The sequence below is a fragment of the Natrix helvetica genome, assembly GCF_964273705.1.
Source record: "Natrix helvetica genome assembly, chromosome: 1".
Classification (NCBI taxonomy): Eukaryota; Metazoa; Chordata; class Lepidosauria; order Squamata; family Natricidae; genus Natrix; species Natrix helvetica.
In genome coordinates, this window is record NC_138548.1 from 345,798,782 (window position 1) to 346,053,287 (window position 254,506).

Consider the following 254,506-nt stretch of genomic DNA (forward strand, 5'->3'; position numbering starts at 1 on the left):
AGAGTCCAATAATATTAGGAGTTTTGGTAACAGCTTTAAGGTTTGATGACTCTTTGGTGGAGTTTCGCATTCCATTCTCATGTTCATGTTGTTGGATCAGCCAGCCTGTTCCAAACTGGCACCTCTGGTTTCTGTCATCCTGTCATCCCCCTTCCCTACATCCCCATTCTCCCCCTCCCCGCATTTTATGGCAGGATGCCAGCACAGCATGGGTGGGTTGCTCCCGGTTTGCACTTGTACGCCAGATTTACGTCAAATTTACCTTACTTTTTAGAACCCCTTCGTCTGGTGGGACAGTACCGGAACGCTCCCTCCCACCTGCCCCCCCCATTGCTCGCTCCCCCCGCCCACTCGCCCACTCGCTTGCCCCACCCATCCACACCATGCTTGCCCTGCCCAGCCAAGGCTCCGAGGCTACAGGCGTCCGGGGAGGTGGGAGGGGGATGCTGCCTGTCTGCCTGCCCCCTCCAGAAGAAGCCGGGTGGGCCTTGGGACGGTCATCAGCCCCCGCGCCACTGCCGTGTGCCCATTCTGGGGGCGCAGCACCTGCCCGGACGTGGCTGCAGCGGGCAACAGGACGCGAAGGAAAGGCCGTCCAGTAGAGTGTTCTGAGGTCAGTGAGTTGACGGGGAGGTTGCGTGGGACTGGAGGTGGCAGGGAGGTGGGACATCGAGGCCACCCTGGGTGCCTGCAGTGCAACGGGACACGGCAGTTGCTGGGCGGCTGCTCCTTTGTGCCCCATTGCCAGCAGCAGTTGGCGTTCTCCTGCCGATCTTTCCTCTCTGGGAGTCCGGGTGGGCCCTGGGTGGGTCAGCAGCCCGCGCGCCGCCACCATATGATGCTCTGGGGTGCAGCCAGGAAGGATCACTAGGAGAATGCCAACTGCAGCTAGAAGTGTCCCCAGGCCAGTGGGATGGTGGGGAGATTGCGCGGGGCTGGACTGGAGGCAGCAGGAAGGCAGGGGTCGAGGTTACGCCCCCGTACCGCCGAAAAAAAGAATATCCCGTCGTTCTGGAACTGGACGCGAGGTAAGGGAAGCAGGTCTTGGGAGAGACCTTCCGTCCCCCTCCGGAGAGCCCATGCCAAAAGAGAGGAGACGGGCTGATTTGAAGGCGGGGGAGCGGGCAGTTTAGTGGCCCGCCTTCTTTGCTAGTTCGGGCGGCTGGAGAAAGGAGGCATGCGATAGCCGAGGGCGAAGGTCCTCCCCTTCGCCCTTAGTGGCGTGGTTGCTTTATCACATGCTCCCTTTCTTTCTCCGCCTGCCCGACTGAGCAAAGGAGGCTCCGTCCAGCCCCAAACCGCCCGCTCGCCCGCCTTCAAACCAGCCCGCCCCTTCACCTTTCGGCATGGGGTCTCTGGAGAGGGAGGGAAGGTTCTTTCCAAAAACCGGCTTCTTTCCTTCCCTCCTCCGGCTGCAAAACAGACATTTGCACAGCGGCAGTTGAAGCACAATCATAGGAAGTCAGTTCTGACTCTTCCTTTCCCGAGCATGTCCCGTCGTTGCTGGATCCGGCGTGGCGGTGATGGCAAGAAGTGGCTGCCAGCAATGCTCTCAGCAATGGCAAGAGTCCCGCCACCACGGCGGATTCAGCAAAAGCGGCCCCAGCAACAACGGGACATGCATGTGGAAGGGAGAGCCAGAACTGACTGCCCGGAACTCAGCTGCTGCTGTGCTTCAGCCGCCACTGTGAAAATGTCTGTTTTGCCAGCTGGGAGGCTGACAAGCTTCCATTTCCCCGTCGCCGCTGAACTCTCTGGGGCAGAAGGTCGCTCCCAGCCAGGAAGGATCTGCAGTAGAAAGCCAACTGCAATGGGATGCGAAGGAGCGGCTGCCCAGCAGAGCTGGGGGCTCGAGGCGGCAGGAAGGCGGGGGTCAAGGCTGCCCTGGGTGCCTGCAATGTGACATGGCAGCTGCCGGGGTGGGAGGTCGTGAGATGCCCCCCGCCCGCTCCGTGGCCGATTCGGGTCCCGCTTGAAGGGACCACCGCTTGAAGGGACGGGCGCCGGGTCTTCCTGACGTTGAGCACACCGCCGCTAGGAGCGTCCGCAGAGAAATCCCATTGTGGTTAATTCGGCTGCGAGAACGGGTCCCCGAAGGCAGGGTGTCCTCTGCTGCCGCTGCTACAGCTGTTGCTGTCAGGCGCATCCACGCAGGACAACTCCCCAGCGTGGCACAGTTCTAGGATGGCGGAGAGCCAAGGCAAGTTCTCCCCCCACCACCGCTACTGCTGCCGGGCGCGTCCGCGCAGAACTTCCCAATGCGACGTAGTTCTGGGATGGCGGAGAGCTAAAGCAAGCCCCTCCACCATCTATGTGCCCAGACCAGGTGTGTGTGTGTGTGTGTGTGTGTGTGTGTGAGAGAGAGAGAGAGAGAGAGAGAGAGAGAGAGAGAGAGAGAGAGAGAGAGAGAGAGAGAGAGAGAGAGAGAGAGAGAGAGAGAGAGAGAGAGAGAGAGAGAGACTCTTTGGGGAAATTTCCATAAGAGAAGAGAGAGATCAGCTGGCTGCATTGTTAATCTGAGGGGACATCCAGCTTTAACTTTCCTTTTCATCCCAAATTGGTGAAATAGTAGTTATTCTGAACTGGTGATGGAAAAGGATGAAGTGAGGGGCCAATCTCTTGTATGTATGCAATATAAAAGCATTATTATGTGTGCCTTATGTGTCTGGATAAAAAGAACAGCTTGAGAGGAACAAATATTTTATCAACTCAGGTACCCTATCAGGTTTAATACTGTTTGGACAGAGATAGCTAGCTAGGTAAATAGAGATAGATAATGATAGATAGATAGATAGATGATAGATAGATAGATAGATAGATAGATAGATAGATAGATAGATAGATAGATAGATAGATAGATAGATAGATGATAGATAGATGATAGATAGATAGATAGATAGATGATAGATAGATAGATGATAGACAGACAGACAGACAGACAGACACAGACAGACAGACAGACACAGACAGACAGACAGACAGACAGATATAGAGGAGGGAGGGAGGGAGTAAGTTCCATTTCTGAATCCATTTTCCAGCATGGGAAATATTCTTCGAAATTTTGTAGTGAATCCAGATGAACCCAAAAATACCTTTGATATTTACAGGGTGGACACCATTCACAATCTTTAATATGTCAACATTATAGAAAAATTAGTTGTTATAGTCCATCATCTTATATCCAGAAAGGATCATGAGATCAATAATGTTTTTATATTGCATAGATACAAGAGATTGGCCCCTCACTTCATCCTTTTCCATCACCAGTTCAGAAAAACTATTTCACCAGCTTTGGATGAAAAGGGAAAGAAAGAAAGAGGAAGGAAGGAAGGAAAATAAGAAAGGAAAGAAGAGAACTCATGACCACAATTGAGCCCAAAATTTTGGTTGCTAAGCAAGAGCGTTGTTTAGTGAGTTTCACCACATTCTACAAGTTGCCCACGCCCAGCCAGTCACATGACTGCCAAGCCACACCCACCTGGTCACATGACCGCCAAACCACTCCCAACCAGTCACATGGCCACCAAGCCACTCCCACCCCATCACATGGTTGCCGAGCCACTCCCACAAAACAGACCACACCTACAGAATAGGTTTTAAAAAATGTTGAAACCCACCACTGCAGCCAAGCGAAGTAGGCTGAAGCCATTATTTATTTGTTTGTTTGTTTGTTTATCAAACATGTACAAGATAACAAGCATAGGTATGAAGATAAACATGAAGTAAATATAGATAAATTGGGACAGTAAGACAGGGATGGTAGGCACGCTGGTGCGCTTATGCACGCCCCCTTTACAGACCTCTTGAGAATAGGGTGAGGTCCACAGTAGACAGTTTGAGATTGAAGCTATGAGAGTTTGAGGCTGTAACAATGGAGTTGGGTAGAGCATTCCAGGCGTTGACCACTCTGTTGCTGAAGTCGTATTTTCCACAATCGACTTTGGAGCTGTTTACCTTGAGTTTGTATCGATTGTTTGCCCATGTATTATTGTGGTTGAAGCTGAAGAAGTCATTGACAGGCAAGACGTTGTAGCAGACAATTTTGTGTATTATGCTTGATCGGACCGCAGGCGGCGCAGTTCCAGATTATCCAAGCCCAAGATTTCAAGCCTGGAGGCATAAGGGATTCTATTGTGAGTAGAGGACATTATGATGGCAGACCTGACAAATTCACTCATATTTATACATTTGAAAATGGAGGGGGATTTATATGCATGCATACACATTGGTAATTAATAACCTAACTGATCTCAAGTGACTTCCTGTCCTTCTGTCATCTAGAGAGGACAATGGTCTTAGTTAGAAGAAATATTTGCATCTTGAGATTCAGGGGTGCCTATGGGAATGTTCTGATAGCATTTATCACTGGGCTACAAGGACATATCCCTAATGTCTCCATTTGTCTATTAAATAGTCCCATTCATCTGAAAACTGATCCCCCCCCCCCCCAGGCTGAATTTCATTCTCATGCTTTCTCTTTCTCAGCACTGCATGATTTCTCTGTAAGCTACTCTTCGTGGCTCATTCCTTCCTTCCCCTATGCCCAAGATCTGTCATTGTTTATGCTGAGATCTAGAGGTTTCTCCAGGTTCCTCTTCCAAAAAGGCCATTGGCATCAGCTTGGAGAGCTTCCACTCCACACAGCGAAGCTGAGCCACAAAAGTGCTATTTAAAAATGGTTTGGAATGCCGATGTGAAATTACTATTTAGAAAGAAGTCTAGCCCCCTTCTGAAATCATCCAACTTGATCCCAATTGCCGGCCATTACTACAACCAAGCACTGGATTCCTACCTCCTATCTTCTTCCTTCTTCAGATGAAACAGAATCACTTTCGGACTTCTCTGCAGAACAAAGAAAAATGAAATATCAAGATAAGGTGTACATCTTATCACTAGAGAATCTGAATCTAGAAGTAGGATTCTGAGGATTCCATGATTTATGGCATAATATATATTTATTAAATATATATATCAAAACATTATTGTTTTGGTCAGCCAGATGTTTAGGATTTGACATTTTTTGTCCACCTACTCTGTCCTTCCCAAAAATCTGGGATGGGCAGATATTTTTTGATGATATTAAAGTTACCATTGCAGGATGTAAGCTATTCCAAATAGAGCTGCCTTTTGCAATTGACTGAGAGGGATTTTGTCAATGACGTTGGTCGTCAAGTGGTGAGCCAGATGTTTTGTGATTCGTTATTGTTGTCATCTTTATGTGAGCAACTAAGGCTTACTTAGCGGACATTACTTGAGACCCAACTCTTGGGATGTCATGAAATATGCTTGCTCTACAAAATTTATCACTAGCATTACAAAATTGCTCAGTGTAAAATCAAATGAATATGCTTCAGCAAAGAGTGGCAATAAAATCAATTTTTCGAGATTGCTCTATGAGTGAGATGGGTGATCTCTATATCTGATATATAAATGAGTTTTAAAAACATATTTTCCATCAACCATTACTCCCTTCCAAAGGCAGAATTAATAGCTGAACTTACGTGTCTCTTCAGCCTTTGACAAAAGGCTCTTTAAAAAATCACAGTGCTCTACCATCCTTTCCTGGAATGGCTCAGTATTAAGAAGGAAGAAATTCTGCTTTGTGGGATTATAGAGTGGCCACTCATCCTTGCTGGCCACTAACCCAGTGGGATTCCTAAGGAGGAAGAAAAGGACATTGATGGAAACGAATCAAAGGGAGAACCAACCTAGAAATAAGGAGAAATTTCCTGACAGTGAGAACAGTTGATCAGTGGAACAGAAGTTGCCTTCAGAAGCTATGAGTGCTTCATCGCTGGAGGTTTTGAAGAAGAGATTGGTTGGCCACTTGTCCAGAATGGAATAGGGCTAATTCTAGTTGCCTGCTTGGCAACTGCTTGAGCAGGAGGTTGGGCTAGAAGACCTCCAAGGTCCCTTCCAACTCTGTTATTCTGATGTAGCTCTTTTCCAAAGAGACTGGTTTTGGCTTGGTGAAATCTCTTGTGTCTCCTCCTTGCTGATCCGAACCCAGGTCAGTTCCTCGTAGACTCTTGGATCTGCCAGTCCCAATTCATTCCCCCATTCCTCACACCCCTGGGCACCCTCCATCTTGTGAGTTTCCCCTTTACTACTTATTCCCTTGCAAGCCTTTGCTCATTGTCTTAATGGTAGAGTGACGCTCTGTTTCTCATCTCCCTTTTGCCTTCTTTATTCCACTTGGAGAAATAATGTACCCTGGAATAGGTGTGATACCACTGAACTCATAAAAGAACAATTATCTATACGGGACATTATTAAGAATCCTTAGAAATTCAGGGCTGTTTCCAGTACAGGTAGTCCTTGACTTACAACTATTCATTTAACGTCCATTTAACGTGCACCGAAAAAAGTGACTTACAACTGATCCTTGCATTTATGATTCACTTAACAACTGTCTTGCTTGGCAACAGAAATTCTAAACCCAACTGTAGTCATAAATCATAAACTGCTTGTATTAACACAACCTGTAAACATATGGAAAGGAAAAGCGTGCATTACTTTATGGCTGCATTACTTTAGATATAAAGTGCATTTGTTGAATGGAATGGGTTTTTTTGGATTTAAAATAGAGATTTTTGAAATAAAGTGAACCACTTACCCAGTTCTGGCAAACTCTGCCCAGTAATGCATCATCTTACGGCTCAGTCTGGCTTCAGCCTCTGGGTACGTTTGATTGACAGGCAGCACTGATTCAAGGGTTCCAAAAACATAAGGAACCTCAGCACCGTGAGTTGCCCCAACCCATTCAGGCCAAATTGACCACGGAGGGCGATGTGTGAATAAATAGGCATATACGGGACTCCCAGTTTTCCTGATATTTCCTGCAGCTTCCCTACATGGGCATGCATAGATCCAATCTGTATAGAAGTGGGACAGAGCGGAGCGGAACTGTGCTGGACCATGATGTCCTTCACTGTACCTCAGTGCAATAGCCTGAACAACATCTTCAGTTGCATTTGACACTAACAGCCGTATCCCTTTCAGAAGCTGCTCCTGATTGATGAGGTTGTGGGTGATGTTAGGGAAAATATAGGGGACAAATGTGGCTGCTTCATCAGAGGTTTCACCTATGAGGACTGGTTTGACCTGAATTTGTCCCTCCTCCATCAGCTTTTCTGGTTCACCAAGCAAAAACTCCCCATCTGTGGTTGGCCTGAAGGGAAAATCCAGAAGGAAGCCTTTGGTAGACATAGCTATTTCATGCCGAATAAGTTCAGAAACATTTTTGGTTTGCAGACAATGCCCTATGCTGATATTATTGTCCTCGGAGCAACCTAGCAGATCAACAAATTCCAGAGATAATTGTTCGACTACCTCAGGAGACCTCCAAGCCCAGAAGGCATTGGCTGTTCCGCTCTGGATCACCGCTTGGGCAAAAAGGTCCTGGCTTTTTGGTGCGAGAAGATGGAGATTCATACAAGCTCCTCCAGCACTGTGGCCCAAAAGGGTCACCCGAGAAGGATCTCCCCCAAAGGCAGCTGCATTCTCTTTTACCCACTTCAGGGCCAGCTGTTGGTCCCATAAGCCTAGGTTCCCTGGCGCAACTGGTGGCAAGTACAGAAAGCCCAGGGCTCCCAAGCGATAATTGATGGTGACCACAATGACGTTCTCAGTGGCAGCCAAGGATGCCCCATTGAACACGTCCACAGAAGACGTGCCGAATGCATAACTCCCTCCATGTATCCAGACCAAAACAGGCACTGGTGAAGTAGGTTGTGGGTGTGGCACCCAGATGTTGAGGGAAAGGCAATCTTCTGACAGTGGTGTTTTAGGAGACCATATATCTGCTTCGGGGGCACCCCGGAAAATAAATTGAGGACAGGAATTGCCAAAATTGGTGGCCTCCAAGGTTTGACTCCATGGCTGATGTGGAAGAGGTTTCTGGAGACGCAACTTCCCCAGGGGAGGCTCAGCATAAGGAATGCCTAGATAGGCTGTCACAGATCCAGGGCCAGCCAGGAACTGCTTGCCCTTAATAGGGCCACTGCTGGTTATGACCACTGTGTCTCCCTTAGATGCAGAACTGGAGACTAATGGAAAGGGAAGGAGGAAGAGGAGGAGGCAGCACAAGAGAGACGGGCATAGTAGACAAGGCATTGCAACAGTAGGACGAGTCGGTTGACCTGGAAAAAGTTACAACCAATATGAGATTATTCCAATACTGTATAAGCACACCTTACGCCAACTCATGATTACTTTATTGTGATGGTGGGGCTCCCTTTTTGCTGAGGACATCAATGGTGAGCAGGGAATGACTTAGTCACCTCTGCCCCTCTCCATGATGTATCTCCAACGTTCTAGAAGAACCACTTAAAACTCTTGATTACTGATCCCCTTGCTCAGGGAATGGACAGTTTTACACAGAATTGCTAGTAGATCTTCTCCAGGATTCCCAATACAGTGTTGTTATATATTATCTGTGTTCTACCTTTCTAACTTATTCAAGAATCCTATTCTGGAACATGGTGCGCTAAGCCCTATCTTGTAAATTATGATATAACTAAAATAAATAACAATGTAAAATTACCCCAAATCAACATTTTTACTGCTCTGATCTTGTTTTAAATCCACCCACCATGTCAAGCCAGAAGAGTCACTGAAACCTAGGGTTAGATACCAGAAACATTGGTAATGGTTTACACCAAGGTCCTCGGTGGGAACAGAGATTCAATCTGATTGGTCAAAGGATCTGACAGCTCCCTATAAAAGGGCTGCTGTCAGACTGAACCTTTGCGGGACTGTACATAGCTGACTTGTGCTAATAAAGAGCTGTTTGTTACTCTGAAGCCTGAGTGTGCCTTCTTTCACCCGATCTAACACCTAGGATTACCACGGTAAGTGTGCCCTCTTTTGGGTATGTTGTGCAAGAAAATTTCTTAGAAAAACCAGTTATGCTAAGAATGGCAAATAAGCAAAATTGTAAAGCATCAGGAAAAAAAATGGAGAGAGCTAATCTATAAAAGGCTATAAATCAGTGTTTCTCAATCTTAGCAACTTTAAGAGGTGTGGACTTTAAGTCCCAGAATTTTGGGAGTTAAAGTCCACACATCTTAAAGTCACCAAGGTTGATCAATAATGTTACAAAAAGTCAGGTACAACTGAAAAGATGAAGAGCACACTTTCAACTTCTCCTCTGAACCCAGTAACTCTAATCACCATGGAATTTCCTATTTTCTTTCACACAAAGGCTAGCCTCAGAAATATTTTTTAGAACAGCTACTTTTCCCCAACCCAAGGGTGCCAAACCCCTGGACCATGGCCCACTACCGGGCCTTGAGCCTTTTGGGACCAGGCCATGGAGGTGGCAGGTGAGTGTGTGAGCATGCACGCATCCCCACTCACACAAGCAGCATGCGTGTTCCCCTCTACAACACACACCTGACGATCCACAACTGAAAAGGTTGGGGAACTCTGCCCCAACCTTAATATTTTCCCATCCACACACGCTTTTCTCAGCAAGTGCTCTAGGCTGCCTAAGAAGCATTTCTGTAGACTTCCTGAAGAAGGCCTAACATTATTTGTCCTCGAGGAGCAAGACAGACTCCAAAACTGAACAAATTGTCAACTGTACAGCCAGCAATATTAAAGCAAAGCAAAGTAGAAATAATACCTCCCATCCCATGATGTATCCAGTCCAATTGGACAAGTGTTTTAGGAAATGCAATTCTAGCAGCATCTACCTAGAGGAATATCCCACTGCTTTTTAACGGGTCTGTTACATATTGATACTGGAGCAATAGGCTCCACCAAGGTCCTCCATTCTGGTGGGAGAATACTTGAAGCTGATTGGCTGAGCCGTCTGACAGCTCGCTATAAAAGGGCTAGCTGTCAGACAGGATAGAGCTGGATTTGTAAATAGTTTGTCTAATAAAGAGCTGTTGTTTGTCACTGAAGCCTGAGTCCTGTCTAATCCATCCACAGGGTCTATTTAACAGGGTCTTATTGCTAGATAAAGATGGTAAAAATTTGCAAACACATATCTGAGCCCAGAAGAAATGGCAGCCCACTATGGGCTTTCTCTTTCTCTTCACTGCTTTTCTTTTCAACTCTTGCTCTCTGTGTCTCAAACTCTACAGGCATTTCCTATTATGGCTGAAGAAATGGTTGTCTCTTTAACGTTATGTTTAGCCTGGAATAGAACTACCTAGCCTAAATAGAATTAACCAGCCAGAAAAAAAATACGAGAAATTCTAGTCTCTTTCCTAAAAATCATCTTCTAATTCTCTGGAAAAAAAATGTTTTTCAAAAATTGTGCAGACGTACTCACCTGTCAGATTTAACGGGACTAATTGTTATTTGAAGGAAGTAAGCAGCTTCAGAGATGATCAGGCTGTATCCTGTTTACAAAAAAAAAAGGAGAAGAAGAAGATCACAAAAAGAGGAACTTTATATATTGCAGGAAGGTGCATTGACCAACCGGATTCTGTCCATAAAGGGGAAGGAAGCTGAAAGTATTGACAAAAGGCTCCAAAGGAAAAAACAGAAAAACTTCCTTCAAATGGGGTGAGAGAACTTCCGAGCAAAGGACAGTCTCTATCTCTGGTGTGTAACCTGCAGCCTTGAAAAGAGCCATTACAACATCTGTCCAAATTTCAAAGCAACTAAAGAACCTGAGAGCAAATAACAAATACCAGGGGTGACCCTAAATTGGATGATTCTAAAAATGTGACAAGCCTAATTTATGAGTTTTTAGTATGCTCTTCTCTTATTACTACAAATATTAGAAATATATCAAGGCAAATTGACCCATCTCATTAATTTGAATTTGACCACTTAATTAAATGGCAACTGATTTTTAAATGATAAAAGGTTATGGAATCTTGAAATCTAATCATAGAATAATAATAATACATCTGTGATTTCACATTGTGATATAGTCGTTGTCATCATCATCATCATCATCATCATCAGACTGACTGGCATTTGGCCTACAACGCACCTGACATAACAATAGTTGAAAAGAAAAAAGTATGGTTCATTGACATTGCAATACCTTGAGATGCACGAATTGAAGATAAACAGCAAGAAAAAATCACAAAGTACCGGGACTTGCAAATTGAGGTTGAATGACTGTGGAAAAAGAAATCAAGTGTTGTCCCGATTGTAATTGGAGCCCATGGAGCAATACCCAAAGGGCTACCTCGCTATTTGGAATTTATCGGACTTGAACATTCTGATTTTACAGAAAACCACCCTACTTGGAATAGCTTATACCCTCCAACATTACCTTTACAGTTCCTAGGTCCTTGGTTAAGACTCTAACTGTTCAGCTACCAACCAGCCCAAAAGGCTGTGAATCTTACCAATGATTAACCAATAATAATAATAATAATAATTGGAAAAACAAGGCTATGCATAGCCAATACTTGAAAAAGTATTGAAGGCAAAGCTGACCAAAAGCTAACTTGGAACTGGTTAAGATCAGGAGTACTGGAAAAAGAAACAGAAGGCTTTATTTTGGAAGCTCAAGAACAAGCCTTAGCCACAAACTACATGAAGGCAAAAATTCAACATGTTACCACCAACTGCAAATGTCGCCTCTGTAATGAGAAAGATGAGACAGTAGACCACTTGATCAGTGGGTGCAGCAAAATTGCACAAACTGACTACCTACAATGCCATGACCGCGTTGCTAAGATCATTCCCTGGAAATTGTGCCAAAAGTTTGGATTTGAGTACAGCAAAAACCACTGGGATCATCAGGTTGAGAAGGTTTTAGAGAATGAGAAAGTAAAGATCTTGTGGGACTTCAGAATCCAGACTGACAGGCACTTGGCCCACAACACACCTGACATAACAATAGTTGAAAAGAAAAAAGTATGGTTCATTGACATTGCAATACCTGGAGATGCACGAATTGAAGATAAACAGCAAGAAAAAATCACAAAGTACCGGGACTTGCAAATTGAAGTTGAGCGACTGTGGAAAAAGAAATTGTCTGTTGTCCCAATTGTAATTGGAGCCCTTGGAGCAATACCTACAGGGCTACCTCGCTATTTGGAATTTTTAAATTTATCAGACTTGAACATTCTAATTCTACAAAAAACCGCCCTACTTGGAACAGCTTATATCCTCCAACGTTACCTTAACAGTTCCTAGGTCCTTGGTTAGGACTTGAGCTGTTGAGCTACCAACCAGCCCCAAAGGCTGTGAATCTCATCAAAGATTAACCACGCAATAATAAACAAATTCACCATCAATCAATTGCAAAAGGCAGCTTTACTTGGAACAGCTGATATCCTGTGACGATACCTCTAACATCATAAAACATCAGTTTCTGCCTATCCCAGGTCCTTAGGAAGGACTTGATAAGTAGACAAAAATGCCAAATCCAGTCTGAACATGTGGCTGACTGTGTGATGAACAAGTAATAACAAATGTCTAATCCAGCCTAAACATTCACCTGACTGTACTTCAAGCCATAATATATTAAATAATACATTTAATTCAAGCCATAATTCAGTTAGTGAGTCTTAGGCAAAAAGGTACTTACAGAATCTTGTTGGCTTGTACACTGTCAATGGCAATGCTTGGAAAAAGATGTACTGGTGCTATGTAAAGTGCTCAAAACACTTTGATTCACATGTCGAGATGACGCATTGGAGAATGCTTTCATATGCTAACCTTCTCTCCTACCCTTTTATCCTCCCCTCCCATTCTAATTATACAAAAAACAAGGAACAAAGAAATCAACTCTTTTGTATTTACACCCACGAGGAAGCTACATGAAAAGAACATACCAGTTCTGAGAGTAATTCAGAAATTTTAGATGCTGCTTATACAACTGGACCTAATTGTAAAATGAAAATAAGTTTCAGTTGACTATCCTGTCATTTCACAATCCACATTCCTCTTACAATAATCTAAATAGTTTAAAAAACTTGATTGAGCAAGCTGGTGAGCAATTCTGGGAGTTAAAAATCCAAACATTTTAAAGTTGCCAAGGTTGAAAAACACTTATCTACAGGAACATTTCTCAATCTTTTTATCCTAGAAGAACCCTTATAATAAATTTCAAGTCTTAAAGAACCCTTGCATAAAGATCACCAAAATATGAAAACATTGCAATACAGTTAACTTCTAACCTAGATAATACATGTTTTACAAGAGCATAGCAACAGGCTAGCAGCTAAGTTTCAGCGCTTAAAAATGTGCATAAGGGTGAGCAATAGCATGCTACAGTGATGGTGAACCTATGGCATGCATGCCCAAAGTGACACACAAAGCCATGTCGCCCGGCACATACAGCTGTGCCGGTTTGTTTTCTGGGTTTCTGGCCCACATGAGTGTGTGATGATCAGCTGTCCTTTGCATGCATGGCAGTGCCAAAAACCGGTGTGTGCATGTGTGATGCCCAGCTGATTGTCGGTGAGATATGTGCACTAGAATCCGGAAGTTCTGCTTTTCTGGAGTGCAGCCATGACAAGAGTGTGTGTACACACTCATGTCAGGGTTCCAAATAGCATCCAAAATTAAATCAGAGTCCAAGGCAAAGTATTGCTCAAAGTTCCATTTATTAAGACAGCCATGTTGGCACATCTGGGGAAACCCGAATCTGAGAGCTTCCCGGTTTTCCACACCCAGTTGAAAGTTCAAGATCTTGCCCCCACACCCACATGTCCATCACATGGTCCAATCTTTCACTGCCATGCTGGCAGTTCCACCCATCCAATTCCGGTCAGGTGCAGAGGTGCAAAGACAAAGGATGACCTTGGCAATCTAAAAGGAATTTTATTTTGGTTACATCACATCCTACTCCTTAGTATCCTCCTCCCATTTCCCCACTATAGAAACAGCATAGTAGATAGAAGTGTGGCAGGCCAAAGATCCAAAAAGGTTGCAGGCCTGACAGTGCAATGTTTCTGTGTAACCTTTTTGACACTCAGTGCCGAAAAGGTTTGCCATCACTGGCACAGTGCAATGTGCAAAGTTTTTAAAAAATCAGATTTACAGGGTTTTTTTCTGTCACAATCTCTTGTAGAATCTCTGGGTCTGAGGAATCCCAGTTGAGAAACGCTGCAGTATTAATATCCTAAGAATTCCCTCCAAACTCCCCCTTCAATTTTCAGATTGGGATTATTCGAAAGTAAATTTAGTACCGGTATATTGATAAGGGTCAAAATTATACATCTGTTCCAATACCCTCCAAATATGGTTTGCAAACTTTAATATAGGAAATACAGAATAATTTTGATTAAATTCTGACGTGATTCAAGAAAGGTCATGCAATATATTTCTAACTGCGTCCATAGTGGGTTTTGAATTTAATTGCTTGGATTCTTTAGAAAAATAGTGGTCATACCAGTATATATGGCCAATAAAAAAAAATGAATGATGGAAAAAAAATTTTTAATCCTGTTATTGTATTCTAGCTATAATTAAGAAAAAGAAAATTTAATGGTTTGTCATTCCATTAAATTGATGTCACGTAATTAATCAATAAATAAATATGGGGATTCCTCCAAATCTATATATCTCTATATATTAATACATAGAATACTTTTATTTTACAACTTTTACTTTTTCCCAAAATCTCCCTAAATTTTAACCATTTATTTATATTTAAATTTATCTGAGACCATTTGAAATAAAGGCAATTTAAGACATCAAATAAAGCCCGTTTTTAGATTTGCATGAATATGTTAGAGGCTAGAGGAAATTTATGTAACTAATTATCTGAGTAACATAATAATATGCCAAAGATTTATCAATTTATTTGGGTATGGAGCATTTATAGTGTAACAATGAATAAGACTTATTGTATTATTGGCATAGAGAACAGTTTATGATCAGCTCAGCTTTGTTTATGCTCAGTGGGACTTTGATAGAGGTCAGATAAAACCAGTCAATTCCATTACACATAACTTAATGTTGATAAATATTGCTATATTGAACATTTGTTTACACATATCCTGCCTTTAATGTTTTTATAAATAACTCAACATACCTAATGCTCATTTTTGTTGTATTTTCCCCACAACAAAAACACTGTGAGGTGGGTTAATGACAGGCCCAAAGTCACCCAGCTGGCTTTCATGCCTAAGGCAGGCCTAGTACTCCAGTCTTAACCAGTAGACTAAGCTGGCTTTCTAACATAAACATATTAAACATAAGAGGAAACTAAGGACTTCCTTGATAAGTTTCATGAGACATCTTAATTGGTCAGTAAACTATCTTGGTTGAAAGCAGTGATGGGATTCAAATAATTTAACAACCGGTTCTCTGCCGTAATTATTTCTTCCAACAACCAGTTCACCAAACTGCTCAGAAAGTTAACAACCGGTTCTCTCAAAGTGGTGCGAACTGGCTGAATCCCACCACTGGTTGAAGGATGTTTGAATCCAATTAACAAAAACAGAAAGCTCTCTGTATTTTGTTCAGAAATATGCTTTGTATTGAAGGGAAATAGTAATAACGATATAATAAATAATACTAGAATATAATATACCGGAATACTAGAATTAGTAGAAACTTGTTATTCTGTAAGCATTTGTTTCCTGTAACACATATACAACACATTATGCCTTTGTATTTGCATTTCCTGTTTTTCACCTGCCATCCGCTGCCTGGCTCTTACACTATCTAGGATTAGGGCTGCATACTCACCCAGCAGACAACTAATTTACACCTTTGATCTGGCACTGTGTCACTTGCGCACTGTGTGCGCGTGCACCATTCAATGTAAATTGTTCTTACGTTGTCATGCCCCAGCATATAATTTGTGTATGTATTGTTGTTGCTCAGAACAGTGTGAAAAACAGTCTCTAGTCCCTTTTTTTCAGTGCCACTTTAACTTTGAATGGTTAATAAATGAACAGTTGTAAATCATGGACTATATGTATAATCCGGAGCACCATTTTCCTTCCAATCTGCAGCATCCCAAACTACAAGAAACTAAATCCTGGGAAGAGAGATTGGCAGAACTACAAATATACACTTATAACACTTCACCAATCTCTGCAAGGTGGGCCAGAGAAGTGGGAGAGCTAACTCTCTTGCTCCCAGATTTCAGACCACGGGATAATGAATTTGAAATGCAGGGAGGCAAATTTTGTTGTTGTTCTGTCACTACATTGTGTCCGACTCTTCGTGACCCCATGGACCATAGCACAACCCCCCACCACCATCCTCCATCCACTGTCCCCCAAAGCAATCTTAAATTCATACTCATTGCCTCAATGACACTATCTAACCATCTCATCCCCTTCTCCTTTTGCTTTCAGCTTCAGCTTCAGTATTTGTCCTTCCAAAGGACTGTGAGGGTTGATTTTTCTTTAGGAAAGGAGGCAAATTAAGGAAGGGGAAAAAACAAAATGCACTAACAGTAAAATCATTTCCCCATGTGGAATGAATTCAGGGTGGGATCGGTGTGTTCCAGGAGAGGCTAGAGAGCCATCGGTTGCCATGCACTGGAGAACTGGTTTGTTATCTTATTTTGTTTCAAAAATATCCTAAATCCTGGACCCATCTTTTCGCTCTCTTTGGAAAATAAGGTAATGAAGCTCACTCAACCATCCATGTTAGGGGACCAAATGGCGATTAGAACTGCCTCCAGATCACCCCCCCAAGAAATGTGCCACTAGGAGCACTTGAGACATGAGCGAATTTACAGCTTGTTAAATCAATCCTCACCAGAACGAGAGGTCCAGCTGCGATATTTGCAGGGCTGCTGGCTTTCTTTGGCTCTGTCTTTCCTAAGTCCTCCCTCTTTCCATTTGAGCTTTTTTGCAAAAAATAAATAAATAAAAAGCGGGTGCGATCGGGAAATAGAAATACTGTAGCTTTCTTTGGAAACAGAGAGGCTGCCTGAGTCCAGGGTGAGACATTTGAGGTGTTAATGTTAAAACTTTCCGCTGGGAAGAGGGGAAATGGGTCAGATCGTTACTGGCGTTTGCTGCAGACATTTATAGCAAACCCTGAAACATTTGCACCTCCCCCCAAAAGGATCATTGTCAGAAGTGGGATTTGAACCCACACCTCCATTCAGAGACCAGAACATCCAACACTGGGAAGGAGCGAGCCTTGAGACTGGCGCCCTAGACCACTGACATCTGGGGAAAAAGATTTTTTGAAAGCACTTACCTGATTGTTCCTTTGCTAATTCAGTTGTGTACATGCTCCGGATCTCCCGTAATTTGCAGGTGCTCCCCTTCTTTGTTACAAGGCGTCGCCTTTTGGATATTTATAGGAAAAAAAGGCATGTTGCACAAACCAAACCCAGTCATTTCCTTGTGAACAAAAGGGGGAAAACATGCAGCCTGGCTAACCGCTCTTTCCTCTTACTCAATTATATATAATTGCAAAATCAAAATTATTTGTCAGATATTGAAGATACTTGCAAAAATGTAAAACAAAGCCACTCTTCTTATTATTAGTATTGTTTAAAAATACAGGGGGTACGGCAGAGGTGGTATTCAGCTGGTTTGCACCGGTTCGTGGGAACCGGTAGCGGAAATTTGGCCTGGGTCACCAAACCGTTAGTGACCTCTGGTTGGCCACATCCCCGAACTGGCTGGCTGCCCACTCACTGCTCGCCACTCGCTCGCCCTGCCCACCCGCTCACAAAGCATATGAGTCATTTCTTCCATTCAGTGGTCCATGAAAGTACAGTAGATGCAGATAATAAAGTTGAAAAAAAGATGAACATTTTTACAGAATTATAGATCTATTGAGGCCGGGCATGACAAGGAGTGGCTGGGAGGGAAGAGGCCAGGTGTGGCACCTCTCGACATGAGTGATGTCGAGTTGGCCATGCCCACCCAGTCACATGCCCACCAAGCCACGCCCACCAAGCAAGCCATGTCCACAGAACCGGTAGTAAAAAAAATTGAATACCACCACTGGTGTACGGTTTTATTTAATAACTAATAACTAATGATTTAATCCTATCCTAAAGTCTTAAGGCTGTCAAGTTTGAACACCCCTGGGGTTTTTTTTCTAAAGGGTTAGGGGTGTGAGGGTCTTGTAACTTGACAGCTTTAAGACTTGCACACTTCAATGCCAGAGTTCCTGAGCCAACATGACTGGAGGAGGAATTCTGGGAGTTGAAGTCCACAAGTCTTAAAGTTGCCAAGTTTGAAGACCTCTGCCCGAGGGACAAAAGACAGCTGGATGATCTTGAGCTAGTCACACTCTCTCAGCCTACCTCACTTTAGGGTTGTTGTGGGGAAAACAGAAGGAGGAAAGAGCATTATGTATGTTCTCCATCTTGAGTTACTTACGAAGTAATAAAGATTGGATAAAAGTCGAATAAAGAAATAAACAAATCCTGATGCAACTAAAATGTAAAATAACTAAAAATATGAAAAATATCAAACTTTTTCATTCCGTCCCTGAGCAAAAGACCCCAGAAAGGCCAAAGATTAATCTCTTGCATGATGCCCTTTCAAACAAGAAGCTTTTTAAACAAGGAAGGGCTTACAAGGACCAGAATTAAAATAGCCTGCATAGCTAGAGTTGAAAAGGCAAAACACAAGGAAATGAAGCAGGGGAAGGAGGTGTGTGTGTGTGTAGGGAAAAATCCTGCCAGCACTAGATTCTTACTTATCAAGTTCGGCAATTGGACCAATGGTGGGTTACTACCAGTTTGGATTGGTTCGACTGGACCGATTTGGCGGTTTGGCGGCCTGGGTTGCCGGAACCGGCAGTGACCCAGCCCTGCCACGCCCCCCAAACAGGTTTCCCAGTTGGTGCCATCAGTGCCGTCATCTTGTTTTTCAGTTCTGCGCATGCGCAGAACAATTTTAATTGCACTGTGCATACACGCGCAGCGTGCCTCAAGCGTGCATGCAAAGCGTGCACACAAACAAAGTGGCAGTAGTGTCAGCCGGAACTCACCCCTGAATTGGACCAGGATACAGGCAGTCCTCAACTTACGACTATTCGTTCAGTGACCATTCAAAGGTACAACGGCACTGAAAAAAGTGAACTTGTGACTGTTTTTCACACTTAGGAACTGTTGCAGCATCTCCATCATTACGTGTTCAAAATTCAGAGGCTTTATTATTTATGATGGTTGCAGTTTCATGTGATCCCCTTTGGCTACTAAGTCACTTCCGGTTTGCTCGTAGGGGCGTTTTTAGTGCTCCGGAGCCTTCAGGGAAGCTTCCTGAAGGTCCCCGAAGGCTCCAGATGACTAGAAATGGCCCTATGACTTCCAGTTTGCTCGTAGGGTTGTTTTTTGCCCTCCGGAGGCTTCAGGGAAGTTCCTGAAGCCTCCGGAGGGCCTCCAGGGAGGCGGGGGAGTTGTTTTCGCCCTCCCCAGGTTCCTATAAAGCCCCTGGAGCCTGAGGAAGGCAAAAAAAGCATGCAAAAAAATGGGGGGGTTGCGCCTGACATGCGCGCATGCGTACTGGTGGGGTTACGCATTGCATTATGGGTGTGGCATGCCCACGCACGACCCCCCTGCGCTCCCCCCGCTTATGGCACGTGAGCCAAAAAAAGGAGATTTTTGGGATAATTCCAATTGCTAAGATCTGGAAGCCCAATATATGAAAACTGTATATCAAGTGTCAGGGGGAAAAGTACAGTAGTCCTCAACTTACAACCATTCATTTAACAACTGTTTGAAGTTACGACCCTTACAGCATCCTCACGGTCACATGATCAACATTCGGATGCTTGGCAATCGGCATATATTTAAGAGGATTGCAGCGTCCTGGGGTCATGTGGTCACTCTTTGTGACCTTCCCAGCCAGCTTCCAACAAGCAAAGTCAATAGGGGGGAAGCTGCATTTGCTTAATGACCACATGATTCCCTTAGCTGCAGTGATTTGCTTAACAACCATGGTAAAAATGTTCTAAAATTAGGTATGACTCGCTTAACAACAGCTTTGCTTTACAATGGAAATTCTGGCCCCAGTTGTGATCCTAAGTCAAGGACTATCTGTAGATAAAATCTTGTCTCCTCTAATCATTTGGAATCCAAAGGCAAAGCCACTTTCTCCTATCTTTCTTGGGAAATCCAAATTCTTGTAAATCTGGAAATTGTTGAAGGAAGAAAAAAAGTTCTTTATTTTTTTGTTTCCCACACCATGGTTATTTAACCTGACAAGGTGTGTTGCCCAATTATTATCATCATCACTCAGGGAATTTCCCAATAGAAATCTGTAGATTAATCTTCCATATTCCCTCACTTACATTGTAGACAGGACTGTTGCCGGGAGGGGAATCTACACTACAGAGAGTAAAAAACTGTTGACATTTTGCTATAGACTTCCTTTTTTCTGTTCCTCTCATTGGTGCCCAAATTACAGTCAAAATGCTCCTGGTCTCTCATACTAGAGCCTAATTATAACAAACTTTAAATTCTTACCATCTACAATTTCTTCTTCTTTGTCCCTGTTAAGTCTCAACTTACATACAACCTCTTCCTGAGAAATAAAATGGCTCTGGGACCTGCTTGGCTGGTTCAGATGTACTTTTGCAACTTCGGCATTTAATGTGCCAACGTGTTTTCTATATGAATGTAAGCTACAGAATAGCTTTTCGTGCTATATACCAGTGATGGCTAACCTTTTTCGCCTCGGGTGCCAAAAGCGTGCCCACACCAATTATTTAATCACACACACACACACACACACACATGCTGTGCCCCCTGTGCATGAGTGCATGACACCACCACCTTACTGCCCTGCGCATGCGCGCACAGCTTTTTTGGAGCCTGGGGAGGGTGGAACTGGCCCGTTTACTGACTTTCAGTGGGCCTGGTAGGTCTGTTTTTCACCCTCCCCACCCCCAAGGCCCTCTAGAGGCTGAAAACGACCCCCCCCCCCAGCCTCCACACGAGCCTGTACTTACCTGGCATCATGTGGAGATTCCTGGGAAGGGAAGGGCAATGTGGGCGGGCCAGCCAAAAATCAGCTGGCCAGCGCGTGCATGCGCCGAGCTAGAGCAACGGCTTGCATGCCCACTAATATGGGTGCGCATGTTACATGTGCCATAGGGCCGCCAGCTATATATTCTTCTTCCAAGCATATAATTCGTTGGTACCAAAGCTGATGCCATCAGTCAAGACAGTTTGAAAAGAGGTCATACACATTCATGGGCATAAATAAAGCTTCTGTATTTATTTATTTATCAAATTTAGAACCTGCTCATCTCCCTCACGGCTCTGATTTCAAAACTGAGTACGGAAAGCTGGGGGGGAGGAACTAGGAAGAAGGAAATGGAATGATGGCATCTCCTTCCATATAACACTGATCTCAGCCCATATAATATTGAAAGCATCTGTCATCAACATGCAATCTAGTCTTCATTTTCAAGTACCCAAAGATGAACTTAAACTATGAACTCTGGGAGCAATATGGCAGATCAATGACCTTTAACCCCTGATTGGAAAAAAGTATCTGAGGGGTTTCTGTGAGAAGTCAACTGTGGACTCATTCCGCAAAGAAGCACTGGTTTCTAACAAGGGTCAAACAGAAGAATGGCAGCACCACATCAATTAGGTGGTGGGGTTAGGTGATGAGTGATATATAGATATATGAGAAGCCAAGATGAAATATCTCTGTTTTAACAGATTAATGCTTTGAGAAGTGGCTTGCAAATCTTTCTCAGCTGAAGGCTGCATTTGACCTTTGAAAGAAACGTTGGGAAGAGGAGTATGAAAGAGTGTAGGTGGAGTCCAAACCAACACTGTGTTTTAATTCACACTAAAACACTTACATTAAGCTCATATTTATTTCCTGTAATTCTGGTGGGAAGGAGAGAGGGATAATTTGCAGCAAGTTATCTCAAGACCTCTCAAGGAAGATTCCAATGGTACACAGAAGAATTCATGAGGCCATCACATGCTGACCAGCAATGGAGTCCTGAGTCAGGAGGGGTCACATGGCCACGAATTGGACTAATTCTACCTGTCACTGCTTTGTCACAAGGCAAAAAACAGAAGATGCAGCAATCACAATTCCTTCCCACTCTTTTCCCAGCCAGTCCCCTGACCTCTTCTTCAAGAGTTGTGGTTAATTCCTGGGGTTATATGTATTACAACAGGCAGAGAAGAGGAAGCAGATGGAAAGAGCAGGAATGACTGGATCTCTGCCTGAATATGGCTGAAAACATCTAATTTTTGATGAATGTATCTTGTCTTTTTATGTACACTGAGAGCATATGCACCAAAGACAAATTCCTTGTGTGTCCAATCACATTTGGCCAATAAAGAATTCTATTCCACTCTACTCTACTCTCTCGTGATCATCCTTAGATCAGAATTGGCCTACAGAATCTCAGTTATCTATAACATATTATTATTAAGGGAAATATTTATTGGTATGAAAGGTGGTTTTGCCAATGCATTAAGTCCCAATGGTTTTAGAAAAGACTTTTAATATTTTGAATACATCTAGTTAAAGTATTTATTTTGACTAAAGCAGTGTTTTATTGTACTGGATTAAATTTATACAGTACACAATACTTTCTGGTGAGAATTTTATTATTTTATTGTTTTGTTTTATTATTTTATTTTATTATTTTATTATTTTATTTTATTTTATTTTATTTTATTATTTTATTTTATTTTTTTATTTTATTATTTTATTTTATTTTATTATTTTATTATATTTTTTATTTTATTTTATTATTTTATTTTATTATTTGTTTGGCTCCCATCTCACTTTGAGGGGAGACTTTTAGCATCTTTTCCTTTAAGCTGAATAAAGGATTTCCCTATTAAGCTGAATAAAGGATTTCAGGACTGATAACAGCAGGCAGCATTTGCAATCTTCAATAATCAGATCTGCTCAGGAAGGGCATGACAGTTACCATGATACGCAAATATTGACAATAAATGAGAACTCAGACAACAAATAAAAATTAAATGCCTTATAGGCTGCCAGATGTCAGATGCAGAAAGTAAAGGAGAACTTAATTCCTCGTCTAATGAGTTTACATTTCCATGTGTGGCAGAGAAGTCTGGCAGAAGCAGTGGTGGGTTCCTGCCGGATCGCACCGGATCGCGCGCGCTCCCTTTCGGCGCTAAACCAGGATCGCGCGCTCCCTTTCAGCGCTAAACCCGGATCGCGCGCTCCCTTTCGGCGCTAAACCCGGAAGTACGGTCTTGCCCCGCCCCTGGCGACGCGACGACACTTGCCTGCGCTCCACCAGCTCGGCTGGGAACGGAGATGTTTCTCTGCTCAGCAATGTCTTCAGTGGAGTGGTGGCAGCCTGGCAGCCTGAGCCTGCGTCCCTTTCAGGCGCTCCGCTCCGCTGAGGAAACGTCTCCGTTCCCAGCTGAGCTGGTGGAGCGCAGGCAAGCGTCGTCGCGTCGCCAGGGGCGGGGCAAGAACGTACTTCCGGGTTTAGCGCCGAAAGGGAGCGCGCAATCCGGGTTTAGCGCCGAAAGGGAGCGCACGCGATCCGGTGCGATCCGGCAGGAACCCACCACTGGGCAGAAGGTAATGCAAATAGTAATGCAAATACAGATCCAGCAATGAACAAGCTGCAACAATACTTTCTTCCAAAGAATTTTGCAACGAAAGCAAGAAAGAGATTGCATTTGGAGTGAAGCAGGCAGAAATGGAGTCATCTTTAATACAAACATCTCAATCTATATAAGAGCCCTTCAGAGCTCTCTACTGTCTTCACTTCTTTCTTACATGAAACCACGTAAAACTGCAGGAGAGACATGATGTGCGCATGTCGATTTACTGGAGTGATGTCGCTGGATCAGGAGTTGCCTTGGTTGCCAGCTGTTTCCTGGGTTGACAACCTCAAGTGCTAGTTGTCCATGATTCCATATAGATTCATGTGTGTCTGTGTAGTCACCAGTTACGCTCAGTTTGAAGAATCCCTATTTGACCACATGACTAAGTAAAAAGTGAGCAAGCAAGAAAGGAAGCTAGAGGATTCTGCACGGTTTTTGAATAACTAGACCAGGGGTGTCAAACTTGATTTCATTGAGGACCACATCAGGGTTGTGTTTGACCTCAAGGAGCCGGGTTGGGTGGGGCCAGGGTAGGTTCACCGAGGGTAGGCGTGGCCAGGGTGGGTCTGGCCAGCTTGACGTCACTGCTGTTGGGGGCACCTGTGGTGGCCAAGTGCTAAGGCAGGACTTCCTTCCTTCTTTCCTTCTTTCTTTCCTTCCTTCCTTCCTTCCTTCCTTCCTTCCTTCCTTCCTTCCTTCCTTCCTTCCTTCCTTCTGATGGAAGAAATTCCTGGTCCATTTCCCAGCCGGGAGTTGCAACCGATGCTAGAAGAAGATTTCGTGAAGCCAGCTGCCTGAAAGCTATGACTTTTATTAGGAAAGAAAAAACAGGAAGGCAGAGATGCAGCTCAGACATTCCACGGGCTGCAGACAAATCGTACAGGTACTGGTTTCCCTCTTACACAGTTTTACACAAAAACTTGAGGTTTTTGTGTAAGTTTATGGTTTACAAAGGTTTCTTTATTTCTAGTGATTGCTTCGATTTCAGTTCTCTTGTTTCTTCCGGGCAAGATTGTATCAAGAAACAAAAGAACCAAAATCGAAGCAATCACTAGAAATAAAGAAACCTTTGTAAACCATAAACTTACACAAAAGAAGGGAAGGGAGTTTCCTGTATGGGTGCTTGTGAGTAAGCCTCAGCCTTTGTGGAAACTTATGTAAATGATCATGGGGAATGTTTGCCTTGCCTTATAGATTGGATTCTATGTCTTTGTTATTCCCAGTGGCAGGTTTGGGGCTTTGCTTCTGTTTTGGTATCCTTAATCTTTTGTACTCTGTTTCCTTTTGTGATTAAATGTAAGTCTTTTGGTAGCATGTCTGATTTTTCTCTGATTATGGCTCCCAACTTTGTGTGTGTTTCTATTTTAGCTTTTAATCTGTAATATTCTGGTTATGCCTTCTCATAACTTACTACCCTTCCTTCCTTCCCTCCCTCCCTCCCTCCTTCCAGAGGTGGGTTGCCCCTGGTTCGGTCGAGCCAGTAGTAGAATTCAGGGCCTGGGTCGCAAAACCGGCAGCGACCCAGACCTGCCATGCCCCTGAACCAGTTCCCTTGATGCCGCTGGGTTACTGCAGTTTTGGTTTTTAGTGACTGCACTTACCCAGTTCACTGTAAAATGTTTTGTGCATGCGCGAAGAACAATTTACATTGAATAGTGCACACATCCACGCAGCACACGTCTGGTGCATGTGGGGGTTGTGAACTGGTAGTAAAACTCGCAGCAACCCACCCCTACCTCCTTCCCTCCTCCCTTTCTCCCTCCCTTCGTTTTCTTTTTTTTACCTTCCCTCTTCATTCTGCTTTCTTCTTCCTTCCCTTCTTTCCTTATTTTTCCTTCCTTGCTCTCTTCCCATCTTTTTCTTTCCTCTTTCCATTTCTCCTTTCCTGGGGAAACATTTCTACTTTTGTTTTGTTTTTTAGTTTGTTTTGCTAGCCCTCTGCCAGCAAAAAAAGAGCCTGGGAGGGCTGTGCGCGGCTCTCCTGGGTCTTGTTTTCAGCCGTGACAGCCTCCTGCAGCCCTCTGCCAGCAAAAGCAGAGTTCTATTTTCACTGGCAGAGGCACCGCGGGCCGGTCATTTGCTGTTTCCAGGGTGGCCCTACAGGCCAGATTTAAGTACCCTCCAGGCAGGATCCAGCCTGCGGGCCTTGAGTTTGATACCCCTGAGCTAGAGGATTCTGCAGTCAAAAACCCATGTCGCTTCCACTTCATTGGCAATGGAGAAGGTTCTGAAGATCAGGTAGACCATTAAGCTCTTTCAAGATTTAAAGGACACTGTATTCTGCTCAGAAAATAATATCTATGGAGCAAAGCTTTCAGCGCAATTCTGATGGGATCTTAATACTATGCACGAGATATAGTACCTGGGGTTCAGCCTATATTTAATGTTCTTTTATCTTCAGCTTTCTGGATCTGAAAGCAGCAGCAGTGACAATTGCTCAGAGTAATGCATCAGAGGTGGTATTCAGCAGCTTCTGACCGTTATGGAGAACCGGTAGCGGAAATTTTGAGTAGTTCGGTGAACTGGTAAATAGCACCTCTGGCTGGCCCCACCTCCATCTATTCTCTGCCTCCCGAGTCCCAGCTGATCAGAAGAGAATGGGGATTTTGCAGTATCCTTCCCCTGGAGTCAGGAGGGAATGGAAGTTTTACAGTATCCTTTCCCTGCCACACCCACCAAGCCACACCCACAGAACTGGTAGTAAAAAAAATTGAATTCCACCACTGGTAATTCTAGAATACGTTATGCAAGCATTCCTGACTATCAAAACTGTTAATAATAAATCACACCTTGGATCCTTGGAAATTGTAGTGCAATCCATGTGGGATATTTGAAAACTTCAGTCGGCCCTCCGCCACGCCACGATGGGAAAATGCACCCCTGCGACTTCCGGATGGGACACCTCATCTCTGCCGGGTGTCATTGAAGCTTCCTCCCCTCCGATCGGCCTCCTGCAGCTGTCTCATGGCATGAAAGTGGCGTGCTGCCTGGTTTGCTTCTCAGCACCAGCGGACCCCCTAGTTAAGCGGGCGACCCCCAGGAATGTGGCGGCAGGTGGGGGCAGAAAGCTGTCACCATCTTTGCACATGCACGTGCCTTGGACTTGCAAGTCCGGCCACAAACCGGCCGCCTGCGTTCAGGCCAGCCCGCCTCCTCTCTCCCCGCACGGGCTTTCTGGAAGGAGAGAGAGACAGAGCGAGAGAGAGAGATGGGCTCAGCCAAGCTGCCACTCCCCGAGCCAGAAGAAGCAGTTAAGGGCAGAGACTGTGATGCTCCCTGGCATGAGTGAGAAAATAAAGCTCCTTTTCTTAGGCGGTATGGGGTGGAGTTTAAGCTAACCCAGAAAGTGTGGCAGCCTGTTGCTTGCTGCTTTTTCCGGAGAGGCCCAGCCGCCAGGCTCTCTCGCTCTCTCCTTCCTTGGGTGGATCTGGTGGGATTCAGGGGTCTTCCCCAGGTGAAGGGACAGAGCATTCATCCTTCTAGCCAGATTGTCACTACTGCACTTTCAGTGTGCTCTGCTCCACCATGCGAGGGTGCATGCACCTTCAGAGTTTCCGAGGCAGGTGGGAGGGAAGGCAGATCTGCAGTAAATATCCCACCTCTTCCCCAAAATGCCCAAATTCCAGGAAGGATTTCAACATCACATTGTAATTTCTCCAGATTATATAATATGATAACCAACCATTACATATTGGCCTATTTGCATAGCTTCCCTTCATGGAGATTTCATCAAACTGAATGTTGCAATCATACCACTGCTGTCCTAAATGGGAAAAAACAATTACAGGTAGTCCTCGACTTACAACAGTTCATTTAGTGACCATTCAAAGTTACAATGCCAATAAAAAAAATGATTTATGACTGTTTTTCACACTTTGCAGCCTCTGCATGGTCAGGTGATCAAAATTCAAATGCCTGGCATCTGATTTATATTTATGATGATTACAGTGTCCCACGATCATGTGATCACCTTTTGTGACCTTTTGACAAGCAAAGTCAATGGGGAAGCCAGATTCACTTAACAACCATATTACTAATGTCAACTCTGAAGCGAATCTGGCTGAAGCCATCTTTTGCTGCCACGAATTCTGAAGGGGGGAAGGGATGGGGAAGTAGATAGTCAAAACAAAGAAGCTTTCTCGTAGGAACCAAGGTCATTCCAACAAATGGCAGTTGAAAGAGGAGAGGAGTGACCAAGCAACCTACCATTGGACAATGTGACCTGTGACACCTGGGGAGGGAAACCTTTGCATTTTTAACTATGCTAAAACTTTAGAGTTGGTTTTCACTGGATGTGCCAATATGATGTATCCAATAATATGTTCTTTGAGGAATCAGCCTGCCTCAGAGTTCTGCTTTTGGTGGATGTGTTACTTGGAATGCTGACAGCTAACTTAAGAACTTCTGTGTTTCACTTAAACAAGAAAGGTTGTAAAATGGGGCAAAACTCATTTAACAACTGTCTTGATTAGCAGCAGAATTTTTGGGCACAATTGTGGTCATAAGCCGAGTATTATCTGTACTGCAGTCACAGTGAGGGGAAACTCTACTGCACAGAAATAACAGAAAATATTTAGTTACTAACATTTTTACCAATTTTCTTCCTATCCAAACAAAAATGCGGTGTTTTCGCTGCAATGAAATTGCCCCACAAAGATGGAGTTCACAGTAAAAGCTTTTCATTCATTCATTCATAACTGAGCCAGTTCTATTTGCACTGAGGGTATCAAGAAAGCACCACCATTCGGCTGCCTGCTGCCCAAATAATCAGCCCTGAGCTGATCACTGGAGCACACCATTGCTGCTCAGACCTTTGAGTGCCACCTTTCAGGTGCCCCTCTGATCAGCTCCCCCCTCCCCCCTCTACATTAATTTCCAATTAATTTAATTGATGTAATTTAATTACATGAAGACATTTGTAATTTGTGGATCAGGGAAATGCTCTGGACATAATTTACTTGGTCAGTAAGGCATTTGATAAAATAGACCACAGGCTACATCTTGGTAAAATAAAATAAAAAGTGGGATAAACAGCATCACCACCAGATGGATTTGTAACTGGCTGACTAATCACACTCAACATGCAGTCCTCATGTATGTTTACATGGAAGGAAGCGTGGAATTTTCCAAAGGTTTACAAAGATCACTGCTGCAAACCATCAGTATTTCTTCTGCAAAAGGTGCTATTACTTAGAAACTGTATCTAGCTTTGTATTAAGCAGCTGCTGCAGTATATTTACCAAAGCTGTAGTCCTTAATATCCATCTTCTTAAAAATAAGATTTTTGTCAATGTAACCTTCATGCCAGATTAAATGTTGAGCCTCAGATAACAGTGTGCAGATAAAATTAAAAAACCAGTCTAATGGATGTATTATAACTTCTGCCACACTACTAGCTGTAGAACCGGGATTGTAACTCAGCTCTGCATTCAACCAGCTCGCAAAATTTAACAATTGGCTCTCATGAATCAGACAAATTGACTCCAGCACACCACTAGCCTCAGATTTCCAGGACAAATCCAAACAATTAAGACAACCAGATTACTCCAGTTCCTCCTTCAATCAAGTCCTTTTAAAACAAAGGAAAGAATGCAACAGAAGTCCATGGACGAATCCTGGAAAAAATGAGTATTCCCTCTCCTCAGCTTTTGATTAACTTCTGCAATTTGCAAGAGCTGAAGATGACTGAAGCAGAGGAACATTTGCTTCAGAAAATCTCTCTTTCTAAACAAAAAGCTGTTGAGTCTTTGGTGCTTTCTGAGCTTGGTTGCTTGCAGACATTTCATTACTCAACTAGATAATATAATCAGTGTGAATGTGGTTTTTGCTCCCTGTTTATATACAGCCACTGGCTCAGTCAGTTTTGGAAGTTAAGTGGTTTACTAATTTCCCTCCTAAATATTGTTGCAGGCATCATCATCCACCCCTCCTTGCACAACAGGGACCCTGTTATCAGACAAATATGGGGTTTCCCAGATCAATGACTCCACATGTCTTTTATTCTTCATTTATATGAGGACCCAGATTGTTGGGGACAATATGCTGACTTTGTAAAACTGCTTAGAAAGGGCTGTAAAAGCACTTTGAAGTGGTATATAAGTCTAAGTGCTATTGCTATTGCTATATGGCTGTAGGAGCTCCTGTCTGTCTTATTTTATGATTCTTGATGCGTGCGTGTGCATGCGTGCATGCATGCGTGCGTGCGGTCTGACTTCAGAATATGAGATCCAACAATGTCCTTGAGATTGCTGGCAGCCTGCCTACCTTCTATGGAAGTTGGTGTCCCAGCCCAATCTGTGTCTTTCCTATGTTTGTCCTATGTTCAATTAAAAACAAATATTCTTAATGCCTTTCCATTCTGTTAAAGAGGCATTTATACTCTGGTATTTTACTTTTTCTTTGTAAGCAGTAAGTAACATCATTCACTGTACAAACTTTAAGATTTCAACAATATCAGCAATGTTGTTGTTGTTGTTGTTGTTGTTGTTAATATTATTGTTATTGTTATTATTTGGATTTATTATGGCCACCAAATGTAAAAGACATCTTCTAACCTAGAAGCAAACAATTTGGAAGCCAATTTTTCTCTGGATCTTCCCTTCCAGAAAGCAAAACTCAAACATCTCCAAGAGCCACGGTGGCGCAGTGGTTAGAATGCAGTACTGCAGGCTAATTCTGTTGACTACCGGCTGCCTGCAGTTTGGCAGTTCGAAACTCACCAGGCTCAAGGTTGACTCAGCCTTCCATCCTTCCTAGGTGGATAAAAATGAGGACCCAGATTGTTGGGGGGGGGGGGCTATACGCTGACTCTGTAAACTGCTTAGAGAAGTCAGTAAAGCACTGTGAAGTCTAAGGCTAAGTGCTATTGCTATCTTTCCACCTCTATGTAAAATAGATCATTTTAACAGTCTGTTGTTAGCTATAGTTGGTAAATGTCCGTTCATAGTGATTATCAGGTAATGGGGGAGGGCAGTGGTGTGTTGCTCCTGCTTCGGCCCAGTTCGGCCAAACCGGTAGTAGCGGCGGTGGGAGGCCCCGCCCACCCACCTGAAGTGTCTGTGCATGCGTAGAAGTGTTGCGCGCACGTGGGAGCATGCACGAGAGCGCGCCCGAACCAGTAGTAAAAATATTTGCAACCCACCACTGGGAAGAGGTGGGAGGCTAGGAATTCCTGCTCTGAAGAAATTACAATTTGAGAAAACATACTGGGAAGGACATTCATTTAATAAGAGACTGCATGGTATGGAGAAAGAAATTGTGATCACCCTATAGAGAAAGAGATAGTGGTCAGGCTCATGAGAATAATATGTTTTCTACTTGCAAAATCGCTTTCAAGCCTGCCTTTTTTTCTGACCAGAGTTAGTAGCTATCGTATCTTGTGATGCACAGGAAATAAGAACTGCTGTTGCAAACTGTGTGGTTTAAACCAATGCAGCAAATGATGTCTGGTGTATTTCAGCAAATGAGAACTTTTTAGAATCTCCCCATGACTGTAAAAAGTAAAGAAAGATCTGAAAAACAGCTGCTATATTCTGGTCAATGCAGGGCTGGTTTCCTAAATGCAATTCAGGCTTTGCCAGATGTAATATAACGTGGTTACGCAGCCCTAACACATCCTTTTTGTTTGATGTTCTGTTACATTAGGACTGCAATTCTCAAAATGTCCAATTAACAGAGTGTTTGTGCAAGTGTTTTATTTTGTTGATCTAAGCCAGGGGTGTCCAAACTTGGGAACTTTAAGACTTGTGGACTTCAACTCCCAGAATTCCCCAGCCAGCATGGCTGGCTGGGGAATTCTGGGAGTTGAAGTCCACAAGTCTTAAAGTTCCCAAGTTTGGACACCCCTGATCTAAACCATCATCCAACTGTAGAGTTGGTATCCCAGGGCCTTTCAGAGGCTGTTGAATCTCAACTCCCAGCATTCCATGCCTTTGGCCATGCTGTGGCAATTTGTGGGAAGTGCTTGGACATTGATTTGAAAGTTTCTTCTCCAGATTTATTACAGCCGAGGGCCTCCAAATATACTTCATTTTTGCTTTTCCAGTTTATCTCTATTCTACTTGTAAGAATAAAAGGCCATGAAAGTTTTTTTTCTCACAATGTCCTTTTTCTTAAAACATAGAGAATTTGACAATAAACCAACATTGAAATAAGAAGCAAATTCACATTCAAGGCCAGTGATAGCTTAGATAGTGTGTTAGACCTCAGGAAAATAGAGACTTCCATAAGGGACAACAGGACAGAGCCAGGAAAATAACTTTATCGGAAAACTGAAAATGTGTGATTCTGGGAAAATTGAACTCAATATGACCTTTTCCTCTTCCAAAATCCCCTGTTGTCAAAGTTTCCACTGCCTTCTTCACTCTTCCAATCCTTGTGTTCAGCTGCACTATAAATATTTTCCTCATGCCAACTTTGAAGGAGAGATTTGTATACACAGCTCTTGTTGGTTAAGATTGTGCAGCAAATGTAAACATGGAGAATAACTAAAATAATAATGTTGATCAAAAGAGAAGGTTTCAGCAATCTCCACTTGTCAAGGACTGCTTCTCAAGGACTTCCTAAATGGGTCTTAGAAATGCACATCTGGTTTTAGTTGTGAAGAACATGGTGAGACTACAAAATGGAAGTTGCATAAGATGTTGCAATACTTTCTCTAGGGGGTGAGGATGGATGAGATTGTCAGTATTCCAAATATGATCCAAAATTAAATAAGAGTCCAAGGCAGAACTTTTCTCAAACTTCCAATTTTTTAAGAGAGACATGTTGGCACATCTGTGAAAAACCCGAATCTGAAAGCTTCCTGGGTTTTCCACCCAGTTGCAAGTTCATGTTCTTGCCCCCCCTCCCCCAAGTCCATCACATGGTCCAATCTTCCACTGCCACGCTGGCATTTCCACCCATCTAGTTCCAGTCAGATACAGAGGTGCGGAGACAAAGAATGACCTTGGGCCTCTAGAAAGGAATGTTTTATTTTGACCACAACACATTCTGCTCCTTACTATTCCCCCCCCCCCAATTACCCCACTAATGAAACAGCATAGTAAAATAAGAGAGAGTGTGGCAGGCCAAAGATCCTAAAAGGAATATGACTGCAGGCTTGACAGAGATAGCATTATCATTTGAAGGGGGGATTCCAGAAAGAGACAAATAATAGCCACTCATACTTAATAGGCACATCACACTGGGTGGATGAAAAGAGGGAGGGTGAAAATGAGAAAAGAAGAGAGTAGATGAAACGGCATGTCCTGGATTGCAGCATGGTTGCCATCCTGGGCTACTGTAGTTTCTTTTGGGTGGGTGGGTGCAGAGGAGTCCCACCTGTTGAATCTCCTGGCCTGTTACTGGTGAACACAAACATAGAAAAAAAAGTGGGGGAGAATTTTTAATCTTAGTTTCCTTTGTAAATTGCAACAGTGACATTTGGCTTCATTTGCACTGTCGTCTCGAAACCACCTAGAGAAGAACACATTTTATAATAGTTGTATTCTCTCAAGAGATTTTCCTCCTTTCAGCGTAGGAGCACATAACCACAGCTGTACATGGGCAGTGAAAATATACTTAACACTTAGGAGAAGTGATAAGTAGTGTAGATCAACAACACTTCCGTTACACATATGCAGGCGTATTAAGAACACCTCACTTATACCTAGCCCGTCTATTTTGCAGGGTTGACCATGGATACCGGTCTGGTCTACGCAGATATCAAATGTTCTGAAGATTCTTCATCCAGAAGAAGTTCACATTTCACTGCCGCTCAACAGGCAGGTAAGTTCATTTATTTCAGGACAGCCTCTCAGACTGGGAAAGGCAACATACTTTCTGAAAGGTCTTCCATTTCAGTTTTTTTTAACATACAGATTATAAGTAGAAGCCCATACTGCCACTAAGGAGGAGGGATAAGATAAGGGGTGCAGATAAGGGGTGCAGATAAGGACCCATATTTAAGTTGTCACTTGGCTGCAAAGCTCATTTGTTGACTTTGAGCCAGTCACAATATCCCCCAGGTCAATTTCTCCCCAAAGATTGTTGCTGCGCAGATAACAGAGTTATCTGCTATATATAGAATAGAATAATAGAGTTGGAAGGGACCTTGGAGGTCTTCTAGTCCAACCCCCTGCCTAGGCAGGGAACCCTATACCATCTCAGACAAATGGTTATCCAACATCTTCTTGGAAACTTCCAGTGTTGGAGCATTCACTACTTCTGGAGGCAAGCTGTTCCACTGATTAATTGTTCTGTTAGAAAATTTCTCCTCAGTTCTAAGTTGCTTCTCTCCTTGATTAGTTTCCACCCATTGCTTCTTGTTCTAGCCTCAGGTGCCTTGGAGAATAGCTTGACTCCCTCTTCTTTGTGGCAACCCCTGAGATATTGGAACACTGCTATCATGTCTCCCCTAGTCCTTCTTTCTATTGAACTAGACATTCGTAGTTCCTGCAACCGTTCTTCATATGTTTTAGTCTCCAGTCCCCTAATCATCTTTGTTGCTCTTCTCTACACTCTTTCTAGAGTTTTTACATCGTGGTGATCAAAACTGAATTCAGTATTCCAAGTGTGGCCTTACCAAGGCATTATATGTGTGTATTTAGCTTGGAGAAAAACCATGAGATATAATGCAATATTGATTGTAACAACAGAAAGCAAGTACAGTGTCTGAAACTTTGTACATAAGAATGGCTCTGGTTTGTTGCATCTTCTCATAGAGAAAACAGATGGAAGTTCTTTGCATTGAATGTCCTTTGCCCCCAAGTAATTGTACAAAAGTCAATAATCGCTTAGGGGCTCTTGAGGAACTCAATGTCACAGAGCATTGCAGACTTTGGTGCTTTCCAAAAACTGTGGTTGCATTGTTCTGCCATGTATGAAACATGAAGGATCACTGGCAATGTGGATTTCTAAAAATCTTGTAGGAATGCAACGGGAACTAGGTATCAAGTACAATTTGAAGGGAGTTCTGTGATTGTTAGCTTTGTGCTAAGAGATGGGCCCATTTTATTTTCCTGTGGTTTTACAGATACACTTCTGTTCTTCACCCACCCACGCCCACCTCAAACATGAACTTTGATCGAGCGGCAGTTCAGTAGGCATCTTCCTCTCTGTCTTCTGAGGCAGATAAAGAGCCTTTCTTGTTCTTTTTCTTTAATCTCTATCGTTCAACAATTGGTTCTCTGCTGCTTTCATTACAATTGTTTCACCTTTGCTTATTGTGCTTATTTATGTCTATGGAGATTTTCAGTCATCCAGATCACGGTTTGTCCCAAAGGTGCTTTTTTTCAAGAGGCAACTGGACTTTTTGGTTTATTTTTTTTCTTTGAAGACGTTTCGCTTCTCATCCAAAAAGCTTCTTCAGCTCTGACTGGATGGTGAGCAATGGAAGGATTTATACTCTTTACCTTGGAACAGTTCCAAGAAGGCTCCACAACTATTTGCACCACTCAGGGGGCCCTGAGGACACAGATAAACCCTCAGGTGGCCTTAACGACCCTCTGAAAGGATGCAAATGACCAGCTGTCTGCAAGGAGTATAAATCCTTCCATTCCCTCACCATCCAGTCAGCATTGAAGAAACTTCTTAGATGAGAAACGAAACATCTTCAAAGAAAAAACCAGAAAGTCCAGTTGCCTCTTGAAAAAGCACCTTTGGGACATGTGCTTATTTAGTTATTAAATTTATATACTGACCATTGTACTCTTGAGCAATTCTTGTACATTTATTATGATAAGGTTAAGTGATTTGAGAGTCACTTATCTCCCATAGTTTCCACTTCTCCAGTAAGATGATGCAGAGTGAGTGTTCTTTAGCTTCCTTTGATTAAACAGCATCAGGGTTCTGGGAAGTAAATCATGTCACCCATAGCATCTGTCTTCTAGAACAGAGGTCTCAAACAGGCAGCCAGTGGGCCGGCTGTGTCACATGCAGGCCACATCTACCCCAGCTGTGCAAAAGGGGGGGAAAAGTTGCAATACGTCATGTGACACGGTGAGTTTGACACCCATGTTCTAGAACATCATCATCCAAGAGATTGATATGCAGTGGTGGGATTCAGTCAGTTCGCACCACTTTGGGAGAACCGGTTGTTAACTTTTGGAGCAGTTTGGCAAACTGGTTGTTGGAAGAAATAATTAGGGCAGAGAACCGGTTGTTAAATTACTTGAATCCCACCACTGCTGATATGGCTCCTACCTTGATAACACCCTAGAAACCCCTGAAAGTCTGGCTGTTCTTCCGATAGCAATAGTACTTATATGCACTCCATCGTGCTTTACAGCACTCTGGATGGTTTCCACACTGTGTGCACAATTATTAGGAAAGTTGTATTTTGGAGTATTAATTTTATTATTGAACAAAAATGCAGTGTTCTTGGTCAATGCAAAATATTAATAAATATCAAACCTGAATATTTAAGAAAGTGAAAGTGAGGTTTTGGCTTTGTTAGGAGAATATATGTGCGCAATTATTGGGCAGCTATTAGTGTGCAGAAGTATTATGCAACTAAATGAAAAAACAAAAATTTGCCCATCTCACTCATTTATTTGCATCGGTTAAAGTGAGAATAATAAACAAACAACTCAAAATGTACAAATAAACATTTCTCACTCATTTATTTGCATCAGTTAAAGTGAGAATAATAAACAAACAACTCAAAATGTACAAATAAACATTTCTCACTCATTTATTTGCATCGGTTAAAGTGAGAATAATAAACAAACAACTCAAAAGGTACAAATAAACATTTCTGACATTTAAAAAAAAACCAGTCATCAATATAGTTAACCCTTCTAAAGTAAAATAAAATATGAATTAAAATATAAGAATGAAGATGTGGCATAAAAGGGACAGGTAGAAGCTTGCTTAAAGGGACAAGAAAATGTAATTAGCCTCTAACCACAAGATGTTCTAGCCAACGTCGCTGTGTCAAAAGTCCAAACCACAAGATTCAAATAAAGTTTGTTAATGACACGCAGTCCATACCTGTAACAAAAGGAGAAGTAAGACCCCCATCTACTTATAAGGCTTTTTCCCCAAAATAACCAATAAGAAATGAGTTAAGTATTTCCATGTTGCGCTGCTTTTGAGAATGCATAAGAATGCATGCTTCAATAATGAAGGTTGTTCAGAATTTGCAATGTTAGCCATGTGCTAGATTTCTGAACCTGGCCGCCAAATAAACTCTTCCTGTATCCTGAGAAGTCTAAAGCCTGTCATTTTCTGCAACAATTCTGGTGACCGTGAGCAGGACTTAGAGTGATATTTCACTGAGGACAGAACGGACTGACTGGTGCCCCATCGAGGCCGTCTCGCCTATCTTCAGGCGCCGATGGAGACCTTTCTCTGAGAAAGGGATAACGACCTCTCTTGGGCATCCAGAGGACACCACCGATCCAAGAATCTGACCAGGATCAGGACAAGTTAATAAAAATTATGCCAGCTGAGAAAGAAGATGCCTCCAGGCAAGTATCAAAAGAATTGTAGACACACTCGATTAGGAGTGGAAGAGGGAGCCCGATCACCCCCCTGAGCTCAGGATAGCATCCCTTCCAAATGGAACCGGCGTATCCTAATGAGGCTCTAGGTCTGTGTGGGTGGTTAAGTCACCTCAGTTCCTGAAGGCGACCATGATACTCTGGCACCCCAGGTCGGTGACAGTGTGTTAAAAATAGAACACGGGAGGGGGGAAGCATTCCTCGAACGCCTCTCCAGTCCATGTTGAAAAACTTCAAGAGAGCTTTTAGTGGAGATTATGGCGATCCCAAACCCAACCCTGGGGAGCAAAAAAGATTCTGTGAGAATGAATGGCCAACCTTTAATGTAGGATGGAAACCTGAAGGCACTTTTAATCCAGACATCATTTCAAAGGTACATCAGATCATAACCGATGCTAAAACTGGTCACCCAGATCAATATCAGTATATTGACCAGTGGCAGATAGCAGTGCAACAAAATCCTGACTGGTTCTGTAAATGTAAAAAGGAAGCCGTAAAGGTTTGTGTGGCCCAAATAAAAGGAAATGGCAAAAGCAAGGTCAAAATGAATCATCCTGAGAAAAAGCCTCTCCTCCAAACTGCGCCCAATGAAGAAGAAGCCCCCCCTCCATTTGCCCCTCTTTATCACCCAAGGCAACCTTCAAATACCGGTGGTGGAATTAACCAAGGGGCAGTTGGACAAAGTGACCAGGGAGAAAGGCAAAAATTGGAAAGTCCGTCTAGTGGACCCCCTTCTCCTATGACCCAACGAAATTCCCCCGTTGCCACCTGAACCAGAAGTCAGCTTCTAGCTCCGCTGCGCCAAATGGATCAAAGGGTTATAGATGGAGAGGGACAAGTAGAGATCCGGCCTTTGTTTCAATACATCCCATTTACCACTACAGACCTGTTGAATTGGAAACAACATTACGGACCACTGTCCGCTAAGCCTCAGGAAGTCATTGACTTGTTTAGGGTCATTATCTGAACCTATAATCCAACATGGCAGGATTTGGGGCAATTAATGACTACTCTCCTTAATGGAGAAGAAAGAGAAAGGTTGAGTAGTGCCATTGGAAAAATCTTGAAACCCGCAGATGGAGGAAGCCTTCAAGCACCGCTAAATTTACGTTTTCCACGGCAAGATCCACAGTGGGACCCCTATAGAGATATGGCCTCCCTCCGGGATTATCAGGCACTAATACTTCAAGGCTTAGAACAAGCTGCAAAACCTCCAGTAAACATGTCCAAACCCTCTCTCGTGATCCGACCCGCCCCGAGTCCCTACGGGGAGAGGGGGCGGTCTATAAATTAAATAAACTATAAACTATAAACTATCCAAAAATCAGATGGAAGTCCCGAAGCCTTTTCCCAAAGGCTGGTTGATGCATATAAAACCTATACCCCAATCCACCCCCTGGATCCCAAAAATGCCCGTATGCTAGCGATGGCTTTCATATCCCAGAATGCCCTGGACATTAAACAAAAGCTCCAGAGGCAAGAAGGAGCCTTAGGGATGAATATAAGCCAATTAATGGAAATCGTTCCCAAAGTCTTTGTGAACAGAGAAAAAGTAGAAGAGAAAAAGAAAGAAGATAGAATGCAACACAAATCCAAACTGCTGGCAGTTGCATTGTCAAATAAATCCCAGATCCAGAGCAGAGGTCGATGTAATTGGTGTAAGGAAGAAGGCCACTGGATGTTAGAGTGTCCCAAAAGGCTAGAAGCTGGGATAAGGGGGCAGGGAAGAGGACAGAATAAAAGAATGGAACTTGGTCGATTGAATCGTAAGGTCAAAATTTACGATCCCCCAGGAGGGAGTAGTGGAAGATGGCTGTAGCCCCGTGGACTCCCGGGCAGAGGCTGAAGACTGCTCCAAAGTGAGGCAGAAGCTATAAACTTGGCCGTGATAGACGAAAGGTCTGAAGATTAAAGGGTTTAGTCCAGCCCCCCCTGAACCCTTGGTCTGAATGAAGATAGGGGGTAATAATATAACCTTTTTGGTAGACACAGGGGCGTCTAGATCAGTAATTACAAAACCCTTGGCTCCCATTTCCAATAATGTACTAAACATCCAAGGGGTTGATGGTCGGATAAACAGCCGCCCTGTGTTGAAGCCTTTAAAATGTTCCCTGAATGGAAGAGATATAGAACATCAGTTCCTATACATGCCTGAATGCCCAGTTCCGCTGTTGGGTCGTGATATCCTATGCAAAATGGGAGCTAGACTATCCTTTGAGGAAGACAAAATAGTCCTAACAATGAGGCACCCCCCAGATGAGATATGGCGAGTGATGGTAATTCAAGATGACCAGATCCCCGACACCTGGCAGGAATTTAAAGTACCTCAACTGTGGGTAGAAGATAACCCCCCAGGCCATGCATCTCATCATGCACCTATAATTATACAAGTGAAGCCTCTAGCTGTGCCTGTCCGCCTCAGACAGAAAAGTTATCCCCGCTCCGTTACGCAGGCAATTCAGGACCACATTGTCAAATATTTGGAAGCTGGCATTCTGAGAGCAATACAGTCTCTAGCCTTTTGAGACACTCTAACATCCAGTGGCCTTCTTCCTTACACCAATTACATCGACCTCTGCTCTGGATCTGGGATTTATGTGACAATGCAACTGCTAGCAGTTCGGCTTTGTATTGCATTCTATCGTCTTTCTTTTTCTCTTCTACTTTTTCTCTGTTCACAAAGACTTTGGGAGCGATTTCCATTAATTGGCTTATATTCATCCCTAAGGCTCCTTCTTGCCTCTGGAGCTTTCATTTAATGTCCAGGGCACTCTGGGATATGAAAACCATGGAATACCCGAATTTTACCATACCAAAACCTGATGGCACTCTGAGGCCCGTACAGGATTTAAGGATTGTAAACATCACCATGGTAACCGTTCATGCCATTGTCCCCAATCCCTATACTCTTTTGAGTCTGATTCCAGCCTCAGATACTTGGTTTTCAGTGGTAGATTTAAAAGACACCTTCTTCACGATCTCAATACACAGGGACAGCCAAAAACTGTTTGCGTTTGAATGGGAGGATCCCGTAACATAAGAGGCAGTACGCTTGGACTAGACTTCCCCAAGGATTTAAAAATTCACCCACCCTTTTTGGTGAAGCCAGGGCCTCAGACCTAGAAAATTTCCAGCCTTGCGAAGACGGAGATGTGCTACTCCAATACGTAGGTGATATCTTAGTGATAGGACAGACGAAGGAGACTTGTTGGAAAAATACCAACCAATTACTCCATCTGTTAATGGACAAGGGATATCGTGCCTCAAGAAAAAAGGCACAGTTAGTAAAAACCCAAGTCAAATACTTGGTATACTCCATAAGTCAGGGACAAAGAGCAATAGGCCATGAGTGAAAGGAGGCTTTGTGCCGCATTGCGGAAACCACGACCAGGAAAGAGTTGCGAGGATTCTTAGGTGCAGCAGGATATTGCAGAATTTGGATTCCAAATTTCACTCTTTTGGCCAAACCTTTGTATATTTCCACGAAGGGGGGAGAAAAGGAACCCTGGGGGCTGGAACAAAAATGGGCATTTGAAACCCTAAAAACAGAATTAGCTCAAGCTATGGTAATGGGGCTTCCCAACTTAGAAAAACCTTTTAATCTCTTTGTGGATTCAAAAGGCAACAATGCTCTGGGAGTCCTGACGCAGGAAAAGGGAAGTTGGCAGAAACCTGTGGCTTATCTATCTAAACCATGGGTTGTCAACCTGGTCCCTACCACCCACTAGTGGGCGTTTTGGGATTCCAGGTGGGCGGTGGGGATTTCGGAGGTTGAAACCTCCTTTTGAACTAACGCGTGCAAGAATGCATACGTTAGGGATTTCAGAGGTTAAAACCTCCTTTTGTGCGAGTGGGCAGGAGAGCGCAAGCGCGTGCACAAGCAAACACGTGGGAAGAGGAAGGGGAGGAGTAGAAACTGATAGCAGGGACAGGCAGAAGCGGAGCAGAGCAGTTGCAAAATAGGAGAAAGAAACGGCAGGAGAGAATTGTTGTTGGCTAATAATAATAAGTGGGCTAACTAGCTCAGCCTTACTTTTGTGCATAGCCCTAAGGAAGATAAAAAAAGGAGATAAAAAGGAAAAACACCGAAAGGGGAGACCTTCATTTGTTCCTTACGAAAATCGAACCAGATATCAAATATTTAGTCTCGCAGCATCAGCCTCAAAGATCTCATTAATCACTAGTAAAGCTAATTTCAAGTTACTTTATTGTTTTCTAATTAAACTTTATAAAGTTAAAAACATTATAAACATGCATAAAGTAGAAATAAAAAGATAAATGTATGTACATTTCTTTTTTTAAAAAACACCCTCCCTTCTAAAAAATATTCCGCACTTGCGCAAAAACTGGTGGGCGGTAAGGAAATTTTTCCATCAAGAAAGATCCATTAGTGGGCGGTAGGTAGAAAAAGGTTGACTACCACTGATCTAAACAACTGGACTGTGTTGCAAAAGGCTGGCCACATTGCCTAAAAAGTTTAGCCGCCACAGCTCTCCTAATGGAAGAAGCTAATAAATTAACTTTTGGACAGCCTACCACTATCTACACCAGCCATGCAATTCAAGGAATTTTAGAAACAAAGGGACATTTATGGTTAACCCTAGAATTTACAAATATCAGGCACTCCTGACTCAAAATCCACAGGTGACCTTGAAGCAAACAAATGCCCTAAACCCTGCCACCCTTTTGCCAATACCGGGACCCAAATAAATCTGAACCTGGCTGCCAAATAAACTCTTCCTTTCTCCTGAGAAGTCTAAAGCCTGTCATTTTCTGCAACACTTCTTTTCAATAACAGTCATAAGTCTTCCATTCATGGAGTCTGTCAGTTTCTTGATCTGTTGACGATTAACTTTTTGTGCAGCAGCAGCCACAGTCTCCCAGACACTGTTCAGAGAGGTGTACTGTTTTCCTTCACCATAAATCTCCCATTTAATAAGGACCCACAAGTTCTTAATAGAGTTTAGGTGAGGTGAGGTGAGGAAGAGGGCCATGTCATTATTCTTTCATCTTTAAGGCCTTTATTGGCTAGCCACGCATTGCGGTGGAGCATTGCCCTGCATAAAAATCATGGTCTTCTTGAAAGACTTGTTCCTGTATCCTGCTTGAAGAAAGTGTCTTCTAAAAACTGGCAGTAGATTTGGAAGTTGATTTTGGGTCCATCTTCAACCCGAAAAGTGTTGTGGCCTGGCAGCAGATTCAGACAATGAGGAGGTTGGGGAGGAACATGGGCCAGTCCTAGAGTCTGGGGAAGGCTCTGACGAGTGCTCTGCATCAGAGGCAGAGAGGGGGCCAAGGTTGTCTGACAGTTGTCAGGTGCCTTCAGAGTCGGACATCAGTGGGGCAGAAGAACAGCTGGAGACTGTTCCCAGTGTGTGCATGCACATAGCTGCCAGGAGAAGGAAACAGCTAAGAAACAAGGGTCGACTCAGGAGTAAAGCCACAGGTGGATGGTAAATGGCCCCTACCATAGGAAATAAAGAGGAGCAAAAGGGGAGGGGAGTTTGCAGGAGGGAATTAGTTCAATTCATAAGAGTGAAGATCTGTTCCTGACATCTTGCCAAGTAATTGCTGCTACAGTGTGGTGTTTGGAAGATAACGGCCTGGCAGTTCTCAAGTCTTATTAAGGTCTGTAGTTGTGAAATCTCTTGAAAGACAGTTGGCCGGGACTTTGCTGGAGAGGCATTCACTTTAAACTACCGCATTTTTCGGAGTATAAGACGCACCTTTTTTCCTCAAAAAAGAGGCTAAAAATCTGGGTGTGTCTTATACACCGAATGCAGCATTTTTTGCCTCCCAAAGCCCCGCCCCTTCACCAAAATGGCCCTTTTGGGGGGGCCCCCAGCCCCCAGCAGCACTCTATAAGCCTCCATAAGGCTATGCATGTATTTCTTTTGACAAAAAACGGGCCCATTTTCGTGAAAAATGGGCTGTTTTTTACTCGTTTTTGCCCCCTCCCAGGAGCACTCTGCAAGCCCCCACCCCCCAAGGCTATTCATGCCTTTTTGGGGGGAAATGGGCCCATTTTCATGAAAAACGGGCCATTTTTGGGAGGTTTCCAGAGTGCAAAAACTGTTTTTCCTTTTTTTCCCTACCTACACACACACACTCTCCCTCTCCCTACCTACCTACTGTATTTCTCTCTTTCTCTCTTTCTCTCTTTCTCTCTTTCTCTCTTTCTCTCTTTCTCTCTTTCTCTCTTTCTCTCTTTCTCTCTTTCTCTCTTTCTCTCTCTTTCCCTCTCCTTCTACCTACCTATCTACCTACCTACACTCTCTCTCTCCCTACCTACCTACCTACTGTATTTCTCTCTATCTCTATTTCTCTCTCTCTATCCCTCTTCCTACCTGCCTACACTCTCTCTCCTTACCTACCTACAGTATTTCTCTCTCTCTATTTCTCTCTCTCTATCTATCCCTTTTCCTACCTGCCTACACTCTCTCTCCCTGCCTACCTACTACATTTCTCTCTCTTTATTTCTCTCTCTCTCTCTATCCCTTTATCTACCATCCAGCTGCTCCGTCAAGAGTCACTCTCATCTCATCAGTCCATAAAACCTTTGAAAAAATTGTCTACAGATATTTCTCAGCCCAATCTTGTTGTTTCAACTTATGTGTCTTTCCGGTAGGGAAATTAAGTGAATACCACCCCTATTCACAGCCATACATTGCAATTGGGAAATATAAGCCAAGTTTTTAACACAGATTGGGTGAAAAAGAGACAAAGCAGTAACAAAGAAGGCATGCCTCAGGGAGTGGGGAGGGGGGGGGACCACAACATATTGAAATCTATTAAAACCTCCTACAATAATTATTTTTAAATGTGAGTGGCAAAATGAGAGGGAGGACACTTGTAACATTCAGAAAGGGAATTTGGAATAAGGAAGTGAAAGTTTATTTGACAAAGGGTTGGAATATCACATGTGTGCAACGGAAGGTCAAGGAGAACATGCTGAGCTGAGAGATTCAATAGCTTTCCTTTCTAATATGACTCTGTTATTAGTAGAAGTGTCGGGCGATCTGCAAAATACGTAATATAAAAGCTCCTATCTACTTATGTTAGAGCAGTGATGGCGAACCTATGGCACGCGTGCCACAGGTGGCACGCGTGCCACAGGTGGCACGCGGAGCCATTTGTCAGGGCACGCAAGGTGCTGCCCTGTCAGCTGGCCAGCGCGGATGCGCGCGCTGGCCAGCTGAGTCCACCCTTTTTTAAAACCATTTTTGGCCCTCCCCAGGCTCCAGAGGCTTTATAGGAGCCTGGGGAGGGCGAAAAAAGCATGTAAAAATGGGGGGGTTGCGCCTATAGTGCGCGCATGTGCACTGGGGGGCTCGCGCATTGCATGATGGGTGCGGCACGCCCGCACACGACCCCCCTGCGCTCCCCCCACTTGTGGCACGCGAGCCAAAAAAGGTTCGCCATCGCTGTGTTAGAGCAACCCGCCAAATGTTTTTGTTTGAATTTTGCAGATCACAGAATATGTCCTCCTTGGCATTGGACTGTTCTCTGGCTTTCCTGTACTGGGAATGTTCTCTTGATGGCGGCTGTGATAGTGATGGGGGTTTATGGTAAGTATTGTAGGAGGAGAGAGCGTGACGAAGCTCCATAAGTAAGAATCAAATGTACTGAGCAGAAACCCAAAGATTCAAGGATTAAAAGGATCCCTTCTCATAGAAGCATCCAGAGCGGGATGGAGCCCATTAAATAACTTGCGTGAGATGCTGTCGCCGGGGCGGGGGTAAATTTATTATTTTAATTTATTATATGATTCTTCCTTTATTCGTTTTATTGTTTTTAATATGAGGTTTTATATTTTGTAAGCTGCCTTGTGTCACCATCAGAGGTGGAATTCAGCAGGATCTGACCAGTTCTGGAGAACCAGTGGGGGAAATTTTGAGTAGTTCGGAGAACCAATAAATGCCACCTCTGACTGGCCCCGCTCCGATCTATTCTCTGCCTCCTGAGTCCCCGCTCATCGGGAGGGAATGGAGATTTTGCAGTAACCGTCCCCTGGAGTGGGGAGAGAATGGAGATTTTACAGTATCCTTCCCCTGTCATGCCCACCAAGCCATGCCACGCCCATCAAGCCACGCCCACAGAACCAGTAGTAAAAAATTTTGAATCCCACCACTGATTGCCATGTGTGAATAGGCAGCAATATTAATTCTATAAATGAAAGAATGAATGAATGAATAAAAATAGGACAGTCAAGGCAGGATATCAATAAAACAATAAAGCTTGTGAGAGGCTATCAAAAAGTGCTAAATGGAGTCTTAGTACGGGTTGAATATTATTATGCATCCCTGGTAGAATCCAGAGGGGACTCTCTCTATCCAGAATACAATATCTGTGATATTGTACACTTTTAATTATGTAACTATAATTCTGGCTTAATGTTTTATAGGCCTGGGGTGCAGTTCCTCAGCAGTGACAAACAGAAACTCTCAAAACTCCCAGGAAATTTCAAATGCACATCAACGCAAACAAGATGAAAACAAAACAAATAGAGAATTAGAAAAACTCAGGACTTGTCTAAGGCAACATTTGTGTGAGGCTACAAATACATCTACCGGTAACTCTTTCTATTTTTAACTGAAATGTTCCTGTGACCCTGGTTACTATTTCTCAGAATGTTTTATCTTCAAATATGTCTGTCATCTCTTATTGTTAACTGATCGTTTATTTGCATTTCTAGATTGCTTATCAACCTCAAGGAGGCATCATCGTCCTACTTTTGTTTCCACCTCGACCCCCACCCACCCCAAAACACTAATAGCTTTCGGCCATGGCCTGCTGAACTACACTCTATCTACTCGGATAGAGTAGGATTTTTATTTATTGTATTTATTTAGTTTGTCACTCACGTAAAAGATATCAGGAATAGGAATAAACATGAATAAGAAGACAGGAAATGGGGACAAATCAATGGGGACAGTAGGACAGGGATGATAAGCACGTTGGTGCACTTATGCACGCCCCCTATACGGACCTCTTAGGAATGGGGTGAGGTCCATGGTTGACAGTTTAAGGTTAAAGGTATGGGTTTTGAGGATGCTAACAACAGAGCCAGGTATTGCATTCCAGGCATTGATCACTCTGTTGCTGAAGTTGCACTTTCTGCAATCGAGTTTGTATCTATTGTGTGCTCGTCTATTATTGCGGTATATAATATTGTGTATTTGTGCGGATCCACTAACATTTAGGCAGTGATAAACTGCTTAACCTTGAGGGAGTCACCAAACACAGAAAGACAAACAGAGGGAAGGAGAGAAATCTCATAGCTATGTTGATGCAGTTCAGAGTCCAGGATTCTGAAGATGAAATGGAGGAAATCAATAGGCCTTAATCTGCCTTTCTAGTCCTGCAGAGTATTTGCAGGGGTGAAGGATCCTTATGCCTGCAGGCACACTAAGCCATGGACTTCAGACCCCTTCCTTGGACCTAGTGAAGCTGACTACCAGAGGTGGGTTCCTACCGGTTCGCACCGGTTCGGTATAGCCGGTTCGTCAAATCTACCGATTACGGTTAGAAGAGGTTCCACTAGTGGACCCGGAAGTACCGTATTTATTTGAGTATAATGCGCAAAATTTTGTACCAAAAAAAGGAATCAAAGTGTGGGTGCACGTTATAAACGAGGGCTGGGGTAAATCGTAAATTTCCGGACTGCAGCCTCGATCCCGGCCTCAGGCGGCACCGTGCCGTGCTCAATAGTCGCAACTCAGCTGCCTGCCGCCTTTCCCCTCCTTTGTCTCCCAGATATTGCCGCCGCTGCTGCCGCCGTTCACAGGACCCGCGAAGAGGGTGAGAGGCGGGTCCTGTGAACGGCGGCAGCAGCAGCGGCAATAGTCGCAACTCGGCGGCAGGCCGCCCCAGCTGGGAGACAAAGGAGGGGAAAGGCGGCAGGCAGCTGAGTTGCGACTATTGCCGCCGCTGCTGCCGCCGTGCACAGGACCCGCCTCTCACCCTCTTCCTCCAGTTGGCAGGAGGAAGAGGGTGAGAGGCGGGTCCTGTGAACGGGTCCTATTTCCCTTAAATGTGAACCAATTGGGGCAATTGCAACAGAATTTCTACTTATAGCATAAATGCACGCAGATATTTTACTGGGAGTAGCAGGTACAGTGATTCTTAGAACTTATGGTAAAAGATAATTTCCCCCCATTATACTGATGTCATATTTTCTCTTCTCCATGTGCCTCTGCTTCACTACATTGTCAGTGGGATTTTTTCCTTAATAACCTATTTCCTTAATAACCCATCTTCCTTCTAAGCTTTAAAAAGCTAGACATTTTCCAAATTTCTATTCTATACATGTATTCAATCAAAAATATTTCTTTTTGCATATGCAACAAAATTTGGTGTGAAACAAAATTTTATACCGATTTTTAATCGAAAATTAGGGGGTGCGCATTATACACGTGTGCGCGTTATACTCGAATAAATACGGGTAAGTTCCGGAACGCCTGCCCCAGCCCTGTCGCTCGCTCACTCACCCCCGCCAGTCCGGAAGCCGCTCCATTGCTCGCTCCCCCCACCCGTCCACACTATCCTAGCCCCACCCACCTCTCACAGATTGGTACCTCACCAATCGCCTCGCCCGCCTCTAAGAACCCTATCTAAATCCACTTACCTTTTTTTCTGCTTGGCTTTCTATTGCTGCCTGCTGACTCCAAGGAGGTAAGTAAGCTGCAACTAAGCGTGGGGCGGGGGGAGCTACTGCGCCCCTGCACTATTAACAAGTCCAGTGACCTTTTGTGGCCTTGCAAGGATCCCAGGCTCACTTATAGCGCAGGGCCGCAGGGCCACCAGAAAACATGGGCACGGGGGTGGGGAAGGCGGTGGGAGCTTACGTGGGGCGGCCAGCATCTTTGACAAGTTCGGGGACCTCGCAAGGCCTTTGCAAGGTCCCCGGACTTGCCTAAGATGCCTGGCCGCCAGAAAGCATGGGCGTGGGGGTGGGGACGGTGGTGGGAGCTTACACAGCACGGCCGGCATCTTTGGGGACCTTGCAAGGCCTCAGCATTTTTTGCATCGGGGCGTGCTGCAAGAGAGAGGGAGTGAAGACCTTTTCCGGATTGCTGGTGGTGGAGGTTCGGGCCCGTGCTCAGCATAGCAAGTCCAGGGAAGCCGGCTGGAAAAGGTCTTCATTCACTCCCTCTTGCAGCACGCACTGATGTGAAAAATGCCGAGATCGGCACACTTGGGGCTGCTGCTGCGATGTCCAGGGATGCTAAACCAAGCCGTGTGCCTCTCCTGGCCACTTTTGCGGCTTCCTGGAGCGCCAAGAACCTTCGTGCTCTTCTCCATGCTCTCCTCAGCTCCTTGCGACTGCAATAGATGTCCAGAAGTGGTGGGGACTGGGAACCCAAGCCCCCATTTGCCCCAAAAGGCGATTCTGGACATCTATTGCAGTTGTGAGGAGCCGAGGAGAGCACGGATAAGAGCGTGAAGGTTAGGGTTACTGGGCAACGTGTGTGTATGTGTGTGGGAGGCTGGAGCAGTTCTGCTCTGAATGGAGGGAGAGGAAAAAAGTTGGGATTCTCCCTGCTGCAGAGAGAAGCCGAACTCCCTCCCCCCATTCACAGAAGAGCTGCTGCTCCCTTTATGCCCCCAGCCCCCTCCCTCCCGGGGGTCGAAGCGCCTGAAAGGGACAGGCAGGCTGCCACAGCTCCACTGAGAAGACATTTCTGAGAAGAGAAACTTCTCCAGTCTGGCTGCACCCGAGCTGGTGGAGCACCCGCAACTGCCCATCCATTGCCAGGGAGACAGCCAGTGCAGGTGAGCCGCGTGGTTGCTCCGATCGCACGGGCGCTCCACCAGCTCGGGTGCAGCCGGACCCAAGAAGTTTCTCTTCTCAGAAATGTCTTCTCAGTAAAGCTGTGGCAGCCTGCTTGTCCCTTTCAGGAATTTCAACCCCCAGGGGGAGCATAAAGGGAGCCACAGCTCCTCTGTGAATGGAGGGAGAGGAAAAAATTTGGGATTCTCCCTGCTGCAGCCTTTAAATGGCAGAGAGAAGCCAAACTTCCCCCCACCATTCATAGAGGAGTTGCTGCTCCCTTTATGTGGATGCAATGTGATATTTTGCAAGGACTGGAAAATCTCTCATGCAGTCTCTGAACAAGAAAAATGTATTTGAATGTTAATGGGGAAACAGGTGGGCTAATTATAATCTTAAACTATTTTTGGCTTACTATACAGATAATTTAGTGCAAAGCCGTGCACAACTGTATTAGATTTCTGTGGTTTTATCTTCCTTGGTTGGTTTTGGGGAGAGCTATGGAAAGCTAAAACAAATGCTGTGTAACAAGGAAGCTTAAAACATTCCTTTTGATTCATTGGAGAATTAAAACCAAACTTTATTTCAAAGGAGAGAAGTTTCATATCATGCAACTTTCATCAAAACTGTTTCACATGCCCTTAAATTGGGGTGGGGGGGGAGAGAATAGTGAACATCTAGGAAGTAGGGTAGTAGTGGCAAATACCTTAGAATAATATTGTGATGCAACTATTATAAATTGTTCAGCAATAATTTAACTAAAAGAATTGTGCATACTATATATAAATTGTTACTTCTTAGCAGGAAGTCCAATATTTTTTTTCTTTGGATTTTCCCATTTGGCTGAGTTTTTCAGTACTCTGACATACTATTCTTTTTTTATTGGGGATATATTTATTGGGTTTCAGTCTCTCATCAGTTAAGAAGACAAGAACTGCAAAGCAGATGGTTGTGTGCAAATATCATAAGTATTTTTGGAATGTATGTGTGATGCTACCATTGTGAATTTCTTGTTAAGAACACTTATCAAGTTTTAATATTATGACTGTCTAACTTATTTAGAGGGCGAGTGCTTGCTTATTGCAGTAAAGTACAAATGCCATAAGCAAAATACCTGTTTACTCAGAGGTATATTCCTGCTTAAATTGCTTGATAGCAGTGTGCAGAAACTTTAAATTGTATAGCTCACAGCAGTACAGAAACCTTACATAGCAGTGACTACTCCTGGCTGTTTCTGCTTCCAAGTGATGCTTTTGAAATCTATTGGAACATATTAGGGATTTCTGCACTGAGAAGCAGAAGGATGGACTCTCGCCTTTATGATGGGCTTTTGAGACACTGGAAAGCAGTGGGAACTTTTGCTACTTCTAAGTACTTCCAAATCCAATAAGAAATTGATTACCTTTCCTTGAGCCTCTTTATGCAGGGACAGGTACTGAAAAATCCTTCAAAGAAATGGAAACAGTGTGTGTGTGTGTGTGTGTGTGTGTGTTTGGAGGGGGGTTGTTTCTGTTCTGTAGGATTGGAATATAATTTATTGGCCCTGGATTTTGAGGGTGGAGGGAAGTTGCAGAAGCTGAAATGTGGTTGGGACAGACTGAGGAGTCCTATGTTTTTTCTCTTTTACATTTTCAGAGATTATATACAGTATAAAGAGTTAACAGTTGCACTAATTGTACTTTATGTTTGTGTATGTCACCGTGAAAGACCGAAATTGGTGAATGTCGACATTCACCGGTGAATGTTGGTGAATGTCGACATTCACCGGTGAATGTCGACACATACCAATTTCGGTCTTTCACGGTGACATATATAACGAGTCAGCGTAACGCTTTACTTTTGCTTTTCAATTCGCGGCGTTCTAACCGCGGCGTTCTAACCGCGCAGGATCGCAGGTTTTTTAAAAAAAGAACTCCACGAATAGAAGATGCTTAAAAGGAAGCGAGGAGCCGAGGTATTAGGGTAAGGGTATTAGGGTAAGAGTGTCGAGAGGATAAGGACATACACCAAGCGACTATGTGAATGTAGACATTCACCGGTGAATGTCGACATTCACCAGATTTCGGACTTTCATTCACCGGTGAATGTCGACATTCACCAGATTTCGGACTTTCACAGTAACATGTACACAAAACAAAGAATAGGTAGTTCAGCACATGACTGCCAAGCCACTCCCACTCAGTCACATGGCTTGCAAGCCACTCTCACCCAGTCACATGGCCAGCAAGCCACTCCCACCTGGTCATATGGCCAGCAAGCTACTCCCATCCAGTCACATGGCCAACAAGCCACTCCAACCCAGTCACATGGCCAGCAAAGCCACTCCCACAAAGCAAGCCACTCCCACTCAGTCACATGGCTTGCAAGCCACTCTCACCCAGTCACATGGCCAGCAAGCCATTCCCACCCAGTCACATGGCCGGCAAAGCCACTCCCACAAAGCAAGCCACTCCCACTCAGTCACATGGCTTGCAAGCCACTCTCACCCAGTCACATGGCTTGCAAGCCACTCTCACCCAGTCACATGGCCAGCAAGCCACTCCCACCCGGTCACATGGCCAGCAAGCTACTCCCATCCAGTCACATGGCCAACAAGCTACTCCAACCCAGTCACATGGCCGGCAAAGCCACTCCCACAAAGCAAGTGACTCCCACTCAGTCACATGGCTTGCAAGCCACTCTCACCCAGTCACATGGCCAGCAAGCCACTCCCACCCAGTCACATGGCTGGCAAAGCCACTCCCACAAAGCAAGCCACACCTATAGAAGATGTTCTAAAAAAAATTGAAACCCACCACTGGTGACTACCCATAGCGACTTGGTGGTCTACTTCAACCACCTCACATTGGAAATAATCCCAGTGATTTCAGACTTGAAATGCAAAGCCTATGCTCAGAAGTGGAAGGAAATAGGAATTCCCATAATTGGGAGAAATGGATTATGAAATTAATGGAGCTGGAGAAGATGACAAAATTGACTACTTCAATTAAAGTTAACAATTTGACTGCTTTTCTGGAAACCCTTTTTGGCTTTTTACTTGATAAAGAGAAAATTGAAGTTTTGACTTTGGGATCTGATAAATAGATATGTTTTGGTTATATAAATCTTGTATAATGTTGTCTAATTTTAAAGGATATTTTATTTTAGATTTTTATTGTAGAAATATCTAGTAACAATATGTTTTGGTATTGATAATATCAAGCATTTATGAGCTTATGTTTAATTCAAATGAAGATTACATTACATATTGTTGCTGTTATTAATTGCTTGTTGTGCATATCTTTATACTTTTATATTTGTATTTTTTTTTTGTTAAACTAAAATAAAAGTGCATTTTATTATATGTCTATACTGAAGAGAGATGGAACTAATCTTTTTTAATGTTATTTTTGGTGTGTATTTTTTCTTATGTCACTTTGAAACTTTCTCTCCTGTTCTCCTCTCCCACTTTTCCTCTTTGTTGTAATTTTATATATTTTACTCTTTTTATTTTATAAATTTAATAAAGTTCTTTTTTTTAAAAAAAAAGGAAATGCTAACCTATGCAAAATCACTATGAAAAATTGAATGAATAACCGTAACCCAGTAAAAATTATCTAATTTTTAAATGGGATCCTCTCCTTACCTTTCAAAGTAACTTTAAAAAGCTTGACATATACCGGCAGAGTTGATTACAAATGTTAGATTGGGTAATGGATAGGCACACACAGGCTTAACGGTAACAACAGCTCTTTATTAACAACAAGTGAGAACAATCCAGCGACGGTTGAGTCTGACAGCAGCCCTTTTATAGGGAGCTGTCAGACCCTTCGACCAATAGGATTAAACCTCTGTTCCCGCCGGAACAGAGGACCTTGGTGGAAACCACTGCAGTTAGTACAAGTATCAAACACCCCTCCCCTCTTAGATGGAACAATCCTACTGGTAACGTAGTCACACAGGTAGGCGGGCTTTTGGGTAGCTCTGCCTGACCTGCGCAGTTCAGTTGGAGGGGTTTCCTTGGACAGGTCGGATGGACCTGTTTGCTCTGCAGCTCTGCTTGGTGGAAACTCCTGGAACCTTTCACAGATCGCAGCTGGAGCTTCTGGAGCCAGTTCGCTCGGAGCTCGCTGCGGGCCTGCAACAAAACCAGATAGGTTTCCCGGTAACTCGGGCTTGAGCTGACCGTGGAAGGAGTGAGCGTTTGTTCCATTTGGGTAGGGTTTTGGCTAACTCATGCAGGAGTTACCTCTAGTTGTCTAAGAGTGGAGTTGGATAGGCGGCCATGGAGTTGGCCAATATGCCTTCTCCAATTCCTACCATCCTCGAGCTCTAGGAGGTAAGAGCGAGGGCCGGTGATGCCTATCACTGTGCAGGAATCCACAGAGTTCCCCCGGCGTAGTTGTGGGCATATACCGAGTCCCCTACGCTAAAAGTCCGAATCTTGCTTGTGGAGTTTGGGGGCGATGAGGCAGAATAATTGGGGTGTAGTCGGTCTAAGTGGGACCTTAGCCGGTGACTCATGAGAAGCTCAGAGGGGCTTCTCCCAGTGGTGACACTGGGTGTGATGTAATGAATTAGCAGGTAATGGTCAACCCGTGTTTGCCAATCTCCCGGGCCCATCCTAGAGAGGGCCTCTTTTACAGATCTCACCATTCTCTCCACCTGACCATTGGAGGCCGGATGGAATGGCACGACCAGGGCATGCCTGATTCCCTGAGCTGCTAGGAAGGTCTCAAATTGCATGGCCGTGAATTGGGGCCCGTTGTCAGAGACCAAGACGTCAGGCAGGCCGTGCGTGGAGAAAAGTCTCCGTAGCACCTTGATCCCGCTGGAACAGAGGACCTTGGTGGAAACCACGGCAGTTAGTACAAGTATCTAACAACAAACCTGCTTTTTTAAAAAAATAAAATATTTGTTTTCCTTCCTAGAGAATGGATCCTGCAGTGTGTGCCCTGTAACATGGCTTCCGTATGAGGACAAATGCTACTGGTTTTCTACTTCAATCAAGTCCTGGGACCAAAGCAACAAGGACTGTTTGGCAAAAAGATCTCAGCTATTAGTGATTTCTAGTATAGGAGAGCAGGTAAAAGAATTTGTTACAGGTGAAGAATAATCCATAACTGTCTTACATTTTCCATTTTAATTTTAAACAGAAAGATTTCAGGGAATGGGTTAGCATTTCCCATCAGGCTTCAGGTGCACATTTCCTAAAACGGTCTGCGCATACACACAAAGTTAGAAAAGGAAAAGAAAATTACATTTTTGCGATGAAGATTGTTCTACGCATCCACAGACCGAAAATCAAGATGGTGGCGCCTATGATAGCACCGGTTCAGGGGTGTGACAGGCCAAGTTATTACCTACTTGGCCAAACAGGTCAGAACCGGTAGGAACCCACTTCTGCTTCACTCATAGTTGTTTCTATTGATCTTACTTTAAGGCTTATTTGTAACCTTGTCAATCCTTTTCTATCTGAAGGATAAACAGATGGGGCAAAATTCACCTGCCAAGTTTCCCCACAGCATCAGAGGCATAATTGGCAGGAAGTTGGAGATCTGCTTGGGCAGCTAATTAAATTTGGGGAAATCTAACACAAACTCAGTAATAGGGCGTAGTTAGGGATTCCAACAGTCATCCTTGTAATGAAGATGAAATGATATTTTACAGGAATTCATCAAAGACGTAACAAAGAGCCTTACATGGATTGGGCTCAAATTCAAATTGCCACAGAAGAAGTGGATGTGGGTCAACGGCTCACCATTAAACCATACACTGTGCGTATTAATATCTTTCTAGTACCAAAGAAACCTTCTGTAATATAGTGTTTTTTGCAGCATAAAGTAAAAGAGCGAGAAAGAAGTCGAGATAATATAGATATCTAGAGTCTCTATGGAATCTAAAAGCATCTTAAAATGATTATGGGGTCGGCTTTCACTTCATCAGGAAGGCACCACTTCACAAATGAAGGCAAATATTCATGTCCCAGGATAATGTTGCAGGATCCAATCTGGGTGGGTTACCAGGACCAGAGGTTTAGGCTTTGGAGCTTTCAGATGGATGCTGGAGCCAACCCTAAGCCAACTTCTCTCTACTGGAATGTATGCTTTGGGCTATTCTGTGTGTGGTTTTTATGTGGTGCCTTCCTATTGGTTGATTGGTTTGCTGATGGCCAGCAATTGGCTATTGTTTCCTTGTGCTGCCAAGTCCTCGACTCATAAGTACTCCTAAGAACTTGGCAGCATAAGGAAACAACAACCAATCCCTGACCATCAACATACTAGTCCTGCCTTAGGCATGAAAGCCGGCTAGGTGACCTTGGGCTACTCCCTCTCTCTCAACCCAATTCACCTCACAGGGTTGTTGCTGTGGGGAAAATACGAAGTTGAAGGAGTATTGTATATGTTCGCTGCCTCGCATTACCTGTAAAGTAATAAAGACAGGATAAAATTCTAGTGATAATATTTTGCTTCCCATAGCTTATTGCAGTTCTACAACAAAGAAGTCTTGGATTTACTAACTGTAGCATATCACCTTCGTTAATTATTACCATTTTGCATGTGTTTGTGTGCCTTTATGTCTGTTTGTGTATGTGCATATGTATGTGCTGGGGGTGGGGGGAGGCTGTAAAAGGCAGGTATCTCTGTTGATGGAACAGATGGCTCTTGTTTTAGCATTTTTTCTAAACTGAAAGTACTTTTCTCTTTCCCTTCATAGATCCCAACCCTTAACGGCTGACTGTGGTATTATAGGAAAGAAGGGAATTGCCTCTGATATCTGCAGTGCAGACCTTAACTGGATTTGTCAGAAACCATCTATATTCATCTGAGGATCTCCATACAGAATTAAAAACAACCCCCCGCCCCACCGCCTGTAAATGTTGGCTGCCTCTTTCAGCAATGGCTGTTCCATCCCAGAGCAAAGGAGTGTTACCTGAGGAAACAACTGCTAAATCCTCACACCAGCCTGTTGTGGGTGAGAAAAAGAGCATAAAGGGAAGTGACTTCTAAATGCCGATGGTTTTGTGGCGTCCACAGCAAATATTTCAGCCCTTAAAAAGCCTGTCTGCACTCCTATTATATTACTTTAAAATAGAGTTCAATAAATGAAATAGGATAAGTTCTACTTGCGTTTTTAAATATAGCAAGTCAAATGAAAAAGAAACCTGGGGTTATATTTCGTGATGTTGTAGTTGTTTCTACTGCATCTATTTTTATGCCTCCCAATGCACAACATCTTCGGTTTCAGATGTATAATTTCCGTCTTTCTTATTCTTCCCCCGTTAATTTCTGAGACGGTAAAGGCTTCTCGGTGGACAGGCCTATTCATTCAAGCTGAGCAACACTGGACTCTAAACTCCCCATCATTTCTCCCCATTGGCTGTCCATGAAAACTAGAATTCTCAATTATTGTCCCCCACCCCTTTAATAAAAAAAATTATCATAATACAGGTAATCCTGGAGTTGCATTCATTTAACAAATGTTTTGTTGGAAGAAATGTCCTTCTGGGTTCAGTTCCAAGTGGGGAAAAAGACACTGGAAACATGGAGGCTGCTTGGAAAGATGGTTTAATGGTGGACAGGATCGCATGGCTTGAGCTCCTGAACAAAAAAGGGGGATCACATGCTTCTAGATGTTGGATGAAGAAGAAAAAAGATAGAGATGCTGAAAGTCCCTGGTTTTATGCCCTCTCTGGCCTTTGATCTTGAGCTTGTATTCTGATTGGTTGTCAGACTCCCATGGGGCCATGCAGGGGCAGCTCTCTAGGCTGCGTTTTGAGTCCAGGTTTGGTTGAGCATTTGCTTCTTCCCAGGTGCCCTATGATGAGATGGGCAAAGGGCTAACACTATCATACCTTAATCCCATCATCCTGAAGCTGAAGGGGGAGAGCTTTGTTATGTAGAATAGGCTGACCCAGGCTTTTTAAATGGCCCATTGATAAAGGTGGGGCTATTAAGACTGAGTCTGTTTCCTGCCTAAAACATGTTTCTCCATTTCTTATCCAGGAAAATATAATATTGTGCCTTTTCAATATTTCCCATGATATTGCATTTTTCTAGGAGAAGGGTGGGTGCTAACTTTCTACAGTTTGAAGTTATAACAATGCTGAAAAAAGCGGCTTATGATCGGTCTTCACACATATGACCATTGCAGCCTCCCCATGGTCAAAATTTGGACCCTTGGCAACTAGCATATTGCAGTGTCATGAACCATAATTTCCTATCTTATAACGAACAAGTGGATTTGTTAAACCACAGGGGTGGGGTGGGAGAAATAAATTTCAACTTGCGGACAGCAAAACAAGGAACTACTGTATAGTAAACATGCATTTTTTGATAAGGTGTAACTATTATTGCACCACCACTCCTGCTTTCCACAACAAAATTCCAGCTACTCCAGATGGCTCGGCCTGACTACAGTACAGGTAGTTCTCAGCTTACAACCAAAACTGAGCCCAAAATTTCTGCTGCTAAGCAAGACAGTTGTAGAGTTTTGCCCCATTTTATGACCATTCCTGCCAAACGTCCTAAATGTGAAGCAGTTGCCAAGTATCTGAATGTAAATCCCATGACCATGGGGATGCTGTAACGGTTCTAAGTGCGAAAAATGGTCCTAAGTCACTTTTTTCAGTGCTGTTATAACTTTGGACAGCCGCTAAACGAACGGTTGCAAGTCAAGGATTACCTATTCCACAAAAGGTATTGGAGCTGTGGTGATGAAACCACAGGGCCCAATTACATCATCATGCTATTGAAGCCCCACCCCTATTTTATGTCTAAAAAGGGGGTTTATGTTTCTCAGCAGCTTTAAGATATGTGGACGTCAAGCTCTCAGAATTCCCCAGTTTAGCAACTCTCCAGAATATTATACGACTGAGTTGACATAATTCTGACATCGCACAAAAGATCTGCACAGTGGTGGGATTCAAAAATTTTAACCGGTTCTGTGGACCTGGCTTGGTGGGCGTGGTAGGGGAAGGATACAGTAAAATCTCCATTCCCACCCCACTCCAGGGGAAGGTTACTGCAAAATCCCCATTCCCTCCCAATCAGCTGGGTCACGGGAGGTAGAGAATAGATGGGGCGGGGCCAGTCAGAGGTGGTATTTACCAGTTTTGTGGGGTTGCAAAAAAGATCCTCAAAGCAATGTAAGGGGAGATTTGGGCTCTATCATTCTGAGCCTCTTAATCTAGTATTCTTTGTTTAAATACTCATGGCTTGAGAGGTATGGAGTGTTACTGCAAAATCCCCATTTCTTCCCTATCAGCTGGGACTCGGGAGGCAGAGAATAGATGGGGGCGTGGCCAGTCAGAGGTGGTATTTACAGGTTCTCCCAACTACTCAAAATTTCCGCTACTGGTTCTCCAGAACTGGTCAGAACCTGCTGAATACCACCTCTGGATCTGCATGACATGACATAATCCATAATTAGGAGTTTTCCTGCTTTCCTCTGGTTTATTTAATACAGAAGATCAGACAAGGAAGGGCCATTAAAGGTAATTATTCCTTATCCTGCAAACTATGGGGAAAAAACCCCAGATTGTGGTCTTCTTCACTGTGAGATCCTTTCAGATATTTGAAGGGTATTCTCATAGTGTTAGATCTGGGCAACGAGAGAATAGACTGCGGACACGAAGTGACTTAACAGCTCTTTATTAATAGTAGTAGTGATCCAGCTTGCTCTGTGGCCGGAGGGTTCCCCTTTTATAGTACTCGGGTACGCCTCTCGACCAATCAGAGCGATACCTGTTTCCCGCTGTAGCAGCGGACCAGAGAGGAGACTTCCTCCGATATATGTTAATATCTAACACCCCTCCCCTCCTAGATGGAACGTTGCGGTTAGTAACATAGTCTTTTAGGTATGTTGGAGTTTGCCTTACTCGGGAGGAACGTCGCAGTTCGTTCCTGGAAGTGGTTGCAGGATCGGATGCTTTTTCTGTTTCTCGTTCGGGTGGTTTCGTGCCTTCGTTGCTAGGGCGTTCCGGAGTCTGCTCGGTTACGTTGCTTGGGGGTTGCTCTGCTTCGTGCTCGATCTCTTGTTCAGACCTGGGCTCACAGGTGTCGTAGTTCTCTGTATTGGGGCTCTCGAGTGGCTGACTTTGCGTTGGTAGGTAGCTCTCGTCCTCGGTTCGAACGTCTGAGTGTGCTAGGCGACCGCAAAGTTGATTGATGTGCCTTTTCCAGTTCCGCCCATCTTCCAGTTCCAACAGATACGATCATGGACCCGTGATGCCAATGACCTTTGCCGGCATCCACAATGTTCCCCCTGCATAGTTGTGGGCATATACTGAATCCCCTATGCTAAAGGTCCGAATTTTGCTTGTGGAGTCTGGGGGTGCTGTGGCAGAGTAATTTGGGTGAAGACGGTCCAGGTGAGACCGTAGACGGCGGCCCATGAGTAGTTCAGCGGGGCTCCTACCCGTCGTTGCGCTTGGGGTAATATGCTGAATTAGGAGGTAATGGTCAATGCGTGTTTGCCAATCACCTGGACCCATCCTAGCGAGGGCCTCTTTTGCGAATCGCACCATTCTCTCCGCCTGTCCATTTGACGCCGGATGGAATGGCGCGACGAGGGCGTGCCGAATTCCCTGACCTGCTAGATATGTCTCAAATTGCATGGCCGTGAACTGGGGCCCGTTATCGGAGACCAGGAGGTCGGGCAGGCCATGAGTGGCGAAAAGTCGCCGTAGAACCTTAATGACTGCCTCTGCCGTGGTTGAAGTCATTAGGACTACTTCTAGCCATTTCGAGTATGCATCCACAACTATAAGGAAAGTCTGACCTTGGAATGGCCCTGCGAAGTCGATGTGTATTCGCGACCAGGGTGCTTTAGGCTTCTCCCATTCTGTGGCGGGCGCTTCCGGGGGTGCTGGTCTCGATTCCTGGCATGGGTCGCAAGTGGCCACCCATTCCTCTATTTCTTTGTCCATGTTTGGCCACCAAACGTAACTTCTTGCTAACGCCTTCATCCTAACAATCCCCGGATGACCCACATGTAAAGCATCTAATACATTCCTACGTAAAGCATACGGAATAACAACTCGATCCCCCCACAATAAGCAACCTTGTAACACTGATAGTTCGTCCCGTTTTGACCAAAACACTTTGAATTCCGGGCCCACGTTTCCCTTCGGCCACCCCCTCCAAACCCAAGTTTGAACTTGCTTTATTAACATGTTTTTAGAAAAAAACCTTGCAACATCGTAGGAAGAAACCGGTCCTGAGTCCAAACAATCAATGAGCAGCACCGGTACTTCGGGAGTGGGGTCTGGCAAAAGGTCCGGTAGTGGGCAACGGCTGAGTGCGTCTGCGTGTCCTAGAGTGGAACCCGGTCGATGAATTAATTTGTATGAGTACGCAGCCAGGAAAACAGTCCACCTGGTCATGCGAGGAGAAAGGGAGACTGGAGTGGGGCGGTTTCCCGCCAAAAGTCCCAACAGCGGTTTGTGATCTGTAATCAGTTCAAAATCATGGCCGTAGAGGTATTCGTGGAAACGTTTTACTCCAGCTACAGCAGCTAGCGCTTCCCTGTCCATCTGGCTGTAATTCCTCTCGGCCGATGAAAGAGTCCTGGAGTAGAAGGCGATGGGTGCTTCTTTTCCGTCGGGCATCCGGTGGCTGAGGACTGCGCCGACTCCAAAAGGTGATGCGTCGCAGGTCAATACCAGCGGTAGTGTTTGGCTGTATTGGACTAACAGTGAGTCAGTGGTGAGCAGGCGCTTTACTCCGGCAAAAGCTGCTGCTTCGAATCGTCCCCATTTCCATGGTGTGTTCCTCTGGAGTAGACGGTGTAGTGGCTCAGCAACGGTCGCCTTCTGTCTCAGAAAAACGCTGTAGAAGTTAAGTAGTCCGAGGAAGGCCTGCAACTCGGTCTGATTTCGTGGTGTGGGGGCGTCCTGGATCGCCTTAATTTTCTTTGAAGTGGGGTGTATTCCCTGACCATCGATTCTATAACCCAGGAATTCTACGCTAGGCACGTTAATTTGGCATTTTTCCTTTTTGAGGCGGAGACCCTTTTCTCTGATTCTGGCCAAAACAGTTCTGACTCTTTTATTTAATTGCTCCTCGTTTGCAGCGGACACCACGATGTCGTCAAAATAGGGGACGACTCCCGGTATCCCTTGCAAAAGTCGTTCCATGACGCTCTGGAACAATCCTGGAGCAATACTCACACCGAATTGTAGCCGGTTGCATTTGAATGCTCCTCTATGCGTCACTATAGTTTGGGCCTCCGCTGTGGCGCTATCAACGGGCAGCTGCTGGTAAGCTTGTGCCATGTCTAATTTTGCAAATACCTTTCCTGGCCCCAACGAGTGCAATAAGTGCTGTACTACAGGCACAGGATATGCGCTTTGTTGTAGCGCGATATTAATTGTGCATTTATAGTCCGCGCAGATGCGGACTGATCCGTCTGGTTTGACTGGGGTCACGATGGGCGTTACCCAGCGCGCGTGATCCACCGGCTCAAGGATTCCTTGCTCCACTAACTTATCTATTTCCTTATCTATTTTTGGGCGGAGTGCAAAAGGCACTCGTCTCGGTTTAAGTCGGATTGGCGCCACTTTGGGGTCTAAATTGAATGAAATCGGTTTACCCACATACTTACCAAGACCGGGGCTGAACACATCCTCGAACTCCTTAAAAATCTGCTCAGCGCTGCTGTTTTCCACGGCGTTGATTCCGGTGACTTCTAGCCCCAAGGATTCAAATCAATCCAGTCCTAGGAGGTTTTGTAATGGTGCGCTGGCGATGGTCACGGGCAGCTGGGCTACGATGTCCTTGAAACTGACCTGGAACGTGCCTTGGCCTACGATGGGGACTCGGTTCCCCTGGTAGTCTCGTAGCAGGATGTCTGGAACGCGCAGTTGGCTCTTTTTGAGGCTAGGGATAGCCTGTTTCATGGATGCCCATGAAATGATCGTCAGGGACGATCCTGTGTCAACTTCCAGCTCGCAAGGTGAGCCCTCCAAGAGGACTGTGACTTTCAGCTTTTTAGGCCGCTTGGTGCGGACCTGGCTTATTGTTGTGAGATACGTTCGCAATTCCTCTCTCTGGGTCAACTCTATCTCATCATCTGTATCCTGAAAATACTCTCGTTGAGCGTCTTGATAGAACGCTCTCTCAGCTCTTTGTGTGTAGTCTCTCTGGGAATACGCTCGCTCAGCTCCTTGTGTGTAATCTCTCTGGGGATACGCTCGCTCAGCTCTTTGGGAATTTTCTCTCTGGGTAAACACTTGTGGATTTCTCTCTGGGCGCCCTTTTTGATTTCGCCAAGCCCCTGGGTTGGGCTTCTGTTGGCGGTACATGGGTGGCTGCCGTGAGGCAGGGACTTCGCTCCGGCACACTCGTGCGATGTGCCCAAGTTTGTTGCAGTGCGAACAAACAACGTTCCTGAACCTACAGGTAGACCGGGGTGATTCCCTCTGCAACTTGCGCAGGGCGGCAAACGGAATCCGGGTCTCCCCCCAGGCCTCATGTGACTGCTCCGCATCAGGTGACTGTCCTCGAACTCGGGATCCTCGTAGTCGGGGCTTGTGCCCTCGTAGTGAACTCTGGTTTGCCTTCGTACTGGCTGGTTTACGCTGAAACCTCGTTGTATGGTTACCGATGATTTCTCTGCTGACTCTGACGCTCTTGCTTCATTTAGAGCTATCTGTAGGGTTAAATTCGGGTTTGCCAACAGCTTCTTTTGTAGTGAAATGTCTCTTAACCCACAGATAAGCTGCGCTAAGATATGCTCGTCCAGATCCCTGAACTCGCAGTGAGTTGCTGCTTTGCGCAGGGCTGCAACATATTGATTGATTGATTCTCCCGCTTTCTGGTTCCGCGTGTTGAATTCCTTGCGGCAAACATGGCGGGAAGGTTTTGGCGCGTAATGGGTCTGTAGAGCCTGTTGCAACGCCGTCCATGATACTGCCTGTATTGGAGTAGGCGCGGTGAGGTCTCTGGCCGTGTTGAAGACTTCTTTCCCGCAGTAGCTGAGGAAGATGTTTTTCTTCCGGGCGTCGGTGATCCCCGTGTATTCGTTCGCTTCGAGAAAACACTCGAAGCGAATCATGAAGGCTTCCCACTCGTTCGCTGGGTCGAATGGAGCGGGGGGAGTGTGCATCGCCATTTTCTCTCGTTTGAATTTGCCGCGCTGCGGTGACCAAGATGGCTGCCGGAATTTCTGCCGAATTCCTGGGCTGGATCAAATCCGGAGATTCTGGAGTAGCGTTCTTCGTCCTATCTGTCCCTCGATCCCATCCTCGTCGCCAATGTTAGATCTGGGCAACAAGAGAACAGACTGCGGACACGAAGTGACTTAACAGCTCTTTATTAATAGTAGTAGTGATCCAGCTTGCTCTGTGGCCGGAGGGTTCCCCTTTTATAGTACTCGGGTACGCCTCTCGACCAATCAGAGCGATACCTGTTTCCCGCTGTAGCAGCGGACCAGAGAGGAGACTTCCTCCGATATATGTTAATATCTAACACATAGTCCCTGAGGGACACTTTGGTGCAGCAATTAAAGGTGCTAGATTAGCCCGAGAACACTATGAAATTTAATTCTGTTTTTCTGGCTGGGTGACTCTGGCCTAACTCTTCTCTGTTAGCCCCAGATAAAATATACTGCTGAATCACTTCTAGAAATGCTGGCCAGAAATCTGCATGTGGTTATCTATGAAGTCAAAACTGGCTCAATGGCAGACATGTACATAAGAGTCCATCGAAGCTAATGCATTTAACATAAATAATTTGAATGTATCATACCTGATTAAAAATGATTTTAAAAAAACACTCTGCTTGGAACTGCCTACATCAGAGGTTCCCAATCTTTTTCGGTTTGCGGCTCCCATAACACTTCGGATTTTTTCCGCGGCTCCCTTAATAGGTACATCCAATTTTTTTTAATTTTTGACTTTTTAAGGATTTGGAAATCTACTTTTTAGTTCGTTAAGGTTAGGTTAATTGAAAAATAAATTAAACACGAGCTTTAAATTCACAATTTGAATTATTATTTGAATTGAATTATTTAATGATTTAAAATTATTAATGGAATGGATGGGCTTGTTGTTCGCTGCACAACTTCTCAAATCTTGGAATAAAATTGGAAATGGCGACTCTCATTTCTTGCTCGACGTTAATTTTCGAGCGATATTTACTTTTTATTACCGCGACTGCCGAAAACCCAGCTTCGCACAAATAGGACGTTGCAAAAGGAATTAATATTCTTAGGGCTTTGCAACTAAGCAGTGGGTATTCCTCTTTTACTGATATCCAAAAATCAGAAAGTTCCATGCTAACAAATTTTAACTTCAATGTTGTGTCGCAAGACAACTCAATAAGAGATTCTTCTTCTGTAGAGGTAAATCCTGATGGAGCCTTGGCTCTAAATGGGTCTTGAATCCAAGTAAATTTTTCAATGTTATCTGCTTCAAAGTATTTTTCGAACCATTTGATAAGCTGAGATAGGTGATCTTCAAAAAGAGATTTTAAATTGCAAGACAAACTGATTTCATTGGAGGTTAAAAACTGGTGCAACAAGGGAAAGCAATCATTAAGATCATCTTCATTAATTTTTAGTTTCCATAGCTGTAATTTTTTTCTGAAAGCTGAAATCTTTTCTGTTAACTTTAAAATGTGCATATTGCGTCCTTGTAAAGAGAGATTCAACGCATTCAACTTTTCAAAGATATCACATAGGTATGCGAGTTTAATCAAAAAGTCTGTTTCTACAAAGTGTTTGGCATACTCATGTTTTTCTTCTTCAAGGAAAGTGTATATTTCTTGCTGTAATTGGAACGTACGAGACAATACACCCCCGCGAGAGAGCCATCATGAGTGGCAGTAGTACAACAAAGATGTGTATTCACCTCCCATATCTTCACACATTCTTTTAAAAAATCTTGCTTTCAGTGGCCGAGTTTTTATATAGTTTACTATATTTACCACACGTTCTAAAACTATATTTAGTGGAGGACTTATATACTTTGATGCAAGTGCTTCTTTGTGAATGATGCAATGGGTCCAAACTGAATCTGGAGCTTTGTTTCGAATAAGCGCCTGCAATCCTCCATAAGAGCCGGACATCGAACGACCACCGTCAGTACAGACGCCAACTCACTTTGTCCAGTCTAAATTATTTTCAACCATAAATATATTCAGGATCTCGAACAAATCCTGAGCCTTTGTACTTCCAGTAATACTTTTACAAAAGAGAAGGTCCTCAACGATTGAATTACCATCTAAGAACCGTACGTAACAAATCAAGTGTGCGTCCTTATTATTGTCTGTGGCCTCATCGAGTTGCAGTCCATATTCACTTCCTTTTAATTTTTCAATTAATTGTGCATTGAGATCCTCCCCCATGTGCTGAATTCTGCGACTGATTGTATTGTTAGACAAAGGGACATTTGAAAGCAGTTTCCCCGGCGACTCACCAATCATAATGTTCACTAAATCTACAGCAGCCGGTAGAATGAGTTGCTCTGCAATAGTATGGGCCTTTTTACACTTAGCAACTCTATATGCAACTTTGTATGATGCTAGCAAAGCATTATTTGGTATTGACATATGTTTATAAATGCTGCCTTTTTGTTGTTTTAATTCAATTAACTTTCTTTTTAAAAAGTTGCGAGGTTTACCAACAAAGTTAGAATGGTTGGTTTCTAAATGTCGTTTTAACTTACTTGGAAGCATACATTCCGGTGCCAAAACTTTCATGCACAATACACACTGTGGTCTCTCTTTATCATTTTCGTTTATTGATGTAAAGCCAAAATCCAAGTAACTGTCGTCATATTTACGACGTTTTCGCTTCTCGGAACCCTTGCCACTAGTTTGTGGAACTTCGTCTATAGATTTAGCACTATCTTGATTATTCAAGTTTAATAAGAATTTGTCCATTTTAGGTTGATCAGAAAAATAGCTTTTGAAAAGTAACTTAACCACCACACTATTAAGTTAGCCCAACAAACAAAAACTTATGCGAGCACTGAGAAGGTGATAACAAACGAATAGAAATCCAACTTGTAACTGCGCATGCGCACTAGACGTTTCAGAAATGGCGCATCAGCGTTAGACCCAGCGGGCGCAGGTATTAATTGAATATTTTGCGATAGCGCGGCTCCCCAGGGAGCCGCGGCTCACACTTTGGGAATCACTGGCCTACATTCTTAGCTGCCACTTTAATGATTCTAATAATTTTAGTACGGATGAGTTTTTAAGTCTCCACCAGTCTTAAACTGTGAATCTAACTGTACGTTACTCCCACGTAATAACGGAAAATAGAACACCTGTGGCAAAAGAAAGCAAAGGAAAGTGCCAATAGTATTAGGTGACTTGGGTACAATCCCAAAACAACTAGAGCACCGCTTGAACATCATTGGCATTGACAAAATCACCATTGTTGTTGGTTGCAAAGTGATGTCCGACCCATCGTGACCCCATGGACAATGTTCCTCTAGGCCTTCCTGTCCTCTTTCTCTACCATCCTCTGGAGTCCATTGTTGGTTTGTTTTTTGTTTATATCTATATACACACATTAATATAAGAAATATAATATAAGAAATATAATATAGTATAGTATAATATAGTATAATATAATATGTCAAGGCTATGGCTTTCACAGTTGCAATGTATGGCTGTGAAAGTTGGACCATAAGGAAGGCTGAGCACCAAAGAATGGAGGCCTTTGAACTCTGGTGCTGGAGAAGACTCCTGCAAGTCCCTTGGACTGCAAAGCGATCAAACTGGTCAGTCCTAGGGGAGATCAACCCTGACTGCCCTTTAGAAGGCAGTCAGAGCCTGAAGGTGAAACTCAAATACTTTGGCCACCTAATGAGAAGGAAGGAGTCACTGGAGAAAATCATCATAGGTCAATTGAAAAAGACAGCTTTACTTGGAACATTCTGCAAGAATACCTGTAACAGCATTAAAAATCCACATTTGCGTATCCCAGGTCCTTGGGATGGACTCAATAGGTGAATAAAAATGCCAAATCCAATCTGAACATCTGAGTGCACTGTGTGACAGATCATACCCGTCATAATAAATCATAACCAATCATAAGACCTGCTATACACTGTACCAGCATGTCATGAAAAGAAGGAAGTGTACAACCCTGGCCCTTTCTATTGTTAGTCCAATGCTGGACTCAGGTATGTAATCCCTGGGGTTTGCGTCATGACATCATATTGCCTATTTCACCATATGTCCCCCTTGCCTCCCCCTTGATACTTATGAACCTCCCCTTTGCCGCCTTTTCTCTGTAGCCTTGAGGTCACACATTGTCTGTTTTAACCCAACTTATTGATTCAGAAGTTAATCAGAAGCCTTGGAAACTAAGAAACAAATTGGACACTGTATTCAAGGTATTTAACAGATAATTTGGACATGTTATCTAAGGTTGGGTCTCATCAACTCATATGTCAGTGATGGTGAACCTATGGCACGCGTGCCACAAGTGGCACGCGGAGCCATTTGTCAGGGCACGCGAGGTGCTGGCCAGCTGAGTTCACCTTTATAAAAGCTATTTTTCGCCTTCCCCAGGCTCTAGAGGCTTTATAGGAGCCTGGGGAGGGTGAAAAGAGCCTCCCCCGCCCCCCCGGAGGCCCTCTGGAGACTTCAGGGACCGTCCGGAGGCTTCCCTGAAGCCTTCGGAACGCTTAAAACCACCCTCCGAGCAAACCGGAAATCACTTCCGGTTTGGTCGGAGGGTGGTTTTAAGTGTTCCGAAGGCTTCAGGGACCGTCCGGAGGCTTCCCTGACGCCTTTGGAGTGCTTAAGATGACCCTCCAAGCAACCCGGAAGTCACTTCCGGTTTGCTCGGAGGGTGGTTTTAAGCACTCCAAAGGCGTCAGGGAAGCCTCCGGACGGTCCCTGAAGCCTCTGGAGGGCCTCCGGGGGGACGGGGGAGGCTCTTTTCGCCCTCCCCAGGCTCCTATAAAGTCTCTGGAGCCTGGGGAGGGCGAAAAAAGCATGTAAAAATGGGGTCACGCGTTGTGCGCGCATGCACACTGGGGGGTGTCGCGCGTTGTATTATGGATGCGGCACGCCCACACACAACTCCCCTGCGCTCCCCGCAGTTGTGGCACGCGAGCCAAAAAAGGTTCGCCATCACTGTCATAGGTACTTTCCTTTCCCAAACAAAATCAATAAAGAGCATTCAAGATACTGTAGTGTAGATTTTTAAATGTCTAGTTTTATACAGGTTCCATGTTTTAAAACGTGTCTAAAGTAGAGAGGAATCACATAGAATATCAGACCATGTTTAAGCATTTAAGTTCTAAATTTAACCTCTAATCCCATGTTTACATTCCTCATACATTCATACATCTCTTGCATGCCCAATTGTTTTTACTTCCAATTAACCACACACACAAACAACCCATACCAAATTCTAGTAAGTTGTAGTACTTTTCACAGCTACCATGTCTAGTCTCCCAAAATCCAGACAATCAATAGGTGGCATCAGGGAAGTTTTCCAATTGCTTCTGTCTTATGGTCATTCAGATGAGGTAAACTCAAGTATGCCCTGCTAAGCATCTGGATTTGGTCAGACTTGTGCAATATGAACAACATTGAATTGAATTCAACGGTAGTGTCAATGTTCCGACTAACAAATCCAAGCAAATCAGAATGCCAAGACTCAGATCTCTATCAAAGAACTGCTTTATTGGGTGCATCATATCAGCACAATTAAATATAAAACCAAATATTTCCTAAGGTTTCAATATACTTTATTTTTCGGACTATAAGATGCACCTTTTTTTCCTCAAAAAAGAAGGGTGAAAATCTGGGTGCGTCTTATACACTGAATACAGAATTTTTGGCCCCCTGAAATCCCGCCCGCTTTGCAAAAATGGCCGTGCATAGCCTTCAGGAGGCTTCCAGAGTGCTCCTGGGGGCTGGGGAGGGCAAAAAATGAGTGAAAAATTGGCTGTTTTTTGCTCATTTTCCCCCCAGGCCCCAGGAGCACTCTATAAGCCTCTAAAGGCTATGCATGCCTTTTTTTGTGACAAAAAGGGCATTTTTTGCTTGTTCCCCCCCCCCCAGCCTCCAGGAGTACTCTACAAGCCTCCTAAAGGCTATGCATGGCCTTTTTTGATTAAAAAATGGGCCATTTTTGGGAGATCTGCAGAGTGCAAAAACTATTTTTTTAAAAAAAAATTGCCTCTTCAAAATCTTGGTGCGTCTCATACTCAGTGCGTCTTATACTCTGAAAAATATGGCAATTAAAGTAGCAAATGATGCCCTCCCCAAGTATCACAGGTCATATTGTCCAGTTGAGTTCATTAATGGGCACCTTAGACACTCCTCTCCAACTTCATCCAACACCTGTGGAAATGATCTTGGTTCTCACAAGAGAGACAGGTAGATGTCATGGTAGATGCATAGATGCCCCCTATAAGGGGGGCAAAATGCCATCCCCGAATTGTGACCGTGGGGCTCAAAATCAAACTATCCAACATATAGTGACAGTGTCAAAACAGAGCCCACAATGGAGATGATTTCCTGTCTGCGACAAATGAAGTAAAATATATATATTTGTAACATATACATTTGTAATCTTCCTGTTAAGATTTCAGATTTTATATTCTAGGTTTTGTATTTTATCCATGTTTATTTTTACTTAAATATGATGTGAATGTGCCATACGATAAATGTATTTTTCTGCTTTCCTCTGTATAGATGAAGACTCTGCAACCACTTTAGAAGTAATGGAATAGAGTTGGAAAGGATCTTGTAGGTCATCTAGTCCAGCCCCCTGCTCAAGCAGGAGACCCTATACTGTTTCTGACAGGTGGCAGTCCAGTCTCTTCTTGAAAGCCTCCAGTGATGAAGCGCCCACAACGTCCGAAGGCAAAGCTGTTCCATTGGTTGATTGCTCTCACTGTCAGACAATGTCTCCTTATCTCTAGGTTGAATCTCTCCTTGATCAGTTTTCATCCATTATTCTTCAGGTGCTCTGGAAAATAGGTTGACCTCTTCCTCTCTGTGACAACCCTTCAAATATTGGAACACTGCTAGTCCTTCTCTTCACTAGACTAGCCATACCCAGTTCCTGTAACTGTTCTTCATGTGTTTTAGCCTCCAGCCCCTAATCATCTTTGTTGCTCTTCTCTGCACTCTTTCTAGAGTCTCAACATATTCTAGGTGTGGTCTTACTAAGGCTTTATAGAGTCGTATTAGTACCTCACTTGATCGAATCCCTCTGTTAATGCAACTTAGGATTGCATTGGCTTTTTTAGCTGCCACCGCACACTCTTGCTACTCTTTGAATCTCTGAAGGGCATTCTTCGCCAACCCGCTTGTAAAAACCAAACTCCTCTCACTAAATTGAACAATGTGTTAAAATTCCATCTAATGTTACTGCTTCTTCGATTGCATTGCATATTTGTTTTAAATATTATGTCAACTGTTTATTATCTGATGATCTGAGTTGTGCATATTCAATCACTGGAGATTTTCAAGAAAATATTGGACAATCACTTGTCTGAGATGGTATGAGGAGTCCTGCCTTCAACAGGGGGTTGGACTAGAAGACCTCTAAGGTCCATTCCAACCCGATGAATCTATGGTTGTCTTTATATCACTAATCTCCAACGTTGGTTAATTTTTTTCAGCTTGAACATCCAGAGTGCATTTGTCTCCTATCAGAAGTACTGTGCAAAGATAAAGCAACATAAAACAATATAAAGCATCCATCACATGCCTTTTTCCTCTTAACCAGCCAAGCTAGGAAATAGCTACTTAATTCTTCCCTCCCATTTCTTTAGTGAGCAACATTATTGATGATATCTGAGTGGGAGTAACCATTTTCAACGCCCCTGAATAACTCCCAAAGCCTGGCCAATGGTATCTCCCAAGGACGTGATCTTGATTTTATCTTGAGAATATAACTCATATTTAAATGATTGTCCACCAAGACTCCAAGATCTTTTTGTAATTACTACTACTGAGCTAAGTACCACCCTATTCTATTTTTGGTTTTTCTTACCTGAATGTAGAAATGTATCATTGAATTTAATTTTATTAGATAGGGTGCACTGTTCAAGTCTGTCAAGATCCTTTTGTATACGAAGACTATCTTCTGGAGTGTGGGCTATTCCTGCCACCTTGGTGTTATCTGCAAATTGGTTGAGTTCGCCTTCTATCCCCTGGTCCAAATCATTGGTGACGATGTTGAAGAGTACTGGGTCTAAGCAGAGCCTTGGCAGAGTTGGGATGCTGCCAGTTCGGCCCGGATCGGCCGAACCTGTAGTAGCGGTGGTGGGAGGCTTCGCCTGCCCGGACGCTTGTGCAATGCACAGAAGCATCACAGGTGAGCATGTGCAGGAGCTCACCCGAACTGGTAGTAAAAAAATTCTGAGCCTTGGGATAACCCACTGAATACTTCCTTCCATGTAGATGCAGTTTCTTGGGAAGGGGCTTATAAACCTTAAAGAGAAACAACTCTATCAGGGCTAAAGAATAGGAAAAAAAGAAATAACGTCTTTGTCAATTTTATGTCCCCAAGTGGAAACAAAGCTATTACTGAACTGCAGCTCGGTTCTATCAGGGGAAAGGTAAATAAGGTAGAACAGGGAAGTCATAATAAAACTTTTATTTATAAATGCAATAGCATGGAGATAACAAGTATTGGAGTACGTAAATGCACCATCTGGCACCAAACACCAAAAAAACCTGAACATTTTCTCATTATACAATTCACTAGCAGCTGAGACTGAGATATTTCCATTACAGTTAAGAGTGATTAATAATTGTATGAAGCCAAGCAGCCACTTCATGAACTCATGTCCGGGAGGCTGAAGATGAAACATCCGTACTGGGAGGGAGTAGCTACAAGAGACGTTAGATTCAGTCTTGTACAGATAATCCTCGACTTACGACCACAATTAAGCCCAGGTTTTTTTTGTTGCTAAGCCAGAGAGTTGTTCAGTGTTTTGCCCCATTTTACAACCTTTCTTCCCACTGTTAATAATAACACTGTTGTTACGTTTATCTGGCTTCCCTGCTTTGCCTGTGGGAAGGTTGCAAAAGGTGATCCCATGACCCACAATATTGCAACCGTCATAAAAATGAACGAGTTGACAAGCATCTGAATTTTGGTCACATGACTACGGGCGACGCTGCAACAGTCATGAGTCACTTTTTTCAATGTCATTGTAAATTTGGTCACTAAATGAACGACAGAAGGCAGGCAGTGGTGGGATTGAAAAAAATTTTACTACCGGTTTTGTGGGCGTGGCTTGGTGGGCGTGGCAGGGGAAGGATACTGCAAAATCCCCATTCCCTCCTGATCAGCTAGGACTCAAGAGACAGAGAATAGATGGGGGCGGGGCCAGCCAGAGATGGAATTTACCGGTTCTCTGAACTACTCAAAATTTCTGCTACCGATTCTCCAGAACTGGTCAGAACCTGCTGAATACCACCACTGAAGGCAAGTATATGGATAATGTTGCAAGATCCAATCTGGATTGGTCACCGGGAGCAGAGGTTTTGTCTTCTGAGCTTCCGGACTCATGTTGGGAGCACATCCTCAGGATTAGAGATAGTGACCAACCCAGACTAGATCTTGCAATTAGATAGATAACTGTCAGAATACAGATAGTCCTCAATTTACGATTATCTGTATTCTGAATATGGAGGAAATACCTGCTTTGGATAAAGAGAATTATAGTGTTGTTGGCATAAAGCAGCAAATCAATCAGGCTAAAACTTTGGTAAGCAAACAATGCTACATGGGTAACACATGAGCCATAGCACATATGCAAAAGTTAAATAGTAGCGAGAATGCCCAAATGTGCTTTTTCAAAAGGCAACTGGACTTTCTTGGTTTTTCTTTGAAGACCTTTCGCTTCTCATCCAAGAAGCTTCTTCAACTCTGACAGGATGATGGGAAATGGAAGAAAAAGAAAAACCAGAAAGTCCAGTTGCCTCTTGAAAAAGCACTTTTAGGATAACCATGACTTGGGTGATTGAGAATCTCCATTGACAAGTGTTGAGAATGCCAGCTTCTTTTATACTTTTTTGGGTTGGAATTGAATGCAAGTGGTGCAACTCCAGGACCATCTTTTTATTCATGTCTGATTAGATTTTATACCTCTCACATCCATCCCACACTCAGCCTGGGATTTCAATGCCTGTTTGCACTTTAAAGCTTCTTCCTGTTATTTAAGCAAGCTGCTATAGTTCAGGCCTCGTGATCCCAAAGATAAATATGTAAAAACAAGAGATTAAACCTTGTGACCGTGAAATTTATTCACCCTTCAGAAACTAAACAATTCTTGAAGAAGAGTTCTGGAGAACTTCAAGCTTGCCCATTTTGAGTTCTGCCCCAATTAAAAGCATTGTCCATATATAGATTTTGTCTTTGCTTTTTTCCTTAGATCAACAGTGGTATTACTGTTCCAATATCTCAGGGGTTGCCACAAAGAAGAGGGAGGCACCTGAGGGCAGAACAAGAAGCAATGGGTGGCAACTAATCAAGGAGAGAAGCAACCTAGAACTAAGGAGAAGTTTCCTGACACAACAATTAATCAGAGGAACAACTTGCCTCCCGAAATTGTGAATGCTCCAACACTGGAAGTTTTTAAGAACAATCATTTGTCTGAAGTAGTGTAAGGTTCCCTGCCTGGGGGGGGGGGGGGGGGGGAGGTGTTGGACTAGAAGACCTTCAAGGTTCCTTCCAACTGTTATTCTACTTTGGGGGCTGCACACTAATTGATTTTGGATTAGGAAACTTCCAGGCTTGGGGGAGAAGGGAGAGTGCTGTAGGGCTGTGCTCCCCAACCTTGTTAAATTTAAGATGTGTGGACTTCCAACTCCCAGAATTCCCCAGCCAACATGGAGGCTGAGAAATTCTGGGAACTGAACTCCATCCTTAAAATTGACACTGTTGGGAAACAGCGCTCTAGAATCATAGAATCACAGGCTTGGAAGGGATCTCTCTAGTCAAACTCCCACCTCAAGGCAGGAGATCTTATTCCATCTCGGTCAAATAGTGATACAGTCTATTTTTGATGAGCTCCAGCGATGGAGCACACACAACCCTGGGAGGCAAGCAGTTCCTTTGTTTTCTCCGAAAAGTTATCCTGACTTCTCGATTGGAACTCTTTTTAACGCGCTTCCCGTTTCTGCTTGTCTTATAGAAATTTGACTGAGTGGGGAGGTGCCCAGGCGTCGCTCTGCCTCAATCAACCATTCCCAGACTTGGCAGGCCAACCATTACGTGTAGGCTCAACGTTTCGAAACTGGCGAGAGAAAAGCCCTCGGGCGCTGCACGCTCAGGTAAGGAAGGGGGCTCGGCTCTTGGGTGTGCCGGGGGGGGGGGGGATGGGGAATAACAGTGTCTTCGGAAGGCCTGCTTTTGGCGCCTGCGGTTTGGGCTGTTGGCGAGGGGGTTTCCCCGCGTTTTCTTCTGCTGCGCTTTGCGATGCGGCCTCAACCTTTTCATTCCGAGGTGAGAAGAAGGGAAAGGCAAAGAAGGGTAGAAAACTCCGTCCCCGACCGGTTCTTGGCAGCCGCGTTAACCGCTCTGAGATCTGTTTGAAGCGGCTTGGGAGCTGTAAACAAGCAGCAGCTGCAGAGGGTGTTGTTTGCCGCAGTGCCACAGGAAAGTGGGGGAGGGGGTTATCTTGGCAGCAGCAACAGCTGCGAGATGTTCTCGCTTCTCGCCCGGAATTGGGAAATTATATTGTGGAAGGGGCAAGGCGGGCTGGCACATGTCGGGGCGGGGATGGGGAAGGGTCAGGCTCCTGGCTGTAACAAGACTGAACGGGCTGATGGTAGAATAGTTGGACCTCCCGGATCTGCGCGTTTCACGGTTGACTCACAGTCGGGTTGGCCGCCTCGCTTTGAGGCTGGTGCAGAAGCGTTCCTGCCTCTTTGTCTGAGGGTTAATCGCTTTCCAACCACAACTTTGCGGAGTGAATTCATTTGAAAACCCATAAAACCTTTACTTTGCAAGCAGCGGGTGCCCTAGTTTAGGTCACGTACCCGTGCTACTACTGCTGTTAAGGACACGTGTAACGGGATGGTTGCGAGGGCTGCTTTATTGCATTTGGGTGAGTACGTGTGTGTTCTTGTCTTGCGATCGCTTTCATGCTGCGGGAGGCAGGAAGGAGGAGAGCGACAGCGCTTTTTGGCTGTGGAGGAAAAATTGTTCTTCAAACTTTCGTTAATAATGTTATTGAGCTCTTCCGTTAAAAAGATAAGAAAGGACACTAAAGAGAGGAAGTAGAAAGGGCAGAAAAGGTAGGAAAGAAAGATATAAATGACTTCTCCCTTCATAGCAAATATAACCAAATGTTACCTGTTACATTTGAACAAAGATCTCTTCTTCCCATATCTCATCTCTTTATCTATAAAGAAACCCATAAGGTAAAGATTCCCCTCGCACATATGTGCTAATTGTTCCCAACTCTAGGGGGTGGTGCTCATCTCCATTTCAAAGCCGAAGAGCCAGCACTGTCCAAAGATGTCTCCGTGGTCATGTGGCCAGCACGACTAAACGCTAAAGGTGCAGGGAACCTTCCTGCTAAAGGTGGTCCCTGTTTTGCTACTTTCATTTTTACATGGTTTTGAACTGCTAGGTTTGGCAGAAGCTGGGACCAGTAACTGGAGTTTACTCTGTTAGGAAAACCCATAAAACCTTTTCATTAAGTCCTGGTCAGCAAAAACTATTAAGGTCTACCAGGAATAAGGTATCTTATTAAACTTTACATTCCTATTATTTTCAAACATCTTGATGCTTAATCTCCTCAATGTCCTAGAACAGCGATGGCTAACCTTTTTTGGCTCGCGTGCCACAAGTAGGGGGAGCGCAGGGGGGTCGTGTGCGGGCGTGCCGCACCCATAATGCAACGCGCGACCTTCCCAGTGTGCATGCGTGCACATCGCGCGACCCCCCCCCATTTTTACATACTTTTTTTGCCCTCCCCAGGCTCCAGAGGCTTTATAGGAGCCTGGGGAGGGTGAAAAGAGCCTCCGGACAGTCCCTGAAGCCTTCGGAACACTTAAAACCACTCTCCGAGCAAACTGGACTTCCAGTTTGCTCGGAGGGTGGTTTTAAGTGCTCCGAAGGCATCAGGGAAGCCTCCGGGCGGTCCCTGAAGCCACCGGAGGGCCAGGGGGGCTCTTGTCGCCCTCCCCATGCTCCTATAAAGCCTCTGGAGCCTGGGGAGGGCGAAAAATGGCTTTTAAAAAGGTGAACTCAGCTGACAGGGAAGCGCCTCTCGTGCCCTGACAAATGAAAAAGTGTGTCCATCTGGTGAGGAAATCTTATTGTTATAAAAGAGACTGCCCCCCCAAAAATGAAAGCTAAATTAAATTTGAAAACAGAAGAAAATAAGTAGCGAAATTAAGCTATATTGGACAGTGTGTTATCTTTTTTTAAATTATATTTTATGGATGGAATTTTTGCAAATATTTCCTATTTTTTAAAGTGAACGGAATAGTTTTTCTCTACTACTTCTTTTTTTTACCTATGGATTAAAATCTTTTCCTTTATTTTTATAATATTGGTTTGGAGGCTTTTTGTCTCTTTATTTTGCTCCTTATTTTGTTTCTTTTAAGCCTGGAATATAAAGAAGATATAAAAGGAATATAAAGTGGGTAGTAACTTCAGAGGGAAAAGAAGTTACACTTGGAGTTTGGAGGTTGAGTCCTGGAAATATAGCTTGTGACTACTCTCTTGCCTCTCTCCACCATTTGTGACACTTAAATACCTTCCACCTTCCCCCCCCCTCTTCCAAATTACCATCTAGACATTAAAACTCTTGGTCCTCCATTGAGACTCTAGCCCTGCCGGCTATTACCTATTAACTTTGTTTCATCAGCACCCTTACCCTACTGGGACTTTTAACATTCAACAATTTACTCGAGGTTAGACCTGCTCCACCTGCGAGAAGCCCCTCTCTCGCAGGTATGGCCCTTGGCTCTTTCAAGGGCCAGCCTTGATGACGGGTTTGCGAACCCCGAGAGGTGGAAGAAAAGGAAGCTGAGGGGCTTTTTATCAAAATGTTTTATACTGTTTTTAGGGGGTTCTGGGAAGGGGGGGGACAACCACGCCGGGAGGGAAGCCAGCGCCAGACGAACAGGTGAGTCCAAGAAGGAAGTGAGTGGGGTGAGGGGGGAGAGGGAACAAGTTATTCCAGCAGAAGGTTGTTTTATTACAACGGTCGCGGGGAGGGGGATGCTAGGACAAGAAAAGATCGCAAGGTCGGTTGGGAGACCGTGGCTGCTGGCTATGCCCGGTCGTTTGTACCAACCCCCGCAGCCTAGGTGGTCAGGAACTACAGAGCCAGGGCCTGAGGCTGATGCTCTGCAATGCAAGGTCCGTGACCAACAAGGCCCCCCTCATTAATGAGTTGATCTCAGAGGGGGAGCTGGACCTTGCAGGGATAATGGAGACCTGGTTGGGTCACGAGGGTGGTTTACCCCTCGTGGAAATGTGCCCACCGGGTTTCCGTGCATTCCATCAGCCTCGGGCCCTAGGTAAGGGTGGTGGGGTGGCGGTAGTTATACGGGATTGTCTAGAGCCGAGGGAGTTCACTGTTCCTCAGATACCCGGGTGTGAGTCGCTAGGTATGAAATGGGGCCCAGGGAGGCAGTGGGGTCTGCTGATTGTATACTTGGCTCCTCGCTATACGTCAGCGGCCCTGCCCAAGCTCCTCGAGCTGGTCTCAGAGACGGCGGTTGAGATACCCAAACTTTTGGTTATGGGGGATTTCAACCTGCCGTTGACGGGAGCAGCGTCTGAGGTGGCTCGGGAGTTCATGGCTTCCATGACAGCCATGGGCCTGACCCAATTAATTCAGGGCCCCACACACGAAGGCGGCCACACACTGGACCTTGTCTTTGTATCTGAGCAGTGGACGAGTGATCTGGGAATAGGGGATTTAGATATTACTCCCCTGTCATGGTCAGATCACTCATGTCTCCGGCTGGACTTCCCTGGCGCTACCCTCCACCGTGAGGAGGCGGAGCCAGTATGCTCAAGCTGGTACCGCCCCAAGCACTTGATGGAACCGGACAGGTTCCAGATGGAGCTTGGGCCACTACCTGTAGCCCTGACCCGCGCTCGGTCAGAGGACCTAGTCGACGCCTGGAATAGGGCGACGGCGGGGGCCTTGGACCGGGTTGCGCCTTTGCGACCTCTCCTACGGCAGCGACCCACCCGGGCTCCCTAGTACACCGAGGAGCTAAGGGGGATGAAGCGCCATAGGAGACGTCTAGAGAGCAGGTGGAGGTCCTCACGCTCCGAGTCTGACCGAACACAGGTAAGAGCCTATTTACGGACCTACCTTGTGGCATTGAGAGCGGCCAAACGTAGACATTGTGCCGCTCTCATTGCGTCTGCGGATAACCGCCCTGCCGCCCTGTTTAGGGTGACCCGCTCTCTCCTGTCGCAGGAGACGCGGGGGGCACCCTTGCAGGGAAGAGCAGAGGAGTTTGGGGAATATCTGCAGGACAAAGTCGCTCAGATCCGGAGCGGATGGGCCCCCTCCAGTGGACCGGACGAGCTGTCAACAGTGAGTCTTGTGAGTCCACTCTGGGAGGAGTTTGACTCTGTTGCCCCCGAGGATTTAGACGGGTTGCGTGGACGGCTGCGACCCACCACATGTTCAATGGACCCGTGTCCCTCCTGGTTGGTACTGGCATCCTGGGAGGTGACGCAAGGCTGGCTTCTGGGCCTGGTGAATGCCTCATTGAGTGAGGGTTCCTTACCGACTGCCTTGAAAGAGGCAGTGGTGAGGCCCCTACTCAAGAGGCCTTCACTTGACCCAATGGAGCTAGCTAATTATCGTCCAGTCTCCAACCTCCCCTTTTTAGCGAAGGTTGTTGAGAATGTGGTGGCGCAGCAATTTCCACGTCGCCTTGATGAATCCGTATATCTAGACCCACGCCAGTCCGGCTTCTGACTCGGGCACAGCACAGAGACAGCCTTGGTCGCGTTGGTTGATGATCTCTGGAGGGCCAGAGATAGAGGTTGTTCCTCTATCCTGGTCCTATTAGACCTCTCAGCGGCTTTTGATACCATCGACCATGGTATCCTATTGCGCCGGCTGGAGGGGATGGGAGTCGGAGGCACCGTTTTACGGTGGTTCGGCTCCTACCTCTCCGGCCGGATGCAATGTGTGTTGACTGGGGGGCAGAGGTCGACCCCGAGGCCACTCTCTTGTGGGGTGCCGCAGGGGTCGGTCCTCTCGCCCCTTTTGTTCAACGCATATGTGAAGCCGCTGGGTGAGATCATCCGTGGTTTTGGGGTTGAGTACCATCTGTACGCTGACGATACTCAGTTGTACATCTCAACCCCAAGCCACCCCAATGAGGCTGTCGAAGTGATGTCCCGGTGTTTGGAAGCCGTCGGGGTCTGGATGGGGGACAACAGACTCAAACTCAACCCCTCCAAGACCGAGTGGCTGTGGCTACCGGCACCTCGGTTCAGCCAGCTGATTCCATCACTGGCCATAGGGGGCGAACAATTGCCCCCTGTGGAACGGGCGCGCAATTTGGGCGTCCTCCTTAATCCCCGGCTGTCAATGGATGATCATGTGGCAGCCGTGGCAAGGGGGGCGTTCCACCAGGTTCGCCTGGTGCGCCAATTGCGCCCCCTTCTGGACTGGGATGCCCTACGCACAGTCACTCATGCACTGGTGACGTCTCCCTGGACTACTGTAACGCTCTCTACATGGGGCTTCCCTTGGGACGCGCCCGAAGACTGCAGCTAATCCAGAACGCAGCCGCGCAGGTAGTCATGGGGAGTACTAGGTACTCCCACGTAACACCTCTCCTGCGCGAGCTGCACTGGCTGCCTGTAGTCTTTCGGGTGCGTTTCAAGGTTCTGATTACCATCTTTAAAGCGCTCCATGGCATAGGGCCTAGCTACCTGCGGGATCGCATCCTCCCACACACATCCCTGCGGCCAATTCACTCTCACAGGGAGGGGCTTCTCCTGGTGCCGTCCACTAGGCAATGCCAACGGGCGACACCGAGGAGTAGGGTGGATTTGATTTTTAATCTAATTGATTTACATTAAATTTTAAATCACTAGTAAAAAGGCTTGATTTATATCAACTTGATTTAAATCATCATTTTTAAAGAGCAACTATCATCTCTGCCCCGCAGCGGCTCTTCCTCTGACCCGCTGTTGACTCACCGACAGTCCCAATATTGCAGAATATACAGCCTCATGCTACATAACTAAGCTCCATTTGGTGCTGAGTAAAGTAAATTGTTAACGTATCTTAAATAGAAAACTATCTTTAGATGGATTTTTACTCCAAAAGCATTTTATTAAAATAAATTTGATAAAAATAAAAAAATACGATTTAATTTTTTAAAAAAAAATCTGTTTTTTTTTTTAAATTTAAAAAACCATTGATTTTTATCCACCCTGGTCTCGAGTCAGGCCAATTATAATCTGAGCTAGGCCAAAGACCACTATGGGGGCCATGAACTTTACACCAAGGTCCTCTGTTCCGGCGGGAACAGAGATTCAACCTGATTGGTCGAAGGGTCTGACAGCTCCCTATAAAAGGGCTGCTGTCAGACTGAACCTTCGCTGGATTGTACATAGTTGTTCAGAGTTAATAAAGAGCTGTTGCTGCCTAAGCCTGAGTGTGCCTTTCCTTTACCCAATCTAATGGCTTTGCTCATGCATGCATTCACGCACGACACTTCTGCACATGCACAGAAGCTTATGTGCATGCACAGATGCGTCTGGGTGGGTGGGTGGAGCCTCCTACCGCTGCACTACCAGTTCGCCCAATCCAGGCCGAACTGGGAGCAACCCATCTCTGGCAGGGAGGCCGGGATCTAATCCTGTGAGCTCAACTTCAGGGGCAGGTCTCACAACCAGAGATTTGGGGAACGAGGCCCCTGAAACTCTGCTGGACACATCTATAATATGAGAGGGGAACCCCCTTTTCTAGGCCAGACAGGTCTCAGTAATGCAGTAACATGGTATATAGGTTACACGGTATATAACATAAGATATAACTTATATGACACATAAAGTAAGTTATATGGTATACAATATAAGTTGACTAAGATGATTAAAAGCCTGGAGACAAGAACATATGAAGTACTGTTGCAGGAATTGGGTTTGGCTAGTGGTATTTCAGTATTTGAGGGGCTGCCACAAAGAAGAGGGGGTCAACTTCAAAAGCACCAGAAGGCAAGATAAGAAACAATGGATAGAAACTAATCATGGAGAGAAGCAACCTGGAATTAAGGAGAAGCTTCCTAACAGTGAAAACAACCAGTGGAACAGGTTGTCTCCTGAGGTTGTAGGTGCTTAATCACTGGAGGTTTTTAAAGAAGAGATTGAACAGCCACTTGTCTGAAACGGTATACGGTCTCCTGCTTGAGCAGGGGGCTGGACTAGAAGACCTCTGAGGTCCCTTCCAGCTGTGTTCTGATTGATTGATTAGAATTTTCTCAGGAAAATTTTAAAATTGAGAGGGTTTTGACATCAGAATAGAACCAATTTGGTCTAGTGGTTAAAGTACAGGGCTAGAAAGTGGGAGGTTGTGGGTTCAAGTCCTGCCTTAGCCATGAAAACCAGCTGGGTGACTTTGGACCAGTCACTCTCTCAGCTCAACCCACCTCAAAGGGTGGTTGTTGTGGGTTAAATAGGATGAAGATATGTTGGATATGTTGGCCTTGAATTATTTATAAAAATAATAAAGGAGGGGTACAAATAATGGAGGTATTTACACTTATTAGAAAGATGAAAGTGTGATGTGATGTTCTCTAAAAGTAAGTTATATCCTTGCTCCACAAAGTAGAGCTGCAACTCCAGAAGTCCTGCCAAACTGCTCACTGGTTTTCTTTGGGGTAGTGCCACTCCATCCAGTACCGAAGGTGGCAAGTCACCAGATCTCATGATCCCTAAAACCCAAACCCCTTGGCCTTCTTAGGGTTGAGCTGAAACCTGTCCTTTTCCACCCAAGCCAAAGCCTCCAAATCTTGAGAGAAAGCACTTTAAAACAGGTAGTCCTCAACTTACAATAGTTTGTTTAGTGACTGTTCAAAGTTACAACGGCACTGAAGAAGGGACTTGGGGCCATTTTTCACAGTTACGACCTTTGCAGCATTCCCATGATCATGTGATCAAAATTCAGGTGCTCAGCAACTGGTTCATATTTATGGTCATTGCTGGGTCCCAAAGTCATGTGATTTTCTTTTGCGACCTTCTCACAAGCAAAGTCAATGGAGAAACCAGATTCACTTAACAACCTGGTTACTAATTTATCAACTGCAGTGATTCACTTAACAACTGTGGCAAGAAAGGTAGCAAGGGGGACAAAACTCACTTAACAAACGTCTCACTTAACAACAGAACAGTTTGGACTCAGTTGAGGTCGCAAGTTGAGAACTAGCTGCATTATCATTTGGTTGGCACGGGCAGAGATATAGACGGTAACTGAGTATAGATGGGACCTCAGAGAACATCTAGCCGCTCCTATTAGCCAGCAACTTTTAAAAAGAAATTTGGGCATTTAATAATTTAAGCTTTGGTAAAGATTGTTTTGAAGGACAGCTTACAACCCAGATAAATGAAAGTTGGTGCTTTGCCATCTGTTGCCCTTCACGGTTGACCTTTAAAATGAAAATAAGCTTGATTAATAATCAGCTGCTTTGTGAGGAGGCTGGCATAGCATGAAATTTTTAAAAATGTGTTTGTTATGTTTTCCACCCATTTAAAATGTTACCCACCTATAGTCTGAAATCTTATGGGGTAACGAAAGCCTTTTTGAAAAGGCGTTTGTCTTAAATCTTGTTCACATTCTGTTTTCAGTCATCACAGAGAAAACAGAAAAATGTTGATGATATGCCCAAAATATTATAGCTCACATGGGCTTATTGTTAATCAGAATGGGTTTATTGTTAAAGATTATGCGTGTGGGTTGGAGATTTGCAAGGCAAATTCCTCTAGGCAAACAAGGCAAGCCTTTCCCTTTTGTGTGTTTGTGTGTATTTTGTACCATTGTGCATCCGGCTCCTTGGGATATACACTGCTGATTAATTCATTCATTTCCAGAGAGTATGGTTCTTAATGAAACCATGAGGAGAAGACTGCTGTGATGCAGCCCTGAAATTTAAATCTGTGGTCACCCACGGTTTTCATCTGTTGATCTTTGGAATAGCTGCAGTCCATCTCATTCAGAGGATCGTCTGAAGGGTGAAACTGAAAACTGGAATGGGAAGACCAGGTATGTGAATTCTTTCAGGTAGATGAATACTTGAAGAAAACTAGAGCGTGAAAATTAAGAGGTAAATCCTGTGTTTCCCCCCAAAATAAGACCTATCCATAAATAAGCCCTAGTCTGTATTTTATGCATGCGCCTAATATAAGCCCTACGTCCAAAATATACCCTAGTGAAGGAGGGTGGGCGTGGCCAGCATAAGCAATAAGCATGTGCAGGCTGACAGTGTCTGGCCGCAGCCCACTCAGCACAGGTGAGCTGATTACCTGTGCAAGCAGCAGATAGAAACAGGTGGGGGGGAGGCAGGTGATACAGACCCGCCACGTGGGCTGCAGGAAAGCTGGCAGTCAGTGGGCCTGTGTGGCAGGTGGCTTGACTTCACGCGGTCACACAGGCAGCAAACAGAGGCAGAAGGGGAAGGCAGGCAATCCGGATGTGCTGTGTAAACCGCAGAAAAGCCAAGCCGCGGTGGCGTAGTGGTTAGAATGCAGTACTGCAGGCTACTTCTGCTGACTGCCGGCTGACTGCAATTTGGCAGTTCGAATCTCATACCAGGCTCAGGGTTGACTCAGCCTTCCGTCCTTCCGAGGTGGGTAAAATAAGGACCCAAATTGTTGGGGACAATAGGCTGACTCAGTAAACTGCTTAGAGAGGGCTGTGAAGCACTGTGAAAGTGGTATATAAGTCTTAGCTTAGCTATAGTAATATCTCAATAATACATTCCAGTGCAGGGATGAGTAATACCAATTTCTTTTCTTTCCATGCCGTCTGAATCCTGATTTTTTTGGGGGGTGTGGGGATGGGATGAACCCAGAAAGCTTGAAAGATGACAGGAAGAATTACAGGTGAGGCCTTCAGATCTTTTTCATCTAGCCGAGAATTACAGAAAGCAGGAGAAAAGCTCTAGAGTACTAATGAAGTCAGAGAAAAACTCTTAATTGATTCTATGTCTAAAAACATTGGTTTCTATTCTAAGCAGAGGAATCACAATAAGTAAGGCAGACATGAGTGGAAAAAGCAAATTTGAATGGGCCAAAGTTTTGTTCTGCAATTTTTGGAGGTGACTGGACTCAAGCTAAAATTCAGGAGAACTGGTAAGAGAACTGGTTAACAATAGGATTGTTTTCTTCAGTCATCCTTGGTTCCTCTGGTAAGGGCTGTACTGGGAGTAAACACTTTAACTCAGGGGTCACCAACCTTATGGACCTCAGGAACCACTAAATTCTTAATTTTAAATTCCGCGGACCACTAATTTGATCTGCCTAATGACTAGATGGATGGGTGTGGCTAGGTGGTCATGTGACTGGATGGGCTCTATGTCACATCAAGGGGTGCTTCCTCGGCCTCTACTCACCTCTCCCTTCCCACCCATTCCTCGCCTGCCCGCCCAAGCTCCTTAGGGCCCCAACAGGAAGTAATTGTTGGAGCTAAGCAGCCACCATGAGAAAGAGTTGGCAAAACAGCTGACTCAGTTCAAATTGTACCTGACCGAGAAGGAGGCTCAACAGAAGCACCTCACAGAGAACTATGAGCATAGGCTTTCCAAGCAGAGGGAAGACCTGCAGGAGTGCAAGGCCAGATACTGGCCACTAGAGCCTCACAGGACTGAGATGGTCGGCCAGTTCCAGGCCATGATGCAGTCCCACTGGAACAAGGCCTTCTGGCTCTTCGCCACCAGCCGCACTTCCCTCCACCCTTCACCCAAAGCCCCACACCAGGAGGTCAAAGCAGATCCCATGTCAGAATTTCTGCCCCCCTCCGTCCCAAACAAAAAGACCCTGAAGTGGGAGACTCTCTGCAGCAACACAAGCATTCATTGCATATATCCAGCCCAAGGGGAGTAGTTTGAGGACCCCTGATTTAGTGCAATATAAAAAATGCAAACGATTTTTCTGCAGACCACCAAAATTTTCTCGCGGACCACCAGTGGTCCACAGACCACCAGTTGGTGACCACAGCTCTAATTCTAACCAGGAAGAACATCTGAGAGGACTCTGCCAGATCATCTTCTAAGCCTTAAGAAGTTCATTTAGTAAATCAGAGACATTCATAGCTGGGATTCTATGTGGAATATCAGTTTCACATAAAATTCAGCAATATACATACCTGCTTCTGCAAAAGCAAGATCATCTTCCAATGTGCACCATAAAGGCAGTGGAAATACCTCAGAGCCACGCCCAGTTTTGTCCTATGACATGGACACACCTCCCCCCCCCCTAATAGAATCAGCTGAAATGTTGCACTTCTGCCAGTGAACATTCAAGTAGTTTAGGATTTTGGGATCTTTGTGAGTTTCATCTACTTAAAATATTTGTTTGAATTGTTTTGACTGGGAAAGAGGGAGCCCTGGTTGGGTATTGTGAGCAGCCTCTTCTCAATAGCAGAACTAGACCATATCTCTATTTATTGTCATACTTGTGACATTCTGCCTTTCTTTAGGGGAAGAAGGAGATTTTGGAGGTTGGGATAAATTGGCTCCTGAGGGAACAACTGAACCTTCTACTCGAAGGCTTGATAAGAAGAGGACAATAAATGCTGGTAAAAATAAAGGCTAATACCTGCTAATAGCTATGATAGCAGTCTTCCAATATTTGAGGGGCTGTCACAGAGAGGAAGCGGTCAAGCTATTTCTCAAAGCACCCGAAGGCCAGGCAAGGAATAATGGATGGAAAATGACCAAGGAGAGATTCAACCTGGCAATAAGGAGAATTTTTCTGACAGAACAGTCAACCAATGGAACAGCTTTGTCTTCAGAAGTTGTGGGAGCTTCGTCACTGGAGGCTTTCAAGAAGAGACTGGACTGCCATCTATCAGAAATGGTGTAGGGTCTCCTGCTTGGGCAGGGGGTTAGACTAGATGACCTACAAGGCCCCTTCCAGCTCTGATAATCTGTAATCTGCCACTGTCTCTAACAAGGATTCCTCAGTAGCACAAGAAATATTAGAAATATTTGGGTGTGCCTGAATATCTTGTATTTACTTTCAGACATGCCCTGTCTTATTTTATTGTCTCATTTCTGAATGTGTGTGTGTGTGTGTGTGTGTGTGTGTATTTGGCATTACGTTTGGCAGCTGACACTTTTGTTTTGCTTTGCCTAATCTATTTTTCCAGCCCTTCCCACCTGCATGAATTCATCCTTGCCTTATGGAAAAATACTTTGTGCAGTTGTGGAAAAGAGTTACTGGGAATCATATTTTGGGATATTATATTTTTGGACAGGACAGTCTCCCAAGGGATTGCCAGCCTTTCCTTCTGGCAGGACGGTTGGGCATTTAAGAGTGGTGGGATTTAGATTAACTTTGTGTCTCCCACAACTAAGAGAAGGATGGGGGATCTTAGCCAACCCTGATCCACTTGATCTGTTCTGTGGGTGAAGAAACCTGAAAGCCACACACAACAGACAACAAGGCTGTGCTTCTGGGCTCCTTCCAGTCACACTAACTGCTGCCTTCTGTCTCCTTGTGGGAAAGGGAAGGGAAGGGAGGGAGATGAGGGTGATTCAGGGTTTATTTATGGCAGAATCAGCCACTACGAGTTAGACCAAAAACCTGAATTGTCAACAAATGGAAATACATCAGACTTTCCAATCAAAAGCTGTCTAAATATTTATAACTTCCTTTCCCAAATTCCGCTGTCTGCAGCTGCAACACACAAAATATGCCAGCCGCAACACACAAAACTGAAGATTCTAAGTTCTAACAAACAAAACGGGAAATTACAGCCAGTTGTTTCCGGTAAATGTTTGCTCTCTGGCATTAAGAGTAGCTGATCCTTTCCCTCTGTCTGTCCATCTGTTTGTCTTTGTATGTCATAGTGTCTGCCTGTCCTACATAGTCACTTACAGTATGACTACAACTTGGGCAGGACAACAAAACAACAATCAAAACAACAACAATAAAATCTTGAACTTCATCTCCTGATATTTTCCTGTCTGTTTTTCAGATTGCGTACCTAAGAAAATTTCAGATAAAATATTCATTATAGCAGCTGTTATTCTGGTCGTTGTTTTGCTTATCGTTATAATTTCATTGGCTGGTGAGTAGTGAGACATTTCTATTTAACTTTGTCCATAGTTGCTATTGTTTACATCAAGATCGCCACATGCATTTAAATCACAGAATGATTTGGAAGGAAGTTGCAGCAAGTGTGTGTGTGTGTGGTTGTCAAATTAGTAAAAAATGATACTTTCTGCCATTCAATTGAAGCTATGACTTTTGTGGGTGGGTGAAACGTTTCCTTCATATCCACGAAGGGAAGAATTTTATTGCACTGCTGAGATTGCCATATGTTTTTGACACTCTTACAAATTCTTCCAGGAAGGAAATATTGTTATATGAAAGGTAGGACAAGCCCAATACAAATGGGTGGGGGTGGGTGGGTAGAAAGAAGAGAGCATGATCCACATAATTGATTCCATAACCTATCATTCCTGACCATTTCTTTTCTGGTTTTATCACACACACTCAACCATTGCATTTCCACCTTAGCTTTTTTGAGAGGTTTTAAGTGGTGCCAATATGGGATGCAGTGGCTCAGTGGCTAAGATGCTGAGCTTGTCTATCAGAAAGGTTGGCAGTTCAGCGGTTCAAATCCCTAGCCCTGTGCAACGGAGTGAGCTCCCGTTACTTGTCCCAGCTTCTGCCAACGTAGCGGTTCAAAAGCATGTAAAATGCAAGTAGAATAATAGGAACCACCTTTGGTGGGAAGGTAACAGTGTTCCGTATGTCTTCGGCATTTAGTAATGCCGGCTACATGACCACAGAGACATCTTCGTACAGCACTGGCTCTTTAGCTTTGAAACGGAGATGAGCACCACCCCCTAGAATTAGGAACGACTAGCACATATGTGTGAGAGGAACCTGTAGCTTTTAGGTGGTGCCATCAAATCAGTTTTTGACTCCTAGCAACTGCCTGGACATGTCCCTGCAGTTTTCATAGCAACATTTTAGAAATGATTCGTCCCTACCTCTTCCTTGTTCTTAGCACTGAAAATCACTATAGCAGAAGAGGCACCTCCTAAGTCCCACCATGCCCAAAGTTTCAAAGAACATACAACAAAATCAGAACTACACTTTTACACATGAGCCATTTTAATTTGACATTCATTCCTTGCAACAGACCATGTAGCCTCTCTCCGTCCTTTTTACCAGCATTTGCAGTCTCTTCAACCATTTTACACCTGTAATAAAAGTTCTATCAAAGTATACAAATTCATCTACTAGCACTAATTTTTGGCCATTAAATATACAACCTACAATGGTTCACTCTATTTCCCACGTCAAAACACGTGTCAAATACATTAATTTTTAGAGCCATAGTGTTCGTTGCATCATATAATCAATGCAACATTCACTGTCAATTAGTCATACTCTGAGCCACAGCTAGGGCATTCATCTGTGTACAAAAAAATCACTCACTTTAATCCAGGGGTGGGCCGCTGGGGGTTTCCACGGGTTCGGGCAATCCTCTAGCTAGGATTCTGCCCAACCCCCATATGCCACCCCTGGCTGGCCATGCCCACTCCGCCCCTCCCACCCTGCCCTTCCTACGCGGCCCGCTCATCATGCCAGATAAATGCAGTGCCTGCATGGAGGCTCAGGGAGGGGGGAAAACTGGCCTACCAGAGGTTCCAGAAGTCCAGAAATGGGCCTGTTTCCAGTCTCAGGAGCCCAAGGGAAGCAGGTTTTGCCCTCCCAGAGGCTTAATGAAAGCCTCCAGAGCCCGTGGAAGCTGAAAAATACTCCCCACCCCCCCGCAGCGCTGGGGCTCAGGAGGCTGACTAGGCCACGCCCACCCTGCCCACACCCACCCAGCAATGGGGCAGCGAATCTGTTGCTGCAATTTTTGAAGCTCACTCCTGCTTTAATCTCAGTACAATATACCGATAATGCATTTAACACAGCCTCTTTATTTTTTCCCTACTCAATGTAGTGCCATTTACAAAATCTCTATTTATTCTCATAAATATTTCATTTCCTTCATAAACAACTCTTAACTGCCTTCAGCAACCATTCATTTCCATGCAAAGCATTCTATAAATCACTTTATACCATTTCTCTAAATTGAGAAATATGCAATGAACTTGCTTTTACATGTTCATATTTATCTAAATGACTTGCTGAAGAGTGAAAATCTGGTCTGTTTATCTTCTTTCTGGCATAAAACCACACTGCTTTTAAAAAAATTAGTACCTTTTAATTAATCAGAAATCATCCAGATGTCAACTTTCCAAATAATGCACCCATTGAAAGCAGAACTCTGAGGCAGGTAGATTCCTCAAAGAACAATTTATTGGATACATCATATTAGAACCACTGGTGAAAACCGACTCTGAAAGTTCCCGCGGTTTTCACCTAATTAAAAAATGAAAGTTCCCCCTTCCCTCCAAGTCATTCGTCACATTGTCCAATAGAGGCACTGGCTGGTTGCTTGGTTACTCTACTTCTCTTTCCAGCCACCTCTTGAAATGTCCTTGGTTCCCACAGTAAAACTTTATGTTTTGACTACAACGCGTCAGCTATCCATTCCCCCCACCTCTGTCTTGTGGCAGCCCTGAAGCCGTAAAGATGGTCTCAGCCAGGTTCACGTCCGACTTGATACTTTCCCAGACTTACTTAACTAACTCTGCTAAATTCTGCACTCACAGTTGCTAGCTCTCCCCTTAGCTAGAACAATACAGATACTCCTCATTTAGTGACACCAACTTTTTCAGGCATCTCAATTGCTCAGTGTCACAATTGTTAAGTGGAAAGTCATGTGACTGCGACTGTGCTTACGATTTTTTTTAGCATCCTATTGCTTTTCACTACAGCATCTGAAGAAGGAGCTGGCTGAGCCCAAACAGCAGGGAAGTTTTCTGGAACAAAGGAAACACAAGAAAGCAATGAATGTAAAAGGGCAAATCGACTCTAGGGGGCAGTGGTCATCTCCGTTTTATAGCTGAGGGAGCCAGTGTTGCGCAAAGATATTTCCATGGTCATGTGGCTTGCATGACTATACATTGAGGCACATGGAATGCTGTTACCTTCCCACCAAAGTAGTACCTATTTTTCTACTTGCATGCTTTCGAACTGCTAGGTGGGCAGGAGCTGGGCAAGTAACAGGAGCTCACCCCATTGCATGGTGCTCAGGTCTTGAATCTTGAACTGTCAGCTTTGCAGCTGACAAGCTCAGCATCTTTTAACTGCTGAGCCATATATATGGCTAAATAAATGCAATGCAAGCTAAGCTCTCTAAATTGGGGTCTATCTTGCAACCTAGCAAACAGTTGTTTGCATCAGGTAGGAGTTACAAGAAGTGTAGGGATACATATTCAGGCTGCAAATCTAAAATTACATTGTAAAGTTAGATATGTATTTGTCTATACATACATATAGTGTGTGTGTGTGTGTGTTTACACACACATCCAGCAATTGTTCAAAGTAATGACCACTCTGAATATGTGACCAGTCCTTGAAGTTATGGCTGTTACAGCATTCCCAGCATCACATGATAGCAATTTGGGCACTTGGCAAATAGCGAATGTTTACAATGGTCACAAAGATCCACAGTCACATGATCATCATTGGTGACCTTCACAGCCAGATTCTGTAGAGCGAAGTCAATGGGGAAGCTAGCAGGAAGTTGCAAGTCGCAGTCACATAACTTTGCATTTGATGAGCTGTGAATATTTGCTTAACAACTGCAACTAGAATTGCCAGCCCCAAATGTGGTTGGAAAATGAGAACTACCTGTATTTACAGGTTAACTCACTTGGTTTCCTTAAACCCTGGAATTACTATTTACAGTGGGGCAAAAAAGTATTTAGTCAGCCACCAATTGTGCAAGTTCTCCCACTTAAAAAGATGAGAGAGGCCTGTAATTGGCATCGTAGGTAGACGTCAACTATGAGAGACAAAATGTAAAAAAAAAAACCAAACAATCACATTGGCTGATTTGAAAAGAATTTATTTGCAAATTATGGTGGAAAATAAGTATTTGGTCAATATCAAAAGTTCCTCTCAATACTGTGTTATATATCCTTTGTTGGCAATGACGGAGGTCAAATGTTTCCTGTAAGTCTTCACAAGGTTGGCACACACTGTTGCTGGTATGTTGGCCCATTCTTCCATGCAGATCTCCTTTAGAGCAGTGATGTTTTGGGGCTGCCACTGGGCAACACGGACTTTCAACTCCCTCCAAAGGTTTTCTATGGGGTTGAGATCTGGAGACTGGCTAGGCCTCTCCAGGACCTTGAAATGCTTCTTACGAAGCCACTCCTTCATTGCCCGGATGGTATGTTTGGGACCATTGTCATGTTGAAAGACCCAGCCACGTTTCATCTTCAATACCCTTGCTGATGGAAGGAGGTTTGCACCCAAAATCTCACGATACATGGCCCCATTCATTCTGTCCTGTACATGGATCAGTCGTCCTGGTCCCTTTGCAGAGAAACTGCCTCAAAGCATGATGTTGCCACCCCCATGCTTCACAGTAGGTATGGTGTTCTTTGGATGCAACTCAGCATTCTCTCTCCTCCAAACATGACGAGTTGTGTTTCTACGAAACAGTTGTATTTTGGTTTCATCTGACCATATGACATTCTCCCAATCCTCTTCTGGATCATCCAAATGCTCTCTAGCAAACTTCAGATGGGCCCGGACATGTACTGGCTTAAGCAGGGGGACATGTCTGGCACTGCAGGATCTGAGTCCCTGGCGGCGTAGTGTGTTACTGATGGTAGCCTTTGTTACGTTGGTCCCAGCTTTTTGCAGGTCATTCACTAGGTCCCCCCGTGTGGTCCTGGGATTTTTGCTCACCGTTCTTGTGATCATTTTGACCCCACGGGGTGAGATCTTGCATGGAGCCCCAGATCAAGGGAGATTATCAGTGGTCTTTTATGTGTTCCATTTTCTAATTACTGCTCCCACAGTTGATTTGTTCACACCAAGCTGCTTGCCTATTGCAGATTCAGTCTTCCCAGCCTAGTGCAGGTCTACAATTTTGTTTCTGGTGTCCTTCGACAGCTCTTTGGTCTTCACCATAGTGGAGTTTGGAGTGTGACTGTTTGAGGTTGTGGACAGGTGTCTTTTATACTGATAACAATTTCAAACAGTTGCCGTTGATACAGGTAATGAGTGCAGGACAGAGGAGCCTCTTAAAGAAGAAGGTACAGGTCTGTGAGAGCCAGAAATCTTGCTTGTTTGTAGGTGACCAAATACTTATTTTCCACCATAATTTGCAAATAAATTCTTTCCAAATCAGCCAATATGATTGTTTGGTTTTTTTTTTACATTTTGTCTCTCATAGTTGAGGTCTACCTATGATGCCAATTACAGGCCTCTCTCATCTTTTTAAATGGGAGAACTTGCACAATTGGCGGCTGACTAAATACTTTTTTGCCCCACTGTAAATGAGGTAGCTTAATATTAACCATTTCATTTGAACTTTCCTGTGGCTAGTGATTGGAGCTGCTGGCTGGAAGTGGGGAAGCAGAGAGACAAAGAGGAGTAGGTAGTGGCCCGTGAACCTAAAGGCACGTGAATCATTTGTCCATAAGCCAAAATAGTAATAATACATTCTGGATTAGTGCGCTTGAAATTGTGATTTTATTTTATTACAAAATGACCGGTTTAGTTCAATGTAATAGCTGTCTTGCACCTGTCTTTCACAGAACTCTTTTCAAATTTGGATACTGTCCCCTTTGTATCAAATTACTAGTCTACATAGACAGATTACCTATCTAGAATCTCTAATCTGTGCTCTCCAATCAGAAATTAGGTGTCCAATTTGGCCATTCCACTCTATGGAGATGCCACGCTATCAGCCCCCCCATCGCAAAGATCCTACAGGAGAAGAGCAGTCTGGACAACCGTGGGATCTGGCAGGGTGAGAGCTGTGAACCATAAACACAAAGCTTTTGCTGTGACCCAGCATAACAGATATAGCGCCCTTGCTGACCCTAATGGGGACACTAAAGAGACAGGTCAAGGTACTTGTGATAATGATGACTCAAATAAGCAGGGGATCATAGTCCAAAATGAAGAACTTACTTCGGAAAGACGAAATGGGAAACCAGGTATCACACATCAGTCGCACAAGAAGAGCAGGGTATGCAAAAAGAGAAGTCACATTCTGGTTGGTGATTCAATCATAAGGGATGTAAATTTAGGAAACGGTATGGAGGTTTTAAAAGAGGTCAGGTATCTGCCAGGTGCTACTGCCAGCAGAGACAAGAGACATATTCTTAAGATAGTCAAGAATGCAAGTAAGGACTGTGATGTTGATGCTATTATGCATCTTGGCACAAATGTTCTGTCCCCAAAAGCCAACATGGGTTTGTCAAAAACAGATTATGCCAGACTAATCTTATGGCATTCTTTGACAAAGTGACAAAATTAGTGGACCAGAAGAATGCCGTTGATATAGTTTACTTGGACTTCAGTAAGGCATTTGATAAGGTAGACCATAACCTACTACTAGATAAAGTAGAAGAATGTGGGTTAGACAGCATCACCACCAGATGGATTCGTAACTGGCTGACCAACCGCACTCAATGTGTAGTCCTCAATGGAACTGCATCTACATGGAGGAAAGTATGCAGTGGAGTACCTCAAGGCTCTGTTTTGGGCCCAGTACTCTTCAACATCTTCATCAATGATTTGGATGAGGGAATAAATGGGGAACACATAAAATTTGCAGATGACACCAAGCTGACAGGAATAGCCAACACTCCAGAAGATAGGCTAAAGATACAGAAGGATCTTGACAAACTTGAACATTGGGCATTATCTAATAAAATGAAATTCAATGATGAAAAGAGTAAGGTTCTACATTTAGGCAACAAAAATGAAATGCACAGGTACAATATAGGTAGTACCTTGCTCAACAGTAGTAACTGTGAAAGGGATCTTGGAGTCCTAGTGGACAACCATTTGCAACCGTGTGCAGCAGCTGCCAAAAAAGCCAACACAGTTCTAGGCTGCATAAACAGAGGGATAGAATCAAGATCACGTGAAGTGTTAATACCACTTTATAATGCCTTGGTAAGGCCACACTTGGAATACTGCATTCAGTTTTGGTCGCCACGATGTAAAAAAGATGTGGAGACTCTAGAAAGAGTGCAGAGAAGAGCAACAAAGATGATTAGGGGACTGGAGATCAAAACATCTGAAGAACGGTTGCAGGAACTGGGTACGTCTAGTTCAATAGAAAGAAGGACTAGGGGAGACATGATAGCAGTGTTCCAATATCTCAGGGGTTGCCACAAAGAAGAGGGAGTCAAACTATTTTCCAAGGCACCTGAGGGTAGAACAAGAAGCAACGGGTGGAAGCTAATCAAGGAGAGAACTGAGAACTTAGAACTGAAGAGAAACTTCCTGACAGTTAGAACAATTAATCAGTGGAACAGCTTGCCTCCAGAAGTTGTGAATGCCCCAAAACTGGAAGTCTTTAAGAAGATGTTGGATAGCCATTTGCCTGAAACGGTATAGGGTTTCCTGCCTAAGCAGGGGGTTGGACTAGAAGACCTCTAAGGTCCCTTCCAACTCTGCTATTGTATTGTATTGTAACTGTTCAAACTTTGTTGTCAGAACTATAGTTAATTGTGAGCCATATGATTTGTGTTTTTTGTTTGACTTCCAGTTAAAAAACCAGAAACATGTCCACTTTGTCCTGCCCTTGCAAGCCAAGGTGTTGCCTGCCCAGATTCCTGGATTGGATATAGAAGAAAATGTTTCTTTATATCAACAGAAGAAAAGAATTGGTCTCTCAGTTTAAACACTTGTTCTTCGTTTAATGCCTCCTTGGCTGTGATGGATAATCAGAAAGAATTGGTAAGGAATAATTAGACATCATGATTAATTCCATAATTGTCCCAAGATTCACCAATGTAAAAAGCAGTCATATTGTATTTGTTATATTTATTATCTACCATATTATTTTGGAGTATAAGATGCACCGAAGTATAAGACGCACCTAGCTTTTGGGGAGGAAAACAGGGGGGGGCGGGAAATCTGTCTCTGCCTCCCAGCAATTTCCCTCTTTGCAACAAACAGCAAACAGTACATATGCTATACACTATTTATGGTGTTACATTTCAGACTATACTTGTACAGATGCTATTAAAATTGATTCGGCTTTCTGAAAGTATAGTTATTTTTGCTATTTGAAAGAAGATACAATAGCACTGGCCTCTTCAGATCAAGTATTTATTTTTAAAAGCTTCTTCATTTTGTTAAATTGTCTAGAACAATAATAAAGCAGTCTTTAAAAATGTCTAATTTGAACATTCTATAGGCATTTATAGTTATTGACTTACCTCTTTACAGCAAACAGCCTGATTAGCACAAGAAAAAAAATCTGCCTCTGCCTCCCAGCAATTTGCCAGAAAACAGCAAGTTTCACTTTCAATTTCAGCAGGGGCCTCCTGATCATCAGCTGTTTCAGGCTGCAGGGATTGCCATAACCTATTGCAGCCTCCGCAAGCCCCGTTTTCCCCATTTGCTGCAAGGAGGTAAATTGCTGGGAGACAGAGGCCAAAGGGTGGGGGCCCTTGGGTGGGTGAGGCTACATTCGGTATATAGGATGCACCCAAATTTTCACTCTCTTTTAGGGGGAGAAATGTGCGTCTTATACAGTATATACTGCTAAAACTCTCATGCTTATCTGTTCGTCTATTTGTACCTTCAAGTATTATACTGCAACATTTTTTGAATCAAGGTACCTAAAATCTACTAACTTAAGGAATGTGTAAAAATTCCACCAACAATTACTCCTGTGGAATTGAAATTTTTGCAATGTCCGGCCCAGTTTTATTCATAAAGTTATGGTCTTTGCATCACCCCTATGATCACATGATTGTGGTTTCTGGTGTTCCTTGCCAGCTTTCCAGCAAAATCAATGGGGAAGCCATCAGGAAATTAGAAGTCTCTCCCAGTACCACTTCTTTTTTTCCTAAACTCTTTAGCTAAATAAATATATTGACTTATTATTGAAGTACATCTCCCCAAAACGGCCCGTTTTTTATTTTTTTGCAAAAATGGGCCTGTTTTTTAAATTTAAAAAAGGGCATGAATAGCTTTTAGGAGGCTTGTAGAGTGCTCCTGGGGGGAAGGCAAAAACGAGCAAAGAACGGCTCGTTTTCCAAAATGGGCCCATTTTTTCTCAAAAAAGGTATGCATAGCCTTTAGGAGGCTTATAGAGTGCTCCTGGGGGCTGAGGGGGGCAAAATTAAGCAAAAAGGCCCATTTTTCTCTCATTTCTGCTCTCCCCAGCCCTCCGCAGCCCTCTGGAAGCCTCCTAAAGGCTATGCACAGCCATTTTGGTGAAAGGGGCGGGGTTTTGGGAGGCCAAAAATGCTGTATTCAGTGTATAAGACGCACCCAGATTTTCACCCTCTGTTTTGAGGGAAAAGATGCGTCTTATACTCTGAAAAATAAGGTATTTATTATTATTCTCTATTCTCAAAATGTGAAATCATAACTGCCCATTCTTTAGCTGGTTTATACATGCGTATAACAAGGTGGCTGGTGTGCATGTGTGTGCCAGAAACTGGAGGATCATCTTCCCTGCATGTGCACCGGGCAGCTGCTTTTCTAGTTTCTGGTGCATGTATGCGCAATAGTTCTGACAAGTCACTTACATATACCTTAATTTTACCTTCATTTTATGTTTTTATACAAATGAAATAATTTGGCACAAATGATGTACATTGCTATTCAATAGACAGTCAATAGACTTCTATCCCAATTAGTCTGCTCAATGGGGATTTTATTATATAATATTTCTCTTCTAGGAATTTTGGATAGAAATTTTCCAGCTCTCCCATTACTGGTTTGGTCTCTCAAGAGAAAACCAGACCTGGAAATGGTCTAATGGCACAGAGTTTGCAAATCAGTAAGTATGTTTTATTTGTTTATAGGGTTTATTTATTAGAGCTATTTATCAAATGTTCTAAGCATGGGAGATCTCTTCAAATGATGCTTTGTATTTTGGTTTGTGTGCCTGTTTATGCAGATTATTTATACTTTTTCCAGCCATGTGCCCTCCAGACTGCAAATTCGTTGGACAGAACTCCTGTATACTCCAGATCTCATAATCAAGTTGTTAGGCACAGACAACCACGATTTCTGAATAGCTTCAAGCTGAACTTTATTTTTTGCCACCTATGTTACAAGAATCTCGCCAGACTATTTGCCTTGTCCTGGAAATGACCATGATGGTGAACCTATGGCACACAGAGCCATCTGTTAGGGCACGCAAAGTGTTGCCCTGTCAGCTCCAGCTGAACCCTCCGGAGGGAGAAAAACAGCCCTATGGGCAAGTCGGATATTCGGGAACAAAGCCTCCGGAGGGCTTCTGGGGGGGGGGAGGCTGTTTTCACCCTCCCCAGGCTCCTAAATAGCCTCTGGAGCCTGGGGAGGGCACAAAACAGGTCCATTGCGGTGGGGGAGGGGTCGCGCATGCATGTGCGCTGGGAGTCACAGATGCATAGAATCATGGGTGTGGGCACACCCGCGAACAACCCACCTGCGCTCTCTCCGCTTTTGGCACGCGATGAGAAAAAGGTTAGCCATCACTGAGATAAAGCTTTATGGATTTATTGGGAGGTCATGTTTATGCCATTTGTGACTGCTCAGAACACCTCCAGGCTAGGCGCTTGGTTGACCCCTTCCTTGAGCCTAGGTAGCAGCTCCCAAGATTGATCCAGTGCATCCTAGAGGTCGAGCAGGGTGAAATACTACCATTTGGACCGATTCGCCCAAACTGGTAGTAAAAAATGCTATTGGTTCAGACGAACCAGTATTTCTGACGATCAGCTGTGACGTGTGATTTATATTAGCTAGAATCGTTGGATTTCCTGCTTCCTAGCTAATCTAAACCACGTGGCACAGTGGATTCCCATCCCCCCTCGCTATTCTACTTACCTTTGCAGACTCGGAAGGCTTCAAAATGTTCCTTTATTAGCGCTGCGTGGGGGCGCCTCAGGCGCGATTGCACGCAAAGTGCGCGCTTGGTAGCAGACTCACCAAACCAGTAGCAGACTTCAGAGGATTACACTGCTGAGATACAGTGTTGGCTGAAATTCTCTATGCTCTAAAGTTGGGAATCTTCTTGGAAGGATCATTCCTCCAATACTAATATCTGCCCCCAGTCACGATTGCCATGCAGACAGTAACTCCTTGTCTCTCTCTCCCCCCCCCCCCCAAGATTTCCAGTGCGAGGAGAAGGCTTCTGTGCATATCTAAATGGAAAAGGGGCCAGCAGTACCATATGCTCCATGGAGAAACGTTTTCTCTGCAGCAAGCCAGAAAATTGTAGGAAGCCTGGATGACCCAACCTCATGAAAAAAAGAAGCAGCATTTGGCTTCACAAGAATTTATCAGGGAAGCACAAGTGAATGTAGACTCTTTTGCCATACCTGCATTTGGTACTTGCCCTATAGAGAATCCATCTTCACATCCTAGCCTAACAAAGTTTTCTGTTCCCCATTTCACAGCTATATTTGTGTTACATCATTGCTTTGCACCGTGTAATGTTTTTGTCTGTATAATAGCATGTATAATAGCACATAAGATCACATTCATGTGGAAGGTGGAGAAGTGGTATCTGCCTGCAACTCATTAAAACAGCTGCTTCTATTCCCACATTGCAAACCAATACATACCCAAATCACTCTGTATCTGAAATGCTCATTTACACCCCCCCCCAAATCAAAAATTGGATCTTTTTTTTTCTACATCTAATTGTGTCTCTTGTTCTTTTTTCATATCTGTATAATTAGTATCATTAGAACTTAACTGATTTCTGATATAAATGATTTTCTATGTGGACCTTTTAAAGATCTCCTTGATCAGGGGTTCCCAACCCCCAGTCCGTGGACCAGCACTGGGCCACAGCATGCTTGTCTGTGCAAACAAGTGAAGCTCCATCCATGGGATGCAAGCAGCACATGAAACCTTCCCCCCTTTTGTCCGCCGGAAAACTGCTCCATGGAACCGATCCCTGGTCCCCAAATGATTGGGGGCTGCTGTCCTTGATAACAGACTCCAGCTCAGAGCTAAACATTTTTGTAGCTCCCTCTAGTGCACTAAGAATGTTATTTATTTTATTTATTTATTTATCTAGCTTTTTTCTAGCTAGAGTTACATGCAAATCGGAAAGTTTCAACCATCCACAACAAAGCAATAGATGGCTACAGATGGCTTTAAAAGTAGTAAATTAAGACCACAACTTTTATCCTTATATTTTAAAAGAAAAAAAAATATTCCATGCTTCCTTATTTTAGCTGGCTCCAGCAACCCTCTTCCTTGCCATTAAATAATTTAAAAAGTCTCAAAAACGGCACAGATCTTCAAGAAGGAGTAACAAGCTATACCTAAAGAGAGCCAGTGGCATAGCGTGGGGGGTGCAGGGGGGGCCGACCGCACCGGGCGCAACATCTGGGGGGGCGCGCTCGCACTTGCAGCTCTCTGCTGTTGACTTGCATGTATTTCAAGGCTGAATTTGAATTGAATGAAGCCGAGGAACGCTTCCCACGTTTAATACAAAAGAGACGCGAGCAGGTCTTCCCCGGGGTCGAGAGCATGAAAGAGGGCCAAAGTTTTCTTCTGCAGATCTGGGTCTCTTGAAGACTGCTGGGCAGGGCGAGGGACGTTAATAACGCGATACGTTTAAATTAGAGCAAGTGAAGACCTCGGGCGGCTTTCCTTTTCCTATTTTCCCAGAACCGAGGGAAGAAAATGATTCTGCTTCGGGCCTATAGAGGGCGCTGTGAGCTTTGCTAAAGAGGACAGCTGCTTCAGAGCTCCCTTCATGTCCCGAGTCCAGTGGCGTAGCGTGGGTTGCCACGGATTAGGGGGCGCAAATTACTTGCCTTGCCCCGGGTGCTGACAACCCACGCTACGCCACTGAAGAGAGCCTCTTTTATCTGATAAGAGATAATGGAGATAGATAATAGAGATAACGGCTGTTTTGTCCTACAACGACATGATTTCTGCCAGGCTGCCCAGCTTTAGCTCACCAGCTATTTTGAAGACTTATAAAACTGCTTGTGAATTATTGCTGTTATTGGAGGATCTTGAGAGATGGACTTGCCCTAACCCAGGAGAGTCAGATAAATGAAAGGAAAACCTATTTCTTCTGTCGTTGAGTTGGAAAAGCGACAGTCCAGAGAGAGATCTCAGGACATGTCAGAAAATTTTCAACCCACTGTTTCAACTCTACAAATCTGGACAATGCAAATAACTGTACCTTTGGAAAGTAAATCTGACTCTAGCTTTTATTTTGATGATGGTTTGAATATAACCCTCCCAATGCAACTGAAACAGTGCTAAGTAAATTGACAACTCTTAAGAGATCAAGTTTGGGAGTTTTTCTTTATGGATACTAATAAGGTCGAGAATCCATTGAGGAAAAAAGATGTGATAAACATCAGAGGAGACGTTATTCTGTGAGGAAGTGGCTCCAGGTTAATCTACGACGTCTAACAGAACAACTTTGGTACTGGTTTTTCATGGATATTAATGAGGATATTAATCATTATTAATAATTAATAAAGAGAATTGATAGATTCCCCTGAGAAGAAAAAGATTTCATCCTATAAGCTAGAGGGACTGACTTAAATTTAATGACTTAATTACTACAGTTGGGATGGATTTTTATAAGTTTGATATATGTATTAAAAGAAAGCTTTACGTTTTGTATGTATGGGATGGATTTTTATAAGTTTGATATATGTATTGAAAGAAAGCTTTACGTTTTGTATGTATAAAATGAGTTTGTAAATGCATGTCTTCTATCTTTTTATGTAATACTGAATAACTCCCAAAGTTTGTAAAATACTATTGATTAAATATGAAAATGAGGGAAGAAAAAGATTTACTCCATGAGGATAAACTTGAGGGAGAGATTTGAATCCAATGAGGTACTGGTAATTGGAGCTAATTGGACTTTATTGGTGTGATATATACAATTGAATGAAAGGGCTAATGTAGTTTTGGGTTTAAAATGAAGGGGTTTTTTTCTCCCTTTATACATAATATTTAAATATTTTTTTTAGTATTTAGTATTTTTAGTATTTTTAGTATATTTAGTATTTATTGTTTTAGTAAAACATCAAAACTAGAAAAAGTATTTTTCCATTTAGGGTTTAAAAAATTGAAAGAATATAGAGGATTCTCTTAATATGAATTATGGTAAAGATTAGTGAGTTAACAGAAGCATATACCATGTTTTTCCAAAAAGAAGGCCAGGTCATATTTTCTTTTGACTCCTGAAAAAACAGCTAGGCCTTTTTTTGGGAGGGTTCTAATTATTGACTCACCTCGTGGCGGTGGCAACGACAGCCCCCGCCCAGCAGGAGCCCTCTGCTGGCCCATTTGCTGCGGCAGCAAAATGAATAAAAGAACTGACAGAGCAGAAAGGAGACGTTTTGGACGTTTTGGGCGGCTGCCAGGCGGCGTAACAGCGCGACAGCTAAGGAGCGAGCCAGAAAGAGAGAACAACGTACAGGGAGACCTCATCTTACCGGCGATGGCGACGGAGCGGCTGAGACGGCGCTGGAATATCGGGCGCCATATTTCTTTTCAACTGCCAGGTGGAGAGGCCATTGGGGGCTGGAGGTCGGGAAAGAAGCTGCAGGGATCGAAGAGGGAAGCCGGGGGGGTCGCCGGAGGCTCGGGGCGACCCCTGAAGAGCAATAGGTCGAGCAGCTGGCCTTGGCACCTCGTCTACCCCCCCCCCCCCGCTGAGGTGCGATTCCTTCATACTCCAAGAACTGCTTTCGGGCCTCTGGGCCTAAAGAACTGCCTAAAGAACTGCCCTAGGCCTCTGGGCCTAAAGAACTGCCTAAAGAACTGCCCTAGGCCTCTGGGCCTAAAGAACTGCCTAAAGAACTGCCCTAGGCCTCTGGGCCTAAAGAACTGCCTAAAGAACTGCCCTAGGCCCCTGGGCCTAAAGAACTGCCTAAAGAACTGCCCTAGGCCTCTGGGCCTAAAGAACTGCCTAAAGAACTGCCCTGGGCCTCACTGGTGGAACGTAGATTATTGTGGACTGTGAGGTCTGTCCCCTCCCATCTTATTATTTGCCTTTTAAATATCTCTCTACTTCATTCTTTGTTAATCTTACATCCTAGACCTGCTACAAAGAGAGACCCTGCCATAGCCATAATCATAGATTGGTCATCATCCCAACTTATTCAAGGTCTGACATCCTTCGACTGCGAGGTTCCCCCCTCTCGCAGGCGTGCCCCCCTGCCCTGACGAAGGCCCACCTCAATGAGGGGTTTATTAACCCAGAGAGGTGGAGGAAGCGGGGGATTAGGGGTTTTTTAGTAAAATGTTTTGTAAAGCTTTTAAGGGGTTCCAGGGAGCGGGGAGGGTTGGTTTGGCCCTGGGGTATGGATACAACCAGGCCAACATGTAGGGTCAAGACGGAAGGGAGGGTCAAGACGGAAGGTAGCGAAGCGGAGCGGGTGGCAGGAAATAACATCCCTATAAGGGGGATTCCAATCACGACGGTCGTAGGGAGGGGCAGGCGCGAGGACACCAGAAGAACGTATAGTCGGTTGGCAGACCGGGGCCACTGGATACGCCCGGTCGCTTGCACCAACCCCCGCAGACTAGGTGGACAGGATCAGCAGAGCCTGGGCCTTAGGCTGATGTTATGTAACGCGAGGTCCGTGGTTAACAAGGCCCCCCTCATCAGTGACTTGATCACAGAGGGGGAGCCGGACCTCGCAGGAATAGCGGAAACCTGGTTGGGCCCAGAGGGGGGGTTACCCCTCAGGGAAATGTGTCCTCCAGGTTACCGTGTATTCCACCAGCCACGGGCCCAAGGTAGGGGTGGGGGGGTAGCAATTATCATCCGGAACGATCTGGCACCGAGAGAATTCACTGTGTCGCAGACATCTGGTTGTGAGTCTCTGGGCGTAAAGTGGGGTCCAGGGAGTCAGTTGGGCCTGTTGATAGTATACCTGGCTCCCCGCCATACATCAACGGCCCTGCCCGAGCTCCTCGAGCGGATCGCGGAGATGGCGGTTGAGACCCCCAAACTACTAGTGATGGGGGATTTCAACCTGCCGTCAACGGGAAAGGCATCCGAGGTAGCCCGGGAATTCATGGCTTCCATGACAGCCATGGGTCTGACTCAAGTAATTCAGGACCCCACTCACGAGCGAGGCCACATTCTAGATCTTGTGTTTGTCTCCGACCAGTGGACGAGTGATCTGGGAAGAGGGCATTTAGTCATCACGCCCCTGTCATGGTCAGATCACTCACTTCTCCAGCTTGACTTCCCTGGCGCTACTCCCCACCGCGGGGAGGCGGAACCAGACTATCCCAGATGGTTCCGCCCCAAGCGCCTGATGGAACCGGATAGGTTCCAGGCTGAGCTTGGGCCATTTCCTGCTGACCTGTCCCGCTCCCGGGCTGAGGACCTGGTAGCCGCATGGAATAGTGCGGCTGCCGGTGCCTTGGACCGGGTGGCGCCTTTGCGGCCTCTCCGACGGCCACGATCGACCCGGGCCCCCTGGTTTAACGGGGAGCTAAGGGCGATGAAACGCCTTAGGAGACGCCTGGAGAGTAAGTGGAGATCCTCCCGCTCCGAAGCTGACCGAACACAGGTAAGAGCCTACATAAGGACCTACCTTGTGGCAATAAGAGTGGCCAAACGTCAGTATTGTGCCACTCTTATAGCGTCCGCAGAGAACCGCCCTGCTGCCCTGTTTCGGGTGACCCGCTCCCTTCTGTCACAGGAGCAGCGGGACCCCCCATTGCAGGGCAGGGCAGAGGAATTTGGAGAGTTCCTGCAGGATAAAATCGATCATATCCGGAGAGGTTGGACCCACTCCAGTGCTCCAGTGGGGACGTCCGGGACTAGTCTTGAGAGACCATGCTGGGAGGAGTTTGACCCTGTTGTCATCAAAGATTTGGACAGGTTGCGCGGGCGACTGCGGGCCACCACATGTTTACTGGACCCGTGTCCCTCCTGGTTGGTGCTGGCCTCCTGGGAGGGCTCACGAGGCTGGCTACTGGGGCTGGTGAACGCTTCGTTGGGGGAGGGCCGGATGCCGGCCGCCCTGAAAGAGGCGGTGGTCAGGCCCCTGCTCAAGAAGCCTTCTCTGGACCCAAAGGAACTAGCAAATTATCGTCCTGTCTCCAACCTTCCTTTTTTAGCAAAGGTTGTTGAGAGTGTGGTGGCTCAGCAGTTTCCGCGTCACCTGGAGGAAGATGATTATCTAGACCCGCGCCAGTCCGGCTTCCGACTCGGTCACAGCACGGAGACGGCCTTGGTCGCGTTGGTGGATGATCTCTGGAGGGCAAAGGATGAGGGTTGTTCCTCCATCCTTGTTCTATTAGATCTCTCGGCGGCCTTCGATACCATCGACCATGGTATCCTATTGCGCCGGCTGGAGGGGTTGGGGATTGGAGGCACCGTGCTACGGTGGTTCCACTCCTACCTCTCTGGCCGGACGCAATGTGTGTTGACGGGGGAGCAGAGGTCGACCGCAAGGCCCCTCATTTGTGGGGTCCCACAGGGGTCGATTCTCTCGCCTCTCTTGTTCAACATATATATGAAGCCGCTGGGCGAGATCATCCGTAGTTTTGGGGTGAGTTACCATCTGTACGCTGATGATACTCAGTTGTACATTTCCACCCCAAACCACCCCAACGAGGCTGTCGAAGTGATGACCCGATGTCTGGAAGCCGTACGGGTCTGGATGGATGACAGCAGGCTCAGGCTCAACCCCTCCAAGACAGAGTGGCTGTGGTTCCCGGCTTCCCGATTCAATCAGCATATTCCATCGCTGACCATCGGGGATGAGCAATTAGCCCCGGTGGAAGGGGCGCGCAACTTGGGCGTCCTCCTTGACGATCGGCTGACCTTAGAAGATCACGTGGCGACCGTGGCAAGGGGGGCGTTCCTCCAGGTTCGCCTCGTGCGCCAGTTGCGGCCCCTTTTGGACCGGGAGGCCTTGCGCACAGTCACTCACGCGCTGGTGACGTCCCGCCTGGACTACTGTAACGCTCTCTACATGGGGCTCCCCTTGAGGTGCGCCCGGAGACTGCAGTTGGTCCAGAATGCAGCCGCGCGGGTTATTATGGGGAGATCGAGATTCTCCCATATAACACCTATCCTGCGCGAGCTGCACTGGCTTCCTGTGGCCTACCGGGTGCGCTTCAAGGTACTGGTTACCATCTTCAAAGCGCTCCATGGCACAGGGCCTAGTTACCTGCGGGATCGCGTCCTGCCCCATACATCCCTGCGACCCACTCGCTCACACAGGGAGGGGCTACTCCGGGTGCCGTCCTCTAGAGAGTGCCTGGGGACGGTGCCCAGGAGTAGGGCCTTCTCTGTGGTGGGCCCTACCCTTTGGAATGACCTCCCCCCAGACATCCGGACAACAACCGATCTTCGCTCCTTCCGTATGAAGCTGAAGACCTACCTGTTTTGTCAAGCCGGCCTGGCATAACGTTACTATCTTGCCACCCCAGGTCATTTTACAATGGGAAATTTTGTTTTTAATATTTTTGGGGTTTTAAACTTTGTAAGTATGCTTATTTATGGACTTATTTTTACCTCCTCTGCACGATTTTATGGTGCTATCTTGATTATTGCTCTGTACGTCGCCCCGAGTCCCTGTGGGGAGAGGGGGCGACTAATAAGTTCAATAAAATAAATAATAATAATAATAATTTCTTCTGCTGCCGCATACCCGCCAATCGCATGCATTTCCCCGGCCTCCGTTTCGCCTTCAGATGCCTTCAGGTTCGGTGGATGCAGTACTTTGACCGATTTAATTTTTTGAGTTAAAGTACATCCTGGTTTGTCTATATTATGATTAGATATTGAGTCAATCTGATTTAAGATAAAAAATGCCCTCAATGAATATTAAATATTTGTTTATTTAATATAGTATTCTTGTTAAATAGGAATGGGAAAACTTATAAATTAAATCAATTTGATTTAAGATAAAAATATGCCCTCAACGAATATTAAATATTTGTTTATTTAATAAACAAATTGTAGACCTGCTATGTAAAGAGGAGGAGAATTCTGTATGTTTAATGTTAAATTAATTTGATACCTGGGTCATTTTCCTCCTTTTTTTTGTACAGCAATCTTTGTTGTTGTTGTTAGTGCTGGATGCATACGAAGTAGATGGAGATGTTTTCTCTCGCATTGCATGCGTTAAACTTTTGTAGATTTGTGTAAACCATGTTGTCAACCAATTTTACGTTTTCTGGTGTTTGTCAACAGGTCTGTTTGGCTTCTGTCACACTGATGCTATCTGTGTTCACTATTAAATTAAAGTCAGGACAGTTTGCAGCTTTCCTGGCAAGATTTTGAAAGTGATTTGCCCTTGCCAGATGGCTCCCTGGTTTACCGGGGAGCTCCGGGAGATGAAGCCGGAAAAGACGCCTAGAGAGTGGCTGGAGGGCCAGCCGGTCCGAATCTGATCGAACACTAGTAAGAATTTATATTAAATCCTACTTAGTGGCGATAGAAGCGGCAAAACGGCAATATTTTTCCGCTCTTATCGCGTCCGCAGATAACCGCCCAGCCGCCCTGTTTAGGGTGACCCGCTCCTTACTTAACCAAGGAACTGGGGAAGACCCCTTGCAGGGTAGGGCTGAAGAATTTGTTCAGTATCTACAGGATAAAATCGCTCAGATCCGGACAGGCTTGGACTCTGACTGGGTAGATGCGGGCGAGCCGACGGGGATGATTCTTGAGGAGACTATCTGGGATGGGTTTGACCCTGTGACCCCCAAAGGCATGGACAGGATTATGGGGGGACTCAGTGCTGCCACTTGTGTGCTAGACCCGTGTCCCTCTTGGATAGTTTCGGCTTCCCGGGAGGTGACACGAGGCTGGCTCCAGGCGATTACCAACGCTTCATTGAGAGAGGGGTTCTTTCCCACCGCCTTGAAGGAGGCGGTGGTGGGGCCCCTCCTCAAGAAGCCTTCCCTGGACCCAGCTTCTTTAGCCAACTATCGTCCGGTCTCCAACCTTCGCTTTGTAGCGAAGGTTGTCGAGAGTGTTGTAGCACGTCAGCTTCCCCAGTACCTGGATGATGCTGTCTACCTGGATCCGTTTCAGTTGGGTTTCAGGCCCGGGTACAGCACGGAGACGGCACTGGTCGCGTTGGTCGATGATCTCTGGCGGGCCCGGGACAGGGGCTGGTCCTCTGTCCTGGTCCTATTAGACCTCTCGGCGGTTTTCGATACCATCGACCATGGTATCCTACTGCGACGACTCGGGGGGTTGGGAGTGGGGGGCACCGTTTTACGGTGGTTCTCCTCCTACCTGTCGGATCGGTCGCAGTTTGTGTTGACTGGAGGGCAGAGATCGACCCCCAGGCGCGTCACTTGTGGAGTGCCCCAGGGGTCGGTTCTCTCACCCCTCCTGTCCAACATATACATGAAACCGCTGGGCGAGATCATCCGTGGTTTTGGGGTACGGTATCATCAATATGCTGATGATACCCAACTTTTCATCTCTACCCCAAACCACCCAAATGATGCCCTCGATGTGATGTCCCGATGCCTGGAGGCTGTGCGGATCTGGATGGGGAGGAACAGACTCAAGCTCAATCCCTCCAAGACTGAGTGGCTGTGGTTCCCGGCGTCCCGATTTGTACATCTTGTTCCATCTTTGATGATAGGGGGAGAAATTTTAGCCCCCTCAGAGAAGGCTCGCAATCTGGGAGTCTTCCTGGATATGCGGCTTAGTTTAGAAGAACACCTGACGGCTGTGACCAGGGGGGTCTTTTACCAGGTTCGCCTGGTACGCCAGTTGCGGCCCTTCTTGGATCGCGATGCTTTGTGCACAGTCACTCATGCCCTCGTCCTTTCTCGCCTGGACTACTGCAATGCTCTCTACATGGGGCTGTCCTTGAAGAGCACCCGGAGGCTTCAGCTGGTCCAGAATGCGGCCGCGCGGGTTGTCATGGGGGTACCTAGGTGCTCCCATGTCACACCCCTTTTAGGCGGCCTGCACTGGTTGCCGGTTGTTTTCCGGGTGCGATTCAAGGTATTAATTATGACCTTTAAAGCGCTCCATGGCTTAGGCCCAGGGTACCTGCAAGACCACCTACTGCCACCAGTAGCCTCCCACCGTCCAGTACGATCCCACAGAGTTGGCCTCCTCAGGGTGCCGTCGGCCAAGCAGTGTCGGCTGGTGACCCCCAGGGGGAGAGCCTTCTCTGTGGGAGCACCTTCCCTCTGGAATGAGCTGCCCCCGGAGCTCCGCATAATCCCTGACCTCCGGTCCTTCCGACGCGCCCTAAAAAGTTGGCTTTTCCAGCAAGCCGGACTGGCCTGTTAATATTAATGTGAATTTTAATTTATTTTAAATGTACTGTTTCTTTTTTTAAAAAAAAAATCGGTTTGGTCTTTTTGGAATTGGGTTTAATCTTTTTTTAACTTTTGTGATATGTGTTTTTAATGTTGTACGCCGCCCTGAGTCCTTTGGAGAAGGGCGGCATATAAATCCAAATAAACCTAAACCTAAACCTTGCCTTCTTTTTCGTCATCTTCTTCAAGGGCTGAGGAGAGAGGGATTGGCCCAAGGCCACCCAGCTGGCCTGAATCCCCATTTCCATCCAGGTATCTCAACTACCAAACTGCCTCTCCGAGAAGGTTAATACAGAGTGTAAATGGCCATCTGTCTGGGATGCTTTCATTTGACTTTCTAAAGGAACCTCAAGTTTGCCAGTACTTAGATTGTGTGTGTGTTAATGTTTATTTATTTTATTTTGTCAAACATGTATAAGAGATATAAGTATAAACGTGATTATAAATAAAGAAATGGATACAAATAAGTGGGGCCAATAGGACAGGGACGGTAGGCATGCTGGTGCGCTTATGCACACCCCCTTTAAGGACCTCTTAGGAATGGGGTGAGGTCCATGATAGTTTTGAGGTTGAAGTTATGGAGAGGGGGGGATTGGGGATGAGACCAGAGTCAGGTAGTGCATTCTAGGTATTGATGACGCCACAGAAGGTATTGCCAACAAATAAGATTTTGCCTTTGCTTCCCCCCACTTCAACAAGGCTATGACTTATTTTGGGGGGGGGACTCGGGGAGCATTATCCAGCCTATAACTAGGGGGTTGGGGGGGGGCTGCAGACAAATTGGCTTTAAATTGTTCCAAGTGGGTTCAGATGTACTCGCGGAGAAGACACGAATAAAGGGAGAGCGCTCCGGGGCAGCGTCTGCCAAACTTAAGACGGGTGGCCTAGGCGGGAGCTGAAATTTGGGAAGAGTAACAAGAGATTGCCAAACCGAAAGTAACATAACGTGGGGATCTTCGCGTTGATTGGACGCTGTGAAAGGGATTTTGGAAAAGATCCACGAACCTGGAACGGGAAGTGAGTGGGGAGTAGGATTCACAACGCTGCTTTGTACAGTTCTTTTAACTGTTTTTTAACCTCCTCCATGTCAATTATCAACTGTACATATTTAATTTTATTGTATCTTGTTATATTTTGTATGAACTGTACACCGCCCCGAGTCCCTTTCGGGAGAGGGGGCGGTCTAGAAGCATTAAATATTATTATTATTATTATTATTAAAAGGCGGGGAAAGGAAAGAAACCCTCGGGTGCTGCACTCTCAGGTGGGAAGGGGGGGGGCTCTACTCTGGGTCTGATGCGGGGGGGAGGGCCTCCCCTCGTGGTCCTCGGAGAGCCAGCTCCGTTCTCGGCGCCGGAGGCAGCTGCTCCCTGTGGTGGGTGGTATTTCCCCGCGTTTTTAACGCTGTGCTCCACTATGCGGCCAAGCCTTTAACGCTGCGCTCCACTATGCGGGCGAGAGGATCACACCTGCCATCTTCAAGCTGTGGGCTTAAAATGGGAACGGAGCTGCCGTCTTTCTGTAAGTCTTGGTGGGAGGGGATGGGGTGGTGGCTTTGTTTCAGCCAACCAACAAAGCCACCACCCCATCCCCTCCCACCAAGACTTACAGAAAGACGGCAGCTCCGTTCCCATTTTAAGCCCACAGCTTGAAGATGGCAGGTGTGATCCTGCCGAAACGTTGCAAAGACAATCTCAACCTTACACGGGAAAAGACCCGAATACAACAAAACCAGCATACCTACACCCGTGAAAATCTACGAAAACATATATATATGTATATATGTATATATGTGTATATATGTGTATATATGTATATATGTATATATGTATATATGTATATGTGTATATATGATGTATATATGTATATATGTGTATATGTTGTATATGTTGTATATATGTATATATGTATATATATGTATATATATGTACATATATGTATATATATATATGTATTTGTGTTACAACCCCTGGTATGACTAAATATGGGAGGATGGTCACTACTCCCTCTTTCTGTCCTTCGGCTTATCACAAAGACCATGCAGGCAGAAAACCATATTTTTATTTTTACTGTTGCCTTTTTTTATATATATATATATATTTGTGTTCTAATCCCAGTAAGGGTATGGCTAGCTGATGAGAGCTAATTAGCTCGAAATAGATCTATCCTAGTCTCCCTTTATTTATTTATCAGTACAATTACAACACATATATATATATATATATATATATATATATATATATATATATATATATATATATATATATATATATATATATATATATATATATATATATATATATATGTGTGTGTGTGTGTTGTAATTGTACTGATAAAGGGAGACTAGTATAGATCTATTTCGAGCTAATTAGCTCTCATCAGCTAGCCATACCCTTACTGGGATTCGAACCTGGGCTGTATATATCTTAGGCAGGAGTCTTAGCCACTAAGCCACGGGTTCTCTTCCTTATCAGTTGAGCCAGGGAAATAGGTATGTATTTGTGTTATGGCTAGCTGATGAGAGCTAATTAGCTTGAAATAGATCTATACTAGTCTCCCTTTATTTATCAGTACAAATACAACACAAATATAAAAAGGCAACATTAAAAATAAAAATATGGTTTTCTGCCTGCATGGTCTTCTGTGATAAGCAGAAGGACAGAAAGAGGGAGTAGTGACCTTCCTCCCATATTTAGGCATACCAGGGGTTGTAACACACATACATACATACATACATACATATATTAAAAGGGGGGGGCTAGCCGTAGAGCAATTGGTCGGAAAGGAGGGGCGGATTACTTTTTTAGGCCGAAGAGCTGCAAGATTTGGAGGCCTAACAAAGACCGGAAGGGCTGTTGACCACCAGGGCTGCACTTTTGAGGCTTGTGTAAAAGCCTGCCCGTCCTTTACCATCAGGGCTTTTCCCCCCGCGTTTTCCCCCCAGCAATAACTTCGAGGTGGAGAAATTAAGAGTTCATGTAGGGGTTCTCTGGGTTTGGGGGCTTTATTTTTGCAAGCAGGGGGCGCCGGATATGTGTAATGCAATCATTAGTAAGACTAGTTTAGTACATTTTCTCTACTGTTCGTGCTGTATGAAGCACACAGACTTTTTGCAACTTGGCCCATGAAGGAAAAATTGTTTTCCTTAAAGCACTTTCGTAGTAATGTTATTGAACAAGGCAGTTAAAAAGAAAAGTAATACAAAGTTTTTAAAAAAAACGGTAAAAAGAGGAATTAGAATGTGCAAGGAAGGAAGAAATGACTGTTTAAAGAAATGACTTCAGCTTTCTAAACTATAGTTTTAGTAACGTATCACTTTCTCTACTGTTTCAGTGGACAATCTCATATCTCACCTCATTTCTGTAAGCAAATCCTTACAGCAACGTTGGTCCGTCCTGGTCAGCAGAAGTATGGATTATGCATCGTTTTAACCTTACTCAAGGCTTTGTAGTCCCAATTTAAAGATTCACCGTGGTGTATAAACTCTTTAATATATTTCCATTTAAATATTGTTCCATTTGAGTCTTCAGAGGGTTATAGAGTATAGATCAGTGGTTCCCAAGGTGGGCGGTGTGATGACTTAGGGGGCCGCTAAGAGGTAAGGGAGGCGGCAGGGGGTCGTTAAGAGGCAAGGTAGATGGCTTCGTTTAAGGCTTAAAACGAAGCCATTTCCCGCCTCGGCTGAGAGGAGCCACGGGGGCGGGACAGACAACTCTGCGCGCGGAGACGACGGAAGAGGCTTTTTTTCCCGCCCGCGCACGCCCACCGAGGGGCTTAAAGGAGCCCGCTTTTGTTTTTGCTTGGGTGGGGGGGGACACCGCTGGGCGTCAGCGGCCTCAGAGCGAGAGGGGAACCGAAGGCGAGGAGGTGGATAAGGGGCAATGGGACTAGAAATGCTGGCTGACCCGGGGGGGGGGGGGACAGTTCGGCGAGCAGGGCTTGCGGCGGCGTTGGCGCTCAGACTGGCTCTCTCGCCGCCGCTGTTCTACTCTAGGCTTTGCGAGGGGAGGGGAAAAGGGGGGGGGAGAAATTACAGGGCTTTCTAAAAATAGCCGCCTCTGGCGCCTGGCGAGGAGGCTAGCACATCGTCTTCACCTTGGGCTCCCTGACCTTCGTTTCCCCGCTGCAGCGGCTGGACGCGAGTGGCAGAGGCTCTCGCTTCAAGCGGACAACCAGCGTTTGACGTGCGCCATCCCTTGTCGGAGCCTGAGCAGATGTGTCGGAAAGATGAAAGGGGGGCGGAGGGGAGGGGGAGGAAGGTAGAAAGATAAATAAATAAAAGAGACGCCGCGTTGCGCCTTCTGCCTGGGGAATCCCGAGGTTGCGGGATGAGGGCGTGGATTAAAGAACTTCGGCGTTGTGCGGGAGGACGGAGAGCGGAGACATCGGTCCAGTTGAGACGGGAGGGAGCCGGTGAGCTCGTGCCCTGGCTACGAAAAGCGAAGACCGAAGGCGGCTTACTCTCAGGGTGTTATTGATCGCTCGCCTATACTGTCCAAAAATGAGTCCCGCTTAGTGATTCGGCGAGATGTAAACTGGGCAGTGATTTTCAGAGGGCCGCGTTTTCTTTTAGTTTTAAGCTCTTTGATCACACTTCCCCAAGCTGGTGGTCTTCGGGTGCATTATTCTATGGGAGGTTTAATGTAGTGCACCTGAGAAGGAATCGGTTTTACTAAAGTCATCCCAGGATCAGGGGATCTGAAAAGTCTGAAGAATCAAATTAAGAATCATAAGGAAATAATTAGTAGATTTACAATGGGGTGCAGCGTTGAGCTGCACTCTGGGCAACAGAGCAGCCAGGAGGAGGGGGGAAAGTTTTTCGTTTTTTCTAAACTATTTCCCTCCATGCATAACGATATGTCTGAGCGATATCAGGATCTTCTTTTGATGGAAATTCCAGATTGGGTGATAAATCCATTTTCAGATACTGAAGAAGATGGGGTAGTGGAGGAACAACTCATAGAGATGCAAAATGACATTGAGCTGAAGCCAAAGTTTAAGAAATCGTACCAAGACTTTTGGTTACAGAAAGGAATTTCTGATCGCTATCCTGCACTATGGACAGTGGTTAAGAAGCTCCTTGTTGCATTTCCAGCATCATATTTGGTGGAACGTAGCTTCAGTGTGGTCATCCAACTTCTCTCCACTCAAAGAAATTGACTCCAGATTAGTGAACATGGTGTTTTAAGACTTCTGCTAAGTTACTGCTAAGGATCATGTTCAACAATTTTGTTGAATTAACATTAACTAAAAAGGTTTTTAAATTGGATTTTGAATAAATGCAGTTGTTACAGTTTTGAATTTTACTGTTACTATCTTCCTTCTGTCATGCAAACCTCCCAGTCACATGACCCCCAGCGACGCCCACCAAGCCATACCCACAGAACTGGTAGTAAAAAAATTTGAATTCCACCACTGGGTGGGGGCACTGAAGATCAGTTTGTAGCACCAAGGGGGCGGTGGACTGAAAAAGTTTGGGAACCACTGGTATAGATCCTGCTGTAGATATACAGACTTACAACAGTTTGTTTAGTGACCATTCAAAGTTATAACGGGACTGAAAAAAGTGACTTCTAACCATTTTTCACACTTACAACCATTGCCGCATCTCCATGGTCACATGATCAAAATTCAGGGCGAAAGCCGTTTAACAAATTTCTCACTTAGCATAAAATTCCAGGCTCAATTGTGGTACTAAGTTGTGGACTACCTGTATTTGACATGAACAACTGGTTTTTCTTTTCCAACAAACAGGCTTTGTTGTGGGTCACAGGCACTAGGGAACAGGGTGGCCCTGTTATCTCAAATTTCAGGCTCCATTGTTAGCATTTTATAAGGTTATATTAGCACTTTTAAGGTGGCAGGTTTTTTTCTTACTGTATTTTTTGGCGTATAAGACGCACATTCCCCCCCCCTAAAAGAGGGTGAAAATTTGTCTGTGTCTTATACACAGAATGTAGCCCTGCCCACCCGAGGCTCCCCACCGTTTGGCCTCTGCCTCCCAGCAATTTACCTCCTGTAGCAAACTGGGAAAATGGGGCTTGGGGAGGCTGCAATAGGCTATGGCAATCCCTGCAGCCTAAAACATCGGGAGGCTGTATTGAAATTGAAAGTGAGACTTGCTTGTTTGCTGCAGGAGGCAAATTGCTGAGAGGCAGATTTTTTTTCTTGTGCTAATCAGACGGTTTGCTGTTTGCTTCAAGGAGGTAAATCAATAACTAGAATGTTCAAATTATTAGACTTATTTTTTAAAGACTGCTTTATTATTGTTCTAGACAACAAAATGAAGAAGCTTTTTAAATAAATGTTTGGTCTGAAGAGGTCAAGTGCTATTATATCTTCTTTTAAATAGCAGAGAATAACTATACTTTCAGAAAGCCACGTCAACTTTAACAGCATCTGTACAAGTATAGCAGTGGTGGGTTTCAAAAAATTTTGGAACCTACTCTGTGGTGTGGCCTGCTTTGCGGGAGTGGCTTGCTGGCCATGTGACTGGGTGGGAGTGTCTTGGCAGTCATGTGACTGGGTGGGAGTGCCCAAGATGATGTCACTGAATTCTTTGCCCCAATGGATGAACTACAATAAGATTAAAATAAGTACAAAAACAATAAAAAAGCTACTTACAGAAGGAAGATGACTGTTCTTGCCAGTCATCAGTATCACGGACTCCAATGAATGGGCTGCACAAAGAAGAGACATAGAAATGAACTCTTCCATTGTATGCACTGCATTGGGATGAAACCAGCACACAAAACAATAAAGACAGCTACTTACCGAGGGAAGATTACTGCCTTGCTGGTCTTCTGCACCACCATTTCACAACCTTACTCCAATAACCTGCATAAAGGTGAGACACAGAAAGGAAGACTTTAATTACATGCACTGCATTAGGATGAAACAAGCACACAAAATAATAGAAAAGGAAAATTACTGTCCTTTTTTGCGTCTTCTGCACGACCACCTCACCACCTTGCTCCAATAACCTGCACAAAGGAGAGACACAGAAAGCAAGACTTTAATTGCTTGCACTTTACTATCTCAAGGATGAACCCAGCACAGAGCACACCCAGCAATAAAGACAGCTACTTACAGAGGAAAGATCACTGGCTTGCTGGTCTTCTGCACACCACTTAGGTCAGTCCAAGTAGCTATTCAGAAGTTAGTGGTTAGAAGCAATGGTAAAGCAAGATATGGAATTAAAACCAGAAATATTTTGTTGGCTATTTGAAAGGGAGTACAATATATATTTAATTTTACACATGTTAGCAGCTGCTGGAATTGTGTTTGCACAACAGTGGAAAAACAGATATGAAAATGAATAAATATTACAATGTGCAGGAATAAATAAATTGACAATTAAAATAAAAAAGGCTTTGAATACTTTTTCACATGGGATTTGTTTTAGCAATTGCTAACTAACAGAAACAGAAATTAGAAATCCAAAAGTATGAAAGAAGACACCAGTTAAGGTAAGGAAAGGTCACTAAAATGTATAAGGAAATATTACTAGATCATTATTAATGCGTAGATAACTGCGGGACATTACACACCAACACGCACACAAACTATGACAGTGGGTTTTTTACTTTATAAAGAGAAAATTGAAATTTTGACTTTGGGATCTGATAATTAGATATGTTTTGGTTATATAAATCTTGTATAATGTTGTCTAATTTTAAAGGATGTTTTATTTTCTATTTTTATTGTAGAAATATCTAGTAACAATATGTTTTGGTATTGATATTGGTATTTGGTATTGGTTGCAGGAACTGGGTATGTTTAGCTTAAGAGAAAGAAGGACTAGGGGAGACATGATAGCAGTGTTCCAATATCTCAGGGGTTGCCACAAAGAAGAGGGAGTCAAACTATTCTCCAAGGCACCTGAGGGTAGAACAAGAAGCAATGGGTGGAAACTAATCAAGGAGAGAAGCAACTTAGAACTGAGGAGAAACTTCCTGACAGTTAGAACAATTAATCAGTGGAACAGCTTGCCTCCAGAAGTTGTGAATGCCCCAACACTGGAAGTCTTTAAGAAGATGTTGGATAGCTATTTGTCTGAAACGGTATAGGGTTTCCTGCCTAGGCAGGGGGTTGGACTAGAAGACCTCCAAGGTCCCTTCCAACTCTACTATTGTATTATTGTATTATTGATAATATCAAGCATTTATGAGAATGTTTAATTCAAAAGAAGATTAAATTATATATTGTTGCTATTAGTTAATTGTTTGGTGTGCATATCTTTATAGTTTTATATTTTTATATTATTTTTGTTAAACTAAAATAAGAGTGTATTTTATTATATATTTATACTGAAGAGAGATGGAACTAATCTCTTTTAATATTATTTTTGGTATGTATTTTTTCTTATGTCACTTTGAAACGTTCTCTGCTGTTCTCCTCTCCCACCTTTCCTTTGTGTTGTAATTTTATATATTTTAACCTTTTTATTTTATAAATTTAATAAATTTCTTTTTTAAAAAAAGAAATGCTAACCTATGCAAAGTCACTATGAAAAATTGAATGAATAACCCTAACATCCCTAAAAAAGGGATGTAAATTTAGGAGAGGATATGGAGGTTTTAAAAGAGGTCAGGTGTCTGCCAGGTGCTACAGCCAGCAGAGACAAGAGGCGTATTCTTAAGATAAACAAGAATGCAAGTAAGGACTGTGATGTTGATGCTATTATACATCTTGGCACAAATTATCTGTCCCAAAAGATGTACTTTCTGTGAAGAATGATTTCCAGAGCTTGGGGTATGAACTTAGTAGTATAGGTTGTAGGTTTATCTTTTCAGAGGTTTTACCAGTATATAAGGAACAAAAAGGGAAGGGCCAGCGTGTAGCAGAGTTTAATGTGTGGCTAAAGGAGTGGTGTAAAAGGGAAGGCTTTGGTTTTATTAGTCATGATGTCTGCAGCTGGTCCAATGAAAAACTGTACAAAAGAGATGGTTTGCACCAAGAAAGGGACTGAGCTACTTGGCATTAAATTCACAGATTTTCTTGATAAACATTTAAACTGAAGAGCGGGGACAGAGAATTAATAGATACAGAACATTTCTGTCCCCAGCAAACTAAAATCCATAGGGTTATAAGTGCATGTAACCTAGATGTGTGTGTGTGTAAGATTATCACTCCTGCTGTCAAGCAAAACCAAGCATTTAATAGTGAGTGCCATACCATGTGCATGAATCACACAAGTGGCAAGAAAATAGGGGCAGTCAGTCATAACACAGGTTATGTAGACAGTAAACACAACGTCAATCAAAATGGACTCAAATGTCTATACACCAACGCACAGAGTATAAGGAATAAACAGGGCGAAATAGAAATTCAAGTAAAAGAGGGCAGAAACGATATTATTGCCATTACAGAAACTTGGTGGGATGAAACCGACAAATGGAACATACAGCTAGAAGGATTTAAATTATTTAAAAGAAATAGAGCAAATAAAAGAAGAGGTGCAGTTGCACTATATATAAGAAATAACTACGTCTCTACAGAAATAGAGCAAAACAATGATGAGAACTATCTTGAATGCATTTGGGTCAATATTAAAGGTTGGTGGGGGGAAATGACATTGCCATAGGTCTATACAGGGACGTGCAGTCCCCCCCAAACATATACAGTCCCCCCCAAACATATACAACCCTCCCAAACATATCCTGGTTCTGACCAATCACTGCCTATCCAACACATACTTCATCTATAACGGACAAAAATACAAACAAATAGAAGGAGCACCCATGGGATCACCCCTCTCACCTGTCATTGCTAACCTCTTCATGGAACACTTTGAAACCCAAGCTCTAGAAAAATCTGATCACAAACCCAAACTCTGGCTCAGATATGTAGACGACACCTTCATAATCTGGCCACATGGGAAAGATAAACTGGACAACTTCCTCACACACCTCAACAGCCTACACCCCAAAATACAGTTCACCATGGAAACAGAAGCCAATAACCAACTCCCCTTCCTGGATGTCTTAGTCTATAAGAAATCCAATGGATCCCTAGGACACACCATCTACCAGAAGAAAACACACACAAACCGCTATTTGCACGCACTCTCACACCACCACCCAGCACAGATCAACTCTGTAGCCAAGACACTCATCTCCAGAACAAAACGCTTAGCTGACGAACAACACCTCAAAACTGAACTACACACTCACCAACGTACTAACATCCAACGGATTCCAAAGAAACAATATCACTAACCTAATCCAAAAAGAAAACCCCACTAAAATCCAAGACAGTGAACAAGAAAATGGCAAAGCCCTCCTCCCATACATAAAAGGCACCACAGACAGAATCAGCAAGATCCTCCACAAACACAACATCAAGACAGCATTCTACACAAACCGAAAAATATCCACCATCCTAAGAAACCCCAAGGACAAAATAGAGTTAGAAAATCAAGGAGTATATGAAATCCCATGCACCACCTGCCCCACCACATACATCGGACAAACCAACAGAAGAATAAAGGCACGCATTGAAGAACACAAAAACTCAGTCAGAAAGGAGGAACCAACTTCTTCCCTGGTCCAACACCTCAAAGCCACAGGACATGATATAGACTTTAAAAAGACCAGAACTATTGCCAAAATTGAACACTTTAACAACAGAATAATCAGAGAAGCTATTGAGATAGAAAAACGACCACACAGCATGAATAAACGAGATGATACCTCCCGCCTACCAGCCATTTGGAAACCCGCCCTCACTGACAAACGAGTCCCTAACACAAAGAATGATACCAGACCCACACTCACGAAAACCACACAGGATGTCACTATCACACATCCACGCAAAAAGCAAGCCCAAACCCACACCGATAATGACCACAAACCAGAAGCCGGACCACAAACCAGAAGCCAGACCACAGCTGCATTATTAGCCACTTTAAACCCCTCAGATCCATACATTAAGCAAACTGATGCCCCCCACGGAGATGTGGCACGACCACAAACGCGAAGCCAAACAACAGTAAAGCAGCTCACCAGCTCAAATCCCTCTGCAACTCAGACTAACACAAGCACAACCAGGCCCCCACCCAAACAGAACACGCCCCCATCCAATCAGAGCACAGCCAAACTCCCATCCAATCAGAACACAGCCAAGCCCCCTACCAATCAGAATACACCTCCACCCAATCAGAATGCAGCCAAGCTCCCACCCAATCAGCACAAACCCCCACTGGCAGTTAAAAGGAGGAACCGGCTGAGATCTCACATTGCTCCTGGAAGCACCAAGCCGGAAGCACCAAGCCGGAAGCACCAGCCTGAAGATGATGAATGAGACTTCATCGAAACGTCGTGAAGATACTTCCAATTCTACGCGGGAGAAAACCCGAACAACCAAAGACACACATATATATATATCAAGCAACGAATTTGCGAACACCTAGAAGCAAACAAAGTAATAGCCAAAAGCCAACATGGATTTGTCAAAAACAGATCATGCCAGACTAATCTTATTGCATTCTTTGATAATGTGACAAAATTAGTGGACCAGAGGAATGCCGTTGACATAGTTTACTTGGACTTCAGTAAGGCTTTTGATAAGGTAGACCATAACCTACTACTAGATAAAGTAGAAGAATGTGGGTTAGACAGCATCACCACCAGATGGATTGGTAACTGGCTGACCAACCGCACTCAACGTGTAGTTCTCAATGGAACTGCATCTACATGGAGGGAAGTATGCAGTGGAGTACCCCAAGGCTCTGTTTTAGGCCCAGTACTCTTCAACATCTTCATCAATGATTTGGATGAGGGAACAAATGGGGAACTCATCAAATTTGCAGATGATACCAAGCTGGCAGGAATAGCCAACACTCCAGAAGATAGGCTTAAGAAATAGAAGGATCTTGACAAACTTGAACATTGGGCACTATCTAATAAAATGAAATTCAATGGTGAAAAGAGTAAGGTTCTACATTTAGGCAACAAAAACGGAATGCACAGGTACAGTATAGGTGATACCTTACTCAGTAGTAGTAACTGTGAAAGGGATCTTGGAGTCCTAGTGGACAACCATTTAAATATGAGCCAGTAGTGTGCAGCAGCTGCCAAAAAAGCCAACACAGTTCTAGGCTGCATCAACAGAGGGATAGAATCAAGATCACGTGAAGTGTTAATACCACTTTATAATGCCTTGGTAAGGCCACACTTGGAATACTGCATTCAGTTCTGGTCGCCACGATGTAAAAAAGATGTGGAGACTCTAGAAAGAGTGCAGAGAAGAGCAACAAAGATGATTAGGGGACTGGAGACTAAAACATATGAAGAACGGTTGCAGGAACTGGGTATGTTTAGCTTAAGAGAAAGAAGGACTAGGGGAGACATGATAGCATTATTCCAATATCTCAGAGGTTGCCACAAAGAAGAGGGAGTCAAACTATTCTCCAAAGCACCTGAGGGTAGAACAAGAAGCAATGGGTGGAAACTAATCAAGGAGAGAAGCAACTTAGAACTGAGGAGAAATTTCCTGACAGTGAGAACAATTAATCAGTGGAACAGATTGCCTCCAGAAGTTGTGAATGCCCCAACACTGGAAGTCTTTAAGAAGATGTTGGATAGCTATTTGTCTGAAAAAGGTATAGGGTTTCCTGCCTAGGCAGGGGGTTGGACTAGAAGACCTCCAAGGTCCGTTCCAACTCTACTATTGTATTGTATTGTATTGTATTGTATTGTATTGTATTGTATTGTATTGTATTGTATTGTATTGTATTGTATTGTATTGTATTGTATTGTATTGTATTGTATTGTATATATATATATATATATATATATATATATATAGTATTATAATATTATATACATCCGTCCGGCAGCACCCGGGAGCTGTGGAGGCAGAAATGTTGTCGGCACTGCCGGATGACGACAATAAATGTTGTCGGCGCTGCCGGATGTCATCGAACAGATTTTTAAGGAGTTCGAGGATGTGTTCAGCCCTGGTCTTGGTAAGTATGTGGGTAAACCTATATCATTCAATCTAGACCCCAACGTGGCGCCAATCCAACTCAAACCAAGAAGAGTGCCTTTTGCGCTCCGTCCCAAAATTGATAAGGAAATAGATAAGCTCGTAGAACAAGGGATCCTTGAACCAGTGGATCACGCGCGCTGGGAAACCCCCATAGTGACCCCAGTTAAACCAGATGGGTCAGTCCGCATCTGCGCGGACTATAAATGCACAATTAATGTCGCCCTACAACAAAGCGCATATCCTGTGCCTGTAGTCCAACACCTATTGCACTCGTTGGGGCCAGGGAAAATATTTGCAAAGTTAGACATGGCACAAGCGTATCAGCAGCTGCCTGTGGATAGCGCCACGGCAGAGGCCCAAACTATAGTGACGCATAGGGGTGCTTTCAAATGCAACCGGTTACAATTCGGTGTAAGCATCGCTCCCGGTCTGTTCCAGAGCGTCATGGAACGGCTTTTGCAGGGAATACCTGGAGTTGTCCCTTATTTCGGCGACATCTTGGTGTCAGCTGCAAACAAGGAGCAACTACTAAAAAGAGTTAGAACTGTTTTGGCCAGAATCAGAGAAAAGGGTCTCCGCCTTAAAAAAGAAAAATGCCAAATTAACGTGCCTAGCGTAGAATTCCTGGGATATAGAATCGATGGTTTGGGCATACATCCAACATCGAAGAAAATTAAGGCAATCCAGGACGCCCCCACACCACGAAATCAGACCGAGTTGCAGGCATTCCTCGGACTACTTAACTTCTACAGCGTTTTTCTGAGACAGAAAGCTACCGTTGCTGAGCCGCTACATCGACTCCTCGCCAAGAACGCAAAATGGACATGGGGACGCCCCGAGGCAGCAGCTTTCACCGCAGTCAAGCGCCTGCTCACAACCGACTTGCTACTCGTCCAATACAGCCAAACGCTACCACTGGTATTGACCTGCGATGCATCACCTTTCGGCGTCGGCGCAGTTCTCAGCCACAGAATGCCAAACGGGAACGAAGCGCCCATAGCATTCTACTCAAGGACTCTTTCATCGGCCGAAAGAAACTACAGCCAGATGGACAGGGAAGCGTTAGCCACTGTGGCAGGAGTCAAACATTTCCACGAGTATCTCTACGGCCGCGATTTCGAACTCATCACAGACCACAAACCACTGCTGGGTCTTTTGGCGGGAAACCGCCCCACACCAGTCTCACTCTCCCCGCGCATGACCAGGTGGACTGTTTTCCTGGCTGCATACTCCTACAAACTGATACATCGACCGGGCTCCACACTAGGGCACGCAGACGCACTCAGCCGTTGCCCACTCCCAGAACTATTAACTGACCCCACTCCTGAGGTACCGGTTTTATTAATTGACTGTTTGGACTCAGGACCTGTTTCTTCTTTGGACGTTGCTAGATTTTCTGCTAAGGACAATGTAATCAGACAAGTACAAACTTGGGTATGGAGGCCAAAGGGAAATGTGGGACCCGAATTCAAACTGTTTTGGGCAAAACGCAATGAATTGTCGGTTTTACAAGGTTGTTTATTATGGGGGGATCGAGTGGTTGTTCCATACGCATTGCGGAGAAATGTATTAGAAGCATTACATGTTGGGCATCCGGGGATCGTAAGGATGAAAGTGTTAGCTAGGAGTTACGTTTGGTGAGCAACATGGACAAAGAGATAGAGGAATGGGTAGCCACATGCGATCCGTGCCAAGAGTCTAGACCAGCACCCCCTGAAGCGCCCGCCACAGAATGGGACAAACCGAAAGCACCCTCGGTTGAATCAAAGCTGGAGGGCGCTAATCTCTGCCTTGATTTTCCCTTCCTACCTGGGGGTTGCTCCTTTCTACCTTTTCTTGAAAATCCCCTCCCTCCCTCCGCTTCCTGGTCAGTGGCCCTTCCTCTCCCTCTCCCTGATTCATCCTTCTCTGAAGATTGGGGGAGGGAGGGAGGGAAGGAGGAGAAGCAGGGAAGGCGGTCAGGAGAGTCGTGGACAGCCCCCCCTTTTTTGTTTAAACAGCCTTGGTTGCTGGATGCGAAATTCCGCTCCCCCCCCGCCCCACCTCCCCAGGGGGAGATCCCCCTGCGAGAGGTGGGAGGAGGAGTGTGCAAGGCAGAGATTAGCGCCCTCCAGCTTTGATTCAGAGATCCCCCCTCCCCAAATTTGAAATGTGTGGCGGAGTTCCCATGATGAGTGGGAACAAGCAGACTCAGCTAGTTCTCCTGAGATCTCCTCCCGGGGTGGGGGAGGTATGTCAGAGAAGTTGTGTCCAGGGAAACTTTGTAAAGAGAAGCCAAAAGTCTCAGCTTTTGAGAGAGAGAGGCACCATCGCACTTCCTGTGGGTGAAAGAGCATGCCAAGAGCACCGCCCCACGAAGGCGCCGGCTTCCGAGACTTTGGGGATCGTGGAGCATCTGAGGTTCCGAGGCTTTGGAGCGGAGCCCCTGGAGCTGCCCAGGTGGGGCCAGGCGAGTCCTCGCAGCCACTTAGACGCTGGCTGGGAGTTCGCTTGGGCAGCACTGTGGGGGACAAGCCGAGGCCAGCCAGGTCTACAAGGGGGTTGGCGGTGCTTCTTTCCCACGTCGCCCAGAAAAGATGCCCCCCTCCCTTCCCTCTCCTCCCCCCACCCCCAATGCAGCTTCTCTCTCCCTCTCTCTCCCTCTGTGTGTGTGTGCGCGCACGAACAAGCCTCCAAAGAGAAATCCTGGGCTGTGTTCCCTCTGTAAGCCTCCGATGTGCAGCTGCGGGGTGTTGACCCATCTTTACCTGCCTTACGTCGCTTCCCTATACAATCCCAGCACAGAGGTGGAGGGCGTGGTTATTGGGAAGGGGCTTCCCCACCTACCCGGTGGGGCAATACCGGTTCTGGACTTTGGGTTAGGAACAAGCCGACTCGTTTCTTCCACCTTCGTATGTCGGAATTGGACCGCCGGTGACTTTGCGGAGGGAGCGAGATGACACCCAGTGCTTGAAATGTGGAAAAACGTCACTCTAACAAAGGGGCCAACTCCAGCACTCCTCTGCCACCTCGCTTTCCTCTTAGCGCCCCCACCGCCACCCCCCCTGCCTCTTAGCGCCCCCCTAGATCATCTCAACGCCCCCTAGGGGGCGGTACAGCCCATTTTGGGAACCACTGGTATAGATGATACCTTGTTCAGTAGTAGTAACTGTGAAAGGGATCTTGGAGTTCTAGTGGACAACTATTTAAATATGAGCCAGCAGTGTGCACCAGCTGCCAAAAAAGCCAACACAGTCCTAGGCTGCATCAACAGAGGGATAGAATCAAGATCATGTGAAGAGTTAATACCACTTTATAATGCCTTGGTAAGGCCACACTTGGAATACTGCATTCAGTTCTGGTTGCCACGATGTAAAAAAGATGTGGAGACTCTAGAAAGAGTGCAGAGAAGAGCAAGAAAGATGATTAGGGGACTGGAGACTAAAACATATGAAGAACGGTTGCAGGAACTGGGTATGTTTAGCTTAAGAGAAAGAAGGACTAGGGGAGACATGATAGCAGTGTTCCAATATCTCAGGGGTTGCCACAAAGAAGAGAGAGTCAAACTATTCTCCAAGGCACCTGAGGGTAGAACAAGGAGCAATGGGTGGAAACTAATCAAGGAGAGAAGCAACTTAGAACTGAGGAGAAACTTCCTGACAGTTAGAACAATTAATCAGTGGAACAGCTTGCCTCCAGAAGTTGTGAATGCCCCAACACTGAAAGTCTTTAAGACGATGTTGGATAGCTGTCTGAAACGGTATAGGGCAGGGGTGGCGAACAAGTTCGACAAAAAGAGCCAAAATGTTAAACTGTGAGAGTCAGAGAGCCACACCACGCAGTGACCTGCCAAAACAGACCCGGAAGCAATGTTCCCTCTAATTTTTTTCCGATGTTAGCAGAAAAGTATAGTGTTTGAGCGGCACATTTTCATGCCTGAGCACCCGAATTTTTTTCACAGATGTCACCTAAGACAACAACGAAATCAGTATTATTTGAAACTCAAAGTTATGTTTCTTCAAGGTACCCGCTTAATTCAAAGTGTTATATAATATCAGTATCACTTAACAACGCTCCTGCTTAGCAACCAAAATGTTGGCTCAGAAACTCTGGCATTTGAAGCATGCAACTCTTAAAGCTGTCAAGTTACAAGACCCTTGCACCCCTAACCCTTTAGGGAAAAAACCCCCAGGGGTCTTCAAACCTGACAGCTTTAACACTTGTGGACTTCAACTCCCAGAATTCCTCCTCCAGTCATGTTGCAGCGACGTCATCTGCGTGGATCTGCTCCATCTTTGCTTTCTTCATTGTGGGCAGGGCTTCTGCTGAAGATGCCGACGAGTACGAGTTGCCACCAGAATAACTGCTGCTACCTCCTCCTCCTCCTCCTCCTCCTCCTCCTCCTCCTCCTCCTCCTCCAACAGAATCACCAGATTTGCTCCTGAGCTCAGCGCTGGGTTACCTCTGCCCCCTCCCCCTCCTCGATGCTTTTGAGGAGCCATGAGGCTTTTTTTTCCCTGCTCCCCCCCCCCCCGCCTTCCTACTGGCTCCTGCAGCCTCATGGCTCCTCAAAAGCACGGCGGAGGAGGAGGAGGGGGCAGGGGTAACCCAGCGCTGACTGAGCTCAGCTGCTCCGAGCGGAGGGGAGGCGCCGCTGCCACGCGCGGAGATGCCGGCTGGAGCTTTGGCGGCTTCATCTCAGCCGCAGCGCCGGGCGGCAAATCTGGCAGTGCTGCCTGTTAGAGGAGGATGAGGAGGAGGTGGCAGCAGTTCTTCTGGTGGCGGTGGGGGCTTTGGGGCTTCAAAACTAGCCTCAGTCGCCCCGTGCTCCTCAAAGCAAGTCTGGGGAAGTCCTTTGCAGGCGGCCCGTTCTAGCTGCCTGCAAAGGACCTCCCCAGCTTCCGAAAGGGAGCGCACGATCCGAGCCACAGTATACTAAATAATGATAAGAGGCAAAGAGCCTCATTTATTTTGGCCGGGAGCCGCATGCGGCTCGCGAGCCACGTGTTCGCCACCCCTGGTATAGGGTTTCCTGCCTAGGCAGGGGGTTGGACTAGAAGACCTCCAAGGTCCCTTCCAACTCTACTATTGTACTCAAAATTTCTGCTATAGTACAGGGTAGTTCTCAGCTTACAACCAAAACTGAGCCCAAAATTTCTGCTGCTAAGCAAGACAGTTGTAGAGTTTTGCCCCATTTTATGATCTTTCCTGCCACAGTTGTTAAGTTGCTAAATGAGTATCACTGTTAAGTGAATTTGGCTTCCCCATTGACTTTGTTGATAGGTAGAAGGTCGCAAAAGATGGTCCTATGATCCCAGAACACGGAAAAATCCTAAAGGTGAAGCAGTTGCCAAGTATCTGAATGTAAATCCCATGACCATGGGGATGCTGCAACGGTTCTAAGTGCGAAATATGGTCCTAAGTCACTTTTTTCAGTGCTGTTATAACTTTGGACAGCCGCTAAACGAATGGTTGTAAGTTGAGGATTATCAACTTACCTCGAACTGCCTACATTCGGAACAATTAAACAGAGGAACAACTTGCCTCCCGAAATTGTGAATGCTCCAACACTGGAAGTTTTTAAGAAGAGACTGGGCAATCATTTGTCTGAAGTAGTGTAAGTTTCCCTGCCTGAGGGGGGGAGGTGGACTAGAAGACCTTCAAGGTTCCTTCCAACTCTGTTATTCTACTTTGGGGGCTGCACACTAATTGACTTTGGATTAGGAAACTCCCAGGCTTGGGGGAGAAGGGAGAGTGCTGTAGGGCTGTGCTCCCCAACCTTGTTAAATTTAAGATGTGTGGACTTCCAACTCCCAGAATTCCCCAGCCAGCATGGAGGCTGAGAAATTCTGGGAACTGAACTCCATCCTTAAAATTGACACTGTTGGGAAACAGCGCTCTAGAATCATAGAATCACAGGCTTGGAAGGGATCTCTCTAGTCAAACTCCCACCTCAAGGCAGGAGATCTTATTCCATCTCGGTCAAATAGTGATACAGTCTATTTTTGATGAGCTCCAGCGATGGAGCACACACAACCCTGGGAGGCAAGCAGTTCCTTTGTTTTCTCCGAAAATTTATCCTGACTTCTCGATTGGATCTCTTTTTAACGCGCTTCCCGTTTCTCCTTGTCTTATAGAAATTTGACTGAGTGGGGCGGTGCCCAGGCGTCGCTCTGCCTCAATCAACCATTCCCGGACTTGGCAGGCCAACCATTACGTGTAGGCTCAACGTTTCGAAACTGGCGAGAGAAAAGCCCTCGGGCGCTGCACGCTCAGGTGAGGAAGGGGGCTCCGCTCTTGGGTGTGCCGGGGGGGGGGGATGGGGAATAACAGTGTCTTCGGAAGGCCTGCTCTTGGCGCCTGCGGTTTGGGCTGTTGGCGAGGGGGTTTCCCCGCGTTTTCTTCTGCTGCGCTTCGCGATGCTGCCCCAACCTTTTCATTCCGAGGTGAGAAGAAGGGAAAGGCAAAGAAGGGTAGAAAACTCCGTCCCCGACCGGTTCTTGGCAGCCGCGTTAACCGCTCTGAGATCTGTTTGAAGCGGCTTGGGAGCTGTAAACAAGCAGCTGCAGAGGGCTGCTAGGTGTTATTTGCCGCAGTGACACAGGAAAGTGGGGGAGGGGGAGAGGGGTTATCTTGGCAGCATCAATAGCTGCGAGATGTTCTCGCTTCTCGCCCAGAATTGGGAAATTATACTGTGGAAGGGGCGAGGCGGGCTGGCACATGTCGGGGCGGGAATGTGGGAGGGTCAGGCTCCTGGCTGTAACAAGACTGAACGGGCTGACGGTAGAATAGTTGGACCTCCTGGATCTGCGCTTTTCACGGTTGACTCACAGTCGGGTTGGCCGCCTCGCTTTGAGGCTGGTGCAGAAGCGTTCCTGCCTCTTTGCCTGAGGGTTAATCGCTTTCCAACCACAACTTTGCGGAGTGAATTCATTTGTGGGTTTTACTTTGCAGGCAGCGGGTGCGCTACTTTGGGTCACGCACTTGTGCTACTACTGCTGTTAAGGACATGTGTAATGGGATGGTTGCGAAGGCTGCTTTATTGCATTTGGGTGAGTACGTGTGTGTTCTTGTCTTGCCATAGCTTTCATGCTGCGGGAGGCAGGAAGGAGGAGAGCGACAGCGCTTTTTGGCTGTCGAGGAAAAAGTGTTCTTCAAACTTTTGTTAATAATGTTATTGAGCTCTTCCGTTAAAAAGATATGAAAGGACACTAAAGAGAGGAAGTAGAAAGGGCAGAAAGGGTAGGAAGGAAAGATATAAATGACTTCTCCCTTCATAGCAAATATAACCAAATATTACATTTGAACAAAGATCTCTTCTTCCCATATCTCATCTCTTTATCTATAAAGAAACCCATAAGGTAAAGATTCCCCTCCCACATATGTGCTAATCTTTCCCAACTCTAGGGGGTGGTGCTCATCTCCATTTCTAAGCTGAAGAGCCAGCACTGTCCAAAGATGTCTCCGTGGTCATGTGGCCAGCATGACTAAACGCTAAAGGTGCAGGGAACGCTGTTACCTTCCCTATTTTGCTACTTTCATTTTTACCTGGTTTTGAACTGCTAGGTTGGCAGAAGCTGGGACAAGTAACTGGAGTTTACTCTGTTAGGAAAACCCATAAAACCTTTTCATTAAGTCCTGGTCAGCAAAAACTATTAAGGTTTACCAGGAATAAGGTATCTTATTAAACTTTACATTCCTATTATTTTCAAACATCTGGATACTTAATCTCCTCAATGTCCTAGAACAGCGATGGCAAACCTTTTTCATTCATTCATTTATTTGATTTATAAACCGCCCCCTCTCCCCAAGGGGACTCAGGGCAGTGTACAGACAGGAATAAAATGCACTATAAACAACGGAAGTACAAAATCACACAAAGTCTGTACAATGATCATGAAATTAGCTAGTAATTAAAACCAATTAAAATACCCCAAAATTTAAAATACCGGCCAGGAAGGTCGGGGATTAAATTATGATTGTGATTGTGATTGGGCCAGGCCAGATGATTGGAACAGGTGGGTCTTGAGTTTCTTACGGAAGGAGCGGAGATCAGCAATGATTCTAATATCGGGGGGGAGGTCGTTCCAGAGGGTTGGGCCCGTCACAGAGAAGGCCCTACTCCTGGGCACCGCCCGCTGGCATTGCTTAGCGGATGGTACCTGGAGGAGTCCCTCTCTGTGTGAGCGGATTGGTCGCAGGGATGTGTGGGGTAGAATGCGATCCCGCAGATAACTAGGTCCTGAGCCATGGAGCGCTTTAAAGGTGATAATCAACACCTTGAAACGTACCCGAAAAGCCACAGTTAGCCAGTGCAGCTCGCGCAGGAGCGGTGTTACATGGGAGTACCTAGAACTCCCCAAAATTGCCTGCGCGGCTGCATTCTGGACCAGCTGCAGCCTTCGGGTGCATCTCAAGGGGAGCCCCATGTAGAGAGCATTGCAGTAGTCCAGGCGAGACGTCACCAGGGCATGGGTGACTGTGCGCAGGGCGTCCCGCTCCAGTAGGAGGCGCAATTGGCGCACCAGGCGAACCTGGTGGAACACCCCCCTAGCCACGGCCATCACGTGGTCATCCAGCGACAGCCGGGTATCTAGGAGGACGCCCAAATTGCGCGCCCTGTCCACGGGGAGCAGTTGTTTGCCCCCAATGGTCAGAGATGGAACACACTGGCTGAAGCGGGGCCCCGGTAGCCACAGCCACTCTGTCTTGGAAGGGTTGAGCTTGAGTCTGTTGTCACCCATCCAGACCCGTACGGCCTCCAGGCACCAGGATATCACTTTTTTTTTTTTCAAATTTTTTTATTGATTTTTTAAAACATTTATAAGGAAAAGGGTAGGTGGAATGGTGTACAAATTTTGGCAGTTGCAAGTGTGGCAGACGCCCCCTCCCTCCAAACTCATAAGATACATCTAAGTATAAAACATTAATACATGATCATATAAAATCAGCATATTAAATCTAAGAAAATTTTTTTCAATCAGTTTATATATTATGATATATAGTCTAGATATGATTTCATTATTACTTTCGGTCTGTTTATAACAATGTGGTTTTCTTGTTCATTTTTGTGATCTGAGCTTGTTCATTTTTGTGATCTGAGCAAGAAGCAATGGGTGGAAACTAATCAAGGAGAGAAGCAACTTAGAACTGAGGAGAAATTTCCTGACAGTGAGAACAATTAATCAGTGGAACAGCTTGCCTCCAGAAGTTGTGAATGCCCCAACACTGGAAGTCTTTAAGAAGATGTTGGATAGCCATCTGTCTGAAACGGTATAGGGTTTCCTGCCTAGGCAGGGGGTTGGACTAGAAGATCTCCAAGGTCCCTTCCAACTCTACTATTGTATTGTATTATTGTATTGTATTGTATTCTTGGTGTTGCCCCTTCTCCCCCCGCTGGCAGAGCTCCGGCCCCTCCCGTGTCCTGTGTGACCGTTGTAGAGTCTTCTGTTTTTTCTACGTTCACTTTATTTTTTTCCATAAAGGCTTGTGCCTCTATGGGTGTATTGATTCTGATTCTTGTCTCCTCCCAGAATATCAGCATACCTTCAGGCATCAACCATCTAAACCACACCCCCTTCTGGTATAATTTATTCGCCAATTGCGAATAATTTTTCCTTTTCTCCCTAATTTTTTTGGGGATCTGCTTCAAGATGGTTATCTCCCTGTCGTGGTATGTCAATGCTTGCCCCCTTTGTACACCCAGAATTTCGTCTCTTGTGCTTTTCCTAAGGAATTTAATATGGACCTCCCTGGGTACATTGTGTGTTCTGGCATATGCTGAATTCACTCTATAGACCAGATTTATCTCCCATTCCATCTGTTGTTTATCTTTGTGTATGTATTCAGCTAAAATATTAGTCATAATGTCCCTTATACTTTCCCCATCTGCTTCTATAACATTTTGAAATCTAAGATAAAAGGACATTCTCTCAAACTCTGTTTTCATTTGTTTGGTATCAAGTTCTTTGTTTCCCTTCTGCAGAGCCTCTACCTCCCCCCCTTGCCTCCGCCACCCCACCCTCCACAAGGTCCAGTCTCTGTGAGTTCTTATAAATTTGGACTTGATTCTCTTTAATTTCTTCCTTCATTTCCTTTAATTGTTTCTTAATTTCTTCCTGGCCTTGTATGAGTTGCTGGAGCATTTGTTGCAAATCCATCTCTGTACTCTTAGGTTGCATCAGTTCTGTGCATCTTTGACTGTGTGGCAGGACTGGATGTTGCAGATGTCGGTGCAGAAGTAGCAAAGCCAGGTTTTCCAGGGGGTGGTCTTTTTGGAGACATAGTTTATAAAACAGAGAGATCAGTCAGTGTAGAGACTGGACAGCTGGAGAAGTAGAGCAGACAGATGAGTCCAGGAGGCAGAAGATCCAAGCAGGTGGGAGTTTCTTTAGTCAGTCTAGCAATAGAAAAGGATTTTCTCTCCAGAGGTTTCAGGAAATAACAATCCACAAGAGATTCTTCTGGGTGACCCGGAGACAAAGACCGGAAGCCTGAATTTTAAAGGTGGAGTCAGGTTTCACAGTTCATGAAGACAACGGAAGTGTGCCATCTTTCCCTGCCAGCTTTGGGCTCAGAGGCATAGCAAAATATTAAAAGTTCACAAAGTTCTCAGGTCATCCATAAGTTCTGGAGCTAAATCCAATGAAAATCACTTTCACAGGGGTGAGGCATCATTAGTTGGCTCTCCCCCCTCCTCCTTCCCCTGGGGGTGAAAGCAAAATTTTCTCAAGCCGCTTGTCCAAGGGGGGGGAAATCCCCCTCCCTCCAGCCGCACCTCCAAAAAGAATCCGAAAGTTTAACTTTTAAAATTGCTGAAAAGTCCATCAATTCAAAAGAAAGGGAATGAAGAGAGGAAGCACCTCACCATACCGCCGCTGCTTCCTTCAATTTTGCATTGTCCGATCGGCATGGAGCGAGACGCAGGCGCGCCCTCCGAAATTGCTCCCCGGTGCCTGGAGCAAAGCGGAGAAGCCCCCACCAGCCGCCGCCGATGCCAGGGTCCTCCGCGAGCCGCTCCCTCGGCAGGACGCCTCTCCAGGGCGTCCTGTGCCCCCCCAGAGGCGGGGAAGCCCACCGGAGAGCGGGAGCGGGCAAAGAACTTGCCCATCGCCGTAGCCGCCGGAACCGGAAGTGACCAGGATATCACCTTGACGGCTTCGTTGGGGTGGTTCGGGGTAGAGATGTATAACTGAGTATCATCAGCATACAGATGATACTCAACCCCGAACCCTCGAATGATCTCACCCAGCGGTTTCATGTATGTGTTGAACAGGAGAGGTGAGAGGACCGACCCCTGTGGCACCCCACATGTGAGTGGCCTCAAGGTCGACCTCTGCTCCCCTGCCAGCACACATTGCGTCCGACCAGAGAGGTAGGAGGAGAACCACCGCAATACGGTGCCTCTCACCCCCAACCCCTCCAGCCGACGCAATAGGATACCATGGTCGATGGTATCGAAAGCCGCTGAGAGGTCTAACAGGACTAGGATGGAGGAACAACCCCCATCCTTCGCCCTCCAGAGATCATCCACCAACGCGACCAAAGCCGTCTCCGTGCTGTGGCCGGGCCGGAAACCGGACTGGCGCGGGTCTAGATAATCAATTTCCTCCAGGTGGCGAGGGAACTGTTGCGCCACCACACTCTCTACAACCTTCGCTAGGAAGGGAAGGTTGGAAACAGGACGATAATTGGCTAACTCTGCTGGGTCCAGAGAAGGCTTCTTAAGCAGGGGCCTCACCACCGCCTCTTTCAAGACTGCCGGCAAGGACCCCTCGCTCAGCGAAGCGTTCACTGGTCCCTGGAGCCAGCCTCGTGTGGCCTCCCAGGCTGCCAGTATAAGCCAGGAGGGACACGGGTCCAATAAACATGTGGTGGCCCGCAGTCGCCCACGTAACCTGTCCATATCTTCGGCAGCAACAGAGTCAAACTCCTCCCAGAATGGACCCTCAAGGCTCGCCTCCGACGTCTCCCCTGGATCACTGAGGGAGACCCATTCACTCCGGATCTGAGCGATTTTGTCCTGCAGATATTCCCCAAATTCCTCTGCTCTACCCTGCAGGGGGGCATCCCGCTGCCTCTGTGAAAGGAGGGAGCGGGTCACCCGAAACAGGGCGGCAGGGTGTTTTTCTGTGGATGCAATAAGGGTGACGCAGTATCGACGCTTGGACACCCTTAATGCCACAAGGTAGGCCCGTAAGTAGGCTCTTACCTGTGTTCAGTCAGATTCAGAGCGAGAGGATCTCCATCTGCTCTCTAGGCGTCTCTTGTGGCGTTTCATCACCCTTAGCTCCTCGGTAAACCAAGGGGCCAGGGTGGTTCGCTGCCACCGGAGAGGCCGCAAAGGCGCAACCCGGTCCAAGGCCCCGGCCGCCGCACTGTTCCATGCGGCCACCAGGTCCTCCGTCCGGGAGCGGGTCAGGGCTACAGGAAGTGGCCCAAGCTCCGTCTGGAACCTATCAGGTTCCATCAGTCGCCTGGGGCGGAACCATCTAGGACCTTCTGGTTCCGCCTCCCCGCGATGGGGGGTAGCGCCTGAGAAGTCGAGCCGGAGAAGCGAGTGATCTGACCATGACAGGGGTGCAATAACTAAATCCCCTATTCCCAGATCACTCTTCCACTGGCCAGAGACAAAGATAAGGTCCAGCGTGTGGCCTCCCTCGTGTGTGGGGCCCTGAATTATTTGGGTCATGTCCATGGCTGTCATGGAAGCCATGAACTCCCGAGCCACCTCGGATGACTCGCCCGCCGATGGCAGGTTGAAATCCCCCATAACTAGTAGCTTGGGAGTTTCAACCGCCATCCCTGCGATCATCTCGAGGAGCTCTGGCAGGGCCGCTGATGTATAGCGAGGAGCCAAGTATACTATCAGCAGGCCCAACTGACTCCCTGGGCCCCATTTCACACCAAGAGACTCACACCCGGATATGTGTGGCACAGTGAATTCTCGCGGTTCCAGACCTTCCCGTATAATTACCGCTACCCCACCACCCCTACCCCGGGCCCGGGGCTGATGGAATGCACGGTATCCTGGTGGGCCCATTTCCACGAGGGGTAAACCACCCTCGTGGCCCAACCAGGTCTCCGTAATCCCTGCAAGGTCCGGCTCCCCCTCCGAGATCAAATCGTAGATGAGGGGGGCCTTATTGACAACGGACCTTGCGTTGCACACCATCAGCCTCAGGCCCTGGCTCTGTAAGTCCTGGCCACCTAGAATGCGGGGGTTGGTACAGATGACCGGGCGTGTCCATCGGCCACGGTCTCCCAACCGACTACAGGATCTCTGTCTGTCATCGCATCCACCCCTCCCTGCGACCGTTGGAATAAAAGCACCCCCTGCAGGAACGTCGTTCTCCTTCCCCTCCCCCACTCTGCTCACTTCCCTCCCGACCCCACCTGTTCGCCTGGCCTTACCCCCATTCCTGGCCTGGTTAACCCTTCCCCCCACCCTGGAACCCCCTAAAACAGTTAAAAAACATTTACATAAAAACCCCCTCAGTCTCCGCTTCCTCCACCTCTCTGGATTAATAAATCCGTCATCAAGATGGGCCCTCGAAAGGGCGGAGGGCCATGTCTGCGAGAGGGGGGACTCCCGCAGTAGAATCAGGTCAGACCTCAAATACGTGATGGATTATAGTTTCAACAGGGCCTGAGATTGTTCTGGGTGCTGATGATGTTGGGGATAAATGCCTTAGGAACCAGAATAGGTTAACAGCCAGGGCTCCAAGACGAGAAGAGATGGATAAGTGCCAGTAGTCCTCGATGGGGGGATGTTAAGCTGATTGGAAGATCGATGTAAGGGGCTAGCAGATGGTCCGTGGTGGGTGAGGGGAGGACCAACGACTCCCAGCAGCCATTTCAAGCCCCAAGCCCCAACGCCGCTCCAGCCTAATTATGGTCTTTCCTCCGGCCTCCCGCCGGTCTCCAGCGTCTCGAGCCTGGCTCGGCCTCTGCATGGCCTTCGCCAGGCCTCTGGTAAGTCTGGGGCTCGCGGCAGGTCGGGGATCCGATGTTTAGTGTCCCCGGTCGCCATTCGGGTCGCCGCTGCTCGGGATGCCCCCCCCGTCCCTCGCTTGGGTCGCCATCGCTTCCCTCACCGCTCGGGGCGTCGCTGCTCTCAGACCTCGGGTTGTCGCTGCTCACAGATCATCAACTCCAACGCTGCCGACGCCTGCAACCTCTCGGAGTATACCAATGCGCCAGCGTGCCCGCCGCCATTTCCCGGCTCTCCGCAGATTTCATACGGGGGCCTTCCCCTTCGGTTGAACGGTCGGCACATTCTCCCCGTTCTCCAAGGCTGTCCGACCACCCCGGGGGACCACTTGGGTCCTAAAATGAGCCAGGGTGGTCATTACGTAGGTTCCTTGTCCTCCAGATCATAAAGAGGACCGGCAGCAACCCAGCCCGTCAAAAAGAGCCCCATAAAATACGGAGCTCAGAGGCCGGTCGCCATTCCCTCCAGGAAGCTCCTCCTCAGGGGGGACTTTTTGCCTCCTCAGGAGGGAGTATTTTGCCATTGCGTGCCAAAAGCGGGGGGGAGCATAGGGGGGTTGTGCGCTTGCGTGCCACACCCATAATGCTATGCCCGCGACCCCCCCACACACGCATGTGCATGTGACCCCCTCCCATTTTTTGCGGATGGACACATTTTTCACCCTGCCCAGGCTCCAGAGACTTACTAGGAGCCTTGGGAGGGCGAAAACAGCCCCCCCAATCCTCCAGAGGCTTCCCGCCCTCCAGAGGCTTCAAGGAAGAGAGAAAGCAAGAGAGAGAAAGAGAGAATGGAGATGGGGGGGAATGTATGTATGTATGCATTTGGAGACAAATGAAATCAAAAGTAAATGCAAGCAAGAAATACGGAATTTGGCTCAGATCACTAGAGCCAATCCTGCTGCCTGGAAAACAAGTTCTTTGGAACAAGAATCATACAGTTCTCAGCACAGCCATTTCGACTTGGCATGGGGTTGCTGTGGCCACTTGTGACTGTCTCATCCTCAGCTCAGACTTACTCCGTCTCATCCTTAGCTCAGACTTACTCCGCGTTATCCCAGAAGAACTTCAGGCTGGGGGGAAGGGGGAAGAGATCCACTGCTTGTCATCGTTAATATTTTCCCGCCGTCAGGGAGGTGAGATCAAGTCAAGCTCCTCAATGCAGGGGCAGCGTCCTGATGCCCCAGCTTTCCGAAATCCCTCTGCTCCCTTCTATTCAAATATGTACACCTGGCAGCTTTCGCCCTATTTACACCCGCTCCCTGAATTTTCCCCTCCCAAGAGACACAGGGGCAGGCAGGCAGAGAGGGGGCGATTGCATGGAGCACCTTGTTTTGAATGCCCAACTGGTCAACTCCCCCGGTGCCACCAACTTCTTTAGTGCATGGTGGCTGACGGCCGTGTGTGTGTGTGTGTCTGTGTGTCTGTGTGTCTTGCCAAAGAAACTGCTGCTGCTGCTACCATCTGTATTACTACTATTACTGAGGCTGCCGGACTGCCCGTGAGAAAAGAAAGATAACTGCGGGCAGTTAATAGTAATACAGATAGTAGCAGCAGCAGCAGTTTCTTTGGCAGGACACTCTCTCTCACACAAACACACACACACGCACTAAAGAAGGCTCTGCCCAGCTGCCTCTTTCCTATGCTCCCTTCCCACCAGTGATTCCGCTCCGCAATCGCCCCCTCTCCGCCTGCCTGCCCCTGTGTCTCTTGGGAGCGGAAAACTCAGGGAGCTGGTGTAAATAGGGTGAAAGCTGCCAGGTGTACTTATTTGAATGGAAGAGAGCAGAGGGATTTCGGAAAGCTGGGGCATCAGGACGCTGCCCCTGCATTGAGAAGCTTAACTTGATCTCACCTTCCTGAAGGCGCGAGAATATTAACGATGACAAGCAGTGGATTTCTCCCCCCTCCCCTCCAGCATGAAGTTCTGGGATAACGTGGAGTAAATCGGAGCTGAGGATGAGACAGTCACAAGTGACCACAGCAACCCCATGCCAAGTCGAAATGGCTGTGCTGAGAACCGTATGATTCTTGTTCCAAAGAACTTGTTTTCCAGGCAGCAGGATTGGCTCTAGCGATCTGAGTCAAATTCCATATTCCTAAAGGAGCTTTTGTGCGCACTCTCTTCTGCCGCTTACAAATTCCACCCCCTCGCCTCTTCTCCTTCCTCCCAGCCCTGCCAGTCTAGTCTGCAAAGCCCCCCCCCCTTCCACTCCATGCAGCAAAGCTCGACAGCCCCCTAAATGTTGCAGAGCTCCACTTCGTGGCATATTGCAAAGCTCAACCTTTCTCCTCCCCCCCACCAACGCCACCGCTTGCCACACTCGGCACAGCAATCAGCGGAAAATTCAGCCTCCTCCTCCAGGTTAGGGAGAGGGGAAACCTTCCACTCAGGTGGTTCGCGCCCTGTGGAAAGCTCCTGTGCGAGCGAACACGCCGAGCAGTTACATCTGATTGCAGATATAAACTAAACCTCCATCTTCAGCCTCCTTTCCAAAACCTCCCCATTGATAAAATATTATCTCCCTCTCTTCCATTAAGCCCTACAGAAGCTCAGTCCAATAAAGCTGTTACTAATAACTTGGTTCTATGGAGTGTAACTATCTTTCTGAAGCCTCCGGGAGGGAGAAAAAACACACCCAATGTGCAAACCGGAAGTCAGTTCCCGAACTTCTGGTTTGTGCGTTGGGTTATTTTTCGCCCTCCGGAGCTTCAGGGAAGCCTTGGCAGAGCGAAAAGGAAGGCTAAAATCAGCTGGCCAGCGCGCGCATGGGCGCTGCCGCTATAAGGGCAATGCCTCGCGTGCCCTAAGAAATGGCTCCGCGTGCCACCCCTGGAATGCGTGCCATAGGTTCGCCATCACAGTCCTAGAACTTGATTTCTTGTTCAATTTTTATGGTTTTACCTATGGAAATTTATCCTTAGTTCTAGGTTGGTTCTCTCCTTCATTAGCTTCTATCCATTGCTTCTTGTCCTGCCTTCAGGTGCTTTGGAGAATAACTTGAGTCTCTCTTTAGGCAAGAAAAACAAAATGCACAGTATATGTGGTACCTTGTTCAATAGTAGTAATTGTGAGAGGGATCTTGGAGTCCTAGTGGAGTCCATTTAAATATGAGCCAGCAGTGTGCAGCAGCTGCCAAAAAAGCCAACACAGTTCTAGGCTGCATAAACAGAGGGATAGAATCAAGATCACGTGAAGTGTTAATACCACTTTATAATGCCTTGGTAAGGCCACACTTGGAATACTGCATTCAGTTCTGGTCGCCACAATGTAAAAAAGATGTGGAGACTCTAGAAAGAGTGCAGAGAAGAGCAACAAAGATGATTAGGGGACTGGAGGCTGAAACATATGAAGAACGGTTGCAGGAACTGGGTATGTTTAGCTTAAGAGAAAGAAGGACTAGGGGAGACATGATAGCATTATTCCAATATCTCAGAGGTTGCCACAAAGAAGAGGGAGTCAAACTATTCTCCAAGGCACCTGAGGGTAGAACAAGAAGCAATGGGTGGAAACTAATCAAGGAGAGAAGCAGCTTAGAACTGAGGGGAAATTTCCTGACAGTTAGAACAATTAATCAGTGGAACAGAAGTTGCCTCCAGAAGTTGTGAATGTTCCAACACTGGAAGTTTTTAAGAAGACATTGGATAGCCATTGTCTGAAGTGGTGTTTAACTGACAGGTGGTGGCCAATGTTCCCTCTAAGCTGTGTGGGTGCGCGGCCGCGCACTTGACAGGAAAACACCGCACAGCAGTTTCCAACTGCCGCGCAGTGATTTCTAATGTCACAGCATAACATTTGGCAAATGCCTGACTTCCCTTCCCCACCCATTTCCGAAATCAAAAACTGTTGCTTGACCTGCCTCCCCACGAAAGCACCCACTCCCCGCCTTCTCCTGCGTGGAAGGGGGGGGGAAAGAACCCAGACAGTAGTGGATCAATGCATCAATGTATAGAAAGGGGGGGGAGAGACGTGGAGGATTACACCCTACCCCCACCCCCAATCACATATAATCCTTGATATGTGTCCTACGTTCCACTCTCTTTTTTAAAGCCTTCTAACTGATTAGTAATCCCTTCCCTTTTTGGAGAAGAAATAAAAGTGGCCTTAATCCGTTTCCTCCTCCCGGGGCACAATCGTTCATTCCCCCTGCAAGCTCTGCCTGCGGCAAACAGCGGGTGCCATTCAAGAAAGGGGGGGGGGAAGAAACTACTCACAGTGTTTATTGGGGGGGAATAATAATAATAATCAACAACTGTACTCCCCGACCTTTTAGCTGCCGGAGAAAGTGCTCGAATTGCCTGGTTTCAGCTCCACTTTGGAAGCGGTTTCCTGCCTGCCACCTGGACGGAACCACTTGACCTGGGAAGCCGGGGGGGGGGGGAGAGGAGGAGGAGGCTTCAAGTTGCCAAGTTTGAAGACCTCTGATCTATCTACTTGCTTTCCCCTGTCCCCTATGCTGGCTGGAGAATTCTGGGAGTTGAAGTCCACAAGTCTTCAAGTTGCCAAGTTTGAAGACCTCTGATCTATGTACCATGCTGCGCTATTTGGAACCGATTGCGTAAAGCCCCGGTGACCAGCGCGACAAAGTGTACTTGGAATGGTTGTTAAAGAAAGACAGACACGAGAAACTGTAAGATGAGACAGGTTTTCACTGAATAACAGTGTACATTACCGTAAACACTATACTAGTATTTTAATATTGCAGACTTGCAGTATTATAAGTGATACTGATATTACCGTATTTTTCGCCCTATAAGACGCTCCGGAATATAAGACGCACCCAATTTTAAAGGAGGAAAATCTAGAAAAAAAAGATTCTGAACCAAATACTGTAGTAAAATATTTTATATCAACTGTATAAAGTTAACAGCAGTTTAAGAACAATTTTATGTCAACCATGTAACATATTAAGAACTATCTTTACTCTCATTAACAGTCAGTAAAGTCAGTAAACAGTGAAAGTAACAAAAATAAGGCTGTAATGTTTTTATTCGAACCCCAAGAATTCCTCTTCTTCGCTGCTTTACCTGCCGCTTCTCAGGCGGTTCCAGGTGGCAGAGATCGTAGTAATAGCATTTTGGATGGCAGCGCACCGATCTCAGGAGCCAAAGCCTTTGAATCAAGTTTGATTGTGCCCCATCTAGCGTTCTCCACCCCCAACCCCAAATCTCTCCAGATCTGCTTATTGCTATTGCTGCTATTGCGCCCAGCTACTGTATCTCTTTGCTGCATGACAGATCCGGGCGGATTGGGGGTGGGTGGGTGGAGAACGCTAGATTGGGAAGTTAAAAACCTAGAACCAAGTTTGATTGTGTCCCATTCTAGGTTTTTAACTTCCCAATCTAGCGTTCTCCACATGCAGCAAAGAGATTCAGTAGCTGGGCGCAATAGCAGCAATAGCAATAAGCAGATCCGGAGAGATTTGGGGTTGGGGGTGGAGAACGCTAGATGGGACACAATCAAACTTGATTCAAAGGCTTTGGCTCCTGAGATCGGTGTGCTGCCATCCAAAATACTATTACTACGATCTCTGCCGCCTGGAACCGCCCGAGAAGCGGCAGGTAAAGCGGGCGCTGCAGCGATCGTGGTACCAGCATTTTGGATGGCAGCACACCGATCTCAGGAGCCAAAGCCTTGAGGCACCTTTCGTTTGCAGGAGGAGGGCAGCTTAAAGCAGCGCCCCAGCAATGTGAGGAGCCGCTCCACCGCCACCACCGCCTAAGCCCTCTCGGGAGCCCAGCCGAGCGGGAGCTCTGAAAGCGAAACCTCTCTCCTTTCCAGCCATCACGATCTCTGCAGCCCCCTCTTTGCCTGCCCCATTTTCAGATGACGCAGTGGCTACATTCGGCTTACAAGACGCACTCAGATTTTTACCCTCTTTTTTGGAGTAAAAAAGTGCGTCTTATAAGGCGAAAAATACGGTATATAACACTTTTAATTAAGCGGGTACCTTGAATAAACATAACTTTGAGTTTCAAATAACACTGATTTCGTTGTTGTCTTGGGTGACATCTCTGAGAAAAATCAGGTGCTCAGGCATGAAAATGTGCCGCTCAAACACTATACTTTTTCGCTCACACTGAAAAAAAATTAGAGGGAACATTGGTGGTGGCACTGATATAATTAAGGTTCTGTCCACTTCATCAGGGCCAACTGGATCAAACCATTACCAGATAACAGGGCAAGACTTTTCACACAGGCTTTTTCCATGCATGGTCCCAACTGGAAATGAATTGGATGACTTTGTCAATCAGGTGCTGAACAAATCCCTCTGCTTGCCCCTGGCAAGAGATCGCCTGAGCCCCTCCAGACCTAGGAGTGAATGGGTGACCTGAAACAGGGCCTGTGGGCAGCACTCTGAGGACGCAATAAGAGAAATACTGCTGTTTCACCCCTGTTACTGTCATGAGATAGGCCTTAATAGCGACTCTAAATCATGCCTGGTTGGAATCATGCCTTGCCTTCCTCAAGTGGTGCTCTGTGCCTTTTCATTAGTTCTTCCGTAAACCATAGGGAGGGTTGGGAACAATGAGTCAAGAGAGGAGCTGACGTCGCAACGATACGATGTGTGTTCTCGGAGCTCCGAGCTCGCAGTCGATACTTTTGCCACTGGACGGTCCTTTTGGACCTAAACCGTTCCAAAGAGATAGTGACGGGGAAGAGTACATCTTGCTGATCTCAGGGACAATCCCTGATTGATCCAAGAGAATCTCTTCTTGCTGGCGACAGAAGCGCAACCATAAGCTGCTGAAGTTGGGACAGGTCCGGAACGGGAGGAAAGCGGAAAGAAAAGTGTGTCCATCTGGTGAGGAAATTTTATTGTTATAAAAGAAACTGCCCCCCCAAAATTAAAGCTAAATTAAATTTGAAAACAGAAGAAAATAAGTGGCAAAATTAAGCTATATTGGACAATGTGTTATCCTTTTTTTTATGGATGGAAGTTTTGCAAATATTTCCTACTTTTTATAGTGAAAGTATTGGTTTTTCTTCTTCTATTTCTTTTTTTACCTATGGATTAAATCTTTCTTTATTTTTATAATATTGGTTTGGAGGGTTTTTTTTCTCTTTATTTTGCTCCTTATTTTGTTTCTTTTAAGACTGGAATATAAAGAAGATATAAAAGGAATATAAAGAGGGTAGTAACATCAGAGGGAAAAGAAGTTACACTGCCACTTGGAGATTGGAGGCTGAGTCTTGGAAATATTGCTTTCCCTTTTTTCTCTTTGATCATTTTGACTTTGCACTTCAAAAGCCTCAGCTTGTTTATAGAAGAGATAAGGAGAAAAATTTGATGGAAAAATTGAAGATATCCAGCAAATGGAAAAAGTGGAGGTTAGAGTCCTAAAAACCCAAGGAAAAATGAACAAAGAGGCAAGATAATTGTAGATACTGACAGTGAACTGAGTGTGGTTGGAGATGGAAAGAGTGGAACATGGAAAGGGAAGATAGATGGAAAGGAGCTCTACCCCAGATTTCAAGGTTTAGAAGAAGAAAAAAGAGAAGAATTGATGGATCCAAAGAGAGAAACTTTGATAAAAGCACTACTGATAACCAAAGATAAGCTAATTAAAGAAATGGACGGAGGGTCTCGAGATTTTACAAGATATGCAAAAAGCAACAAGTTGCGAAGAGAAGTCCATACCAATTGGATTCAGGAAATAACCAGAAGACTAATTCCACAAATGGCAAAAGACATAAGACTGCACTATTACTGGAAGGACACAGGTTGAGATATGAAAACTAATAACAAAATATTAGTTAAATTTAGTTAAAATTAGAGCATTATGTTAAAAATGAAGTGATAATGGATATAGTTAGATAAACAATTGATAATGATAACAATGTACACATATGTACTGGTTTGATAAGAGGAAATTTGGTATAAATTCTAAATGGTGATCATGAAAGGAAGTGTGAAGTTTCCAAGAGTTGGTCTAATTAATTTAAGAGCCCTGAGACAAAGTTTTAAAAAAAACATTGATAGTAGTCATGGAAATGCTTTAGGCGTTGACATCCGGCTCCCCTCACTTCTTGAAAGCGACCTGTATAAAACAAAGCAATTTGAGTACAGGTGTATAGCTTAGGGATGTGTCCCTCCCCCAGGCTTGCTTGGATTGTCTGCATGGAATTTTGCTATAAGGCAATCAGCCTGGATATTTCTACTTTTCACCCAAGATGCCTCTGATAAGGGGTAGCCCTTCCATTTGATTAAGTATTGGAGTTGTCTCCTGTGCCACCTTGACTCAAGGATACGCTGAACTTCACAATGGGTTTGGCCCCCTATGACCATAGGGCCCTGGGGCTCCCGGGGTAGTGGTCTCAGAGTGGATCCAATCACGGGTTTTAAGAGGCTGCTATGAAATGCTGGGTGTACGTTCCCCAACAATCGAGGCAGTTTCAATTGCACTGTGACTGGGTTGATGATCTTTACTATGGGAATGGTTCCATAAACTTTGGCCCCTGTTTCTTGCTAGGCAGTTTTAATCTCAAATATTTTGTGGAGTGGTAAATCACTCTGAGGACGCAATAAGAGAAATACTGCTGTTTCACCCGTTACTGTCGTGAGATAGGCCTTAATAGCGACTCTAAATCATGCCTGGTTGGAATCATGCCTTGCCTTCCTGAAGTGGTGCTCTTGGTGCCTTTTCATTAGTTCTTCCGTAAACCATGGGGAGGGTTGGGAACAATGAGTCAAGAGAGGAGCTGACGTCGCAACAATACGATGTGTGTTCTCGGAGCTCCGAGCTCGCAGTCAATACTTTTGCCGCTGGATGGTCCTTTTGGACCTAAACCGTCCCAAAGAGATAGCGACAGGGAAGAGTACGTCTTGCTGATCTCAGGGACAATCCCTGATTGATCCAAGATAATCTCTTTTTGCCGGCTACAGAAGCACAACCATAAGCTGCTAAAGTTGGGACAGCTCCGGAACGGGAGGAAAGCAGAAAGAGAAGTGTGTCCATCTGGTGAGGAAATTTTATTGTTATAAAAGAGACTGCCCCCCAGTTTCTTGCTAGGCAGTTTTAATCTCAAATATTTTGTGGAGTGGTAAATCTTCTCTCCCACCTGGAATGGCCGTTGCGGAGCTCAGTGTTTCTCTGCCTGTTTCTTATAGGTTTGTGCCGCTTTATTTTATTTATTTATTGTATTGTATTTATAGACCGCCCCCTCTCCCCGAAGGGGAGCCAGTTCCCAGTGCCTTTTTGACATTTTCCCAGGTCGCTTTCAGCATTGACATCCAGTCAGCCAGCTGACTGAGGAGTGGGAATCCCTTGGATACTAAGGCATTGGGAAGTTCATACCGCTCCCTATTTTGAATGGTGTGAGTCCTGTGCTACTGTGAACAGCATTATTGTACGCCACCTCAGCAAAAGATAAAAGGTCTGCCCAATTGGATTGCTGATAGTTCATGTAGCACCTCAGGTACTGCTCTACCATAGGATTCTACTTCCTGTTTCTGTGGACGACGGACATGCTGTCCGCTGCTCGCCGTCCCTGTGGCCCCCCCTTATTAAGGGGGGGTCACAAGATGCCTTGTAGGGGTGTCTTGCCAAGGGGGCGGCTCGCTGGAGCCCCCTGGAGCAGCAGTGGCTGCAGGGGGGCTGCCAGCTTTGCCCTAGGCACTGGGAGGCTTTTGGGGGGGGGGTGCTTGCCAAGCGCGCTTTCGTCCGGAGGAGATCGGAAGAAAATGCTTCACTTGAAGGCAACAGCAGAAATGTGGTGAGGAGGGAACCCCCCCCCCCGGGTCTTTTTTTTTTTACTCTCTTTGAACAACTAAGTAAATGAGGATTAGCAGTATCCTTAAGACTCTTTGATCTTTACGAAGTGTTAAGATTGGAGAGGGGGGCTTTTTCTCCCCCCCCCTCTCGGAAAAGCGGCTTTACACGATCTCTCTCACAGAGAGAGAATTGGAAAAAAAAACCTTTGATATTCACTTCTTTCAAGCAATGGGCTAACGACCTTTAACAATTGCGGAAGAAAGAAAGTGAGCTGACCTTAAAAGCTACGAATGGAAACTTTCTAAATGACTGTTCTCCGATCCCTGGGGAAGGCTGAGTCAAAATGGCGTTTCATCCCACGTTTATGTTGTTACAAATGAACTGCCGTCTCTGAAAAACTTTTTGGGCGGGAATTATAAAACCTGGGTGAACCCTAGAGGAATCTCTTTATACAACCCCCCCTTGGATTGGGAAAAATTGAATATAACCAGAGGGGAGCCGTATTGAAGATCAATATCCCACACTGGACTTTGCCTGTCTCCTGGTCTCGCCCGGCGGCGCACCCCTACAGACGCCATCTTTTTTGCTTTGAACTATAACTTTTCCTGAATTTTGAAATGCCTCCAAAAAAGCCTCCACCCAAACCAGCTTCGGCTCCATCTTCTGCTGTTTCAAGCCCGGTTCCCTCGCAAACGCAATTAACTTCGTTTTTGCAACCAAAAGCCTCTGAGGGGGAACAGCCGTCTCAAGACACGTTCCACCAAATGTTTCAGACACTCTTAAAGGGACAGGACGAAATAAAAAAGCAGCTGGCGGACTTAAAGGAAGAACTCAGACTCAACAACAGACTGTACAAAATAGTCAAAAAATAAATGCTTTGGAGGAGAATGCTGTGGGGGTGGGGGAAGAGATGAAGGCTTTACAAAAAAAAATATTGGGTTTGAGAGCTACATGGAAAAAATGGAATTTGAAAGGATGTCTTTTTTTCTTAGGTTTCAAAATATACCTGCAATAGAGGGTGAAGACTTAAGAGAGACTATGATAACAATATTAGCAGATTATATTAAAAGAGATAGGCAACAGCTAGGGTGGGATATTGACCTGATATATAGAATTAATTCAGCATATGCCAGAATACACAATGTCCCAAGGGAGGTTCATGTTAAATTCTTCAGAAAAACCACAAGAGATGAGATTCTAGGAGTTCAAAGGGGGGAACCTTTAAGATATAAGGACAAAGAAATAACCATTTTGAAACAGATACCAAAAAGAATAAGAGATAAGAGGAAGAAATTCTTCTTTATAACTAAAAAAAATATCTGGTTTCTGTGGTTAATTCCAGAAGGCCTGTTGATTTTTTGGGAGGGGGCCAGAGTGAGAATTAACACAGTGGTGGAGGCAGAAGCCTTCATGGAAAAACATAAGGACCTCCTAGGTGAAACAAGAGACGGCGCACAAGACACGAAGGGGGGAGGAGTCTTGGCTCAGCCAACAGACAGGGGAGAGGAGACAGTAATGAAACTTAGGTCACAGAAATGAATTAAAAACATATTCCAATTGCTAATATAATGAAATGTAGAAGTGATATAAAATATGGTTGAAGATGCTAAAGAATTGAGTAAAATAACTGCTAATATAAATGTAACAATGATATTTTGATATATATAAAACATGAAAGAGATGTAAGATTCCGGGGAAGTACCACCTTCCGTATGATGTAGCTGTCAAAAAAATTTTCCCACATTTATGTACCCTTTTCCCCAAAATACTTGAAAAAAACCAATAAAACTATTACAGTCCAAATAACTGAGTTTCCCTCACTTTTTAAATTTAAAAAATCATTGATTTTTATCCACCCTGGTCTCGAGACAGGCCATTTATAATCTGAACTAGGCCAATGGTCACCATGGTGGCCATGAACTCCTGGGGTGCTTCAGAGGCAGCACCCAGAGGTGGCAGATTGAAGTCCCCTAGCTTTTTTGCGCTCCGGAGGCTTCAGGGAAGCTCATGAAGCCTCTGGAGGGCCTCCGGGGGGCGGGGGGGCTCTTTTTGCCCTCCCCAGGCTCCTATAAAGGCTCTGGAGCCTGGGGAGGGCAAAAAATGGCTTTAAAAAAGGGTGAACTCAGCTGGCCAGCGCGCACATGCACGCTGGCCAGCTGACAGGGCAGCGCCTTGCATGCCCTGACAAATGGCTCCGGGTGCCACCTGTGGCATGCATGCCATAGGTTCGCCATCACTGCCCTAGAACCATAAATCTGGGGAACTCCACAGCCAGCCCCAAGATGGCCTCCAACACCTCAGGCAGAGAGGTTGCTACCTAGCAGGGAGCAGTGGCGGGTTTCCATTTTTTCTCTACTGATTTGCTCGTGCATGCACTCACGCACACTTCTGCACATGCACAGAAGCTTATGTGCATGCACAGATGCATCTGGGTGGGTGGGTGGAGCCTCCTGCCACTGCATTACCAGTTCGCCCAATCCAGGCTGAACTGGGAGCAACCCATCTCTGGCAGGGAGGCCAAGATCTAATCCATGAGCCCAACTTCAGGAGCAGGGTCTCACAACTAGAGATTTGTGGAACAAGGCCCCTGAAGGCCAATAAAGAATGTATGATAACCACTGCCACCCCACCCCAACTCACTCCGTCTCCCATTGGAGTCTTGCCTGGTGCAAGACCCTTAAACCTAAGATAAGAAACAATGGATAGAAACTAATCAAGGAGAGAAGCAACCTGGAATTAAGGAGAAGCTTCCTAACAGTGAAAACAACCAGTGGAACAGGTTGTCTCCTGAAGTTGTAGGTACTTAATCACTGGAGGTTTTTTAAGAAGAGATTGAACAGCCACTTGTCTGAAATGGTATACGGTCTCCTGCTTGAGCAGGGGGCTGGACTAGAAGACCTCTGAGGTCCCTTCCACTGTATTCTGATTGATTGATTAGAATTTTCTCAGGGAAATTTTAAAATTGAGAGGATTTTGACATCAGAAGAGAACCAATTGGGTCTCGTGGTTAAAGTACAGGGCTAGAAAGTAGGAGATTGTGGGTTCAAGTCCTGCCTTAGTCATGAAAACCAGCTGGGTGACTTTGGGCCAGTTACTCCCTCAGCTCAACCCACCTCACAGGGTGGTTGTTGTGGGGTAAAATAGGATGAAGATATGTTGGCCTTGAATTATTTGTAAAAATAACAAAGGAGGGATACAAATAATGGAGGTATTTACAATTATTAAGATGAAAGATGAAAGTGTGATGCGATGTTCTCTAAAGGTAAGTTATATCCTTGCTCCACAAAGTAGAGCTGCAACTCCAGAAGTCCTGCCAAACTGCTCACTGGTTTTCTTTGGGGTAGTGCCACCCCATCCAGTACCAAAGGTGGCAAGTCACCAGATCCCATGATCCCTAAAACCCAAACCCCTTGGCCTTCTTAGGGTTGAGCTGAAACCTGTCCTTTTCCACCCAAGCCAAAGCCTACAAACCTTGAAAGAAAGCACCTTAAAATAACTGAAATGTTGCAGTTCTGCCAGTGAACATTCAAGTAGTTCAGGATTTCGGGATCTTTGTGAATTTCAGCTACTTAAAATATTTGTTTGAATTGTTTTGGCTGGGAAAGAGGGAGCCCTGGTTGGGTATTGTGAGCAGTTTCTTCTCAATAGCAAAACTAGACCATATCTCTATTTATTGTCATACTTGTGACATTCTGCCTTTCTTTAGGGAAAGAAGGAGATTCTGGATGTGGTGATAAATTGGCTCCTGAGGGGACAACTGAATCTTCTGCTCGAAGGTCTGATGAGAAGAGGACAATAAATGCTGGTAAACATAAAGGCTAATACCTGCTAATACCTATGATAGCAGTCTTCCAATATTTGAGGGGCTGCCACAGAGAGGAAGCGGTCAAGCTATTTCTCAAAGCACCCAAAGGCCAGGCAAGGAATAATGGATGGAAACTGACCAAGGAGAGATTCAACCTAGAAATAAGGAGACATTTTCTGACAGTGAGAACAGTCAACCAATGGAACAGCTTTGCCTTCGGAAGTTGTGGACGCTTCGTCACTTGAGACTTTCAAGAAGAGATTGGACAGCCATCTGTCAGAAATGCTGTAGGGTCTCCTGCTTGGGCAGGGGGGGGGGTTGTACTAGATGACCTACAAGGTCCCTTCCCTGCCACTGTCTCTAAGAAAGAGACATTAGAAATATTTGTGTGGGTTATAAGTGTTGTATTTACATTCAGACATTGTTTTATTTCTTGAATATTTCTTTCTTTATTACATTTGGCAGCTGACGCTTGCCTATTTTTCCAGCTACTCCCTCCTGCGTGTGTTCATCCTTGCCTTATGGAAAATTACTTGCAGTTGTGAAAAACTGTTACTGGGAATCATATTTTGGGATAATACATTTTTGGACATGACAGTCTCCCAAGGGGTTGCCATCCTTTCCTTCTGGCAGGACGGTTGGGCATTTAAGAGTGGTGGGATTCAGATTAACTTTGCGTCTCCTGGGACTATGGGAAGGATGGAGGATCTTAGCCACTCCTGATCCACTTGATCTGTTCTGTGGGTGAAGAAACCTGAAAGCCACACACAACAGACAACAAGCCTGTGTTTCTGGGCTCCTTTGAGTCACACTAACTGCCGCTTTCTGTCTTTCCTTGTGGAAAAGAGAAGGGAAGGGAGAGGAGGGTGATTCAGGGTTTATTTATGGCAGAATCAGCCTCTACGAGTTAGACCAAAAACCTGAATTGTCAACAAATGGAAATACATCAGACTTTTCCAACCAAAAGCTCTTCAAATATTTATTTACAACTTCCTTTCCCCAATTCCCCTGCCTGACAGCTGCAACACACAAAACTGAAGATTCTAAGTTCTAACATATAGAACATGAAAACTGTTCATACAAATTACAGCCATTTTTTTCTGGTAATGGTTGATCTCTGCCATTAAGATCCTTTCCCTCTGTCTATCTGTTTGTCTTTGTACGCCATAGTGTCTGCCTGTCCTACATAGTCACTTACAGTATGACTACAACCTAGGCAGCTTACAAGGCAACAAAAACAAAACAATCAAAATAACAATGAAATCTTGAACTTCGTCTCCTGATATTTTCCTGTCTGTTTTTCAGATCGCATACTTAAGAACATTTCAGATAAAATATTCATTATAGCAGCTGTTAGGTCGTTGTTTTGCTTATCGTTATAATTTCATTGGCTGGTAAGTAGTGAAGCATTTCTATTTCATTTTATTCATAGTTGTTATTGTTTTTATCAAGATCACCACATGCATTAAAACCACAGAACAATTTGGAAGGAAGTTGCAGCAAGTGTGTGTGTGTGTGGTTGTCAAATTAGTAAAAAATGATGCTTTCTGCCATTCAATTGAAGCTATGACTTTTGTGGGTGTGTGAAACGTTTCCTTCATATCCACGAAGGGAAGAATTTAATTGCACTGCTGAGATTGCCATATGTTTTTGACACTCTTACAAATTCTTCCAGGAAGGAAATATAGTTATATGAAAGGTAGGACAAGCCCAATACAAATGGGTGGGTGGAGGGCAGAAAGAAGAGAGCATGTTCCACATAATTGATTCCATAACCTATCATTCCTGACCATTTCTTTTCTGGTTTTATCACACACACTCACTCAACCATTCCATTTCCACCTTAGCTTTTTTGAGAGGTTTTAAGTGGTGCCAATATGGGATACGGTGGCTCAGTGGCTAAGTTGCTGAGCTTGTCTATCAGAAAGGTTCGCAGTTCAGCGGTTCAAATCCCTAGCGCTGTGTAACGGAGTGAGCTCCCGTTACTTGTCCCAGCTTCTGCCAACCTAGCGGTTCAAAAGCACGTAAAATGCAAGTAGAAAAATAGGAACCACCTTTGGAGGGAAGGTAACAGCATTCCGTGCACCTTCGGCATTGAGTCATGCCGGTCACATGACCATGGAGATGTCTTCGGATAGCTCTGGCTCTTCGGCTTAGAAATGGAGATGAGCACCGCCCCCTAGAGTTGGGAACGACTAGCACATATGTGTGAGGGGAACCTTTACCTTTTAAGTGGTGCCATCAAGTCAATTTTTGACTCCTGGCAGCTGCCTGGACATGTCCCTGCAGTTTTCATGGCAACATTTTAGAAATGATTTGTCCCTGCCTCTTCCTTGTTCTTAGGATTGAAAATCACAGAAGCAGCACCACCTACGCCCCATCAGATGACAAAGTTTCAAAGAACATACAACAAGATCAGAACTACACTTTTACACACGAGCCATTTTAATTTGACATTCATTCCTTGAACAGACCATGTAGCCTCTCTCCCTCTTTTTTATCAGCATTTGCACTCTTAAAGTCTCTTCATCCATTTTATACCTGTAATAAAAGTTCTATCAAGGTATACAAATTCATCTACTAGCACTAATTTTGGGGCATTAAATATATTACCTACAATCATTCACTCCATTTCCCATGTCAAAAAACATATCAAATACATTACTTTTTAGAGGCATAGTGTTCGTTGCATCATATAATCAACGCAACATTCATTGTCAATTAGTCATACTCTGAGCCACAGCTAGGGCATTCTTCTGTATACAAAAAATCACTCACTTTAATCCAGGGGTGGGCTGCTGGGGGTTTGCATGGGTTCGGGCGATCCTCTAGCTAGGATTCTGCCCAGTTCAGCAAATCCCCAAATGCCACCCCTGGCTGGCCACGCCCACCCTGCCCCTCCCACCTTCCACTTCCCAGGAGTCTCCACGCAGATAGGTGCAAGGCCCGCACGGAGGCTTCGTGGGGGGGGGGGGAAACTGGCCTACCAGATGTTCCAGAAGTCCAGAAATGGGCCTGTTTCCAGCCTCCGGATGGCCTACAAAGCCCAGGGGAAGCAGTTTTTGCCCTCCCGGAGGTTCAATAAAAGCCTCCAGAGCCCGTGGAAGGTGAAAAACGCACCCCCACCTGCTGTGGTTCAGGATGCTGACTAGGCCACGCCCACCATGACCATGCCCACCCAGCAATGGGGGCAGCGAACCTGTTGCTGCAATTTTTGAAGCCCACCCCTGCTTTAATCTCAACACAATGTTCCGTATACATCTACCGATAATGCATTTAACACAGCCTCTTTATATTTTTCCCTACTCAATATAGTGCCATTTACAAAATAAAAAATATTTATTGTCATAAACATTTCATTTCCTTCATAAACAACTCTTAACTGCCTTCAGCAACCATTCATTTCCATGCAAAGCATTCTATAAATCACTTTATACCATTTCTCTAAATTGAGAAATATGCAATGAACTTGCTTTTACATGTTCATATTTATCTAAATGACTTGCTGAAGAGTGAAAATCTGGTCTGTTTATCTTCTTTCTGGCATAAAACCACACTGCTTTTTAAAAAATTAGTACTTTTTGATTAATCAGAAATCATCCAGATGTCAACTTTCCAAGTAATGCACCCATTGAAAGCAGAACTCTGAGGCAGGTAGATTCCTCAAAGAACAATTTATTGGATACATCATATTAGAACAACTGGTGAAAACCGACTCTGAAAGTTCCCGCACTTTTCACCTAATTAAAAAATGAAAGTTCCCCCTTCCCTCCACGTCATTCGTCCCATTGTCCAATAGAGGCGCTGGCTGGTTGCTTGGTTACTCTACTTCTCTTTCCAGCCACCTCTTGAAATGTCCTTGGTTCCCACAGGAAAACTTTATGTTTTGACTACAACGCTTCAGCTATCCATTCCCCCCACCTCTGTCTTGTGGCAACCCTGAAGCCGTAAAGATGGTCTCAGCCAGGTTCACTTCTGACTTGACACCAGATACTTTCCCAGACTTACTTAACTAACTCTGCTAAATTCTGCACTCACAGTTGTTAGCTCTCCCCTTAGCTAGAACAATACAGATACTCCTTGTTTAGCAACACCAACTTTTTCAGGCATCTCAATTGCTCAGGTGTCACAACTGTTAAGTGGAAAGTCATGTGACTGTGACTATGCTTATGATTTTTCTTTAGCATCCTATTGCTTTACAGCATCTGAAGAAGGAGCTGGCTGAGCCCAAACAGCAGGGAAGTTTTCTGAAACGAAGGAAACACAAGGAAGCAATGAATGTAAAAGGGCAAATTGACTCTAGGGAACAGTGCTCATCTCCGTTTTATAGCTGAGGGAGCCAGTGTTGCGCAAAGATATTTCCATGGTCATGTGGCTTGCATGACTATACATTGAGGCACATGGAATGCTGTTACCTTCCCACCAAAGTGGTACCTATTTTTCTACTTGCATGCTTTTGAACTGTGAGATGGGCAGGAGCTTGAGCAAGTAACAGGAGCTCACCCCATTGCATGGTGCTCGGGTCTTGAACCTTGGACTGTCAGCTTTCCAGCTGACTAGCTCAGCATCTTTAACTGCTGAGCCATGTATTATATATGGCTAAATAAATGCAGTGCAAGCTAAGCTCTCTAAATTGGGGACATGTACTGATATATATTCCTGATGCAAATCTAAAATTACATTATAAAATTATATATGTATTTGTGTCTATGTACATATAGTTTATGTGTGTGTTTACACACATTCAGCAATTGTACAAAGTTGTCACCACTCTGAATAAGGAGATCTGTGACCAGTCCTTGAAGTTATGTCTGTCACAGCATTCCCAGCATCACGATAGCAATTTGGGCATTTGGCAAATAGCGCATGTTTACAATGGTCACAGAGATCCACAGTCACATGATCATTATTATTGGCCTTCACAGCCAGAATGTCAGCCTCTACTTTCATTGCTTGCTATCGGCTGCGATAGAAACGGGGAGGGAGGGGGCTTGTGATATTTGAGAGGGGGAATTACTGGTGCTGGAGGAGTTATGAAGAGGGAGTTTTGCTCTCACCATCTTCTGCACATGCTGGTAGCCTGTGTTTGGACTTGGTCAAGGCCAACCGCCTCGCATACCAACTTAATGAGGCTTTTTGAAGATGCACCCCAGACGACACCTTAGGGCTGTGATGGCGAACCTATGGCACAGTGCCACAGGTGGCACGCGGAGCCATTTGTCAGGGCACGTGAGGCTTGCCCTGTCAGATACAGCTGACTTCGGCCTTCTTTTGAGGCCATTGTTCGCCCTCTGGAGGCTTCAGGAGCTTCCCTGAAGCCTCCGGAACATGAAAAACCGGCCCTACGGACAAACCGTAAATTTGGGAACGGACTTCTGGTTTGCTTGTAGGGCTGGTTTTAGCCCTCCAGAGCCCTCAGGAGGATTCCCTGAAGGCTCCGGAGGGCAAAAAACGACACTACGATCAAACTGGAAGTGTTTTTTGCCCTCTGGAGCCTTCAGGGAATCCTCCTGAGGGCTCTGGAGGGCTAAAACCAGCCCTACAAGCAACCCGGAAGTCTGTTCCCAAAATTCCGGTTTGCCCAAAGGGCTGGATTTTTGTGTTCTGGAGGCTTCAGGGAAGCCTCTGAAGCCTCCGGAGGATCTCTGGGAGGGGGGAGGCTGTTTTTTGCCCTCCCCAGGTTCCCATAAAGCCTCTGGAGCCTGGGAAGGGAGAAAAAAGCACGCCAAAAATGGGGGGGAGCGATGGTTGTGCCCATAGCATTATGGGTGTGGCACGCCCACGCACAACACCCTGCGCTCCCCCCACTTTTGGCATGCAAGCCAAAAAAGGTTCGCCATCACTGCCTTAGGGAGTTGCAGATTGGACATTGAGTTGGAGAATTGGGGGGAGTGTGCTGCGTAATGTTTGATACGTACATGTTCACGTCTTTTTGGCTCAGGTCTTGCTTTTCTTTTTGCTGCTTTCAATTCATATCTAGTAAAAGTCCTTTATCTCTATTCAAATGGAGTTGAGATTTTTCTTTCTTGGATATTGAAGGAGGCACGCCTGACACAGATTCTGTACAGCAAAGTCAATGGGAAAGCTAGCAGGAAGTTGCAAGTCGCAGTCACATAATCTTGCATTTGAATGAGCTGTGAATATTTACTTAACAACTGCAACCAGAATTGCCAGCCGCAAATGTGGTTGGAAAATAAGAACTACCTGTATTTATAGGTTAACTCACTTGGTTTCCTTAAACCCTGGAATTACTATTTAAATGAGGTAGCTTAATATTAACTGTTCAAACTTTGTTGTCAGAACTGTAGTTAATTGTGGGCCATATGATTTGTGTTTTTTGTTTTACTTCCAGTTAAAAAACCAGAAACATGTCCACTTTGTCCTTCCCCTGCAAGCCAAGCTGTTGCCTGCCCAGATCCCTGGATTGGATATAGAGGAAAATGTTTCTTCGTATCAACAGAAGAAAAGAATTGGTCTCACAGTTTAAACACTTGTTCTTCGTTTAACGCCTCCTTGGCTGTGATGGATAGTCAGAAAGAATTGGTAAGGAATAATTAGACATCATGATTAATTCCATAATTGTCCCAAGATTCACCAATGTAAAAAGCAGCCATATTGTATTTGTTATATTTATTATCTATATACTGCTAAAACTCTCATGCTTATCTGTTTGTCTGTTTGTACCCTCAAGTATTACACTGCAACAATTTTTGAATCTAAAATCTGCTAACTTAAAGAATGTGTAAAAATTCCACCACCAATTACTCCTGTGAAAATTTCTGCAATGTCCAGACCAGTTTTATTCACAAAGTTATGGCTTTTGATTCATCCCTATGCTCACATGATTGTGGTTTCTGGTGTTCCTTGCCAGCTTTCCACAAGCAAAATCAATGGGGAAGCCATCAGGAAGTTAGAAGTCTCTCCCAGTACCACTTCTTTTTTTTCCTAATCTCTTTAGCTAAATAAATATATTGACCTATTATTGAAGTACATTTGTCACTACAATTATTTTTCAATTTATGATGTGTGTGTGTGTGTTCTGATCACTGCATTAATTTTCTCAAAGAAATGACTGAACAAGTCATAAGTTTGTCAAGTTATTTATTATTATTCTTTGTTCACAACAATGTGAAATCACAACTGCCCATTCTTTAGCTGGTTTATATGTGCTTCCCAAGAACCTAGGTAGGTAGGCGAACCTATGCCACGCATGCTGGAAGTGGCACACAGAGTCATCTCTCTGGGCACGTGAGACGTTGCCTGTTGCTCTTCTGGCACTCCATCCAGCTGGAAACCAGCAGGACTGCTGGAAACCAGAAGAGCAGCCGCCAGGTGCCCATGCATGCGTTGGGGAGATGACCTTCCAGTTTCTGGCACATGCATGCATGCGCGAAGACCAGCTGGCTGGTGTGCATGTGTCACAGGCAGGTGCTTTTCTATTTTCTGGTACATGCATGCGCAACAGCCAACTGATCTTCACCTGTGCATGCACGCCAGAAACCAGAAGACCGGGTGGCCGGTGCACATGCGCACGCCAGAAATTGGAAGATCATTTTCCCGGTGCGTGCATGCACACCTGGCGGCTGCTCTTCTGGTTTCTGGAACATACAAGCACACTCCCATTTAGGCACTTGGTGCCGAAAAGGTTCACCAACACTGACTTAGGATGTTGTCAGTATAGTATATATGTAGGTCCAAGCAGTGTGGCCTTTTGTAATTGGCAGATATTCCCAGAGAAGTCAATGTAAGTGATCACTAAGTGTCAATATCAGCCTAAATGCACATAACCAAATAAATACATTCGCTGCATAACATTTTTTGTTAGCTTACTGAGTTATTAACATTAATAAATATTTAAGGAGGGATATCATTATGAGTAAGCAAAACTCATATCTTCTTGCTGAATCCTGTGCAATACATTTAAGTTAAATTAAAATTAAAATACAGAGATATGTACATCATTGCAGTACAAAAGCTTACATTAATGGACCTCTTAGTGGAGTTTGGATACAAAGGATCCCATTTCTGTGCAAAAACCTCCCTAAAATAAAATAAAATAATACCACCAGATGGATTTGTAACTGGCTGACCAACCGCACTCAACGTGTAGTCCTCAATGGAACTGCATCTACATGGAGGAAAGTATGCAGTGGAGTACCCCAAGGCTCTGTTTTAGGCCCAGTACTCTTCAGCATCTTCATCAATGATTTGGATGAGGGAATAAATGGGGAACTCATCAAATTTGCAGATGACACCAAGCTGGCAGGAATAGCCAACACTCCAGAAGATAGGCTTAAGATACAGAAGGATCTCGACAAACTTGAACATTGGGCACTATCTAATAAAATGAAATTCAATGGTGAAAAGAGTAAGGTTCTACATTTAGGCAACAAAAATGGAATGCACAGGTACAGTATAGGTGGTACCTTGCTCAGTAGTAGTAACTGTGAAAGGGATCTTGGAGTCCTAGTGGGCAACCATTTAAATATGAGCCAGCAGTGTGCAGCAGCTGCCAAAAAAGCCAACACAGTTCTAGGCTGCATCAACAGAGGGATAGAATCAAGATCACGTGAAGTGTTAATACCACTTTATAATGCCTTGGTAAGGCCACACTTGGAATACTGCATTCAGTTCTGGTCGCCACGATGTAAAAAAGATGTGGAGACTCTAGAAAGAGTGCAGAGAAGAGCAACAAAGATGATTAGGGGACTGGAGACTAAAACATATGAAGAACAGTTGCAGGAACTGGGTATGTTTAGCTTAAGAGAAAGAAGGACTAGGGGAGACATGATAGCAGTGTTCCAATATCTCAGGGGTTGCCACAAAGAAGAGGGAGTCAAACTATTCTCCAAGGCACCTGAGGGTACAACAAGGAGCAATGGGTGGAAACTAATCAAGGAGAGAAGCAACTTAGAACTGAGGGGAAACTTCCTGACAGTTAGAACAATTAATCAGTGGAACAGCTTGCCTCCAGAAGTTGTGAATGCCCCAACACTGGAAGTCTTTAAGAAGATGTTGGATAGCCATTTGTCTGAAACGGTATAAGGTTTCCTGCCTAGGCAGGGGGTTGGACTAGAAGACCTCCAAGGTCCCTTCCAACTCTACTATTGTATTGTATTGTAATAAAATAAAATAAATAATAAAACAAAATAAAATGTATCTGAAATAGTTCTGACAAGGCAATTACATATACATTAATTTTACCTTCATTTTATGATTTTATACAAATGAAATAATTTGGCACAAATGATGTATATTGGCATTCAATAGACAGTCAATAGACTTCTATCCCAATTAGTCTGCTGAATGGGGAATTTATTATATATTATTTCCCTTCTAGGAATTTTTGGTAAAAAGTTTCGGATTCTTCCATTACTGGTTTGGTCTCTCAAAAGAAAACCAGACCTGGAAATGGTCTAATGGCACAGAGTTTACAAATCAGTAAGTATGTTTTATTTGTTTATAGGGTTTATTCATTAGAGCTATTTATCAAATGTTCTAAGCATGGGAGATCTCTTCAAATGATGCTTTGTATTTTGGTTTGTGTGCCTGTTTATGCAGATTATTTATACTTTTTCCAGCCATGTGCCCTCCAGACTGCAAATTCGTTGGACAGAACTCCTGTATACTCCAGATCTCATAATCAAGTTGTTAGGCACAGACAACCACGATTTCTGAATAGCTTCAAGCTGAATTTTATTTTTTGTCACCTACAGTATGTTACAATAATCTCACTGTTTGCCTTGTCCTGGGAATGACCAGATAAGGTTGTGATGGCGAACCCATGGCACTGGGGGCCATTTATTAAGGCACACAAAGTGTTGCCCTGTCAGCTCCAGCTGAAGCCTCCGAAGGGAGAAAAACAGCCCTATGGGCAAGTCGGATATTCGGGAAAGAAGCTTCCGGAGGTGGGGGAGGCTGTTTTTGCCCTCCACAGGCTCCTAGAAAGCCTCTGGAGCCTGGGGAGGGTGAAAAACAGGTCCATCGCGGCCAAAAGCAGGGGGAGGGGAGGGGTCGCACATGCATGCATGGGGGGAAATCGCATGTGCATTGAATCATGGGTGTGGGCACGCCCGTGAACAACCCACCTGCGCTCTCCCCGCTTTTGGCACGCGATGGGGAAAAGGTTAGCCATCACTGAGATAAGGCTTTATGGATTTATTGGGAGGTCATGTTGTGACTGCTCAGAATACCTCCAGGCTAGGCGCTTGGTTGACCCCTTCCTCGAGTCTAGGTAGCAGCTCCCCAAGATTGATCCAGTGCATCCTAGAGGTCGAGCAGGGTGAAATACTACCAGTTTTGACCGATTCACCCAAACTGGTAGTAAAAAATGCTATTGGTTCAGACGAGCCAGTATTTCTGACGATCAGCTGTGACTTGTGATTTATATTGGCTAGAATCGTTGGATTTCCTGCTTCCTAGCTAATCTAAATCACGTGGCACAGTGGATTCCCATCCCCCCTCGCTATTCTACTTACCTTTGCAGACTCGGAAGGCTTCAAAATGTTCCTTTATTAGCACTGCGTGGGGGCGCCTCAGGCGCGATTGCACGCAAAGTGCGCGCTTGGTAGCAGACTCACCAAACCAGTAGCAGACTTCAGAGGATTACACTGCTGAGATACAGAGTTGGCTGAAATTCTCTGTGCTCTAAAGTTGGGAATCTTCTTGGAAGGATCATTCCTGCAATAATAATTTCTGCCCCCAGTCACGATTGCCATGCGGACAGTAACTCCTTCTCTCTCTCTCTCTCTCTCTCTCTCCCCCCCCCCCCAGATTTCCAGTGCGAGGAGGAGGCTTCTGTGCATATCTAAATGGAAAAGGGGCCAGCAGTACCATATGCTCCATGGAGAAACGTTTTCTCTGCAGCAAGCCAGAAAATTGTAGGAAGCCTGGATGACCCAACCTCATGAAAAAAAGAAGCAGCATTTGGCTTCACAAGAATTTATCCCGGAAGCACAAGTGAATGTAGACTCTTTTGCCATACCTGCATTTGGTATGTTGGAAGAAATGTCCTTCTGGGTTCGGCTCCAAATGGGGAAAAAGACACTGGAGACATGGAGGCTGCTTGGAAAGATAGTTTTAATGGTGGACAGGACCACATGGCTTGAGTCCTGAACAGATTGGTTGCCAGACTCCCATGGGCCAGGGCAAGGGCAACCCTCTAGGCTGAGTTTTGAATCCAGGTTTGGTTGAGTTCTCAGATGCCATGTGGTCAGTTGAGTAAAAGGCAGTATTATCCTGCCTTAATCCCATCACTCAATGTAGTTTTGGGTTTAAAATGAAGGGTTTTTTTTATTTTTTTAATATTTAGTATTTTTAGTATATTTAGTGTTTTAGTAAAATATCAAAACTAGAAAAAGTATTTTTCCATTTAGGGTTAAAAAAATTGAAAGAATACAGAGGATTCTCTTAATATGAATTATGGTAAAGATTAATGAGTTAACAGAAGCATATACCATGTTTCTCCAAAAAGAAGGCCAGGTCATATTTTCTTTTGACTCCTGAAAAAACAGCTAGGCCTTCTTTTTGGAGGGTTCTAATTATTGACTCACCTCGCGGCGGTGGCAACGACAGCCCCCGCCCAGCAGGAGCCCTGTGCTGGCCCATTTCTTCTGCTGCCGCATACCCGCCAATCGCATGCATTGCCCCGGCCTCCGTGTCGCCTTCAGATGCCTTCAGGTTCGGTGGCTGCAGTACTTTGACCGATTTAATTTTTTGAGTTAAAGTACATCCTGGTTTGTCTATATTATGATTAGCTATTGAGTCAATCTGATTTAAGATAAAAAATGCCCTCAATGAATATTAAATATTTGTTTATTTAATATAGTATTCTTGTTAAATAGGAATGGGAAAACTTATAAATTAAATCAATTTGATTTAAGATAAAAATATGCCCTCAATGAATATTAAATATTTGTTTATTTAATAAACAAATTGTAGACTTGCTATGTAAAGAGGAAGAGAATTCTGTATGTTTAATGTTAAATTAATTTGATACCTCATTTTCCTCCTTTTTTTGTACAGCAATCTTTGTTGTTGTTGTTAGTGCTGGATGAATACGAAGTACATGGAGATGTTTTCTCTCGCATTGCATGCGTTAAACTTTTGTAGATTTGTGTAAACCATGTTGTCAAGCAATTTTACGTTTTCTGGTGTTTGTCAACAGGTCTGTTTGGCTTCTGTCACATTGATGTTATCTGAGTTCACTATTAAATTCAAAAGTCAGGACACTTTGCAGCTTTCCTGGCAAGATTTTGAAAGTGATTTGCCCTTGCCTTCTTTTTCCTCCTCTTCTTCGAGGGCTGAGGGGAGAGGGACTGGCCCAAGGCCACCCAGCTGGCCTGAATCCCCATTTCCATCCAGGTATCTCAACTACCAAACTGCCTCTCCGAGAAGGTTAATACAGAGTTTAAATGGCCATCTGTCTGGGATGCTTTCATTGACTTTCTAAAGCAGTGTTTCTCAAACTTTTTTTAACCATCGCCCCCTTAAGACACAATTTGATTTGCCACCGCCCCCTAAAGATTATTTAATTGTATAATATACAAAATGTATTAAATTGCAAAATGTATTACATGTAAATAAATTTTTCACCGGTAGATCTATGAACATGATGTCATAGAAGTATTAGGAAATTCCATTGATAACTCTATGGCTTTTTCTTCATTCTCATCGATGAATCATAGAAAGGTGACTTTGCAAGCGCCTCCAGCTGCATGCAAATTTGCGAACGGCTTTGCAAGCGGATTGGAGGTTTATGTTACATTGCCAAAAGCAAGTGGTTGCATTTTTTATGTTTGCGTGTGGCTATGCAAGCAGTTGCAAGAAAAGACGTTTTATGTTACAGGAATGTTTGCAAGTGCTTGCTATATCCTAGTTTGCAAGCAGCTTAGCTTTTATGTTACGAGCCCCAGAAACAATAGGCCAGCTTTATGACTGAACTCTATTAATTTATAACAAGATATTGAAGCACGGATGTTGTAATCTTGTACATCGACTTATACAAAATATTTATTTAAATTCTATATCAATAACAATAGTTCTAACGGTTAGAACGACCATAGAGGTGGTCAAACACTCACCTTATCTTAGGATGGCTGATAGTACAATTAATTTGAAAATCCGTCGATTAACAACATCATCATCCCGGTGGAAAAAGCCATAGAGTTATCAATAGAATTTTACAATATTTCTATGGAAATCTATTCATAACTCTATGACTTTTTTCCACCGGGTATATGACTCAAATTTCTGAAAAATCCCAGTAAAAAAATATTCATAGAAATATCAATAGAATACCACAGAAATTTGATGAAATTCTATTCATAACTCTATGGTAGTAATTACTGGGCATCTCCGACGTCTGACACACAAATGACGATCTGTAACGTGATTGGCTGTTCAGACAGAAGGGAAGGACGTATCTGAAACTGGCATTTTCGCTCGTCAGATGTGCCAAGGATGCCTAAACTCTAAGGAAGAAGACCCAGCAACCCCAACAGCACAGCCATAGAAATTTAAATAGAATACCGTAGAAATTTGATCACCTTTCTATGAGATTCTATTGAAATTTCTATTCCTTGTGCTACTGGGGAAGCCTCCATTCCTGGCGCAGTGAAAGGAGGCTGACTCACACTGCGCGCGGCAAACACTAGACCCCCAGTAGCACAGCCATAGAAATTTGAATAGGATATCATAGAAATTTGATCAGCATTCTATGGGATTTTATTGAATTTTCTATTCCTTGCGCTACTGGGGACGCAATGTTAGACCCAAGACTGACTAAGGAAGTGCACATTCGCTCATATGAAAGCCATGTTTCCAACAGCAACGATCGGTGTTGCAGGTTTGCTTGCGTGCCGCGCGCAATGACTGCTGTGTGAGTCCGGCAGAACAAGTAATAAATAGAATTTGTTCAACGCCCCCTTCTGTACGTTCAACGCCCCCATGTAAGGTGGAACTTCCTACCGCCCCCTTGCACTTCTTTAACGCCCCCCAAGGGGGCGGTACGGACCACTTTGAGAAACACTGTTCTAAAGGAACCTCAAGTTTGCCAGTTCTTAGATTGTGTGTGTGTTAATGTTTATTTATTTTATTTTGTCAAACATGTATAAGAGATGTAAGTATAAATGTGATTATAAATAAAGGAAATGGATACAAATAAGTGGGGCCAATAGGACAGGGATGGTAGGCATGCTGGTGCGCTTATGCACACCCCCTTTAAGGACCTCTTAGGAATGGGGTGAGGTCCACGATAGTTTTGAGGTTGAAGTTATGGGGAGGGGGGGATTGGGGATGAAACCAGAGTCAGGTAGTGCATTCCAGGTGTTGATCACCCCACAGAAGGTATTGCCAACAAATAGATTTTGCCTTTGCTTCCCCACCACTTCAACAAGGCTATGACTTCTTTGGGGGGGACGGGACTCGGGGAGCATTATCCAGCCTATAACTAGGGGGTTGGGGGGCTGCAGACAAATTGGCTTTAAATTACTCCAAGTGGGGTCAGATGTACTCGCGGAGAAGACACGAATAAAGGAAGAGCGCTCCGGAGCAGCGTTTGCCAAACTTAAGCCGGGTGGCCTAAGCGGGAGCTGAAATTTGGGAAGAGTAACGAGATTGCCAAACCGAAAGTAACTTAATGTGTGGATCTTCGCGTTGATTGGACGCTGTGGGATTTTGGAAAAGATCCGCGACCTTGGAAGGGGAAGTGAGTAGGTTTCACAACGCTGCAAAAGGCGGGGTAAGGAAAGAAACCCTCGGGCGCTGCACTCTCAGGTGGGGAAGGGGGGGGGCTCTACTCTGGGTCTGATGCGGGGGGGGGGGGGCAGCCCCGTTCTCGGCGCCGGAGGCAGCTGCTCCCTGGGGTGGGGGTGGGGATTTCCCCGCGTTTTTAACGCTGCGCTCCACTATGCGGCCAAGCCTTTAACGCTGCGCTCCACTATGCGGGCAAGTCGAAACAAGGGAGAGGCGAAAAAGTTTTACAAAGTCCCTCGCCGAGCGATTCTTTTCCTGCCAGCCGCATTAATTACTGTTTACGATCTGCGGCATAGCTACAATAATATATATTGTATTTATATATAATATAAATTATATATTAAGGGGGGGGGGCTAGCCGTAGAGCAATTGGTCGGAAAGGAGGGGCGGATTACTTTTTTAGGCCGAAGAGCTGCAAGATTTGGAGGCCTAACAAAGACCGGAAGGGCTGTTGACCACCAGGGCTGCACTTTTGAGGCTTGTGTAAAAGCCTGCCCGTCCTTTACCGTCAGGGCTTTCCCCCCCGCGTTTCCCCCCCAGCAATAACTTCGAGGTGGAGAAATTAAGAGTTCATGTAGGGGTTCTCTGGGTTTGGGGGCTTTATTTTTGCAAGCAGGGGGCGCCGAATATGTGTAATGCAGTGATTAGTAAGACTAGTTTAGTACATTTTCTCTACTGTTCGTGCTGTATGAAGCTCACAGACTTTTTGCAACTTGGCCCATGAAGGAAAAATTGTTTTCCTTAAAGCACTTTCGTAGTAATGTTATTGAACAAGGCAGTTAAAAAGAGAAGTAATACAAAGTTTTTTTAAAAAAACAGTAAAAAGAGGAATTAGAATGTGCAAGCAAGGAAGAAATGACTGTTTAAAGAAATGACTTCAGCTTTATAAACTATAGTTTTAGTAACGTATCACTTTCTCTACTGTTTCAGTGGACAATCTCATATCTCACCTCATTTCTGTAAGCAAATCCTTACAGCAACGTTGGTCAGTCCTGGTTAGCCGAAGTATGAATTATGCATCGTTTTAACCTTACTCAAGGCTTTGTAGTCCCAATTTAAAGATTCACCGTGGTGTATAAACTCTTTAATATATTTCCATTTAAATATTGTTCCATTTGAGTCTTCAGAGGGTTATAGAGTATAGATCAGTGGTTCCCAAGGTGGGCGGTGTGATGACTTAGGGGGCCGCTAAGAGGTAAGGGGGGCGTTAAGGCAAGGGAGGTGGCTTCGTTTAAGGCTTAAACGAAGCCATTTCCCGTCTCGCCTGACGGACAGCTCTACGCGCGGAGACGACGGGAGAGGCTTTTTTTTCCCGCCCGCGCGCGCCCACCGAGGGGCTTAAAGGAGCCCGCTTTTGTTTTTGCTTGGGAGGGGGACCGCTGGGCCTCAGAGCGAGGAGGTGGATAAGGGGAACGGGACTACCCGCCTGGGCGCCGGAAATTCGCTCTACTTGCTGGCTGACCGACAGGCCGGCCGTGGGAGGGGGGGGGGCGGCAGCAGTTCGGCCAGCGGGGCTTGCGGCGGCGTTGGCGCTCAGACTGTGGCTCTCCCGCCGCCGCTGTTCTACTCTAGGCTTTGCGAGGGGAGGGAAAGTGGGGGGATAAATTGCAGGCTTTCAAAAATAGCCGCTTCTGGCACATCATCTGCACCTTGGGCTCCCTGCCCTTCGTTTCCCCGGTGCAGCGGCAGAGTCTCTCGCTTCAAGTGGACAACCAACGTTTGACGTGCGCCATCCCTTGTCGGAGCCCGAGCAGATGTGTCGGAAAGATGAAAGGGGGGCGGAGGGGAGGGGGAGGAAGGTAGAAAGATAAATAAATAAAAGAGACGCGGCGGTGCGCCTGCTGCCTGGGATTTCGGCGTTGTGCGGGAGGACGGAGAGCGGAGACATCGGTCCAGTTGAGACGGGAGGGAGCCGGTGAGCTCTTGCCCTGGCTACGAAAAGCGCAGGCCGAAGGCGGCTTACCCTCAGGGTATTATAGATCGCTCGCCTGCACTGTCCAAAAATGAGTCCCGCTTAGTGATCCGGCGAGATGTAAACTGGACTGATTTTCAGAGGGCCGCGTTTTCTTTTAGTTTTAAACTCTTTGATCACACTTTCCCAAGCTGGTGATCTTCAGGTGCATTATTCTATGGGAGGTTTAATGTACACCTGAGAAGGAATCGGTTTTACTAAAGTCATCCCAGGACCAGGGGATCTGAAAAGTCTGAAGAATCAAATTAAGAATCATAAGGAAATAATTAGTAGATTTACAATGGGGGTGCAGCCTTGAGCTACACTCTGGCCAGCAGAGCAGCCAGGAGGAGGGGGGAAAGTTTTTCTTTTTTTCTGAACTATTTCCCTCCATGCATAAAGATATGTCTGAGCGATATCAGGATCTTCTTTTGATGGAAATTCCAGATTGGGTGATAAATCCATTTTCAGATACTGAGGAAGATGGGGTAGTGGAGGAACAACTCGTGGAGCTGCAAAATGACATTGGGCTGAAGCCAAAGTTTAAGAAATCGTACCAAGACTTTTGGTTACAGAAAGAAATTTCTGATCGCTATCCTGCACTATGGACAATGGTTAAGAATCTCCTTGTTGCATTTCTAACATCATATTTGGTGGAGCGTGGCTTCAGTGTGGTCATCCAACTTCTCTCCAAGCAAGGAAATCGACTCCAGATTACTGAACTGGTGATTTAAGACTCCTGCTAAGTGACTTAAAACCAGACATTGGGAAACTGATACCATTTCATCAAGCCCATCCATCACATTAAGAATTTACTGAACAGTGAAGTAGTTACTAAATTTTACTGAGTTTACTATGTTACTAGTTACTAAGGTTCTTGATAAATGACTATCAGACTTTGAAAACCTGAATTAACACTAACTAAAAAGGTTTTAAAATTGGATTTTGAATAAATGTGCAATTAATTGTTACAGTTTTGAATTTTACTGTTACTATCTTCCTTCCGTCATGCGACCATCCAGTCACATGACTCCCCCAGCTACGCCCACCAAGCCATACCCACAGAACTGGTAGTAAAAAATTTGAATTCCACCACTGGGTGGGGGGCACTGAGGATCAGTTTGTAGCACCAAGGTGGACTGAAAAAGTTTGGGAACCACTGGTATAGATCCTGCTGTAGATATACAGACTTAAAATAGTTTGTTTAGTGACCAAAGTTATAACGGGACTGAAAAAAAGTGACTTCTAACCATTTTTCACACTTACAGCATCTCCATGGTCACATGATCAAAATTCAGGGCGAAACCCGTTTAACAAATTTCTCACTTAGCATAAAATTCCAGGCTCAATTGTGGTACTTAGTTGTGGACTACCTGTATTTGACATGAACAACTGGTTTTTCTTTTCCAACAAACAGGCTTTGTTGTAGGTCACAGGGACTAGGGAACAGGATGGCCCTGTTATCTCAAATTTCAGGCTCCCTTATTAGCATTTTATAAGGTTATGTTAGCACTTTTAAGGTGGCAGGTTTTTTTCTTACTGTATTTTTTGGAGTATAAGATGCACATTTCCCCCCCCCCTAAAAGAGGGTGAAAATTTGTTTGCGTCTTATACACCGAATGTAGCCCTGCCCACCCGCCGGCTACGTTCCCTCTAAGCTGCGCAGCTGCGCTAGCGCGCACTTGAAAAGAAAACACCGCGCAGTAGCTTCCAACTTCCGCGCAGTGTTTTTTAGCATGATGAATCCAGAGCCAAATCCTCGGCTCTGCCAGCTGCCTTCCTCCCCCGAAACGTAACTACCCAGCCGGGGAGAGCAACGAAGCCGAAATGATACCATTCAATTCAGGACCAAGAGGAATCAACAAGCTGGGCAGGTAAAAAAACCCCCACCTGCCGCCGCCACCACCAGCAGCAACCCCTGTCTCCGTTCAAGCTTGTCGCGGAGTGGCTGCCAGTTCTGTCTTTCAGCAGGCCCAGCCAATCACCGCATGAGCAACTTAAAGGCGGTCATGAATAATAAGTGTCTCCCGGGCCCTCGGGGATAGACTCGGCCTCCGCACCAGGACTGCTTTTAAAGCTCTGAGCGTGTAAGGCAGGCAGCGAGTCCGCAAATTGTTTTCCTGAAAATAATCTCCACTTAACGGAGAGGGGCTTCCTTGTGATAACTGTGAACAGGACCACAGGCCCCGAAGGGCTGCTGGAAGCACATTAGAGCACTCTGCCTTTGGGGAAGCGGTTGAATTTCAGGTTACCGATCGGTCTGTTGCACATATCTATTGGAAAGTATAGGCGCGTAACACACACACACACACACATTTAGTCTGGGAGGGGATTTCTTTCTGTTTGATTCTGAAAGTGTAGGGTCATATACCTCTTTCCCTTATCTATCAGGGGAAGGCTTTGCTGACACTTGCATGCTGTCATTATCTATTTTCTTTTTAAATGCTTTGAATTAGTCTTCTGTTTTTTTTACCAATGGCACCAGAGAAGAAAGGGATAATTTTCAGGAAACAGAAAACTGACCTAATGTATTGGTTTGCCTCTTTTATGCATCTTTGTCTGAAAGTCTGAAAATTAGTACTTACAAATCAACATTTCATCACACATTCCATGCATTATTATATCATTTGCGTATGAAAAGGCTGTATATTAAATGAGCCATTTAATATATTGAAAACCAACTTTATTTTCTGTTGGTTCATCCTCTCAAAGGTGACTGATCAGATTTCTTTAGCAAGTTCAAATTGGCTAACCTCCATGTAGTTTGTTTTGGCAGCAGTACAGAGTCTACTAGTTTGGGGGGGATCAGCCATGGTCAGCTAGGTGATACCATCCATAGTATTGATACAGCAAATGGTTCCAGTTCTTGGATCATCATATAAAAACAAATGGTTAAATATATTTTACAGCCAGCCAATATATAAATGTTGTATACATGCAACTCAATAAATAATAGGTTTGTTTCTTTATGTACCCCAATTGCTAATCTACATCAATTGGTAATTTACCCCAAGCCACCCCAACGAGGCTGTCGAAGTGATGTCCCGGTGTTTGGAAGCCGTCGGGGTCTGGATGGTGGACAACAGACTCAAACTCAACCCCTCCAAGACTGAGTGGCTGTGGCTACCGGCGCCTCGGTTCAGCCAGTTGATTCCATCACTGGCCATAGGGGGCGAACAATTGCCCCCTGTGGAACGGGCGCGCAATTTGGGCGTCCTCCTAGACGCCCGGCTGTCAATGGATGATCATGTGGCAGCCGTGGCAAGGGGGGCGTTCCACCAGGTTCGCCTGGTGCGCCAATTGCGCCCCCTTCTGGACCGTGATGCCCTACGCACAGTCACTCATGCACTGGTGACGTCTCGCCTGGACTACTGTAACGCTCTCTACATGGGGCTTCCCTTGGGACGCATCCGAAGACTGCAGCTAGTCCAGAACGCAGCCGCGCGGGTAGTCATGGGGAGTACTAGGTACTCCCACGTAACACCTCTCCTGCGCGAGCTGCACTGGCTACCTGTGGTCTTTCGGGTGCGTTTCAAGGTTCTGATTACCATCTTTAAAGCGCTCCATGGCATAGGGCCTAGTTACCTGCGGGATCGCATCCTCCCACATACATCCCTGCGGCCAATCCGCTCTCACAGGGAGGGCCTTCTCCTGGTGCCGTCCACGAGGCAATGCCAACGGGCGACACCAAGGAGTAGAGCCTTCTCTGTGATGGGCCCAACCCTCTGGAATGACCTCCCCCCCGATATTAGAACCACTACTGACCTCCGCTCCTTCCGACAGAAACTGAAAACACACCTGTTCCGACTGGCTGGTTTGGCATAATTTTAACGTCTACCTCCTGGCATACACATTCTTACTGGTTTTTAGAGGGATATTGTTTTAAATTTAACTTGATATTTTAAACTTTTGTATTGATTTATTTATTAGCTGTACAGTTTGGCACATTTTACCCTCCTCTTATACATGTATTTATATAGTTATTTCTACGTTTTAATCTGTTGTATTTTGGTACGGACTGTACACCGCCCCGAGTCCCTTTCGGGAGAGGGGGCGGTATATAAATGCTAATAATAAATAAATAAATAAATAAATAAATAAATAAATAAATAAATATTCATCACTTGCTAATATCACTGCAGACTATTGGATAGTAAGGGGGAAAGTATGAAGCATATAAAGTAATTCATAGTATGGAAAATGTGGATAGAGGGAAGTTTTGATCCTTTTCCCATAGAGAGTCATCCATTGAACTTGAATACAAGTAGTCCTCAACTTACTATATATATTACATAGTTATATATTATATAACAGTTTTAATTAAGCGGGTATCTTGAATAAACATAACTTTGAATTTCAAATAACACTGATTTAGTTGTTGTCTTGGGTGACATCTGTGAAAAAAATTCAGGTGCTCAGGCATGAAAATGTGCCGCTCAAACACTATACTTTTCCGCTCACACTGAAAAAAAATTAGAGGGAACATTGCCTGCAGGTCCCACCCTTTGGCCTCTGCCTCCCAGCAATTTACCTCCTGTAGCAAACTGGGAAAATGGGGCGTGGGGCGGCTGCAATGCTAGGGCAATCCCTGCAGCCTGAAACATCGGGAGGCTGTACTGAAATTGAAAGTGAGACTTGCTTGTTTGCTGCAGGAGGCAAATTGCTGAGAGGCAGATTTTTTTTCTTGTGCTAATCAGACGGTTTGCTGTTTGCTTCAAGGAGGTAAATCAACTAGAATGTTCAAATTATTAGACTTATTTTTTTAAAAGACTGCTTTATTATTGTTCTAGACAACAAAATGAAGAAGCTTTTTAAAATAAATGTTTGGTCTGAAGAGGTCAAGTGATATCGTATCTTTTAAATAGCAGAGAATAACTATACTTTCAGAAAACCACATCAGTTTTAACAGCATCTGTACAAGTATAGTCTGAAATGTAACATCACAAACAGTGTATATAGTCTGTACTGTTTACTGTTTGTTGCAAGGACGCAAAGTGCTGGGAGGCAGAGGCAGGTTTTTTCCCCTTGTTTTCCTCCCCAAAGCTACGTGCGCCTTATACTCCGAAAAATATGGTAACTTTAAGGAAACATGTTTTTCCCTTCTTAGAGAAGGGCATTTCTTTGTCATGTGAGAACTTGCTTTTTTGGCAACTACACAATAGATAGCATGTTCTGAAAGTCCTTGAATACATTTGCAAGTTTTAAGAAACATACAAACTCAGCTGGCAGAGTAAGGTAACCCATAAATTTGCTACTTGTGGAATATTTTCTATGTTGCTAAATGAGAAATTTGTTAAGTTTTGCCCCATTTTATGACTTAACGTATTTGTTGCTAAGTTAGTAACAGTTGTTCAGTGAATCTGGCTTCCCCAATGATTTTGGTTGTCGGAAGGTTGTAAACAGCGATCACATGACTCTGGGACACTTCAACTATCATAAATATGGCTCAGTTGTCAAGCACCCAAATGTAAATCGTGATCCCGGGGCTGCTGCAATGGTTATAAGTGTGAAAAATGGTTATAAGCCACTTTTTTCAGTGCCGTTGTAGTTTAGAATGATTACTAAACAAAAGGTTGAAGTTGAGGATTACCTGTAAATGCTTTTTGCTTTGCCTGAATTTATTTAGTGTTTCATATTTTTCAGGGGAGCAAAGAAGTTCCCCTTTGCAAGTTGTCTATATTGTTAACAGGCCAGATGTCCTTCTTTGCATGTATTTAAATCAGACATTTTTTATTGTTTTAATGGTTCTTTTTACTGTTTTTATTATTTTTAAATATTTTTTTAAAGTTTTTTTTATTTTTAAACAAAGACAAACAAAACATGAAACATAAAACCCTCATCAATTACATATAGCATGTTGTTAGGTTACAAGCATTTGTGCATCCCCACTTTCAATTGTATATAAGATTATCCATCAAGCATACATAGATATATTATTATCATTGTACATCGTATTGTTCAGTTACAGTTGACCTTCCTTCATTTTAAACAAGTATTCTAGAAACTAGATTCACATATATCAATATTTCATTGCATCCTTATTTATCCGTTTAATAATAATATGTCTTTATAGAATCACCTATCTCATTATATTATTTTTGCAATATGAAAGAATTCTCCAACATTTTATATTTGTGCTTCACTACTTTCAGTTGTATATAGCTTGTCCATCGAGTAGACAAAGGTACATTGTTATCATTGTACATCATATGTTCAACTATAATTGTTATTCCTTCATTTTAAACAAAACATTTTAAACAAAATGTTCTAGATATTCGATTCATGTATATACCAATATTCCATTACATCATTGTTAGTCTATTTAATAATAATATGTCTTTATAGTATCACCTATCTTATTCTATTATTCTTACAATATGAAAAGCTTCTCCAACATTTTTCATTTCCATGATTTTTTATCTAGCCACTGATCAAACAAGTCCCATACCTTATAAAATTGTTCACCTTGTTCTCTAATTTCAAATGTCTAATTTACTCATTTCAGCACATTCCATTATTTTTTGAATAACTTCCTCCTGCGTTGGTATTTTCTCATTTTTCCAATTTTTTGCAAATACAATTCTAGCTGCTGTTAAAACATTTACAATCAAATATTTCAAATCTTTGTTATATGTTTCTGGTATAATTCCCAATTAAAAAAAAATCTCTGGTTTAAGGTCTATGTGTTTTTGTATCATTTTCTCCAACCATGTGTGGATTTTAGTCCAGTATCTTTTAGCTTCTATGCAAGTCCACCACATATGGTAATATGAGCCCGGTGTCTGATGACATTCCCAACACTTTTCCGACTTGTTCTTGAACATTCTTGCTATTCTTGTTGGGGGTAGGTGCCACCTGTAAAACATACAAATTATATGCTGTTGACATTGTCATTTTATAATTTTGAGACCACAATTTCTGCCATTTCTCTAATTCAATCCCATGTCCAAAAATTTTCCCCCCAAGCTATCATGGTTTCTTTGACTTGTTCTTCCTTTAACTTATCCTCTAGTAGATGTTAATTACTTTTTCATCAGTACCTGTCAAAATTTTATCTAATTCAGTCATTTTATCATAGAAACCTTCCGTTTTACGATCTTTATCATATCTAGATTGTATTTGTACATATGAAAACCAATTCATTCCTATTCTTCCTGTTTCAACTAGATTTAACTTCACCCTCTGCATTCAATATTTCACCATATCTAACTGTTTGTTCCTTTTTATATATTATTGGATATGAAAAAGCTTCAATAGTTGATAGCCAGATTGGAATTTTTAGGTAACATTGCCTTTTGATCTTCCAATTTAGTAACAAAGCCTCCTGTACATAGTGTCTTCTAAAATAACCCTGTGTTTTAGTTCCCTTATACCAGTGGTCGGCAAGCCGCGGCTCGCGAGCCAAATGCGGCTCTTTAAACATTTTAATGCGGCTCTTCTGTGTGCCGGGCGCCCACTTCCCTCCCTCCTCTCGGGCTTCGGAGGGAAGCTTCTGCAAAACCCCGCCGAGAGACAAGTCTCCCAGGCTGTAATTTGCCGAGCTGTGCACACGCGCCTGTTTTCCACGGCGTGGAGCAGCGGCGAGATTCTGCGCGGCGAGCGATGATTCCGGGGGCCATCAGTGGGGGGGGCAGGGTCCCCCTCGCGTTCCTCATCTTCCCGGATGGCCCCTGGAATCATCGCTCGCTGTGCAGAATCTCGCCGCTGTTCCACGCCGTGGAAAACAGGCGTGTGCGCACAGCTCGGAAAATTACAGCCTGGGAGACTTGTTGTCAATCGCCCGGGCTTTTGCAGAAGCTTCCCTCCGAAGCGTTCCGAGGGAGGGCTGTAAACTTCCCTCCGAAGTCTTGGGATGTTCTGAGGAGCCCTCCAAGGCAAAACGCCGCTGCCAGGTAGTTAAAAGTATATCTCTGATTCGTCTCTGTCAGTCTCTCTCTGATTCCCTCTCTCACTCCCTCTCTCTGTTCCTCTCTCTGTCTGTCTGTCTCATTCACACACACACACACACACACACACACACACACTGTGGTCACCTTGTTGAGTTTCCAATCACATTTGAAACAATCAACAACTGGCCTGCAAGTTGTTGAGTGTTTCAAATGTGATTGGAACACTCAACAAGGTGACCACAGTGTGTGTGTGTGTGTGTGTGTGTGTGAATGAGACAGACAGACAGAGAGAGGAACAGAGAGAGGGAGGGAGGGAGGGAATCAGAGAGAGACTGACAGACACACACACACAGAGAGAGAGAGACAGAGAGGGGGAGGGAGGGAGAGAAAGATAGACAGACAGAGAGACACACACAGAGTGAGTGATTAAGTGAATGAGTGAGAGACAGACACACCCACATACACAGAGTGACAGAGAGAGGAAGGGAGGGGAGAGAGACAGAGACAGACACACACACACACACACAGAGAGTGAGTGAGAGACAGAGACAGACACACACAGAGTGACAGAGAGAGGAAGGGAGGGGAGAGAGACAGAGACAGACACACACACACACAGAGTGAGTGAGAGACAGAGACAGACACGCACACACACACACAGAGTGACAGAGATGAGGGAAGGAGGAGAGAGAGACAGAGAGAGAGAGACAGATAGACACCCAGAGAAAATGACAGAGGGAGACAGAGAGGGAGGGAGGGAGAGAGAGACAAAGAGCCAGAGAGAGAGAGAGAAAGAAAAAGAAAAAAAGAAAGAAAGTGGGAGAGAGAGATGAAATTGAAAACAACAACATACAAACCTGACTTACTCAAACTATCCAAGGAAATGCAAGGCCAATGTTCACATTAGTGGTTGTGGCTTTGTCAGTCATTGTCAGGATGTAATTTTCTCTACATTGTAAGGCAAATTTTACGGAATTTAACGTTATCGATAAATAATATCATTCTAAAGTTTTTGTTTTATTAGTTGTGTTATTTGTATCCTCCCGACCTATGTGGATACTTGCATGCAGAATATTCTCAATAAAAACTTATTGAAACTAAAAACAGTGTACCATCCTATGTATTTTCGGTTTTAAAAATGCGGCTCTCCAAATAAATTTCAATCGTGGTTTTGGCGAGATTTGGCTCAGTTGAAAAAAAAGGTTGCCCACCACTGCCTTATACCATAAAAAAGCATGCCATCCCAACAGCAAGTCATGTCCTTCTACAGTCAAGATTCTAGAATTTCTTAATATTATCCACTCCTTAATCCACATCAAGTTTGTTGCCTGATAATATACTGTAATTTCCAGCCAGGTAGGCCCAATCCTCCTCTTATTCTAGCATGTTGTAACAATTTTGATTTTATACTTGCATTTTTCCCTCGCCAGATGAATTTCAACACTATTTTATTTAGTTCATCAAAATAGTCTTTCCCTAATCTAATTGGAATTGTCTGGAACAAATATAGTATTCTGGTTAAAATGTTCATTTTGATAATTGATATTGTCCCTATCATTGATAAATGTAAGTTTTCCCATTTCATCAAATCAGTCGCAATCTGCTGCTTAAATCTAAGATAGTTGTTCTCTTTAAGTGTACCACATGTAGCAGTTAAATATATCCCCAAGTACCGTGTTTCCCCAAAAATACGACAGAGTCTTATTTTCTTTTTACCCACAAAATATGGCTTGGGCTTTATTATGGGGGGAGGGTTTATTATTTTGGGCTTGCTGGGTAGCTGCTCTCTTGCAAGGGGGCTCCCAAAGAGCCGGTCGCAGCCTTGTAGGCGAATGGCTGTGTTGCGCTGTCGCAGCAGCAGAGCACAGCACAGCAGCCATGAAGCAACCACGCTCACGAGCAGCCACTCGGCAAACCCCCTTTGCAGCCGGGCACAGCGCCATTCTCTGACCTAGGGGTATTGCCAAGCCGTGTGAGTGCCTGTTCGCCAGCTCCCGCAGCTTGGCGCCTTCCAAATGCCAGTGAATGGCGCTCTGCATGGCTGGAGAGAGGGGTTGCGCGAGCGGCTGTTCCACTCTCATTCACCCGCCTCCCAGCTCCACGATGCATGGCCCAGCTCTCATTACGGAGCCAGGGCACCTCCACTGCCGCCGCCATCCCAGCCTGGTTTTTGCCGCGGCTTCCAACCCAAGTCTTTCGGCAGTGGCCACTCTGGGTGCACGCTCTCTGGTTGTGGGCCAGCTGTCTGCAGAGCATACAACTATAGAGCATGCGCCCAGAGCAGCCACTGCTGAAAGACTCGGGTTGGAAGCTGCGGAAAAAGCCAGGCTGGGATGGCGGCGGAGGTGCCCTGGCTCAGTAATGAGAGCTGGGCCATGCATTGTGAGACTGGGAGGCGGGTGAGCGAGAGCAGAACAGCCACTCGCGGAACCCCCCTCTCCAGCCGTGCGGAGCACCATTCATTGGCATTTGGAAGGCACCAAGCTGCGGGAGCCGGGTGGCGTCGAACAGGCACTCACGCAGCTTGGTGATACCCCTAGGTCAGTGAATGGCGCTGTGCCCGGCTGGAAAGGGGGTTTGCTGGGTGGCTGCTCGTGAGCATGGTCGCTTCATGGCTGTTGTGTGACGCTGCTGTGACAGCACAACACAGCCATTCACCCATGAGGCTGTGCCCGCCTCTTTGGGAGCCTGCTCGCAAGAGAGCAGCAGCCCGGCAACCCCCCTCTTCAGATGGGCACAGCGCTGTTCACCAACCTAGCGGTATCCCGAAGGCACCAAGCAACGCGATCACCTTTGCCTCTCCCCAGGTTCCCGCGGCTTGGCACCTTCGGGATACTGCTAGGTTGGGGAGCGGTGCTCTGCCTGGCCGGAGGTAAGGGGTTGTCCAGGCGGCTTATATGCGGGGGGGGGGTGTTATATTTTTGCCCACCTGAAAAATGTGGCATGGCTGTATTATGAGGACATGTCGTATTTTCGGGGAAACCCAATATTTAACCTTATTTGTGACTTGAATCTCCAAGGTTTCTGCCAATTCTTCCTTTGGTCTCAATGATATATTCTTTGTCAGAATCTTCGTTTTTATTTTCAAGCCTGCTACTTTTCCATAATCCTCTAGCCTTTCTATCAACTTGGATGCAGTTTCTAATGGGTCCTCAAGGATAAAAACCAAATCATCACCTGAGATGGGCAGCTATAAAAATAAAAGAAAACAAATAAATAAATGGTTCTTTGAACCATCAGTCACAGATGCAACCTTCACACACAAACTGAATATGCATTTCAAATTACATTGTCTGTTTATTTTTACTCTTATTCAAGTTATGTCATGTTCTTCCTGTTTAATCAAATTTAGAATATTTGGTTCCAGTACAGTTCTCACCATAAGAAGCAGGGATGCCTGAAGAAAACAATCCTACAGGTAACCAATTATCTTGGTTTTCCCCAATTCTAGCTTGAATCCAGTCATCTCACAGCTTCAGCCTCAAACTGTCTACCGTGGACCTCACCCCATTCCTAAGAGGTCCTTAAAGGGGGAGTGCATAAGCGCACCAGTGTGCCTACCATCCCTTTCCTACTGTCCCCATCTATTTGTACACATTTCCTTTGTTCGTGTCCATGTTTATACTTATACCTGTTATCTTGTACATTTGACAAACTAATAAATAAATTCAGATCAAAACTTTTCCCCAAGTTTGCTTTTTCAGTTCATGCCTGCCTTACTTTTTGTGATTCCTCCACTTACTATAGAAACCAATGTTTTTAGCCATATAATCAATGAGAGTTTCTCCTCTGATTTCATCAGTACTCTGGGGCTTTTCTCCTGCTTCCTGTAGTTCCCAGGTATTTTTTGGACTATAGGACCTTCCAATGTGCACCTCAAAAGCAGTAAAAAATACTCCAGATCTAGGTCCGGTTTTGTGCTACGACGTGGAAGCCACCCCCTAACATAATCGCCTGAAATCTGGTTTTTTTGGGTTTTTTTTCCAAGTCACCTTGAGTTCTGCCTGTGCAAGATTTGGGGATTTTGTGAGGTTTCAGCTACTTGAAATATTTATTTAAATTGTTTTGTCTGAAAAAGAGGGAACCCTGGTTGGGTATTCGGAGTGGGGGTGCAATGTCTTCTCCATAACAAAATTAGACCATAGACCATTACTTTTGTCTTTTGTCTTTCGATAGTTGCTGAAGTTCCTGATTGTTATCATTGCTTGACTTGCGAGACCACAAGTACATCTTTGGGAAACTCTGATGCAGAATGTGCGTGCAGTGCTGTTAAAAACAAAGGTAGACACCTGCTGGGATCCTTTGTAATCTTGGAGGGGGAAGTAATGAAACAAAATGGGTGAAGCTGGGCCAACCTATGTAAAAATCAGGAAATTGTTTTACTTACCGTATTTTTCAGAGTATAAGACGCACCTTTTCCCCTCAAAAAAAAGGGTGAAACTCTGGGTGCGTCTTATACACTGAATACAGCATTTTTTGCCTCCCGAAATCCCGCCCCCTTCACAAAAATGGCCGTGCATAGCCTTATGGAAGCTTTCAGAGAGCTCCTGGGGGCTGGGGAGGGCAGAAATGAGCAGAAAACGGGCTGTTTGCTGCTCAATTTTGCCCCACAGCACCCAGGAGCATTCTATAAGCCTCCTAAAGGCTATCCATGCCCTTTTTTTTTTTAACAAAAAATGGGCTGGTTTTGCTCGTTTTTGCCTCAGCAGCACTCTACAAGCCTCCTAAAGGCTATCCACATCTTGTACTCCATTGTGTCTTATACTCCAAAAAACATGGTACTTTTCCTAGTTTTGAGGAGAGGAATTTGGGATGTTCCTCTTTTTGGAAAATAAAACTCTCACACAAAACTAATGTTAGGCCAACATGATTGCTTTGGTGAGTTTCCCACATAATCTTCAGGATAGAAACCCTGCCCCTGATTTAGCTATTAGGGTGGGAGACAGAAGTCCAGATCATCGCCCAAGCGGGAAGGAGTTGGTGTTAATACCTTCGTCTTAAAGAACAGATGCCAATCATGACATCTGGCCCTCTCAATTTCTGGCAAATAGATGGGGAGAAATGGAGGTAGAGACAGATTTTAATTTCCTGGGTTCCAAAATCACCGCAGATGGGGACTACAGCCAAGAAATTAAAAGACGCACCTGCAGAGGGAAGCTATGGCAAATCTAGACAGCATATTAAAAAGCAGAGGCATCACCCTGCCAACAAAAGTGTGTACAGTCAAGGCTACAGATTTCCCAGTTGTAATGTATGGCTGTGAAGATTGGACCATAAGAAAGGCTGAGCGCCAAAGAATGGAGTCCTTTGAACTATGGTGCTGTAGAAGTCTTCTGTGAGTCCCTTGGACTGCAAGGCAATCAAACCAGTCAGTCCTAGAGGAGATCAATCCTGACTGCTCTTTAGAAGGGCAGATCCTGAAAATGAAACTCAAATACTTTGGCCACCTAATGAGAAGGAAGGACTCTCTGGAGAAGAGCCTAATGCTGGGAATGATTGAGAGCAAGAGAAGGGGACGGCAGGAAAATGAGGTGGCTGGATGGAGTCACTGAAGCATTAGGCGTGAGCTTGGATGGACTCTGGGGGATGGTGGAGGACAAGAAGGCCTGGAGGAACATTGTCCATGGGGTCGCAATGGGTCAGACACAAGCAACTAACAACAACTCAAAAGAACAAGATTTGATTAACTGCTGTAACGCTGTTGGGGAAGGTAGCAATAGCACTTAGTCTTATAGGCTGCTTCATAGGGCTTTACAGCCCCCTCTAAGCAGTTTTTCAAGAGTCATTTCCCCCTAACCATCTGGGCCCTCATTTTACCGACCTCGGAAGGATGGAAGGCAGAGTCAACCTTGAGCTGGTGAGACTCAAACTGCTGTCAGACGGCAGTCAGCAGAAGTAGCCTGCAGTACTGCACTCTAACCACTGTCTGGATGAGTAGGTTGGGATGGCATGTTCTATTTTTCACTGCTGTCCTCTATGCCAGAGGTCCCCAACACCCAGGCTGCGAACTGCACTGGTCCATAGCGCGTCAGAAACGGCCCTGCAAACGAGCAAAGCCCCATCTGCTGGCTTGAAAGGGGTCAAAGAGGCCATCTATGTCAAAACTGAACAGCCCTCTCTCAACAGAGGGGGAGGAATATGACATAATCTCTCTCCAATCTAGAACACAGTCCTTTCAACAGTTCCAAGAAGGCAGGCTCCACACCCATTTGCACCACTCAGGTGGCCCTGACGACACAGATAAACCTCCAGGTGGCCTTAATGACTCTAAAAGATTGCAAATGACCAGCTGTCTGCTAGGAGTATAAATCCTTCCATTCCCCCACCATCCAGTCAGAACTGAAGAAGCTTCTTAGATGGGAAGCGAAACTCTTCAAAGACAAACCAGAAAGTCCACTTGCCTCTTGAAAAAGCACCTTTGGGAGTGGTGGGATTGAGATTGATTTTGTGTCTCCCATAACTGTGAGAAAGATGGAGGATGTAATCCATTCCTGATCCACTTTATCTGTTCTGTGGAGAAAGAAATCTGAAGGCCTCACACAGCAGACACCAAGGCTTCTGTGCTGCTTGGAAGTCAAGCTAACTTCCAAGCTTCTTCATCCTTTCCTTATAGAACAGGGATGGGGAATTCTGGGAGTTGAAAGTTGTTAGATAAGGTGAACCGATGAGACAGGACTCAGGCTTCAGTGACAACAAGAGCTCTTTATTCAGCAAACTATGCACAGATCCAGTGCTGGCCCTTTTATAGGGAGCTGTCAGACAGCCCAGCCAATCAGCTTTGAGTATTTTCAGAATGGAGGACCTTGGTGAAGCCTATTGCTCAAGTCTCCATATCTCAATATATCAAGTCCTAAAGGGTCCATAGTTCCCCACCTCTGTTACAGAGGGAGAGAGAAGGAGATGAGGGATATTCGGGGTTTATCTTGATGGGATCAACAGCTGCAAGTCAGATAACAATATCCAATTTACTTTGCTATAGTCTGACTGCAACCCTGAGTGGTTTAAAAGACAATAAAAAGATTTTAAAAATCTAAACAGTGTTAATGAAATCATGAACATCTAATATTTTTCTGTCTATTTTTCAGGGGTCATACACAAATACCAAAAATTCACCGTAGCAGTTGTTCTTGTTCTTGTAATTGCAGCTTTGATTACTGTTATAATTTCATTGGCTGGTAAGTAATGGCACATTTCTGTTTAACTTTCTCCATAGTTTTGTTGCTGCTGTGGTTATCATTGAAATGAAGATCACCACATGCATGAATTTAAACCACAGAACAATTTGGAAGGAAATAGCAACTGGGGGTGAGGTGTGTCAAATGAGTCAAGATGAAAATTGTTGCAGTGCAGTTAAAAATCAGACTTGGTTGTTGGAAGAAATGCCCATCTGGGTTCAGTTCCAAGTGGGGAGAAAGACACTGGGAACATGGAGACTGCTTGGAAAGATGGTTTAATGGTGGATAGGACCACATGGGTTTTTGGGTCGTGGGCAAAATGAGCACGTGGAAGAGAGAGAGATGTTTATACCTTCTCTTGGTCCCCACCTTAGAGCTTCCTTTTCCTGTGCAAGGGCAGGTATCCTGATTGGTTGTCAAACTCCCATGGTGCCATGCAGGGGTAATTTTGTAAGTTGTTTTGAGTCCCAGGCTTGGTTGAATCTTGCTAGGTGATGATGTAATGAAGAGAGTTTGGGGCAATTCCTATTATGGCTGAAGGCTAATCTTATCTTTGTTGGACCTTGGGTGAAGGTATTTGCTTATGAACAGACCTAGCTATCTCTTTATCTCTTAAGTGCTGACATCTGCTGTGGGCTATTGAAGAAGGTGGGGGCTATTAAGAGTGAGCCTGCTTCCTGCCAAAAAAAAAAGCATATTTCTCCTTTTCTCATCCAGGGAAATATAATATTCTGCCTTTTTAATATTTCCTAGAATATTTCCTTCTTCTAGGAGAGGGGTGGGTGCTAACTTTCTACATTGTACACGTGTCAAATGTTGCTTGGAAGAAATATGATTGCATTGCTGTATTGCCATTTGCACTTTTTTTTTTTTTACACTCTCACAAATCTCCCAGGAAGGGAAGAATGTTATGTGACCGGCCAAAGCAGTTACAGAGTGAATGGAGAGGAGGAAGGAAGACTGCACGATCCAACATAAACAAATTTGCATTTGATTTGTTTTATCACACACAGTCAAGTAATTCATTTGTACTGTAGCTTTTTTGAGAAGTTCTTTTATGATGCCTTTCTGTCAGTCTTAACTCTAGCAGCTGCCAGGACAAGTCTCTGCCGCTTTCCTGGCAAGATTTTGGAAGTAACTTGCCCCTATCTCCACCTCTTCCCCTGGGCTAAGAGAAAGTGGCTGGCCCAAAGTAACACAGTTGGTCTTTTCCTATGATGGTTTATGTTTCTCCTGACGTGCTGAACTCTCACTTCCATATTTATTTTAAGCAGTGCTACCTAGACCTGGGTAAATTACCCAAAATTGGATGAAAATTGTTTTTCTTTGGGTAATGATATAAGAACCCTATTACCCTATTCCAGTGATGGCAAACCTATACCACGCGTGCCAGAGGCGGTATGCAGAGCCCTCTCTGTGGGCATGCATGTCGCGGCCAGCTGCTTTTTCAGGTTCTGGAGTGCGCATGCGTGCCAGAAAGCCAGCTGCCCAGCACATATGCGCACGCCAGAACCCGGAAGAGCAGCTGGGTGCCACGTGCATATACACCAGCCAGCTGCTCTCCAGGTTCTGGCACTCCGGCCAGCTGTTGCTTCTGGGTTCTGGTGCTCCAGCGCACATGTGTTCCAGTTTCAACACTCGGTGCCTAAAAGGTTAGCCGTCACTGCCCTATTCGAACTAAGAAATTTCAATTCATTTAAGAGTACCTGACCTTAGATAAAAAGGATTTTCAGATAAGTGGTTTTGCATAATTAATTTTGGGAGCACTAATTTAAAGAATATGTATGGTCATCCAACTTGTAAGAAGTAGGATTTCAGGCAGTGTATAGCTATAGAAATACAATTACAATGTATTTGGTTAAAAAAAAAACCTAAAAATCACAATGAAATACACAGTTGGGCACACCAACATCTATTGCACTTTCCAGGAGACACTCATATAGCATCCGGACCCCAGAGCCCAAGAGAATAGCCAGGTCTTCAGAGCTTTCCTAAAAGCTAACTTGGGCCAGTCAAATTTCAGGATGGGGAAGACCTAATAGCAGTAGCACTTAGACATATACTGTATATTGCTTCACAGTGTTTTACAGCTCTCTCTAAGCAATTTTACAGAGTAAGCCTATTGCTCCCAACAAACTGGGTCCTCATTTTACTGACCTCGGAAGGATAGAAGGCTAAGTCAACTTTCAACCGGTCAGGATCGAACTGCCAAACTACTGGCAGTCAGCAGAATTAGCCTACAATCCTGCATTCTAACCACTGTGCCACCACAGCTCTAATTCAGGAGTGGTATTCACTTACCTTCGCTACCGGTTTGCAAATGTGAGCGTGCGCGCCCTGCCAAGCTCCATTTTTGCTGGCAGAAGCACCACTAGTCGATCCTTGGCTTTTCCCAATCTAAGGCCAGATCTAAGGCCCCTGTGCCTTGAGTTTGAAACCCCTGGTGTAGGGTCTCCTGCTTGGGCAGGGTGTGTGTGTGTGTTAGACTAGATGACCTACAAGGTCCTTTCCAACTCTTAAACTAATCTAATCTAAGATCAGCCTGCCTTGAATTCTATTGACTCTTATCTATTGTCAATTTATTTTGACTGTTGGTAGTTCAGATTCTTGTAGAGAATCTGCATGCAATCGACATGCAATCTATATGCAATAAAGAGAATCTACATGCAATCATGCAATAAAGTTGTATATTCATTTGAATCGCCTTGGCTTCTCATTTTCCGCACTTAACACTAGCTGTATTTACAGGCTAACTCACTTGGTTTCCTTAAACCCTGGAATTGCAGTTTAAATGAGGCAGATTAATATTAACTATTAGAACTATGTTGTCAGAATTGTAGTTAATTATGAGCTCTGTGATTTGTCCATTTTGATTTGCTTTTTCCAGTTTTAAACAAAAAACTGTGTCTGCCATCCCTTTCCATTGAAAGTGCTGCCTGCCCTGATTTCTGGATTGGATATAGAAGAAAATGTTTCTATGTATCAAAAGAAGAAAGGAATTGGTCTCTCAGTTTAAACACCTGTTCTTCACTTAATGCATCCTTGGCTGCGATTGATACAAGGAATGAATTGGTAAGGAATCATTAGACATCATTATTAATTGGACAATTGTATAAAAAGCAGTCCTATTGTGTTTATTGTTACTATCTGTATACTACTAAAATTCTCATTCTGTTTGTCTGTTTATAACCTCAACCCAAATGACATATTATATTGCATCACTATTTGAATCAAAATACTTAAAACCAGCTAACTTAAAGAATGAGTTTTAAAAAACCTGTAGCCATTGATCATGAGGAAATTGTCCATTCAGTCCTGTTCGACTTTTGGCAATTCTATGGGCCAGGTCTCCACATCTTCCAATCTTGCATTTTTCTTTGAATTTTTCTATGTTCTAGCTGGTGTAGGCTTTTTTAAAAATATATATATATTTTTATTATTTTTACATTTAAAACAATGCAATACCGCGGAGTCGGAGTGATTATACATTCACATTATGTACAGCTAGTTTCAACCATTAACAGTTAATCTACTTAATACATTGTCTGTCCTTCTGTCCAATCACAACATATACATTTGTTCCAGTCTTGTCTTATACCAATCATAAAATCTGTTCCATACTTCAAAATATTCTGATTCCCCTTTATTTTTAAGTTCCAAAGTGAGCCTATCTGCTTCTGCACAGGCCAACACTTTTCTGATTGTATCAAGCTCTGATGGTGTATTTTCTTTTTTCCAATACTGTGCATAGGTTATGCGCGCTGCAGTTAGTATATGTATAATTAGATAAAGTGTATCTTAAACCCCTCCGGTATTATGCCTAGAAGAAAAGTTTCTGGTTTAAACATAATTTGTTCTCCCACCATTTGTTCTAACCATGATTGAATCATTTTCCAATATTTTTTTGCCTCATTGCACGTCCACCACATATGATAGAAAGTGCCTGGTGTTTTTTTACACTTCCAACAATTTGGGGCCAGATTTTTGAACATTTTGGAAAGCCGTGCTGGGGGGAGATGCCATCTGTAGAACATCTTATAAAGATTTTCTTTATACGCCGTAGCCAAAGTTAGTTTCTGATTAAGTATCCAAAGTTTTTCCCACTTAGCCAATTCCACATTGTAACCAAAATTTTTCGCCCAGGCGACCATGGTTTCTTTGACATGTTCCTCCTCTAGTTTATATTCCAACAAGAATCTATACAGCACTTTGATCAGTCTGTTTTCTGTCTGTATCAAAAGTTTATCTAATATTGTGTAGTCTTTGGCAATACCTTCGTTCTTCCTATCCTGTGCATACCTTGATTGTATCTGTAAATAAGAATAAGACCACCATTCTACTTGTACTCCTTGTGATGTCAATTCTGATCTGGTTTTGATCTCCCCCTGCCTGTTCAATAACTCTTTATATGTGACTATATTTTCCATGTTGATTAAATTTGGGTGTATGTATGCTTCCATCGTAGATAGCCAAATAGGTATTTTGGTATAGTGGTCATGTTTAATTTTGTTCCATATTAGTAACAGAGATTGTCTGATGTAATGTCTACTAAAATATTTGTGTGCAGATCCTTTTTCATACCAGAGGAAGGCATGCCAGCCTGCTTGGAGGTCATGGCCTTCCAATTTGAGTAATCTTTTATTTCTCAGCATTATCCATTCCTTTAGCCATGTTAGGAAAATGATTATCTAGACCCGCGCCAGTCCGGCTTCCGACCCGGGCACAGCACGGAGACGGACTTGGTCGCGTTGGTGGATGATCTCTGGAGGGCCAGAGTTAGGGGTTGTTCCTCTATCCTGGCCCTATTAGACCTCTCAGCGGCTTTTGATACCATCGACCATGGTATCCTGTTGCACCGACTGGAGGGGTTGGGGGTTCGAGGCACCGTTTTGCTGTGGTTCGGCTCCTAACTTTCCGGCCGGACGCAACATGTGTTGGCAGGAGAGCAGAGGTCGACCCTAATCCCCCTCACTTGTGGGGTGCCACAGGGGTCGGTCCTCTCGCCACTTCTGTTCAACACATACATGAAGCCGCTGGGCGAGATCATTCGTGGTTTCGGGGTGGGATATCATCTGTACGCTGATGATAGCCAGCTGTACATTTCCACCCCGAACCACACCAACGAGGCTGTCGAAGTGATGTCCCGGTGCTTGGAAGCCGTATGGGTCTGGATGGATGGCAACCGACTCAAGCTCAACCCCTCCAAGACGGAGTGGCTGTGGGTTCCGGCCCCCCGGTTTATTTATTTATTTATTTATTACTTGAACTTATTAGTCGCCCCCTCTCCCCACAGGGACTCGGGGCGACGTACAAAGGTATTATATAGCGTATAGAGGAGGTAAGAATAAATAAATAAGTTACAATACTTAAAAAAGTTAAAACCCCAGTGAAATTAACCCTTAAAAACTAAAATTACAATTAAAAATGCCCTGGGCTGGGGAGGTTGTAGAGTTATGCCAGGTCAGCTAGTCGAAACAGGTAGGTTTTCAGCTTCATACGGAAGGAGCGAAGGTCGGTTGTAGTTCTGATGTCTGGGGGGAGGTCATTCCAAAGGGTGGGGCCCACTACAGAGAAGGCCCTACTTCTGGGCGCTGCCCTCTGGCACTCTCTGGAGGACGGCACCCGGAGTAGTCCCTCTCTGTGTGAGTGGACGGGTCGCAGGGATGTATGGGGCAGGACGCAATCCCGCAGGTAACTAGGCCCTGTGCCATGGAGCGCTTTGAAGGTGGTAACCAGTACCTTGAAGCGCACCCGGTAGACCACAGGAAGCCAGTGCAGCTCGCGCAGGATAGGTGTTATATGGGAGAACCTCGATCTCCCCATAATTACCCGCGCGGCTGCATTCTGGACCAACTGCAGTCTCCGGGTGCACCTCAAGGGGAGCCCCATGTAGAGAGCATTACAGTAGTCCAGGCGAGACGTCACCAGCGCGTGAGTGACTCTACGCAAGGCCTCCCGGTCCAAAAGGGGCCGCAACTGGCGCACCAGGCGAACCTGGTGGAACGCCCCCCTCGCCACGGCTGTCACATGATCTTCCATAGACAGCCGGGCATCAAGGAGGACGCCCAAATTGCGTGCCCCTTCCACCGGGGCTAATTGATCATCTCCGATGGTCAGCGATGGCATATGCTGGTTGAACCGGGAAGCCGGAAGCCACAGCCACTCTGTCTTGGAGGGGTTGAGCCTGAGCCTGTTGTCATCCATCCAGACCCGTACGGCTTCCAGACATCGGGACATCACTTCAACAGCCTCGTTGGGGTGGTTTGGGGTGGAAATGTACAGCTGAGTGTCATCAGCATACAGATGGTATCCCACCCCAAAACCACGGATGATCTCACCCAGCGGCTTCATATATATGTTGAACAGGAGAGGCGAGAGGATCGAGCCCTGTGGGACCCCACAGATAAGGGGCCTCGCGGTCGACCTCTCCTCTCCTGCCAACACACATTGCGTCCGGCCAGAGAGGTAGGAGCGGAACCATCGTAATACGGTGCCCCCGACCCCCAACCCCTCCAGACGGCGCAATAGGATACCATGGTCGATGGTATCGAAGGCCGCCGAGAGGTCTAATAGGACAAGGATGGAGGAACAACCCCTAACTCTGGCCCTCCAGAGATCATCCACCAACGCGACCAAGGCCGTCTCACCCAGCGAAGCGTTCACCAGCTCCAGTAGCCAGCCTCGTGAGCCCTCCCAGGAGGCCAGTACCAACCAGGAGGGACACGGGTCCAATAAACATGTAGTGGCTCGCAGTCGCCCGCGCAACCTGTCCAAATCTTCGGTGACAACAGGGTCAAACTCCTCCCAGCATGGTCTCTCAAGACTAGCTTCAGACGTCCCCACTGGAGCACTGAGGTGGGTCCATCCCCTTCGGATTGCTTCCATCTTTGGCCATTGGGGGCGTACAACTGGCCCCCGTGGAGCGGGCGCGCAATTTGGGCATCCTCCTGGATGCCCGGCTGTCCATGGATGACCATGTGACAGCCGTGGCAAGGGGGGCGTTCCACCAGGTTCGCCTGGTGCGCCAATTGCGCCCCCTATTGAACCGGGATGCCTTACGCACAGTCACTCATGCGCTGGTGACGTCTCGCCTGGACTACTGCAATGCTCTCTACATGGGGCTTCCCTTGAGATGCACTCGGAGACTGCAGTTGGTCCAGAATGCGGCCGCGCGGGTGATTATGGGGAGTACTAAGTACTCCCATGTGACACCTCTCCTGCGCGAGCTGCACTGGCTTCCTGTGGTCTATCGGGTGCGTTTCAAGGTTCTGATTACGATCTTTAAAGCGCTCCATGGCACAGGACCTAGTTACCTGCGGGATCGCATCCTGCCCCATACATCCCTACGACCAATTCGCTCGCACAGAGAGGGACTTCTCCAGGTGCCGTCTACCAAACAGTGTCGGGGGGCCTAGGGGCAGAGCCTTCTCTGTGGCGGGCCCAGCCCTGTGGAATGACCTCCCCCCTGATATCAGGACTACCTCTGACCTCCGCTCCTTCCGTGCAAAGCTCAAGACCCACCTCTTCCAATTAGCTGGCCTGGCTCAACCATAGTTTTACCTTATCGCTCCTGACGGGTTTTTTAAATCTTGTAATTTAATTGAGGGTGTTTTAAATTGTCAATTTTAAATTCTATTTTATATATTTGTTACCTCCTCCATGTATATGTGTACGTACGTGTATGTGTTTATTTTTATCTGTATATGTATTGTTCATTTGTATATTTTATGTGCTTTTGTTGTACGCCGCCCCGAGTCCTTTGGGAGAGGGTGCGGCTAACAAATAAAAATTTATTATTATTATTATTAGTAGTATGGTGTCGGCTTTGATGGTATCCAGCCACCATATTCTTGGACATCCTAATTTCCTTTTACGGCTAACTCTTCCAAAGATCATTGCTTTCTCCAGTGAATTCTAACACATGACATGGCCAAAGTATGCAGTTTTGTGATCTTGCCTTCCAATGACATGTCTGGTGTTGTGCGCTCCAATACCTGCTTGTTAGTCACCTTGGTTGCCCAAGGAATATTCAGGAACCTTCTCCAGCATCACAGCTCAAAAGTTTATCTTCTTCCTGTCTTGCTTTTTTAAGGTCCAACTTTCACAACCATAGGTGGCCACAGGGAACACAACAGGACAGACTAATCTATATTTGGCTGCCAAATGGCTGATGTCCTGGTTTTTCCATATTTGGAATGTCATGTTCATCATTGCCCAGTGTACTCCCACGATTTATTTCTGGGCTCCCTTCACTGCTTTGAGAAATCTATGATCCTAGAGAACTGAATTTTCCCACATACTCTATCGCTTCACCTTCCATTTCTATTTCGGTGTTTCCATTCCTTGCAGTGGGTTGTGAGCTTGATCTTTTTGATATTCAGAAAGAGACCAAAATTCTCACTTTCATCTTTGATTTTCTCGATCAGGTGTTCCAGGCCTCCTTTGGTTTCTGAGAGGAGAGTTGTATCATCAGCATATTGAAGGAAGTTGATCTTTCTTCCACCAAGCTTTACCCTCATTCTTGATGCTTCAAGATCTAGCTTCCTCACGATCATCTCAGGCACACAGGTTAAATGAGGAAGGGAATCATTACTCCTGTGGAATTGAAATCTCTACGATGTTCAGACCAGTTTTATTTGCAAAGCTGTAGCCTCTGCAGCATCTCCATAGTCACGTGATTGTGGTTTCCAACATCCCTGCCAAATTCCCATAAGCAAAGTCAATGGGGAAGCCAGAAGGAGTTGGAAATCTCTACCACTACCACTACCACTGCCTTTTTGCTATTTCATGGTCACTCTGATTAAGCTGTTTAGCTGAATAACTTGATTTATTGTTGAAGTTCATTTCCCAGTAAAATTATTTTTCCATTTAGGATATATATAACCTGCTTGATGATGATCTAACCATCCAGCATTGAAATAAAAAAAAATGGTCAGCCTAAAATTTGATGTTCTTGTCCTGTCTGTAAAAAGATGATCCAATGAGACACAGGGTTCTCTGTTGTTGTTGTTGTTATTGTTGTTGTTGTTATTATTATTATTATTATTATTATTATTATTATTATTATTATTATTATTATTATGTTAATCTTTCGTGAGATTCACAGCCTTTGGGGCTGGTTGGTAGCTCAACAGCTCGAGTCTTAACCAAGGACCTAGGAACTGTTAAGGTAATAGCGGAGGATATAAGCTATTCCAAGTAGGGTGGTTTTTTGTAGAGTCAGAATGTTCAAGTCCGATAAATTTAGAATTTCCAAATAGCGAGGTAGTCCTTTAGGTATTGCTCCAAGGGCTCCAATTACAATCGGGACAACACACAATTTCTTTTTCCACCGTCGCTCAACTTAAATTTGCAGGTCTCCGTACTTGGTTTTTTTTTCTTGTTTTTTTTAAAATTATTATTATTAGTCACATCTTTATTTATTTATTTATTTATTTACTGAGCGCTTATAGACCGCCCCCTCTCCCGAAAGGGACTCGGGGCGGTGTACAGTCCATATAAGAAATACATCATATAAATAACTATATAATTAAACAATTAAAATTATTAAATAGGTAAATAGATACGAAGGAGGATAAAAGAAGGTTTAAAAGAACTGTACAGCTGAGTAAATAGTTTAAAACCCCTAAAAATATCCCATAAAATTAAATTTAAAAAACAATTCCCCTAAAATACCAGTTAAGAAATATGTTTGCCAGGAGGTAGCAGTTATGATTATGCCAGGCCAGCCAATCAGAACAGGTGTGTCTTCAATTTTTGTCGGAAGGAGCGGAAGTCGGTGGTGGTTCTAATGTCGGGGGGGAGGTCATTCCAGAGGGTTGGGCCCATCACAGAGAAGGCCCTACTCCTTGGCGCTGCCCGTTGGCATTGCCTAGTGGACGGCACTAGGAGAAGTCCCTCCCTGTGAGAGCGAATTGGCCGCAGGGATGTGTGTGGCAGGATGCGATCCCGCAGGTAGCTAGGTCCTGTGCCATGGAGCGCTTTAAAGATGGTGATCAAAACCTTGAAACGCACCCGAAAAACCACAGGCAGCCAGTACAGCTCGTGCAGGAGTGGTGTTACGTGGGAGTACCTAGTACTCCCCATGACAGCCCGCGCGGCTGCGTTCTGGACTAGCTGCAGTCTTCGGGCGCGTCCCATGGGAAGCCCCATGTAGAGAGCATTGCAGTAGTCTGCCAGTTCTATCAGTGTAGTATATATGTGGCTCCAAGCAGGGTGACCTATTGTAATTGACAAATGGATTTTTTTTTCAATCTGTGGATTTTCTAAGTGCCCTCCAAAATTTTTGGGTAAGGTACTCAGTGCTCCAATGACCACGGAGACCCATCATGGCTGGTTTATGGCATAAACTTATAATTTCAGTATTCGGATCTTGATACTTTCTGAACTTCTCCATTTTTTTCTTCTGTTCTATGATCTCCAGATATTGCCCCATAAATTATCCACACTTTCTTCTTTTCAATCACAGTTAAATCTAGTATGTTAAGAGCCAAGACTTTTATCAGGTTTTATTTGGAGATGCCACAATATTTTAATCTGCTCGTTTTCAAGTACTTTTATGTTCCCACCAAATTTTCATTAGTATCACGCAATAATTTTTACAGATGTTCTTAGTGAGTCATTTGGCTAACGTGTTATATCATTGTTTATAACCTATTTTGTGCAATCGTCTTGCACACGTGAGTATATATGATCCACTGTTTCTTTTGCCTCTTTGCACAACATGCACTTTAAATCGTTTGATGATTTTTCAATTCTGGCCTTGATTGCAATCTTTCGAATAGCTTGCCCTTCAGCAGCCAAAATGAAACCTTCAGTTTCTTTTTCTTTTTCAGTTCCAGTAAGCCCTTGCCAGGTTTCATCTTTTTCCAGGTTTCCTTTGGTTTTTGATCGAAATTGGCTGTGTAATGCTTTTCCTAGCCAGCATTCTGTTTATGTGTTTATTACATTATTTTGAGATTCAACTTTTATTTCCTGAACATTCTTAAGTTCCAATTTTTAAACTTGTATCAGAGTATATTCCTGGCTGTCTGTTATGTAATCAACCAGTGTATTCTTTTCTTCTTTGGCAGCTTGACTTGAAATCCGTCTCTATTTCTGCAGGACAGGTATAAATTTATATCACTAAGAGGGTATAATGCATAGTGAATTGTTCTGACCCCCTCCTCTTGTATACCAAGTCACTCCGAAACGAAGTCTCTGCAATATGTTTTTATTGCATACAGTTTCAACCTTGGCAGCAATCCAGCCTGCCGAGGTCCAGATAACAAAATTGGCAGCAATCCAGGTGCAGCGAAACACTTTGGCAGCAATCCAGTCTGCCAAGATCCAAATAACCCTTTGGGCAGCAATCCAGCCTGCCGAGGTTCAGACTCCACTTTGGCAGCAATCCAGCCTGCCAAGGTACGACACAGATCTGAGAGCGTCTCCAACTCTAATGATCAGTTGAATCCTGCAAAACAACTGTCGGAAAGTCCCTTCCTTAAATAGCCTTGAGAGGAGCCTGATTACGATCACCTGCATCCAATTATCTCTTGAAATAAGTGCGTAGCTGGTTTCTACGTCTATCAGCTCTCCGTTGCCAAGCATCCAGAAACCACTCCCTTGTTTCCTCCCCACTGCTCCAAGGCATGAAGTCAGGAGAACACTCCCTTGTCTCCTCCCCACTGGCCCAAGGCTCAGGCGCCTCCTGGTGGCCAACCAGCCCCTCTGCGCCCTGCTCAGAGTCGGAACCCTGTCCAGGGTCCTCCACATCCTCCAGAGCTGACTCATAGGGACCCTCGCTGTCGGAGTCTGGTGGCAGCTCCAAAGGCTCCTGCTGGGCCACAATAGTGAATTGTCATTAGCTTTCTTCTGTCCAATTCAGCTTTTGAGCAATTAATACTTCCAGCAATATATCATATCACAAATGGCACCCAGTCTTCTTGTACAAGTTGAATATATGATTTACTGCTTCTTCTGTCTCTTTGTATAATCTGAACCTAGAATCACTGGACAATTTTTCAATTCTGGCCTTGATTGCATTAGTTCTAATAGCCTGCACAGTTCTGATCGGGGTGAAATGCTACCGGTTTGGGCCGGTTTGCCCAAATTGGTATTTAAAAAATGCTTTTAAAAAAAGTAAAAAAAAACATTCCAACAATCAGCTGTGTGGCAGTCAGCTGTGCCTGATTGTCTGTGAGGTTCCTGCTTGTTGCAGGGGCCATTTTGTGTAAAGTCCAGCTGCTTTTACATTGTTTGTGAGTCAGTTGTGCAGCTTTTGTATTATTTTTGTTTAAAGTGTGATAGTTGGTTTTTGAGCTCTCCGTGATTGTGAGGTTCCTGCTTGTTACAGAGGCTATTTTGTGTGAAGTCCAGCTGTGTTGTTGTTCGTCTGAGATTGTATTTACCTACTTTTAAGAACTGCTCAGGACCAGATGATTTTTATTATGTCCTGATACGCAAAGCCATAGCACTCAGAGGGTGTAGTTACTTTTTCATATGACTGTTTACATCAATTTAGTTAATATGTTAATATTACCTTAATTTTATGTTCTTGTACAAATGAAATAATTTGACACAAATGCATTTTAGCATTAAACAGAAAAATAACAGACTCTTTCTCCAATTAGTGTACTAAATGATGATTTCGTATACATTTTTTTCCCTTTTAGGATTTTTGGGTGCAAATTTTCAATCCCTTGCATTATTGGTTTGGTCTTTCAAGAGAAATGAACCAGGTCTGGAAATGGTTCAATGGTACAGAGTTTAAAAACCAGTAAGTATGAAAACAAGTGCTCTATTATCCAATGTTCCCTCTTAACTTTTTTTTCACTGTGTGCGGAAAAGTATAGTGTTTGAGCGGCACATTTTCATGCCTGAGCACCTGAATTTTTTTTAGCCATAATTGCCATCGGAGCAGATGTTGGGGAGGGGGGAAAGGAGGAAAAGGGTCCCCTCTCTCTCCCTCAGACCCCCAGGAAGGAAGGAAGGGAAAGGAGGGGGAGGGAAAGGAAAGGAAATGGGAAAGAAGGAAAGGAAAAGGGAAAGGAAAGAAAAAAGGAAAGCAAATAGAAAAGAAGGAAAGGAAATGGAAAAGAAGAAAGGAAAGGATGAAGAAGGGAGGGAAAGGGAAGGGAAAAGAAAAGAAAAAAGACGGGAAAAGGAAATAAGGAAAGGAAAGGAAAAGAGAAAGAAAAGGAAAGGATGATAGAAGAAGGACAGAAAGGGAAAGGAAAGAGTGGAATGGACTGGTACTACTCAAAAATCAAGTCTCAAGATTCCGTGGACCCCTTTGGCTCAGGCAGTCCAACTCCACGCTGCTTCCCTCTCTCCGCAAAGCGAAGGGATCACAGAAAAGCTGCCCAGAATGGGGGCTTCAGATGACTCAATGCCTGAAAATGCCTGAGAAATGCCAGATGTGCAGAGAAATGCAGACCACAACCAGCGAATTAAGTTTTTCCAGGAACTGACGAAGCCTCAGAGGACCAATGGGAATTCTCCCCTGCAGTGTCATTGGTCTCTGGGCAGAGTCTTCCTTGAAGAGAGTTCAGTGCTGAGAGAGAAGGGAGGGAGGGAGAATATTTTAAGACATTAAAAAACACTGCGCAGCAGTTGGAAACTGTTGCGCAGTGTTTTCTTATGTGCGCGGCCGCGCAGCTTAGAGGAAACATTGCTATTATCTAGGTCAGGGGTCGGCAACCTTAAACACTCAAAGAGCCACAAAAGCCCTAACCGGAAGCCTCCCGTTCAATTCTAGAGCTGTCCGGAAGTCTGGTTCCCGCACAATAGAGTCTCCTCCTAGTGCTGTGTCCTTTTTCGTCTGCCCACTGGAAGGAAGTCCAGTTCCCACACCATACAGACTCCTCCTAGCGTGGCCTCCTTTTGCCTTTTATCAACCGCCGACAGGGAGCCGCAGCAGAGGGATGAAAGAGCCACATGTGGCTCCAGAGCCTCAGGTTGCTGACTCCTGATCTAGGTTTTTGTGAAATGGCAAATGTGAGTGTATATATTAAGAATCAAGTGTATGCATTAGTGAAGTATCAACCACCCCTAATCTGATTCATATCCTGCTCTATTAACAAGGTAATAGTGAAATGGCAAATGTATATACATGTTAAAGATCAATTGTGTATATTTGTGATCTATCAAACGATTCCTGATCTGATTCCATCATTCAGAATATTGATTCAGCCTTCTTTGGAAAGGATGTTTATTTGAACATTAACCAAATCATCAAATCAGAATGATTTGCAAATTGGATTAGGAAAAGATATTTGATTTAGAGATTTGATCAAATGGCTTCAAATTGAATGATTTAATCAAATAATAAAAGAGAAAACAAGTAGTATTCAGAGGGATATCCTAGTGTTAAAATCCAGTGTGTGAATGTAATTGCTCACAATTCTGCTTCTACACTTCAGTATAAGACGCACCAGAGTATAAGACGCACCAAGATTTTAAAGAGGGGGAAAAAAAGGTTTTTGCACTTTGCAGACCTCCCAAAAACGGCTCGTTTTTTTGTCCCCCCCAAAAGGGCATGCATAGCCTTTAGGAGGCTTGTAGAGTCCTCCTGGGGCCTGGGGGGGACAAAAACAGTCAATTTTTCACCTAAACGGGCCTGTTTTTTGTCAAGAAAAGGGCATGCATAGCCTTTAGGAGGCTTATAGAGTGCTCCTGGGAGCTGGGGGGGAGGGCAAAAATGAACAAAAAACGGCTCTCCCTCATTTCTGCCCTCCTCAGCCCCCCAGGAGCACTCTGAAAGGCTCCTAAAGGCTATGTACGGCCATTTTGGTAAACGGGGCAGGGTTTCAGGAGGCCAAAAATGCTGAATTCAGTGTATAAGATGCAGCCAGATTTTCACCCTCTTTTTTGAGGGAAAAAGGTGTGTCTTACACTCCGAAAAATACGGTATTTGTCATATTTTAAGACTGATTGCAGTCAAGTCAGGTGCTTGAAAGTTTAATGGATCTGAAGTTTGTTGTATGCCAAACACTTTAACAAGTCTACAGTATTTGGAATGACCAAGTGTGGATCTGAAATTTCAACTCAAAATTTCAGTGTTTCAATGCATTACTTCAGAGGTGCTGGAAATGTGCCTAACTTTCCAGTTGATCCCTGAAATTTTGAACCAAAATTTTACTTTTTGTGCTGTAGACTTGATGTAGTTTTAATAGATGCCTAACAACAACATATGTGCTGCTTCTATATTTAATAGCTCAGGTTGTTAAATGAGAAATATATGGAAACCAAATATCATACCCAAATTTCATTCACATTTAAAGTGTGATCATTTTTGCAGTGCTCATTGAAATAGTAACTCCTTCTCCTTTTCCAGGTTTGAAGTGCGAGGCGAAGGTTTCTGTGCTTACATAGATGGAAAAGGGGCCAGTAGTACCATATGCTCCATGGAGAAACGTTTTATCTGCAGCCGGCCAGAAAGTTGTAGCAAGACTGGATAATGCAACCTCATCAAAAGAAGGGAGCTCCTGGGTTGAGCGGAGTTTTTTGGAGAAGCATGTGTGTATATAGTGTCTCCTGTCACACCTAGATTTGCTAGTTGCTACCTAGACTTTGGTTGTAAACCTGAGGATCCATCTTCAGATCCTAGATTAATAAAACTGTTCTGTTCCTCATTTGGGTCTAGTACAAGTCGCTGTGACTGACTCACCCCGGCCAACTCGTCAATGCAAGATTAACTCAAGAGAAAGACAAGTGAATGGCAACAGGCCTTGTCTTGCTTTAGGTTTGAACCTTCTCAAGTTAGAAGTCGTTGAGGCTGGGGTGAGCTGCATTTCTAGTTGTCCCTCTCTGGAGTTGAATTGTTCCACAGCAAATTGTCCTGTGGTGAGTAGGCTGTGGCGAGTCAGCCGGGATGAGTCAGCTGCAACGAGAAGTCCATTGTTAGTTGGTTGTGGTGAGTTGTCCTATTACAAACAAACACACACCCACATTCATCTCATTGAATCTCATTGCAACCAATCATGTTCATGCAAGATGCTTCTTAACGGTCAGGCCGAGCACAGGTTGGTATGCAGCTCCCTCCTCCTTCCAGCTGGACGACCTTGGAACAGGGTTTGGTAGGTGGGGTCCAGGAGAAGAGCCTTCTCTGTCGTACCTGTGCTGTGTAGTATGTTGCCACCCAAATGAGGTCAAGCTCCAACCCTCCTGATCTTCCACACCTGGATCTGGCAGTTGGCTTAGGGGTTTCACTTTAGGAGTGATTGACAGATTGATAACAAATCCCACTGCCCCCCGCCCCCGAACTCATCCTACTCCTGGGATGGCAAACCTATGGCACGCGAGAGAAGCCTCCTGAAGGTCCCTGAAGCCTCTGGAGGACTAAAAAGGATTTGCTTGTGGAATTCGTTTAAACCCTCCGGAGGCTTCAGGGACCTTCAGGAGGCTTCCCTGAAGCCTCCGGAGGACTAAAAATGGCTCTACGAACAAACTGGAAGTGGCTACTTTTAGTCGCGCTTTGCATTATGGGTGCGGCACACCCACACATGACGCCCCCCTGCGGTCCCCCCCCCCTTATGGTACACGAGCCACAAAAGGTTTGCCCTCGCTGTCCTACTCCTTCCCTCCCCATCTTTTTGTTAGGGCTGAGATTTTTTACAGTATTTTATTTATATAATCTAGGTTTTGTATAGTGTTATCATCTAATATTGTGAGTTGCCCAAACCTCACTGTGATAAGATGGGCAACCAATAAATTTTACAAATAAAATAAATAAAAATTCCTTCAAGGTTTACCCAATATGAGAGGTCATCCCCTCTTTAAAGGTGTTTTTCACTTATACTAACTTGAAATGGAGTCCAATCAAAGGAAATTCAAAACCACACACAATTCCTGTTTATATGTCCAAAATGTTATCATATTTGATTGGGTCCTTTTCGGCTGCGACAGCCTCCTGCAACCCTCGGCCAGCAAAAACAGAGCTCGGAGGGCAGCACGCAGCCCTCCCTAGTTCTGTTTCCAGGGCAGCCCCACGGGCCAGATCTAAACACCTGCAGGCCAGATCTTTCTCCCAGACCTTGAGTTTGACACCCCTGGTGTAGACCAAAGAAAGAGATAATGTTATCCGATAGGACTCTATCCTTTAGCAACAGGATTGGAGGACTGTGGTAGGCTTTACTTTGTGTGGGAATTGAGCATTTTCTACAACATTGAATGACTGTCACTCCTAATCAAGAATCCCCATCCTGATTCTACTGCATCCTGAACAAGAAGAAGGAAGATGAGATATGGGACCCCAAATTTTGTAACACCAAGAAACTTTGAGCAAGCAAGGAAACTAACTGTGGGATCCTTGCAGAGGTGGGTTGCTCCCACTTCGGACCGGTTCAGGAGAACCGGTAGTGGGCATGGGTCACTGAACCGGTAGTGTTGGCTGGCTGGCCACACCCCTGAACTGGCTCGCTTGGACGCTCGCCCTGCCTCGCCTTCGCCACTTGCATCCACACAACTGCCTCCTCCTGCCTACTCGCAGGTAAGCTGTATTCATGCTAGCCTAGCCCCCCACCCCCAGCCAGCATATCCTGAAGTCACCTCCATTGCAGCCCGGCAAGCTTTGCATGCTGCAACGTTGCAGGAAGAGAAAGTGGTGGCAGGAGAGGGCAGCAGGTTCAACTGCAGCCCGGACGAGCCAAGAAACTGCGTGGAGCCTCCTGCATGTTGCACCCCCCCTCCCCGCTGGTTGCAGCCTGGACCCCGCCTGGTCAGTTGGAAAACTGGTTGGGAAAGCAGCAACCAGAGCTGCGGGGCTGCCCCAGAGGGTCTCCTGGCCAGGAGGGGGCACCAGGAGAAAGCAGGACTACTGAAGGGCCAACTGCAGCTGGCAACGGGCAGGAAGGAGCGTCCCCAGGTCGGTGGGGTGGCAAGGAGTTTGCGTGGGGCTGGGTTTCAAAAAAATTGAAACCCACCCCTGGATCCTTGGTGCTCTCTGAGCTTGGTTGTTTTCCTGCAGACATTTCATTACCCAACTAGGTAACACCACCAGCATGATAAGAGTAATAATTTTTTTTAAAAAATTCTTAGAATGATAGATCTAGAACCCATTTAGGAATGTAGCATCTCTATTTTTGCCTGTTTAGAAGCCAGAAAGGTAAATGGCCATTTAAAGTTCTCCAACAGCTTTGTGGATGGTGCAACTGAGCTTGAAGGCTGCCTTGTGTCTTTTCCCATCTACCAGTTTTCAGCATCTTCTATTGTAGCGGGTGGCTGGGGGATCCTGGGAATTGAAGTCCACTTACATTAATGTTATATTAAAGTTGCTGAGATAAACACCGTTTTAGAGGTATCCCATCATCATTGTGCCAAAGTAACATGAATAAGGGCAGGCTTTCCATCACGAAAACTGGATGGTTATGAAGATGCTGTAAATCTCTAGTGTGGAATTAGCCTACATCAGTGATGGCAAACCTTTGGATTCAACATGCCAAAAAGTGCCTCGCTTGAGAGAAACGATTCATAACAAAGAGTTGCTTTGAATTATAAGACGTGGTTCCTTAAAACATCCTAGGAAACAAAGCAATTGTCTACAGTAATTGGCCTTTAAGTATGTTCCTTTTATTTTTATGATTAATATAGCTGCCCATCTCGTTCAAGTAACTCTGGTTGGCTTACAAGATTCCCAAACATAACACCCCAAGGTGCTGAAAGATAAACTACTAATTAGTAACCACCACCAGCAGCAGAGCTGATCTCTCCCTGACCCCAATGTGTGGGCGAGCAGCCAGGACTTCAATGCCTTGCAAAAGGCAAACAAGGTTCAGCTACTCTTGGGTTTTTAGCCTATTTAATTAGGAAACCGCATCAGAGTTGCAAAGCATCTCAGTATGTTTTGCTAGCTCTTCCTTCAAATCTATCCACTGAGCTTAGAGTTAGGCTTTGAGTGAGAGATGCATGATGAGTTTCCATGACAAGAGGATGGATTCAAATCGGGATCTCTCACCCAGAATTCATCATCTGAACCAGCAGCCTCTAACATTTCCGGCTTTGCAGACCAGCAGGGGGAGGGGGAGGGGGAGAGGAGATGGTTCCACATGAGCAGTGGGCGAGCACACACGAGCGCAGCTCTATTTGAGCAAGCAGGGGGCACGCGACCGCCGCTCATCCAAATGGAGCCATGCACGCATCTCACTTCCTAGTGCATGTGCAACAGAGGTGGTATTCTGCCAGTTTTGACCGGTTCAGCCGAACATGTAGCGGAAATCGCGGGTGGCCCCGTCCACACCCCCCCCCTGCTCTATGGCATCCCATTTAGGCACTTTTTTTAGCCAAACCACGGAAGCCTGAGCATCTGCGCAGATGGGAGGAGCATGTGCGTGCTCACATTTGCGAACCAGTAGGGAAGGTAAGTGAATACCACCCGATGTGCAGTGAAGCTATGCACTCGTGCATGCTCTTCTGCCACTTCCGTGGCCGAGTTCTGAATGGGCCAGAGCCCAGGAATTGGGGACCCCCGATCTGACCAATGTGCCATGCTAATTCTCATCATTTACCTTTGTGAGGCCTTTTGTTTTTATTCTGGGTGAACATTTACAGGGCTTTGGATATATGCTTTGCTTTGCAATGCTGTAAAGGGAAGCAGCTACTTTAATGAGTGCAAGCGGATGCCATAGTTAGCATTTCTACACCTTCCACATGAAATTCTAAACAGTCTACTGCAGACAATGCATTCTTTATTAAAGTCATATCTCAGCCATATCAAACATCAATGAAAACACATCAAAATAATAGTTCCATTAAAATAGTTTGAATATTAGCCAAGATGGCAAAACAAGGGAGCAAGGCACAAACGGAGTAGAGGTCAGAGGTTCTTCCTTCACATCTTCTGAGAAACACTGGGTGTCAGTTATGCTGAGTTCAGAGTGAGGCTCCCATTACAAGCTTCCATCGACAGAGGTTTGCTTTTATCTAGGCTCTGCTACACAAAATTAAATATCTGAACCATTGATTGTTCCATGCTAATTCTCATTATTTGTCCCTTTTGAGGCTACAACATGGATTTTAAAAGGTGTTCTCATTTTTGGGTTTTGTTTTTTTTAACACTGGGTGAACATTTAAGGTTTACGGTACTTTGGATATGCTTTGCTATTTGCAATGCAAAGGAAACGGAAGTGGCTGCTTTATGAGTTGCAGGCAGGTGCCATGTTAGCATTTCTCCTCCTCGTACATGAAATCCAAAACACTATTTGATGCAGGAATTATAAGAATTCCAGAATTATTATTTATTGAATTTATAGGCTGTCCATCTTGCCTAGAGGTGGCTTTCAAACAGTAAAGAAAGCAATATTAAATACTAACATTAAAAATAAAGATGGCAAGAAAAGGAGCAAGGCATAAATGGTAGGGAGACAGAATCTTTCCTCAATGCATTAACCACCTTCAGTATGACAAGCCACCATTAGGGCTCCAGGCCAATCGGCAGAGATTATAACACCCTCGAAGAAGACAAATGGCTACCATTGTCCTGATACACAACCTGCATAAATGTGTCCATGAAGTTAACAGGAACCAATCTTGGTTCAAAGAAAACTTTACAGTTCAAATCCTTCCATTCCCCGCTATCCTATCAGAGCTGAAGAAGCTTCTTGAATAAGAAGCGAAATGCCTTCAAAGGGAAAAAAACAAGGAAGTCCAGTTGCCTCCTGAAAAGGCACTTTAAATCATCACCTGGATACAATTTGGGATGAACACCCTTCGAAGGGTGTGGGAGTAGGAATGGGTTTCCAGAGGACAAAATTGCAGACTACGGGAACCATTTGCACCACTCAGGTGACTTTGAGGACACAGATAAACCTCCAAGTGCTTCAAAGACCCTCTAAAGGGATGCAAATGACCAGCTCTTCTGCAAGGAATATAAATCCTTCTATTCCCCACTGTCCTGTCAGAGCTGAAGAAGCTTCTTGGATGGGAATCGAAACCTTCAGAACAAAAAACAACAAAGTTCAGTTGCCTCTTGAAAAAAAAGCACCTTTGGGACAACAGGAATCAATCTTGGTTCACGGAAGATTTTACAGTAATAACCGTAAGGCAATACAGAAGCTGGCCGGACTGTAAAATGTAGGCTTGGAAAATAACACAGAGAAATCTGTAAACTTAGTTTTGTCTGACTGAGGAAATAATGGCAGGCTTCATTTAGCCATTATTTGCAATCGCTTGAATAACAAATAGGAGTGTGAATAAAATAAGCAAAAGGATATTGTTTTAAAATTACAGAGCGTAGAATGTGATCATTAAAAGAAGTCAGGTAGTCGAGAAATAAATATGGAATTAAAGTGCAAGTTAAATAAAAAGCTTTTTAGGAGACGCTGGTTAGGAGGATTGTAACGTCAGCCTTCATTTGCTACATGTAATAAAGTGGCTAAATATATGTAAAACAAGTAATAACAAAGACAATTCTCTCTCGGATTTCAGATGCAAGCATACAGATACAACAAAGATGATTAGGGGACTGGAGACTAAAACATATGAAGAACGGTTGCAGGAACTGGGTATGTCTAGTTTAATAGAAAGAAGGACTAGGGGAGACATGATAGCAGCGTTCAAATATCTCAGGGGTTGCCACAAAGAAGAGGGAGTCAAACTATTCTCCAAGGCACCTGAGGGTAGAACAAGAAGCAATGGGTGGAAACTAATCAAGGAGAGAAGCAACTTAGAGCTGAGGAGAAACTTCCTGACAGTTATAACAATTAATCAGTGGAACAGCTTGCCTCCAGAAGTTGTGAATGCCCCAACACTGGAAGTCTTTAAGAAGATGTTGGAGAGCCATCTGTCTGAAACGGTATAGGGTTTCCTGCCTAGGCAGAGGTTGGACTAGAAGACCTCCAAGGTCCCTTCCAACTCTACTATTGTATTGTATTGTATTGTATTGTATTGAAATGTGAGAACTTGTCAACACTTTGCCCACAAAAGCAAAAGTTGCAGTACAGGAAATGAGACAGTTTTCTGCTAGGACAAAATAGGCCCATCCAGTCAGCTTCCTCTCTTGATGTAGCTCTTAGATTCTTGAAAGATGATGTAGGAGGAGCGCAAGGGAGTTGAAATTATAAACAGATAAGAAAGACAGTGAGAAGCAGTGATGTCACATGGATGTATTAGGAAATGTGGAATTCTCCAGAAGGGACAATAGATGGGGAACAAGAACAGAAGAGGAATAGAACAGTGATGGCTAACCTTTTTGTTGTCACATACCAAAATTGCGTGCCACTCTGTTTTGGGCCTAGTAGGCCTCTCTGCAGCCTCCTGGGGCCAAAAATGGGCCACAGGGGCCCCCGCTGCACCCCCATGCATGTGTGATCCCATCCCCACGCATGCACAAGTGATCCGTCTCCCGCATGCCCCATGCCCCCTGCCCCCTGCACATGTGTGGCAGAGACCCGAAAATCAGCTGGCTGTCAGGAGGTGCACACACGTGCGCGATGGAACTGAGCTGGGGCGATGGGTGGCGTGCTCGCAGAGAGGGCTCTGCGTGCCACCTGTGGCACGCGTGCCATGGGTTCGCCATCACAGGAATAGAATAAGAATTATTGGAATGAGAATTATTAGAATGAAAAGAAAAGAATAACCATTAGAATTATTAGCGTTAGAATTAGAATAGAAGAGGGAAAGTTATAAATGGGGATCACATGACCCCAGGAAAGTGCAACTGTCAGAAATACATGCCAGTTGCATCTGAATTCTGACCACATGACCATGGGGAATGAGAAACAGTCGTGTGAAAACCAGTTCACAAGTCACTTTTTTCAGTATTGTTGCAATTTCAAACTGTCACTAAATGAATGGTTGTAAGTTGAGGACTACCTGCATGTATACATATATTTCTGCGGTATGGGTATTGGCTAGCTGATTTATTCATTTCTGGGACTTATGTTATACTCCTTTGTGAGCTTGGCTTTTATTTGGGGGGGGGTTAAAGGTGTCCCGCCCCCCCCCCCTCTTTCTCCTGTAGATCTTTGGAGGAAGAGAAATCACCTTCTTCCCAGTCAGTTATAGCATTAATCAGTGCAGATTGCCAAGGGGTAGAGGAAAAGGATTATATAGCCATTACTTGCTATATAATTGTGCTGAAATAAATCCTTCAGTTTCAGCTGTCTACAGATTGCTGACACTTTAGAATAGGGGTATCAAACTTGATGTCATTGAGGGCAGCATCAGGGTTGTCTTTGATCTTGGGGAGCCGGGGTGGCCGTGGCCAACTCGACGTCATTTGTGTCAGGGGCGCCTGTGGTGGCCTGAACGCTCTTCCAGCGAAAATGGACTCCTGAGCTCCATTTTGGCTGTGACAGCTTCTTACAACCCTCTCCCAATACAAACGGAGCTTGGGAGGGCTGCCCGTAGATCACACAAGCTGTTTTTGGCTGTGACTGCCTCCTGCAATCCTCTGTCAGTGAAAACAGAGTTGGAAGTGCTGCCTGCGGCCCTTGCCAGCTCCATTTTCAGCTTCAATGGCCTTGTGCAACCCTCTGCCAGTAAAAATGGAGCTTGGGGATTTTGCCTGTGGCCCTTGCGAGCTCCGTTTTCGGCTGCAATGGCCTCCTGCAATCCTCTGCCAGCAAAAATCCATTTTCACTGGCAGAGGCACTAAGGGCCAGTCCTTTGCTGTTTCCAGGGAGGCCCCGCAGGCCAGATCTAAGCACCCTGTAGGCCGGATCCACCCTCTGGGCCTTGAGTTTAACACCCCTACTTTAAAATGTTCAGAATGCTTGGAATTTTCTCTTGGTGGCATTTCAGGCTCGTTTTTCTCTTTGGGTCCTTCCTTGTTTCTGTCTCAGAGCTTTGTTGCCTCCCATAATTGGCAGGCATCCAGTGCAGTTGGACTTCAGGCTCTAAAATACTGGTCAGTAATAGCACTTACACTTATATACCACTTCACAGTGATTTAACAGCCCTCTCTAAGCCATTCACAGTCAGCCTATTGCCTTGGCTCCTAATTAGCTAGCCTTAATTCTAAAGCAAAAATTACTAAAAAGCTAATTCAGGACTGAGGTTATTAGCATTTTTTCAACACAATTCTTAAATGAACTCTTTTAGCTTTAAATAAAATAAAAGCTCAAATAAAAGTTAAGAGCTCCCTGAGATGCCGTCACTCAATGGTCATATTGCTCTGCTCCCCACCCCCCATTTCTCCCAGCCAGGGGCTTCCCTTCATTCCAGCCTTGCTATAACTCTCTGGCCGGCTGCAGAGAAAACGTTTCTCCATGGAGCATATGGTACTACTGGCCCCTTTTCCATTTAGATATGCACAGAAGCCTTCTCCTCGCACCGGGAACCTGAAAAAGAACAAGGAATTACAATCTGCGTGGGCAGAAATTAGCGCTGCAAAAATGATGCTTCCAGACAAATTGCCAGCTTTAGGACACAGGGAACATCAGCCAACAGATGTTTTGTATGCTATTCCCTGAGCAATTTTCTTCTCTTTTCCTCCCCTTTCAGTGCCTTATTTTTTGGAGAGTGCCTTAGGTAAAAATTACCTTGATTTTTATTATTGTTTCAGTCATTCAAGCTGAAGTCTGATGTATAGCAATAGCAATAGCACTTAGACTTATATACCATTTTACAGCCCTCTCTAAGTGGTTTACAGAGTCAGCCTATTGCCCCCAACAATTTTGGGTCCTCATTTTACCCACCTGGGAAGGATGGAAGGCTGAGTCAGCCTTGAGCCTGGTGACAACTGCCAAATTGCAGGCAGTAGAAGTAGCCTGCAGTACTGCACTCTAACCACTGTGCCACCGAGGCTCATAAATACTTTGAATAGTTAAATAGCTCTATAAATCCTAAAAGCAAAGAAATAAAACCTTACTTACTGATTTTTAAATTCTGTGCCATTGGACCATTCCAAGATCCCGTTAACTTTCCTTGAGAGACCAAACCAGTAATGAGAGGAACGGAAAATATTCATCCAAAAATCCTAGGAGAAGGGAGATAATGTGTAGTAAAATCCTCATTTAAAGGGCTAATTGGAAGAAGAAAGTGTAAGAAATTAATCATGATGTCTCCTTATTCCTTACCAATTCCTTCTGAGTATCAATCACAGCCAAGGATGCATTAAATGAGGAACAGGTGCTTAAACTGAGAGACCAATTCCTTTCGTCTTTTGATACGTAGAGGCATTTTCCATTGAATCTAATCCAGGAATCTGGGCAGGCAGCACTTACAAGGGGAGGACAAGGCGAACATGTTTCTGTCTCTTTAACTAGAAATAAAGCAAAACAGACAAACTATAGAACTCACAATCTACTTCAGTTCTGACAACAGGGTTTGAGTAGTTGATATTAAGGTATCACACTTAAATTCAGTGGTGGGATTCAAAACCTTTTACTACAGGTTCTGTAGGCATGGCTTGGTGGGCGTGGCAGGGGAAGGTTACTGCAAAATCCCCATTCCCTCCCGATCAGCTGGGACTCGGGAGGCAGAGAATAGATGGGGGCGGGGCCAGCCAGAGATGGAATTTACTGGTTCACTGAACTACTCAAAAATTCTGCTACCGGTTCTCCAGAACTGGTCAGAACCTGCTGAATACCACCTCTGCTTATATTGCAATGTGTTCTAGTTCTGGGTTAGACACAAACCCAGTTGAGTTACCTTAGGCCAGTGACTCTCTCTCAGACCTAAGAAGGAAAAGGAGACAGGGGAAAACCACTTCCAAAGGCTTGCCAAAAAACCATTAGGGACTACTCCAGGCAATTGTTAGGAGCCAAGATTGATACAAAAGCCAATCCACCCACCTACCCACAGCAGAAACCTACTATAGGAAATTTGTGACTTACAACAGTTCGTTTACTGACTCTTCAAAGTTACAACAGCATTGGAAAAAGTGACTTATGACCGTTTTTATGACTGTTGCAGCATCCCCGCGGCCACACGATCAAAATTCAGATGCTTGGCAACTGATTCATATTTAAGATGGTTGCAGCATCCCGGGGTCATATGATCCCCTTTTGCCATCCTTCTGACAAACAAAGTCAATGGGGAAGCTAGATTCACTTAACAACCATGTTACTAACTTAACAACTGCAATGATTTCCTTAACAACGGTAACAAGAAAGATAGTAAAATGGGGCAAAAACTCACTTAACAAATGCCTCACTTAAGAACATAAATTTGGGGCTCAATCATGGTCATAAGTTCAGAACGACTGTATTTGGGTTTGTGCAATAAAGCAAGAGAAATGGTCAAGAACGAAAAGGCATTAAAATCAAATGCAAGTTTGTTCATGTTGGATCATGTTATCTTCTTCCTGACCCCAGAGCTATGGTGGCGCAGTGGTTAGAATGTAGTATTGCAGGCTGATTCTGACCACTGCTGGAGTTCGATCCTGAACCTCCCAAGGTTGACTCAGCCTTCCATCCTTCCCAGGTCAGTAAAATGAGGACCCAGATTGTTGGGGGCATTATGATGACTCTGTAAAACGCTTAGAGAGGGCTGTAAAGCACTGTGAAGCGGTATATTGTGAGTGTCAAAATGTCCAGAGGCAATCACACCAGTGCAATAACATTCTTGCCTTTTTTGGAAATGCAGGCAACATTTGACACCCCTCTAAGAATACTCTAACACTCTTCCGGAAGGCGCTATAGACCTGGCTATGCCAGCGGACCTGGGGAACCCAGAAGGGGTTGGAGCCAATTACCTGGCTTGTGTGATGTGTTGTTGCCGGGGTGGGGGGCTTTTATATTATTTTATTAATTTATTTATTTTTGATTATTTTCTTCTATTAGTTTTATTTTTATATATATGATGTTTTTATATTCCTTTAAGCTGCCTTGAGTCGCCAAGTACGAATAAGTGGCAATATAAATTTTCTAACTGCATAAAAATAAATAAATAATAAAAAGTCTGGACTCCAACTGGGATTCAGTTGCACTGGCACAAACATCATGTTGACTTATTTGACACTCCTTACTCCTAGTTCAGTCATGGCGAACCTATGGCACGCGTGCTACAGGTGGCACTCGGAGCCATTTGTCAGGGCACGCGAGGCGCTGCCCTGTCAGCTGGCCAGCACTCATGCGTGTGCTGGCCAGCTGAATTCACCCTTTTTTAAAAGTCATTTTTCGCCCTCCCCAGGCTCCAGAGGCTTTATAGGAGCCTGGGGAGGGTGAAAAGAGCCTCCCCGCCCCACCTCCCAAGGCCCTCCGGAGGCTTCATGAACTTCCGTGAAGCCTCCGGAGCGCAAAAAACCGGCCCTACGGGTAAACCGGAAGTTCAGGAACGGACTTCCGGTTTGCTCAGAGGGTTGTTTTGAGTTCTCCGAAGGCGTCTGGGAAGCCTCCTGACGGTCCCTGAAGCCTTCGGAGCGCTCAAAATGATCCTCTGAGCAAACTGGAAGTCACTTCCAGTTTGCTCGGAGGGTCGTTTTGAGCGCTCCAAAGGCGTCAGGGAAGCCTCCTGATGGTCCTTGAAGCTTTCGGAGCACTCAAATCGACCCTCCGAACAAACCGGAAGTGACTTCCGGTTTGCTCGGAGGGTTGTTTTGAGCGCTCCAAAGGAGTCAGGGAAGCCTCCTGATGGTCCCTGAAGCCTCCGGGGGGCGTCCGGGGGAACGGGGGAGGCTGTTTTCGCCCTCCCCAGGCTCTTATAAATCCTGTGGAGCCTGGGGAGGGCGAAAAAAGAATGTAAAAATGGGGGTGTCGCGCCTGTAGTCCGTGCATGCGCACTGGGGGGGTGTCACGCATTGCATTATGGGTGCGGCACGCCCGCACACAACCCCCCTGCACTCCCCCCACTTATGGCACGCGAGCCAAAAAAGGTTCGCCATCGCTGTCGTAGTTGCTGCTACCTACTTCCGTAGCATTCTGTGTCTTAAATGTAATCATTCATGCATGGGATGATCTTGATTTAAACAATAACAAAACAATGGAGATCTCCTTACTTACCAGCCAATGAAATGCTAGTAATGATCAAAGCTGTGATTACTACAACAGCTCCTACAGGGAATAGTTTGTCTGAAATGCACTTAGGTATGAGAGCTGAAAAACAGACAGAAAAATATTAGGATGTGAAGTTCATGATTTTATTTATATTATTTATTCTTTGACAGACTAAAATGGCAGACCCCTAAAATGCTATGGACATAGTATACTTAGACTTCAGCAAGGCATTCGACAAAGATGACCACAACATACTTCTTGGTAAACTAGAAAAATGTGGGATAGACAGAATCACCACCAGATGCATTCCTGTTGTTAAGTGAAACATGTATTAAGCAAATTTGCCCCATTTTACGACTTGGCTGTGGAGTGGCTAATAGCCTACATCCTTCTCACATTTGTGAGAGACACACAATCAATCTCAATCCCATCACTCTAAAATGGGAACAAACCTGCCAGAAGAAAAAGCTGGCAACAACTGTGTCTTATCCAAGTCCTAAAATGTAATATCACAATGTATAGTTCAAGTATTAATTTAATTAATTTATTAAACTTCTAGACCGCCCCCTCTCCCCGAAGGGACTCGGGGCGGTGTACAGGTACAAATTTAAAAACCATACACTCGATAATATAAATAACTAAAATTGAATTAAATATCCCCTGTACAAATTTATAAGAATTAAAAACTTAAACCTTAAAACCAAACCATAAAATTTAAAAATACAAACTGAGGTGGGAAAGCTGGAATTAGGCCAGGCCGGCTAGGTGAAACAGGTGGGTTTTGAGTTTCCGGCGGAAGGAGCGGAGGTCCGTAGTCGTATGTTTCTAGAGTCTCAACATCTTTGCTGAGACTCTAGAAAGAGTGCAGAGAAGAGCAATGAAGAGGATTAGGGGACTGGAGACTAAAACGTAAGAACGGTTGCGGGTACTGGATATGTCTAGTTTAATGAAAAGAAGGACTAGAGGAGACATGATAGCAGTCTTCCAATATCTCATTGGAAATGGGAAATACCTATTAAGGTGATGTGGAAAACTCACAAAAGGTAATGTTGACCCTAAAGCCACTTTTGTGTGAAAGTCTGTAGAGATTCTCAGTCATCGAGGTCATAGTTGACCCAAAGGTGCTTTTTTTCAGGAGGCAACTGGACTTTCTTGTTTTTTCTTCGAAGACATTTCGCTTCTCATCCAAGAAGCTTCTTCAGCTCTGACTCGATGATGGTGAATGGAAGGATTTATCCATCATGCTGTCAGAGCTGAAGAAGCTTCTTGGATGAGAAGCGAAACGTCTTCAAAGAAAAAAACAAGGAAGTCCAGTTGCCTCCTGAAAAAGCACCTTTGCGACAGTTTTGTGTGAAGTTCTTCTTTTCAAAAGAAGGCACAGACCCAACGTCTCCTTCATAAAACCAGGGGGGAAAAAATAAAGAATCCTGGTTTTTAACATAGGTGTGTCACAGCTCCACACACTTTATTATTTGCCCCTCAAAGATCCCCAGGCAGGTGTTCACCTTTGTTGTGACCAGCATTTCTTGCCCTCTTTCCGCCACAGCTTCCAGTTGTCATCCCAGGAGTCCAACAATCACAGTATCGAGAAACTCCTTCTACCAATACTGGAAGGCAGAAGACAACATGTGGAAGGTGTAATTGTCACCTCAGGAATCAAATGATCACAACACCCAGAATCTCCTTCTGCCCTTAAGGGAAAGCAGAAAATCCCCCAAATGCTCTACTTTTGCTCTTGGGAAGACGCTGCCCCCAATACCCAAATAGGACTCCATATCTTTCTCTGTCAAAACAATTTAAAGAAATATTTTAAGTAGCTGAAACCCATAAGATCCCCAAATCCTGCACTGCTGAAAGTTCACAGGCAGAACAGCAGTATGAACCAAACGACTAGCAACAACTGGCAGCCAAACTGGCAGTTTAGAATCGGCAGTTAACGACAGTTGGCAGCCAGACACCATTGTAGAACTCCCGGCTCTCTAAATACAGGGCGACAGATAGTTGTGTTAATCAGGTGCTGAGCCTAACAGGACATATTTCAAGGCTAGTTTCCAGCGAGGCTTAAAAACCACAGCGGTGTTCATTGACCTTACAGCAGCATACGATACTGTGTGGAAGAAGGGTCTGCTTTAAACAGAATTGGACCCCACAATAGAAGAATTGGCTCGGCAAATTACACCTTCCACCGGATTTCAAAAAGGCCAAAGTAATTATCGCTTCTGAACCTGACAAACCACAAGACAGAGTACCCCTCAGTGTGACTATGTTGTGTGAAAATATTCATCACATTGTGTCCGAATGGCCATCAAGAGCTTACACCGGCCCAATGTCTGATCATTTGAACTACCATCAGTCCATGTATTTGCCATATGCTAAAGAAATAAATAATTTTGCAACATATTAGGAAGTGGTGCCCATGTCATAGGACAAAATGGGGCCTAGATCTGGGGTACTTCCATTGCTTTTGGGGGGACATATTGGAAGACCTGCTTGCTTTTGCACAAGCAAGTATGTATGATCTTCTAAACTTTTAAGTGCATCATACATAGATCATCTGGAAGAATCCTCTCAAATTCTCTTCCTGCTTCACCCGATTTAGAATATTTGTTTCCAATACAGCTCTTATATCATAGGAGTGAAGGATGACTGAAGGAAACAGTCCTGCTGGTAATCAGTTCTCTTACCATTCTCTCAAATTCTAACTTGAACCCAGTCATCTCCAGATATTGCAAATCAAAACTTTTGCCCATCCAATGTTTGCTTTTCCAATTCATGCCTGCCTTACATCTTTTGTGATTTCTCTGCTTAGAATAGACAGCAAAGTTTTTAGCCATAGAATCAATTAAGGGTTTTCCTCTGACTTCATCAGTATTCTACGACTTTTCTCTTGCTTTCTGTACCTCTCAGCAAGGTGAAAGAAAGATCTGAATGCCTCACCTTTAATTTCTTCTGGCATCATCCAAGTTTGTCTGTAAAAAATATACATATATCAGGAATCAGACTGGATGGAAAGGAAAGAAATTGGTATCACTCATTCCTGAGTACGCTTTTCTTGATGCATTTAAGATGCAATATAAAGATTAAATGGAAAGACCAACTAATAACAACAGATATCAGAATCAGCCTCAGTACTGAACAACGAACATATGGAAGTATTGGACTTTACTTTACTTTACTTTATTTCAAGCTTTTATACTGCCCCCTCTCCCAAAAGGGACTCGGGGCGGTGTACAGTCAGATTAAAAAACATAAATACATAGGAATAAATACAAACATTACTTAAAAGAGGAGGTTGTAAAAAACTGTACCTAAAGTAAAGCAAATTAAAACAGTGTTTAAAAATAACCCCTAAAAGTACCCAATTAAAAATATCTGCCAGGAGGTAAGAAAGACTATGAATGGGCCAGGCCGGCTAAACGGAACAGGTGAGTCTTCAGTTTTTGTCGGAAGGAGCGGAAGTCGGTAGTGGTTCTGATATCGGGGGGGAGGTCATTCCAGAGGGTTGGGCCCATCACAGAGAAGGCTCTACTCCTAGGCGCCGCCCGTTGGCATTGCTTAGTGGACGGCACCAGGAGGAGTCCCTCCCTGTGAGAGCGAATTGGTCGCAGGGAAGTATGTGGTAGGATGCGATCCCGCAAGTAGCTAGGTCCTGTGCCATGGAGCGCTTTAAAGATGGTGATTAACACCTTGAAACGCACCCGAAAAACCACAGGTAGCCAGTGCAGCTCGCGCAGGAGCGGTGTTACGTGGGAGTACCTAGTACTCCCCATAATGGCCCGCGCGCCTGCGTTCTGGACTAGCTGCAGTCTTCGGGCGCGTCCCAAGGGAAGCCCCATGTAGAGGGCGTTGCAGTAGTCCAGCCGAGACGTCACCAGTGCATGAGTGACCGTGCGTAGGGCATCCCGGTCCAGTAGGGGGCGCAATTGGCGCACCAGGCGAACCTGGTGGAATGCCCCCCTTGCCACGGCTGCCACATGGTCATGCATTGACAGCCGGGCATCTAGGAGGACGCCCAAATTGTGCGCCCGTTCCACAGGGGGCAATTGCTCGCCCCCTATGGCCAGTGATGGTATCAACTGGCTGAACCGGGGTGCCGGTAGCCATAGCCACTCAATCTTGGAGGGGTTGAGCTTGAGTCTGTTGTCCCCCATCCAGACCCCGACGGCTTCCAAACACTGGGTCATCACCTCAACAGCCTCGTTGGGGTGGTTTGGGGTGGAAATGTACAGCTGAGTATCATCAGCGTACAGATGATACTCCACCCCAAAACCACGGATGATCTCCCCCAGCGGCTTCACATATGCGTTGAACAGAAGGGGCGAGAGGACCGACCCCTGCGGCACCCCACAAGTGAGTAGCCTCAGGGTCGACCTCTGCCCCCCTGCCAACACACATTGTGTCCGGTTGGAGAGGTAGGAGCCGAACCACCGCAGGACGGTGCCTCCAACTCCCATCCCCTCCAGCCGGCGCAATAGGATACCATGGTCGATGGTATCAAAAGCCGCTGACAGATCTAATAGGACCAGGATAGAGGAACAACCCCTATCTCTGGCCCTCCAGAGATCATCTACCAACGCGACCAAGGCCGTCTCCGTGCTGTGTCCGGGCCGGAAGCCGGACTGGCGTGGGTCTAGATATTCGGATTCCTCAAGGTGTCGTGGAAACTGCTGTGCCATCACATTCTCTACAACCTTCGCTAAAAAGGGAAGGTTGGAGACTGGACGGTAATTAGCTAGCTCCATCGGGTCAAGGGAAGGCTTCTTGAGTAAGGGCCTCACCACCGCCACTTTCAAGGCGGTAGGTAAGGACCCCTCGCCCAATGAGGCGTTCACCAAGCCCAGTAGCCAGCCTCGTGTCACTTCCCAGGATGCCAGTACCAGCCAGGAGGGACACGGGTCCATTAAACATGTGGTCGGTCGCAGCCGTCCACGCAACCTGTCCAAATCCTCGGGGGCAACAGAATCAAACTCCTCCCAGAATGGTCTCACAAGACTCACTGTTGACGGCTCCTCTGGTCCACTGAAGGGGGCCCATCCGCTCCGGATCTGAGCGATTTTGTCCTACAGATATTCCCCAAACTCCTCTGCTCTGCCCTGTAAAGGAGCTTCCCGCGTCCTCTGTGATAAGAGGGAGCGGTTCACCCGAAACAGGGCGGCAGGGCGGTTATCGGCGGACGCAATAAGAGTGGCACAATGTCTACGTTTGGCCACTCTTAATGCCACAAGGTAGGTCCGTGAATAGGCTCTTACCTGTGTTCGATCAGATTCGGAGCGTGAGGACCTCCACCTGCCCTCTAGGCGTCTCCTATGGCGCTTCATCACCCTCAGGTCCTCGGTAAACCAAGGAGCCCGGGTGGGTCGTCGCCGCAGGAGAGGCCGCAAAGGCGCAACTCGGTCCAGGGCCCCAGCGGCCGCCCTATTCCAGGCGGCCACTAGGTTCTCGGAGCGAGAGCGGGTCAGGGCTACAGGGAATGGCCCAAGCTCCACCTAGAACCTGTCCGGTTCCATCAGGTGCCTGGGGCGGTACCAACTTGGACAGTTTGGTTCCGCCTCCTCGCGGTGGGGGGTAGCGCCAGGGAAGTCCAGCCGGAGATATGAGTGATCTGACCATGACAGGGGAGTGATGATTACATCCCCTCTTCCCAGATCACTCGTCCACTGTTCAGATACAAAAACAAGGTCCAGAGTGTGGCCACCTTCGTGTGTGGGGCCCTGAATTAATTGGGTCAGGTCCATGGCTGTCATGGAAGCCATGAACTCCCGAGCTACCTCGGATGCTTCCCCCGTCGACGGCAAGTTGAAATCCCCCATAACCACAAGCTTGGTGGTCTCAACTGCCGTTTCTGAGATCAGCTCGAGGAGCTCGGGCAGGGCTGCTGATGCATAGCGAGGAGCCAAGTATACAATCAGCAAGCCCCACTGCCTCCCTGGGCCCCATTTCACACCAAGGGACTCACACCCGGGTATCTGAGGTACAGTGAACTCCCTCGGCTCTAGACATTCCCGTATAACTACCGCCACCCCACCACCCTTACCCAGGGCCCGAGGCTGATGGAATGCACGGAAACCCGGTGGGCACATTTCCACGAGGGGTAAACCACCCTCGTGGCCCAACCAGGTCTCCGTTATCCCTGCAAGGTCCAGCTCCCCCTCTGAGATCAACTCATTAATGAGGGGGGCCTTGTTGGTCACGGACCTTGCATTGCAGAGCATCAGCCTCAGGCCCTGGCTCTGTAGTTCCTGACCACCTAGATTGCGGGGGTTGGTACAAACGACCGGGCGTATCCAACAGCCACGGTCTCCCAACCGACCTTGTGGTCTTCTCCTGTCATCGCATCCCCTCCTCCCCGCGACCGTTGTAATAAGACAACCCTCTGTTGGAATGTTCTTTCCCCTCCCCCCGTCCACCACAGGTTTTGTCTTTTAGGATCAACTATTAATAGCAAAGGAACAAGCAGCCAAGAAATTAACCACAGTCCAGTGCTTGGCAGAAGAGACATGATATAAAGATAAAGCAAGAAATCACTTTGTAGGACATTATTTGGGGAGATTAAGTAGGAAGATTGTAAAAAGTAAAAGTAAAGTTGGTTTATTTGATTAAGGTTATAGTAGATGGTTATCTTTACTAATCTTTAATGGAATTTTGCTAACCTGACTAAGTGAAGAGGTTTTAAAGATTTGTTTATGGAAAAAGAGATGAGATACGTGAAGAAGAAATACAGTATATGGGAAGAAGACATATTTGGCTGAAATATTAAAGAAGGTTTAATTTATTAAATAATTTATTTAATAATTTACTAAAATTGCTTATACTTATTATGGAGGGGAAAGTCATTTCTTTCTGAATTTTCTTCCTTCAGTCTCTGCACTTTCTACTTTTATTTATTTTTTTACTTTGGTTTTAGTTCTTATTTTTTTAAACTATAATGTTCAATAAAATTATTACAAAAGAGTTTAAAGAAAAACTATTTGTCTTCCCTTGCTGTGGGAGTCCTCACAATCAAAAAGCTCTCACAGTCCCAAAGGCCTCACAGTCACAAAACACTGTTTCTTCATGCTGCCCACAGCAGGAACCTCATCACAAGACTAGAAAACACACCTACTCACCCAAACATACTAAACGAGTCCTACTGATCATTCCACCACAATATCCTTAGTACACGTGTGATCCAAACTAGTGCGCACCCTGCTTGCAAAATAAAGCCTCCACACGCAGGACCCCTGCACAGTCCAGTGATGGCAAACCTTTTTGGCACAGAGCGCGTGCACAAGGAGCTGCCCAGGGAGCATACGCAGGCCAGAAAATGAACTTCCGTTTTCTGCACTCTGGTTACTGCTGCGCATGTGCATGCGCCGATCAGCTGGCCGGCGCGCATGTTCACGCCGGAAAACGAAAGACCAGCTCTTCCAGGTTCTGGCACTGCCACACATATGAAGGCCAGCTGATCATTGCGTGCGCATGTGTGCCAGAAACCCAGAAGAGGAATGGGCAATGCTGCGTGTACCGGACGACGTGACCCCATGTGCCACTTCGGGCATGTGTATCATAGGTTCACCATCACAGCTCTAGTCTCTCCAAAGCAAAGCTGTTGTTGGAAGACAATTAACCTTCAGGCAAAGGAACCTGGCATGATTCTGGCCAAGCCTCAAAATGCAACTCCACTGAATCTCAGCCGTGAAATACAGGTAGTCCTCGACTTACAACAGTGACGATTCAAAGTTACGACGGCAATGAAAAAAGTGACTTATCACCATTTTTCACACTTACCATTGCATCCCCACGGTCAGATGATCAAAATTGAGACATTTGAGAACTGACTCACGTTTATGACGACTGCAGTGTTCCAGGGGGTGACATGATCTCTTTCTGCGACCTTCTGACAAGTCAACGGCGAAGGCAGATTCACTTAACCATTGTGATACCACTGTGGTGATTCGCTTAATAACAACTGCAGCAAGAAAGGTAGTCAAATGGGGCAAAACTCATTTAACAAATGTTTCATTTAGTGACAGAAATTTTGGGCTCAATTATAGTCTAAGCTGAAGACTACCTGTATGCACAAATCTGAGAGGCCCAGCTGCTGTCCAGGAGCCCGTTCAGCCTTGTTAGGCCACAGCCAGGATCCCACCCACAACTGCATGCTTATCCCGCCACTTCCACAGTACAGGTAGTCCTCGACTTACGACCACAACTGAGCCAAGAGATTTCTGTTGTTAAGTGAGACATTTGTTAAGTGAATTTTACCACCTTTCTGGCCTCCATTGTTAAGTGAATCACTGCAGTTGAGAAGCTAGTAACCTGGTTGTTAAGTGAATCTGCACTGACTTTCGCTTGCCAGAAGGTTGCAAAAGGGGATCTCATGACTCAGGGACACAGCAAAGGTCATAAATATGAATCAGTTACCAAGCATCTGAATTTTGATCCCATGACCGTGGGGATGCTGGAAAGGTGGTAACTGTGGGAAGACGGTCATAAATCCCTTTTTTTCAGGGTTGTAACTTTGAACGGTCACTAAATGAACTGTTGTAAATCGAGGATTACCTGTATTTACTCCCAGTCCCACTCGGCCCCCACATCGCACAGGGGTTGATGTTGCTCTCCTTCCTTCAATCAAGACCAGATTTGAAAAATCGCCAATTGATTCAAAGCACAGATTGTGTAAAGAGGCGGAAGTAACAGTAGATCGTATACTTAGCTCATTGCACAATAAGGCTGATAAAGTCTTGGCTCAAACCGCATCAGATGCAAGTGGTTGAAAAGAAGAAAGTTTCTATAAGTAATGTGGAAATACCAGGAGAGAGTAGGAGAGAGTAGAAGACAAAGAATTGGAGATCATCAGAAAGTATCAATATCTGAACATTGAACTTGAAAGATAACATAAACCGATCATGGTGGTTCCAGGTTATCAGCCAACTGAATGACATACCAAAAAAATCTTAGATCTGTGCATTGACATTTCCATCTGTCAATTACAAAAGGCCACACTGTTTGGCTCTCTCTCTCTATATATATATATATATAAGGTAAAGGTTCCCCTCGCACATATGTGCTAGTCATTCCCGACTCTAGGGGGCGGTGCTCATCTCCATTTCTAGGCCGAACAGCCAGCGCTGTCCAAAGACGTCTCCATGGTCATGTGGCTGGCAGGACTAAACGCCCAAGGCGCACGGATGGTGGCATCATCCGTGCGGGGGAGAGAGACAGGTTCTTCTGGGTGGCGGAACAGCCTCGGTTCCGACCGACGTCCGGCTTCAGCCCAGCCGCCTGCACAGGGGATCGAAGGCGCCCAGAGAGCAGGAGACCGGCGGGGCAGTCGGACCACCTGCTTCAGCTGGCGGGACGGGTTCTCGCCCAGGCAGGCACATGCCAGGATTAAAGCCGCCTTGGACCTGGACGCTGCATTTGCCGCCCCCGCCGCCCGTCCTGTCCTGCCCTGCGTGCTAAACTGAGCTCAGAGGCTTTTTGGCCCCCAGGAAGGGCTGGCAGGGGAGGCCGGAGGGGAGGACAGGCCCCCACCCACCCATTCCTTCCGTCCCAAGGAACTCCACTTGAGACGGAAGCCCGGTTCGATGTAGCTTAAGCCTCTGGTTAAAATCCCATTTAAAGGGCAATTTTTTAAATTTGTGTTAAATCGATTGAGGGAGGGAGGAATGGAAAGAAGGAAAGAAAGAAAGAAGAAAAGGGAAGGAGGAATGGAAAGAAAGAAAGGAGGGAGGAATGGAAAGAAAGAAAGAAGGGAGGGGGGATGTAGCTTGCCAAAGTTACCCGCTTCTCCCTTCCTTCTTCGGCCAACACCGCAGCGGTTGCTATTCACTCCTCCTGCGTTGCAGATCTGTGTGGTTTACGGGGCTACCACGAGAAAACGAATCGGTCGGGGACGGAGTTTTCTACTGTTAATTGGCTTCCCCCTTGCTGCGATTTGCCAATCAAAAGCGCTGAAAAAACGCGAAGAAACTCCTCCGCCTTCCGAGGACTTCCGAGCGTGCAGCGCCCGACGGTTTCTTTCCTCCCCCGCGTCTTGCAGCTTTTGAGCCTAAATCAGGGGTCTCCAATCTTGACAACTTTAAGCCTGGAGGAGTTCAACTCCGAGAATTTTCCAGCCCCTCCCCTGGCCTAAATGACAGCCTGCCGGAAGACCGCCGAGTCCGGACTCCTGGCGAAACAGCCTCGCTCTGTGTCTCTCTCTCTCTGTGTGGTTTTTTGTTTTTTGCTGCTGCCCGATCCAATTAAATCCCTGTGGCCAGAGTTACAAAAGACGGGTGACTCCAACCGCAAGGCACACCGACCGCTTACTGCCGCCTGCCTGCAGTTTGGCAGTTCAAATCTCACCAGGCCCAATTCACCAAGCTCATTTAGTCTTCTGAGGTCGATAAAATGAGGACCCAGGTTGTTGGGGGCAATAGGCTGACTCTGTAGCCACTTAGAGAGGGCAGTAAAGCACTGTATATAAGTGGTATATAAGTCTAAGGCAGTGTTTCTCAACCTTGGCAACTTTTAAGTCCTGTGGACTTCAACTCCCAGAATTCCCCTGGCTGAGGAATTCTGGGAGTTGAAGTCCACAGGACTTAAAAGTCGCCAAGGTTGAGAAACACTGGTCTAAGGGCTATTGCTCTTCTTCCTTCTCTGCCAAGCTTCTTGATTCCGCAGAGGTGGTATTCAGCCAATTTTGACAGGTTGTGGAGAACCAGTAGCATAGTGCTTGGAGAACTGGTAAATAGGCTCCCCCCCCCCCCTCGCCTCCCATCTGATCTTTTGTTGCCCTGAACAGGAGAACAGAGATGGAAAGCAGGTTAGTGGGGTGGGCAGGGAATGGGGATTTTGCAGTAACCTTCCCCCAGGAATGGGGAGGGAATAGGGATTTTGCAGCATCCTTCCCCTGCCACACCCACCAAGCCACACCCTACCCACAAAGCCACGCTCACAGAACCAGTAGTAAAAATGTTTGAATCCCACCACTGTCTCCACGTGTAGGTCTGATGATCCCTTTTAATACGATCCTAGGCCAATTAGTGCCCCCCCCCCCAAATAATCATACCTATGTTGCTCTAGGGTGGAAAAGACAAAGAATCCTAGGTTGAGAGGCTCAGAAGAGCCCATATCCCCCTCCCTTGTTGTTTGAAGTTCCTTTTTACAGTCCTTCTCGGCCCCCAAAGTACCTCCACAAGATCTCTTCTGCCACATGCCCAGGATTGTTCACGCTAGGAAGGGGTCAGTTCTTTGCCATCCGTGCTGACAGAGGGAAGGAGGACTTGCATTTCTTCCAAGTGGAACTGCAGTTGCTCTTTGAGATCATTGGCAGAGAGTACTGTGTGTTATATACTTCTTATAAGGTGTGGCTGGGTATAAGGTGGAGAGTCCTTCCCTACTTTCATTGTTTTTGATGACTGTGCAAAATAGACTGGGATTTCTGTCTTGCCAAGAAATTGTGTGGGGGGTTCAGCTTTTACTTCGGCAGGCCTTAACTGTGTTAGATCATTTTCTCCAATATTTTGTTGTACTGCTTCTTTTATTCTTCATGATGGCATTTTTATTTCATAAATATTTTCCCTATTTATTACATTTATATGTTGTCCATTTTGCCATTAGGGTTAATTTATTTCAGGGGTATTTTCACTGTAAGTTAATCAAGTAGGAAACGCTGAGCATACCCAAATCTTCCAGTCCCTTTTCCTAACAGTCTATGGAGATTCTCAGTCATCCAAGTCATGGTTGTCCCAAAGGTGCTTTTTCAAGAGGCAACTGGACTTTCTGGTTTTTCCTTGAAGACATTTTGCTTCTCATCCAAGAAGCTTCTTCAGCTCTGACTGGATGATCCTTCCTTTCCCCACCATCCAGTCAGAGCTAAAGAAGCTTCTTGGGTGAGAAGCAAAACATCTTCAAAGAAAACCAGAAAGTCCAGTTGCCTTTTGAAAAAGCACCTTTGGGACCGCTTAAGTTTCTAGTCCTCAGTCCTTTTGTAACTCTATGCCAATGATAGCTAACCTTTTTTGGCTCACGTGCCAAAAGTGGGGGAGCGGTTGCAGGGGGGTCGTATGTGGGCATGCCACATACATAATGCTATGTGTGTGACCCCAGCAAGCATGTGCACGTGATCAGCGCTCCCCCCCAACTTTTGGCATGCTTTTTTCATCCTCGTCTCCAACCTTCCCTTTTTAGCGAAGGTTGTAGAGAATGTGGTGGCACAGCAGTTTCCGCGACACCTGGAAGAAACCGATTATCTAGACCCGCGCCAGTCCGGTTTCCGACCCGGTCACAGCACGGAGACGGCCTTGGTCGCGTTGGTCGATGATCTCTGGAGGGCCAGGGATAGGGGTTGTTCCTCTATCCTGGTCCTATTAGATCTATCAGCGGCTTTTGATACCATCGACCATGGTATCCTATTGCGCCGGCTGGAGGGGATGGGAGTTGGGGGCACCGTTTTGCGGTGGTTCAGCTCCTACCTCTCCGACCGGATGCAATGTGTGTTGGCAGGGGGGCAGAGGTCGGCCCTGAGGTCACTCACTTGAGGGGTGCCGCAGGGGTCGGTCCTCTCGCCCCTTCTGTTCAACACATATGTGAAGCCGCTGGGTGAGATCATCCGTGGTTTTGGGGTTGGATACCATCTGTACGCTGATGACACTCAGCTGTACATTTCCACCCCAAACCACCCCAACGAGGCTGTCGAAATGATGTCCCGGTGTTTGGAAGCCGTCCGGGTCTGGATGGGGGACAATAGACTCAAGCTTAACCCCTCCAAGACTGAGTGGCTGTGGTTACCGGCGCCTCGGTTCAACCAGTTGATTCCATCACTGGCCATAGGGGGCGAACAACTGCCCCCTGTGGAACGGGCGCGCAATTTGGGCGTCCTCCTAGATGCCCGGCTGTCGATGGATGACCATGTGGCAGCCGTGGCAAGGGGGGCGTTCCACCAGGTTCGCCTGGTGCGCCAATTGCGCCCCCTATTGGACCAGGATGCCTTACGCACAGTCACTCATGCGCTGGTGACGTCTTGTCTGGACTACTGCAATGCTCTCTACATGGGGCTCCCCTTCAGATGTACCCAAAGACTACAGCTAGTTCAGAATGCGGCCGCGCGGGCCATCATGGGGAGTACTAGGTACTCCCACATAACACCTTTCCTGCGCGAGCTGCACTGGCTACCTGTGGTTTTTCGGGTGCGTTTCAAGGAGTTGATCACCATCTTCAAAGCGCTCCATGGCACAGGGCCTAGTTACCTGCGGGATCGCATTCTACCACATACATCCCTGCGACCAATTCGCTCACACAGGGAGGGACTCCTCCGGGTGCCGTCCACCAAGCAATGCCAATGGGCGGCGCCTAGGAGTAGAGCCTTCTCTGTGATGGGCCCAACCCTCTGGAATGACCTCCCCCCCGATATTAGAACTACTACCGACTTCCGCTCCTTCCGACAAAAACTTAAGACTCACCTGTTCCGACTAGCCGGCCTGGCCCACTTATAGTTCCACTCTTACCTCCTGGCGGATATTTTATTTGGGATAGCTTTTAAGGTTAATGTTTTTAACTTTTTTTTAAATTTTTTAAAATTTTTAAATCTAACTTAACTAAATTGTACAGGGAACTTCTACTACCTCCTCCAGTCCTATGTTTAATTTATTTATTGTATACTTATAACATGTATATTTACTGTTCAACTATTTTAATATGACTGTACACCGCCCCGAGTCTCTTTTGAGAGAGGGGCGGTCTAGAAATCCAATAAAGTTAAGTTAAGCTCCCCAGGCTCCAGAGGCTTTCTAGGAGCCTGGGGAGGGCAAAAACAGCCTCCCCCCCAAGAGGCCCTCCGAAGGCTTCAGGAACTTTCCTGAAGCCCCCAGAGCGCAAAAATCTGGTCCCATGGGCAAACCAGAAGTTCAGGAACGGACTTCCGGTTTGCTCGTAGGGCCGTTTTTTGCCCTCCGGAGCCCTCAGGGAAGCCTCCTGAAGGCGAAAAATGGCCCTACGGACAAACTGGAAGTCCATTCCCAAACTTCCGGTTTGCCCATAGGGTCAGTTTTTTTCTCCGAAGGGTGAAAAACGGCCTCAAAAGAAGGCCAAAGTCAGCTGGCCAGCACACCTTGCATGCCTTAACAAATGGCTCCGTGTGCCATAGGTTCGTCATCACGGCTCTATGCCCTCTACCTTCTGCCATGGCTCAATGCTCCTGCCTGTTCAATTCCACAAGTCACCCAGCCCTTCAGATGGATTTGGACTGATGCCAAATGGAGAATTATTCTCATGAAACTCTACAGTTTGCTGAAACCTATACCATTTTGTCATTTTTGCAATCCTATTACATTGCAGCCATCTATTATTCATAAACCTTTGCACAAATGTAGTGAATTCACTATTTATTTATTTAGGATATTTATTGGCTGCCTGTATCACCATGAGGTAACTCTGGGCGACTTGCAGACATAAAAGTACATCTACATTAAAACATGAATAAATTAAAACCAAATATTAAAATCAAGGACACATGGGAAGTGCTGAGGTGGAATGGGGGTGGGGGAGGATGGATTTTGTGGTTAATCAACCACCTCCATTGTGCTGTTCCCCCATTGGGGCCTCAGAGCAACTGGCAGAGCCTATTGCCATGCATTTCATTTAAATGAAGAGCTTTGCAGTCTGTTTTTCTAACATTTCTGTTTTATTTCCGTCTGCTATTTGGTATTCGCCCTCATGTTGACTCATTGCAGATCTATTAAGAGTTGACCGCAGGTCCTCAAACTCATTAGCACAAAGTTCAAAGGGGACATTTCCTGAAAAGGCTAGATTCCTCCGGGGTGTCTGGAGCATGTGGTGAAAAGTCAGGATAATGGCTGTGCACTTGGGATTGAAACCCCACCTGTGTTTTATATGGGTTGCACATGCATATAATAAATAGGCAGAACATGGCAAATCAATTGCCTTTTTTGACCATTTCCTGCCAGGTATCCCGCCTGGATTTGGTTCAGACAACCTTGAGGTGGATGCTTGAGAGATACCGCTAGCCAAACTTTGCAAGGCATTTGGAAAATGAAATGCTCGGATGAAATTAGGCTGCTCTCTAAAGAAATGGGAGCAAAGGATTAATTAACCACTTCCTGTATGGAAGGGTTGGCTTAGAGCAGTGCTTCTCAATTATTTTCTGTCATGCCCCTCCTAGGAAGAAGAAAACATTTCGCGCCCCCCGCGCGACTGTAAATAGTATCATTTGTCTATAAAATTGTTATAAGTACACCTCTGCATAACACTGTATCCTTATTAACTATAAGAGAATAAAAAAAGAAAGAAATGTGGATCAATTTACAACAAAGAATAGCTTTATTAACTGTAGCAGAAAAGATTTAAAGGAGCACAGCTAGAACATATACATACATATATTTATATATAGAGTATCACAGAAGCGAAGACTGTCCAAGTGGTCCTTAAGATGACCGCCGACTTAGGGAGGGAGGGAGCCGCAGAGGCTTTTGACTTTTATGCCAACCAAATGCTCGCCGATTGGCTCCCTCAACGAGCTTCTCTGCAGCGGGGCTCAAAGGGAAGGAGAGCGGGATAAAACACCGGAGCGCTCTAAGCTTTGGAAACTCTCGCCTTTCCTTACCACGGAGCCTTGGAAACTCTCCAGACAGAGACGCATCCTTGAAGCCCGGGTTTCGCTTCTCTCCGCCGGGGCCCTGCCTTACTCCCCACCCATTTAGCCGGCACTAGATCCGGTTCCCATACGGTTCCAGCGGCCGATAAAGGTTCCGATAAAGAGATGATAAAGAGAAGGGGCGGCTGAGGGAAGAGAGACGCAGGCGGGCTCAGCGATCCTGACGGGCAATCCCTGCCGCCAGGGCGGAACAAAAGCGGGCAGAGGAGACGAGCCCCACTTTACGGAGCCTCGCGGCCCCCCTGGGGGGTGCACCCCACTATTTGAGAAGCACTGGCTTAGAGACAGAGGCTGGTTAAGAGAAAAAAATGTGCCTGACAATTGCTCTATATTGCTTTTATCTTTGTACAGTATTTCTGATCAGAGTCAAGTGCATTCCAAGTGCCCAGAAATGAAATAAAAAGTAATATAATGTAATATAAAAGTCTATCACACAAATTTAGAGTTAGAAGGGACATTGGAGTCCAACCCCCTGGAGGACCCTCATATCATCTCAGACAAGTGGTCGCCTAATCTTTTCTTGAAAACTTCCAGTGATGGAGCTCCCACAATTCAAATAATCAAATCAAATCAATGTGCTTAAGGAAAAAATACTCCAAATAAAGAAATAAGCAGCTCCGACTTTAAGCATTATTTTGAAAGCTTCCAAGACTCTCTGTGATCATAATTACTGAAAATTAGGAGCTCCCTCCACTCAAATCTCCTCCTTGGTCTTTAGGAAAAAACAAACCAACCAAAATCTGTCTGTACTCATTAGTATCAATATCCCTCACTGCAATCTTTGGGCTTTTCCCAAATGTTAAGTGTGGTACAGAGCCACCAAATGCTTGCCTACCCATAAAATCTAGAATCAGTTCCATGTTCTATAACAGGGATGGCTAACCTTTTTCTAAAGGTGTGCCAAAATTGTGTGCGTGTACACTATTGTGCATGCACGCATGCCCCACCTGCACATATGCGCACAACCCACCTGCGCATCCCTGCATGACCCCACATACACACATGCCCCCCCCCCATGTAGAGGGCGAAGTTTTTGCCCTCCCCAGGCTCTAGAGGCTTTCCTGAAGCCTGGGGAGGGTGAAAAACGGGCCAACCGGAAGTTCGGGAACCAACTTACTGTTGGCCTGTTGGGCCTGTTTTTCACCCTCCCCAGGCTCCGGAGGCTTTCCTGAAGCCTGGAGAGACTGCAAAAATGGCCTCCCCTGGCCCTCTGGAAGGCTGAAAATCAGCTGGCTGGCGCACACATGCACACCAGAGCTGAAGGCTGCCGTGCCGGCAAATATGGCTCCGTGTGCCACCTGTGGCGCACTTGCCATATGTTCGCCATCACGGTTTTATAAGATATTTGGAAAATCACAGGGGAAGAGGCAAGGTCCAAAATGTCCCCAAATTTGCACAATCACCGGGGATCCTGGGAAACAGTTCTGCAGGACTAGTCATGATATCTAGATTAGTCAAAAAAGCCAAGATGATTATAACAATTGCACAAAGTTTTTTCTTGGGTCACAGCCACTATCTTTTTCTTTAAATCCACCCTGCAGATGATCCTAATATAGATAGTCCTCAACTTACAACAGTTCATTTAGTTACTGTTATAAGTTACAACAATGCTGAAAAAAGGGACATGACTGTTTTTCACACTTACAACCATTGCAGCAGCCCTGCAGTCACAAGATCAAAATTCAGATGTTTGGCAACTGGTTCATATTTATGACGATGGCAGCGTCCCAGGGTCACAATCCCTTTTTGCGGCCTTCTGATAAGCAAAGTCAACAGTGAAAGCAGATTCACTTAACAAGCATGTTACTAACGTGTTACCGTACTAAATTAACAAGTGCAAGTGAATCACTTAGCAACTGTGGCAAATAAAGTCATAAAATGGAGCAAAATTCACTTAGCAAATGTTTCACTTTAGTAACAGAAATTTTGGGCTCAATTGTGGTCATAAATTGAGGACTACCTGTAGTAGATTATTTCTTCTTGATTAAATCAAAACCATAAACAATTAACTTGGGCGGGTGGGAAATAAGAGTAATTGGCAGAGATGATACAAATGAGTGGTACTGTTTCACAAAAAGGTAGAATCTTTTTTCTAGATATTATTTTTGTAGGGGATGCCTTTCTGAAATAACATTTCATATCTTCAGCAAAGGAATTGGACATTTTTCATTTTATTTTGCAGCAAAGTTTTTATTTAAAAGAATAAAATAATTTTGAATCCTGATAAATTTGACCCTAGAAACAGACATTCTTGTTTTCATTAGATATTGTTGGAAGAGCGATGGTTTTGCTTGCCTGAGTACATTAAATTTTGTGACATGTTGCTAAGCACATTTGTGCTTTCTTGTGTTTGTCAAAAGTTTGCTTGGCTTCTATCGTATTGGCACTATGAGTTCAATATTAAAATGAATCCAAATGTAAATCAGGTGATAAAGTTCAAAGAAAGCCAGGAGACATTTCTATTTCTGGAAATGTCTTTGTGTTGACCCGGGGCGTGGCACAAAGGCAACACAGCCAGAGAACCAGTATGAGTCCCTTTATTAACACCAACTGTGCCCCCAACATCCTTTTCACTCTCGGGCCTGGAGAAAAGCCCCTGCACAAACCTGCAAATACTCCAGCAGGGCAAGATAAGCAAGGATAATAAGCACACAGAAGGTCGTAAATACTTCAAGTAGTGTGCCAGGAATGCAGGCAACACTACGCTAGGTGAACTCAGCATTTGTTCCCAACAAATGCCCCTCCCAACTGCCTCTCCTTTAAACTCCATCCACAGCTGTGCCTTGTGAAGGGAATAGGGGCCCTTTCCTTCCTCGTAAGCCACGCAACCCCCGTTGCTCTCTTCTACGTTCTTCCCTGCACTCCCTAGGATGAGGAGGGGGAGCTTGGTCTTCATCTGAATCCCCTCTCCCTTGTTCCGCCTCTCCCCTACTTTGCCCAGCCTAACTTTGCCCTTCCCCAGCTTCCTCCAACAGAGCCACTCTTCCACTCTCTGTCAGCTGTTCGTCTTCCATCTCAGACTTCGAGGTGGGGGGCGTGGCGTGGCATGACATTCTTAAGCCTTACTGGTAGCTGTCAAGCCTGAATTTTGTGTGGGGTTGTTGGCATCCTGGAGTGTTCTAACTTTAGCAAACACAGCAAACACATGTACGTTCCAATGGCTCACTTCAATGGCCAAGCAACCACTTCTCATCTTGGCCGGACCATGTGACATATTGTTTTGGAAATTTGAGAAAACTGAAACTTATATAGATATGAAAAGCCAGGGAACTTTAGTACTGGCTTTCCACTAGTTAGTGCCAATATGGTATGTCTAAATAAGTTTGTACTTTGAGTGAAGGAATGCCTCAGAGTTCAATTTGTGAAGGATGTGTTACAGTGGTGGAATTCATTTTTTTTTACTACCGGTTCTGTGGGCGTGGCAGGGGAAGGTTCCTGCAACATCCCCACTCCCTCATGATCAGCTGGCACTTGGGAGGCAGAGAATAGATGGGGTGGGGCCAGTCAGAGGTGCTATTTACCAGTTCTCCAAACTACTCAAAATTTCTGCTGCCGTTTCTCCAGAACTGTCAGGATCTGCTGAATACCACCTCTGATGCATTACTTGGAACTTGACAGTAGCCTTACTACCAGATCTAGGCAGGAAGATCATATCTCTGCTAAATGTCAACCAAGGGTGATAGAATTCATTTTGAAAATATCCAATGATTCTCTGGAGATCTGTAGACCAGAGATAATCCCTCTGATTCAAAATGAGAGGAAGGCAGAAGTGGTCAAGAGACTTCAGAGCAGGGTAGATTTGATTTAAATCAAGTCATTTAAATCACGATTTAAATCACTAGTAAAATGGTTTGATTTAAATCTACTCGATTTAAATCATAATTTTTAAAGAGCTACTGTCATCTGTCCCCTAGCGGCTTCTCCTGACCTGTTGACTCACCGACAGCCCCAATATTGCAGAATATACAGCTTCATGCTACATAACTACCATATTTTTCTGAGTGTAAGACGCACCTTTTCCCTCAAAAGAGGCTGAAAATCTGGATGCGTCTTATACACTGAATACAGCATTTTGTTTGCCTCCCGAAACCTCACCCACTTCACCAAAATGGCCGTGTAGAGCCTGTAGGAGGGCCATTTTTTGCTCAATTTTGCCCCCCCCCCTCCAGCCACCAGGAGCACTCTATAAGACTCCTAAAAACTATGCATGCCTTTTTGACAAAAACCAGGCCTGTTTTCGTGAAAAACGGGCTGTTTTTTGCTCGTTTTTGCCCCCCCTCCAGCACTGTGCAAGCTCCTAAAGGCTATTCATGTATTTTTTTTAAAAAACAGGGCCATTTTCTGAAAAAATGGGCTCTTTTGGGGCGGCCTGCAGAGTGCAAAAACTTTTTTAAAAAAATTTGCCTCTTCAAAACTTTGCTGCGTCTCATATTCCGGTGTATCTTATCCTCCGAAAAATACGGTAAGCTCCATTTCTTGCTGAATAACTAAATTATTAACGTATCTTAAATAGGAAAACTTTATAGATTTTTATTCCAAAAGCATTAAAATAAATTGATAAAAATAAATAAATTCAATTTAGAAATTTAAAAATCTGATTGTTTCATTTATTTATTTTTTAAATCGTCAATTTTTATTCACCCTGCTTCAGAGGCTTGGTAATTACATGGCTATTCCTGGATTAAACACACTTTCCATCCAGCAAAGACAAAAGGGTGACACTGGGCATCAGAAACAACACTACTCAGTTCTAATATTTTATTATTTTTGACTTCTGAAAACTTCCTGCAGTTTTCTTGGCAAGATTTTTGGATGTGATTCGGCCCCTGCTGCCTCTCCTTAAGGCTGAGAGACTGGCTCATGATCACACAATAGCTTTGTGCCTATGGCAGACTACAATTCACCATCATGGTTTCAAGTCTGAGGCCTTAAACACTACATGAAATGGCTCTCTAGCATTATACAACTCACAGTTAAGTGCCTAGTTAAAAACAGTGGCCATAATCTCATATCCCACTAAATCATAAACTGATGACATGTTAGTCTAACACATATCCTGTGTAGTTAATTTAGGGTTGTCTGAAATGGTATAGGGTATCCTGCTTGAGCAGGGGGTTGGACTAACAGACCTCCAAGGTCTCTCCCAAGTCTATTATTCTGGTATGATATATCCTGCAAATTTAGACAAATTAATTTAATTGAGCAATCCTTAAGATAAACAGGATAATCATATGGCATGAGCAAAATCTTTGTGGCTTGAACTTCAGAATGAAACATTAAAGGATTTATTTAATTAGCACTCTTTATTTCTAAACTCTATCTAATTAACTCTAAATATAATTAACTATGTCAATGGATTTGAGTGGCTGTAATTAGATATTTAAACAGATTTTAAAATATTCACTTGCTTAAGACATTTTCAGATATACAGTATATTTTATCTGAAACTCTTAGTAAAATTGAGAAAAACTTTGGAGTCATAATGAAGGGTATATATCGAACATATAAGCAATCTAATCCTAAGAACTCTAGATAATCATAAACACATATCTATACTTATCACATTATTTTTTAGAAAGTATGAAAAGGTGTATCAGAAAAAGCATTTAAGAATGATTCAAGAAATTAAGGTGAGAGAGAGACTGCATAATGCATATAGGAAGAAAAGTTGCAGAAACATGGTAAAAGAAAGCAACGGACAATTAAAACTAAAAAAAAGCAGAGAAACACTTGAGATTGTGGTGGAAATAAATTGTTTTAGAAGGATAAGAAGAATTAAACAGTGTTAAAAGAATGAATGAAAATAAATATAAAAATAATAATCCAGCATGAAACAGAAGAAATGGAATGATCAGAAGATTTTGGAGATGTTTATGAAAATATGATGAAATATGGAATCAAGAAATGCTTTAAATTAGGGGTCTTCCCCCCCCCCCATGCTGAAAATAAATCATGTAGGACACAGGTGTCAAACTTAACCATATCAAGTGGCGTATCGCAATGTTTTTTTCCTTTGTGGAGCTGGAGTGGGCATGGCTGTGCATGATGCATCCGGCCCGCGGGTTGCCACTTTGACGGGTCTGATGTAGGAATATTGAAAACTGCATGATGTAACTGGAATAAGAGTTTTTTTAAAAAAAACACAATGTAATTATGAAATGAACATTCAATTTTTCATTTGTGTGTGAAGATTGCATCTGTGACTGATAGTTTAAAATATTTTAAAAACAATAAAAACCATTAAAATATTAAAATAAAAAATATATTAAACCTCTAATTTGAATACATTCATAAAACCTGTGCAAAGCGATCCCTGAAAGGGCTGACCTGACCCCATTAGAGACAGAAACTGATCACCCAGGCTAGAGCTAAATTGGAAAATCAAAGGCTCCCATATGCCTACTTTGACCTGAAGGATCAGTTGCTACAACACTTTACACTGACAAAAGGAAAACTTAGAATAAATGGCAAATCTAGACAGCATACTAAAAAGCAGAGACATCACCCTGCCAACAAAAGTGCATATAGTCGGGGCGGGGCTGATGTCGCAGCGAGAAGATGTCTGTTCCAATTTCTCTGGAATAGCCGTCTAATTCGGATCATCTGGACGACTCAATCTGAGTCTAAGCTGTCCCAAAGAGACAGTGAGAGGTAGGGGGAGATCCAGTGGTCCCAGAGACATTTGCAAAGTCTCTGGTGATCTGGAAAAAGCCCCCTTGGCCAGCGATCGCGAATCAGCCACCAGGCTGCTGAAGCTGCTGACAGCCCCTACACGTAAGTGCAGGAGAGAAGCATGTTGTGTTGGTGAGAGTTTTTTAAACGCTTTTTTCTATGGGAAAGAGAACACCCTGAATTTGGAAACTTAACTTAAAATAAGGCTGACTAGAGAGAAAAGCGGCGGATATCAGTTTACCAATTAAAGCTCCTTTTTTTTCCCTTTTTACTTTCGGAAGCCAGGCTGGACTCTCATCGTAACTCAATGTGGATTTTTTTGAGGCTTTTAATTTTGGACCTTGTGGGGGGTTTTGAACATACTTAAATCTTAATTGCCCTGAAGATTCTTTTTTTTTCTGATTTGGCTATTCTCGTTATATTGGCGTTATTTGGTTTATAAGAAAAGTTTCAAAAATTTTAAGACGGATTTTAATACTGCCATCTAGTGGACTTGAAACATTGTTACTCGACAGAGTCGTTTCCCTTAAAAATCCAGAATTATGAGAGGCAGAAATACATTTGTTTGAACAGCTGTTTTCTGTGGAATCTTTCAGTATCTGGAAACTTACTTTAGACTAAACAGAAGCTTTAAGGGAAAGCTCAGAGTGACTTTGGAAAGACTCTTATCTTAAAAAAATAATAGTAACAAAGAGACTGAATCGATTCTCTTTTTTTAGCTTGGTGGCAGTTCTCATACTATTTTCATATTATCTTGCTGGGAAGATGGTGATTTTTTTGGGGGGGGGGCTCTCTGAAGTATTGATTTTTGATTTTTTTTCTTCCTTGTTGCTCTCTTCATTTTATGCTTACTTTTTGAAGATATTAGATATAAATGGATGGTTTGCCTTAAATATGAGTAAATTGGATTGAAGATTCTTTTTTTAAACTACCCTCTTTTTTACTTTTTTATTTTATCCTACTCTTTTTTACTCTCTTTTTTCCCCTTACTCTTTCTCACTTTTCTTTTTAAGTGAAAGAGCTTTATTTTTTCTTCTCCCTTCTTTTTTCTTTTTTTTCTCCTCCTCTACTCTACCTATAAACCTTTAACCCCATAAGTTGATGTTTAAATTTTAAATTTTTGTGATATTAACTGGACAGATTGTAGAAGAAAAAAAATTAGAAGATGAGTAGAAAAACAACACCTGTTGGTTCCACAACAACAACCCCGGGCCTCCTCACCAGCAGGAGGTCAAAGATCAATACAGTCGATGCTTCAACAAGAAAAGGAGAAGGGAATAACTTTAGATTCAATTATGCAAGCGATACAGAAATTACAAGCAGGAGCTGATAGTAAGGATGAAAAGTTAGATACCATTGTAAAGAAGACTGAGAACACAGAGCAGCAAACCCCAAAAATAGAACAAAAAGTTGCCAAAATGAAAGGAAAAATGAAAGATATACAAAACTGGATGATGGAATATGAAAATAGTTCAAAAAATTGATGAAAAAGTTCAACAACAAGAGAAGAAAGTTGAGGAGTTAGATAGCAGAGTGAGCGATGTGGAAAGGGAGAGTAGTGGAATATTAGCATGGGAGATGGATAGGTCTGATTTTTTTTTTAAGATTTCAAAATATAGAAGAAGAAAGAGGAGAGAACTTAGTACAGATAATATCTGAGCTATTGACAAATGCTTTATAGATATCCCAAGAGAAGATGATGGATGGTATAGAATAGATGAAGTATTTCGAGTATACACAAGATACGCAACAAGAAATGCCCTTCCAAGGGAAGTCCATGTAAGATTTACCAAGAAAGCAATCAAACTACAAATATTACAGAAAATGAGAGATAGAAAACTGGAACACAAAGGCAAAGAGGTTGTAGTGTTCTGAGAAGAGTGAGAAGAGTGAGACAGAAGAGAAGAGAATATCAATTCTTGACTAGGGTTCTGATCAAAAAGGGTGTTAATTATAGATGGCTCATACCGGAAGGTTTATTATTTACATGGCAAGGACAAGATACAGAATACATACAATTGACAAGGCAGAAGCTTTCTATGCAGAACATTTTAGAGAAATGGCTGAGAAAACTGGAAAAGAATAATTATTAGTGCAATTACTGGAGACACCTATAATTGAGACTGAAAAAGTAGAAGGAGCCGTAGGTGGAATTGATAATGAAGAAGGCGCGGTGGGTGGTGTAATCCTCAGAGAACGAGAACCCAGATCAACTAGAACTATAAATCCTATATATAAAGTATAAACATGGAGGAGGAAAAAAGATTACAATTAATATAAATGGACTTAACTCAGCAATTAAAAGAAAGAAAATATTTCACAAACTAGAAAAATTAAAATGCGACTTAGGAGGAGTGCTTCCTGTCACTGAGAGCGACGGATGTGTTCGTCCGCCCTGTGCTTGCTTGGTGGGCTCCCCTTGGCTTGGGAGGAGCACAGGGTGCCTTGAAGGGGCGCCCTGCCTTAGGGGCGGCTTGCTGGGGGTCCCCTGGATCGGCGGCGGCGACTGCAGGGGGGTCTCTGGCTTTGCCCCAGGAGCCGAGAAGCGAGAGGGGGTGCGCGACGAAGCTCTTATGCTCCCGCGCGCTTTCGCTGCGAGGCGGCTGGATGATCGGCAATTTGAAGGCTACAGCTGAAGTGCGGTGAGATGGGAATCCTCCCCAATTCTCCTTTTGATATTTAAATGAAAGAACATCAGCTTTTAAAAAGACTTTCAATCTTTTCCTGGGAAGTGTGATTGGAGGGAGGAGGATTTACCCCCTCCCTCGGAAAAGCGGCTTTGGATTTATCTCTTCTCTCTCGGAGGAAAGAGGAGAGTCTTAAAAAAGAATCTCACTCTTCATAAGCAATGGCAAAATGACTTCCTTAATGCAATTGTGAAAGAAAAGTGATGATCTGACTCTTTTAAAAACTTTGAAAACTTTTGATCTGTTGTTTCCTGATCTCCGGTGCTGGCAGAGCAAGATGGCTCACTTCCTCCTTCTTCATGCGCTTTGAAATCAGATCCCTCCTTTGAAAAATCTTCCTGGCTTTGTACTTATGCCTCCGTGACTCCCAGAAGCATCTCTTGCCACACAGTATCTTGGACTTGGAATAACTGATTTAATTGATTGGATTTGAACTATATAAAAGGTTTCTATTCCTGTCTGGATTGTCTGCCTCGTGGCCTCTCTTGGTTGTTGTTTTCCACAGTCACCATTTCGTTGTATGGACATAGATATCTCTGAATTTTTATGATGGCCCCGAAGAAACCACCGCCTGGGAAGCCAGGATCTGCTCCAACATCTTCAACATCCAGCCCAATTGGACAACAGCCACTAACTTCGTTTCTACAACCAAAAGCCCCTGAAGAGGATTCAGTAACTTACCAGCTGCTTCAAAAGATTTTAAAAGAGCAGGATGAATTGAAAAAACAATTGATAGAAATGAATGAACAACTCAGAGAAAATCAAAATCAAACTGCACAAAACAAACAAAGAATAGACGTTCTGGAGGAGGGGGCAACTGAGATGAGGGGGGAGGTGAAGGTAGTTCAGAGAGGGAATCTAGAACCTGAGAACCACATGATAAAATGGAATTTGAAAGGATGTCTTTTTTCCTTAGATTTCAAAACGTAATTGAGGCTGATAATGAAGATTTGAAGGAGATTATGACAACAATGTTAGCTGAATATATTAAAAAAGACAAACATCAGTTAGGATGGGATATTGATTTGGTTTATAGAGTTAATTCAGCTTATGCTAGAACACACAATGTTCCAAGAGAGGTTCATATTAAATTTCTTAGAAAGGCTACAAGAGATGAAATTCTGGGGACACAAAGGGGGCAAACATTAAAATATAAGGACAAAGAGATAGCCATCCTGAAACAGATCCCGAAGAAAGTAAGAGATAAGAGGAAAAAATATTCTTCTTTAGCAAAATAATTATTTGATAAGGGTTTCTGGTTTAGGTGGCTATTGCCAGAAGGTTTGTTGATTTTTTGGGAGGGCAGTAGAGTTAGAATTAATACAGTTATGGAGGCGGAGGCCTTCATGGAAAAAAACAAAGCACTCCTAGACAAAGCGGAGGACAGTACACAAGAGATGAAGGAGGGAGGGGCCGAGGCTTTGCTGGCAGGCGGGGGGGAGGAGGCAACAATGAGAAAACTCAGATCACAAAAGTAAGCTGGAAAAATATTGCAATTGTTGATACAATGAACTGTTTATTAGATACAAAGTAAATGATTGAAACTATTGAAAGATACAATGTAAAAATAAGCTGTCAAGATTTAGTCAAGCAATAATATCTTGTTTACTATTTTGTAAAGGTTATGAGACTTGGGGAATACCATTTGCTGCACGATGTAGCTGTCAAAATTTTTATCCATACCTATTACCCTAACCCCTAAAATCCTGTAAAACCAATAAAAAACTTTTTTCAAAAAAAAAAACCAAAAAATTAAAATGCGACTTAATTTGTCTACAAGAAGTGCATATTCAAAAGAGACATGAACACTTACTAATACAACCAAAGCTTGGGAAAACATTTACTACACTGGCGAACTGCAAGAAAAGAGGAGTGATCTTCTATATTAAAGATAATATTCCAACGAAATTAATTTATGCAGATGAAGAGGGAAGAATTTTGATGGTGGAAATTATGGATAATATTAAAAAATACTTTTAATTGGAATTTACGCTCCTAATGAAAAGCACAATGAATTTTATAAAAAACTGCACAAAAATTTTTTGGACTTGGACTATGTTGATATTTGCATGATGGGAGACTTTAATGGCATTGTAAACCAGAACATGGACTATAAAACACACAAAACAACAAAGTTAAATAGAAAACTGCTTCCAAAATCCTTCTTTAAGATGATAGATGAAATAAACTTAAAAGACATATGGAGAGAAAGAAATACTACAAAAGAACAATATACTTTTTATTCAAATAGACATTCATCATTTTTCAGAATTGATATGATATGGGCCTCAACAGAATTGATTTGTAATGTACAAGAAATTGAGATTGAAGCAAGCACATGGGTGGATCATAATCCAATCACAATTAAATGGAAAGGCCAAAGGATAAGATCTAGATGGACATTAAATAATATTATACTGAAAGAAAAAGATTTTACACAGAAAATGGAAAAAGAACTGGCTTTTTTCTTTAAAGAAAATAGAAAAGAAGATACATCAATGCAGAACCTTTGGGACACAATGAAGGCTGTTATTAGAGGCCTGATAATAGACTATACAAGAAAGAGAAACCTAAAGAAAAGACAAACGCATAAAGCTCTAGACAATGACTATAAAAAACTTGAAAAAGAGTTACAGAGATCGCCATAAAAAAAAGATGTTAAAATAAAAATGGATACAATCAAACATAAAATACATCTACTGGAAAAGGAAGAACTGGCACAAAAAATCAGAGGCACTAAACAGAATTACTCTGAAAAAGCAAATAAACCAGGCAGATGGTTGGCATATAAATTGAAAAAAGAGAGAGAGGCAAAGAAAATATTCCAATTAAGAGACGAGCAAGGACAAATTCATTATGGAAATGCTGAGAAAAAGAAAATTATACAAGACTACTATGCTAAGCTGTATCAACAAGAGAAAATGGAAGAGGGGGGGGGAGTTAAAAAATATTTACAGGATGCTAATCTTCCCCAGATACCAGATGAAACTAGAATAATGCTGGAAAGTAAAATAACAATGATGGAGTTAACAGAAGCACTCAAAAAACAAAATAATGGAAAAGCCCCAGGTCCAGATGGATTTCCGGTGGAATTCTACAAAACATTTGAAGAAATCTTGTCTCTCCCCCTTTTAGAAGTCATGAATGAAGTGATATCAGAGAGCAGAATACCTAAATCATGGTCAGAAGCATATATTGTATTGCTACCCAAAAGGGAGACAGATCTAACGCAAACCAAGAATTATAGACCAATATCTTTATTAAATTCAGATTACAAGTTATTCACATCTATATTAGCAGACAGACTCAAGAAGTATCTAAATAGCTTTATCCACTCTGATCAAAATGGTTCTTTTACCAAAAAGACAAATTAAAGATAATATGAGAATGATTTTGAACACTTTGGAATACTACGAGGCGCATCCTGAAAAACGAATGGCTTTGATGTTTCTTGATGCACAGAAGGCTTTTGACAATGTGAATTGGCAATTCATGTTTTCACAATTGGAACAGATGAATTTTGGTAAGAAATTTATCCAAACTATAGAAATGGTATATCACAAACAAACCGCAAAGATAATGGTAAATGGAGAATTGACAGATTTTATTGAAATAAAGAAAGGTATGAGACAACGTTGCCCATTATCACCGTTACTTTTTGTCTTAACATTAGAAGTCTTAAATAGAAAGATTAGAGAAGAAGAAGAAATAAAAGGAATGAAAATTAAAAAAGAAAACAAGCTACAAGCATTTGCAGATGAATTGGTATTTATTCTTGAAGACCCATTTGAGACAGCAGCCAAATTGTTGGAAAGAATAGAGGAGTATGGAAAAGTAGCAGGTTTGAAAATAAAGACAAAACAAAGATTTTGACAAAGAACATACCATTAAGAAGAAAGAAAGAGTTGGAAGAAGCTTTGCAGATTCAAATTACAAGTAAGGTTAAATATTTGGGGATATACTTATCAACTAGATCAGTGATGGCGAACCTTTTTTGGCTCGCGTGCCACAAGTGGGGGGAGCGCAGGGGGGTCGAGTGCGGGCGTGCCGCACCCATAATGCAATGCGCGACCCCCCCAGTGCGCATGCACGCACAACGCGTGACCCCCCCCCAATTTTTACATGTTTTTTTGCCCTCCCCAGGCTCCAGGGGCTTTATAGGAGCCTGGGGAGGGCGAAAAGAGCCTCCCCCGACCCCCCGGAGGCTCTCGGGAGGCTTCAGGGACTGTCCGAGAGGCTTCCCTGAAGCCTTCGGAACGCTTAAAACCACCCTCCGAGCAAACCGGAAGTGACTTCCGGGTTGCTCGGAGGGTGGTTTTAAGCACTCCGAAGGCATCAGGGAAGCCTCGGACGGTCCCTGAAGCCTTCGGAACGCTTAAAACCACCCTCCAAGCAAACCAGAAGTGACTTCCGGGTTGCTTGGAGGGTCGTTTTAAGCGCTCCGAAGGCATCAGGGAAGCCTCGGACGGTCCCTGAAGCCTTCGGAACTCTTAAAACGACCCTCCGAGCAACCCGGAAGTCACTTCCGGTTTGCTCGCAGGGTGGTTTAAAGCGTACCGAAAGCTTCAGGGACAGTCCCTGAAGCCTCCGGGGGGGGGGGAAGGCTCTTTTCGCCCTCCCCAGGCTCCTATAAAGCCTCTGGAGCCCGGGGAAGGCAAAAAATAGCTTTTAAAAAGGTGAACTCAGCTGGCCAGCACGTGCATGCCCGCTGGCCAGCTAACAGGGCAGCGCCTCGCGTGCCCTGACAAATGGCTCCGTGTGCCACTTGTGGCACGCGTGCCATAGGTTCGCCATCACGGCCCTAGCCTATTGCAGCCTCCCCAAGCCCCATTTTCCCAGTTTGCTACAGGAAGTAAATTGCTGGGAGGCAGAGGCCAAAGGGTGGGATCGGCGGGTGGGCAGGGCTACATTCGGTGTATAAGACGCAAACAAATTTTCACCCTCTTTTAGGGGCTAGAATGTGCGTCTTATACTCCAAAAATACGGTAAGAAAAAAACCTGCCACCTTAAAAGTGCTAATATAACCTTATAAAATGCTAACAATGGAACCTGAAATTTGAGATAACAGGGCCACACTGTTCCCTAATGCCTGTGACCCACAACAAAGCCTGTTTGTTGGAAAAGAAAAACCAGTTGTTCATGTCAAATACAGGTAGTCCACAACTTAGTACCACAATTGAGCCTGGAATTTTATGCTAAGTGAGAAATTTGTTAAACGGGTTTTGCCCTGAATTTTGATCATGTGACCATGGAGATGCTGCAACGGTCGTAAGTGTGAAAAATGGTTAGAAGTCACTTTTTTTCAGTCCCGTTATAACTTTGAATGGTCACTAAACAAACTATTTTAAGTCTGTATATCTACAGCAGGATCTATACCAGTGGTTCCCAAACTTTTTCAGTCCACCTTGGTGCTACAAACTTATCCGCAGTGCCCCCCACCCAGTGGTGGAATTCAAATTTTTTACTACCAGTTCTGTGGGTATGGCTTGGTGGGCGTGGCTGGGGAAATCATGTGACTGGATGGTCACATGACGGAAGATAGTAACAGTAAAATTCAAAACTTTAACAATTAATTGCACATTTATTCAAAATCCAATTTTAAAACCTTTTTAGTTAATGTTAATTCAGGTTTTCAAAGTCTGATAGTCATTTATCAAGAACCTTAGTAACTAGTAACATAGTAAACTCAGTAAAATTTAGTAACTACTTCACTGTTCAGTAAATTCTTAATGTGATGGATGGGCTTGATGAAATGGTATCAGTTTCCCAATGTCTGGTTTTAAGTCACTTAGCAGGAGTCTTAAATCACCAGTTCAGTAATCTGGAGTTGATTTCTTTGCTTGGAGAGAAGTTGGATGACCACACTGAAGCCACGCTCCCCCAAATATGATGTTAGAAATGCAACAAGGAGATTCTTAACCACTGTCCATAATGCAGGATAGCGATCAGAAATTTCTTTCTGTAACCAAAACTCTTGGTACGATTTCTTAAACTTTGGCTTCAGCTCAATGTCATTTTGCATCTCTATGAGTTGTTCCTCCACTACCCCATCTTCCTCAGTATCTGAAAATGGATTTATCACCCAATCTGGAATTTCCATTAAAAGAAGATCCTGATATCGCTCAGACATATCTTTATGCATGGAGGGAAATAGTTCAGAAAAAAGAAAAACTTTTTCCCCTCCTCCTGGCTGCTCTGTTGCCCAGAGTGCAGCTCAAGGCTGCACCCCCATTGTAAATCTACCAATTATTTCTTTATGATTCTTAATTTGATTCTTCAGACTTTTCAGATCCCCTGGTCCTGGGATGACTTTAGTAAAACCGATTCCTTCTCAGGTGTACTACATTAAATCTCCCATAGAATAATGCACCTGAAGATCACCAGCTTGGGAAAGTGTAATCAAAGAGTTTAAAACTAAAAGAAAACGCGGCCCTCTGAAAATCACTGCCCAGTTTACATCTCGCCGAATCACAAAGCGGGACTCATTTTTGGACAGTGCAGGCGAGCGATCTATAATACCCTGAGGGTAAGCCGCCTTCGGCCTGCGCTTTTCGTAGCCAGGGCACGAGCTCACCGGCTCCCTCCCGTCTCAACTGGACCGATGTCTCCGCTCTCCGTCCTCCCGCACAACGCCGAAATCCCAGGCAGCAGGCGCACCGCCGCGTCTCTTTTATTTATTTATCTTTCTACCTTCCTCCCCCTCCCCTCCGCCCCCCTTTCATCTTTCCGACACACCTGCTCGGGTTCCGACAAGGGATGGCGCACGTCAAACGTTGGTTGTCCACTTGAAGCGAGAGCCTCTGCCGCTCGCGTCCAGCCGCTGCACCGGGGAAACGAAAGGTCAAGGAACCAAGGTGCAGATGATGTGCCAGAAGCCAGAGGCGGCTATTTTTGAAAGCCTGCAATTTATCCCCGCCCCTTTCCCTCCCCTCGCAAAGCCTAGAGTAGAACAGCGGCGGCGGGAAAGCCACAGTCTGAGCGCCAACGCCGCCGCAAGCCCCGCTGCCCCCCCCCCACGGCTGGCCTGTCGGTCAGCCAGCAAGTAGAGCGAATTTCCGGCGCCCAGCGTCCAGGCGGGTAGATACGCTTTCTAGTCCCGTTCCTCAGCAGTCCCCCTCCCAAGCAAAAACAAAAGCGGGCTCCTTTAAGCCCCTCGGTGGGCGCGCGCGGGCGGGAAAAAAAGCCTCTCCCGTCGTCTCCGCGCGTAGAGCTGTCCGTCGTCGTCCCCCCCGCTCGGGGGGGGGGGGGCTCAGGCGAGGCGGGAAATGGCTTCGTTTAAGCCTTAAACGAAGCCACCTCCCTTGCCTTAACGCCCCCCTTACCTCTTAGCGGCCCCCTAAGTCATCACACCACCCACCTTGGGAACCACTGATCTATACTCTATAACCCTCTGAAGACTCAAATGGAACAATATTTAAATGGAAATATATTAAAGAGTTTATACACCACGGTGAATCTTTAAATTGGGACTACAAAGCCTTGAGTAAGGTTAAAACGATGCATAATTCATACTTCTGCTGACCAGGACTGACCAACGTTGCTGTAAGGATTTGCTTTCAGAAATGAGGTGAGATATGAGATTGTCCACTGAAACAGTAGAGAAAGTGATACGTTATTAAAACTATAGTTTATAAAGCTGAAGTCATTTCTTTAAACATGTCCTTCCTTGCACATTCTAATTCCTCTTTTTACTGTTTTTTTTAAACTTTGTATTACTTCTCTTTTTAACTGCCTTGTTCAACATTACTACGAAAGTGCTTTAAGGAAAACGATTTTTCCTTCATGGGCCAAGTTGCAAAAAGCCTGTGTGCTTCATACAGCACGAACAGTAGAGAAAATGTACTAAACTAGTCCTACTAATCATTGCATTACACATATCCGGCGCCCCCTGCTTGCAAAAATAAAGCCCCGCAACCCAGAGAACCCCTACATGAACTCTTAATTTCTCCACCTCGAAGTTATTGCTGGGGGGAAAACGCGGGGGGGGGGGGAAGCCCTGACGGTAAAGGACGGGCAGGCTTTTGCACAAGCCTCAAAAGTGCAACCCGCTGGTGGTCAACAGCCCTTCCGGTCTTTGTTAGGCCTCCAAACCTTGCAGCTCTTCGGCCTAAAAAAGTAATCCACCCCTCCTTTCCGACCAATTGCGCTACGGCTAGCCCCCTCCCCTTTAATATATATATATATATATATATATATTATTGTAGCTATGCCGCAGATCGCAAACAGTAATTAATGCGGCTGGCAGGAAAAGAATCGCTCTGCGAGGGACTTTGTAACTTTTTCGCCTCTCCCTTGTTTCGACTTGCCCATAAAAAGGCTTGGCCGCATAGTGGAGCGCAGCGTTAAAAATGCGGGGAAATCCCCACCCACCCCAGGGAGCAGCTGCCTCCGGTGCCGAGAACGGAGCTGGCTCCCCGAGGACCGCGAGGGGAGGCCCTCCCCCCCCATCAGACCCAGAGTAGAGCCCCCCCTTCCCCACCTGTGAGTCAAGCGCCCGAGAGTTTCTTTCCTTACCCCGCCTTTTGCAGCGTTGTGAATCATACTTCCCACTCACTTACCCTTCCAGGATCGCGGATCTTTTCCACAATCCTTTTCATAACGTCCAATCAACGCGAACATCCCCACCTTATGTTACTTTCGGTTTGGCAATCTCTCGTTACTCTTCCCAAATTTCAGCTCCCGCCTAGGCCACCCGTCTTAAGTTTGGCAGCTGCCCCGGAGCGCTCTCCCTTTATTCGTGTCTTCTCCGCGAGTACATCTGACCCCACTTGGAGCAATTTAAAGCCAATTTGTCTGCAGCCCCCCAACCCCCTAGTTATAGGCTGGATAATGCTCCCCGAGTCCCCCCCCCCAAATAAGTCATAGCCTTGTTGAAGTGGGGGTGGGGGGAAGCAAAGGCAAAATCTATTTGTTGGCAATACCTTCTGTGGGGTGATCAACACCTGGAATGCACTATCTGACTCTGGTTTCATCCCCAATCCCCCCCCCTCTCCATAACTTCAACCTCAAACTTTCTATCGTGGACCTCACCCCATTCCTAAGAGGTCCTTAAAGGGGGTGTGCATAAGCGCACCAGCATGCCTACCATCCCTGTCCTATTGGCCCCACTTATTTGTATCCATTTCCTTTATTTATAATCACGTTTATACTTATATCTGTTATACATGTTTGACAAAATAAAATAAATAAACATTAACACACACACAATCTAAGAACTGGCAAACTTGAGGTTCCTTTAGAAAGTCAAATGAAAGCATCCCAGACAGATGGCCATTTAAACTCTGTATTAACCTTCTCGGAGAGGCAGTTTGGTAGTTGAGATACCTGGATGGAAATGGGGATTCAGGCCAGCTGGGTGGCCTTGGGCCAATCCCTCTCCCCTCAGCCCTGGAAGAAGAGGAGGAAAAAGAAGGCAAGGGCAAATCACTTTCAAAATCTTGCCAGGAAAGCTGCAAACTGTCCTGACATTTGAATTTAATAGTGAACTCAGATAACATCAATGTGACAGAAGCCAAACATCTGTTGACAAACACCAGAAAACATAAAATTGCTTGACAACATGGTTTACACAAATCTACAAAAGTTTAATGCATGCAATGCGAGAGAAAACATCTCCATCTACTTCGTATGCATCCAGCACTAACAACAACAACAAAGATTGCTGTACAAAAAAAAGGAGGAAAATGACCCAGGTATCAAATTAATTTAACATTAAACATACAGAATTCTCTTCCTCTTTACATAGCAGGTCTACAATTTGTTTATTAAATAAACAAATATTTAATATTCGTTGAGGGCATATTTTTATAAATCAAATTGATTTAATTTATAAGCTTTCCCATTCCTATTTAACAAGAATACTATATTAAATAAATAAATATTTAATATTCATTGAGGGCATTTTTTATCTTAAATCAGATTGACTCAATATCTAATCATAATATAGACAAACCAGGATGTACTTTAACTCAAAAAAGTACTGCATCCACCGAACCTGAAGGCATCTGAAGGCGAAACGGAGGCCGGGGCAATGCATGCGATTGGCGGGTATGCGGCAGCAGAAGAAATGGGCCAGCACAGGGCTCCTGCTGGGCGGGGGCTGTTGTTGCCACCGCCGCGAGGTGAGTCAATAATTAGAACCCTCCAAAAAGAAGGCCTAGCTGTTTTTTCAGGAGTCAAAAGAAAATATGACCTGGCCTTCTTTTTGGAAAAACATGGTATATGCTTCTGTTAACTCATTAATCTTTACCATAATTCATATTAAGAGAATCCTCTATATTCTTTCAATTTTTTTAACCCTAAATGGAAAAATACTTTTTCTAGTTTTGATATTTTACTAACACTAAATATACTAAAAATACTAAATATTAAAAAAATATTTAAATATTATGTATAAAGGGAGAAAAAAACCCTTCATTTTAAACCCAAAACTACATTGAGTGATGGGATTAAGGCAGGATAATATTGCCTTTTACTCAACTGACCACATGGCATCTGAGAACTCAACCAAACCTGGATTCAAAACTCACCCTAGAGGGTTGCCCTTGCCCAGGCCCATGGGAGTCTGGCAACCAGTCTGTTCAGGACTCAAGCCATGTGGTCCTGTCCACCATTAAAACTATCTTTCCAAGCAGCCTCCATGTCTCCAGTGTCTTTTTCCCCACTTGGAGCCGAACCCAGAAGGACATTTCTTCCAACATACCAAATGCAGGTATGGCAAAAGAGTCTACATTCACTTGTGCTTCCAGGATAAATTCTTGTGAAGACAAATGCTTCTTCTTTTTTTCATGAGGTTGGGTCATCCAGGCTTCCTACAATTTTCTGGCTTGCTGCAGAGAAAACGTTTCTCCATGGAGCATATGGTACTGCTGGCCCCTTTTCCATTTAGATATGCACAGAAGCCTGGAAATCTGGGGGGAGGGGGGGGGAGACAAGGAGTTACTGTCGGCATGGCAATCGTGACTGGGGGCAGAAATTAGTATTGGAGGAATGATCCTTCCAAGAAGATTCCCAACTTTAGAGCATAGAGAATTTCAGGCAACACTGTATCTCAGCAGTGTAATCCTCTGAAGTCTGCTACTGGTTTGGTGAGTCTGCTACCAAGTGCGCACTTTGCGTGCAATCGCGCCTGAGGTGCCCCCACGCAGTGCTAATAAAGGAACCCTTTGAAGCCTTCCGAGTCTGCAAAGGTAAGTAGAATAGCGAGGGGGGATGGGAATCCACTGTGCCACGTGATTTAGATTAGCTAGGAAGCAGGAAATCTAATGATTCTAGCTAATATAATTCGCACGTCGCAGCTGATCGTCAGAAATACTAGTTCGTCCGAACCAATAGAATTTTTTACTACCAGTTTGGGCGAATCGGTCCAAATGGTAGTATTTCACCCTGCTCGACCTCTAGGATTCACTGGATCAATCTTGGAGAGCTACTACCTAGGCTCAAGGAAGGGGTCAACCAAGCGCCTAGCCTGGAGGTTTTCTGAACAGTCACAAATGGCATAAATATGACCTCCCAATAAATTCATAAAGCCTTATCTCAGTGATCGCTAACCTTTTTCCCATCGCGTGCCAAAAGCGGGGAGAGCGCAGGTGGGTTGTTCGCGGGTGTGCCCACACCCATGATTCTATGCATCTGTGACTCCCAGCGCACATGCGTGCGCGATCCCTCCCCCCCACAATGGGGCTTGCGGAGGCTGCAATACGTTATGGAAATCCCTGCAGCCTGAAACAGCTGATGATCAGGAGGCCCCTGCTGAAATTGAAAGTGAAACTTGCTGTTTGCTGGCAAATTGCTGGGAGGCAGAGGCAGATTTTTTTCCCTTGTGTTAATCAGGCTGTTTGCTGTTTGCTGTAAGGAGGTAGTCAATAACTATAAATGCCTATAGAATGTTCAAATTATTAGATATTTTTTAAAGACTGCTTTATTATTGTTCTAGACAACTTAACAAAATGAAGAAGCTTTTAAAAATAAATACTTGATCTGAAGAGGCCAGTGCTATTGTATCTTTTTTTAAATAGCAGAGAATAACTATACTTTCAGAAAGCCGCATCAATTTTAACAGCATCTGTACAAGTATAGTCTGAAATGTAACACCACAAACAGTGTATAGTATATGTACTGTTTGCTGTTTGTTGTAAGGATGGAAATTGCTGGTAGGCAGAGGCAGATTTCCCCCCCCCCTTGTTTTCTTCCCCAAAAGCTAGGTGCGTCCTATACTTTGGAGCATCTTATACTCCAAAATAATACGGTAGATAATAAATATAACAAATACAATATGACTGCTTTTTACATTGGTGAAACTTGGGACAATTATGGAATTAATCATGAAGTCTAATTATTCCTTACCAATTCTTTCTGACTATCCATCACAGCCAAGGAGGAATTAAACGAAGAACAAGTGTTTAAACTGAGAGACCAATTCTTTTCTTCTGTTGATATAAAGAAACATTTTCTTCTATATCCAATCCAGGAATCTGGGCAGGCAACACCTTGGCTTGCAAGGGCAGGACAAAGTGGACATGTTTCTGGTTTTTTAACTGGAAGTAAAACAAAAAACACAAATCATATGGCTCACAATTAACTACAGTTCTGGCAACAAAGTTTGAACAGTTACAATACAATACAATAGCAGAGTTGGAAGGGACAGTCACTTCCGGTTTGCTCGGAGGGTGGTTTTAAGCGCTCCGAAGGCTTCAGGGACCGTCCAAGGCTTCCCTGATGCCTTCGGAGTACTTAAAACGACCCTCCGAGCAACCCGGAAGTCACTTCCGGTTTGCTCGGAGGGTGGTTTTAAGCGCTCCGAAGGCTTCAGGGTAGCCTCTGGACAGTCCCTGAAGCCTCCGGAGGGCCTCCGGGGGGTCGGGGGAGGCTCTTTTCGCCTTCCCTAGGCTCCTATAAAGCCCCTGGAGCCTGGGGAGGGCAAAAAAAAACATGTAAAAATGGGGGGGTGTCGCACGTTTTGCGCGCATGCGCACTGGGGGGTCGCACGTTGCATTATGGGTGCGGCACGCCCGCACTCGACCCCCCTGCGCTCCCCCAACTTGTGGCACGCGAGCCAAAAAAGTTTCGCCATCACTGACATATCCTGTGTAGTTAATTTAGGGTTGTCTGAAATGGTATAGGGCAGTGGTCGGCAAGCCGCAGCTCGCGAGCCAAATGCAGCTCTTTAAACATTTTAATGCGGCTCTTCTGTGTGCTGGGCGCCCGCTTCCCTCCCTCCTCTCGGGCTTCGGAGGGAAGCTTCTGCAAAACCCCGGCGAGTAACAAGTCTCCCAGGCTGTAATTTGCCGAGCTGTACGCGCGCGCCTGTTTTCCACGGCGTGGAGCAGCGGCGAGATTCTGGGCGGCGAGCGATGATTCCGGGGGCCATCAGTGGGGGGGCAGGGTCCCCCCTCGCGTTCTTCATCTTCCCCGATGGCCCCTGGAATCATCGCTCGCCGCGCAGAATCTTGCCGCTGCTCCACGCCATGGAAAACAGGCGCGTGCGCACAGCTCGGAAAATTACAGCCTGGGAGACTTGTTGTCAATCACCCGGGCTTTTGCAGAAGCTTCCCTCCGAAGCGTTCCGAGGGAGGGCTGTAAACTTCCCTCCGAAGTCTTGGGATGTTCTGAGGAGCCCCCCAAGGCAAAACGCCACTGCCAGGTAGTTAAAAGTACGTCTCTGGTTCGTCTCTGTCAGTCTCTCTCTGATTCCCTCTCTCACTCCCTCTCTCTGTTCCTCTCTCTGTCTGTCTGTCTCACTCACACACACACACACACTGTGGTCACCTTGTTGAGTGTTCCAATCACATTTGAAACACTCAACAACTGGCCTGCAAGTTGTTGAGTGTTTCAAATGTGATTGGAACACTCAACAAGGTGACCACAGTGTGTGTGTGTGTGTGTGTGTGTGTGTGTGTGTGTGTGAATGAGACAGACAGACAGAGAGAGGAACAGAGAGAGGGAGTGAGGGAGGGAATCAGAGAGAGACAGACAGACAGACACACACACACACACACACACACACAGAGAGACAGAGGGGGAGGGAGGGAGAGAAAGATAGACAGACAGAGAGAGAGACACACACAGAATGAGTGATTAAGTGAATGAGTGAGAGACAGACACACCCACATACACAAAGTGACAGAGAGAGAGGGAGGGGAGAGAGACAGAGGGAGAGACAGAGACAGACACACACACACACACAGAGTGAGTGAGAGACAGACAGACACACACACACACACAGAGTGACAGAGATGGGGGAAGGAGGAGAGAGAGACAGAGATACAGAGAGAGAGACAGACAGACAGACACCCAGAGAAAATGACAGAGGGAGACAGAGATGGAGGGAGGGAGAGAGAGACAAAGAGCCAGAGAGAGAGAGAGAAAGAAAAAGAAAAAAAGAAAGAAAGTGGGAGAGAGAGATGAAATTAAAAACAACAACATACAAACCTGACTTACTCAAACTATCCAAGGAAATGCAAGGCCAATGTTCACATTAGTGGTTGTGACTTTGTCAGTCATTGTCAGGATGTAATTTTCTCTACATTGTAAGGCAAATTTTACGGAATTTAACGTTATCGATAAATAATATCGTTCTAAAGCAGTGATGGCGAACCTTTTTTCTACGGCGTGCCAGAATTGCGTGCACGCTCGCTACTGCACCCCCCCGCGTGCCCACTCAATTCTCCACCCAACTGCGCATGCGCACGTGACACACACACACACACACACACACACACACAGTGCATGCACCCCCTCCCCCATGCTCCGGAGGCTTTCCTGAAGCCTGGGGAAGGAAAAAATGGCCTCCCCCGCCCTTCTAGATGTCCTCTGGAAGCAGAAACAGATTCTCTGGGGCCGTTTATTGTCCTTTCCATGGGGGCTTTCCTGAAGCCTGGCTCCTCTTTCTTCCTCGGCTGTTGGAAGAGCGCTGCACCCTTTTCATTCTCTTTGAGAGCTGCCTTGCTTGCCCCGGCGCCAGACTAGCGCTGCCGGGGAGAAATCAGCAGGAGGGGGAGAAGAACACAAACTTCTGCTAGGGATGCCTTCTCCCCTCCTCGCCTCCCCCTGATCTCTCCCTGGCAGCGCTCGCCTCACGCGGCAGCAAAGTGTGCGTGTGCGTGTGTGTAATGGGGGTCTGGCTGGGACTGATCAGCTGAGAGGCTGGCAAAGAAGCGGCGCTCGGAGGAAAAAGGCAGAGATGCTGGCTGGCATTCGCTTCCCTTACTTTTTGCTGCCGCCGCCCCGGCAGGACAGAGCATTACCACCACCACCCCCTGCTGGTTGCAGCCCAGGCCCCGCCTGCCCTGCTTAGCTGAAAGTGGCGAGGGAGCAAGCCGCGATGAGCAGGAAGGGAAATGAGCGCTGGCCACTATACCTCTGCCTTTTCGCGGCAGTGGGGAAGACTTCTTTGCCAGCCTCTCAGGTGATCGATCCCATCCAGCCCCTGTTACACACACAGACACACACACACTGCTTGTTGCCACGCGAGACCAGCGCTGCTGGGGAGAAATCTGGGAGGGGGAGAAGAAAACAATATTCTGCTAGGGATGGTCTTCTCCCCCCTCTCCCCCTGATTTCTCCCCAGCACCGCTCACTTTGCACGGCAACAAGTGGTGTGTGTGTGTGGCCGGCGCTCATTTCCCTTCCTGCTCATCATGGCTTGCTCCCTCGCCACTTTCAGCTAAGCAGGGCAGGCAGGGCCTGGGCTGCAACCAGCAGGGAGGGGTGGTAATGCTCCTTCCTGCCGGGGCAGCGGCGGCGAAAAGTAAGGGAAGCGAATGCCAGCCAGCATCTCTGCCTTCTTCCTCCAAGCGCCGCTTCTTCGCCAGCCTCTCAGCTGATCGGTCCCAGCCAGACCCCCATTACACACACACACGCACACACACACTTTGCTGCCGCGCGAGGCGAGCGCTGCCAAGGCGTCCCAGTACCAGGGCTGAAGGGGTGGCGGTAGCGAGGATGGGCGGCCAAGGGCTTCCCTCCCTCCCCACCCAAGTGGACTTCTTGCACGGCTCCAGCCTGCGGCTCTGATGAGGATCCGCGGTCTGGAGAGCTGCTGCTTCCAGCGGGATATATTCTTCCAGGCCCTTGGCGGCGTCTTTTTGCGGTTAGCTCGCCTCCCCACCAGCAGCTCCTCCGCCAGCATCCCGGGTGGAAGCAAAAGTGCAACAGCCGCTGTTGGGGAAGGGAGTAAGGGGTGGCGGTCACCTGTTCTTGCCCGTATATATCCCGCTGGAAGCGGCAGCACTCCGGACCGCGGATCCTCATCAGAGGCGCAGCCTGGAGCCGTGCAAGAAGCCCACTTAGGTGGGAGGGAGGGAAGCCATGGCGGCTATCACAGTGCCGCTTCTGGCTGGTGTGGGAGTGGCTGCAGGGACCGGTTGGCCGCTCCTGCCCTTCCCCTTGTGGCTGCCGCTGCCGCTGCTTTTCTGAAGTGCCCGAGCCAGCCAAGCCCTTCGGACTGCAGATGAGCCATGGGCTGGAGGGCGAGGGCCACGCAAGAAGCCCACTCGGGCAGGGAGGGAGGGAAACCCCGACCACAGCTCTGCTCTACTAAGCGACGGCCGGGATCCCCTCTCCACGTCTTTTGGCACGCGCGGCCCTTGCTCTTCCTGTTGGTGTTTTTTGCGTGCGCATGTGCACACTGAAAACAAGGTCATTTTCCTGGCGTGCGCATGCGCACCGGGCGGCTCCTCTTCTGTTTTCTGGCACGCCAATGCATGTAAAGACCAGCTGGATGCTGCGCCCGAACCCGGAAGAGCAACCCTGGTGATGGCTCCGTGTGCCAGGAGAAATGGCTCTGCGTGCCACTTCCGGCACGCGTGCCATAGGTTCGCCATCACAGTTCTAAAGTTTTTGTTTTATTAGTTGTGTTATTTGTATCCTCCCGACCTATGTGGATACTTGCATGCAGAATATTCTCAATAAAAACTTATTGAAACTAAAAACAGTGTACTATCCTATGTATTTTCGGTTTTAAAAATGCGGCTCTCCAAATAAATTTCAATCGTGGTTTTGGCGAGATTTGGCTCAGTTGAAAAAAAAGGTTGCCCACCACTGGTATAGGGTATCCTGCTTGAGCTAGAAGACCTTCAAGGTCTCTCCCAAGTCTATTATTCTGGTATGATATATCCTGCAAATTTAGACAAATTAATTTAATTGAGCAATCCTTAAGATAAACAGGATAATCATATGGTGTGAGCAAAATCTTTGTGGCTTGAACTTCAGAATGAAACATTAAAGGATTTATTTAATTAGCACTCTTTGTTTCTAAACTCTATCTAATTAACTCTAAAGATAATTAACCATGTCAATGGATTTGAGTGGCTGTAATTGGATATTTAAACAGATTTTAAAATATTCACTTGTTTAAGACATTTTCAGATATACAGTATATTTTATCTGAAACTCTTAGTAAATGAGAAAAACTTTGGAGTCATAATGAAGGGTATATATCGAACATATATGCAATCTAATCCTAAGAGCTCTAGATAATCATAAACACATATATATATATATACTTATCACATTATTTTTTAGAAAGTATGAAAAGGCGATGTATCAGAAAAAGCATTTAAGAATGATTCAAGAAATTAGGATGAGAGAGAGAGAGAGAGGTTGCATAATGTATATAGGAAGAAAAGTTGCAGAAACATGGTAAAAGAAAGCAACGGACAATTAAAACTAAAAAAAAGCAGAGAAACACTTGAGATTGTGGTGGAAATAAATTGTTTTAGAAGGATAAGAAGAATTAAACAGTATTAAAAGAATGAATGAAAATAAATATAAAAATAATAATCCAGCACGGAACAGAAGAAATGGAATGATCGGAAGATTTTGGAGATGTTTATGAAAATATGATGAAATATGGAATCAAGGAATGCTTTAAGTTAGCCCCCCCCCCCCATGCTGAAAATAAATCATGTAGGACACAGGCGTCAAACTTAACCATATCAAGTGGCGTATCGCAATGTTTTTTTGCCTTTGTGGAGCCGGAGTGGGCATGGGCTGCGCATGATGCATCCGGCCCGCGGGTTGCCACTTTAACAGGTCTGATGTAGGAATATTGAAAACTGCATGATTTAACTGGAATGAGTTTTTTAAAAGGAACATAATGTAATTATGAAATGAACATTCAATTTTTCATTTGTGTGTGAAGATTGCATCTGTGACTGATGGTTTAAAATATTTTAAAAACAATAAAAAATATTAAAAATATTAAAATAAAAAAATATATTAAATCTCTAATTTGAATACATTCATAAAACCTGAGCAAAGCGATCCCTGAAAGGGCTGACCTGACCCCATTAGAGGCAGAAACTGAACTCCCAGGCTAGAGCTAAATTGGAAAATCAAAGGCTCCCATATGCCTACTTTGACCTGAAGGATCAGTGCTACAACACTTTACACTGACAAAAGGAAAACTTAGAATAAATGGCAAATCTAGACAGCATACTAAAAAGCAGAGACATCGCCCTGCCAACAAAAGTGCAGGGCGATGTCTCTGCTTTTTAGTACGTCAAGACGATGGTTTTCCCAGTTGCAATGTACGGCTGTGAAGGTTGGACCATAATTCAGGCCAAGCACCAAAGAATGGAGGCCTTTGAACTATGGTGCTGGAGAAGACTCCTGCGAGTCCCTTGGACTACAAGACAATCAAACCGGTCGGTCCTAGAGGAGATCAACCCTGACTGCTCTTTAGAGGGCGAGAAACTCAAATACTTTGGCCACCTAATAAGAAGGAAGGACTCACTGGAGAAGAGCCTAATGCTGCGAAAGAGTGAGGGCAAAAGAAGAATGGGACAACAGAGAATGAGGTGGATAGATGGAGTCACTGAAGCAGTAGGGGTGAGCTTAAATGGACTCCAGAGGATGGTAGAAGACAGGAAGACATGGAATAATGTTGTCCATGGGGTCGCAATGGGTTGGACACGACTTCACAACTAACAACAACAGAACAAAGGTGAAAAATACTTTCTCCAGTTCCGAAACCACCGAAACTATGTTCCAACCTAAGCACAGAACACAAACTTATCTGCTATAACGTCCTACCTGTAAACAACTACTTCAACTTCAATTGCAACAATGCTTGGTCCGCAAACCAAGATAACGCCAGACGCCCAGTTGCAGTCAAACCTTTATTAACAAGCTATGTAAAACTACGAACAAACAACAAGGGCTGTCTGACAGCCATTTGTAGAACCACCGAGGGCCAATCCAAGGGCTACGCTCAACGCGCCTGTCTCCAGGCGCGCTGGAACCAATCAGTGCAGCCCGAGCGAGTTCAACTCAGCCCAGGTCGTAAGCCCGAGGACTTAACACATACCGCAAACAATAGATGCAAACTCAAAGTAAACCGCTCCAAACTCAATTGCAGAAATTACAACTTCAGCAATAGAGTGGTCAATGGCTGGAACATACCTGATTCCTTTTTAGTTCCTCAAACCCCCATATCTTTAACCTTAAACCCTGGACCTCACACGTTTTCTAAGAAGTCCCTATAGGGGTGTGCACAAGTGCACCAGCTGACCTGCCGTCTCTGTCCTACTGTCCCCATTGATATCTACTCATTTTATGTGTTCATGGTCATGTTATACTGATTTATATCCCTCTATTTGTTCTAATCTAATGCGAAAATGTCTATGTCTATACTAATACCTGTTACCTTGTACATGTTGACAAATAAATAAATAAAATATACCTTGTTGCTTTTAAAATAAATGCAGCCTCCTTTGGAAACAGCAGCCAAATCCTTCTGCTTTTCTCCAGGCTCCAGAAAGAAATGGACTCTAAATAGAACCTCTCATCACATCCTTTTTTTAAAAAAAAGTTAAAAAAAAAATTCCATAACCACTCTTACATCATTAATCTTACAGTGTGTCATCCGGGTACAATCTTTTTGTCATATTTAACAGTTACATCTATTTTTATCTTACCTTTACCTTTCAATTGCCTTTTAATTCAATTCCTCCCCTACAAGTCTGCCTTCTTTTCCAAATTATTCAATTATCTGTTTCTTTTTGTCTATATTTTCTATCCAGTGATTAAAAACATCCCCATATCTTATAATACTCTGATTCTTCCTTCTCTTTAATTGCCAACGTTAATCTATTGCTTGCTGCACAATCTATTTTTTTTAATTACCTCTCCCTCGGAGGGAATTTTTTCTATTTTCCAATTTCTAAATCCAAGCTTGCACAATAAACTCCCAAACCCGGAGGATCCTTACATGAACTCTAATTTGTCCACCTCTAAGTTCTAGCTGGAAAAAAAAGTTATAGCGATTAATCCTCACGCTAAAGGACGGGCACGCTTTTGCACTAGCCCAGGGGTGTCCAAACTTGGACTTCAACTCCCAGAAGTCCACAAGTCTTAAAGTTCCCAAGTTTGCACACCCCTGCACTTAGCCTCAAAAGGCCCCATGCGAGTCCGCCGCGAAATACAGATCCGCGAACCCCACCTTACCCGTCCAGGCAGCCCGTTCAGTCTTGTTAGGCCTCTAAATCTTGCAGTCTATTTTCGGCTTAACAAGGAAACCCGCATCTCCTTTTCGACCAATTGTCCTACGGCCAGCCCCTTTTTTGCTCCAGATCTTCTGGAGCAGCTCGCATAGTGGTTAACGCAGCCAGCAGGAAAAGAATTGCCCGGTGAGGGAACTTTGTAAAACTGAATCGGCTTTCCCACGTTCCGACCTGCCCATAAAAAGGCGCGGCCGCATAGTGGAGCTCAGAGTTAAAAACGCGGGGAAATCCCCCCACCCCGCCAGGCAGCAGCTCCTTTCCGAGGACCGCGAGGGGAGCTTCCCCACCCCCGTCAGGTGACCCAGAGCCCCCTCTTCCCCACCTGAGACCACAGCGCGCGATGGTTTCTTTCGTCTCCCCACGTTTTGCAGCGTTGAGCCTAAATAATACCCTGCCGTGATCGCCGAACCAGGAACCATTGGCGAAATAACTCTCTCTAACGCTTCATCCAATCAACGCGAAGAGCCCTTTACTTCGCTTTGGGTGGAGCAAATACCTTGTATGGGGCTAAATGTAAGAGCTACTAAATTTAAGAGTGTTTTAGGCAGCCGAATTAAAGCATCCCAGACAGATGTGCATTTAAACTCCTCATGAACCCTCTCAGGGAATCAGTTTGATATATTGGTTAACACACCAGGACTGGAGTGGGGAGACTGTGAGATATTGTAGTAAGGTAACGAAAA

The 254,506-nt window shown here is 44.9% G+C and overlaps 5 protein-coding genes and 2 long non-coding RNA genes across 25 annotated transcripts; 3 read left to right on the top strand and 4 right to left on the bottom strand.

The window, feature by feature from the left end:
• The first annotated feature begins 432 nt into the window (after window positions 1-432).
• Window positions 433-56,109, top strand: LOC309396342 (killer cell lectin-like receptor subfamily B member 1B allele C). The gene is made up of 7 exons (XM_081961400.1): window positions 433-613; window positions 33,110-33,208; window positions 44,394-44,492; window positions 45,329-45,496; window positions 53,608-53,762; window positions 54,347-54,453; window positions 55,394-56,109. Exons 2-7 carry the CDS (start codon window positions 33,118-33,120, stop codon window positions 55,503-55,505), a joined length of 732 nt encoding a protein of 243 aa, XP_081817526.1. The 5' UTR covers window positions 433-613; window positions 33,110-33,117; the 3' UTR covers window positions 55,506-56,109.
• On the bottom strand, window positions 3,062-17,208 carry LOC309396199 (cholinesterase-like). Of its 3 annotated transcripts, none has more exons than XM_081961104.1 (6): window positions 17,101-17,208; window positions 10,286-10,355; window positions 6,617-8,141; window positions 5,502-5,656; window positions 4,793-4,842; window positions 3,062-4,110 (listed from the first exon to the last, which is right to left on the bottom strand). In XM_081961104.1, exons 3-5 carry the CDS (start codon window positions 8,113-8,115, stop codon window positions 4,796-4,798), a joined length of 1,701 nt encoding a protein of 566 aa, XP_081817230.1. In that variant the 5' UTR covers window positions 8,116-8,141; window positions 10,286-10,355; window positions 17,101-17,208; the 3' UTR covers window positions 3,062-4,110; window positions 4,793-4,795. The 3 variants fall into 3 exon arrangements, with proteins under 3 accessions (XP_081817230.1, XP_081817231.1, XP_081817229.1); XM_081961105.1 differs by lacking the exon at window positions 17,101-17,208 and adding an exon at window positions 12,759-12,791; XM_081961103.1 differs by lacking the exon at window positions 17,101-17,208 and adding an exon at window positions 12,512-12,699.
• Window positions 56,110-73,836: 17,727 nt separating the features above from the next.
• Window positions 73,837-98,597, top strand: LOC309396359 (C-type lectin domain family 2 member D-like). 9 transcript variants are annotated; one of them, XM_081961443.1, is made up of 8 exons: window positions 73,837-73,950; window positions 82,712-82,883; window positions 83,857-83,971; window positions 85,317-85,415; window positions 86,820-86,912; window positions 94,500-94,690; window positions 96,652-96,752; window positions 98,067-98,597. In XM_081961443.1, the coding sequence occupies exons 3-8, from the start codon at window positions 83,905-83,907 to the stop codon at window positions 98,188-98,190; spliced, it is 675 nt and encodes a 224-aa protein (XP_081817569.1). In that variant the 5' UTR covers window positions 73,837-73,950; window positions 82,712-82,883; window positions 83,857-83,904; the 3' UTR covers window positions 98,191-98,597. The 9 variants fall into 9 exon arrangements, with proteins under 9 accessions (XP_081817569.1, XP_081817570.1, XP_081817575.1 ...); XM_081961444.1 differs by lacking the exon at window positions 73,837-73,950 and adding an exon at window positions 73,998-74,122; XM_081961442.1 differs by lacking the exon at window positions 73,837-73,950 and adding an exon at window positions 74,463-74,726 and having other exon boundaries at window positions 83,854-83,971.
• On the bottom strand, window positions 85,660-149,956 carry LOC309396539. Its single transcript, XR_014176128.1, has 2 exons — window positions 149,878-149,956; window positions 85,660-86,698 (listed from the first exon to the last, which is right to left on the bottom strand). It is a non-coding gene; the product is annotated as an uncharacterized lncRNA (long non-coding RNA).
• Window positions 108,994-197,206, top strand: LOC309396430 (C-type lectin domain family 2 member D-like). Of its 7 annotated transcripts, XM_081961560.1 has the most exons (8): window positions 108,994-109,251; window positions 163,418-163,440; window positions 176,647-176,712; window positions 177,480-177,575; window positions 180,380-180,469; window positions 183,357-183,541; window positions 193,123-193,226; window positions 195,786-197,206. In XM_081961560.1, exons 3-8 carry the CDS (start codon window positions 176,688-176,690, stop codon window positions 195,907-195,909), a joined length of 624 nt encoding a protein of 207 aa, XP_081817686.1. In that variant the 5' UTR covers window positions 108,994-109,251; window positions 163,418-163,440; window positions 176,647-176,687; the 3' UTR covers window positions 195,910-197,206. The 7 variants fall into 7 exon arrangements, with proteins under 7 accessions (XP_081817686.1, XP_081817688.1, XP_081817683.1 ...); XM_081961562.1 differs by lacking the exons at window positions 108,994-109,251; window positions 163,418-163,440 and adding an exon at window positions 109,574-109,592; XM_081961557.1 differs by lacking the exon at window positions 108,994-109,251 and having other exon boundaries at window positions 163,411-163,440; window positions 177,471-177,575.
• Window positions 197,207-202,319: 5,113 nt separating this feature from the next.
• LOC309396354 (C-type lectin domain family 2 member B-like) lies at window positions 202,320-240,210 on the bottom strand. The gene is made up of 7 exons (XM_081961426.1): window positions 240,055-240,210; window positions 211,261-211,292; window positions 209,829-209,930; window positions 208,330-208,422; window positions 205,465-205,649; window positions 205,261-205,364; window positions 202,320-204,726 (listed from the first exon to the last, which is right to left on the bottom strand). The coding sequence occupies exons 2-7, from the start codon at window positions 211,280-211,282 to the stop codon at window positions 204,540-204,542; spliced, it is 693 nt and encodes a 230-aa protein (XP_081817552.1). The 5' UTR covers window positions 211,283-211,292; window positions 240,055-240,210; the 3' UTR covers window positions 202,320-204,539.
• Window positions 240,211-244,111: 3,901 nt separating this feature from the next.
• On the bottom strand, window positions 244,112-254,172 carry LOC309396519. 3 transcript variants are annotated; one of them, XR_014176123.1, is made up of 4 exons: window positions 254,146-254,172; window positions 253,004-253,115; window positions 245,665-245,855; window positions 244,112-244,229 (listed from the first exon to the last, which is right to left on the bottom strand). It is a non-coding gene; the product is annotated as an uncharacterized lncRNA (long non-coding RNA). The 3 variants fall into 3 exon arrangements; XR_014176124.1 differs by lacking the exon at window positions 254,146-254,172 and adding an exon at window positions 253,768-254,116; XR_014176125.1 differs by lacking the exons at window positions 244,112-244,229; window positions 254,146-254,172 and adding exons at window positions 245,001-245,166; window positions 253,768-254,116.
• Between the last annotated feature and the right edge of the window lie 334 nt (window positions 254,173-254,506).

Coding starts and splice junctions, on each gene's coding strand:
- LOC309396199 (XM_081961104.1), bottom strand. CDS start 8,115: ATGCCTTGTCTACTATGCCCGTCTCTCTTGTGCTGCCTCCTCCTCTTC. Junction 5,657..6,616: donor GCAGAGTTTGCCAGAACTGG/GTAAGTGGTTCA, acceptor CTTCCTCCTTAG/GAATCCCACTGGGTTAGTGG. Junction 4,843..5,501: donor GTCAAAGGCTGAAGAGACAC/GTAAGTTCAGCT, acceptor TTTGTTCTGCAG/AGAAGTCCGAAAGTGATTCT.
- LOC309396342 (XM_081961400.1), top strand. CDS start 33,118: ATGGATACCGGTCTGGTCTACGCAGATATCAAATGTTCTGAAGATTCT. Junction 45,497..53,607: donor GGCTACAAATACATCTACCG/GTAACTCTTTCT, acceptor TTTCCTTCCTAG/AGAATGGATCCTGCAGTGTG. Junction 54,454..55,393: donor TCACCATTAAACCATACACT/GTGCGTATTAAT, acceptor TTCCCTTCATAG/ATCCCAACCCTTAACGGCTG.
- LOC309396359 (XM_081961443.1), top strand. CDS start 83,905: ATGGGCCAAAGTTTTGTTCTGCAATTTTTGGAGGTGACTGGACTCAAG. Junction 85,416..86,819: donor GAAGAGGACAATAAATGCTG/GTAAAAATAAAG, acceptor TCTGTTTTTCAG/ATTGCGTACCTAAGAAAATT. Junction 96,753..98,066: donor GGCACAGAGTTTGCAAATCA/GTAAGTATGTTT, acceptor CCCCCCCCCAAG/ATTTCCAGTGCGAGGAGAAG.
- LOC309396430 (XM_081961557.1), top strand. CDS start 176,688: ATGCCTGAAGAAAACAATCCTACAG. Junction 177,576..180,379: donor CAGTGCTGTTAAAAACAAAG/GTAGACACCTGC, acceptor TCTATTTTTCAG/GGGTCATACACAAATACCAA. Junction 183,542..193,122: donor TTGATACAAGGAATGAATTG/GTAAGGAATCAT, acceptor TTTCCCTTTTAG/GATTTTTGGGTGCAAATTTT.
- LOC309396354 (XM_081961426.1), bottom strand. CDS start 211,282: ATGATGCCAGAAGAAATTAAAG. Junction 208,423..209,828: donor AAATGCTGGTCACAACAAAG/GTGAACACCTGC, acceptor TCTGTTTTTCAG/CTCTCATACCTAAGTGCATT. Junction 204,727..205,260: donor GGCACAGAATTTAAAAATCA/GTAAGTAAGGTT, acceptor GTTCTTTTTCAG/GTTCCCGGTGCGAGGAGAAG.